This window comes from Thamnophis elegans, chromosome Z (genome assembly GCF_009769535.1).
Source record: "Thamnophis elegans isolate rThaEle1 chromosome Z, rThaEle1.pri, whole genome shotgun sequence".
Lineage (NCBI taxonomy): Eukaryota > Metazoa > Chordata > Lepidosauria > Squamata > Colubridae > Thamnophis > Thamnophis elegans.
Window position 1 is genome coordinate 27,600,913 of NC_045558.1, and position 288,358 is coordinate 27,889,270.

A 288,358-nucleotide genomic window follows, 5' to 3' on the forward strand; every position below is an offset into this window, starting at 1 on the left:
ATATAACATCATATATTTTAATATATGAACAAAAATATCACCATTCTTAAAAATGTAATCATTTAATCACCTGTATTACATTAATTTCTTCATGCATCCTAAGATAGAATAACAAACTCATTGTACAGTATAGTAGATAAAATGACTGAAAGATTCTAAAGCAAAGATGGGTACTATTATGGTGCCAAGTTTAGAGTTGGAATAGCTCTATGCTTGCCAACATAATTAGACTAGCAAATATGTGGTTGCATAATAGGAACTGGGTGAGTGAATGGTGAGTTTATGGTTGATCCCAGAACATATGGTTTTAAATAAAATGACCCAGATACAATTTCTTGGCATCTCCAGATAAAGCTAAAAATCAAAAAAGTTATTTGTAACTGTTCAGCTAAAGCTGAAAATCAAGAAAGTTACTCTTGAGTTAAGTTAGCTAAGATATGATTAAATATGTGGAATCATATTAAACAGAATTACAACATTTGGGATGCAAAGTTCTGGATAGACAGAGTAGGCAGCAATGAACTAGGATTTATTGTATCCTTTTTCTGCCATTGTCTGGTCGTTGGAGTTTTGCAGTATAGTATAGATATGGTAGCCTTAACATTGTGCACTAAAATAGTATTATCTCAATGTACATTATGTATCCTATTATAGATACTCAATCATCCAAGTCACGATAGTCCCAACGGTGCTTTTCCAAAAGGCAATTAGACTATCTTAAGTATTTGTTTGTTTATTTGTGCCCCCCGCCCCCTGAAAACATTTAGTTTCTCGCCCAAGAAGCTTCTTTGGTCAGAACTGAAGAAGCTTTTTGAATGGGAAGCATAACAATTTCAAGGAAAAAATCTAGGAAGTCCAGTTGCCTTTTGGAAAAGCACCTTTGGGATAGATGTACATAAATCTCTTGGCTCTTTATCGATTGCTGTCTCTCCAATAGTTCATATCCTTGCATCTCCATTTCCTCCTTGTGCTTTCTTCAGGCTACATAAGAAAAATGTGCTTGACTACTGAGATAGAATGAATGAGCAAGAGACAGCTGTTTACTCATCCTTTGTGGTATGTTCACATAATATATTACCTCATTATCAACTTGGTTTACTCAATTTTCTGGCTCCATCTGACACATTGATTCATAAACTAAGCACTCTTTTAACAAATAAGGGCTAGTTTGTATGTTCTGTGAACATAGTTGGCAGACCATAGACAAGATTCTATTTTGGACCAATCCTGCCAATTATGAAATTCAGGTAGAAAAAGGAATATTAAGTGCCTTCCATTGCAAATTGAATTATCAATAATTCTACCAGTATGAAAATATATGCCATAACCTCACAGCAGTCCTTCATGATCAACTGGCACTTGGAAGATTGTGGATTTTGCTTACAACATTTACAACTTTCACCATTATGTTCATTTGACAATCTTCTTAAGAAAACTACATTCCTTTTGTCCTGCAATGCTTCAGATGCTATAGTTATCATATGGCAACCTTTTAACCCTTGAGTTGGTTGCTGGCACACCAACTGCATTGTTACTGCCTTTCCAAGTACAAATTTGATAAGCCAATATTCACACGACTCACTAATTCCTATCAGTACTTTCTTTTATTTCAGTAATAGAGAATTCTTGACTTACAATCATTAATTTAATGACCATTCAGTTACAACAACACTAAAAGTGATATAACTGGTCCTCACCCTTACAACCATTGTAGCATTCCCATGATCAAAATTTAAGTACTTGGCAATTAGCATGTATTTATGGTAACTGCAGTATCCTGAGATTATGATTGATACTTGTAACTTTCCCAGGTGGCTCCCAACAAGAAAAGTCAATGTGAAAAGGAGGCTTTACTTAATGACTATGTGATCCACCTAACAACCTCAATGATTCACTTAACTATGGCAAAAAGGTCATAAAATTGACACAACTCACTTAATTACTTACTTACAATGGAAATTATGGTCCCAATTGTCATCTTACGTTGAGGACTACCTATATTATCAGTTTCTATGGGTCCTTTTTGTGACTTTCAGTATCTAGTTAGTGGTTATTCATTATCGCATAACTGAATTTGTAGGTCTTTTCCAAAATTATAGAATTTTTTTTTAAATCAACGAGAAAAATCATCAGATTTTATATTCATATTGTGTATTCCAGAGGTGGGATTCAATTTTTTTACTACTGGTTCTGTGGGCATGGCATAGCTTGTTGGGTTACTGCAAAATCCCCATTCCCTCCGTATCAGCTGGGACTTGGGAAGCAGAGAATAGATGGGACCAAGACCCTGATCAGAGGTGGTATTTACCTGTCCTCCAAACTATTCAAAATTTCCGCTTCCAGTTTTCCAGAACTGGTCAGAACCTGCTGAATACCACCTCTGGTGCATTATGGAAGTCTTCTATTCTGGGGGACTCCCTAAAATTTAATGCTCTAAGTTCTGCTGAGAGACCAGCCTTAATGGTGCAAACGTGGAAAATAACTGAAAACACACCCTTTGGATACACTACAGATTATTCATACAACATATGAGGTGTTCGGATCATTTCATCAGCTTTGTGCAATAACATGAATTCAGACATCGTGGCTTCTTCTTCTTCAGGTCAACGAGTTAACCTGCGATCAAAATCTGCTCCAAAACTGTTCTTTTTAAGTGAAAGCAACCCCGCCCCCCATCACTGGGTCTATCCTCGCATCGGGTGGGCTCCATCCTCCCAACAGCGCCTAAAAGAGGAGGCGGCGGTAAGAACCGCTGCGGTCTTCCCCAAGTCTACACACGCCCCCTCGACAAGGAATCGGATGGGAGGCTCCACGAGTAGACTTCCACACAGGCCTCTTGGGCGGTTTGCCCCTGCCTATTTAGGCCCCGGCGGCAAGCCAAGAAGGAAAAACTGCTGGTCGCGGCTCCTCGCCTAACTTTATTTTAGAAAGAAAACCGCTAAGCGGTCACCTCAGGGTTGCCCTCGAAGCGCTGCTTTATTCCCCCTCTATTGCTTGGGTGTGTGTGTGTAGGGGGGGAGGTGGAGGCAGTGTGTGTGTATGTGTAACAGAGAAAAGAAAAGGGTCTCGGTTGTCCCTTTCTGCTTCCCTCAGGCGCCTCCCTGTCTCCTCCCCCTCAACCGTAGTAGCAGTTCTTCCAAGCTGGAGCCGCGCTTCTAGGGCGAGGCGAGGCGAGGCGCGCGGGGCCGCTGGATTACAACCCAGAGCTTTTCCTCCCCCCACTCTCCCTTTTTGTAACCACCGCCCTCTCCTTTCCTTCGCCGTCTCCTCCGTCGGTCAGCCTAAAGGAGGCGAAGCATATGAAACATTTCAAAATGGCCCGACCCTGAGGGATTAGCAAAGCTTTCCTCGAGGACCAGGAGGATCGGCAACAACCTGGGGGGTGGGGGTGGGGAATCCTTTGCAATTGCTTCACAGAAGCGCTTCTTCTTGGAATAGATCCCTTCCTTTCTCCAATGGTCCAAAGTGACCTATCCAAATCGCCTCCTGTCACAGAAGTAGCGGCGGCGGCGCAAGAGATGCAGATGGACTTCCTGGAGAATCCCCCGGCGCTCGTTACGGCACTGCAGGTACGACTTGGGAGCGTGGGGAAGCCACGGCGAGGGGCACCCACGCGGAGCCGCTACCACGTGCGTGGAGGTGGCCGAATTGTCGCGAAACACGGAGCCGCCACAAAGTAACCACCCCCTCGTGTTGGGCGAACCCACCACCTTAGGCCACTTGACCAAGTCGTGGTTCTGTTTGCTAAGGCGAGACGAATTGTTCGGGTACAGGTTACACAAAGCCACAAGGTAGATTCCTGGATTGTGGGTTGGGCAGGTGGTGCGAATCCAGACGTGGCTGCTTGCCAACCAAGTATAATTTGTTGGGTGAACCTGACCAAATGTTATTCAGCCAGTGATGAACTGGTAAAGAAGTCATCATCTGACAGTCATATGTGGCTAATCTTGCCATTTCTAAAGACTGTTTCAATGTTCTGCAACAAAAACAAGACTCTCCTTGCATATTTTTAAAGCGAATCTGTTATCTGCATTAGTGCATTTCACTGCTCACTTCATAGGTGCTTTCAGCCTTCTGTGTCTGGAAATGTTTAATATCTTCCTATCATTTTTCAGCCTCCAACTAATTTAGAGGTAATTATCTGGCTAGAGCTGCCGTTATTGACCAATTAACCACACCCAGTGAGGCATAGGTAAAAGTTTATAGCTTCTGAACATAACAGCCTTTCTCAGAATTATTGTTATTAAGTTGGGTGGGACAAGATAGTACTGAAAAGTAACTTGGGGCTAGGTTACACAATTAAAAAAAAATCTAACTCTGTTTCTAAACAGGCTAAGTGTAGAAATAGAAATAGAAATAATAGCAAAGTTATTTTGACATCAGTTCCAAGGTGTTTTCAAGGATGATCTCAAGGATATTTAAACAACTCTGACCACTATGCCAATGTCAGAAATAGCTGTGATTTTAGTATTTATTACATTATAGAGCCACAGTCTTGTAGAGTTGTTTAACAAATAAGTCTGTTAGACCTTTGGATTGAAATCTAACAGGAATACCATATTGGGAGTAAGTCCCAATGTGTATAGTAGTTCACAGCATTGAAGTGTGATGTTAATTAACTGCAAGAATTACAATATGCAATAGTTTGTAGTTTGTAGTTTGTAGTTTATTGGGATTTATATGCCGCCCTTTTCCCTGAGGGGACTCAGGGCGGCTTACAACCACAGGGGGGGGGAGGGGGGGTGCAAGGTCAAAAACAAAACAATATGTGAACAAAGAAAAAATAGTAAAACACAACTTTCATTCAACAATCAAACACTCGGGCGGGTGAATTGGAAGCCTATCCCCAGGCCTGCTGGGAGAGCCAGATCTTGAGGGCTGCGCGGAAGGTCTGGATAGTGGTGAGGGTACGGATCTCCATGGGGAGCTCGTTCCACAGGGTCGGAGCAGCAACAGAAAAGGCTCTCCTCCGTGTGGTCGCCAGTCGGCATTGACTGGCAGATGGGATTCGGAGGAGGCCCAGTCTGTGCGATCTAATTGGTCGATTTAGGGAAGTAATCGGCAGAAGGCGGTCTCTCAAGTAACACATTCTTTAACCTTGTTGCAAGATCCTTGGCTTTTTAATTCTGGCATTCTTTGCTAACTAGACTTCGTAATAATAAACTCCTGAATACAAATCCCAGATTGCTTAGAAGCATATATTCAAGTGGCAGTATAGAAACAATAACTTTCCCAGATTCTGAGAGTATTCTGAGAGGATACTACTTTTTTATTTTATTTCACACATTCTTGATTTGAAAATTATGTGATGACTGCCATGTTGGAATGTTCTGTCAAAGACAAAATTTCTATTTTTTACCTTTGCAAAGTTGTACAGTAATCACTGTAGAGAAATAAAATACATGCATATATTAATGGATTAGGCCAGAATGATTTGCATTTTCTTAAATAATGTTTGCCTTTAGATACATAAGAGAACTTAGACTTTCTCAGACCCTGTCATATTAACTTGAAAGCAAGTTTTTGTTTTAGTGAAATGCATACAGTTCAAAAGATCCAAATCTACCAAACTGATGGAAATGGGCAACTACACCAAGAAAACACATGCTTTTCCATATGAGTACATGCTGGAAAGAGCTGTAGCACATATATTACTTTTTCAATTTTTGAAAAAGTTATATATATATATATATATATATATATATATATATATATATATATATATATATATATATATATATATATATATATATATATATATATATATATATATATATATATATATTTGGACACTAGCTGATTAGATTTGTAATGTGTTCCACATACATACTAGAAATTAACAATTCCTTAAACTATCCTGTTACACAGAAAGAGACAAGTGGATGTTTTTTTTTCATTTTCAAAATACTTATGCACACAAAAGATTATAATGTAAGGACAAAGCTTCTCTAATTCTTTTTAATTGTGTAAAATTTTAATGGGAAGTATGAAGATGCACAGCTGGATAATCAGATCCATCCTTAAAAAGTATTCATATAGAAATGTGTTACTATGAATGTCTTATTTAGTAACTCCATTGTTTGTCATGCTCTAGCAATTTGCTACCTGCTGCTTTCTATGCAGTATGATGACACCCAGTGCTTTAATTGCTCTTTTATTCAGTGATTGGGCAACTCTTCATTTGACAGGAAAGTGTATCATTTTTGAACTTGAAGTAAGATAAATATATACAAGAGAAATCTATGTGCTTTCAGATTCCTTTTTTATTTCCCTACTTTTTATTTCTCTTGGAAAGGGAGCTACATGTATGCAGATTTATAAGTATTTCTTATCAACTGCATGGTCAAATTTGCAAAGACATAGTTCATACTAATAAGTTCCATTTAATTTTTATCTGCATATTTTAAATATTACAATGTTCCATGATAGTACATTAGTTTATCTTGTACATGAAGTGTTTTTAATCTATTCTGTGATTAACTTTTAACACACTACATATTTTAGTGGAAATTAATAACCTACTATATACTTACCATTGCAATAATAAAGTATCCCAAACCTCAACAAAACTCTTCTCAGATTTAAACTATGTAATGTATGAACCATAAGTAAGGTTGTTCTAATAATGCAGCTAAGAGGTCTTCTGAAAGAACATTTTGTTTCACTAATAAATGATAAAAATGCTGAGCATTTCCATCAAACTACTCTCTGGCTTTACTTATTTTTCTAGCAGAGTAAGCTCGTTTATAAATAGCTACATCCTTTTGTGTGTAATAAATGGGATTACAGTTACAATGTATCTTTTGCTCAATATATATTTACTGTGTTTTTATTTAATATGTTAACTTCTATAATTTTGTTTGTGTGTGTGTATGTGTATATATATATGTATATGTATGTATGTATGTATATGTATGTGTGTGTGTGTGTGTGTGTATATATAATTTTTCTCTAAAGTGTTCTGATCTTAATAGGAAAGATGAAGATTAATATAAAATATTAAATTACAATTTCTTCCTTGTATCATTTGATCAATTTTTTCATAGGTGAACTTTTTCCTGCTAGACTTAAAGTTAAATAAAACTTATGCAGTTGATGAATACAATTGCTTTTTAATTCTTTTCAGTGCTTTTGATTATATAATTAGGATCAGATTACAAGTCATTGTCAACAGAATTCTTTGTAAATAATTTTCTAAAGTTTTGATAATTCTTATTACACAAATTATTGTTTGTTCTCCATGAAACTGACATAGTTACCCCATCTGTCATGAGGTGCCCAAGTGAATGGATGCCCACCAGCAATCAGAAAAGCTATAAGGGGAACTTGACAATAAATCAGTTCATTATACAATCTGTCTCATTTATCACTTACATTTTTGTTGAAGAACATTGTGCTTTTACTGAAACTGAAAAGCATTTTCATTCCATTACTTCAAAGTAATTCTGTGATGTTTAAGTAGCTGATAGGAAACTGATTTTTTCCCCTCAGGAATGAAAAAATAGTTTTCCACAATGACGTAAATGGTTATGGACCTTGCTAATTTTCATGACAGAAATTGTCATAGAAAATGACAATTGATTACTGATTGTAGATTGTATATCTCTAAGGTGTAGTTGCTGCTCAAGAAATGTAGACAATAGTGAGGGATGCTGACAGTTGTTGTTCAGCAATATCTGAACAATATCTACTTCTACCTATCTAATTTATGATTAATTTATCTATTTGTTTTGAAATTTCTGAACAGCTTTTCTGCATTTTTAAAAGTAGTCCTAGATCAACCTTTTGAAAGCAGAAAGGAGAAAATAATATTTGAATTTAATTGCAGTCTGTGACAATTGCGGATCACTTGGATAGTACATAATGCCAGCAACTGATCAATGATCCATATTAAACACTGAATCTCATTAATCTTATAAAGTAACAGTGATCAGAGATAGCATTAATACCACTTATGGTAGTAGCAACAACTGTACAGTTTCAAGGCTGTAAAGTATAGAGCAACTTTAGAAATATGGGACAGGAAGGCAGCAGCAGCAACAGGTTTAAATTACTATGCGTATAAAAATTACAATTTCATACTAACATGGCATTCAGATGTTTACTATAGCTTCAAGCTAATTTGCAATAATAATGCTTATCTAGTCATAGTATGTTGAGTGCCTGAGGAAATTCTTCAGAGCTTGAACTTAGTAGTTTTGCAAAATTGAATGTTGGAGAATTACAGCCAAATTTTGGCCAATACAGTTTGACATAAGTGAAGCTATGCTGGGGTGATTGCATTCATATAGCCTGTTTTATTTTTTAATCTCATCAAGAAACTGGACTGCCACTTTTTAAACTTTCTTTTAAATAGATCTGGAACTTTCAGGCGTCTTTCCCTGCAAGTATTAGCCATAATTAACTTAGTCAGCTTTCAAGTTGTCTTAAAAGAGAACATCCTTACCATATGCCAAGAGAAAAAATACCCTTAAATTTATGACCACATCTCTGAATTGTTTTGGCAACTGCATGAAAATGGTTTGCTATTGTTCCTTTCTGCAATGTTTTTCAATTACACAGTACAGCCTAAAATTTCCAAGTAGTCCCAAGTAGCAGGTACTAATTGTGCTTTAGTTTTGGTATTGGCTTTGATTAGCTATGTTCTGTAGCTGCTCCTTTAATCAGTTCTTTACAATAGGGTGTAGAAGACAAATATATAATTGTTGAGCTAAAAATATATGGTACAGATAGTCCTGAACTTATAACAGTTGTTCAAATTTACAATGGCACTGAAAAATTGACATGACCGTTTTTCACACTAATGTTATAGCATTCCTGTGGTCATGTGATCAAAATTCAGATGCTTGGCAACTAGTTTATATTGACATGGGTTGCAATGTCCTGCGGTCAGAAGGTAGGCGACCTTCTGACAAGCAACGTCAATGGGAAATCCACATTCACTTAGCAACCTTGTTACTAACTTAATAACTGCAGTGATTTACTTAACAACTATGGTAAGAAAGGTCATAAAATGGGGCAAAGTTAATTTAAGAACTGTCTTGCTTAATATAAATTTTGATACAAATTGTGATCATAAGTTGAGAACTACCTGTATATATAAATTATGAATTTTGTTTCTATGTTCTGTTCAGAATGCTGCATGTGAGCTAAATCTTTATATATATGGGAATGGAAAGTTAAAGTGGTTTGACATTCTGTAATTTTTAATAATATTTATAGGCTGTCATTGATTTTAAAAGTGTTTGCATAAAGACAGGGAAACTATTGAATACTTGTGGCTGTTTTTAGGTCTTGACCTGCTTTGCATATCTCCAAGTGCCTTTTGCCACATAAATAAAAAAATTCCCTTTGAAAATAGTTTTTAGGTGGGTAAAAGAGTTCTGAATCTCTTTGACTATTCATTTAGTGACTGCTTTGAATTTCTGTACCATTTTGAAATCCTGACCTAAAAACAACAAAAAAGTACCTGTGTCCAGTTTCACTGAGGAGTTATGCTGGATGCACATATTTTCTTTGCATCCACTTTGAGTTTTGAGAAGATATTTACATTCTTTTTTGAATGAAAATATCCAGTCTTCTGGATGTATCATAAAATGTGATAAGGAAAGAAAGATCTTGTTTTCATAGAAGGCTTTCAGACTTAACAAATATTCTGTGTCACTTGTTGTTTATGCCATTCTATAAATTAGCTCTGAATTTCCTTTATTGTAATGCAGATTGTTATATTTTTATGTCAGAAAATATGTAGCTGTATATTGCAGACTATTAACATTCATACTGTTTTGTTAGTGCTATTTGCCATCTCTTCCTCACCTCTCCTTTTACATAATTAGTGTCAGCCGTAATGTTTCTTTTTTAACTCACATATTTTACAAGCTGATTGTGATATATCACCAAATTAGCAATGTCTTTAAAAAAATGCTTTCATTCATTATGCACCCTGTCACACATAGATTCTGCATTTTTGCATAATTACAGTCCTCATGGTTTTAGAATTTGAGGTTTGGACTTATTTATTTTTTTAAATAGACGTAGTCCTCTAATTTGTCCCTTATATGTATATCTTGTTGATACCAAGTTTAGTCTTCTAAATATTAAGTTAAGTAACCTTTTGAACGTTTACATATTGTCATGCCTTTTTAATTCCTATTTCTTGAGAAATTATGTATACCTTTTGGGTCCTGTTTTCTCCTCTTTCTGGAATCCTTTAAATGAAATTACCAGTGAGCAACTAACATTTTAAAAAAAATTCCATTCATTTCATATAACTTGCATTATTTATACAGTCCTGCATACTGTTGCATTATATAATTGTTATAATTATTTTGTACAGAACCTTGAAACATATTGAATAAAAATAAATTGCTTTAATGCTTTAAGTACAATTGGATTCCCCCCTCTCCCCCCAAAAAGCCTAGTGTTTTTATCATTATCTGCTAAAATTCAAGAAAAATGTTTTTCTATGAATACATGAAATGAAGCTTGGTTTGTTTTAACTTAAGATATGTGAGCCATGTATTGCAGCTTGTTCAACAATGATTTAAATATGCATAGATTTGCACTATTTTTGAACTACATATACATCATTTGCTTAGGCATTCAATAATTTTTTTTCCAAGATACATATTTTCAGAACTAAGTCTGAAAGTACATTTGCTTCATGCATTTTATAAAACCATAATATGGTTTCTTTAATTTTTGCCTTATCTTATATGAATTATGATTTGGAAAACATAATTTAGTACTTAGTGTGTTTTAGAAACATAGCCAATTATGGTTCATTCAATAAACTGGTTAAATCATGCCTTATGTCAATTCAGTCATAGAGTAGCTGGAAGAATATATTTGGTAACTGGAAGGGCATATAATATACACACTTCATTTTCCAGTGCATATGCCTGGTTTGCTTAGAATAAAGTTTTAATATTAATACTAGTCTCCTTAGCACTTCTGAGGTCTATTTCAAAGAATACTTCTTAGTAATTTAGGAAACTTGTAATAATAAAATATCACAATGTAGTTTTCCTAGATTCTTTTGCCTTTTAAAGATTCTTTAATGCTATTGGAATTGGAAGGAATGAGATATGGAAAGGCAAGGCTGGAGAATCTGGGAAACTGCAGAAATGAGAGGAATTATTTCCTGATTTTGCTAATGGAAATCAATACGAGTATGAAAGAACACTGGAATAGGATTCCATTCATAGAGCTGGGTTTAAAGAACCCTCAGCAAGAAGAAATTGATCTGCACAAGCAAGTGATACAAAGGAATTCACATAGCATTATAAAATGGTACTTTCAGTGCTCTTTTGAATTACTTGTTCAAGGTTGTATTATTGTTGTCTATTAGGAGCATAACCTGCTGCTGACACATCATTGTTTCCTCTGACAGACGGTAGCTCTTCATGAGACACTTACACATGCCCTTTCCTCTCACCATGTCTCAAAAACAGTTTGAAATGAACCTGACAATTGGCTAACTTTCCACTACCTTTATTTCACCTGACTTCAGAATATTGAGAACATCCTGGGAGCATGAGTAGAGTTCTGCCTCTAGCCAACAAATAGGAGCCTGCTAAGTAAAGTATTTTAAAAGATCCAACAGTATGTTCTCAAATATTGCTAGTTCTGGAGCAACAAATATTTCATACAAAAAGAAAACAAAGTATGTTTCTAGTGATATCTTTCAAGTATGTTTTAGCTGCAAAATAACACCCTCTCTGTTCTATTTCCATTTTAGCTTGTCATCTCTTCATGTTTTCATTATGAAAAAAAGAATTTAAAAAAATCAAATGTTGATGAAGCCATCTAGCTAATAAGCTATCATTCCCTTTGTATTAAAAATCCAATAGAGACTTATAGAATTAGCATTAGCATCATCAGTTTTGCACCCAGGCACATTTCCCAATTACTATAACCATGGGATGAGCTCCCTTGAAGAACAGTATAACTTCTGACAAAATACATTCTGAGCTGGAGGAATTGGAGCTCATTATAAGGTGTTTTCACCTTGAAGCAGCCTGTCACGTTGCATATTAGTTTTCTTCTTTGCTAATCAAGACAGCATTCCTTTAGAACCTGCAAAGCTGTCTGAAGCGCACTGAAAATGAGAGGAGAGACATTAGATTCTTTCATAAAGACACAAAATGTTCATTAGACCTGGAAAGTTTCATTGTATAATAATAAAGATTCTTAGGTATGTGATTTAGCTCTCAGTACATGCCAAATTCAGTCAGCGTTGGGGCCTCACATAAATGTGAAACTCTTTACAGCTTCATAGAGAGTAGAATCCTTGTATGAACATGCCAAGGACTGTGGATTGGATCTAAACTCTTTTGTATGCAAATCATGAGCCTTATTGTTGAGCTACAACCTTCCCCAAATAGAACAGTATAATGGAAACATGCATATTATTTTAAATTACAGATTAATTATGGGTTTAGGTGGAGTTTTGTTTTGCAATTGTGGATTTAATTGCAAAATTAAAATTAAAGAAAACTTGATATGAGCCACATATAATAGTGTGTGATAATTTATAACAAAAAAAAACCAATAGAACAATGTCTATATTATTGCTTAGAAAGCAAGGTAAATATGGCAGAGGAAATCACAAAAATAATTAAATTTCTCCCAAATGTTTACGTATTTCCTAAATGCAGAAGGATGAAATTCCCAATGTCTGAATTATATAGAGCAAGGCTTCTAAAGTTGGGGTCACAATCATTGTGAGGGGCATGAACAATTTGTGAAGGATTATTGTTTATTTTAAAGCTGATCCGCCAACAAATAGGATCCTGCAAAGAAAAATAATTTACAATAATGAATACTTTTTTTCAACCATTGCTTGTTCAACTATGTCATATAAAATGAAATATGTTTATCTTCAAAAGGAAGTCTCAAGAAAAGATTTTGTTTATCAATTCTAATCCCAAATAAATTATTGTTATTCATAGAATGGCAGTCACAGAAATTTATTGATTATTCCTGAGGACTATATTATTGCAAAATTTGAGAATCCCTAAAGAAAGGCTCCATGATGAAATTCACAAGCCAAAAACTTTGCCAAGGTTATGCATTTCATCTGATAACCCATTACTTATAGGAAAAAGGTTTGATCCTTAATTGGATTTTACCATCATATTACAGCACCTTAAAATGTTGCTTTCAATCTAGTAGATAAGAGTGAAATATGGAAACATTACTTTAGTCATCATTCTAATTGGTTTTCAGATTAATGTAATTATAGTGAGGTCTGAAAAAGAAGTGATGAAGAGAAAATAATGTTAAAGTAAATTGTAAAGAGAAAATGTGGTGCCACCACCAGCAGGAAGGTGAAAGTGTGTGCGCTTGAAGAACACGCTGAACACACTGAAAAAGAAATAGTGGTAAGATTTCAGAAAATTCCCTAGAAAAAGATTACTCAGTTCTATAGAAACACTAGATATCTGTTATGTACTTCAAGTCCTGATGCATCATGTTTTATGAAATAACCAGATTTTAAGAATTATATAAATATATATATTGAGATTGTCTTGGCAACTTTATATATATATATATGTGTGTGTGTGTGTGTGTGTGTGTGTGTGTGTGTGACTGTGTCTGTATATTGTGTGTGTGTGTGTATGGTTGTAAAATAATTTAGGATCACTGTTACAATACATCTTAGCAAACCTATACCTGAAAAAATATGAAATATGAGAGAATGCAATAATAGCATTTACAACATTGTATCCATTTTATGTTTGTATATAGAAAAACAAGTAAATACAAAAAAGGACTACCCTGTTAAATCGAAACGAAATTAAAAATACAGGTTTTTTTCCCAGTATAGTTAATTGGTTTATATAATAATGAATAAACAAACAAACAAACCATGGCTTTAGATAATAATAAAATAGATAATCTCTCATGCAGAAGTAAAAGGCATTTGCTGTATTTGTCTAACAATAAAGAAGGAATTTCTTGAAATTCTATTTTTGAATTCTGCATAACCCTGTACTTCTTGTTAAAACATGATACGGCATATACAAATTTGATAGTTTTTCAATGTAGCTGTGCTTTTTGTTAATAATTATTAGTTAGAAAATCTTATATACAAGATTGCATTATAGAATGCAAAAATTATGCCTTTTGCTTCTTTATTTTTAATATTGAATGTGTGCAAAATTAAAATATTTTTATTAAATTTAATTTGAATGCATAAACAAAATAAGTAATCATGATTAAAGTGCACATAATATATTCAATCTTAAATGCCAAATAAAATGATACCAATTAATTTTTTTCTTTTAACAGGCTTATGGCAAAGGCGCAAGAAGGAAAAACAGATTTAAAGGCTCAGATGGCAGTACATCTTCTGACACTACCTCAAACAGTTTTGTTCGACAGGTATGTTACTTTTCTCTATTTGTGTAATTTTTGATTCTATTGCTTCACAAGATATCAAAAGTAATATTGTAGTAATTGCACAATTTCTGCTGACAAAAAGAATAATAAAAATTAAAATAGAAAAGTTACTTCAAACTCTCTTCAATACAGATATAAATATATAATAAAATATTATTGTTTTAGTTTAACAAAATAAAGATATAAAACTAAATATAGAAACATATACAAATAATAACAGCAACACTGTATATCATAATCTGAATAAAATATATAAACTACATGCATCATTTTAACACTTCGAAAAAAAAGATAACACATATTACTAGATATTTCCATACCAAAACAAAACAGCCTATATTTTCAGATTAAACAAATACATAACAATCTAAGATAAAAAGTATCTCTATTAAACTGGAGAATCAGAACATATTTAATCATCAGATTCCAAAATCAAAACATCATTTTTTTCTTTATGAAGCCAAAGTCTAAAAGTTGTTTCTATGTAGAAAGTCAAATTATCATCTTTAATCAAAGCAGTCTATATTTCCATCTTAGCCAACTACATTTATTTCACAATCCTTCCTTCTATTGTTATAGTTTGTATAGCCACCTCGCTCTTTGCCTGTCTTGCAGCAATTATTGTATATACGAATAAGATCCCTTATTTTAATAAAAGTTATCCATCAAATTGTGGTTTTAGTTTTCCTCATTCCCTCTTTTGTTGTAATTTTATAGTTTAACCTATATTTTTTGAAATGTAATAATATTCTTTAAAAAATTCTGCCGGCAAGTGATATGTTTTGAAAAATCTCAGAACTAACATGTTGATAATTATGTATTTGCTAATCATTGAATGATATTGTATGAAATTAATTGTTGGCTAAGATGGCAATACTGACGGCTTTTATTAAAAGTGATAATTTGACTTTTTACCTGGAAACCACTTCTAGATTTTTGTTTGATAAGAAAATATATGAAGATTTTGGAATCTGGTGATTAAATATGTTCTGATTATACAGCTTAATAAAGATACATTGAAAGATATTGCATGATTTTTACAGTATATAGGTTTTAGGTTTAGGTTTTTACAGCATGTAGGTTAAGAGATAAAAGTTTGATCAAGTAGAAGATTAGATTCTGAATAAAGTAGTTCAGTTACAGTTGAATTTTAAAAAAATCATTATTTAATTTTTAGAAATTAAGCAACTGTAAAAATGGTTTGTGTTTTATATCATAAGACAGAAAAGAAAGAATGAGGTTATAAAGTTTCTAAATGTACTTACCTTCCCCTGACGGAAGAAAATATCAATGTTTTTTCCCTTGTCCACATTTGTTGGTTTGTTTAATACATTTCCATCCTGCCATTCTGTGATGCTTGTGTAAACTATAAATAGAACAATTTAAAATTTCCACAACTACATGCAAAACAAACAGATTTTAACCAATAATGATAATAAAACCATACAACAAAAGAATAGAAACATAAAATAATAGATGACATATAACAACTCACATGAAAGCTTTCCAAACAATGTTGCTTTTTCAAAGTAGATATTCTAAAATGCTGTTAGCATTGTATAATACTGTATTTTTTAATCGGAATCTAGATTTCCATGATGTTGCTCCTGAAATAGTCAATTCCATTATGAAAAGCTATTTCTGTTTCTCTGTACTGTCCGCCAAAATATAATTACTTATAATTTAAGTCTATTATTTCTTATTTTATCTGTCTTGAACAAGTCTGCCCATCTTCTGTAAAAAGCCCTCAGATACTTGAATATACTGTCAAGCTGTCTTTTGTTCTTCATGCAAAATGTCTCTCATGGTCTTGTTGAAGCGCACTATTTTTGTAGCTGCATCATCTTGTTTGCTGATCATCCAGAAGGGAAATAGGTTCCTTTTTGGAAGTACTGCTACTTGATTCCCTTGCCTTTAGAATTTTCCTATCAAATACAGAACTTGCATTTATCTCTTGTTGAAATTAATGTTGCTGTTTACTGCTTATTGCTGTAGAGTTTCTTAAATCTAGTTCTCTGAAGTTTGCTCTTTTAATAATCATGTCATCTGCAAATGTGATAATCTTATTTATTAATCACTCATTGAAATCATTTATCAATACATTGGGCTGTACTCAGCCTAAAATGGAACTTAATGGTATATCTCTTGACAACCCTTTCTAATTTCATCACAACACTTAACATTCATTCTTTGGAAACTATTGTTTCAACAGTTATATATTCATTAATGGAAACATAGACCAGTTCACATATGGGATAGAAACGTAGAGGATATTTTTCAAAATCTTTATTGAAAGTCAAAGCGTACAATACTATCTGGCTTGAGAGTCAATAGTACAGGTAGTCCTCGATTTATGACCACAACCGAGCCCAAAATTTATGTTGCTAAGTGAGAAATTTGTTAAGTGTATTTTGGCCCATTTTACAAGTTTTCATGCCACGATTATTAAGTGAATCATTGCAGTTGTTAAGGAAACTTCACCATTTGGCTTCACCATTGACTTTGCTTATAAAGAGATCACAAAGGGTGAACACATGACCCCAGGATACTGCAACCATCATAAATATGAATCAGTTGCCAAGCATCTGAATTTAAATCACATGACCATGGGGAGGTTGCAGTGGTCGTAAGTGTGAAAATTGGTCATAAGTCACTTTTTTCAGTGTCATTGCAACTTTAAATGATCACTTTGAACACTGTAACTTTGAACAGGACTATAGTTTAAGTGTAACTGTACATCTGTTGGCATATGAAAAAAATATTGAAAGTTGCATAGCATATAAGTTTAATTAATAGATGATGATGATTGGAAAATAGCTAATGTTCCATTGTTTAAAAATGGAATACTGGAAACTGTAGACTAGTTACACATAGGTATCTGAGAAAATCCTTAAAAAAGATAAGCAGTGCATTGCAAGTATATAGAAAAGGACAAGATGATACTTAAAGTCAATGTTTTTTTAGTAGCAAATGTTGTATTCGTTACTAAAAACATCTTGTAATTATTATTTTTATTTGTATATTAATTTTAAAAAGCAACCCCAGTTCAGATAGCATAGGAAAACACTATATTAAATAGTTCATATTTGGAGGTTGAAAATGCTGGAGTAAAGGAAAATAAAATATAAATAACATTATGTAAACTAGTTTGTTTTTATTTTGATGGGTGATTGATTTCTATAATGTTGCTATCCTATTTACAATTAGTGAACCAAAAGTAGTAGTTACTCTAATTATCTAAGCAAGTGTACTACAATTCTGTGCTCCTAAAACTGATCTAGTTTCCGAAGATTACAGAACTGTTTTGTAAGTAATATCTATCAGCATTGGTTTTGTTACCAAAGAGGAAAAAGAGGAAAAAGTAACACTGTTTAGTGCAGAATATTATTATTTATATCAGTTGGTTAAGGTAATAATAATATTCTATATTCAATATATTCAATATTTGTCTTTTTGGATTTTTGGTTAGTGACATAAAATTAAATATTGTGGCCTTCCCAGTTTTCATTATCCTATTCCTTTGGCTGTGCAACTAAAGTGTTGGAATTGAGTCTAAGTGTGAGGGTGGCAGCAGGGGTGGGTTTCAGCTGGTATGTACTGATATGGGCATTCCGGTTGGTGAAATTTAGCTTGCTTTCCCATACCTGATCTTCCCGTGGCCCCGTACCAGTACGCTCCCTCCCCTGGTCTGTCCGCCCGGTCGCTGCTCGCTCGCCCCGCCTGTCCACACCATACTTGCCCTGCTCACCCACTTCCTTTGCCCACCCAGCTGAGGCTCCGAGGCTGCAGGCGGCTGGGGAGGGGTGGCAATGCTGCCTGTCTGCCTGCCTCCTGCAGAAGCAACCTGGTGGGCCCTGGGATGGTCAGCAGCCCACGCGCGCTGCCATGTGATCACTCTGGGGGTGTAGCACCTGCCCAGGCATGGGCTCTCTGGAGTGGGAGGGAAGGTTCTTTCCAACAGTGGTTTCTTCCCTTCCCTCCTGCAGCATCAATCTGTAAAGGGAGGGCACTGACAGTTTGGTGGCAACGGTGAAATGGAGGCTTATTGCCAGCCTCCCATCTGGCAAAACAAACATTTTCCAGCGGCGGCTAAAGCACAATCCCAGACAGTCAGTTCTGGCTCTCCCTTCCCCAAGCATGCCCCGTTGCTACTGGAGCCGCTTTTGCTGAATCCGGCGCTGTGGCGATGACAAGAAGCGGCTCCACTTGGTTAGTGACATAAAATTATATATTGTGGCCTTCCCAGTTTTCATTATCCTATTCCTTTGGCTGTGCAACTAAAGTGTTGGAATTGAGTCTAAATGTGAGGGTGGCAGCAGGGGTGGGTTTCAGCTGGTATGTACTGATATGGGCATTCCGGTTGGTGAAATTTAGCTTGCTTTCCCATACCTGATCTTCCCGTGGCCCCGTACCAGTACGCTCCCTCCCCTGGTCTGTCCGCCCGGTCGCTGCTCGCTCGCCCCGCCTGTCCACACCATACTTGCCCTGCTCACCCACTTCCTTTGCCCACCCAGCTGAGGCTCCGAGGCTGCAGGCGGCTGGGGAGGGGTGGCAATGCTGCCTGTCTGCCTGCCTCCTGCAGAAGCAACCTGGTGGGCCCTGGGATGGTCAGCAGCCCACGCGCGCTGCCATGTGATCACTCTGGGGGTGTAGCACCTGCCCAGGCATGGGCTCTCTGGAGTGGGAGGGAAGGTTCTTTCCAACAGTGGTTTCTTCCCTTCCCTCCTGCAGCATCAATCTGTAAAGGGAGGGCACTGACAGTTTGGTGGCAACGGTGAAATGGAGGCTTATTGCCAGCCTCCCATCTGGCAAAACAAACATTTTCCAGCGGCGGCTAAAGCACAATCCCAGACAGTCAGTTCTGGCTCTCCCTTCCCCAAGCATGCCCCGTTGCTACTGGAGCCGCTTTTGCTGAATCTGGCGCTGTGGCGATGACAAGAAGCGGCTCCAGTAGCAATGGGACATGCTTAGGAAAGGGTGAGCTGGGATTGTGCTTCAGCCGCCACTATGAAAATGTCTGTTTTGCCAGCTGGCAGGCTGGCAAAGAAGCCTCCATTTCCCCATTGCCACTGAACTCTCTAGGACAGAAGGTTGCTCCCAGCTAGGAAGGGTCTCCAGGAGAAAGGAGCAATGGAATGTGAAGGAGTAGCTGCCAGCAGAGCTGGGGACTGGAGGTGGAAGGAAGGTGGGGGTCGAGGCCTCCCTAGGTGCCTGCAATGTGACATGGCAGCTGCTGGGGTGGAAGTTCATCAGAGGCACATGCCTGCCCCGTGGCTGATTCGGTTCCTGCTTGAAGGGCCCACCATTTGAACGAACGGGTGCTGAGTCTTCCTGCCACTGAGCACACCGCCACTGGGAGCATCCACAAAGAAATCCCCGTTGTGGTTGATTCAGCTGGGAGAACGGCCCCCGAAGGCAGGATGTGCTCTGCCGCTGCCACTACTGCTGCTGCTGTCAGGCACATCCATGCAGAACTCCCCAGTGTGGCACAGTTCTGGGATGGCAGAGAGCCAAGGCAAGCTTTCCCCCAACCACAGCTGATTCCGGGCGCATTCACACAGAACTCTCTGGTGTGGCACAGTTCCTGGATGGCGGAGAGCTAAAGCAAGCTCTACCACCACCGTCACCATCTATGTGCCCAGACAGGTGTGTGTGTGTGTGTGTGTGTGTGTGTGCGTGTGCGTGAGAGAGAGAGAGAGAGAGAGAGAGAGAGAGAGAGAGAGAGAGAGAGAGAGAGGAGGAAGGAAGGAAGGATAGACTCTTTGGAGAAATATAATTGATCTCAGGATCCTTTCTGGATATAAGATGATGGACTATAACAACTAATTGGTATTTCCCATCTTGGAAAATGGATTCAGAAGATGGAACTTCTTTCCTCCCTCCTCTCTCTCTCTCTCTCTCTCTCTCTCTCTCCCTCCCTCCCTCCCTCCCTCCCTATCTATCTATCTATCTATCTATCTATCTATCTATCTATCTATCTATCCATCCATCCATCCATCCATCCATCCATCCATCCATCCATCCATCCATCTATCTATCTATCTATCTATCTATCATTATCTATCTATACCTACCTACCTACCTACCTACCTACCTACCTACCTACCTACCTACCTACCTACCTACCTATCTCTGTTCCTCTCAAGCTGTTCTTTTTATCCAGACAAATGGGGCATCTGCAATAATGCCTTTATTTTGCGTGGATACAAAAGACAACAATATTGGCCCTCACTTCATCCTTTTCCGTCACCCGTTCAAAATAACCACTATTTCACCAGCTTTGGATGAAAAGTAAAAGTAAAGCTGACTGTCCCCTCAGATTAATAATGCAGCCCACTTCGGCCAGCTGATCTCTCTCTTCTCCTATGGAAATAAATATGTTTATAAAGCTGATAAAAGGTGGAATATTATGTAAATTCAAGGAATATTTTTTTCACAGCAGTGAAGGGTCTGTTGCTCAATTGGTGGCTCAGCTTTGTAAGGTGCCATCTATTTTATGGTACATAACATCTAGTTAGGTCCACCTAATGTGTCCCTTTGGACAGAAAGAAAGAGTAAGAGTAAGAGGGGGAGAAAGAGAAAGGAAGAGAAAGAGAAATAAAGAAAAAGAAGGAAAGAGAAAGAAAGAGGAAGGGAGAGAGACAAAAAAGGAAGGAGGGAAGGAAGGAGAGAAAGAAAGGGAAAGAAAGAGGAAGGAAGGAAGGAAAGAAAGAAAGAGAACTCATGACCACAATTGAGCCCAAAATTTTGGTTGCTAAGCAAGAGCGTTGTTTAGTGAGTTTCACCACAATTTACAAGTTGGCCACGCCCAGTCAGTCACATGATCACCAAGCCATTCCCACCTGGTCACATGCCTGCAAGCTACTCCCACAAAACAGGCCACACCTACAGAATAATTTCTAAAAAGTTTTGAAACCCACCACTGGGTGGCAGATAAGAGAAAGATTCTAATATTGCATGATATTAGAATTGGATACATATTCCTTTTGACTTAATTTTAATAGACACATTTATAAAACAGCAGAGAAGCTCTTTTATAATAATAAGCCATTTTCATTCCCATGCTAATAACAGTAAGTTATACTCAAGTTTTTTTCTAAGGTACTTGACATTTATCATCTAAAAATGAAAAGGGTAATCTAATGAGCCTTTTATAACTAGAAGAACAAAATAGTTCTAAGAGTCACTCCAAAGAGTTAGAGGCATAGGAGGTATAAGAGGGGAAGTACAAGAAGGGGACTTCTATTATATGAGTCCATGCTTTTAATATTGGGAATAATCTATGAGCGCCTTAATTTATAAACATATTTACAAATACATAATGCATGTTTCCTAAGAATTAAGCCCCACTGAATTTAGTACAGCTTACTCTGTAGAGAAGGGGTGCCAAACTCAAGGCCCATGGGCTGGATCCAGCCCGCGGGGTGCTTAGATCTGGCCCACGGGGCTGTCCTTGAAACAGCAAAGGTCCTGCCCACAGAGTGCTAGCAAAACAAACTACTAGTGGCATTTGATCACACAAGTGATGTGGATCTGGCCATACCTACCCCAGTCCACCGAGGTCAAACAACTCTGATGCGGCTCTCAATGAAATCGAGTTTGACACAGCTGCTGTAGAGTATGTGAATATAAAAAGGCAGCTTAATGAATTAATGATTGATTATAATTTTAATATTTCTTTCGTTTTGTGATATGTATGCATTGAACTGCCAATAAAGAAATGTGATAAGGAATATTGCATTTGGAGTAAATCCTTAAAACCATCACTGTGATTTACTAAAACATGCTGCTAGGAATATGTCTGAAAACATTGTGCGTGTGGTGACAAATACATATGCTCAACTGAAATATTTATGAGCTTCTATGCTAAGTTATGCGCAATATATTCCTATTGTTTTAATAATTGAATACTCTACACTCTTCTACAAACATTACTCAAAGCAATGGCATATAGAAAATAGAAAAAATGCTCAATTATAGTTAAAATACAGACAAAATAAATTAATTGTTTTTAAAAATGCCTAGTAGACCAAACACAAACTTTCCTTCACTATCTCTAGAAAGAATGCATGAGAATCTTAGATATAGTGCAATAAATTTGCAGGCCCTCTGTTATCAGGTGTGTGTGTGTGTGTGTCTGTCTGTCTGTGTGTTTCTCCTGATCTTTTGAAAAAAAAAAACTACATTCTAGATTTCTATGATTGGGGCTGATCTTGAGGTAGGATGAGGTTCTATATGTCAGAAAAGGCTTGTTTCCTAGGACCTTTCAGTTGGAATTTCTTAGCAGATGGATCTGCAACACACCTTTCTTGCCAGAGTAGGGCAGGTAAATGTAATTGGGGAAAAAGAGTCCTTTAGCTATTCAAATATTAATACATAATGAATTTAGGTAGCCCTTGACTTACAACCATGTAAATGGATTTGCATGTAAATACACTCAAGTTAAGGAAGGCTATTCTTAGGTATTATACTCATATCTTTTGCAATATAATGAATGTGAAATAATGCCATATTAGATGTAGAAATGTTACTCAATTAACCTTTTATATTGGAGCCTAAGTATTCTTAGCAGGTCCAGTAGATCTGGATGACAATAGATTGGGAAAAGTTATTCTACATAATCTATTTTCTTTATTTTCCTATCAGAGGTCTAGAATTTGGTAATTCTATATAAACATTGATGATACATCTCATTGTTTTTTGTTTTGTTTTGTTTTGGGTTTATTTATAGGCCGCCCTTTTCCCTGAGGGGACTCAGGGCGGCTAACAACTCATAGGAAGGGGGATACAGACAATAACATATAACATTACATATAATTAAAAAGTAAACAACATTCATCCAACATTCGGGTGGGGGCAGATCAATCTCTACCCCCAGGCCTGGCAGGATAGCCAGTTCTTGAGGGCTGCGCGGAAGGTCTGAAGGGTGGTGAGGGTACGGATCCCCACGGGGAGCTCGTTCCAGAGGGTCGGAGCTACCACTGAAAAGGCTCTCCTCCGCGTAGTGGCCAGCCGGCACTGGCTGGCAGATGGCACTCGGAGGAGGCCTAATCTATGAGATCTAATCGGTCTCGAGGAGGTAATCGGCAGGAGGCGGTCTCCCAAGTACCCAGATCCACTACCATGGAGGGCTTTATAGGTGGTAAGAAGCACCTTGAAGCGCACACGGAGATCAACAGGTAGCCAGTGCAGCTCGCGGAGGATAGGTGTTATGTGGGTGAACCGAGGTGCACCCACAATCACCCGCGCGGCCGCATTCTGGACTAGCTGAAGTCGCCGGATGCTCTTCAAGGGCAGCCCCATGTAGAGCACGTTGCAGTATTCCAGCCTAGAGGTCACGAGGGCGCGAGTGACTGTTGTGAGAGCCTCCCGATTCAGGTAGGGTCGCAACTGGCGCACCAGGCGAACCTGGGCGAATGCCCCCCTGGTCACAGCCGACAGGTGGTGATCAAAGGTCAGCTGTGGATCCAGGAGGACTCCCAAGTTGCGAACCCTGTCTGAGGGTTGTAAAATTTGACCCCCCAGCCTGAGTTTTGGAATGCTAGCCAAATTGTTGGGAGGGAAACACAACAGCCACTCGGTCTTTTCTGGGTTGAGTACAAGCTTGTTAGCCCGCATCCAGTCTCTAACGGCCTCAAGACCCTGGTTCATCACGTCCACCGCTTCATTGAGTTGGCATGGGGCGGACAGATACAGCTGTGTATCGTCCGCATATTGATGGTATCTTATCCCGTGCCTCCGAATGATCTCGCCCAGCGGTTTCATGTAGATGTTAAATAGTACGGGGGACAGGACCGACCCCTGCGGCACCCCATATGTTAGGGGCCTCATGGTCGATCTCTGTCCCCCGACCAACACCGACTGCGACCTGTCCGAGAGGTAGGAGGAGAACCACTGCAAAACAGTGCCTCCCACCCCCACCTCCCGCAGTCGTCGCAGAAGGATACCATGGTCGATGGTATCGAAAGCCGCTGAGAGGTCAAGAAGAACCAAGATGGAGGGATGACCTCCATCCCTGGCTCTCCAGAGATCATCGGTCAATGCGACCAAAGCGGTTTCTGTGCTGTAACCAGGTCTGAAGCCGGACTGGAATGGGTCTAGGTAGCTGGTTTCCTCCAAGGACCGCTGAAGCTGGTAGGCCACCACCTTCTCAACAACCTTCCCAATAAAGGGGAGGTTGGAGACTGGACGATAGTTGTTAAGTACAGCTGGATCCAGAGATGGTTTCTTCAGGAGGGGTCTCACCACCGCCGTTTTAAGTGCGGCGGGGAAGTGCCCCTCCCGAAGCGAGGCGGTAATAACCGCTTGGATCCAGCTCCGTGTCACCTCCCTGCTGTTAGCTACCAGCCAGGAGGGACACGGGTCCAGTACACAGGTGGAGGCACTCACAGCCCTCATGGCCTTGTCCACGTCCCCGGGGGTAACGTCCTGAAACTCAACCCAGCGCTGGTCTACCAAGTCGTCCACTCGTGCCTCGGCTGGGTCTGCAAGGGTGGAGTCCAGATCCGACCGAAACCGAGCAACTTTGTCCGCCAAGAACTGGGCATAGTCTTCAGCCCTACCCTGCAAGGGGTCCCCCGTATCCCTCTTGTTTAAGAGGGAACGGGTTATCCTAAACAGGGCGGCTGGACGGGACTCGGCGGACGCAACCAAGGAGGCAATGTATGCTCTTTTTGTTGCCCTAAGTGCCCTGATGTATTCCTTGGTGCAGATTGTTAAAAGTGCTCGGTTCGATTTGGATCTATCGGACCTCCACAGGTGCTCTAGGCGTCTCCTTCGGCGTTTCCTCTCCCGGAGCTCCTCGGTGAACCAAGGAGGCCTCCGGGATCCACCACCTCGGAGTGGCCGTAGTGGCGCAATCCGGTCAAGGGACTCCGATGCTGCCGAGTGCCAGGCAGCAACCAGAGTTTCTACTGGATTGTGGGCGAGAGTGTCAGGAATAACCCCAAGCTCCGTCTGGAACCTCAAGGGGTCCATCAGTCGCTTGGGGCGGAACCACTTGGTCGGTTCCTCCTCCCTACAGTGGGGGGGGGGGGTTGGTCTCCGGAAGTCAAGCCTCAGTAGGCAGTGGTCTGACCATGACAGGGGTATGATCTCATTACCCCTCAGACCAAGATCACAACTCCACTGCTCCGAGAGAAATACGAGGTCGAGCGTGTGACCCGCTGAGTGGGTAGGGCCCCGAATTATCTGGGTCAAGCCCATGGCTGTCATGGAAGCCATGAACTCCTGCGCCCCATCAGAGTGTTCACCGAGCGTAGGCAAGTTGAAGTCCCCCAGGACCATAAGCCTGGGGAACTCAGCTGCCAGCTCGGCTACCGACTCGAGGAGCGAGGGGAGGGCTGCTGCAACGCAGTTGGGAGGCAGGTACATTAGCAGCAGGCCCACTTGACCCTTGAGGTCCAACTTCAGCAGCAGGGACTCACACCCGACAAGCTCCGGAGCAGGGATCCTACGAGGAACAAAAGACTCCCGAATAACAATAGCCACACCCCCACCCCTTCCCTGAGCTCTCGGCTGATGAAGCACCTGAAATCCTTCTGGGCACATTTCTACGAGGGGGACTCCTCCCTCCGGGCCCAGCCAGGTTTCAGTAATACACGCCAGGTCTGCCCCCTCGTCTAAAATTAAGTCCCGGACGAGGGGAGCTTTATGGACAACAGACCTGGCGTTTAGCGACAACAGCTGGAGACCAGGGTCCTTGTTACTCGCGCCATCTGGTCTCGGAGTGGGACTTATAGGGCCGGAAGGAGGGATCTCTATTACATAGCGATCCCTCCTTCCCCGGTAATGGCCAGCCCTAAAGTCCCTGCCATATCTGCCCCTCCCCGTTACGACCGTAATGCTCTGACCCACTCCCGTGTCTGTGGTCCCCCCACCCACACCTATAGCTCCCGCATTCCCGGACAGGCCCTCCGAATCAGACACACTCATTCGTTCACTCAATCAATCCCCACGTGATAGTTAAAACACAAAATACAGCAAATATAGGGCAATAAAAGTGGGCACATTCACACAGTCATACACATCAACCAGACATATCCCAAACACAGAAAGAAGGAAGACAAGAGAAGAAAAAAGATAGAAGAAAAAAATTGCGCTAAAATTAGAATTAAAGTGCGAAGCCTGCCAAGGCTTGATAGGTCTTAATGTTCACGATGGCTGAAGTCCAGCTATAACCCGGGCGGGGTATTCGGGGGGGTAAGTTGGATCCTCCTCTTAACGGCCAAAAAGTCCAAGATAATTGGGAGCAACAGGTGACTTTTCTATAAATTGTATTCCAGATAGAGCCCCCCAGACAATGATGGAAAGTAATAGTCAGAAACAGCTGTACCAGCAGGCCGAAAGGTCCAAAGTCCACAGTTAGAGGCGGCCAGATGATAGGGTGCCTCAATAGGGGAGTACCAGGTGACCAACAAAAGGGCACCGGGGGAGAGTCAGATGATAAAGGTGACCAAATAAAGGGAGTAATCTCCATAGTCGTTAGGATGGTATGAAAGAGGGGTAGATACCTGGGGGGGGCGTAATGGCGGCACCAAAGCCTGCTAAACAATCCCCTCTGTTGGTATCCAAGGCTGCTACCCTCTCTCTGACACGACAGTTCCCACTTTAACTCCCAGTTCAATTCAGACCTTAACTGGTAAGCTTGTAAAAAGTCCAGGGGCTCCTTCAGGCTCCTCTCCGTCATAGATAGCAAAACTGAAAGCTTGGAAAAGGCCAGGGAAAGGCTGAGATGTATCCTAATCGTCGCCAGCTGGTAAGGCGATGGGGGGGGGCCTCTAGGAGGAACGCTGCAGCAGCGGCGGGCAAAACAAACGCCGCCAGCCACCCAAGCTCCTCAGTGCCGTCCGCTTTCAGCCACCCCCTCTCTAGCACCACTGTCCACCAAAAATCCAATTTCGGAGCCTCTCATTATGTATCTCATGATACATAATGTCTTGGGCAAAGATTGAAGGGAACCAAAAACAAGATTAGGCAATTCCTCTGGTGATTTGGGTCAGTAACTCTCAGCCCAGTGCACCTGACAGAATTGATGTTGGGGCGGATAAAATCAAGGGAGTTCCTTCAAGCCTATTTAGGTATTTCCTGAAACTTTTTTCAAACATGAAACTATTATTTTATTAAAATTGATAGTTGACAATAGATGTACCTATGTATGTGACATTTTCTTCTCTAATTAGTGTCATATATTCTCAGCTAATAAGATTTAACAAGCTTTTCAAAGGTATTAAGTTTCAGTCTTATGCATGACTTTTAATGCTCCATTCTGGTGTTACTATTTATACGTGCCTTTTTCTTGGGATGCAAATTGATGAACTTAGGATGTGATCTAGCCTCATTTTATCCCCAGCACAATCCAGATATATAAGTTATACTTTTATAAAATACATAGAGAGAAAAAGATTGCTAAAATCACCTGTAAAGTTGTGTAAGGTCTTGAATCTGGATCTATTCAGTTCAAATCCACTATGCTACACTGGACCTCATTTGTGTGAGACTTCTAGCTCTTTTTCAAGCATAACCCTAGAAATATTTAATTTAAATAAAGTTTAAAACATACATATATTTCTTAACTAACATAAAACATAGGTATTGTTAGAATTTTTGGTTTGTTTTTGAAAACCCAACAAACAAATTATGATCTATTTTTAAAGAAATAATAAACAAAAGCCAAAAATACATGCACGCTTTGATTTTCCCGTAAATTTTTGACCATTGAATATGCAATCGGGATTTTAAAAAACCCTCCGTGCTCATTTCCACTAACTAGACGGCAAAGAAATTAACAAAGTATTATTAAGGTCAGGCTGTCCCCTTGGCAGTAGATAATGAACAGAAAGTGCTAACATTTTCCAGACATTACTAGAAAATGAAAAAAATTGAACTTGTCTCGTCTTGCTATACTGAAAAAAGAAAGTCTGAAGAAAGAGCTTATTTTAATTGTACTTTCAAATATTCGTCTAGATAAAGGTATAAAAGAGAGATATTCTAGCTGTTATAAGAACAGTGTTGGGGTGACTTTCACTTGGTGAAAGACTTACCTATATTTTAGCTTTTGGAATAAGATGGAACCTTTTGTCAAAGGTGGAACATTTTCTATCATGGTGAGTAGGATGTATAGGCAAATGGGGAAACCATGTATATATAGGCAAAAAGAGAATAAATGAGAATATATAGACAAATATGGGTAAAATGGAGATGTGTAGACAAATGGGGATAAAAGCAGCAATCTTTGCACATCTTCTGCCTTGTAAGTGACAGTATTGTGTCATGCATCTGAAGAGGATATCATATAGTATATATATGTATGCATATATAACAGATGATCAAATGACAAAAATGAAAGAATTCCCCTTTATAAGTATGTGATACGAATTGTGCATATAATTTGGTTTTGTGTTTTTTTAATTAGTATATAGACCAATTCTAGTACCTTAAATTTTAGTTGAACCACTTTTTAACTGTTCCTTTTACCAGCTTCTTACTTCAAATCAATTTTGGTTCACTCAGTTCAACTTTTAAAAAGTTATCCTGCTAAGAATCAGAGAAAGCTTCAAGCTACTTTGTAAAATTTCTTTCCATTATATTTCTGGATTACAAAGAATAAAATCTGTCTCTTAGATAGGCTATTGAAAGGAAGAGAGCTAGAGAAATAGATTAACAATAAAAGTACTGTGGATGCAATTCCTGTACAGAAGTAAACTTACGGGCTGAATTGGTGTCTTGATCCTAAGAACAGTATTTATTCTACACCCAATCATGGTTCACTGCTCCATCTTTTTGATTGGTGGACTACAGATCTTTAAAAAATGGATCCTACAGATAAGAGGTTAGTGAGATTTACTTTTGAATCAGTGTAAATAAGTAGCATTATCAGATTTCTCTCCTTTTCTACTATATATTACTATCAAAGTATTAAAAGTATTGTTTTTGTAATTTTGGTTCTGATCAGTACAATGAAGTCTATGGCTTCTCAAATCATTGCTAACAGGGCAATTTCAACTGAGAGCAAGGCAAAGCACAGAAATATATTATGTGAGAAATAAATAGTCTGTACAATATAATCCAGTATTATTCCTAAAATATCAAAGGGTATAAATGTTATTGACAATATCTTTAACAATTAAAATAGAAGATTAATAATTGAGTTTTGTTAAACCTGCATTTTCATTTGTGTAAGAAAAAATGATACAGGAATATTTGTATACAAAAGCTACATACAAAGGTTTTAATTTGCCATTTACAAATATTGTTAGTTTTAGAAGTAGAATATGGATTTATGGTAAAGTAAATGTTTTTTAAAAATAAAAAAATGTTGATTTAGAGATAATATTGAGAAATTATCTCTTAGAATTTTATTCATTTTGGATTAATTTGAAACATAGCATGACAACAAACTTGTAATAATATACACTATGTGCATAATTATTAGGCAAGTGAGTGTTTGACCATATCACCATTTTTATACGTATTTTCCACCTCCAAGCTATATAAACTAAATGCTTAGTGGATATAAGCATATCAGGCAATGTATGAGGGGGTATGTGGCCTAAGGAGATCAACACCTTATATCAAAGTTTGCATAATTATTAAGTAGCTTCTTTTCCTCAGGCAAAATAGGCCAAAAAAGGCTCTGACTCTGAAAAGTTAAAAATTGTAAAAAGTTTTTCAGAGGGATTCAACACTTTTGAAATTGCTATAATATTAGGGTGCGATCCCAAAACTATCAAATGTTTTGTTGCAAATAGTCAACAGGCTCTGAGACACATATTAAGAAAAAAGATGCACATTACCTGTCAAAAGGTTTTAGAAGAATCAAATGTGAAGCTACTAGGAATCCGTTATCCTCCAGTGCTGTCATATTCCAGAATTGCAACCTACCTGAAGTGCTGAAAAGTACAAGGTGTTCATTGCTCATAGACATGGCCAAGGCAAGGAAGGCTAAAACCTAACCACCACTGAACAAGCTATGTAAGTTGAAATATCTGAAGACAAATTTGTCAAAGGTTTTATGGACTGGTGAGATGAGAGTGACTCTTGATAGACCAGATGGCTGTCCCTTTGGCTGGATCAGTAATGAGCCCAGAGCCAACAAGGTAGAGGTGGAGTGCTAGTATGGGCTTGTATTATTAAAAATGAACTAGTTGGATCTTTTCAGGTTGAAGTTGGACTCAAAATCAACTCCTAAACCTACTGCAGGTTTTTAGAACATACTTTCTTCAAGCAAGTAGGGCTCGCTACATCACAGAGATCCCTCCTTCCGGCCCTAGGAGTTCCACTCCGAGGCCAGATGGCGCGAGTGATCAGGACCCCGGTCTCAGGCTGTTGTCGCTAAATGCCAGGTCTGTAGTTCACAAGGCTCCCCTCGTCCGGGACTTAATTATAGACGAGAGGGCAGACCTGGCATGTATTACTGAAACCTGGCTGGGCCCGGAGGGAGGAGTCCCCCTCGTAGAGATGTGCCCAGAAGGATTTCAGGTGCTTCATCAGCCGAGAGCCCAGGGAAGGGGTGGGGGTGTGGCTATTGTTATCCGGGAGTCTCTAGTACCTTGTAGGATCCCTGCTCCGGAGCTTGTCGGGTGTGAGTCCCTACTGGTGAAGTTGGACCTCAAGGGTCAAGTGGGTTTGCTGTTAACGTACCTGCCTCCCAACAGCATTGCAGCAGCCCTCCCCTCGCTCCTCGAGTCGGTAGCCGAGCTAGCAATTGAGTTCCCCAGGCTTATGGTCCTGGGGGATTTCAATCTGCCTTCGCTCGGTGAACACTCTGATGGGGCGCAGGAGTTCATGGCTTCCATGACAGCCATGGGCTTGACCCAGGTAATCCGGGGCCCAACTCACTCAGCGGGTCACACGCTCGACCTCGTATTCCTCTCGGAGCAGTAGAGTTATGATCTTGGTCTGAGGGGTAATGAGATCATACCCCTGTCGTGGTCAGAGCACTGCCTACTGAGGCTTGACTTTCGGAGGCCAAACCCCCACTGTAGGGAGGAGGAACCGACCAGGTGGTTCCGCCCCAGGCGACTTATGGACCCCTTGAGGTTCCAGACGGAGCTTGGGGTTATTCCAGATGCTCTCGCCCACAGTCCGGTGGAGACTCTGGTTGCTGCCTGGAATTTGGCAGCGTCGGAGTCTCTTGACCGGATTGCGCCACTACGGCCACTCCGAGGCGGTGGATCCCGGAGGCCTCCTTGGTTTACCGAGGAGCTCCGGGAGAGGAAGCGCCGGAGGAGACGCCTAGAGCACCTGTGGAGGTCCAATAAATCCGAATCGAACCGAGCACTCTTAACAACTTGCACCAAGGAGTACATCAGGGCACTGAGGACAGCAAAAAGATCGTATATTGCCACCTTGGTTGCGTCCACTGAGTCCCGCCCAGCCGCCCTGTTTAGGATAACCCGCTCCCTCCTAAATAGGAGGGATACGGGGGACCCCTTGCAGGGTAGGGCTGAGGATTATGTCCAGTTCTTAGCGGACAAAGTTGCTCGGTTTCGGTCGGATTTGGACTCCACCTTTGCAGATCCAGCCGAGGCACAAGAGGATAAATTGGCAGACCACCCCTGGGTTGAGTTCCAGGATGCTGCCCTTGGGGATGTGGACAAGGCCATGAGAGCTGTGAGTGCCTCCACCTGCGTACTGGACCCGTGTCCCTCCTGGCTGGTTGCCAACAGCAGTGAGGTGACACGAGGCTGGATCCAGGCGGTCGTTACCGCCTCCCTTCGGGAGGGGCACTTCCCCGCCACACTTAAAGTGGCGCTGGTGAGACCCCTCCTGAAGAAACCATCTCTGGATCCAGCCATTCTCAACAATTACCGTCCTGTCTCCAACCTCCCCTTTGTTGGGAAGGTTGTTGAGAAGGTGGTGGCCTTCCAGCTTCAATGGTCCTTGGAGGAAGCTAGTTACCTTGACCCTTTCCAGTCCGGCTTCAGACCTGGTTACAGCACAGAAACCGCTTTGGTCGCATTGACCGATGATCTCTGGAGAGCCAGGGATGGAGGCCATGCGTCCATCCTGGTTCTCCTTGACCTCTCGGCGGCTTTCGATACCATCGACCATGGTATCCTTCTGCGACGACTGCGGGAGGTGGGGGTGGGAGGCACTGTTTTGCAGTGGTTCTCCTCCTACCTCTCGGACAGGTCGCAGTCGGTGTTAGTTGGGGGGCAGAGATCGACCCCTAGGCCCCTAACATATGGGGTGCCGCAGGGTTCGGTCTTATCCCCCCTACTATTTAACATCTACATGAAACCGCTGGGCGAGATCATTCGGAGGCATGGGATAAGATGCCACCAATACGCGGCCGATACCCAGCTGTATCTGTCGCCCCGTGCCAACTCAATGAAGCGGTGGACGTGATGAACCGGGGTCTCGAGGCCGTTCGGGACTGGATGAGGGCTAACAAACTGGTACTCAACCCGGATAAGACCGAGTGGCTGTTGTGTTTCCCTCCCAATAATTTGGCTAGTATTCCATCACTCAGGCTGGGGGGCCAAATTTTACACCCCTCAGACAGGGTTCGCAACTTGGGAGTCCTCTTGGACCCACAGCTGACCTTTGACCACCATTTGTCAGCTGTGACCAGGGGGGCATTTGCCCAGGTTCGCCTGGTGCGCCAGTTGCGACCCTACCTGAACCGGGAGGCTCTCACAACAGTCACTCGAGCCCTTGTGACCTCTAGGCTGGAATACTGCAACGTGCTCTACATGGGGCTGCCCTTGAAGAGCATCCGGCGACTTCAGCTAGTCCAGAATGCAGCCGCGCGAGTGATTGTGGGTGCCCCACGGTTCACCCACATAACACCTATCCTCCACGAGCTGCGCTGGCTACCTGTTGATCTCCGGGTGCGCTTCAAGGTGCTACTTACCACCCATAAAGCCCTCCATGGTAGTGGATCTGAGTACTTGAGAGACCGCCTCCTGCCAATTACCTCCTCACGACCTATTAGATCACACAGATTAGGCCTCCTCCGAGTTCCATCTGCCAGTCAGTGTCGACTGGCAACTACGCGGAGGAGAGCCTTTTCAGTAGTAGCTCCGACCCTTTGGAACGATCTCCCCGTGGAGATTCGTACCCTCACCACCACCCAGACCTTTCGCACAGCCCTCAAGATCTGGCTATCCCGTCAGGCCTGGGGATAAAGATCGTAATCCGTCCCCACCCGAATGATGAATGAATGTTGTGTTCTATTTTAATTTATGTATTGTTTATGTCTTATTGTTTTGTATTCCCCTCCCTATAAATTGTAAGCCGCCCTGAGTCCCCTCAGGGAAAAGGGCGGCCTATAAATAATAAACTAAAACTAATAAACTAAAAAGCAGCGATACAGGAAAAAGTCTGCATCTTTCAAAAAGACAATAATTTTTATGCAGTGATCCATTGCAGTACTCCACCGTGTGGCTAGTTAGTAAACGCCTTAAAGATGAAAAAATAATGGTATGGCCTCATTCCTCACCTGACCTAAACCCTATTGAGAACTTGTGGGCCATTCTTAAATGGGAGATTTACTTGAAGGAAAACAGTAAACTTCACTGAACAGTGTCTGGGAGGCTTTGGTTGCTGCTGCACAAAAAGTTGATCGTCAAAGATCAAGAAACTGTCAGACTCCATGAATGGAAGGCTTATGACTGTTATTGAAATGAAGGGTAGCTATATTAGACACAATTTCTTTTTTTGAAATGACAGAAATGTTTATTTGTACATTTTGAGTTGTTTGTTTATTATTCTCACTTTAACAGATGCAAATAGATGAGTCAGGTGGGCAAATGTTTGTTTTTTAATAAATTGCATAATAATTCTGCACACTAATAGTTGCTAATAATTCTGCACATATAAAGCCAAAACCTTACTTTTACTTTCTTAAATATTCAGGTTTTAGGTTTATTAATATTTTGGATTGATGAGAGTACTGTAGTTGTTCAATAATAAAATGAATCCTCTAAATTACCATCTAATAATTGTGCAGACAGTATACAGCAGGGATGGCTAACCTTTTTCTAAAGGCATGCCAAAATTGTGCCTGTGCCCAGACCCACAATGGAATGGTCCTCACCCACCTGCGCATGCGCACACAACCATCCCCCACACATGCACGTGTGCCCCCACGTGGGGGGAATTTTCACTCTCGCCAGGCTTTGGAAGCTTTCCTGAAGCCTGGGGAGGGAGAAAAATGGCCCAATGGGAAGTTTGGGAACAAACTTCTGGTTGATCTGTTGAGCCTGTTTTTTGCCCTCCCTAGGCTCTGGAGATTTTCCTGAAGCCGTGGGAGGACGAAAATGGCCTTCCCCTGCCCTCTGGAAGGGCAAAAATCAGCTGGTTGCCATGCACATGCACGCCGCAGCTGATGGCTGCTGTGCCGGCAAACATGGCTCCGTGTGCCACTTGTGGCACACGTGCTATAGGTTCGCCATCAGGGGTATATAGCATAGGATCTGAGATATATTAATTTCTAGAAATAAGCTTGAAGATTACACCATATTTAATCATTATCTTAAAATATGTAATAAGTATCTATATAGCATGATAATAGGGCTGAAGTTTCAATTACTCAGATAAATTCACACTTCAGTTTTTATAACAATTTCATACAATATTTCTTATAATTAATGTATTTAATAAAGGTTAATTTATAAATAAACATAACAAGAATGAAGAACATTACAGAATGAAATGCTCTGCTTCTATTGGGAAGAACATATGTTGTTATCTCTATGTTTGTTACTTTTTCTAGCAAAATCAATAACATTTTTTTTAAGTTCATGCTAAATAGGAACACTGTTTTGCCTTATAAATGAATGGAGTTCTATCTATGTAAAATAAAAGTTAAAACAGTTATAAAGTTTGGATAAAAAAGCTAACTGTAATTAACAGTTTCAATCAATATTTTTAAGTTGCTTCTGCCATTGTAGAAATATCATTATTTGTTCATGGCTGCCTAACACATAACTTTATGTGGCATTCAAATTAAAGTTCATCCAAGACACAATTACAGACACAAACATACATACAATCACACAAAGAAATACTGAAAATTGATCACACCCCAATATATTAGCACAGTTCATTCAGCTATTTTTTGTGCCAATCTTATGCAAAACTCTTTGGGGTAATGGAGCCTGGAAATTATGGAATATATTTTAATCTTATATAATTGTAGTTCAACTGAATATTTTTGAGCTACCATATGTATTTAATTTATGTAGGATATTTCCATTGAATATTGCAATATAAGAAAGAAATGGGTATGAACATTCAATATAGCATTCTGCTTTTCAATGATGCATTTTAGGTCAATGCTTGCATGTCTGTTTAATAAGAGCACATTTAAGGAGAGCTTGTAAAGCACACTACCATTCAACATTTTATTTATATATAATCATATAATTATGACACAATTATATAATTGTTTAATATTTTTGTACTGATTTCATGATATCCAGGACAAAAACAATATACTTTTGGGTTTTAATTATATATAATGAATTATGTGAGCAAATTTGTAAATTTCAGTGGAAAATGAAAGAAAGGCTAGGAGGAAGAGTTAAGGTAAGATAAGGATAATAATATTATTAATGGCAGGAAAATCAGGGAAACATGGCTGTATTGAGGTATTGTTTGTGTGTGTGTGTGTGTGTGTGTGTGTGTGTGTGTGAGAGAGAGAGAGAGAGAGAGAGAGAGAGAGAGAGAGAGAACATAACACACATGTGTAATATATGATCTGTCATGTTTCATGCTGTTGGAGGAAGTATTTCTCATAATACCCCTGCTTAATTTCAGTTTTTTCATCCCTCTTTAATGGATTATGTAATAATGAAAACATTTTAAAAATTACTATTGTTGATGATTTCGAAATGCTTATTTAAAGTATTTTGCCATAAACTGAATCAAAATCATTAAAGTCTTGTAAGTTTTCTCATATACGAATAGTTTTCCATGGTGTTGAATTACTCATTATAGTTTCTCTGTTTTGATCCATCTGATTACAGATGGTCTCTGTGATAGTTACTATAGAAACTAAGCCATTTTACTTCAGATTTTTCCTGTTGCTATGCTGTATGGAAGGCTGCTGTTTGCGGTGGGTTTTTTATGGCAAGCTGTGTAATAGAGAATATTGATTTCAAGATAACTGACAAGTTAGTTGGTAAAATAAAATCTGAACTGGATTAAAGGTGAAATTGCTGCTCCAGCAAATGAGTAGAAAGTAAGTTTAGAAAAAATATGCATAGAATTCTCTTTTCATTGGATTAAGCCAATTTTATATTTATGTTTAATTGTAAAGCAGATTGTGAATGGTATTTCTTCATTTTTAATTGTTACAAACTGAGACATTTTAATAGTTTAAAAAGTACTTTCCAAACTTTTTCTTTCATTACCCAATACCACTAATCAAAAAGGCCTTTATACTGCTTAACAGAAGTCCTGTTGTGATTAGGTAATGGTTAGTATGTTGTTACCCCCCCCCTTTACCCAATTTGGAGTAGTGTACCCAAGTTTGGGAAACAAAGTTTAAAAAACAGATTGAGAGTGAAAGAAATGCTGACCTAAAATTTAGCCCACTTATGAGATGTATACGGTAAAATTGTAGAAGCCTTTCATCAATTATTGTTTCAACAACAATAAAATTTGCCAACACGAAAAACGTGAAAAAGCTGCAAATTGTTTTTTTTAACTTTCCTCATTTTTATGAAGGGATGTGCATGGATTTGACATCAGATTATAGTGCATAAATGCAAATTCAAATTGTGTAACTTGTTTGGAATTATCAGTAAATACGATTTCTTCCATTATAGCTTCAGATATTGTAGCAGTTTCTGCATTGCTACAAGGTTTGTAAACAATTTAGAAATATAGTCAATTGAGAAATTCTTTAATTGGTGTATTTCAAAGAAGGAATAATATTTCAAGAATAGAATACCTGACAATAATTATTGTTACCTAGAGTAATGACCATAAACAATCATGGGAGCAATTGTGGTTTCTGGAATTTTTGTTTTAGAAGCCAAAATTAATTTCAAAATGTTCATAAATAAATGAAATAACTTTTTAAGGGTTTTATGTATTTTTTTTCAATTAAGGTTTTAACTGATGAGAAAGATTTCAATAATAGAAAAGCTGGGGGGGGGAATGGAACAGATTGAGATGCATTGAATGTATGTCAGTAGTTAGAAACAACATTTAGAAATGTAACAGTTAGGTGGCCAATCCTGCCATCTAGTGACCAAAACTAAATACAATATATTTTATTTCTCCACTCAAAGCGACTATGAAGATTTTGTAATTATTTCTATTTTGTGTCTGAATTGATAACATAGTCTATATAGAATGTGGTGGGGAAATATCACCAGCTTTTAAATAAAAATGCACAGTTGGTGTTTTAACATGATCAACCAAATACATTCTGGAAGAAAATATAAAGTCAAACCAAGAAGAATAAAGTAAATCAATAATACATTGCCTAGAGGCGGGGGTTGACATCGCTATGACACAACATGCAATCTTGTGGCTCCAGAATTGCTGTCGATATCTCTGTTGCTGGACAATCGTTTTCGGATCTAAACCATTCTAAAGGAACTGTGATAGAGAAGGGCATGTCCTGCTGATCTCAGGGGCATCGCAAAGCCTCTGATTGATCCAGGGAAAGCTCTTTTTGCCGGCTACAAGAAAAGCAGCCAAAATGGCTGCAGAAGTTTGGGACAGGCTGCTGAAACAGAAGCAGAATAGAAAAGACAGTGTGTTGAAATGGTGAGAAAAATCTTTATTATTAGAGAAGATAAAACCAAAAGACTTAGAGTTAAAATAAAATTGAAGACAGAAGGAAGCAAGCGGTGAATTAACCCTGATTTAAAACTATTGTGTTATTTTTTTCACTTTAATTTTGTTCGTTTTCTATGGATGGACTTTTTACAAATGCCTTTTACTTTTAAACTGGACTGGTATTTTTTTCCCCTTTTTCCTCTATACTTTTCCCATTTTTTGTATTCGCGGATTAAAAGCCTCTTTCCTTGCAAGGCTCGGCCAGATCATAATCTTTAAACTTTTTTTTTTCTCTTCCAGAGTTTGGAGTTTTGAAAAGAGAGGCAAAAACAGTGGGAAAAGGGGTAACACTGCCATCTAGAGGCTAGAGGCTTGGCAACATCTGATATACAAAGCTATTGGCTTTGTTTAAACCTAGCAAAAGCCTTGGATGTTTTAGTGGCAGTGTCTATAATTTGGAAAAATGGCGCAATATGAAGAAGAAAAGGAACTAACATTACAAAAAATTGTTAGAAATTCAAAAAGTCTTAATAATCACAGTGAATTGAAAAGAGACTTGAAACTATAGATCGAAATACAGAAAGTACAAAGGGAAGAGTTAAGAATACTTATAAAACAACAATGAAATTTGAGAACAGAGTTCAAAAAAATCACAGAGACATATGAAAGTGATAAGTAAATTGTTGACAGACAGCAAATCGAGTGCGGAGGGAAATGATAAGTGTGAAATAGGGAAGGAAGAGATTGATGAACTGGAACTCTATCTCAGATGTCAAAACATAGATAAAGAAAGGGGAGAAAATTTGGCAGAAACAATGAGAGTAATTTCGGCGAAAGCACCAGTGATAACAAAAGTCAAGCTGATGAAAGGAACAGATGGTGGGTTTCGAATACTTATAAGATATGCAATGAACAAGTTGTCAAGAGAAGTCCACATAAGGCTTATCAAGAAAACACTTAGAATACAGATTCTACAAATGGCAAGAGATATTGGACTGCACTATTTCTGGAAGGATACAGGATGATGAAATGAAACGTCACAATAAAATTTAGTTAAATGTAGTTAAACTTTGAGTATTATATATAAAACAAAGTAATAATAGTTTTAGTCAAATAAATGATTAATAATGATAATAAAGCATTTATATATACTAGATTGATAATATGAAATTTTATACAAATTGTAAGTGTGGATGATGGAGATGATGTTGAAAAGCCTTTTTATAAAAGATAAATAATTCTATATAGAATAGAGTACAAAGATGTAATATCATTGGATGATTTCAGGGTGATGTAATGAAATGCCATAATATAAATTAACTTCAAGTTTAATATGCCTCATATAAAAAGGATGTAATAATAGCTATGCTTAATGGATGTTTAACCAGTGGCGTGCAGTCAGGGGAGGCAGGCCCTCACCACTGTCATCGTGAAAAGAAAAAATAAATAAAAGGAAAAAGGCTGAGGTAGTTGCTGCCAGAGTCATAGTGGGTGACTCTGCTTAGTGCTTAACTGTTTTAAAAAGCCTCTAAAAAGTGCCCTCTACAGGAGGAGGCGGGAGAACCACGTGCCTCATTTAGTCTATCTTTATGATCACTCGAGCAGAGTTAAGCAAGGGTTAAAAGCCAAAAAATTCCTTATGTAGATGAGGCACGTGGTTCTCTTGCCTCCTCCTGTAGAGGGCGTTTTTTTAGAGGCTTTTTTAAACAGTTAAGCAGAGTCATTCATTGGGGACTCTGGCAGCAGCTAACCCAGTCTGACCTCAGCAGCTCTTGCCTTTTTCCTTTTACATTTTTACATTTTCATCATGGCAGACAAGAGCAGAGTTGAAATCCTCTGTGAAACAGCTGGATCGGAGGGAGGGGAGGAATTCAAAATTAATGTAATTTGTAAGTAATTGTATTATTGTAAGTAATTTGTGTGTGTATGTGTGTTTTGCCTGCCTCTGCTGGCGCGCGGGCTGGCACTTTTTTTTGGTCGGACATAGCGGCAGGGCTTTTGGACATAGCAGCAGGGCTTTTGGACATAGCAACAGGGTTTTTGGACATAGCAACAGGGTTTTTGGACATAGCAGCAGGGCAGGGCTTTTGGACATAGCGGTAGGGCTTTTGGACATAGCTGCAAGGCTTTTGGACATAGCAGCAGGGCTTTGGACATAGCAGCAGGGCTTTTGGATGCCCCGGTGCTATGTCTGCCATAGACGCGGGACGCCTCTACGTCGGACATAGCGGCAGGGCTTTTGGATGCCCCGGTGCTGTGTCCGCCATAGAGGCGGGACGCCTCTATGTCGGACACAGCGGCAGGGTTTTTGTGAAAATACGTTTATTTCCATTTCATTCTGTACCATCACATGTATACTGTGCATAACTGGGGCATATAACATTGAATAATAAACACAGCCCTCGCTTTTATAAACAATACTCCCCAAAATACAAACCCAATATACCACCTTGACCCACCATACACCCTCTTTCACCCCCCTCCAACTTTCATTCTTCCTTCCGACATTCCCCTCTACCTACTTCCCCTCCCCCTCTAGCACTCCTCTCTCCCAATACCTTCCCTCCCTTCCTTCTCCTCCTGCCTCCAATCCTCTCTCCCACCCTCTCTACCCCTCTTTCTTCTTTCGCTCTACTCCTCTCTTCGGTATATTTGTATTGTCTATCAATATGTTCAGCTTGTCCTATTCTTACCCTAACATTAAGAAGCCACAGTATACAAGTGCAATCATGTACTTTAAGATCTAACACATATTATATTTCCCCCCTCCCCCCTCCCCCTAAAACCCCACCTCCCTTCCCTCCCCCCGACTTCCCAGAGCCCGTACACGGTATAACTTTTTAACAAACACAGTCTAAAGTATCTTAAAACAACTCAGCTTCTTACTGTTACCCAAACTTTAAACAGTTTAACTTATTGCTAATCTTAAGCATAGGCTATCTGGAGTTTCTTAGTCCCATATTTGCTTTGTGTATAATCAATCCATTTTTTCCAGTCTCGTTTATATCTCTCGTTTGAATGTTCTTTAAGATATGCTGAAATTTTTGCCATCTCGGCTAAGTTTATAACTTTCAAAGTCCATTCTTGAGTTGTAGGCACGTCTTCCTTCTTCCAATATTGCGCCACCAACAGTCTTGCTGCCGTTATTAAATACAGAACCAAGTTAATCTCCACCGCTGTAAAATCAGTACATATACCTAATAAGAACAACTGAGGGGTGAATTTTATCCTTTTGAAGATATTTTGCATGATCCACCATATTTTTATCCAAAATGCCTTAACCTTACGACATGTCCACCATATATAAAAATATGTAGCATCAAGAGAACCACATCTCCAACATTTAGGTTGTACATTCGGATACATAGAAGCAAGCTTTTTGGGATCTAAATGCCATCTATAAAACATCTTATAAAAATTTTCTCTCAAATTTTGTGCTTGTGTAAATTTCACATTTCTTACCCATATTCTTTCCCTTGTGTCCAGCATTATTGGTTCCTCAATATTCTGAGCCCATTTTATCATACAGTCTTTAATCAGTTCCGTTTCGGAATCCATCTGTATTAGTACGTTATATATCCTCTTTATATGCATTAAGCTTTGATCTCTTATTTGTTTAAACAGATTGTCCTCAACTTTAACAAAGCCAGTTTTTTTATCTGTTTTCCACCTAGCCTGTAATTGGCCATACTGAAACCATGTTTGAACTACCTTCTCCTCTTTAAGTACCTCTAAAGATTTTAATTGTAACACTCCCCTTTCCGAAGTAAGAAGTTGTCTGTAAGTGGTTCTATCATGTTTTTGTTCTATATTCATATTTTGAATTGCATGTCTAGGAATTGCCCACATGGGCAACTTATTGTTTAGTTTGTGTTGATATTTTTTCCAGACCCGCAATAAAGCATTTCTTAAAATATGATTTTTAAAATTCTTATCCAATTTTTTGTTAAATAACAAGCAAGCATGCCAACCATATAACAAATCATGTCCCTCGATATTCAGTATTCTATCATTGGTTAAATGGATCCAATCACTAATTGCAGATAATGCCACTGCATCATAATATAATTTTAAGTTAGGTAATTTCAATCCTCCTCTTTCACGTACATCCTGCATTATTTTCATCTTTACCCTTGGCTTCTTTCCTGCCCATACAAATTTGTTGATACCCTTCTGCCATTCTAGAAGGTTCGCATCTCTTTTAAGTATTGGTAACATTTGAAAAAGAAATAAAAATTTTGGTAAGATGTTCATTTTCACTGCCGCTATCCTACCCAACAAAGATAAGTGCAGTTTCTCCCACTTTTTCATCTCCGTCTGTATACTATGCCAAAGTGGTTCATAATTATGCTTATATAATTTCCCATTTGAAGTTAAAATATTAACTCCAAGATATTTGTCTTTTTAAACTACCTCACATCCTAGCATCACTCTTAATTCTTCCTTTTGTTTAGTATTCATATTTATGGCTAATATTTTAGTTTTTCCTAAATTTATTTTAAAGCCAGAGACTTGGCCATATTGATTAATCGTATTCATTAAAACCGTACTGGATTCCTGCGGTTGTTCCAATATTATGACCAAATCATCCGCAAAGGCGCGGACCCTATATTCTTGCTGTCTAATCTTGATCCCTTTTAAACCATCCAAGCCCCGTATTTTATTCAACAATACTTCCAAAGTTATAATGAACAATAGTGGGGACAAAGGACAGCCCTGTCTTGTACCTTTTTCAATTTGAAAAGAGTCTGTTAAGCTTCCATTGACTATGATTTGGGCTGTTTGCTGTTGGTATATTGCATCAATTGACTGTAAAAAACTATCTCCTATCTGCATTTTTTGCAATATCTTCAACAGGAATTGCCAATTAACTCGATCAAAGGCCTTCTCAGCATCCAAAAATATGAATGCGGCAGGGATTTGATTATTCTTTCCCAAATATTCTAAAGCATTAATGATTAATCTAACATTGCTCTTCATCTGTCTCCCCTGTATAAAACCTGTTTGGTCGGTATGTATCAATTGTTGAATGACCACCATTAACCTATTTGCTAATATTTTAGTAAAAATTTTATGATCTACATTAAGTAATGAAATAGGTCTATAATTTTTTGGCTGAGTAATATCTTGATCTTCTTTGGGTATCAACGATATAAACGCTGTCTTCCATGATGGGGGCACTTTACCTTCCGATTGAATTTTATTAAATGATTCTCTAAGAGGTTCTACCATTTCTAACTGTAAGTTTTTATAATAAACCGCTGTTAGGCCATCTGTACCTGGTGCTTTCCCTAACTTTAGTTGTTTAATTACCTGCAGGATTTCCCCAGAGGTTATTGGTTGGTTCAACTTTTGCCTGTATTCTTCTCTAACTAAGGGGATTTTCTCTTTATCTAAGTATTTATCTATGTCTAAACCCCTAATTTTGTCCCCTTTGTACAGTTCTGTATAAAATTCCCGAAATGCCTTTTGGATCTCCTCCTGTTGAAACACCTCCTTCCCTCTATAACACAATTTAGATACATTTTGAGTTTTTCTTTTTTTCCTAATCTGATAAGCCAACCACCTACCGGGTTTGTTTGCGTTGCAGAAAGTATTGTGTTTTGCATATAATAAACTGGTGGCTACCTGGTCAGAGATCAGCATATCAAATTGGGATTTTAATATAGAGATTGCTTCCTTAGCCTTTATATCGCTTGGATTCAGCATTAATTCCAACTCTTTCCCTTTAATTTCCTCTTCCAATTCTTTTCGTTTTTGCCCTTGTTTGTGTCTATGTATTTTGTTTATATTCATCAGTACTCCTCTCATATACGCTTTGCTTGCATCCCATACATATTCCATAGATGTACCCTTATTCATGTTGAGAGCAAAGTATTCAGATAACAATTTTTTACAATCATTAATGTACTTTTCATATCTAAATAAATTTTCATTCAACCTCCAAGACCTTCTTGCCTGCACTACCCTTCCCAGTTCCATCCAAACTGGGTTATGATCCGAAAGAACTCTCGCCGCAATCTTTGTCTTCTTCACCCTAGAAAGTAAATCATTAGTAATTAGTATAAAATCAATCCTTGATAAAGATTGATGTCTGTCAGAAAAAAAGGTGAAGTCATATTCCTCTGCATTCCTTTCGCGCCAAACATCTCGCAATTCGAAATCATCCATCATGTCAAAAAAAGATTTGGGTAACTTAGCTCGGATTTTAGTGTTCGGGCGAGATGTCTTCTTATCTCTTTTAGTATCAATCACCCCATTCCAGTCACCCAGTAGTATACAAGACTTAAAGTCCCACTGTACTAATTTAGCATGGAGATTTCTATAAAATCCATCTTGCTGTTGATTAGGAGCATAAATTCCCAAAAGTAATGTCTTTTTCCCTTCTAAGATTAGGTCTAGTGCGATATATCTTCCAAAGGGATCTGCTTCAATTAGCTCGGCTTTAATGTCTTTTCTTAAGTATACAACTATGCCATTTTTCTTTTCCGTAGCAGAGGTCACAAAATGTTGACCAAGTTTGGAATTAAACAAGTATTTTTGATCAGTTGATTTGATATGAGTTTCTTGCAAACAAATTATATCATTCTTAAACTGTTTGAGATAATGAAATATTTTCTTTCTCTTCTGTGGAGAGTTCAGTCCGTTCACATTCCATGTCAAAATCTTAGTTGTCATTTTTGGTTGCCTGAAGTTTTTTTTAGAGTGGCAGGGTTTTTGGATGCCCTGGCGCTGTGTCCCTCTTGAAAGCGGGCAAAAGCCGCCCTGCTGTCCCGGCGCTATGTCCGACATAGAGGTTCAGACATTCTCTCCTCTCCTCTGGCATCCCACAGACTAAAGCGCTTTCTTTTGCCCGCCTGAGCTCTGCTATGGGCAAAAGAAAGCACTTTAATCAGTGGGATGCCGGGGGAGAGGAGAGAATGTTCGGGCATTCTCTCCTCTCCCCTGACATCCCACTGACTAAAGCTCTTTCTTTCGCCCGCTTTTCAAAGCTCAGGTGGGCAAAAGAAAATGCTTTAGTCAGTAGGGTATCGGGGGAGAGGACTGCCTCACCAGCCATAAACCTCATCGCATGTCATTGCGTTTAACAATTATAACAATTTGTATATATGTATATTAGATTGATGATACTAATAATGGTAAAAACATGGAATTGAAAATTATTAGAGAATGTTAATGCTAAAATAATAGAATGATTTGTTATAAGGTATAAAAATTCTTTATTATTGGATATATTGAAGATGATATAATGAATCATTATAATATAAATGAATACATATTTAGAATACCTTGTTTAAAATGGAGAAATAATAGTGATAATAAAACAAATGAAGTATAATAATAATGTATACAAAAATATTTGATTGACAATATGTAATTTTTGATAAAGCTTAAGTGATACTATGGAAAGGACACAGAAAGACCTTGTAACCAGTTGACACAATGTATGCAGTTAAAGAGGTTTTTATGTTGTATGTTTTGTGTATTTGTTTTTGTTTTTGTTTGAAAATAACAATTTTATCAAATTATTATTATTATTATTATTATTAATAATAATAATAATATATTGGCTAATATTTTTCTGTGCTAAATACCACAGGTATTATAAATTGAACAGTTCCAAAGTAGTATTTAAATCTCACAAACATTTTTCTGTTACCATTGTTTGTTTGGTTATTTTTCAAAATAGGATACTAAACAAAATGTCTCTCTCTCTCTCTCTCCCTGTCCCTCCCTCCCTTCTCTGTGTTTAACTTAGGGAAATCTACCCTAGAATCCAAGGTGTAAACACATGTAGAGTTGCAAACACATGTAGAGTTGCAAACATTTAGGCACTTCTGTATGAATTGTATGTTTCCAGGGATCCCTATATGAACAAATGCTGATACAACCCCTACATAGTAAAAACTTAGATATGTCATTTTTCTGCAAATTTAAATGTACACTTAATGTTTACAGTATGTGTAATTGTTTCCATGTTAAAAATAAGAAAATAATGAATATTAAAAAGTACAAAAGTTTGGATACCCTTTCAGCCTCACCTTATTTTGCAGAAAAATAGCCTTCCAAATGTTTACTGGCACCTGATATCAACTTTTCTATTCTTGCCTTTTAGAATTGCTTTCGATATTTCAAACAAAAAAAAACAGTCTTAAAACATACACTCAAATCCACCATGAAGTACTTATTTGAAAGAAGAATAAATGTTTAAGAATGATCTCCACAATTTGCATGCATTATTGTATTATTGAACATTTGTAGGAATATCTCAAATCTGCAGTACATTCAAGAAACACCATCAATATTTCTCTCAGAAAAGTTCTGTAAGAAAGAATGGAAAACATTTCAAAAGAAGAACAGAAGGCAACATGCAAACCGAGTACTATATTTTTCAGATTATAAGACACACCTTTTTCCCACGTAAAAGAAGGTGAAAATTTGGGTGTGTCTTATACACCAAATGTAGCCCACTGCCCCCCACCCTTTGGTCTCTGTCTCCCAGTAATTTGCCTCCTTGAAGCAAAAGGGAAAATGGGGCTTACTGATGCAGCAATAGGCTATGGCAATCCCTGCAGCCTGAAACAGCTGATCATTGGGAGGCCCTTACTGAAATTGAAAGTGAAACTTGCTGTTTGCTGCAAGGAAGCAAATTGCTGGGAGGCAGAGGCATAATCCCCCCCCCCCCCCGTTCTAATCAGGCTAAACTGAAACAGGCTGTTTGCTGTTTGCTGCTTGCTGCAAGGAGGGAAGTCAATAAATGTAACTGCCTATAAAATGTTCCAGTTGTTAGACTTATTTTTTAAAGACTGCTTTATTAATGTTTTAGACAACTTAACAAAATGAAGAAGCTTTTTAAAATAAATGCTTGATGTGAAGAAACCCAGTGCTATTGTATCTTCGTTTAAATAGCAAACAATAACATATACTTTCAGAAAGCCACATCAATTTTAATAGCATCTGTACAAGTATAGTCTGAAATGTAACATCATAAACAGTTTATATTGTCTGTGCTGTTTGCTGCAAGCAGGCAAATTGCTGGGACGGAGAGGCAGATCCCCCCCCCCCACTTGCTTTCCTCCACAAAAGCTAGGTGCGTCTTATACTTCGGAGCATCTTATACTCAAAAAAATCAGGTATATGGCTAGATTCTTGGTCTGTATAGAAATAATAGCCCTTTGTCATGTGAATTATTTAAGGTCAATTACAAAAGGAGTTTCCCATCACAGTACTACAGCTAATTTAATTTAGAATTTCATTTCAGAGGATGCAAACCTTCCAAATAAGTGACTTCCAATGCTAATAGAAGTGATTCTCATTATTTATTACATAATAAGGGTCAGTTTTATATAGTGGTCAAAGCATCAGATGAAAATTGAGTGACCATGAGATCTAGCCTCATCTTAGGTAAGAAGCTAGCTGGATGATGTTTGGTCAATCTTTCAACAAAAGAAAGTTGCAGTTGCAAACCAATAATCTTGCCAAGAAAATTACAGACTTACAGGCAGTCACTTAATACTGACTTGAAAGTGCACATTTGTTACACAATATATAGATATAGTACACTTTAATTGTATTTTCTTCTCTTGGTGTTCTGTTCACATTAATTTAAATGAGAGCGCTGCTTTGGGTGAGAAGACAACGGAACAGTGTGTTCACTTAATATATTTCATTTCATTTTTTAAATCACTTTTTAAATCACCATTACAGTACTCATATGGCTGTGCTTTTTTAAGCAAGTTAATTACAATGATGACATAATCCTCAGCAAATAATAATATTTGACATTGACTTATTTCAAAATTAAGCACTTCAGTTCTGATTACTGTTTGGACCAGGGACCATCTGAGAAACCCTGAGCAATTGTCTAGAATGGAAATGGAAAAAAAGTCCCACAAGGAGATAATGATAGATTATCCATTATGCTATCTTGATATTTGCATGGATTCAGTCACAAGAAATCTGAATTAGTTTGACAGCCTTATAGTGATGTAGTATTGTGCAACGTCCTGAAGTCTCAAGAAAGAATTGCCAATCAATGGGCAAAAGTAATCCGTTGACTCTGGCGTGGGTGCAGGCTCGCGCAAGTAGGGCAAGCTTCTTATTGGTTAATAGTTTGATAGCTTGCATATAAAAGGCTGTCAGTTAAGTTCGTTACTTTGTTTGTGGTCAGCTATGTTAATAAAAGGTTATCGTTACATTATCTCCTGGAGTTGCTTCAGGAGGATACTTTCCACGTTGTAAGTTCATTTTAAAAATAAAATAGAATAAAACAAACTTTCTTTAAAGTATGGCTATATTACAGACCAGTTCTGTTTATATCTGTTAGACATTAGTCAAATGTCTAATTGTATGTATATAGCTCTTCTTTATATACATATATCCAATTTATATCTCATATATTAGTACAGTAATTAATATAAATTTTACATTAAAATATGTTACCATTATCAAAACTGATTTGCCAGATGGAATCATTGATAATTGTAGGTTGACATACGTAACTGCCATTACATCATTCAAGTTAATAACTTTTTACCTGAGGACTGTTGATTGAAGTTTCTGAGAAAGAATGTACCATGGAAACGGGACTCTTAAGAATAGTTGCCTTTCATTGGTTAGCCACTACTGCTACTGGTAGGTAGAAGTGAGGAATAATTGAGCTAGAAGGAGCTATGGGGGTCTTCAGCTCAAACCCTGAGCAAGGTAGAAGTTCTTACATCACCTCGGACAAATGATTATCCAATAATGTTTGTTAGAACTTGTTTGTTTGTTGAATAAACGTAAAGGCTGTCCATATCATATAATAACTGGGAACTAAGTTTGGTCTAATGATCAAGGCTTCAAGCTATAAACCAGGAGACTGAGTTCTAGTCCTTTAAGCTTGAAAGCTAGTTGGGTGACTTTGAACCAGTCTCCAAGCCCAATTCAATTCATAAGAGTTGTTGTTTTTGGGAAAAGTGGAAGAGGAACGAGTGTTATTTATATAAAACAATAAGAGAGGGTGGGATTTTAAAGATTTTAAAACCTTTAAAAACAAAATAAAACAGTAAAATACATCAAGTTAAACCAACAAAAACATAACATAAAAATAACAAAACATGTTATTTATAATAATTTATTGTCCCCAAGTTTATATTATTTGGGCTTATGCTAGACTGAAAATTTTGCCCTAGATGAGTAAATCCATTAAAGCAGCTCAACATTTTTCTTATAGACATTCTAGATGTATTTTCCAGAGCTAGTTACAGTTTCTGCCTTTCTGTCTTTAAAATTAATTGACAAACAACGTGTTCAGCAATAATGATTTAAATGAAGTAATATTGTAACAGAACCTATCTCCCGAGAGACTGTAGAAGCAAAGTGATAGCAGCTCTACTATTTAAAATGGGTAGATTAGATTAAATTAAAAATAAATGAAACAATTAAGAAAAGATGAGATGCTGATATTATTATTTGTCTCTAAAAACTCTTTGCCTTTCAATTTCTCTCTTATTTTTCCTCTCTCCTTTCTCTGCTTCTTCTCAGTTTACCGCTTCTCAGTCTTCCAGGGGAGGAATTTCTGGCAAAAGTTTTGGCTCTGGCTAATCTTTCAGAAGGTCCTTAATAAACAGCAGAAGAAAGCAGTAGCAAAAATTGATTAATGCGTTTTAATATATTTTAAACAGCAAGAAAATATTACTTGAGCTGTTTCTTCAAATATTACTTGAGCTGCTTTGAAGAAAAATCAGATAGTATAATTTCATCTGAATTCTGAAGCTCAAACAAATATTAAAATTTATCTGAATTCTGAAGCTCAAACAAATATTAAAATTTATCTGAATTCTGAAGCTCAAACAAATATTAAAAGGACATAAATAAACAATATTTATGTGAAATTAATTTAATGTGCTGAGTGATACATCTAACTTTACTTTTTAATATTTTGTTCTTCTCATAGGTAACATACAGTACATAAGATCATTACAAGAATTGATCATTTGGTACAGTGTCTGGGCACTGATCTTGAGATGAAAATGAGACTGCCCAAGTTAGATGTGGACACTGTTAGAAGAACTGTGGATTGTTGCTTTATTTTTGTGTTGTATAAACTTGTAGAAGTACTTGAAATAAATGTATGTAAATATTTAATATAACCCACTGCTCAGCCATTTACATTTGGTGAGAATATTACAAGGTTCGAGAAAATATTTTCCCACTTCATTTGCATGTTGGATATTAATTAATTTTATTCTGTATAGTTTATTGCTGACAGACTATTAAGAACTAAAATCTTGCTTAAAGGAATTTTATTCTCTATTTCTCTAGCTTAAAACTACCATATCTGGAATTCAGCATTCTAGATAGTCAGTAGATAGCAACAAAGAGATGCAGCAGAATCAGTTTGTTGTAATCCTAGTGGTCATCTGTAGTTTTTCATCTGAGATCTATTAAGCCTATAATTGGCTAAGTAATCTATTATAAATCAGATATATATCTAATTTAAGGTAGCTATCACCTTAAATCATCACACATATCACATGATTGAAAATATAATAATAATAAGATATTTTAAAGAGTATATATTCCTCTTTTGTCTTTTATTTGTTCTAATAGGTATTTCACTGACTTTCGTTTTGGTTTTCTTTGCATAATAGTTTACATTAGCCTTTTTCAGCCCTTAAGATATTTTTCAGGCCTCGGGAAACCCCTTAATTCTCCTAGGCACTGCTTGGAGTGTCCAAGCACGGGTTAACTTCAGCTTGCTGCCCAAGGAACTGAGTTTAAATTTTGATTGTAACTCCGCCTCTTGGTTGCCTCAAAGGCTCAATTTCAAAAAACTCAGTCGCCCTATAGGACGTCTTTTGCTGAGCTCCAGTTCTTGGGCATCAACCTGGACTCAGACCCTTTTTGTGAGAGACTGTAGCTCCCTTTATTTTTATTTTTATTTTCGTTTATTCCTTGGGTTATTCCCTAGCTTTCTTAGCTTAGATAGTGTAGTTTAGGAGAATTAAGGGGTTTCCCGAGGCCTTTCCCCCTTATATTCCTTTGCATTGGGGGAGTAATTGCTAGCAGCGCGGACAGGCTGCCTGGAGTCCTCCCAGCCTATCTTCCTTCGTGAGTCGTGCTGTGGATCGGGGAGCATGAGGCCATTGCCCGCGCTGCGAGGGTGAGTTTTAACAGCTGATCTTCCCCTTGCAAGGAGCGCTAGGCTCCAAAGGCCCCGAACTTGCTCCTGGCACGCGCGCGCAGCCGGCCACCATTTTGGACGGTTTATTTTGGTGCGAATCTCCTCAGAAGCCTCTAATTAACCACACAGCCTTGTCCATCCAGCAGATCGCCGCGGAGGGCAGCTTTAAGTGTGGGACCTTGTTCTGGGTGGCCAGGCAGGGACCATCCCTCCTCGCTGCGGCCGCAGGGAACCTTGGCACCCCATGCTGACCTACCTGCCAGTGCAGATCTGCAGGCTCTCGGCTAGATTCTCTAGCCCGCCCTAACCAATCTCTCTTCTCCAGAGCAGTAGGCCCGAAGCCATCAGAGGCCCTGAGCCCGGCCTACATCACCTCCTCAGGCCTGTATTCTAACCAGCCTCAATGGAACAGCAGGCAGGCCATCAGGGTGGCACTGGGGAGAGACAGGAGGAGACCATGATGGGGGCCTACTCCCAAAAAGCGCAGTAGGCCTACCCCTGCAGCCAAGAGTGTTAGGGTGGGTGCCCCCTCTAAAGGCAGACAGCCCAAACCGGGGGTGCCTTCCAAGGCTGAGCAGAAAATGCCTGTGAGACGCCAGAAGGCCCTGGAAAAGCAGTTCCAGAAGGCCCAGGCCGCACAGCGCAAGGATCCTGTGGAGCCCTCCCCAGCTGAAATCGAGGGTGGGTCTCCCAGAGGTGAATCCCAGTGGGGGGAATCCCCCTTAGGCCCAGGCAGTGAGGACTTTGGGTTTTCCCCCAACCCTCATAGGGCATCCTTGGGATCACCTACCCATTCCATGGCTCTAGATTCCCTGGCAGATTTGGATTTGGGGGCTGAGGAGGAATCCTTAGCTCCCTCAGAATTGGAGCCCCCTCCCCCTCAGGGTCAGGATGCTAGTTTGTCCAGGGCCATGGAGGAGGTCGTGGCTCGGGCCATATCGAAAGGCATTTCTGATGGCATGATTCAGTTAGCGGCCAAGTTGCCCTCTGTGGCACTCCAACCAGCTGCCAGCCAGGCCAAGGCCCCTAAGGCTTCAGAGGCTAGGGCACCATCCCCCACCCCAACGGGGCTTAGTGAGGTGTCAGACCTGGAGGAAGCTGAAATAGAGGTTCCGGTTCTTTCTGATGATGAGAACCCTGCCCCTGAGCAGGGCTATTTAATCCCGCCATGTTTAGGGCCCTTCTTACCAAGGCCCGGGCAGTGGGGCCCCAAATGGGTCTTCCGGCCTCCGAGGCCAAACCTACATCTGACCCAGTCACGGGCGTCACCATAGGTTCCCAGGATCCCGGTGCAGGCCTTTTTAAGGAGGTGCCTCCACCCTTGGACCTTGTTCCAGCCCCCCAATTATTTATAGACATTATCCAACGGCAATGGGCTCAGCCAGGGACAATGGCCAATCCGAGTGGGACGGACAGGAAACTGTTCACTATGGAGGCCCCTCTGGAGGAGCTCTTAAAGCTTCCCCAAGTGGACGATCCCATCATGTCCCTTACCTCCCCCTCTTCCCTTCCTGTGGAATTGCTGGAAGGGCTTAAGGCGGAGGACAAGAGGGTGGAGTCCACAGCTCTAAAGACTCACCAGGCTACCGCCTGGGCCATGCACACTTCCGCCAACTCCTCTTATTTTGGCAGGGCAGCCCTCTTCTGGCTTCGCAAACTGCAGGCCGGCAGGTCACTTGGATTTCCTGAAGGGCAGGAAACTCCAGAACTAGGCAGAACACCACCAAAATTATTGCTGCCGTGGAGTATTCAGCCGACGCGTCCCTTGTGGCCACAAAATTTTCCTCCATAGCCTTGGCCTCGAATGTCACCTCAAAGCACCTGCTGTGGCTCCGCCACTGGCAGGCCGACATGAAGGAGAAATGGAAGGTGGCTTCCGCTCCCTTCAAGGGGGGTAAGCTTTTTGGGGAGGCCTTGGATCCGTTCCTAACTGAGACCAAGGACAAGCGCAAGGTGCTCCCCCCGATCACTAAGAAACAAGGGCCAGCCCTTCCGCAAGATTTCCTTTTGGAATAACGAGCCCTCCACTTCCTCAGGTGGCCCCAGTTGCGCCTACAGCGCCCCCCAGGATCGCTCCCAGGACAGGTCCTCATTTAGGGACAGAGGAAAGCAACAGGGGTTCCGCGAGCCTTTCCGAGGGGGCTGTTCCAACAAGCCCTTCAGGAAATCCAAGTGACCGTCACAGGGCTCCTCCCATAGGCGGCCGCCTCCAGCTCTATGCCGCCCAGTGGGAGGAAACCACGATGGACAGTTGGGTCAGGAACATGGTTCACCACGGGCTGACCCTGGAGTTCCTGTCCTTTCCCCCGAGAACCTTCCTCTGTTGCCCTGTCACCAGGTCCGCCCACAAGCTCCAACTGATGAGGGCGGAGATAGACCACCTCCTGGAGATAGCGGCCATAGAGGAGGTCCCCAGGGGTCAAGAAGGCAGAGGATTCTATTCCATCCTCTTCCTGGTCCCCAAGTCATTGGGGGGGGGGTTGAGGGCGATTCTGGACCTCAAGCAGCTGAACAAACATCTGGCGTACAAGCGCTTCAAAATGCAGTCCCTCCAGACCATCCTGGGCTGCGTCAGACCGGACGATCTGCTGACTTCGATCGACCTGAAAGAAGTGTACCTGCATGTTGCGATCCACCGGGCGCATCGCAAGTTCTTGAGGTTCCAGTTCACCGATCGCCATTACCAGTACAAGGCCCTTCTCTTCGGTCTTTCGTCGGCCCCGCGGACTTTCACCAAGCTGCTGGCCGCAGTGGCTGCACGGCTCTGGGGTCTTCCCGTGAGATTGGAATGCTACCTGGACAACATCCTCATCCACTTGTCGTCCAGAGGGCAAGCCCACGCAGACCTGACCACCACCATCAAGGTCCTGCAGTTTCACGGGTTCTCCATCAACCTGACCAAGAGCCACCTGACCCCAACCTGCAGAATCCAGCACCTCGGGACCATCATTGACTCCGAGGCCTGTCAAGTCTTCCTCACCCAGGAGCGAGTTGAGAGCATCTGGACTCTGGTGAGGAGCATCCGCTCGATCGGGTCTGCATCGGTCCTCTCTCTCTGGCAACTGATGGGGAAGCTGGTGTCTTGCATCTCGGTGGTCCCGTGGGTGCAGTTACACACGAGAACTGCAATGGTTCCTGTTCCCTCTCCAGAGGAAGAAGGCCAGCTACTCCAGGCGGGTGATATGGGTCCCCCCGAAGGTCCTCTGCTCCCTCCGTTGGTGGCTATCGGATGCCATCCTCAAGGGCAGTCACTTCAGGGTACCGGAGTGGCTGATCATCACCACAGACACCAGCCTCTTCGGCTGGGGTGCTCATCTAGGGACCTCGGTGGTCCAGGGCAGGCGGTCGCCGGCAGAGCTCACCCACAACATCAACTGGCTAGAGCTCAGGGCCGCGAAACTCACCCTGCGCCACTTCCGCGACCAGTCAGGGGCCGTGATATACTGATCCTGACGGATAACATTGCCGCCAAGGCCTACATCAACCACCAAGGTGGCACGTGGTCCCTGGCCCTGATGTCGGAAGCGGAGGCTCTGGGTCGCTGGGTGGAGAGACATCTGGTGTCAATTCGAGTAGACCACATCTCCGGCGTGGACAACATGACGGCGGACTGGCTCAGCAGGACCACCATCCAGAACTTGGAATGGCAGCTGCACCTGAGACTGTTCTACCAGCTGTCCCAGAGGTTCGGTCACCCATGGTCTACCTGTTCGCCTCACCAGCCAACGGCCACCTTCCCAGATACTTCACCCAGTTCCACTGTCCCGGGGCGGAGGGCACGGATGCTGTAAGATCCCGCTGGCCTCCGGGTCGACTGTACGCCTTCCCCACTCTTCCTCTAATTCCACACATCATCCGGAAGACTCTGGAGGAGGGGGTGGAGGTGCTTATGGTAGCACCTCACTGGCCGAGGAGGAGTTGGTTCGCCGACCTGGTCAGTCTGTCGGTGTCCCGGCCATGGCGCATACCTCAGGAGCAAATTTCCCTCAGCCAGGGGGCCGTCCAACATCCGGAGCCCCAGTGGCTGCAGCTGGCCATCTGGCACTTGAAGGGGACCTCCTGAGGCTTCATCGCTATTCTGACAGAGTCATCCAGATGATTCAGGCCTCTAGACGACCTTCCACCGTCATAATCTACGAGGCAACTTGGTCGGCCTTCTCCCATTGGTGCCTCAACCATCAGCTTGAGGCATCCTCCGCGACCATTCCGCAAGTCCTTGAATTCCTACAGGACGGTCTGGACAAGGGGCTGGCGCCAAACACTCTCCGCAGACAGGTGGCGGCTCTGAGCACCATTCTGTCTTCTGACACCCAGTTACCGATTTCCCGGCATCCTCAGGTAAAAGGGTTCCTGAAGGGGGCATCCAACTTGTGTCCGCCTCCCATCCATAGGTACCTACCTGGGACTTGACTGTCGTTCTGCAGTTGCTTGCCACGCCACCATTCGAACCTTTACAGACGGTGGGCCTACGCCACCTGACTCTAAAGACTGCCTTTCTGGTCGCCATCACCTCTGCCTGCAGGATATCGGAGTTGGCCGCCTTATCCATTAGAGGCGACCTTTGTATTTTCCACCCCGATAGGGTCGTCTTAAGATTGGATCCAGCCTTCGTCCCGAAGATTAATACCATCTTCCACAGGGCGCAGGAGGTGATACTCCCGGACTTTTGTCCTCAACCCAGGCACCAGAGAGAAGTGACATGACACAAGCTAGACGTGCGGAGGGCGGTGCGCATCTACATCAAACGGACTGCTTCCTTCCGTAAGTCGGAAGCCTTATTTATGTCTTTCCAGCCGGCTTTCATGGGGAAGAAAGTCACGTCCTCTCCATCGGACGCTGGCTCAGAGCGTCCGATGGCATCAAGATGTCTTATGAGACTCAGGCCAGACCGGTTCCTTCGTGTATCACAGCACACTCTACGAGGAGCGCAGCGACCTCGGCCGCCTGGGCTACTCAAGCACCGATTGAAGAAATCTGCCGTGCTGCGACATGGTCTGGCCCGTCTCCGTTCATCCGTAACTACAGACTTGACACTTTTGCCTCCGCTGAGGCGTCCTTTGGGAGGAGAGTTCTACAGAGGGTCGTGGCAAGCACCGCGGCCCTGGACATTTCTTCCCTCCTGACTTCGACATAGCTTTGGCATGTCCTGTGCTTGGACACTCCAAGCAGCGCCTAGGAGAAAGACCATTGGCTTACCTGAATGGTTGTTCTTTCGATGCTGTGGAGTGTCCAAACCCACCCTTAAGGTGGAGCCGCGAGGTGTGTTGTTAGCACCTTCATGTCTTGGACTTGGACTCTGACTAGTTCGGTCACGGACTATTGATCTCCTTCATTTTTTGAAACTGAGCCTCTGAGGCAACTAAGAGGCGGAGCTACAATCAAAATTTAAACTCAGTTCCTTGGGCAGCAAGCTGAAGTTAACCCGTTCTTGGACACTCCGCAGCACCGAGAGAACCACCATTCAGGTAAGCCAATGGTCTTATTCAGTTTTAAGTATAAGCCAGAAGTTATAAATTAATATTTGCTTTTTGTGTAGGCTGTATATACACATTACCAGCGTTCTTAAGCTAAAAATAAAGAATGAAACTTGTGTCTTTAATATGAAACCTGTGCTTGTTTTTTGTCGTACAAACTCAATTATGGGTTGAATTTGAGATAAGCACACATGGTTTTCATCTTTAAATGAAATGTTTGAATTTGCTTTTGATTCTTGTTAAATAAGAAAATATTTGCTCACATATGTAAAAGTTGAAAGCAGCAACAATGTGTTTGGTGTCATCCTATGAATTGCAGGATACATTTTATTGATGGAAAACCAAAACTTTTCCACCGGCAATCAATGCACAGCAGTGAGTCTCATTTTAAGTGTATAAACTTTCTCTTTCTTCAAAATGAAGCTCTTATCCAGTTGTGCATTTGTATTGAAAGGGAGGGAAAGTATTATTCAATTTTGTTCTGGAGTACTTCCATGAGTTTTTCAATTAGATTTGAGATTTTCTGGTATCCGTCCTTATGCTCAAGCCCAAGCAGCAGTAAAAATATATCAGCATTGCCTTTTGTATCGTGATTTTTCTATACATAAATATTTTCAAAAGGGCCAATTTGTTCGAGAGGTTAAACAAATAGAATAGAAACTGGAAGACCCTGATTTCTAATTCTGCTTGAATCACGAAAACCTATTGTGTGACTTTGGGCCAGTCCTTTTCTCTCAGCTCAACTTGCCACACAGCATTGTTGTGGGTAAATGGGAGAAAGAAGGTGTGTTGTATATGTCACCACCTTGGTTAATTATAAAAATAGTAAAAGTAGGATAGAAAGAAATAAAAATAAATAAATATTCAATTTACTTTGAAACTGAAGAATCTTATCATTTGAAGTAAAAAATGTTTTCTCCAATTGCAGATACTTCTTTGATTGGTTCATGTAATGAAACATGTCCACTAAAAAATCTAGTTTCTTCAACTATTCTCCATCTTCAAAGCACTCCGCAAAAAAAATAGAATACTATTTTTCAAATAAGTACTCTTCAGCTCAAATACTTGGTTAAGAACTATTCCTCACATAGTTTTAAAAACATAATTGAATGAAATGGTCTTTGTTTAATAAACTTGACCTTTTTGTAGCATTATTAAAAACTTTTCTATCTCCAAGAGGTTTGGATACGAAAACCTTTCTGTAAAGAAATCAATGTGTTGCAATCATGTCAGGATTTTTTTTTCTTACAACCATTGCCAACCATTGATGCACCACCATCAATACAAATGCCAACAAAATTCCTCCAAGACTGATGTTTTGCTTCTAGATATGAAGACAAAACATTAAATGCATGTTTCATACAGTTCTTAACATCAGAAAGTTTTCTACAATTTCACCATCTTTACAAGTCTTACAAACTCCTTAAGATGACATTTTTTGGTAAAAATCTGTTGACCCATCAACTTGAATAGAAAAGCTTCAGTTTATCATTCAAAAGTTATTCAGCATCATGTGACGTAATCAATATGCTCACTTATTGTACTATTTGGAACTTTTTCAATTACCCATACTGCATCTGGTCCTAATATTTTTGCCATTATTATTTTATACGCTGGCATGATTACTTTTTCACCCAAAGTGTAACTTATCTTTTGCTGTGTAATAAGTTTTGCTACTAAATAATTTGCTTCTTGGCCATTTTAAAGATTCTAATTTTATTAACAAAAACTTTACTCTGTTTTATGATTTTAATAGCTGTTTAAAATAAACAGAACTTTTCATATGATTTGTAATTAAGTTTCTTTTAAGTTAGCCATTGCAGTATTTCTAAGTTGTTTGCTACAGATGAGGCACAATACAATAGGACAATTTGGATCAATCCATATAAAGCCCATTGAGCCTCATTGTAAAGATCAATTTTATGTTTAGCCGATAGAAATAACTGAGAAGATTTATATTCTTTATTATCATTATCATAATTAAACTTATTAGTATTGGGAAAATTACTAGATAAAATCTATAGGGAAAAGACATGAGAGGGAAAGAGTGACATCACAGACAAAAATGAACTTCTCCTTTCCTGAAATTTATTTCTCCCTTCCCACAATATAGAATTCACTTGTTAGCAATGGTGTCCCCTGTCTTGCAAATGGAAGGCTGAATAAACTTGAGCTGGTTAGACTTGAACTGTTGGCTGTTGGCAGTCAGCCGAATTAGCCTGCAATATTGCATTCTAACCACTGCACCTCCACGGCTCATCACTTGAGAGCGTGTTGCAATAATTTTTTAAGTAAATAATGATCTCTCTGGGAAACCAAGTGATTTCCAATGAAATCCTAGGATTCCATGGAACCCTGGTTGAGAAATCCTGGTTTATGTAGTTCTCCATTGTTGGTAGTGATAGCATTCAGGAATGGGTTAACTCTGTATTCAATCGGACTGAATCTGCATTTTTTCTCAGTCTCCTTGGAACTGGACGTGAATTCGTTTCTCTCCTCTTAGATTTTGTTCCAAAAAGCAAGAATAACAAGGAATTTACTTCTGAGGCTTACTCCCTTTTTAAAACTCAGGTTGAGCAACTTGTCAATATTACTTGGGCTCCAGGATGTGGTGAACCGCTTGGCAGTGGCTATAGTGCTGCACCGCCAAGGCAAGGGCTGAATCTCATTGTCTGCCATCTGCCTTGTCAGCTCGGCTCCATGCAGCTCTGAGGAGGTGAGGGATGCAGCTCAGGAAGGCATAGCCTAGGATGGTTCCTAGGCCCTAGTCCTCTTCTTATGGCACCATTTTGAGCCCCTTGTTGATCCGGCTGCCATTTTGTTTTGGCTTCATTTGGCGCAAAAGTTCCAGGCACCATTTTGGAGCGCTCCTTTGCTGCGGAAGCTGAGTTTTTTCACTTAACAGGCCCAGGAGAGCCTTTGTGAACTGGAAAGGGGCCCAGGCAAGCCTATACAAATCAGATCGGGCCCAGGTGAGCCCTGTTATTTAGCAGAGCAGGTCCAGGTGAGCCCAAACCTCAGTGCTGCCATCCAGTGGGTTTTTTTTCTCCTTCATATCACCTTACCCGCTGAAGTGGATTGGAGTACATGACTGATAAGGAAACAGTGACTGGAACTGAGGCCCCTCATCTTTCACCACAGCTGGAGACAGTGGTTGGCCCATCTGGAGTGAAGGAGGTGAAAAGAGTCATCAAGAACCCCCAGGGAAGGTTTCTAAGGCTTCACAAAAGGCAGAAAGCAGGAACCAGAGGGCCCTAGATAGGGAGTTTGCAAAGGCCTAGAAGGAGGCAGCCAAAAGGGCAGCTGAGCAACGTTCCTATGGCCAAGCCAGTCCTCCTCCCTTCTCAGAAGGGCCTTTTGCCCAGGCATCTCTCCAGCCAGAGGAACTGTCACCAGACAATAAAGAATACCTCCCTCTATCCATCTCTGAGGGAATGGAGTCAGATTCCCTCTTTCTAGAGTTGTCCTCCAACCCATAGCCCTGAGATACTGGCCTCAAAATTTTCCTCCTTCAGCCCCTCTGCCCTCGCAGAGGGCGGTACCTCAGCCATCTGATATGGTGGCAATGATTACAGAGGCCATAGGTCAGGGCATTGCAGTGGAGCTGCAGCAATGGGATTCCCCGTGTTCTTCAGAGTGAAACAACACTCACAGAAAGGACAGGGCTTCTCACAGGCCTGCAGCCCATTCTATTGTCATAGTAGATAGGTCTCCGAGCCGGTCCTCTCTGATGAGAAGGAAGGGGAAATCCGCAGGGATTCAGAGTTCTCTGAGGATGAAGGTCTCTCCAGATCAACCACCTTTGTGGGTCTTTTTAAGCTGGCCTTCTACAGGTCCCTGCTCTTTAAAGCAAAGAAGACTGCCAATATGGGGTCTAGTTCGACCCCTCAATCTGACCCTTCTGGATCAGGAGAGATCGCAGAACCCCTGTTTTCTGAACCAGCAATAGAAAAGGTAGTCCCTTCTCCCAAATTATTTCTGGATGTTGTGCAGAGAAAGTGGAATGCCCTGGGGTCTGGGCTTTTTCCCATCATGGCAAGTGTTTCTATAATGTTGGCCCCGACTTGGCCAAGCTGCTGGAAGTTCCTTCCATGGATGCTCTGGTAGTGTCTCTGTCATCCCCTATGGTCATCACCAGGGTCCCAGAGGAATCTCTTTGTCTGGAAGACAGGAAATCAGAACAGACCTTGGTCAAGAACCATCAGGTGGCTGTTTGGGCAGTGAGAGCCTCATCTTTTTTTTACCAGAACCTCCCTACATTGGTTGAAACAATTGCAGACTACGATCCCAGCTAGCAACTCCAGGTCTCATCAGGACTTTAATAAACTCAAGTGGCCATGTAATTCTCTGCTGATTCCTCCTTGAATGCAGCCAAGTTCACTTCAAAGGCCATGGGTGCCTTAGTGGTGACTAGGTGCCTCCTATGGCTTTGGCAGTGGCAGGCAGACACTAAGAGCAGGTGACGCCTGGCAGCGACTCCCTTTGCTGGAGACCGCTTGTTCGAGGGCCCTCTGGACCCCCTCCTTATTGAGCCCAAAGATAAGTGTAAGATTCTCCCTTATACAGGAGGTTGGAGACCCACACTTCCTCATATTATTGGAGGTCGCCCTTTCAAGGGTTGGACGGGAATTCAACCTCCCTTGTCCCCAGCCCCAGTTTAACCCCAGACAGGGTCAACAGCAGAATAAGGCAGCAAAGGGTGGAGACAGATACCCACCCAGGAGATCCTACAGAGGGGGAACTGGTCGTCCCTTCCGGTGGCAAAAGTGACTACCGAACCTTCCCATTGGAGGTCGATTGGCCTACTTCCCATTGGGAAGAGACAACTAGACGCCTGGGTAAGGGATATGGTAAAATTCGGCCTCTCCCTTTAGTTTCTCTCTTGGCTCCCGAGGTCTTTCAGAATCTGTCCTATTTCCTGTGATCGGGAAATTTAGGGTGAAGCAGGTTATTCAGCATCTCCTGGAAAACTGGGAGATTCAACCGATTACAGAAGGACAGTGGGGAAAAGAATTTTACTTCCTCCAGTTCATCGTTCCAAAGGCCCGAGGGGTTGGAGAGCTATTCTCGATTTAAAATGCTTGAACCATATTGTTTACCGGTGGTTCAAGATGTACTCTCTGTTAACCATTCTAGAGAGCATCCAGATGAATGATTTCCTCACCTCAGTGAATCTCATGGAAGCTTACCAATTCATGTGGATCATAGGCAATTCCTGCAGTTTTGTTACCAGGGGAAGCATTTCCAATACTGGGCCCTTCCCTTTGCCCTCTCTTCAACCTGAGGGTGTTCATGAAAATATTAGCAGCCATAGCAGTTCCAGTCAGGATCCAATGCTACCTGGATGACATCCTTCTGATGTCCAGGTCAGCGGATCAAGAGAGGGAGGATATAGACATTACTCTAAGGGTCCTAAGAGACCACGGTTTTTCCATAAATCTAGAAAAGAGTCACCTTTGCCCCACACACCACCTCCTTCACCTGGAGATGATTATAGATACAGCGGAAGGCAGGGTTTACCTTTCCCAGGAACAGCAGGACCACCTCAGGGCCTTGACCAACAGTGTGAGATCTCAGCACAACAGTCAGCCGATCATATTGTTCCAGCTTCTGGGGAAGATAGTGTTCTGCTTCGCAATTGTTTCTTGGGCCCACCTTCACAGCAGAACCCTGCACTGTGTTTTTTTTTTACCACATCAGAAGGCCAAAAGGAACTGCTCTTTCATCATGGTGCAGGTACCTCAGGAGATGATCAGATACCTGGAGTGGGGGTGTCTATGGCCATATCCAGGGGCTCTTTGTTGAGGAAGCCACCCCACATCATGTTGACCACCGATGCCAGCATATTTGGATGGGGCACCCACCTGCAATCAAGCATGGCCTAAAGGCTGTTGTCCCAGACAAATCTCCAACACAGCATAAACTGGCTGGAGTTACAAGCCATTCAGATGGCTCTGGCCTCTTTCCATCAGGAAGTGACCAATCAATATGTTCTGGTCTTTAGGGACAACATGACGGCCAAGGCACACGTCAACCACCAGGGGGAGACTCGTTCCAGGTCCCTCATGCAGGTGCAGTTCAAGGTTTTCATTATGATCTTTAAAGCCCTTAATGGCAAAGGGCCAGGAGGCCTAATGAACCATCATCTCACAAAGAGGGTCTACTGCAAATACCATCGGTCAAAGATCTCTGACTATCGGGATCCAAAATAAGACCTTCTCTGCTGTAGCACCCTTTGGAATATCCTATTCCCCAGGTGAGATCTGCCTCCACGCTCCTATCCTTTCATGAGAACCTGAAGATCTAGCTCTACCAGTTGGCTTAGGAATCCAATGGCTTAGGAATCTAGTGGAGGAATACCACACTGGAAGTGGCTTCTAGATTGATAGCAAACCCCACCTCCCACCTCACTTCCTGCTTCTCCTCCTGCTCAACTTTTATTTTCACATTGCTGTATTCTCATTGTATTCTTTTTCATTGTTTATTTTATTGTGATATTTACACTTCTTTTCATTTCTAAATTTTTATTTTTAAGTGTCTAGAGTAATCTCACAGCGAATTAGGCAGCAAATAAATTTATCAAATAAAATAAATAATGCTAGCAAATATATTAAATAAATTATGTTATATTTTTTGTGAATCTGATAAATTTTTTTACATGTAGTGTCACAGAGTTTGCTTCTGTTCGTATCAAGATTATTAAGTATGTCAATACAACTTTTCTGAATAAATCCATATACAATTCTGTAAGTAGAAAGATCCCTAGAAAACTTTTTGCAATATTTCTAGAATTGCAATATTTTTTAGATAAATTTAGTTAGAAACTTAGTTCTCATCTCTGCTTATTTAAGTTTTCAAGCACCAGATTCTTTTCCACATTGTAACATATTTAATAAAAGTAGTTATTGATTGAGGATTATGGTTGGAAACAGAATTTTAGTTGTTAAGCAATGCAATAATAAAATGTGATGTCACATGATTGTCTCACTTAGCAATAACAATCCTGGGCAATCTTGATTGATGTCCTGACTCTCTAGATACATGAATTGCTAAGTGAGAAAGGAGGGAATCCCAGGTAAGGAGTGCAGGAATGCCATTGAGAAATGGGGAAGGCCCCAAGGGAGGGGAGCTCTCACATTGTGAAGCCCCCCGTTCTGGGAAGATCTAGCAGCCTTGGGGCAAATGGACTTTTTGGGCATGCTAGCTCCAGCCCAGCTATGTGGAAGCCGTAGTTACTTTTGCTACCCTGTTCTCTGAAGCCCCTAGCACATTGCACTCTGCAATCCAAGGCTGATCTTTGCCATTTTCTTGCTCTCACAGCTGACAAGGCATGCCTGGTCTGTCCCTTCATAGGCATCTATTGTCTACATGAACTAATCTTCCACAAGAAAACCACTGTAAGCAACCTGGGAAAGAAAGCCTTGTGTGGCCAGCAGTTACTTTACAAAGGACCAGGCAGGATACACTTGGTTAATAGCAGGAGAAAGAAGACAGTGAAGGTTAGTTATGGCATCAGGGACCATGGAATGCAGAGGACAAAAAGATGGGTATGTGGGCAAGTTGAAGTTCCCTTGCAGTTGTAAGTGCGGGCAGGATGCCAAGTACATGGAGATTCTGCAGTGACTATAATCCCTTCTTTTAATGCCACTATAAATTTAAGTAGTCATTGAAAGAATGTTCGTAAGTCAGGGACTATCTGTAGTTACCATCCCAATTAGGAAAACAAATTACTTTTTTAAAGTTTCTAACTCAGTGATCGTTGTGAATATGTTTTTTAATTGAGAGAGATTTAATTGAAATACGTATTTTATTTAAGAAAAAAAATGAAGAGATTTAAAAAGTTCATGTATTAATATATATTTAATATATTTAAAAATATTTTTCTGTCATCACTAAAAAGTAAAGCTGGAGACCATGTTTTTACAAGTTGACTGGCTGCTGTACAAGGGAAAAGAAGGAATTTTTTCAAGATTGTCTGGATTGTGATTGATACTTTTGGTTCTCTTTTAACTTTAAATTTAGTTTTCATTTTCCATTTCAACAAATTGACAGAAGGCAAAACATCTCTGAAAGATGGAATGTAGGAGCTTTCTTCACTTTTGTTTCCCACTTTCTTATCAGATTAATGTCTACCTTTTTCTGAGCTTCAACCAGATATAGTTGCTACTGATGCCATCAAATGATTTAAAGCTGTGATGGTAAATATACTTCAAAACTAAAGTGGAATAATAGAATGTAGAAATGAAATTCAGATGTAGAATTCTACATTTAAAATTTAGATATATGTCTAAAGAAACATAATTTATCTGTAATATATTGGAAATTTGCAATCAAATTTGAAGATGTTAATAAAAGTCATCTCTTTTACGCTACAGGTAGTCCTCAATTTATGATGATAATTGGGACTGGAACTTCCATTGCTACGCAATCCAATCATAAATTGGGGCCACACTGTTTAGTGATAGGGAGTGAGAGAGAGAAGGGGAAAGAGAGGGCCAAAATTATCCAGCTGTTTTTTATGCCTAATTTCCTGATTTCCAGCCTAATGCCATAACTACTACATCAAATTTGTTCTCATTGCAAATAGGTTACAAAGATGACCATGTGATTATGGGGTGCTGAAATCGATTGCAAGTGCAAACAAATTACAAAGTGCCCAGATTGCAATCACATTACTGTGGGCAATGCTGGGATGGACAGATCTTCAAGAACAAGTCATAATCACATCATCACTCAACACTGTCGAAATTCTGAATATTTGCTGAATGAATCGGCATAGGTTGGGGGCTGTCTGTAATCTGAGTTTATCTAGAGGACAGTGTCTCATTCTAGGTCCCGCCTCTTCACAAGGTTGTATACAATTGCAATACTTTCAGAAGAGTGCAGAAAAAAAAATAATTCCTGATTTGTTAAACCAGCCCTTTGAGGAGAAATTTGACATTTATTTGTTAATTCTGGAAGGAAGATGCTGAGGCGGATGTGGCATCCTTATAAGAATAAGAAATTGAAATAAATAGAAAAATAAATTTAAAATAAATTAAATAGACTGTAATAACAGGAAGATAACTTTTGCTTGAAAATTAGAAGAAATGTCTTGATACTGTGACTTGTGGAAACAAATCTCCTTGGTACAGTTCTTTTTGTTGGGTTCAGGATTGTTTCTTTTTTGTTTCTTGCAAGAAATACTAGTTTGGCAAAATGGCTCACAAACCCCCTTTGATTTGGGTTCCATAATTGTTCAAAATATATCTTGTCATACGTGATAGTTTTAGTATGATTTAGAATTTTTCCAGCATTGTCAACAAGAGGAAAACATTATGCAGCTGCAGCTACTAAGCCAGTCAGGTATTGCAGCCAGTAAAAAAAATCTCTGCCTGCAATTCATGTGAAACACGTACTGTAAGACAAAGCTTTTGACAATTTGTGCAGTGGTTCTGTAGCCCAAAGTACCCAGAGAGAATTCAAGTCTAGACTCAATCATTTTTCAGGTTTGGGGGGAGGGGAATAAATAAGGAACAGAAGTGTTCAATATTGTACAGAGGTAACACTGAATCAAAGATGTTCTTTCTCGTTTCTATATTGAAATGAAGCTTGAAATAACAGCAGCAGCAGCAGCAGCAGCAGCAGCAGCAGCAGCAGCAGCAGCAACAACAACAGCAACGGCAGCGTTAAGAAATCATGCACAAAAAAGCGAATTTTGAAAGCTACAGGCATAAGATTCTCTGTGTGATTCTTTTCTAAGTTCAGTGCAGGTAATATAAAACCTTAAACTAGGAAAAGATTCATCTCTGTGATACATTTTAGTGATATAGGGATGCTAACGACAGAGACATTTTGTAATTATATATTCAGCTGAAATAGAAGGAATTGATTTACTTAAAGGAACACACATTCACATACACTGTTTCATCAGCCGCAAGGGCACATTTAACAAAATTGCTTGGCTGAATGTTTTTTGTACCTGTTCTCCTTTTCTGGGGCTGGAGAGTAAAGAGGAATGGCCAGTGTCTCAGAGGAAATGACAAGACAGACTGAAGCTCGGTGAGACCCTATACTGAGTGTTATCTGCTGTCCTCTTCATGCAGTGCTGTGGGTTGGCACACCGGCGGCGAGTACGGGTTTCGTATGTAAGTTTCTGATTGTTTTAGAATGGTGCTGATTGTGGAGCTGAACATAGCATATTTGGTGATGCAGTTTGCTTCATGCAGGTGCTTTGAGATATGTTTGCTGGGTGAAACAGCCACTTGAGCAATTTTTTTTTTGACACAGACCTTAAGAACCATTTGAACAGGTAATTCTTAAAAAAAATAGGAGTGGGTCATAAAAACAATTTGATAACTGACCTTTCTAACAAAAATGGCAGAATTAATTAAATGTATGTGAATGACAATTAGGATAATCTCTATAAATCCAGTTGACATTTTTAAGGAATAAATGGAATTGAGAAAACTAGGACAAGCATTCTACTATGTGAGAAAACTGCATTTTCCTTTATTTTCCAAAGAAATCAGCATAGTGGCAACATATGGCATAAGTGTTTAATCAGGTTCTAGTATTTTCTAGAATAGAGATATCAATCCTCTATTGCAAAATGGCTGTTGAAAAAATATATTTTCCTGTGGAATTTAGCAATAATATGTATAAATTACATGAAATTAAAATACTGGATAGTTATTAGAATGTACATGAAATATGATTAGCTCATATCCCATCTTTAAGTAAATTTTGTTATAACTTATTTTTTCATCACTGAAAAAATACAATGGAAAAATAAAAGTTATGGAATATGACTACATAGGTTTTCATTATTTTTTAAACTAATAATTAGTTCTTAATTAGATAAAATAATGATGCAGTGTTTTTGATAACACATTTTATTTCATTTATTATTATGGAGCAACCAAAATCAAAATAATTTAAAATTGTTTGTTTCCAACCTTTTTAAATAGGATTTTGTTCTGGCAATTGGTTATTTTTATTTTATATTTAATGGGTGATGCAACAGTTGACATAATGAGTTCCTCTAATTATGAGAAAATAGACAGGGAAATAAAAGGAATTAACTGATTTATACTCTGTATTCTATATAATATGAAATATATCTAAATAATGAAACAATTTCAATATAATAGCCATACTATTGATTAAAGATTGTGGTCAATATTTTTATAAACTGAATACTTAATCACATACAATTGCAACTTCAACTTTTCTTCAATACTATTGATGTAGATGCAAGGCCCACATAACTTTGTAGACAATATAAAACAGCACTGTCATATTTCAGAAGAACTACACTTCTGTTATTGTTAACAAGTGAGTTTTCTGAACTATTTTTAAGGGATAAATGCTACATTATTAATGCCAGGTTAACTTAGGTGAAATAACTAAAATTGATATGTTAATGTATCACAAATGAAATTTAGGATTTCATGTACAGTGGTAGGCCAATCAGAGTTCCAAAATGGAAATAATGTTGCATTGTAGTCTTATGTCAAGACTATATGAAAGTCTGAAAAAAACCAAAATTATTACTACTCTTATTAGTATTGCTAGCCACCAAGATTGCAAGCTTGTAATTATGATTCTCCTTTATTAGGCATTTGTACAATTTCTTTAGATTGGTGTGACAGGTTCATATTAAAAATAGTTTAAAATAAGGTATTTTGGAAATATTTGATCAATTGCTTAAATCTCATTATATTTTCCCAAATTACAATTACTTAGTAAGAAATACACTTCTTCAAGACTACAAAATTAACCTGTTTAAATTTATCTTCTAACTTGGACCAATATATATATTACAAGCACGATAATGATTAAAATTTCTCTATAGTATTCACTTATTTCCATGATTGGAATTCTTATGGGTTATGTTCTGTATATAGTTATATTCTCTATGGTAGTAAACACCAGATAAATTGTATGGATATGATTTTTAAGGAGACTCAGGGTAATCTATTCAAACATCACCACCGTGCAAGGGAGGGGGGAGGAAGGGAAACAGATTTGTCTAGTATCTATGGCAAACTTGTAGCTCACACACTTGTAACTGTGATCAAACTTGTATTCCAGTATAGGTATACCTAAGTGCTAATTTTACTACTTTGTCTTTTTAACCAATTATTCTAATGTCCATGTAAGTTGGCAAACTGAGAACATTTGGGAAATTTTAAAAATGAACTTTATAGTAGTATCGTTTACCATATATTGCAGTGAATGCTATACTGTGTTGCCCAAACAGCAAAATTAATTGATTCATTCTGAAAATAGGAATGAGAACTGTACATCATTTATATTAAGTGATCTGAATTTTCCAAGAGTCTATATTTGACTCTTAATGTACAAAACATTAGCAGGCTTAGAAAAAAACCTCAATGGAACCTCTTCCTTCTCACTCTCTTTTCCTCCCTACACTCTTCCTGCACTGAACAAAAAGTGGAAAAGAATGCTGATTGATTTGAAGTAAAATTGGTTTCCAGTATCATAAACTGGAGTCATGACTATGGAATGATGCAAATAGCTATACATGCAGGTCAGTTGCCGAGTGCCCAAATGCAATCACATGACCATGGTGGGGAGGGTGGATATCAAAATTTCAAATCTGAATCATAATTATCTTTTGGGAGATGCATTGTAACTTCAAATGGTCGCTAATGACTGGACTATCATATTGAAAGGGAGAAATTCCAGCTTTGAGGTAATTTTATCTGGTAGCCTTTCCATTTCTAAATTCCAGAGATTGATGAAGAATATAGAATGCTTGTAAGTTCACTGTGAAAATCCACAAGCCCAGAATATTTTTTTTGGCTTCATTGAGATGGACTAACTTTATTAGATCACCAGGGGCAAATCAAAGAATGTGAACAAGCAAGTGATTTAACTATGACAAAGTTATAGTATATACCATATGATGCCTTTATATTCAAATAATCTTGCATTTGCTCTGAATTGAAGACCAAATTCAACATGTGACTACATACACATATAGGTCCTGAAGGCTACTAGTCATCATGAACATCCTGTGTATTATGGAGGCCCAAAGCAACGTATCATAAGGGAGTTGTGGTTGAAAACAATCAAATAATACTAAAAACTAAATAGAATAGAATATACCAGATAATATCAGCTTTTTCAAAGGTCTCTTTAAAGGGAAATAATTCACTAATCATTGACATATAATCTTGCAACAACATGGTTGTTCCCGGTATTCTTCCAAAATGCCATGTTTGTAAAATGAAGTATCTCATTTTCCTATGAACATACATTAGAACTCAATCAGTTAAGGATCCCAGATGATTTTAAAAGGTGAACAATGTGTGCATGGGAATACAAGAAAAGTGAAGCATTTAAATATTCAGATCCTGTGTCTTTTAGATATATGCAAGAATATATAGTGTAAAGAGATACTGTATATGCAAATATGTATACATAAATTAAATTCTGAATTGGATATAGATTATTTTATTTTTGAATGGATATCTAGAAAACATTGTTCAACTAATTGCTGATGTGAAGTTAATAAAAATCAGTGAATATTGCCTTTGCTAAACACAGCACTTTGGATTCCAAGCCTAAATTGACATCCAGTCCAAAATGGATTCAGACAAAAAGTTTAATTTCAGGAAAATTGTAACTGGAATACAAGGGAATGCCCTAACACAATATCTCAGAAATTTGATAATAATTATATAAAGATACCTAGCCATTCGAAATCACGTAAAAATGCAAGTAGAAAAATAGAACTACCTTTGGTGGGAAGATAACAGCGTTCTGTGCACCTTTGGTGTTTAGTCATGCCAGCCACATGACCATGGAGACTTCTTTGGACAGTGCTGGCTCTTTGGTTTTGGAAGGAGATGAGTGCTGCCCCCTAGAGTCGGGAAAAATAGCACATATGTGCCAGGGGAACCTTTACTTTTATTTATGTAAATCAAACAGGTGGAAAAAGACTCAGAAAAAACATCATGGTCTTTGCTTTAACATAGTTGAATAAGACTGTTTTAAGAAGGAAGAATCACATCTAGATAGATAATTCTGACATATAATAAAAGATTAAGTTCAGTTCTGTTTTTCTTTTACCATCTGACTCCGGATATGCCATGGACAGCCAAATACACTGTTTTTTGAATGCAGTAGTGGACAGAATAAGGAACAGTGAGTTGAAGCTGATTCCTTATAGGATAGAAATAGAGGCAATGATACCTGAACCTAAGGAAAGTAGGAGAATGGTCTTTTTGGATGAGACTGCATGCTTCTACAGTAATGATTCTCAACATTTGCAGCCTTTACATTCTTGAAAAAAATTGAAGAACCCAGAGAGATTTACTTTATGTAGAGTATGTCTATTAATACTTACTGTATTAGAAATTAGAATGGAAAATCTTAAATTAATTAATTATTTGCTTCATGGACTTTCTGACTGTATCTCAGTGACTCCTAGCAGTTCCTAGACCATATTGAGAAGAATTGTTCTACAGCATTGATGGTGAACCTTGGGACATGGCAATCCATGGTGTTACAAATTAAGAGTAGTAACTGTGAAAGGGATCTTGGAGTCCTAGTGGTCAACCATTGAAATATGAGCCAGCAGTGTGCAGCTGCCAAAAAAGGCAACACAGTTCTAGGCTACATGAACAGAGGATAGAATCAAGATCAAGTGAAGTGTTAATACCACTTTATAATGCCTTTGTAAGGCCACACTTGGAATACTGCATTCATTTTTGGTCGTCACGATGTAGAAAAGATGTGGAGACTCTAGAAAGAGTTCAGAGAAGAGCAACAAAAATGATTAGGGACTGGAGAGTAAAAACATAGGAAGAACGGTTGCAGGAACTGGGTATGTATAGTTTAATGAAAAGAAAGACTAGAGGAGCTATGATAGCAGTATTCCAATATCTCAGGAATTGCCACAAAGAAGAGGGAGTCAAACCATTCTCCAAAACACCTGAGGTCAGAACAAGAAGCAATGGATGGAAACTAATCAAGGAAAGAAGCAGCTTAGAACTGAGGAGAAATTTCCTGACAGTTAGAACAATTCATCAGTGTAACAGCTTGCCTCCAGAAGTTGTGAATGCCCCACCACTGGAAGTCTTTAAGAAGATGTTGGATAGCCATTTGTCTGAAACGGTATAGGGTTTCCTGCCTAGGCAGGTTGTTGGACTAGAAGACCTCCAAGGTACCTTCCAACTCTGCTATTGTATTGTATTGTATACATGCCTATATCTGCTGGTATATCAACCTCGCCCCGCCTACATCTAGGCCACCCTGAACATCAGCCAGTTGTTGTAGCTCCAAAGGTGACCTTCATGTAGAGGACCATCCCTCAACTTTAGCCCTAGAGCCACTGCTGCCACTCAGAAAAGGTTGCCTGATTTGGTGAGGCTTGGGGAAATGGTGTCCCCACAGTCCACACTCCTCAGGATCTGTTGAGGATCCCTTACTTTCCTGGGTCTTCCCTGGGTCACATGAAACTTCATTCTTAAAGCAGCTTTGGAGAACGCTCTTTGGTGGCCTCAAAAAATTATATGAAAGCACACCTCATTGTGCAGTGTTCATGATGTCCAGAGGATCATATCTTTCTCTGGAAGTTTCTGGAAGCTGTGTAAGAGAACACCTCATTTTTGCATGATCTGTTCAGCTTTTGAAAATTGCATTAGAATAGAGCATGCTATCAATAGTTGCTGGGGTTGGTGAATGCTAGTATGTCAACAAAACATTGTGGCATGTTACTTATGACATGTATCATAGGTTCACCATCACTCTTGTATAAGAACATGTTTGCAGTCTGGAAGTGCTTATTAATATGGCATTGCCACTATAGGATTGTAGTGTAAGTATGTAGAACAATACATACTTAGTGTCACAACTAGCTTGATTGGGCCACTCTTGGGATTAGTTTAGAAGCTACTTTTTTGAAATATAGGCAGTCTTTGGTTTACAACAGCAATTGGGATGCTGTTGTAATTTGTGAAGTCACGTGAATATACTTAGCAACAGTTCTAGCAGTCTTGGATGTCATCCTTCAGTGAGGACTGCATAGATCATTAAGCAAAACTTCATGTGGTTTCCAACTTCCTGCCATTGACTTTGCTTTGTGGGAAGCTGGCAAGAGATGTTGGATATAGTCATATTACTTTGGCTGGCTACAGTGTCATAATTATGAGCCTGGCCTTGACAGTCTAGTTCATGACCATATAATTATGGGAATGATGCAATGACCTTAACTCTAGGATTAGTTGTAGCTGCTACTAGTTCAGCATCACTGTAAATTTGATCATATATGTCTTTTTGACTAATTAACTGATTATGAATCATCTAAATGAAATGATCAGCCAGTTCAGATTATTTAAATGACAGCCTATAAAATGCACAAGTTGTCCCAGCCAACAGATCCTTGCAACAAGGCAACCAGACGTGCCCCCCCCCCTTCCCTGCTGCTTTTGCCCAAAGTGCCTGGCACAATTTCAAAACAGCGTTCAACTCGAGCAAAAGAGCAGGCAGAGTTCCCAAAAGTTGGCAGAGCTTGTCTGGAAAGGACAGGCAAGGAGAAAGAACAGCAGAAGAAAGGATGGCCAATAAAGGTACCTAAACTGGAGAAACCAAAGGAAAATGCTGATAAAACTACTGTCTGCTCAGCAAGGAGAAAAGAAAGAAAAAGAAAAGCTGGCTTTTAATGGCTCTTATTGACAATCAGCTTCATAGAGTATATCATCCTATGTATGATTTCTTTAAAAAAAAATCAACACTGTAACTGAATAAAATATGGCGTTGCATTAATAAGGGAATGTTGCCTGCTAAAGGACAAAATGTTTCACCGTAAAAACAAAACCCTTAACAAATTTGCTTAGTGTCTTCATTTTTGTGTCATGAATTTTTTTTTTATCAAAGTTTGGAAAGCTTCGGTTCCTCTTCTTGTGTAGTACTTGTGATTATTTTACATTGTTACTCTAATTTGAGTTATGATATAAATTGGTCGCACTACTTTTACTGTCTTGCCTGTTTCATTTGGCTCCCTAGCAGTTTTCTAAATACCTCTGAACTTTTAACAATTTAGTAGAGTATGTGGTCTGCTACTAAGCACTGCATTCTCTCCAGCAGTTTTTGTCTGTATTGTATTGGTACTTTATATTGTTTTTCACGGATTTATAACTTCAACACAGAAGTTGGCCTGTGTTAAAGACAAAAAAGGCAAATATTTCATTACCAGGTCTGAGTAATATCATTAGTGCTTTGATTGTGGTATCTAATCTAATGAAATACCTAGAGGGATTCAGCAAAGCTCAATTCACCGAATCCAACAATTCACCCTAGACTAAATCTATTATTGACTAGTAAAGGTTAAATCTATTAGTTCGTTAAATAACCTGAAATTATATATTTTAAAATTGCAGTTTTGGAGTATTTTATTGTATTGCTTTGTTGTTCTTATAATGCTTCTCAGATATCAATGAGCAATCTGGTAATTATAAAACAAAGAGTTTCATTTAAGTTGAAATCCACATTAAATACAATATTAAAAATATTGTATTAACATATATTGTAATATGCTTAAAATTTTCTGGTTTTTTTTAATTTTCAAAACCTGTGCATAAATATGATCTAAAATGGGATCTCTCCTCTGCACAAGTCCTAAATTATATGTGTATGTTTTCAATCATTTATTAACATTGCATTGAATTCAGTAATAATTTCACATTTGTAGTATACTGTATCTGTCCTGCTTTATTTTTCAGCTACTGTAGTTCTAGAATGAAACATTCTAAAGTGCTAACTACAAAACTGCAGAGTTCAAGAATATACATTAATGCATTTAGTAATGTTGCATAGGAAATAGTAGACAATTTTGTCAGCCTCTTCTTGTTTTAAGGATTTAATATTTGAAATACATATTCAAAGCTTTTTGACTGCAAGTGATTAAATATCAACACTTAAATTCTGAAATATTATTTTGCTTATAGTTCACCAGAAGCTTTGCTTTAATTTCTAATTAAGAAATAATGGACCTAGTATATTTAGTTTTCTCTTTTAAAGAAACTATGTCTGGTTTGCCACTGCCTGAAAATGGATTCTTCCAAATGTTAGGTGAAAATAGTCTGGCCTGTTTGCTTAGTGAGAATGCAGAGGTCTTGTTGTATAATCCGATTTCAATCAGCTCACACTAATCACTACTGATAGTTGCAAAATTTAGCCTGGATCTGCTTTTGTAATCTAGATGGGCAGAAGTGAAAGGAGAGAACGGATGCAAAAAGAAGGGAACAGAGAGTCTGATTTTTCAGTTTTTGCTTTGTCTTCTGGGGCTTCTCTTGAAAACAAGTCCTATTGGTTGTTAGGTTACCAGCCTTTTCATTGTGGAGATACATCAACAACAGGTGCAATGTGAGGCAGCAGCAGTCCTTGTAAAGGAAAATGTTCAGGAGGTAGCAACAGGTATATACAGTGTATCTGCTTGTATTACATTATTTATGGAAACAGAGATCTTAATTCTTTTTATATGTCAGTAGTGTCCTGGAATTCTGAAATATTTAAGTTAAGCAATAAATCCAACTGCAAGCCAATTTCATTAAGCTTTGAAGAGATTTGACTTTAGCAGTTATTTTTTTTTAAAATCTTGGGTAAATTAAATTTCAGAGATTTTATTAATTCAGTACAGTATTTTTGAACATAAGAAATAATAACTTCAACTGAAGTTTATGATTCTGATTTTTAAAATTTGCTTTATCAACTTTTGGGATATTTAAAAACAGCAAAAATCCAGTTTGTGTGTTTAGTTTTCAGTTTTCTTGATGGGATAAATATTAAGAAGAAAAACATTTTTCTAAATTGTTTTTTGTTTGATGTTACCTGTTCCTGCATCACCTTGGCTAAAAGACTTTATACATTTGGATAAGAGAAACATTTGAAACCTGACTTTCCATGCTGGTGGAGTTGTTGCTGATCATCTCAGCTCTGCATGTTGCCATGCTAAAAACACCAAAGGGTAAAAATGTATCTTGGGTAAGTAAAAAGCATACCAAAAATATTATTGTAAATGTGTATTGCTAAACAAACACTGGTGAATAAAGAATCCTTATATAAATATAGCTTTTTATTTTCATATGCTTAGGTTTATTTAGAAGCTCAGTTCTATAATACAGAGAGAGAGGGAGAGAGGGAGGGAGAGAGAGAGCATTGGCATTGGCATTGGCATTTTAATAGATTCTATATGGGTGCATATATGCCTATTTATGTAGGTAAACTTACTTTCTTGGCCTAATAGCTTTGTTACTTTTAAAGTTTGTTAATAATCCTTTACTTGCTATGGCTTCGGGTTGGTTGTCTTTTAAGGTACCCCAGTTACTATTGAAAAAGTAGCAAATATATTTTGCCCTTAAATAAATGTTATATACATATACAGAAATAATGCCATAGAGATATTTGCCTATACTTGCTATTGTCCTGTCTGGCCAGCAGTATATGTAATTTTGTATGGTGTGATTCTGAACAAAGATACCTAAAGTGTAAAATGCATGCTATAGACTTTGAACCATACATCTGAGTGGGATATTAAACCTTTTCATGTAATCAACCATGTAATGCAATCCTGTTTCAGGAGTAACAAGCACTTCAGTATTGAAACTTTGTATCAGTTAAATAATAAACTAGCTTTTAGTCTGTTCCCTAAGAAGTATGGAAAAAAATGATGTGTAGATAAGTGAACTCTTATTAATAGCTGCCTATTCTTTCCCCATTAACCAGATGAAACATAGGATCTGTTGCTTATCTTAATCACCATAGTTGCCTTCTTTTTACATTAGGTTTATTAGACTGTGCTCAGTATTGCTAATATTAGGTTGTATAAGTACAGCAAGGACATTCTGTGAAAGTTCTAATGCTTCTAACAACAGGTACATTTTTAAGAAGGCTGTACTATATTCAGGTTTCTTTTTGTAATCTAACAGTGCCAACGTTATACAAATAGTGTGTGTGTGTGTGGTGTGTATTGTATTGGTAATTTCAATAGTATACACATAACCTCTATTTATTTCATATTTCTTATAATATTTAAAAAATAGCAGGAAATTAAATTTTAGGATGTCTAGCAATAATTTGATCTTTACTCCTGAGTTGCATACTAAATTGTAATATTCGGTGTAGAAGAAGCCCACTTTGAACTTTGGCTATGCTTACTCATTCCTCTAAAAATATTACAAATTACAAGGGCCAATCATATAATTAAATAATTTGAGATTGTGTAAAGAAGTAAATATATGAGATTAAATATGAATTTGAAATGGATAAAGTAGATATAGACTTGAGTTTTGTACTCCATTTTCCCAGAAAGAAAAGTTAATCTGTTTATATAACTGCAGGAATTGTACTCTTGATTACATGCATATTTTTCTCCTTTAATTTTAGTTATGGAAGACTAGCAAAGTTTGATGATCTGAAACATTATAAATAATTTATAAGCATTTCTTTTTTGACATATATTATGCTCCTATCATTCTTTATTTTGCTGGGCATGATTGTTCTCCTAAGAGATTGTGGAAGTTAAAAGTGCAGGGACATATTTTTTTTCAGCTCAAGAATCACATCCATTTTGAATGATATGTCTGAGAGCTGCATTCTTAAAAGTAGTCCGGGCCAAAATACAGAAGTGCCGAGATTAAGGTAAAATGATTTAGTACAAAAATAATTTCTCATTCAGACAAATTGAAATAATTTTGTAATTTTGGCTTCTAATAAACTGACCATTGAAGCTTCTTGGGGACACATTTAACCCTGCACTCAGATGGTTCAGTCATTTCTAACACAACTAGAATGTATAAGATGTTGAAGGAAAAATTAAGTCTGCAATCAAAAAATTTCCACGGATTCAGAAATATAAATTTCCACCAGTTTTGCAGTTAAGAATTAAGGATGTGTTTTGAAATGGTTAAGGACACAGAATGTATATATAGTTCTTAGACATCCCTAGAAAATGATGTGCTAGAAGTTAGGGCATTTTTTTTTCACCTGGCCAAAAATAGCTGATTCTGCTAGCAAAAGCTGGTTCTTTGGCAGCATCCCCAGATTTGAAAAGGATTAACAACAAATGACCCACAACAGCCCACGGATGACCATATATTTGCCTGGGAAGAAAAATCTAGAAGATTGCAATTCTCAGTGAGAGCGATAGGAGGGTGGGGTCTCCCATCTTTTTCAGTTGTTACCTTGTACTTTTAGATGCAACTCTGTTTTTAATTTCAAAATTGTTAATAGTTAATAGCCGGCTGAATGCTGATTTGCTATGTGTGCTTTTGTTTGATTACAAATGTAAATTTTCATCTTTTTGGGGGTTTTAAAATATTTTTATTTCTTTTGCCACAAGTAAGTCGGTGGCATTAGGGCCTTTTTTTCCTTCTTTGCAATGAAAGTGATTCAATTGATTTATACTAGATTTTTACTCTAAGGATTTTGTATTTTAACTAGTCTTACTAAAAGAACTCAGTTGCTTCATTTTATTTGTGTGTGAGACTTTTTCCCTTCTTTCTCATTTACTCTTAGCTGTTAGAATCATTTTCTCAGCTTCTTCTATGGTTATTTTTATTATGAAGATCTATTCATAAGCTTCTATTTAGACTTAGAATCAGCGGTGGGTTGCAAATATTTTCACTATTGGTTCTGGCGCATCACAGAAGTATCCTGATGGATGGGCGGGTCCTCCCGCCACCGCTACTACCAGTTCGTCTGAACTAGGCCGAACCGGCAGCAACCCACATCTGCTTAGAATTAAATAGATGAGCTGAGGGCACATTCCAGCTTTGTCAGGTTTTCTCTTTTCAGACTTGTCCCTTGATTTTGAGAGAGTCACTGGCTTTTTAATAAGCTGGGGTGAGAATAGGTCTCATAGTCATCTGTGCATTCCATGGAAGGAAAGTGAAGTAGTCTAAAAGAGAGATACAGGATGCTATAGACTGATGAACAGACCAGTAGTGGGTTTCAATTTTTTTATTACCGGTTCTATGGGCGTGGCATGGTGGGTGTGGCATGGCTTGATGGCATGGCAGGGGAAGGATACTGTAAAATCTCCATTCCCACCCACTCCAGGGGAAGGTTACTGCGAAATCCCATTTCCTCCTGATCAGCTGGGGCTCGGGAGGCAGAGAATAGATGGGGGCAGGGGCAGTCAGAGGTGGTATTTACTAGTTCTCCAAACCATTCAAATTCCTGCTAATAGAACTGGTGAGAACCTACTGAATACCATCTCTGGACCTGACTCTTGAAACTGAAAGACACACCTCAGCTCAGGAGTTGGGGGAAGATCAGAAAGAAACGCAGAGCAATTAAACTCTGTGTAAGTTGTGGTGGAATATTGCTTTGTCGAGCTTTCAAGATTCTATTACATTACCCAAATAGCAATAAAAATCTTTTCAGAAATCCCAGTGATTCTTGTTTGCTGAGTATGCCATCCTTTGACAGTTGAACTACTTTTAGTGTTAGGACGTATTTTCTAATATTGTACTAAAATCTGTCTAACTGTACTTTAAAACCATAATTTTATGGCATACATTTTGGAATGAAGAAGTAAAGGCCCTGACATCTGTTAGATATTTTAAGAGTGTAACATATCTCTTTTGTTTTTCTCTAGTCATCTAGCATTTCAGTTTATGGGATTTTCTTTAAAGCATTGCCTTTATATGAGTCCAGTCACTAATTTCTTCAGTTCTCTAATATGCAATTCATTTGTTTCTGCAGATTCAAACTTGCCCACAGTAGAATGTTATTCCCTGATGATATTTCTATCAGTTGCAACCTTCAGTCTTGCCTTTTTTATCGTGATGTTAATAATTTATTGAGGGAACACATATTTTTTTGCAGAAACTAAACTAAAACAGGAGGTTATTAACGGTGTTTTTTTTTTTGCTTCGCACTACCATTGTTCTACACTTAAATCTTTCAAATCTTTCTTTTTGAAGTTGAATTTGTTCACCTATATAGACCTGCCACTTGTGTATAATGCTAGGGTACATATGCACAAAAAGGGGTAGCTATTTGACATTTGTAAAACAATTTATGGCATGAGCTACTCATACTACAGTTCATGCAAAGAATTAAAGCAAATATTTTAAATTAGTTTTTAATTAAATACAATTTAATTTATTTTTCATTAAATATCCATGAACTGGACAGTCATTTGTAATTTATTACAAAAAAGTCTTGTTTTAGATCTTCCAAAATTTAATGCAAATTCATTCAAGTTCATTCAGTGTTTTAATAAATAAGCTTTGGAGATTCTGCAACTCTTGATATTGTATCCTGTAGGCTTTTGCTCAGAGTCACACTGCAAATTTTATTTCAAGATGTCTTTTTACATTCAAAAAGATAGGGTTACATCTTTAATTCTGAAAAGAAAAAAATATTTCTTTTTAAGGTAAAGTATTTTTCAGGAAATTTACATAATCACTGGAAAACTTCCTTATCACTGTAGTAACTTTTTCTAATTGACAGAATTGTAGTCTTAAACTTGAAATGAGGAAGTTGCAATTAATTAGAATGTTGTGAAATCTAAATCTAGAGTAAAAGGTAAAAAAATCCCTTTCTAGTCGTGTCCAATTCTAGAGCCTGGTGCTCATTTCCATTTCTTGCTTGAGGGAGCCAGCATTGTTCAAAACATTTTCTGTAGACATACGCCCAACATGGCTATATGCCAAAGATACGGAATACTGTTACGTTCCTAATGAAGTGGTATCTATTAATCTATCCGCATTTGCATGCTTTCAAACTGCTAAGTGGACAGGAGCTGAGGCAGGAATGAGAATTCACCCCATTGTGTGGCGCTCAATTCTCAAACCTGAGCTGCCAGCTTTCCAGCTGACAAGCTCAGTGTCTTTAACCATCTAGAGTAAATCTAGAATAATAACTCATTAATCAGATTTGTAAATAGTACATGTTGTATGATGATTAACATATCAATGTAGTTCTCTGGGCAAGGAACAAAATTGTTTATTTCTTCTTTGAAAATTGACTTCTGAAATGTTTTTTCATAAATCATTTCAGCTTTCTCACACTCTTGTGAAGTAAAATAGGAATAAATCTTAGAATGGATTTCAAGTTGTCTGAAAACTATTCTTAGAAGCTTAAATTGTCCATGCAGAAGAAGTTTCTTAAATGTGGCAAAAGAATAACATATTTACAGTTTCATACATCCCATTCCTTTTGGTTGCTTTCGTGGAACTTCATTTTCAAACAATGCCAACAGATTATTTGGATAGAAGATATAAAGTGTTGCCATCAACATATTGCTTATGCATTTATAATAATGGAAGATCTGATCTATTATTTATTACATTGCAAATTAGATCGGAGGTAGATTCATTCTACCTTTGTTAATCCAATTGAATCAGTTTAGTCCAGAACATACATTTTCTGTTGATTGATGTAGATGGCTATATAACAAAGAAAGTTGTATTATTTGAAGTGTCTGCAAAGAAGATACAAAAACAGATGTTGACAGATAACTGTTAATCTTAAAAGTAATATATAGAACTATATAGATTTATATCAATTTTGCTAAAACCTAAGGTTGCAAAGAAAATGTATTCCTGCTCTATAGTTTATATAGCTAATGTGTATTTTTCTAACCTATTTTTAAAAAGAGTTATTGCTAGTTAGACTGAATGGGGACTTTAGAAGTGTCAGGGAAAATGACAGTTAAATGAAATATTACAGTTTTAGAACTGTGTCTATTATAAATAATTCCATTGATCACTCATACAGAATTACATATCTATTGGTAATTGCCTTTTTAAGCCATAAGTGTCATTATCCAGGTAAATAATATAGGTACTACAGTAAAAGGTTACAGAGGAGATATTTCATCCATGATTAGGTACGTCTGTCTGAAGTTTCTTTGGACTTTATTTCAATTGTTATACAGAAACTGAAGTAGAAGTAATCTGAGAGGTTTGCTGCTTGGAGCTTTTCTAGGCAATACCTTTGGCTATCTTGAACTGTTTGCCTCACAGCTAATCATTACAGAATTATTGCATCAAAATGTTTTTCTCCTTGGCAACTGGGAAGTGGTTCCTTATTGCTTTGGTATGGATTGTATGTCTGTAGAATGGAGCTTTTTTATATGGTAGGGTTGATCTAAAAATCACTATGCAGACTATGAAAGGGAGTAAAATACTTTACATAAAAATAACCTTTCTGAAAGATTTTGATTCTCAATACATTCCCATTACTTAGATAATAGTTGAGGTAGAAATCAGGAAAAGAATGTGTCAGCATTCATATAAAATCATTTGTTGCAATAATTTATTTATTTATTTGTCAACAAGTACAAGGAAACAAGTACAAGGAAACACATGAAAAATGGCACAAATGAATATAAATAAGGAAAGCATACCCATAAACACATAAAAGAATACATATACATGGGACAGTAGAACAGGAACGGTAGGTACGCTGGTGCGCTTATGTACATTCTCTTAGTTCCTTTTTGTTATCTGATTATTTAATTCTTCCATTGTTGTGACCTCATTGCACACTTCACTGATTTATTTGCTTCTCTGTAAGATTCATGTCAAGCTAATCTGCCTTGCTAAAAGAATTGACAAACTTCTTGCATAATATTAGCAATTAGTCCCAAACATACTTCTAAATAGATAAGAGATACCCGGTCTATAACATATGAGAAATAATATTACTATGAATAGGGAAATGCAATGAAACAATAGAAAACTAACATTTTCTATATAATAATTTTATATGTAATAATAAATGTGTAAACATATTACATAAATAATTTTACAATGATTATTTATAATAATTACATACTTATCCTCTACTTATAATCACTCACTGAATGATAATTATGCAACAGACACACCCTCCCAAAAGTTACATCAACCCATTTTCGAATATACAATGCCCCCCTCCCAACACATGTATGTCACATGATCACTTTTTGGCTGCTTGGCAACTGTCTCACCTTTATTGCCATGTGCCATATCCTGCAATTTGTTACATTTTTTCAGGTTAACCTCTAGCAAAAAAGGGCTCATTAGGGAAAAGTGATTCATTTATCGACCACTGTGTTCACTTAACAATCACCAGGCTCGCTTAATGATTGCCTTAAATAATGCCTCTACTTATAACCAATAATTCCAGGTTCAATTAGCATGGTAAATTAAAGACTATCTATAAGTTGAATGGGAACTTGGACAAGCTTGCAATTCCAAGAATTATTGCAAAATAAATTATATATTCTTTTTGTATTTCTTCTTTTAGTAACCTATGGTAGATATAGGGAAACTGTTTGTTCTAGGGTGTCATGTTCGGATAATAAAGGATAATGAGAGTTATAATTCGGCAATATCTGGACAACATATTCTCCAGTCCTACTTAAATATTTTAATCTCAAATGTTACTGTTTATTCAGGTAAGTATGAATTCTTTGCTGACTGGATGCTTACTCTTAGTTCCAGCAAAATGCTAATTACCCTGTTTCCCCAAAAATAAGATCTCCCTGGATAATAAGCCCAATCAGGCTTTTGAGCTCATGCACTAAAATAAGCTCCCCCCAAAATAAGCCCTCCCCGAAAATATTGCAACATAGCAGCAGCCTATTTGCTTCCACCTTAGCAGCATACTAGCATATAAAACCACAAAGGTATATTTAAATAACAACTTATTTCCTATAACCTCGTTCAAAGTACCTTGGAGTAACATTGGGCCAAAGTCTCCTACAAGAAAGTCCTACAGAATACAGCTGCAAAAATCAATATTCAGAACAACATACTGAAATTAAGTGTCATTAAATGAAAATTTTTAGTTGCCACTTTCAGGTTATCAGCACTAGGACTGGTCTGCTCCTCAGCAGAATACTGTGGCCTTTTGCAGCTTATCACTTGCTATACTAGTAAGCTAGACACCAGACTAAATAACACTATGAGGATTATAAGCAGATGTTTTAAAATCACTCTGACCCTGTTCTGAGCCCTAAAGCATCACTAGCTTTATGAAGGCACTAGGGAGAGAATATAGAAAAAATATGAACAACTCATTCTTACTAATGCTCATTTATCAGTTGGAAGACTCAAATCTAAAAAGCCCCCACTGACACTTGCACAACATCTGCTCACAACTTTGACATAATTCCCAATGGAAAGCCAAATTGGTTGTTGAACGTCCAGACATAGGAAAACATGTAAGTGACCTCACACTAAAAGTGGACATCATGAATAGGATTTGCACCTCACATGGCATCTTCTGGGAGTTACTATATAAATAGGATATAGTATCTTCCCATCTGTGTAACTGCAGGGCTTCACGTCAAACTGTACATCACATCATCATTGTAAGCTGATGACTATAAACTTGAGTATACCTATCCAGGATCTGATTTTTTCATATAAATGAAGTATTGCTTCAATGATTAGATGACCTAGACATTGATATCTGAATATATATATTTAAATAAATGTGGAATTTATATTTTATTCTATTGTTTTTATGTTTATGTTATTGTTTAGTTTTTTTAATCTAAGCAATAGGTTAATTTATATTGCAAGTCCATATGTGATATGTCATACGTTAAATACATAAATACCATATTTTTCAGAGTATAAGATACATCTTTTCCCCCTAAAAGAGGGTGAAAATTTGGGTGTGTCTTATGCACCAAATGTAGCCCCCGTTCACCCACCATCCTCCACCCTTTGGCTTCTGTCTCCCAGCAATTTACCTCCTTGCAGCAAACGGGAAAATGGGGCTTGCGGATGCGGCAAGGACTATGGCAATCCCTGCAGCCTGAAATAGCTGATCATTGGAGGCCCCTACTGAAATTGAAAGTGAAATCTGCTGTTTGCTCCAAGGAGGCATATTGCTGGGAGACAGAAGCAGATTTTTCAGGCTAACTGAAACAGGCTGTTTGCTTTTTGCTGCAAGGAGGTAAGTCAATAATATAATGCTTATAGAATGTTCCAATTATTAAACTTATTTTTTAAAGACTACTTTATTATTGCTCTAGACAACTTAACAAAATGAAGAAGCTTTTAAAATAAATGCTTGATCTGAAGAAGGGTATCTTCTTTTAAATAGCAGACAATAATGTATACTTCTAGAAAGCCACATCAATTTTTACAGCATCTGTACAAGTATAGTCTGAAATGTAACACGACAAACGGGTACATATTCTGTACTGTTTGCTATTTGCTGCAAGGATCTAAATTGCGGGAGGCAGAAGAAGATTCCTCCCCCCCCCCCTGTTTTCCTCCCCAAAGCTAGATGCACCTTATACTTCGGAGTGTATTATACTCCAAAAATACGGCAGGTAAGTATGAAGATGCCTTTCACAGCTTGCCTTTCTGTTAATACCTTTATAGTAGAGGCTTTGAAACTGTCTCTTCTAGTTTTCAAAATAGTAGGACAAGATAGCATAAAATTGATAAAATCTTTATCAATAGTTGTTGCAGTGACTACAAAACATTTTAAAGCACCTGCAAGAGGGGATTTGCAACATATTATGATCTACATTCTGTGCCTTACAAACTTTCATATGGCTTCATGATATAAGTACAAAGAGGTAAAATTTTCCACACAGGAACCATTTCATTTTGGCATCATAATAGTTAGACATGTATGCTCGAAAGCAATGCTTCTCAATATGTGTGAAGTCTTTCTGTTCAATTTAAAATAGTTAATTCTTTTGTAAGCGACACACACTTACTTCAATAACTGTTACTGGCTACGTCTGCATGTATATGTTCCCAACCATTTCACTTAATAGACAGCTACAAACAGCGTTAGAAAGCCATTCAACCTTGCACCAGTTTTAACAATTTGAAGAAAGATGTTTTATTTGCCCTACTTTAAGCTGTGAAAATCCCTTTCAAAGATTTGCATAGTCCTAATAATAACAGCAATGCAATGCAACATTGCATTTGACTACCAGCCTTAAAATGTACATCTAGAGTGTGGCAGGTAAATGAAAAGCTATTCTTCATAAATTGAAAAGTGTAGCTTTCATTCACAGACAATGGGGAGGGGGAGAAATGCGTGGGAAGAAAGAGGATTATCAAGTGCAAAAGTGCACTGAATAATTTGGTTGTTGATGAACAGTCAGGAATGGCCCCTGTTGACTAGTTTTCTGGGAATCCATCGCATTAACTGCATCAGGCAAAGGAAAGATTTGCAGGGAACCTGTTTTTCTGATTACTTATAAAACCTGTAGACTTTTGAGTTTACAGGTGGTTCTTGGGTTATACTATTAGTTGAATGAATGTTCAAAGTTATTATAGTATTGAAATAATGGGTCCCTTTGTTGGGAAGGTTGTTGAGAAGGTGGTGGCCTTCCAGCTTCAGCGGTCCTTGGAGGAAGCAAGCTATCTCGACCCCTTCCAGTCAGGCTTCAGACCCGGTTACAGCACAGAAACCGCTTTGGTCGCATTGACCGATGATCTTTGGAGAGCCAGAGATGGAGGCCATGCCTCCATCCTGGTTCTCCTCGATCTCTTGGCGGCTTTCGATACCATCGACCATGGTATCCTTCTGCGACGACTGTGGGAGTGGGAGGCACTGTGTTACGGTGGTTCTCCTCCTACCTCTCGGACAGGTCGCAGTCGGTGTTAGCGGGGGGGCAGAGATCGACCCCTAGGCCCCTAACATATGGGGTGCCGAAGGGTTCGGTCTTATCCCCCCTACTATTTAACATCTACATGAAACTGCTGGGTGAGATCATTCGGAGGCACGGGATAAGATACCATCAATATGCGGACGATACTCAGTTGTATCTGTCCGCCCCGTGCCAACTCAATGAAGCGGTGGACGTGATGAACCAGGGTCTTGAGGCCGTTATGGACTGGATGAGGGCTAACAAGCTTGTACTCAACCCGGAGAAGACCGAGTGGCTGTTGTGTTTTCCTCCCAATAATTCGATCAGTGTTCCATCGCTCAGGCTGGGGGGGGTCAAATTTTATACCCCTCAGAGAGGGTTCGCAACTTGGGAGTCCTCCTGGATCCACATGACTTTTGACCATCATCTGACGGCTGTGACCAGGGGGGCATTTGCCCAGGTTCGCCTGGTGCGCCAGTTGCGACCCTACCTGAACCGGGAGGCTCTCAAAACAGTCACTCGGGCCCTTGTGACCTCTAGGCTGGAATACTGCAATGTGCTCTACATGGGGCTGCCCTTGAAGAGCATCCGGCGACTTCAGCTAGTCCAGAACGCAGCCGCGCAAGTGATTGTAGGTGCACCTCGGTTCACCCACATAACACCTATCCTCCACGAGCTGCGCTGGCTACCTGTTGATCTCCGGGTGCGCTTCAAGGTGCTACTTGTCACTCATAAAGCCCTTCATGGTAGTGGGTCTGCGTACTTGAGAGACCGCCTCCTGCAAATTACCTCCCTGCGACCAATTAGATCACATAGATTAGGCCTCCTCCGAGTTCCATCTGCCAGTCAGTGCCGACTGGCAACTACACGGAGGAGAGCCTTTTCAGTAGTAGCTCCGACCCTTTGGAACGATCTCCCGTGGAGATTCGTACCCTCACCACCGTCCAGACCTTCCGCACAGCCCTTAAGACCTGGCTAGCCCGTCAGGCCTGGAACAAAGATAATTGCCCCCACCCGAATGATGAATGAATGTTGCTTACTATTTACTTCTATGTATTGTTTGTGTCTATTGTCTGTATACCCCCTCCCTTCATTTATGTAAGCCGCCCTGAGTCCCCTTAGGGAAAAGAGCGGCTTATAAGTATTAATAAATACTCAAATACTCAAATACTCAAATACTTACAACAGATCTTCAAAGTTGCAGCCATCGCAGTATGCTGATGGTCACAGTCCAAATGTCTTGTCAAGCCATTGTCATATGATTTGTGATTTTCTATGTTTACTTCCAGCTTCCCACAAGCAAAATAAGTGGAAAAGTCAGAAGTCGTGGGCATATGAAGTCCTTCCTTAACAACTAGCATGATCATTGCTAAACGATGGAAATTGGGACCATGAGAATTGTTTTTGCTAAGTAATGTGGCTAATTGACATTGCAATTTACGATCACATTACTTAGCAATATAAATTATATTTCTAATTGTCATCAACCCAAGAGGCTATACGCCTCTGAAAAATGGATAAATATCTACAGAGAAACTATTGTTAGCAATATATGTGTATTTTAAGGAACACCAACAAACAATATTAACATTAATTTGAAATAGATATTCAGCTTCAGAAATTTTAATTATTCATTTCTTTTTCAAAAATGTTCAGGCCTTTAATGAAGGAGATAAGAAATCATTAATTCATCTTTGTCCAAACTGTCTTTCTCTCCATTTTTTAAATTTATTTATTACTAGTTATTTTTCTTTATTATATTGTTTTGAACTACTTAGACTTGGAGTCTGGGCACCAGAGACATTTAATAAATAAAAATGCACTGTAAACCTTTCTGGTGAACTTGGTTTTGGAAACCACTGTACCAATTTTAAAAAATAAATAAAATCTAAATATCAACTAATATTGAATATAATATTTTGATTTAATAACTTTTTAAATCATAATCTAATTATGTAACAATAATATAGCTTGTTATAGGGATAGCAATGCTGCTATTGCTACATAAGACTAACACATTCAGTACTTCCCTCAATTAAATCCTATTGAACTCAATAATTGAACTGTAATGTGTAAGAACATTTTATAGCAAATTATATACAGTGTGCACAGTAGGAGAAATTACTGTGCTTATGCTGTAATATGAAAATATTCTGATGAATTGTGGACATTGTTTTGAGGTAATTTCAAAGTTATATTCTATTTTTCATATTAAAAGTGATGCACAATTTATATTTATTGCATTAATAAATATAAACATATTTAATCTTATCATTTTTAGTAATGTTTTAAGTCCGTACATGTGCTTTCAAATCTGTGATGTGTCAGATAATAAAATGTTTTTGAACATTCTTGTTAGGACAGAGGTTTTGGGAATGATTATCTACATGAAAGTTTAGTTGTCGTGAGGAGGGGATCTGTTCTTAAGAGACAATGAAATCACATACTTTATCTTGATTATATAGTTGCACGTTATTAATAGCAGAAAGTTAAGTGAATGCACAGTTACAGTCATATTTTTTGAAATGGAGTTTATAGCCAACCCAGAAGAATCCAATAAAATAGGATTCTATCAAAATGTCACCTAACCCATAAGGAAGACATCCAGAAGAGACAAAATCCAGAATAAACTTCTTTTAAGTTTTTCAAAAGTTGCCTTATGGGAATTCTGTTGCACAATGTTGAAAAAAGAAGCTAAAATAGGAAAGGAAGAAAGGGCAATAGTTTAAACAAATGGTTCAGAACAAACTTATGTTGACAGTGGAAAAAACTTAATATTTTACTTAAGGCTCTCAAACAGTAATTTAATTAAATAAAAGATCATACTTCTAAATCAGTTCGTATCTATATATTGCTTAAACCAAATGCTCTTGTTTGCTTTGGGATTAATCCATTGTGTAAACTCAACTAATGGAAATAATATGTACAAAAATCCTACATATTTGACAGTTTGGAAACAGAATATTATAACTTTGTTGATTGGAAATTATTGCTTCATTATGCCATTGCTTGAAGACATATATGTAAATACTTCAAAGACATACATGCCTGATGTCAAATGACAATGAATCGCTATAATGGCTTTTTTCCCAATAGTATTTACATTTTAAGTTTAGTTCCAATAAGAGGAAGAACCTGAGTCAGCCAATTAAAAATCATTTGCACTGGACTGTACAGCTCAAATAATGAAAACATGATGAGGTTATATAATGAGATCTCTAGAGTCATATCATTGTGTAGTTGTCTTAAGTAAAAACTTCCTTCAATATTTAAAAAAACTAAAATTAAAAATCACAAGAAAAGAGCTGTAGGTATCCTAATTGTGTGTTTTATGTTTGCAAAATAAAAGTAGTTCAAAGTAGATTGGAGCAATGCAGACGTATCCAGTAACGTTATTGAAGTAAGTGTGTGTCGCTTACAAAAGAATTAACTATTTTAAATTGTACAGAAAGGCTTCACACATATTGAGTAGCATTGCTTTCGAACATACATGTTATAGCTAACTATTATGATGCCAAAATGAAATGGTTCCTGTGTGGAAAATTTTACCTCTTTGTACTTATATCATGAAGTCATATGCAAGTTTGTAAGGCATAGAATGTAGATCAGTGGTTCCCAATGTGGGCAGTGGGATGACTTAGGGGGGTGCTAAGAGGCAAGGGGGTGGTAGAGGAGTGCTGGAGGTGGCCCCCTCTCAGGGCGCAATTCTGTCTGGGGCTCTTTCGGCTGCCAGTCAGCTGAGCACTTCCAGCAGGGGTGAAATTCAGCTGGTTCTGAGGTTCTCCTGAACGGTACGACAAATTATGGGCAGTTCGGAGAACCGGTAAAATGTACCACTGACTGGCTCCGCCCTCACCTCCCACCCCTCCCACTCACTCTTTTTTGTACCTCGCCTGCCTAGAGGGCTTACTCAACCACAGCCCAGCAGATCTCTACCAGAGAGTCTTCCTTTGCTTCTATTTTAGCTACCTCCCCCACGCCCCAGCCAAGGTATCTATCTTTTCCCAAGCTATTTCCCGTCTGGGCTCTCCCTTGCAGAGCTGAACCTAACATTCAGTTTAAATCCAGGGCGGGGGAGGAGGGCAATGGATCAGCCAGGAAAAGGGAAAAAAGTTTTTCTTTTTTTTCTAAACTATTTTTCTCCATCTGAGCTCTCCCTTGCAGAGCTGAGCCTAGCATTCCAGAGCAGGGAGGGGGGGCAACAGAACAGCCAGGAGGAGTGGAAAAGGTTTTTTTTTTGCCAAGCTGTTTCCTTTTTCACAATGAGAAGATGAAAGAGGAGGGAGGGAGAGAGGCAGAGGGAGGAAGAGAAAGAGAAGGAGAGAGAAAGGGGGAAGTCAGAGAGAGGAAGAAAAGGAGGGAGGAAGTGAGAGGAAAGAGGAAAGAAGTGAGAGGGAAGGAGAGAGAAAGAAAGTGAGAGGGGAAAGATGGAAAGAGAGGAGAGTAAGAAAGGAGAGTGGGAAGGAGATAGGGAGAGAAAGGGAGAGAAGAGGGAGGAGAGAAAGAGAGAAAGAGAAGGAGGAAGGAGAAAGAAAGAGGGAGAGAAAGGGAAGAGAGGGAGAGTAAGAGGAGAGGGGAAGGAGAGGGGAGGAGGGGAGAAAGGAGGGGAGAAAGAGAGAGAGGAAAGGGAGAAGAGGGAGAGAGAGGGGAAGAGAGAGGGAAGAGAGTTAAGAGAGACAACTGAACTTACTTAAGAAAAGGTGTTAATTATGTCAATGGAAGAGATAGGAAACTGCTTAGTGATATATATGTCAATGTGTTGACTTGTACTAAAAATGTTTAGCTTAAAGAAGTTATAAGGAATCATAAATATGTAAGTTAAAAGTGTGAAAATATAATGACCCTTTGCATGAGTTGTATGGGAAAAATAAAAAAAATGTAGCCTTCCAAACTGAATGAACATTTGAAGAAGGTACATCCTGACAAGGCAGACAAGAACCTGCTAAGTGACTTAAAACCAGACATTGGGAAACTGGTATCACTTCATCAAGCCCATCGATCACATTAGGAATTTACTGAACAGTGAAGTACTTACTAAATTTTACTGAGTTTACTAAGTTACTAGTTACCAAGGTTCTTGATAAATGACTATCAGACTTTGAAAACCTGGTATCACTGGATCATGTTCAACAATTTTGTTGAATTAACATTAACTAAAAGGTTTTTAAATTGGATTTTGAATAAATGTGCAATTAATTGTTACAGTTTGAATTTTATTGTTACTATCTTCCTTCTGTCATGCAAACTGCCCAGTCACATGACCCCCCAGCCACGTCACCAAGCCACACCCACATAACCGGTAGTAAAAAAAAATGAATTTCACCACTGGACGGGAGCACTGAGGATCATTTGTAGCACAAGGGGCGGTGGACTGAAAAAGTTTGGGAACCACTGATGTAGTTCATAATATGTTGCAAATCTCCTCTTGCAGGTGCTTTAAAATGTTTTGTAGTCACTGCAACAACTATTGATAAATATTTTATCAATTTATGCTATCTTGTCCTACTATTTGAAAACTAGAAGAGACAGTTTCGAAGCCTCTACTACAAAGGTATTAACAGAAAGGCAAGCTGTGAAAGGCATCTTCGTACTTACCTACCATATTTTGGAGTATAATACACTCCGAAGTATAAGACGCATCTAGCTTTGGGGAGGAAACAAGGGGGGGGGAATCTTCTTCTGCCTCCCAGCAATTACCTCCTTACAGCAAACAGCAAACAGTACAGAAGATGTACCCTGTTTGTGGTGTTACATTTCAGACTATACTTCTATGATGCTGTAAAAATTAATAAACGTGAGATTGGATCCAGATATTTGCATATTTAGAGGATAAATCCATTGAAATTAATGGGAGATTATTATTACAAGATCCAGGAAACTACTTAAGAAATATGGGTATATGATGAACACTATGATGAGAAAATAAAAAGAATATTATAGTACATATCTCAATAGTTTCGTAATTGACATATGCAAAGAAACTTATGAATAATGTTTAAATAAATAGTACAATGAAAATCATGTTATTAGATATAAATGACTTTGCTCTTAGAATTGCCATAAGTGATTAAAATGCATGAAGTAATGAAAAGAGGAAATTAAACACCAGGGAGAAGATTTTCAGTAGCAGCTGTCACATCCTGTGTTCTCTCACGGAAACCATGCTTGTAAAAATTATGCCAACATGTCATACTTGGTAGCTGTTGATGCAGTGAGGAATGAATTTATGCACAGAATACTTTCAGCAGGTTTATTTCATTCTTGTGGATGTGCATTTTAGTTATGGGAGGCATTGTGAGTAACAAAGCTATGCTTAAAATACAGTTAGTGTTGAATACAAAGGAGAAGGTGTCCAGAGAAGGATTGACAGGATAGGGACTTACTGTGTCATTCTGTCACTGATAAGATGGAAAATATCTTTCTGGAGTTGAACTTCCTAGTGACCAGCAAAAATGCCATTTAAAGTGCAATAGATAAGTACAACAAGATCTATAACAGGAAAGCTTAAAGATGTTTACTTCCCTCAAATAAAGTAACACTACATTTAACACATTGTGTTGATTTCAATGAAAACAGAAGTACCAATATTTAAATAAATACCAAACCAAACTTGATGTTTTTTCATCTTTTGAAAAGAGCAAAAGATAAATATTTGCATAACATCAAATGCTATCCGCATCTGTAATGTATATTATTGGTCACTTTTTCTGAAATGGATGTGGAGTTTTAATTATTGTATGCAATGCAGTAATAAATAAAAATAAAAATAAAGTTAAAGTAAGGTAAGAAATGTAAAAAGGTTTGTATATATATAGAGAAAACGAAAGAGCACTTAGTGATGTTAATTAACAGATATGATGTCATTTTCTGTTTCTTTTCAAAGGTTTTTCCATACATAGTTATTTAAAGCCTAAATAGGTATGAATGCATCATCCATACATAAATAGTAGGTTTCAACAGTGTGTGTGTGTGTGTTTATTCCAAGCCATTTTTTCATGGAATGACTGCTTCAGGAAATATCAGAAACTCTTAAATGAAAAACCAAATGATTACCATTCAGGATTTAGGCTGGCTGATTCTTAAGGATACATTTTCAAATCCTTCCTGGAGAGGTAAGGAATTGGCTATAATAATTGCAAACAGTGTATGTGACTTATTACTTAACTATAGCTTATATTTCCAAAAAAGGGAAGAACAGTCCTCCATGAGTTATAGAATTTAAATTAGGAAAAGTATTCCAATTATCCAGTTGGGTTTTAGCTAACATGCAAAGCATTCGTAGCTTATTTATTTTAATCATAAATGAAATTATTAAGCATCTAGTTGTGAATTTTATAATTTTATGTTTTATTTTTATTGTTTATGGGTTTTGAAATGAATTTTAAAAGACTTTACTTTTTAAATAGTGATTCTACAACAAAGCTTGCTTATTGTAAAAAGAAATGGGAGGGAGAAATTGAAATTTATTTTTGAAATTTAACACAGTCTAATAGACAAAATATTGCAAGTGGTCCATCACCTGCTCTAGGCATTGGGGAGAGTTTTGTTTGTTAAAATTCGGTAGATGCTGTATAATTTCAGGTGGAATGTGGTTCCCACATATACATATCATGAGTTTATTCTTACTTATCACATTTTTCTATGACAATTTTGGAAGTTCTATTAGAACATCAAGGTTTCTGAGCTTGCTTGTTTTCTTGCATTTGTTTTGTTATCCAAACTAGATAACATCATCAATGCTAGTCCTTTTTTAGGATCCTATAATCTGCAGTGGATAGTGGACGATTGTTGTTTGTTTGTTTGTTTATTAGGATTTATAGGCCGCCCTTTTCCCTAAGGGGACTCAGGGCGGCTTACAATCATTAGGGAGGGGGTGCAATTCAAAAATAAACAATATGTGAACAAAGTAAAATAGTAAAAACAACTTGCATTCAACACTCAACACTCGGGTGGGGCGAATTAGAAGCTTATCCCCAGGCCTGTTGGGATAGCCAGGTCTTGAGGGCTGTGCGGAAGGCCTGGACGGTGGTGAGGATGCGTATCTCGACGGGGAGGTCGTTCCACAGGGTCGGAGCTGCAACAGAAAAGGCTCTCCTCCGTGTAGTCGCCAGTCGACATTGGCTGGCGGATGGGATTCGGAGGAGGCCCAGTCTGTGCGATCTTATCGGTCGGAGGGAGGTAATCGGCAGAAGGCGGTCTCTCAAGTACTCAGATCCACTACCATGGAGGGCTTTAAAGGTGGTCAACAACACCTGAAGCGCACCCGGAGATCAACAGGTAGCCAGTGCAGCTCGCGGAGGATGGGTGTTATGTGGGCGAACCGCGGTGCGCCCACTATCACTCGCACGGCCGCATTCTGAACTAACTGCAGTCGCCGGATGCACTTCAAGGGTAGCCCCATGTAGAGCACATTGCAGTATTCCAGCCTAGAGATCACAAGGGCTCGAGTGACTGTTGCGAGAGCCTCCGGTTCAGGTAGGGTCGTAACTGGCGGACCAGGCGAACCTGGGCAAATGCCCCCCTGGACATGTTGACTACCTATTCAGACACTGGTGATTTTTTTTTTTTATTGTTCTAGAGTTGACTTTAGGGAGTTTGCAGTTTGGTTTTTCTTTTCTCAGCATGTCTGTGGGATATCGATGATTGTGGTGGCCAGTCTCCAAATCTCTGTTGTGATGGTCTGTTCCAACAGTTCTTTGAGGTTGCTATGGCGTGCAGCTATTTATTTAATCTGCATCTGTGATCATGAGTTGTATCAATTTTGTCTACTTTCTTGGGCTATTTTCCATCTAGCTGTACAGCTGATTGGAGGTTTGTACCTGACACTGGAGGGAGGGCATGCTGTCATAGGCATTCATGCAGGAAGAAAAGTTGTTCATGATGGAACTGTTTTTCCCATTTGTGTGCTGCCTGAAGCATTGACACCCCTATATGGTACTAATACAGGAGAATATTTATAAATCAGGGTTGACATGAAGGGTCCTCCAATGTTTCTGAGCTTGCTTGTTTTCTTTCAGAAATTCATTACCCAAATTAGATAATATCACTGTCTTCAGACAACGCTAGGTCCCTTGGCTAAGAAATGGAGATACCCCGTAGACTCGAACATGACTAGGTAACATGACTGTTACCTAGCTTGAGTCATGTCAACCCTGAGCTACAATTACTCCTTTATTCGTAAAGGTTTCCCCTGTATAGTCATGTTCTACTCTTGGGCATGGTGCTCATCTCCATTTTTAACCAAGGTACCCAGCGTTGTCAAAAGACACTTCCATGGTCATGTAGCCAGCATATGCCAAAGTGTGCAGAACACTTTACTTTCCCACCAAAGTGGTACCTGTTTATCTACTCACATTTGCATGCTTTTGAACTACTAGATGGTCAGGAGGTGGGGCAAATAATGGGAGCTCACCCATAACGCTGCACTTGGGTCTCAAATTGGGACTGTCAGCTTTCCAGCTGAAAAGATCAGCATCTTTACCAGGTCTGGATAAAATGTTTGGACGTTCTTGAAGGGCAGTTCTATGTAGACCATATTACTATAGTCATGTTGATAACTGACGAGAGTGTGAATCATTGTTGCCAGTGACTACATTTAAAAGAATGTACATAAATAATACTGTGCATAACTAGTCCAAGGAGTCCTTGGATTATACACCATTTCTTTCCAAGGGAGTATCCATTTGATATAATAGCACCCCATTTGAATCTAAATTTGAAATTATCTGAGAATTGATTAGCTTCTAGATTAACAGCGACCCTGCCTTGTTTAGGTTAAAGTATTAGATACTTTTCTAGATATAGATTAAAACTTCTATTTCTGTTCAGTATGATATTATATATAGCAATGATGGAGAACCTTATCAGCACCCAGTGCCAAACTGTAATACCTGCCTGCGCCGGAGCACCGAAAACCTGAAGACCAGGTGGCTGGCATGCACTGGCTAGCTGGTCTTCAGGTTTCTAATGCTCTGGCACACGGGAAGACCAGTTGGCCAGAGTGCATGTGCATGCCGGAAACCAGAAGAGCAGCTGACGACTGCACACTTGTCCACAGAGAGGGTTCTGTGTACCATGTCCGGCATGCATGCCATAGGTTCGCCATCACGGATCTATAGCATTTCAGATTTCATTCAAACTCCCCCCCTCCTATTAGGGTAGATATTTGATTATCCTTAGTGAACAGTAGAGTCATTCCTTCAACTTTGACATATTGAAAGCAATTCTGGTATAACTTTTATAATAAACATATTTTATGTCAGTTTTTATTTGAATTGATGTTATGTTATAAATAAGTATTCTCCAAATCTCTGATATCTATCCAATCTTTTTTCCCCATGGGATAAAATGTAATGGATCTGTCAGTCTTTGAACATTCTGTTTGCCCATATGGGTGTTTGTTTATTTCAGTTTGCAATGTCAGTATGCAAAGAAAAGTTATATTGCCTCAGTTATTTGAAATAATGCTTCGTTGAGCAACTAGCATGCTTGCTCTTTTGCATTATCTCAATCTATAATGCCAGCCAATCAGTACAGTAGCATTAAATTAGCAAAAGACTGACTGTCCTATCAGTGTGCTTAACTGTATGGTTCTATTTATAGTACTAGGTTAAGATAAGGTAGCTTTGTGGCTGCTTTTCTTTGTTTAAAGTTTTTATTGATGCAGCTTGCCAAATCCACACTTCCTTAACTTTCAGCAAGAACTTTTCTTTTTATAGAGTGGAACAATATTTTAAAACTTTTGTGAGTGTGGGAAATAAGAATTGGAGCTCTCTTATCCCAGGTTTTGAAAATTACCAGTATGGTAAATCACTGAGTGAAGAGTAAAGAAATACAACAGAAAGCAATCCATTAAGTGATGTGAAGCTGTATAAAGCAAAAATAATGTACCTTTATGATGAAGATTATGAAAGGGTAAGCTGTGAATGTATGTGCAAAGATGGCATTGATAAAGTTGTAAAATTTGGGGAAATGTTTCAGTTAACAGCAATTTTACTTTTTAAGAGGATAAGAAACAGTTTAATGTGAAAAAATATGTTATATTAAATTTTGACGTGAAAATGCCCATTTGGTCTTCAATAAGGTCTATTATATATACAAATATGTTTTGAGTTTTAGCAGTTGGAGATATAGGAGGGAATAAACTACAAAATGTCATAAATTTTTTCTATGTATATTTAAAAAGAGAATGTAAGTCAATGTTTTAATACGGTACCAGAACTCATATTTATAAAGCTAACTTTTAAAAAAAGCTTTCATGTATGGTATTCCACAAGATTCTGTGTTTGCTTCTGTATTGAAAAAGCTGATCTGAAGATTTGGACTATCCCAGATGCTGAATTCTAACTATTCCCCAAAAAGTTAAAGCATTCTATGCTGGTGCTTGAAATCTTAAAGACAGCCTAAATTCTAGATTGTGGAAAAATTAAACTATTGGTGCTATTTGGTTTCCACTCAGAACATTGTTACAGAATATGTAAATTTCTTCTACAGTTTTAAAATCTAAATATTATACTCCCTTCTTTTAGATCCTTACAGAATCTTATTATCAAGGATATATTATAAATTCCTCCATCTTTTCTAGTTGCTAGGAAATTGTTGCCTTTGCACAATTTGTCCTAGACAAACAGAATTCTCTGTAATGATACTTGGTTTTTCTTGTAACTTTTCTCCTGACCATTTTTTGTGTGTAAGCTTGTTAGTTTTTTGACTGGGGTTGAGTTAACTGTGATGAGTGTTTTTCAGAAATGTGTCCTCCACTGAGAAAAAAATATTTTCATAGTGTTATCCCACACAAGCAATTATTTGAATCACTATATGTCAAAGTACAGCAGGAAATGTGACAGAGAAATTAGGAGGTTTCTTTAAGTTTAAATGTAATTACAACTACAGTAAAGATTAATTCTAAATTTCAGTAAAGTAATTTATAAATGCAATGGTAGAAATTTAAATTATAGTACTCCGCAAACTAAATAGTAATTTATCTTTGTGCCATACAAACCTACTATTTGCAAACAATGAACAGTAATTTTATCATTAACATGTAGAAAGGAAGTCACCTTCTCCTTGTGTTTCATTTGGTATAACTTTAGATCTCTTTGCTTTGTGGGAAATACCCATAAAATATTCAAGTTATTTATAACACATATAAATAAGAAACATACTTATATATTTTATGTTTAGAAGATTATCTTAGAATACATCATTTCTATAACTTTGGTAGCTATGGTTTTAAAAGGTATTTCAAATTTATACAATTAATGCTATTATTTGAAGATCAAAGAGTGGTAAAAAGGTGTTTTTTTAAAAAAAATATTTAAATATTTAAATTATGCATCAAATTTTATTGAATTTAGAAGCAACGTTTTTAAGCATAATATTTCTCCTTATGACCTTGTATGAATTAAATGAGGGTCTGGGAAATGGTACAATTGTATATGCCTCCATATGGAACATCTATATCATGATTTCATTTCTGGAAAACAGAGTTGAATCAATTTTTCTTTCTTGTCCTAATGATTTTCATTAGACTGCTGGTAGTATTGTTCTTCCTAATTCCAAGGAAAGCACACCAGGAATGCTTATGTGAGCACATACCCACAAGATTATAACTTTTTATTTTATATTTTTTAATCTTTCTTTCAACTGTGTGTTGGCAATAGTCCCAGGTTTGAGAATAATTTAATTTAAATTTGTAAAGCTTTTTTAACTCCCTAGCGACTCTAGGCAGCATACTATATTAAGAATATTAGGTACAAATTAACAGCAACATAAAACAAAATTAACATAATGAAACCATTCTTAAAAAGTATAAACCAGTACACTCTCAGTATGCTACATTCTTACATAAGACCCACCAAGCCTGAGCAATACCCAGGTTTTAAGACCTTGTTACATACAGCAGAATAGATGGTGTATGCATCCCTGGGGGTATAATGTTCCAGAGGGCAGGCAGGATGATAGAGACAGTTTTGTTAAGTGATATATTTTACTTAGTGGAACATAAAGCTTGCCAGTCTTGCTGATATGTTATAAAGGATGAAAAAACATTACAGGTTCAGTGATCTTCTGGAAAGTCAGGGTATATCCCATAACCCTTCACATATGATGTACACACATGTACATTTACCATTGTACATAAATGGCAAGGAGGTGGAGAGGATTGGTAGTTTTAAATTTCTGGGCATTTATATCTCGGAGGACCTCTCAAGGAGTATGAATGCTAATATGCTTGCAAAGAAGGCACAGAAGACGCTGAACTTCCTGGGAATGCTCAGGAAGATAAATCTATCTCAGCATCTATTCTGTCCTACTATCGCAGCACCATTGAAAATGTCCTGACATATGGCATTCTTGCATGGTATGGGAGCAGCTCTGCAGCGGACAAAAAGTTCTACAGAAAATCATTAAAACTGCCCAGAATATTATCAGTGTCCAGCTACCAGTCCTGGATGACATCTTTGCATCTCACTGTTTGAGGAAGTTGCACAACATTCTCAGAGATTCTTCCCATCCTGCTTACAATCTTTTTGGACTGTTGCCTACTGGCAGAAGATACAGAACAATTTAAAACTCAGATCATATGTCTTCTGAATAGTTTTTATCCTAGAGCTATAATTGCACTCACAATGAACTAAAGGGCTACCATCAGTGAGCTGTTGGACAGCATTACTTGGTTTGTTGTGTGGATGTTTGGGTGATTTAGGGATGGGGAATTTTTGGTGGGTGGGAGTGTATTTGGGGATTGTCAAGTGTGTTGGGCTTTGTCTCTGGGTGTTATGTGCATTTCATTGTATGGGTATACTGTGTATATATGTACAATGACAATAAAGTAATCTAAATCTAAATGATAATGATACTGAGCACCTTAAATTCTGAATGAAAGCAACATGTCCCAGGATAATGTTGCAGGATCCAATCTGGGATAGTCAGCAGGACCAGAGGTTACCCACATAGAATAGTCCAAGCATACAGTCTGGTAGAAAGAGTTTCCTGAAGATGAAGTCCAGTACAAGCCCAAAAGCATGGAAGGCAAAAATCTCTGGCCTGGTGACCGACCCAGATTGGATCTTGCAACCTTAAATTCCATTTGCTGCTAACCAATGCAGCTCACAGAGCAGAGGATAACATACCATACTATGCCTATAAACAGTCCATCGTGTTGCTTTTTTGACTAGCTGCAGAGAGGCCTTCAAGGCACCTTTATGTAGAAAGCATTGCAGTAGATTACACCTGAGATGATTAAAATCAAGATAAATTTCCAGAGGGTATCACTATCCAGAAAGACAAATTGTTTACTTGCAGAATGCTTCTATAAATTGTTCAACTGTGCAGGCTTTATACTTTCAAATACTGAATGATGTAGATGATTTTTTTTTAGGGTTCTTAAGCCTCTGGAACTATTTGCAATATATAAATTATTGCGGCATATGTACTAAAAATATGAAAACATGCATCTTTTTCTATATTGATTAGTTTGTTCTTTATCTATTTTGGTGAAAAGTTTTGGTTTAATTAATTTAAATCATCTTGGTTGTGGATATAAATATAAAATACTGTTTAACAGGTATATAAATATTTTGCATTGGAGCATGACTATAGCTTAATGGATGCTACTTAATCACTAGCAATTCATGGAATTTCTAGCATATGCAGTATAAAATGTAGGATAGGATATACATATTACTATTGGAGCAGAGATGATTTTTTGTTCAGAAAGGAGTAGTTTTCATGGAAATGTTATTAGAAATTATGACAAAAATTAGACTCAGCGGAAGAACTGTTTTAATCAACTATTCCAAGGAATAAATCTGAGATAGTCAGGATAATGACTAATATAATTATTGAGATTTGAAACCTGCAATTATAGTCTTCTATTGAGAAATGAATAAAAGCCTGAGAGATTTCACTTATCATGTGAATTGTGAATTGTTTATATTCTTTTCTTATAATTACTTTTTAAGTAGTACTGTGTTATTCTTAATTCCAAGGTTTAAAAAAAGGATAATTTATTTTAAACAATTAATTTGCATGTTTTATTGTAAACCTTCACTCTAGAGTCAGTTTGGTTGTATGATTTTAAGGAGGCGTGATTGCACATTAATTTTAATGTGTAATCATAGGCAAGTTGATAATATTCTGATGATAGGCAAGTTATGTCAATAGTTAAAGTTTAATAGTTATCATTGTATTTCTCAGTGATAAGAGGGATTTGATGAAGAAATAAAGAACAATTTGTAAACTAATTTTTAATTATATAATCACCATAATAATGTTCTTTTGCATTTTTTCCCTGATGACTTAGCAAAATAAATTGTTTTATTAGCTTAAGATAGAAAACATTCCTAGATTCGTTTTTTGACCACCACAAGCATTAATTTGCAACTAACAGCTCACAAAAGAATTTAATTTCCACTAAATACAGGAAAAAGGCTTACAAAGGATTTAGCAATAAAACCACATTATTGTTGAAGTACTTATTAGATACAGTGAGTAATTTATCGTGGGATAAAATTTATGACTATGTGAAACAAATGAGTCAAGCTAGGTAGATAAAAATGTGAACAGAATAGAGGACAGGTTGTAATTAGTTAAGATTGGGTGTTGGTCTTACCTGAAACACCCATTCTCTGGGTAGAATGTCTGCAACTTTAATGTCCTGCCTCCTCTGTTAATTCCACCCAGCTTTTGATGAAGGTGTTGCTGCAGACTGATATATAATGAACCAAAGATCTCTCTTTGTGAATGTAGGAATTGACCTCCACTAGAGTGGGGCTGGATGCTCCACCTTCCCAGAAAACGGGTGTCTCAGGTAAGGCCAATGCCCATTCTCCAATGTTGGTGGAGCTAGCATCAGGAATGGGACATACCAATTGCCTTATGGGTGGGTCATTGTCTGGGCTGAAATCAGCTGACTCTCTTGAATACATCTGCCGATGCATCTGTAGTACCCGCTTCCCAAATGCATCTGCCGATGTATAACTGTCAATCTTGTAATGGCGGATAAAAAAAGATGGAGAGGTCCAAAGGGCCGCCTGGCATATCTCCTCCAATGGAGCCTGGGTTGCCTATGCCTCTGAGATGGCTGTACTTCTGGTGGAGTGGGCTGTGATATGTCTCAGAAGAGTCTTAGAATGCAGGGTGTAGGCTTTGGCAATACAGGCCCTAATCCAATGACCCCAGGATGAGAAAGATGCCCTTCACCCCATGTAGATTGGTTGAAATGAAATGAAGAGTGCTTCTGTGCAACAGAAGGAAGACATTCTGTGTATATATATGCGGAGAGCCCACTGTATGTCCAAGGTATGCAACTGGCGTTCCAGACGGTGAATCGGAGCTGGACAAAAATTCAGAAAAATGAGTTCCTGGGCACAGTGGAATGTAGTGTCGCTCTTAGGGATGAATTACGGGTCAAGTCTCAACACTACTCTGTTGTGCTGATTGCAACCAGAAACGCCACCTTCTATGTCAGGTATCATAGGGAAGAGTCTCATATGGGCTCAAAAGGTGTCCCCGTAAAAGCTTGGAGCACCTTGGGCAGGTCCCAAATTGGGTAACAGTAAATGAGCCGGTGGTCGGAGATTAATGGGCCCTCACAGAAATTGCCAGATCAAAGGTTGATGTGCCAGAGATGAGAAAGGGTCAAACGTGAGCACTGAAGAGAGGCTGCTACCCTGCTTCTGGAGGGGATTAGGAGACAAGCCACTGTCCAGCCCTTTCTGTAGGAACTCAAGGATCTGGTGTGTGAGAGCCTGAGATGAACAATGTTTTGGGTAAGCACCAGCGGTAGAAGACGCTCTACGTGGCATCGTAAATGCGGTTGTTCGAAGCACACCGAGACACCTGAATTGTTCCAATAACATTGTAGGAGAGACACTCAGCGATCAAGACCCTCTGCTCAATCTCCAGGCAGTCAACTTGAGTCAATGTGAATCTGAGTGAACCAGGGACATTCTGGCCATGGGGATCCTCCATGGTGGTGCCACAGAGAGAGCCTTGATGTCTGCAAACCATACTTGATGTGGTCAATAGGGGGGCAGAAGGAGAAGCTCTGCCCCTTCTAGCATTTTCTGGATCGTACATTGTAGCAGTGGTAGAGAAGTGAAGGTATAGAGAAGACCACGGACAATGTAGTGATTCTGCTCCTTCCGCGTCCGTGACTGTGTACCTAATGGAGAAGCGTGGAACCTGTCTGTTCTCCTAGGCGCTGCTTGGAGTGTCCAAGCACGGGTTAACTTCAGCTTGCTGCCCAAGGAACTGAGTTTTAAAATTGTAGCTCCGCGTCTTGGTTGCCTCAGAGGCTCAGTTTCAAAAAACTCAGTCGCCCTATAGGTCGCCCTATAGAGCCGAGGTGGCGCAGTGGTTAAATGCAGCACTGCAGGCTACTGCTAGATCAGCAGTTCAGTGGTTCAAATCTCACTGGCTCAGGGTTGACTCAGCCTTCCATCCTTCGAGGTGGGTAAAATGAGGACCCGGATTGCTGGGGGCAATATGCTGACTCTCTGTAAACCGCTTAGAGAGGGCTGAAAGCCCTATGAAGCGGTATATAAGTCCACTGCTATTGCTATTGCTATTGCCCAGTCACCCATACATTCCACACCAGGACCGTTTTCCAAGATAGTCCTCGTTTAGGGACAGGGGTAGGCAGCAGGGGAACCGCAGGCAATTCCGGGGGGGGGGGGTTACGCTAACAAATCCTTTCGGAAGTCTAAGTGACCATCACGGGACTCCCCCCCATAGGTGGCCATCTCCAACTCTATGCTGCCCAGTGGGAGGAGACCATGACGGACAGTTGGGTCAGGAACACGGTCCGCCACGGATTAACTCTGGAGTTCCTGTCCTTTCCCCGAGAACCTTTCTCCGCTGCCCCATTCCCAAATCCGCCCACAAGCTCCATCTTATGAGGGCGGAAATAGACCATCTCGTGGAGATAGTGGCCATAGTGGAGGTCCCCAGGGGTCAGGAAGGCAGGCGGTTCTACTCCATCTGTTCCTGGTCCCCAAGTCATCAGGGGGGTGAGGGCGATTCTGGACCTCAAGAAGCTGAACAAACTTCTGGTGTACAATCGCTTCAAGATACAGTCCCTTCAGACCATCCTGGCCTGCATCAGACAAGGCGATCTGCTGACTTCGATCGACCTGAAAGAAGCATACCTGCATGTTCCGATACACCTGGCACATTGCAAGTTCTTGAAGTTCCAGTTTGCCGATCACCACTTCCAATACAGGGCCCTCTCCTTCGGCCTCTCGTCAGCCCTGAGGACTTTCACAAAGCTGCTGGCCGCTGTCGCTGAGTGTCTCTGTGCCCTTCCCGTGAGATTGGAATGCTACCTGGATGACATCCTTATCCACTCGTCCAGGGGGCAAGCCCAGAGCGACTTGAACATCACCATCAAGGTCCTGCAGCTCCACGGGTTCTCAGTCAATCTTGCCAAAAGTCACCTGAACCCGACCTGCAGAATCCAGCACCTCAGAATGGTCATCGATTCCAAGTCCTGCAAGGTCTTCCTCACGCAAGAGAGAGTGGACAGCATCAGGGCGCTGGTGAGGAGCATCCGCTCGACCGGCTCAGCGTCGATCATCTCTCTCTCTCGCAACTGATGGGGAAGCCGGTATTGTGCATTTTGGTGGTCCCGTGGGCACGGTTGCATACGCGAGAGTTCCAGTGGTTCCTGCTTCCTCTCCAGAGACGCAAGGCCAGCAACTTCAGACAGGTGATTCGGGTCCCCCCGAAGGTCCTCTGTTCCCTCCAGTGGTGGCAGTCAGAGACTCTCCTCAAGGGCAGTTGCTTCAAGGAGCTGGAGCGCCAAGTAATAACCACTGACTCCAGCCTCTTCGGCTGAGGTGCCCACCTACTAACCTCGGTGGTCCAGGGCAGATGGTTGCAAGCGGAGTTTGCCCACAATATCAATTGCCTGGAGCTTTGTGCAGCCAGGCTAGCCTTACGCCATTTCCTCGATCAGGTCAGGGGCCGCAATGTTCTGATTCTGACAGACAACATAGCCACCAAAGCTTACATCAACCATCAGGGTAGCACGTGGTCCCTGGCCCTTATGTCGGAAGCCGAGTCCCTGGGTCGCTGGGCGGAGAGACATCTGGCCTCGATTTGATTGATTTGATTTATTCAGTTTGTATGCCGCCCTATTCCCGAGAGACTCAGGGTGGCTAACAATCAGAAAAGGAAGGGGGTACAGAATAAAATAAAAAGACAAACAAATTTAAAAACAACAACAGTCATGACTTTGGATGGGGCTGAAAAATTCAACAGCCCCAGGCCTGCCGGAACAGCCAGGTCTTAATTGCTTTGCAGAATCCGGAAGGGTGGTGAGGGTCCAGATCTCAATGGGGAGATCGTTCCAGAGGGCCGGAGTAGCCACAGAGAAGGCCCTCCCCCGGGGAGTTGCCAGTCGACACTGGCCAGCAGATGGGATTCGGAGGAGGCCTAGTTGTGGGATCTGATAGGTCTTTGGGAGGTAATTGGCAGGAGGCGGTCTCTCAAGTACCCAGGTCTGATACCATGTAGGGCTTTAAAAGTAACGACTAGCACCTTGAAGCGTGTCCGGAGACCAATGGGCAGCTAGTGCAGCTCGCGGAGGATAGGTGTGACATGGGTGTAATGAGGTGCACCCACAATCGCTTGCGCGGCTGCATTCTAGACAAGCTGAAGTCTCTGAATACTCTTCAAGGGCAGCCCCATGTAGAGCGTGTTACAGTAGTCCAGTCTTGAGGTCACGAGGGCGTGAGTGACTATTTGAAGGGCCTCCCGGTCCAGGTAGGGTTGCAATTGGTGCACCAGGCGATCCTGGGCAAAGGCCCCCCTGGTCACAGCTGACAAATGGTGTTCTAAAGTCAGCTGCGGGTCCAGGAGGACTCCCAAATTGCGAACCCTTTCTGAGGGGTGTATAATTTCACCCCCCCCCCCGACTGAGAGATTGAGTAAGTAGCCAATCTTTGGGAGGGAGCATCAATAGCCACTCAGTCTTGTCAGGATTGAGTGCAAGCTTGTTCGTTCCCATCCAGACCCCGACAGCCTCCAGGCACTGGCACATCACTTCAACCGCTTCACTGAGTTGGCACGGGGCGGACAGATACAACTATGTATCGTCTGCATATTGGTGGTATTTAATCCCGTGCCGACGTATGATCTCACCCAGTGGCTTCATGTAGATGTTAAATAGGAGGGGGGACAGGACTGAACCCTGCGGCACCCCATACCTGAGGGGCCTAGGGGTCGATCTCTGCCCTCCGACCAACACCGACTGCGACCTGTCTGAGAGATAGGAGGAGAACCACCAAAGAACGGTGCCTCCCACTCTCACCTCCCGCAACCGTCGCAGAAGGATACCATGGTCGATGTATCGAAGGCCGCTGAGAGGTCAAGGAGCACTAGGATAGAGGCGTGGCCCCTATCCCTGGCTCTCCAGAGATCATCGGTCAGTGCGACCAAAGCAGTTTCCGTGCTGTAGCCAGGCCTTAATCCAGACTGAAAGGAATCCAGATATGGGCGGATCACATTTCTGGTGTAAACAACGTGACAGCGGACTGGTTAAGCAGAACCACCATCCAGAACTCGGAGTGGTGACTTCATCAGAGGCTGTTCCACCAACTGTCCCAGAGTTTCAGCAAGCTGGTGGGTCAACCTGTTTGCCTCGCTGGCCAACTTCCCCGGTACTTCTCCCGGAGCAGAAGACACGGACGCTCTTCGGTGCCACTGGCCTGCAGGTCGACTATATGCCTTCCCCCCTCTTCCCTTGATTCCGCTGGTCATACGGAAGATCCTGGAGGAGGAAGCGGAGGTGTTACTAGTGGCTCCACACTGGCCAAGGAGGACTTGGTTCGCCGACCTGGTCAGCTTGTTGGTGTCCCAGCCGTGGCGCATACCTCAGGAGCAAATCTCCCTCAGCCAGGGGGCCGTTCAACACCCGGAGCCCCAGTGGCTGCAGTTGGCCATCTGGCACTTGAGAGGGACCTCCTGAGGCTTCACCGCTTCTCTGATAGAGTCATCCAAACTATTTAGGCATCTAGGTGACCATCCACCGTCAGAATTTACGAAGCAACCTGGTCGTGTTTTTTACGGTGGTGTTGGAATCACCAAATAATGGCTTCATCCGCAACCATCCCACAAGTTCTGGACTTTTTACAGGATGGCTTGGACAAGGGCCTCGCGCCCAATACTCTCCGTCGGCAGGTGGCTGCCTTGGGCACCATCCTGTCCACAGACTCTCAGTTACCACTTCTAGACACCCCCAGGTTCGGGGCTTCCTAAAAGGGGCTTCCAACATCTATCTGCCCACGATCCACAGGTACCCGACCTGGGACTTGACTGTTGTGTTACTGGCCATTTCCACATCCCCCTTTGAGGCTTTGCGGACGGTGGGCCTGCGCCACCTGACGCTAAAGACCCTGCCTTTCTAGTTGCCATCACTTCGGCGCGCAGGGAATCGGAGTTGGCTGCCCTGTTGGTTAGGGGCAACCTTTGTATCATCCACTCCGATAGGGTCATCCTACAGCTGGATTCTACCTTCGTCCCAACACCTTCTTTCACAGAGCCCAGGAGGTGATACTTCCAGACTTTTGTCCACGTCCCAGGCACCTAAGAGAGGTAATGTGGCACAAGTTGGACGTTCGGCAGGCGGTGCGCATCTATGTGAAGCAGACTGCTCCATTTCGTAAGTCGGAAGCCTTCTTTGCGTTGTTCCAACTTGCCTCCATGGGGAAGAAGGTCACCTCCTCTACCATAGGACACTGGCTCAGAGCCAGTATCAAAATGGCTTATGAGACTCAGGCCAGGCCGATTCCTCCTCACATCACCACACATTCTACTAGGAGCGCAGCAACTTCAGCTGCTTGGGCTACTCAAGCACCAGTTGAGGAAATCTGCCATGCCGCTACATGGTCCAGCCCATCTCCTTTCATACAGAACTAGAGACTTGACATCTTTGCCTCAGCTGAAGCGTCATTTGGGAGGAGAGTTTTGCAGAGAGTCGTGGCGAGCACCGCGGCCCTGGACAATTCTTCCCTCCCGAATTCGACATAGCTTTGGCATGTTCTGTGCTTGGACACTCCAAGCAGCGCCTAGGAGAAAGACCGTTGGCTTACCTGAATGGTCATTCTCTAGGTGCTGCAGAGTGTCCAACCCCACCTTTGAAGTGGGCCGTGAGGTGTATTTCACCTTATGTCTCGGACTTGGACTTGGACTGGCTCGAGTTATAGACTATTAGATCTTCTTCGTTTTTCGAAACTGAGCCTCTGAGGCAACCAAGAGGCGGAGCTACAACAATTTTAAAACTCAGTTCCTTGGGCAGCAAGCTGAAGTTAACCCGTGCTTGGACACTCCGCAGCGCCTAGAGAACGACCATTCAGGTAAGCCAACGGCCTTTATTTTTGGTGGCAAAGTGATCGACAGCTGGGATCCTGAACTGACTGATCAGTTCCTGGAAGAGATCCGGATGCAAAGACCACTCTGCCTGATCTGAGTGCGACATAGCCAGTCGACTTGGACATTGGCTGTCCTCGAAATGTGCTCGTTCCGCAGATAGAGGAGGTGAGTTTCTGCCCATAGACCGAGCCATTCAGCCTTCTGCATGAGAGATTTGGAGAGGGCGCCTTAGGAGAGAGGACCAGGATGTGGTTGTTGTCGATGTCTGCTTAGAGTTGTTCCAATGCCAGACGCACTGCTCAAAGCTCCAGCTAATTGTGCTGGAGATCATCCTGAGTCCCTTGGACAATGTGTGGCTGAGTGTGGGCGCTTCACTCTAAAAGGCTGTCATTCATGGTCAGAGTCAATCTGGTTGACTCCTGGAACAATGGCCCCTTTGCGATGTCCGAGGACAACCACTATGCTAGAGACCTGGTCACCTCTGGTGTCACTTGAATCGAGACCAAGGAGCAGCTGCTGCCCGCCTTCTGGTTCGGGAGGAGAAGCCACCGAAGAGGTCTCCTGTGTGGAAGGGCCCACAGAATGATGGCAAAGCAGGACACCATCTTGCCTAGAGAGCATGAGTAGCTGGACTCGATTCTGAGACTTCACACAACTGACCCGGACTTGAAGACTTTCCTGGCATTCCTGTGAAAGGTAAAGCCTACCTCACATGATATCTATGATCGCCCCCAGCTATAAGTATCAAGTGGCCTGAGAGAGGTGACTTTTGGCTAAGTTTATTGAGAACCCTTGCTCCCTCAGAGTACAGAGGGTCGCATCTACATCTCTCTTCGCCAGGCTGGGGGACCTGGACAACAGCAGGATGTCATCCAGGTAAAACAGGATCCTGATTGGTCGTGCCCATAGATGGGCCGCCACCACTGCTGGAAGCTTGGTGAACACCCTGGAAGCTGATGATAGGCCGAAGGGGAGGGCCCTGTTTTGAAAATCCCCCCCCCCAGTAGCAATCTCAGGAATTGTCTGTGGTTCAGGAAGATCAGGACATGGAGGTAGGTCTCTGTGAGGTACACAGAGGTGAGGTAGTTGTCCGTCCGGAAGGCCTCCAGAGTGGTCAGGACTGAATGTATCTTGAACCACCAGTAGACAATATGGCGGTTCAATGCCTTCAGATCTAGAATTGCTCTCCAATCCTCTGAAGCCTTTGAGACAATGAAAAGGAAGGAGTAGAATCCCTGTCCCTTCTGATCCTCTGGAACTGGCTGCATTGCCTGAATCTCCAGCAGATGCTGAATGGCCTGTTCCACCAGCTGCCATTTCCCCCTATTCTGAGAAATGGGGCACCCGAGGAAATACCTCGGGGACTAGGAGAGAAATTCTAGGAAGAGGCTGGATCTTACTGTCTCCCTGACCTATGCGTCTGTTGTGACCTTCTCCCACGGATCGGCAAAGTAGGCCAATTGATCGCCAGTGGGAAGGTTCCTCAGACCGTCACTTCTGACATCTGAAGGGGCGAGCTCCACCTAAACCTCTGAAGGACCTTTTGGTGTAAATCAGTGGTTCCAAAACTTTTTCAGTTCACCGCCTACTTGGTGCTACAAACTGATCCTCAGTGCCCCCCCCCCCCCCGTGGTGGAATTTAATTTCTTTTTACTACTGGTTCTGTGGGCGTGGCTTGGTGGGCGTGGCTAGGGGTGTCATGTGACTGGGTGGTTTGCACGACAGAAGGAAGATAGTAACAGTAAAATTCAAAACTAACAATTAATTGCACATTTATTCAAAATCCAATTTAAAAACCTTTTTAGTTAATGTTAATTCAACAAAATTGTTGAACATGATCTAGTGATACCAGGTTTTCAAAGTCTGATAATCATTTATCAATAACCTTAGTAACTAGTAACTTAATAAGTAAAATTTAGTAAGTACTTCACTGTTCAGTAAATTCTTAATGTGATGGATGGTCTTGATGTGATGGATGGGCTTGATGAAGGGATACTAGTTTCCCAATGTCTGGTTTTAAGTCACTTAGCAGAGTGTAATGTTTCCCAACCTTGGCAATTTGAAGATGTCTGGATCTCAACTCCCAGAATTCACCAGCCATGGAATACTGGCTGGGGAAATCTGGGAGTTGAAGTCCAGACATCTTCAAGTTGCCAAGGTTGAGAGACACTGCTCTAAAAGCATCAGAACTGTTTTCCTCTCCTCTCCTATTACGGTATCAGAGGAACCTTTTTGGTGGCATTAACTCCTGGCTCTAGTTTCCAGTTGTTTTGAGTAATGATTTGTCTTAAAAGACACTTAAAAAGAGCGGCCCATTTCCTACCAGTTTGCCACTGGAGTTCATGCTTGCTTCAATGTCGCCCACGTTGAAATTCCCTTTGGCCATTGTCCCACTGCCCCCTTCCCATCCAAGGAACACCACCCACCACCTCCTTTTTTGTGTTGCCGGAGGATTTTAGTTGCCACATGCACATATGGGGATCCCCAGGTCCTGGGATCGCCCTTCGCGTGCCCACAGAAAAGATGGCTCCCTGCCTGCGGAACGCGGTACTGCTGCCCTTGGTGCCCAGAAGCACTCTGCAGGCTTCAGCAGGAGTGGGGCATGGCAATAATTTCCCCATTTTGCGAAAACAGGTGAAAAACGGGCCATTTTTTGCCAGAACAGAGGCGTTTTTGCCTTCGCCCAGCCCCCAGAAGCACTCTGCAAGCTTCAACAGGAGTGAGGGAAGGCAAAAAAATGCCCCCATTTTTGCAAAAAACAGGCATATTTTTGCAAAAATGGAGGGATTTTTGCCTTCACCCAGCCCCCAAAAGCAGGCTTCAGCAGGGGTGGGAGAAGGCAAAACTGCCCCCATTTTTGCAGAGAATGCCTCATTTTTCACTCATTTTTTGCAAAAACAGTTTTTTTTTTTGCTTTTCCCCAGCCTTGCTGTAGCCTGCAGAGTGCTCCTAGGGGCTGGAGAGGACAAAAACTTTTTTCTTACTTACCTCTTCAAAATCTTGGGATATTTTATACACCGGTGCATCTTATAGGCTGAAAAATATGGTAATACAATATGTAAACAAAATATTATTTTAATATATCTCTATTTTAGTATATATTAACATTCTAAAAACTGAAATACTAAAGCCTGCTAAGACACTTTATGAAACTATGTAGGTAGTCCTTGGGCTGCAATTGAGGCCAGAATTGTTATCAAGCAATATGGTTATAAAGTGCTACATCAGGTGACTGCATGCCTTAGATATGACAATCACCATTATAGTTATAACTTGAAGACACATAGGTTTTAAAGTGGAAAAGGCAGGAGTCCCAGTAAGAAGCCAATATGCTATGGCATAGTAGTGGTACTGCAGGATGCCCTAGGAGGAATAGTGTGGGCCCATGATGGCACATGTAGCCATTCTCAGGGAACACAAGGTATTGCCCTGTCAGCTCCAGTGCGCTGGCCAGCTGATTTTTGGCTTTGATTTTGGGCCATTCCTGAACTTCTGTCCGTTGGGCCATTTTTCTCCTTCTGGAGGTTTGCAGAGGGCAAAAAAACATCCCAACGCGCTTTCTGGAAGTCTGGAGGCTTCAGTGAGGCCTGCATGCATGCGCAGGGGTGGTGGTGGTTGTGTATGCATGTGTGGGTTGAGGGCATTGCATTATGTGTGGGCATGCACATGCCTCCCCACTGTCCCCCACTTTTGGCACGCCTTGACAAAAACATGTGGGTTCCTAGCTTTTTTCTTCATGCATCATAAACAATAATGCTGTTGTCACTATTTCTCTGCTTTTCCCTAGTAGTAAATATTGGAAGTGGCTACCATTTATTTTTTTAGTGGATGATATTTAGTCTAATCTGTCTGTCATAACTGTTCTTTTCTGACATGCCCCCTCCCATCAGTGCAGTTCATTGTATCACTGGATTGCTCAAATCTTTTCATAATTAGATGATCCATGAAGGTACTGTTCAGTAAAGCAGCTTGTATTGCAATGGAACCCATTGGAGAACCATTTGTAATAATAAAAAAGAACAAACACTGTTAATTAAAGAGAAACTCTGTGCACGATCTATTTTTGAAACATTAGATGGTTTCCGGAGAATGTAAAATAAATTATAGACAAGATTTAGACAATTCATCATCTAAGTATTTGTGCCATTTAAGAAGAACTAGAGTTTTGAATTTTTGCCACTGCTATTAATAATTGGGGAGTAGGGTGGACTGTGTAGACTGCTGCTGTGAAATTAGTCAACATAGACCAACATGTACACAGACCTTACCACCTTAAAGATGTCTGTTCATTTCATATTTACTTTGGTTTTAGAATCTTTGTCTTATTAACTAATCTACTATTATTCAAGCTACATAGATACCTGGAATGGAACACAATTGTTATAAATGTATATGAAATCAGATTGGCTTGGTTTCAGATTTCAAAATACCAATGTCACAACTGGTGTATAAAGCATTCTTTATCTCTTTCCCAGTTCTAAAATATATGACAGTTTCAGAACAGTAGACTCCTTGCTCTGAAGTGCATTAATGTTTCTTTTAATTGCAATACTAATGGATGATAGATATGAAAGCAGTAATAGGAGACCTATAAACAAACAAAACTTTTAAAAAGTTATGATATTTATGTAGTTACTTACCAAGCACATATAGTGTAAATTATATTAAAGTAACCAAAATATATTTACAATCCCCAAGGCATGTCACAACTTTTGAGCGCCAAAAGTTGAAAAATTTGACACACCCTACCATTCATTTATATTCATCATGCAATATACATGTGAAACCAGTTATTATCATTCAGTATTATTCTTTAATACATGTAGTGAGGGATGTGTTGTCAGTTTTTTAGATAAAAATAAAATATTGATGAAACACAGTTACTAATATTTAGGTTAAAAATTAATCAAATGAAAACATTCAGAGTAATTAGAGGTCGTCTTTACTTTTACAATATAGTTCTTTCAAATTTAGTAAAGAACACAAACAATTCTCAAATATATAGCAAAGAATAAAACAGTGTATTGGATATTTCTGCTTCCTAAAAACAATATTTTTTTCAAGCAGTTTACTTTTGAGATATAAAATGGTAATTTGACATAGACCAGCAACACAGTGTGATGTGACTATCTACAAATGGCTGTATGTATGGAGCATGCCCAGTTCTGGGAAAAGATTCCAAACACTGCTCCCCCCACCCCAATACACTCAAGCTCTGAAGAGACGAAATGAACTTTGCACTTTCAAAAGTTACATTTTGCACAGAGTTCATAGATTTTTTTTAAACATTGAAATTACATAGTAAAGGTGGTGGGTGGGTGGGTGGGGAAGAGAAGTGAAGTAAATTCAGAAATGCATATACCAAAGGACAAAGCATATAGTCTATATATGCTGATTACATTAATGTAATGTAATGTAATGTATCTCTCACAATATACTTGTTCTTGATTTTTCTCCCAAAATTAATTAATAAAACGTCTTTGTATTTTGGTGGCATGACAAATTAAGAATCTACTTACATTATAACTGAGACATAGAAAGTTTGTTAAACTGAAAATAAAGATCTTGCAGCAGAAAATGGATGTGCAAAGAACTGTGATTCTGTGGTGTTCAATGTTCACATGTATGAGAAACACTGCTGGGCTCTGCAGCTGCAGACACTAACTAAACTGGCTGGCTAATGAAGGCCACGTGGATGAGGCTTCTGAAAAGAGCCAAAGGCGGACGGCTGAAGAATTCAGATATCTGTGTAAGCTATATGTTTCAATTTGCTGGCATATTTTGTATTGCAGGTGGGCTGAGGAAGGCACTGCTTTCATCCATTCCGTTTGATTTAGCAGGTTTTCATTCCTCTGACTGTAGCAGAAAGGGGTGGGGATAGAATCAAAGATATATGTTGTTTATGTAGTTATTTGGCATTATTACCTGCAATTGGTTATTACTTGACTTCAGATATACTGTCCGCTACAATTTGATTTGAAATTCTTTCTATTTTTGCTGACTGGTTGAGGCAGCAGATCTGAGTCATTATTTTCTGAAGGAAAAGGGTATCATTTGAAGAGGTATTTTTCAGTTAAGATATTATCTGTAGATCATAGCTGAAGTTACAATCCTTTTCAAGGATAATTCCTACCAACTTTGTATTTTTGATTTAGTTAGAGTCAAATTGCCTTGCTTCTAGTTTGCTGATATAAATCTATTCTTGAAACAGCTGCACATCCTTTAGCCTGCAGTGCACCATTCATACCATTGCACAGAACCTATCTTTACAAAGCAAAAATCATTTGTTGAGTAAAAGGAAGGAGAAAACACTCCACAACGAACATTGGTTTTCAGAACGGCTTCAGAATTAAAACTATTTCTATACATTTAATTTTTTATTGAGGCTAACAGCAGTTACTGCAGTTAAAAAAAACAAAGCAGGATTTTCAGTTGGTTCTGAAAAAGAAACTTCACAGAAACATTCTGATTTTTTGTAACAAGATCATAGTTGTATTTTTCAATCTCTGTTTTTCTTTTTCTTAGGGTTCAGCGGACTCCTATACCAGCCGTCCGTCTGATTCAGATGTATCTCTTGAGGAGGACAGAGAAGCGGTGCGGAGAGAGGCTGAACGACAGGCCCAGACACAGCTGGAAAAAGCAAAAGTAAGAGGTGGGGGTGGGGGTGATTCATGGGAATGATTATTCTAAGAAAACAATTACTTGATTAATTTTTGGTGGCATCATTCTTATCTGTATAAAAAGGTACAACACATAGTTGATGTTACTGCATACAAAATAGGTCTGCAAAGCAAAAAATATTTTCCAGTTACAAGTCTATTTAAACTGTATAGGACAAGCAGTTCTAGTTACTAGTTTCCATGCACCGTGGGAACCTTCATGTATATGTATACTAGAGCATTGATAATGCAGTGCAAATATCCAAAGGTTGCCATACAAATGAATAGTACACATAACAAATTGCACAGTAGTTGTGAAAGATTGGTCTTTCATCACATCACAATATATATTTGAGAGAAGAGGATTGATTATTGCTTCTCACATGATGCAAATCACTGTCTCAAAAAGAATTATTCTCTGTTTTATTTCCTATGGAGAGATTACAAAATAAGTAGTTTGCAAAATGTTACCAAAATTCTCTTACAATACTTTACAAACTATTTGAATATTACATGTTAGGAAAAAAAAAACTATTAAAAGGTTATTCATTATAGCAACATATTCTAGAGCACTCCGCAAAGCCAGAGCTGCCAATGCTGTAACAATGGTGCCCATATAGGTCTGCCCGACATGTGGCAGAACATTTCGTGCCCGTGTAGGCCTTACCAGCGAGTTGTAGACACACCGTGGACAGCCCACAACCTTTTAGATGTCAAAGTCCTCAAACACAATGAACACACATTATCATATTCTAACATAGATATGATTTCCTTCTGAATGGTTCAATACAATAGGGCTAGTGAACTACCGATTCCTTCTGTTAAACAGTGTCATTGATTAGGACTCGAAGGGTGCCTTTGCTGTTGTGGCACCTGCACTCTAGAATTAGATTCCCCTGATAACTTGTGGTTCCTGCCTTGATGGTGCTCTGGAAAGCCTTAAAAATCTGGCTATTGTATACCACCCAGAGATAATTTTAAGTTGGATAGCGCCAAAATAGAAAGAATTAAATTAATATTTATAAATTTGTAGTATTTCATCCTGGAAATTCTGAATTGTATCTATATAACACCATCATGTGCACACTTTTTTTTAATAAAAAGAGAAATTAATACATTATTTATTCTGTTATTATTACCTAATTTCTTAATTCTGTTTCCTTCCTTCTACTTCCCCTCTACATTACTAATCTCATTCTTGCTGTTTCTGAAAAATAGCTATGCTGTTCTGAATATTCTTTGAATTTTTTCTTATTCCTCTTTATCTTTAAAAACAACTAAGTTTTTATTTTAAAACTGATTTCCTAATCATAAATGAACTTGATTAATTACAGGCAACCATTGAACACCTGATTTTTTTTAAAGAGCATAGACAACATAGGCATTTAAAATTTATTTTTATTGCTTTTTTCTTTTGAAAAAGAAGACAAAAATAGTTATAATGCCATACATAGAAAAACAAAGCGTGAAAAGGGATTAAAGAGAGAAAAATCACTGTAGCAATTAACAATAATTCTATAGTTATATAAATTTATGTAAATATTAAATGCATATTTATTAATATTTGATACATTTGTATAACTATAATTGTTTTTTAAATTATATTTTGTATAAATTCATTCCATATTTCATTATAAAATCTGCAGACTAGTCAACCCTATAGAGGTAGCAAGTGTAATTAGGTCTACAACTCATTGAGTGATTGGGGCCATTCATTTATATGTTCAATGTTGCAATATCAGGTTTTTTAAGCCATAATAAGGCCTTAGAGAATCCATTTATGTTATTTATGCTTCAGCACTGCTGGAGGAAAATTAAAAACAAAGCAAACCAGACATAGGTTAGAGTTGCAATTAAGGCCTACCTTGTGATAGTAGGAGTGGCAAAACGTCACTATTTCTCCAGTATGATTGTATCCACAGAGTTTTAATTTACGGCCCTCTTCAAGTTCACCAGTCCCTCCTTGGGAAGGAGGGCTCAAACAATCATTTACAGGGCTGTGCAGAGGAACTTGTTAAATACTTGATGAACAAAATTGCTTGGATCCATTCTCATTGTTGTAGTCCATTAAAATGCTTGTGGAATTGATTTTCCAGATTATCTGGGAACAGATTGACCCAGTTGGACCTGAGGAAGTGGACAGGATCTTTGGAGCTGTTAAGGAACCTAATTGCTTTTTAGACCCCTCTTCCTCCTGGTTCGTGAAAGCCTCCAGGATGGTGACTTGTAGGTGATTCCAAACAGTGATTAATGCATCTTTACAGGAGGGGATGTTTGCAGCAATATTCAAGGTACCCCTAGTTACACTCATCCTCAAGAAATCATCATTGGACCCAAACTCCATGGACAACGTTTGTCCAGTGTCCCATCTCCCCTTCTGAGGATAGGTGGTAGAAAAAACCTTGGAACTCTAGAGAATCCTGGATGAAAAAAGATTATTTGGACCCTTTTCAGTCAGATTTCAGACAGAATTATGGGACAAAAACAGTATTGGTCATGTTGTGGATAATCTCTGAGAACAGTAGGATGAAGATACTGCATCCATTCTTGCTCTCTTTCCTCTTCAGCAGTTTTTCATTGACCATGGTGTCCTTTTGGGATGTCTACAGGAAATGGGATGGGCAGCACAATATGGTGCTAGTTCAGCTTCTTTTTTTAACGACCAGGTCAAATCATTATTAATAGGGATTAAGAAGTCCACTCTTTTGTGGGGTGTCAAAAGACTTGGATTTTTTTTTACTCCTTTTTAACATCTACATGAAACCACTGTGAGATCATCTGAAACCATGAGATGAGATATCAGATAACGCAGCTCTATATCTCCACCCCTGGTGATCCAAACAGTATTGTGACTGCCTTTTCTAAGTGTAAGCTGTAAGCATCTGGATGATGGTAAATGGGCATCAGCTGAAGCCAGACAAGACTGAGTGGCTCTGGCTAGGAGAAGATCTCTGGATTCAGCGGTTTATGAATATTTACTCTGCATGGGGTTGCAGTACCCCAGACAAATCCAATGTTTGGGAGTCCTCCTAGGCCAATGACTCTTGCTTAAAGAGAAAGTTGTAGTTGTGGCTAGGAGGGTTTTTGTGCAACTTCGCATTGTATCCCAGTTACCTAGATCCTGAGGCTCTGTGCATGATCACTCATGCCCTAGTCATTTCTTAGCTGGATTACTGCAATGCTTTCTACATGGGCTACCCTTGAAGAGTATTCGGAAGCTGCACCTGGTGCGGAATGCAGTGGCTCAGTCTTGGGAGCTCCTAGGGCTGCAAATATAATGCATGAGCTGCATTAGTTGGCATTTGTTTAGCAGATCCAATTCAATGTTGGTCAATACTTTTAAAACACTACATGGCATGGGTCCAGAATATTTGAGCAACCATCTGTTCCCAAGGGGACAGGTCAGCCCAACTTGTTCCAGAGAAACAGGCCTACTACAGATCCTATTTGTTAAGGTATTGAAAGAGGCAGGATCAAGGAGAAGAGCCTTTTCTGCTGTGGTACCATCCTGTGGAACATTTTTTCATTGGAGGTAAGAAATGCCTCCTCTCCTTTGGTCTTCAGAAGGTTATTAAAAGCTGACATTGCCAGTTGACCTAAAGCCCTGAGTGGGTTCTTACTGGAGGTGACTAACAAAAAAAAGATCTCATTCCTGTCCCATCCATCTCTTGGCTCTTTTAGCACAGTTTTTAATAATATTTTAATGTTGGTTCTTTTTAATTTTTTTAATTATTTTTCAGTTGTAAGCCACCCACAGTAACCTTATAGGGGAGATGGATGGCATATAAAATTAATACTTGCATAACTATGTATATGCATGCATACATATGGTACAGACCATGTTTTTCGGAGTTTAAGATGCACCTTTTTCCCCTAAAAAAAAAAAGGCTGAAAATCTGAATGCGTCTTATACAAAGAATACAGTATTTTTTTTGCCTCCTGAAACCCCGCCCCTTCACCAAAATGGCCATGCATAGCTTCTAGGAGATTTTTAGAGAGCTCCTGGGCTGGGAAGGGCAGAAATGAGCAAAAAATGGGCCGTTTTTTTTGTTCAATTTTGCACCCCCAGCCTGTTGTCATGAAAACGGGCTGGTTTTTGCTCATTTTTGCCCCTCCCCATTCCCCCTCTAGAGAACACTATACAAACCTCCTAAGGGCTATTCATGTCCTTTTTAAAAAAAATAAAATATGGGCCTGTTTTTGTGAAAAACAGCCTGTTTTGGGGAGGTTTTTTTAATTTGCCTTTTCAAAACCTTGGTGTGTCTTATACTCCAGTGCGTCTTATACTCCAGTATTTTATGTACTACAGTATATAAGATGTTGTTAGGTTGTCAAATTCCATATACTTGATATATATAGTTTAAGAGAATAATTACCCTCTGAACATTTTAGCTTTTGTCACACATTCATTATGTAGCCCACCACTGTCTCCCAAAACTTTTGTTAAGTATAGCATATTGTTAAAACATGTGTTTTAAATAAGTATTATTTTTATAATATTTTTAACAAAATTCTATCTTAGACAATCCTTTTTCTACCAATGTAATGGAGTACAATAAATTCTGAATATTTTTTGTTGTATAAGTCATAATTTGAAGTCTATTAGTGCTCCTTAATTGCAGAACATGTGCACAGACTTCACCATAATTTCAGTTGGGAAACTGTGAGCATCCTAGACCAAATTAAAGTAAAAACAACAACAAAACACATTAGACGATTCTGGGAAGCCTGGATTCAGACAAGTCAGGAACATAGAGATAAATAACATCTACATATCATTCAAAATAGACATTCAAAAAGCTAAAAGATGACAGGACCTTCTTCCCAGCAATTATCGAGATAAGTTAAGATTAATGCCAAAATTAATACCATTAGGATTGCAATAATGAAGAGGTAGGTAATATCCTAAACAAAGAAATACTAATGCAGACATAAAAAGGTTACAGAAAATAACAGCTTAATCAACGAACCATCAAAACAACTCCCATCCATATTGACAGGGGAACTCACATAGAGACCTTCTAATACTGATAATGTCACCTAGTTGGGTAATGAGATATCTGCAAGAAAACCATCAAACTCAGAGAGCATCATGACCCCACAATTCAATCCTGAGCTACAAATATTCTCTATTGGTATTGACTAGGCAATATAGGAACTTCCAATTCTTTATCCAGCTCATTTCTTAGCATCTATATATCAAATTGATTTATTGATAACAAATACCAATAAAACTAATAAGCTTTACAGTTTTAAAGAATTTAACAAATTATTCTAATATCTCAGAAACTGAAAATGCTATTGGTCCAAACAATGTGGCTAACAAATGTTGTAACTATAAATCTATACTGATAGAAAACATTTATTCTTAAGATAGCACATATTAAAAAATCATTTGTATTATCTGTTAATTAGTTCACAGTCAATATACCTGCTTCCATACAATTTTCCATATCACCATTTTTTATCATTTTTAAAGTTAAATTTCAGATTTTTTAAAATTAGCCATTACACCCCAACTTTCTAATTGACACAATTGTTCTCAGAAATAGAAAAGTTATATTGTTTAGACTGTAATACTTTCCACCCAGATAAAGATTCACAAATCAGAAAAGTTTTAGTCAACAATAATTTCAAATTACAAGTTTTAATTTAAAATATTTCATATTTGACTATAGGTAAGGACAATAACAATGTTTCAGATTTGGAGGCAGTACACGCAATGTTGGCTATAAATATTTCTTTAAAGAAGAGTTATGTTGGTAATATACTGAAGGAACTAGTGATTAGGTCTGGTGGTCTACCTACTTCAATTTGTTTCCCCCTCTTTTTTGTTGGGGAAGGGGAAGGAAACATATTGTAGTACTTCTTTTGATCTGAATTCTCTTTTTTCCATTTGAAATGCTTGGATTGCTTGATGTACATTTACACTTCCTATAAAGAGAAGGAAAGAAAAGCAAATGGTACAATTATTGACTCAGATTCAGATCTCAATGGCTTTTAGTACTGTTCATAATGATGTCTTCCTAAAATGTTTCATTGATGTGGGATTAGATGGTACCCTGCTGCAATACTTCAGCCTTTTGTGAGTAAGTAATGGTAAAACATCGTCATTTGTATATGGGGTTCATTTCCTGTTCAGCTGTTCAGATAGCTTTCACAGGGGGAGAGCCATTGCTAGTTTATGGATGAAAGTGAACTCTTCTCAACTAATAGCCAGGAAGCTATAGAATTCGTAAATCAGTAATGGCTAGAATGAGTCCAAAGATCAATGGTCATTATATAAGCTTCTTTGGAAATGGTAAATACCCCATATTCTGAATCTGGTTTATATCATCAAATTATGAGATTTGCAATTTGGAATTGTTTTTGAATTCTGCTGAATATCTAGCTGACTGCAACTAAATTGTCTTGCCCTAGTTTCAGAAGTATGTTTCTTTTATCTCTGACTTACTAAATATACATTTGGTCATACTTTAAACATAGCCTCAGCTACATTAAGCTTGGCATATTACAATGTTTGTATGTGAGACCATTGTTAAAAAAATCACTGAAAACTTTGGAAAGTTAAAATGAATACTAGAATACATAGGCTAGAATATTTAGGTACTTGAAGTTATTTTAGTTATGAATTTTGTTCTTTCTTTTTATTCAGTTTTGCTTGTTTCTGCAAACATATTATTGTGTGCATTCTTATCCAGAAGCCTTAAACCAGCACTTCCCAAATGCCCCTGTTATGATTGGCTATTGTGTTCTTGTGTTGTTTATTCCAAGAAAAACTACTTTTATCCAATTTGGAAAGCACTGCTCTAAACAATTTAGTGTTAATGGAGTTCCACTTTTCCCCAGTAAAGAGATAAGTATTTAACACATGTGAAGAACCTCTGGTACAATGAAGACTTAAGACTTGTTTGTGTATTGCCCAGGTCCTGAGGCAACATAGCAGTCCCAAATGATAATCTTTCTACTGCTTTACAATTGGATTGGGCTCTTTTGATCTTTGTTTTTTTGCCAAACATGTCTTCTGATACTTTGGCCAAATAACTCTATCTTTGCCTTGTCTGTCCAGAGTACATTGTTCCAGAAGTCTGGGTCTTTGCCGTAGTGTTTATGAACAAACCTAATGGGTTTTTTTTTTTTTGGGGGGGGGGGGGGGGAGAAGTAACAAACTTTTACTCCTGGCATAGATCTAATTTGTGCAGCTTCCTCTTAATGGTAGACTTGTGTACTTTGTCATAGATAATGATGAGAGCTACCTTAAGTCATGTTATGAGATTATGGGCTTTGTAAAAACTTGATTTTGCATCTAAGCAAGTTTGCAATTGTTTGAAGTCACTTGTAGATGATCTTCTGGATAATGGAATGATTGTTGTCAAATTGTTGGGCAATTTTTAAAAAATATTTCCAAGATTCATAGGCATCTATAACTTTCTGAAGGCCTCACAGAGTTCTTTTCATCTAGAGATCGTAACTCCACACTTTTCAACAACAGAGAGCAAGTAAAACTAAATGTCTTAGTTTTCAATTTAAAAGGTTCAGATTTTCTCTCACAATGTTCTAATCATTTGCATCTGATCTGGTATCCTTGATTCTAATTTTAGAATTTTGAGGTAAAGGTAGCCCTCAACTTACCACTGAAATGGAACTCCAGAGCTTTTTATAATACTGCTATAAAACCATTTTAGGGAAGCAGAGCAGATGGCTTTGGTGTGATGAGAAGCAGATTCAAGGTCTGCATAGAGATAGGATGAGGGAATGGCAAAGATTTTTGCAGGATCTTGGAGGTTGCCAAGGGACACTGCAGAAACTGTAATTTTGGGACTGGGTCATAAATAACATTTTAGCAGTCTGCTGTAACTTTGAATGGCCACAAAGTGACAGGTCCAAATCAAGGACTACCTGTAATGATAAATATAATGAAATATTTACTTTTTCCATACATAAAATTTACATTTTTAAAAATTTAAATTACACAAAGAATTCCAAATATAAATGGTATATGATATTTGTTATAATATATCCCTTTTATTAGTATTGTTGAAATGAAAGATGTCTCTATGATGAAAAGTAAAACATTTCAATGAAGGTACTTTTTCACACAGCTGTATATAGTCTTTGGTGACACACAATGGCATAGAATAGAAAAAACTGGACATTTAAATCCTTACATAGCAAAATATGACTGACCTACTTTTGATGGGTTTTATTTATTATTTTAACAAAATGTGTAATCTCTTCCTCAATGGATTCTAGGCACTGAACAACATAAGGAAAAAAACCTATAGAATATAAATAGCTAAAATTAATACAATTTATTTCTAATACTATCCTATGGTTGGCCCCCTGCATCAGCTTGGGTCAAATTGTCTTCTATAACTCTTCTATTTCTGTGTACTGTTTGTCTTCTAAATGCCCACAAATATAGGCCTTTTCTATGATAGGTTCTGTTTGTGGGCATTTAGAAAGCAAACAGTCTTAGTTCATCATGCCTATGAGCCAGAATGATAGAGGGGCCAGAAATCAAAATATGAATTATTTAAAGTAAATTATTCTAATGCAGTTTTTAGAAGTAAATATTTTTCTGTATTAAAATGCTCATAATTGTGAATCATCATGAGAGCTATTTTTGCGCCCAAAATATATGAACAATTTTTAAAAGAAAAAATACTTCTTAAATGGACTGGTCTGGCTTTTATTAATTCTTTTCAATGTGTCTAAATCAATTTGAGTCCTTGTAATTTTCCTGTGCACTGCTTGAGAGTCCAAGCAATGCATTAAATCAGTCTGGTTGCCCTGGAACTGAGGAATCTTTTCCTTGACCACGCCTCCTGATGCTCGTTAACGCCAGATTTTTTTCCTCAGTCTGCCTGTTCAAGGGCTATTTCAATGAGCTCTAGCTTAATTTACTCCAGGCTTGGACTCTTAGTATTTTTCCTTCCTAGTTTGGTTTTTTCCTTGCCACTTTTCCTTTAACTACAAGTCTTTCCTTCAGATTTCACAGTCTTTTTTCTTTGCTTCTGGACTCTAAACTGCAAGCTGAGGTAGGAATGGACGTGGGGGGTGCTCTGCTGACCGTGTTGCTTGTGGGTGGCAGCAGGGGTCCTTTTAAGTCTTTTTTTCCTTCCTTTGAAAGGCGGCAGCACTCTTGCCAGCTGCCAGGAGGGGCAATCAGCTTGTTTTTTCTTTTTTCTTTGCCTTTTGTTGCTTAAGGTGAACCATGGAGAGTCTGGAGACTGCATGGCCACCTCATTTTCTTCATTTCTCCTTCTCCACCCTCCCACGAATGCAGTGGCCATTTTGAAGGGCTTTTTGCACCCTTTTTTTCATTGTGCCTTATTGCTGCCTGGTCCATTGGATGCAGATCTCTGCCGAATGGTTAGCTGGTCCCCTTTGGGTCTCCGGAAAGGCCGCTGCCACTCATCTTCTGCTATCTGGGCAGCACTGGTGGATTGGCCACCACGTGGTCATCCACTGGCACAGAGGAGGTTGGTTCCATTTTTGCCCTCCTCTGGTTGATTTGTGGGTTGCGCAGCCACTTTTGACTCATGGCCTTCCCTAATCTTCTCTACCGTCTCTCGCTGATGACCGGGAGGCCTGCAGACGTCGATTTTGGTGCATTGCCTCACTTAGTGATGACTTGAAATTTTGTCTCAGTTAGTGATGGTTTGTTCCAACTGCAAAAATCAGGCTTCCACATCACTGCCATTGCTCTGACCCACTCAATGATGGCTAATACCACCTATTTCACTTAGTGATGGTTTTCCATCTTGTCCCATTTAGTAACGAGGTCTGCAAATCAACACGGAGGGTAGGAATATTGCATCCTGTGGATCTGGAACAGCCAGGACCATCGTCTCAGGATAGATCAGGTTCCTCCAGTATCTCTGGCAAGGGCAAGCAGTCTAGAAAGGGTGAGGTGGCAGGGCAGACCAGTCATTCCTATTGTGCATCATCATCTGTGGCGGACAGGGACGCTGAGCGCAGGCAACGGGCTCTCAAGAAACAATTGAGAAGGCCCAGCGTCAGGCAACTCGGGCCAATCCACAGGCCCCTGCTCAAATGGAAGCATTACCTCCTCCCTCTTCCATTGGGGACCCTCTGCGGGTCATTGAGGAGGAGGTGGAATCCCAGGTTTTGTGTCCTGACATCTCCATGGCAGATCCGGGCTCCCCAGTGCCCTCCTTTGTTTCTGATTTGGCCCTGGGGCGGCCCAGCTTGGGAGGGGTCTGGCCTCATCCCTCACAGGAGGGGCAACCTCCCAAGCTGGGCCCAATGATAGGTCCAGGGATGACCAGGACCCGAGCTTTCAGCTCACATGCAAGCAGTCATTGCCCAAGCCATCTCCCAGGGTATAGCAGGGGGGCTTCAGAAGAAAGATCAGGCCCCACCTGATCCTGCTCCATCCCAGGCCTGGAAGGGAGTGTCCAGCGCTGCCTGCAGGGTACAACATCCTTCCTTGGAATCCTCAGTAGTCAGTGAGGCTTCTGCATGGAGGACCCAGAACAGGAGGAAGAACTCTTGGAGAACGAGAACCTTCCCCCATATGTTCTTGCCTTTTCTGGGCTCTTTAAGCCCACTCTCTTCAAATCTATTCTACATAGGGCCAAGACCACCACCCAAGTGGGTGCTAAGGCTCAGACTAACCAAGGCGCAGCTGAGTTTCCTGCAGCCATCCCCAACGACAGCATGTTTAAATCTCAGGTCCCACCTTGGGACTTGGTTCCTGTTCCTAGCCTCTTCATGGATGTGATTCAGCGGCAATGAGTCCAACCAGGTTCCCTTGCCGCTCCCAGTGGGTGGGAACAAGACATTAGAGCTTGCCTTGGAGGATGTTCTAACATCTACCTTCGGTAGATCCTCCAATAGCATCCCTCACCTCTAATTCTCTCCTGCCTGCAGACCTAATGGAAGGTCTAAAGGCGGAGGACAAGAAAGTGGAGAATGTGTGCCACAAGATCTACCAAGCGATGGCTTGGGCCATTAAGGCGTCTTCCTCCGCTTCATTTTTCAATAGGGCTTCCATCATTTGGCTATGTGAGTTGCAGGCTAAGGTTCTGGCAGGAGACACTTGCCTCCGCCAGGATGTGACAAAGATCATAGCAGCAGCCCAATACTCTGCCGACGCCTTACTTAATGCGGCAAAGTTGCCTCAAGGCATTGGCCTCTAATGTCACCTCTAGGCACCTCGTGTGATTTTGCCACTGGCAGGCCGACCAAAAGGCCAAGTGGAAGCTCGCTTCTGCTCCCTTGATGGGATCCAAGCTGTTTGGTGAGGTCTTGGACCCCTCTCTGATTGAATCTAAAGATAAACAAAAGGTCTTTCCCACCCTGACCAAGAAACAGGATCGTAAATCTGTCCCCTATTTCAAGAGGCAGTCCTTTCACTCCAACGATTCCTCTCTCCCCTTCTCCTCTGCCACCATGTCATTCAACTAGCCCACTGTCTGTTTCCAGGACAGCAGTCCTTTCAGAACAGGGGTAGGCAGCAGTTCAGCCTCTGCAAGGCCAACTGCAGGGGGAGCTGTCATAGACCCTTCCACAAGTCCAAGTGATCACCAACGGTCACCTCGCTTCGGGGAACAGCTTCAGCTGTTCACCTCCCAGTGGGAGCAGACCATGGAGGACGCTGAGTTCTACAGACCATCAGGGAGGGACTGTCACTGGAGTTCCTTTTCCTTCCCCCCAGGCACTTCATATGATGCCCCACCCCCTCTTGGCCTCTCCAGAGGGAGCTCATGGACCAGGAGATCCACCACCTCCTGGAGATCAACGCCATAGACCATCCGACCAGGAGGGGAAGGGATTCTACTCTTATCATCTTCCTGGTTCCCAGAGCTCAGAGGGATGGAGGGCAATCTTGAACCTCAAAAAATCTTAACCATCACATCGCATATAGGAGGTTCAAGATGCAATCCCTGCAAACCATCCTCACAGGGATTTGCCAGGGGGACCTCCTAACATCAATCGACCTGAAGGAGTCTTATTTACACATCCCGATTCGGCCACAACATGGGGGTTCCTGCGGTTTGTCTATGCAGGCCGACACTATCAATACAGGGCCCTGCCCTTCGGCCTGTCGTCGGCACCCAGAACCTTCACAAAAAAATCTGTCAGTCATGGCACACCTCAGGCACAGGTCCGTAAGGCTTCAATGTTACCACAAGTTCTTATTGAACCTAGAAAAAAGCCATCTCACAACAACTACCAAGCTCCTTCACCTGGGGACGGTGATAAATACCTCCAACTGCAGGGTGTTCCTCTCCCAGGACAGGATCAACAGTTTAGTTTTCTTGGCCCGCAAAGTTCAGGGGTTCAGACAGGTTCCTGTGCTGTTCCTCCTGCAACTGCATTATCGGGAAAATAATTTTGTGCATCTCTTTTGTTACCTGGGCACGGCTGCATTCCCAGGAGTTGCAGTGGCTCCTTCTGCCCCATCAGAAAGCCAACAGGAGCAACTCCTCCATGAGGGTCCGTCTTTCTCCAGCCGTGAAGAGGTCTCTCAGGTGCTGGCAATCAACAAGTGGTCTACAGCCGAAGCAGCTTGCAACATCAACTTCCTGGAGTTGCGGGCAGCGAGACCTGCCCTATGTCATTACCAACAGGACCTTCTATATCATCACGTACTCCTGAGGATGGACAATGTGGCCATCAAGGTTCACATAAATCACCAGGCTGACACAAGGTCCAGGAACCTCATGGCGGAAGCAGAGGCCCTGGGCAGGTGGGCAAAGCGTCACATCGAATCCATCCGCTCCGATCACATCTCTGGGCTGGACATCACCCAAGCGGACTGGTTGAGCAGGACCACCATAGATGGTGCAGAGTGGCAATTGCACCTGGTCCTGTTCTGCCAGTTGTCCCATAGATTCGACACTCCCACAATTGACCTCTTTCCACCCACAAGAATACACAGCTCTAATGATTCTTCTCCTGCTTCCACTTGCCGGGGGCGGAGGGAATGGATGCTCTCCACTGCAAGTGGCCCCAGGAACTGCTCTATGGTTTTCCGCCACTCCCTCTGTTATCACAAATGATCCACAAATTCATTGTGGAGAGGGCGGAGGTACTGTTGGTCGCATCTCACTGGTCTCAAAGGTCATGGTACGCTGATCTTGTCAGCTTGTCGGTGTCCAGCCCATGGCAAATTCCTCCAGGTCAGGTCTCCGTCAGCCAAGGGGCCATAGTCCATCTGGACCCCCAGTGGCTCCATTTGCCCATCTGGCACTTGAAGGGGACCTCCTGAGGATAGACGGCCTGTCAGAAGACGTCATATGTACCATCCAGGTGTCTAGGTGGCCTTCAGCGATAAGAATTTACTACTTCTCTTGGTCCATCTTCGCCAAGTGGTGCGATGCCCTTCGCCTTGATCCAGTTCCAGCACAGTCCCACATATTGGACTTTCTATAGGGGGCTCACTCCCAACATTCCCGGCGCTGGGTAGCGGCATGATCTACCATTTGGTCTGAGGCTCTGGCCCAGCCCCTCAGCAAGATACCTATGGTTCGGTGTTTCCTCAAGGGCACCTCCAACCTACGCCCTCTGTTGGTTCACCGGTATCCGACCTAGCAGTTATCTGTGATCCTTCAGGCCCTCACCTCGCCTCCCTTTGAGCCACTGCACACAGCCTTACTCCGTCATCTTACCTTACCCTAAAAACAGTTTTTCTTGTTCGTAATAACATCTGTGAAACGCATTTTAGAACTGGTGGCTCTATCGATCCGAGAGGTCCTTTTATCATCCATCCATAGAAAATTGTTCTGCGCCTAGATCCTGCCTTCATCCTGAAGGTCAACACCTGGTTCCATGGGGCGTAAGAAGTAATTTTGCCATATTTTTGCCCGTGCCCCAGACACCTGAGGGAATGCATGCGGAAGTACATCAAATGAACAGCGGACTTCAGCAGATCAGAGGCCCTCTTCGTGTTGTACCAACCAGGGTCCATGGGTAATGTTACATCTTCTACTGTCGGCAGGTGGCTGAGAGTGTGCATTGCAACTGCGTATGAACATCAGTCTAGAGTAGTGCCATGACACATCACCACCCACTCCACAAGAAGTACCACCACCACCACCACCACCACAGCCTGGGCTACCCAAGCCACCATAGACATCTGCAGAGTGGCTACGTGGTCTTTACCATCGTCCTTTGTGAGAAATTATAAATTGGGCATGTATGCTTCGGCTGAGGCATCGTTTGGCAGGGGGGTTGTTTCCACAACCGAATCCCAGGACAGACATTCTTCCTGCCCTAGTGACATGTACCTTGGGTATGTCCCATTGCTTGGACTCTCCAAGCAGTGCACAGGAAAATGACCATTGGCTTACCTGAAAGGTCCTTTTCTATGCACTGCACAGAAGGTGAGTCCAACGCACCTTGGGTCTTCGTGTCTAGGGATTTGCTGCCATCAAGTCATCTCGGACTTTCTTCTACTTCTTCATACTACATCAACCTTCACTGGTTCCAGAATTCGTCAAAAATCTGGAGTTAACGAGCACTAGGGATGACCAGTAAGCATGGTCAAGGAAAAGATTCCTTCAGTCCCAGGGCAACCAGACTGATTTAACCCATTGCTTGAACTCTCCCGCAATGCACAGAAAAGGACCCTTCAGGTAAGCCAATGGTCAGTCTCTATTTTTTTTTAAAAAAACAATTATGCTACTGACTATTATAGCATATTTTTAAAACAATTTTTATTTATTTTTGAACAAAGACAAACAAATATAAAAATAAAAAAGCCATCTTCCATTACAAATTGTAGAAAAGTGTGTCAGTTGGTTACAATATTTCCATGCATCTCTTCCATAGTCATCATCTGTTTTTCATATCAAATCGCATATTTTAAAATCACATATATTCATGTATATCATGATTATTATATCTCAACCTTAATTTGACTATAATTGTTTTTACATCTATTTATATTTAATATTCAAAATCTAGAATAGGATTATGATAACATTCTATTAAATCATCATAAAATCATCCAACCACAATACATCTTTATAACATATTCTAGATAAAGCTTTTAAACCTCCTCTCATATTCTCCATGTGTTGTTTATATAAAATTTCATATTATCAAACTAATATATCTATGTGTATTGTTATCATTATTAATCATTATTTAATTATAGCTATTGGCACTTCATTTTATACATACTACTAGTAAACTAAATTTAGCTTAGTTTTTATTATACATTTTCATTGCCTCAACCTGTATCTTTCCAGTAATAATGCAGTCTTATATCTCTTGCCATTTGTAGCATTAATATTCTAGTTACTTTCTTAATAAATCTTGTGTGAACTTCTCGTCGCAACATGTTGTTCCTTTCATATTTCCTAAAAGCTGGAAACCCAGCATCTGCTCTTTCCATTAGCTTATCTTTGGCTATCACTGGTGCTTTTGTCAAGTTTTCTCTCCTTATCTCCATCAATTTTTCTCTCTTTTCTTCTTCTGTGCTTTGAAGTCTGGGGTAGACTTCCAATCTATTTATCTCCCCTTTCCATATTCTGCTCTTGCCATTACCAACCACGCTCACTTTGTTGTCAGTATCCAAAAACAATCCAATCAATCCAATCAAGAATTATAAAAAAGAAGGAAAATTTTAATCCATAGATGTAAGCAAAAGTGAAAAAAGAAGAAAAAATTAATCCATTCAGTTTAAAAAATAGGAAGCCTTTGCAAAAATTCCATCCATGAAAAAAAATTAGAAACAGGATAACACACTAAGTTTAATGTAGATTAATTTCGCTGCTTACAGTCTTCTATCTTAAATTTTAATTTAACTTAATTTTTTTTTGGGGGGGGGGTAGTCTCTTTTTCTAATAATAAAATTTCCTCACCAATTTGACACACTTTCTCTTTTCGCTTTCTTCCCGTTCTGGAGCTGTCCCAACTTCAGCAGCTTCATTAGTTGTGTTTCTGTCGCTGGAAAAAGGGCTATTCCTGGATCTTTCAGGGACTTTGCGGTGTCCCTGAGATCAACAGGAAGTGCCCTTCTCAATCACAGTCTCTGCAGGATGGTTTAGTCTGAATGAACCGTACAGCGGCAGAAATATCGACTGCAATCTCAAAGCACCAAGATCGCATATCGTGTTGTCACGACATCAGCCCCTTTCTGCCTATTATAGCATATTTTATTAAGATAAAAAAGAATTGTCCATAAAAGGATTCAAATTGAATTTTCAGGATTTACAGGTAAACCAAGTGGGTAAGTAGCACTCATTGCTACATTAATGCATCTTTTACTGATGAGAAAATCTATGTGACTTTCGCTAACGAATTTGGCTTAGTGATACTGAGTTGGATGCACGGCTAACTCTTATATAATATTTATGACCTCTGGCAAAGCTACTGAGCAGCTGCCAGCAAAACAAGACTACTTAAAACTGTTATTTGCATGCATCAAAACAATGTTCTCCCTTCAACTGATTGAGGAACAAATTCCACATCTGACATTGTACTGACTGTGAGACAACTTGTAAACAAGAGAAGTAGGAGAGCACTGACATTATCAAGCTGCTGTTTCAGGACTATAAAATTTTAATGGTGTAAACTTACTTGTCTGTTAATAAAGAATAGTGACTGCTGGAAAATATTTTAAGTAGATGTTGAAAATGTATGGAACTTTTTCAATTGTAAACGTTCTTCAACTTCAACTTGAATCCTGTTGCGTTTTTTTTTTCCTGTAACATATGAATTGTTTTTTAAGTTGTTTTTTAAACTTCCCATTCTAATTGTTTTTGATCTCTTTAAAGATACATAGTCTCTCAGAATCAGAAATGTCAACTGATGTTTTTAACATTGTGCATGAAAACATAGAATATAATCAATACAATAACAATTTTGCTCATAAATATGGATAAATATTAACGTAAATGAACTGTAAAAAGCAACAGTAAGACAGCAGGGTTGTTTATTTAAAATAATTGAAGGAAAATAAAACACAATCAGTGACCTACATTGAGAGTCACTGCTATCGGATTATAAATGCTGGTGGATTTGGAAGGTTATATGCTAATAGAAATCTTGTTATATATAAGGTGTCAAACTTCTTTAAAATTTAACTACAATATTATATAGTGTTTTGAAATCTGAATTTGATAAGAAAATATATAGCAACTAATTTTGCCTTACTATATTTTGATGTTTCATATCTTCTCTCCTTTGTATCCTTTTTAAAGTTAATACATCTCAGAAAATTGTCAACATAAATAGAAAAACAGGATGGAGGGGCAGATTTATACATCCATTAGCTATTTTTCCATTCAGGAGATAGACATATTTCTGACAAACAAGAAAAATACTTAGTTAATTTGAGGACATTTCCGCTTTTTGATAAAGGCAGAATAAAGATACATGTCACTTTGTGTTTTCTGATTTGGGTATTAGTATAATTCATAGAAGTCTTGTTGATTGGGCCAACAATTACAGTATCTGGCAAATTAAGACAATTATGATTATAGTATATTGAAAGGGTATGATTAAGATTCTAATACTTTCAATATTAAGCAAAAATCAAGAGTAGGGGAGCTTAACCACAAATTGACAAGAGGTTAATTCAAAACTAACGTTAGAAAGTATTATTTCACGGGAAGTCTAGTAGAAGCTCAAAGCCAATTCCCATTGCAGCTAGTGGGTAAGTCATCAGTAACTGAATTTATATAAGCTTGGTACAAAAATTTAAAAAATAAAATAAAAGTATATAATAAATAAAAATAATAAATAAATTAAGAAGAAAACAAAAAAGCAAACTCAAAGGGAAGAGTCAGTGGATCACTGTGTCTTTTTCTGCCATGAGTTTTTTATGTTTCTGTATTATACTGGGAATATAATTTTACTTTTTCTATGCACAGCTTACCACATTTACTTAAAATAGAAAAGACAAAATGGGTGCCACTTATTTAAAAGTGTTCCTCAACAATTTATATATTAGGGAAAAATTTCTTCCCTCTTTTTTACCAAATATTATTCAGATATTTCAGCTATTGAGAAATTTCAGCTCTGGACATTAAATATAAAAGTTATGTGACATCATTGAAGAAAACTGAAAAGCAAAACAAAACGTGGTGGTGGTGGTGGTGGTGATTGTTAGGTAAGCTTCCCGTTAGGAGAATGAGTGCATTCAGAGAAGCGGTGTGAGAGTGGTATTGGAGAACACACAAACCAGCATACAGAGACACTGCAGTTTAAATAGGCTTTTACTTTCGTGGAAATAGAGGTATCAGAGTCCATCAAACAGTCCAAGTCATACATGATTAAGACAGTCAGTCATCAACATCTTTCAGTTTAGGGATAATCCAAATAACATAGTCCATAATCGTACAAACAGTCCGGTACACAAACTGCTATTTTATTTTTATTTTATTTTATTAATATTTGTAGGCCGCCCTTTTCCCTGAGGGGACTCAGGGCGGCTCACATAAAATCAAGGGAGGGGGAAGACAAACATTAACAGAAAAATATATAATAAAATATTCAACAACAAACATTCTTCATTCGGGAGGGGCGGCTAACCTTGTCCCCAGGCCTGACGGGCTAGCCAGTTCTTAAGGGCTATGCGGAAGGCCTGGACGGTGGAGAGGGTACGAATCTCCACGGGGAGTTCGTTCCAAAGGGTCGGGGCTACTACTGAGAAGGCCCTCCTCCTTGTAGTTGCCAGCCGACACTGGCTGGCCGATGGAATACGGAGGAGGCCTAATCTATGGGATCTTATTGGTCGCAGGGAGGTAATTGGCAGAAGGCGGTCTCTCAAGTATCCAGATCCACTGCCATGAAGGGCTTTATGGGTGACTAATAGCACCTTGAAGCGCATCCGGAGATCGACAGGTAGCCAGCGCAGCTCGCGGAGGATAGGTGTTATGTGGGTGAACCGAGGTGCACCCACAATCACTCGCGCGGCCGCGTTCTGTACTAGCTGAAGTCGCCGGATGCTCTTCAAGGGCAGCCCCATGTAGAGCACATTGCAGTATTCCAGCCTAGAGGTCACAAGGGCCCGGGTGACTGTTGTGAGAGCCTCCCGATTCAGGTAGGGCCGCAACTGGCGCACCAGGCGAACCTGGGCGAATGCCCCCCTGGTCACAGCCGTCAAGTGGTGGTCAAACGACAGCTGTGGGTCCAGGAGGACTCCCAAGTTGCGAACCCTCTCTGAGGGGTATAGAGTTTGACCCCCCAGCCTGATTGATGGAATATTGATCGAATCTTTGGGAGGGAAGCACAACAGCCACTCGGTCTTTTCTGGGTTGAGTACAAGCTTGTTAACCCTCATCCAGTCCATAACGGCTTCGAGGCCTCGGTTCATCACGTCAGCCGCTTCATTGAGTTGGCACGGGGCGGACAGATACAGTTAAGTATCGTCCGCATATTGATGGTATCTGATCCCGTGCCTGCGGATGATCTCTCCCAGCGGTTTCATGTAGATGTTGAATAGTAGGGGGGATAAGACCGAGCCCTGAGGCACCCCATATGTTAGGGGCCTAGGGGACGATCTCTGCCCCCCCACTAACACCAACTGCGACCTGTCCGAGAGGTAGGAAGAGAACCACCGCAACACGGTGCCTCCCACTCCCACCTCCCGCAGTCGTCGCAGAAGGATACCATGGTCGATGGTATCGAAAGCCGCTGAGAGGTCAAGGAGAACCAGGATGGAGGAATGTCCTCCATCTCTGGCTCTCCAGAGATCATCGGTCAATGCGACCAAAGCGGTTTCAGTGCTGTAACCGGGTCTGAAGCCTGACTGGAAGGGGTCAAGATAGTTTGCTTCCTCCAAGGACCGTTGGAGCTGGAAGGCCACCACCTTCTCAACAACCTTCCCAAGGAAGGGAAGGTTGGAGACTGGGCGATAGTTATTAAGAACAGCTGGATCCAGAGATGGTTTCTTTAGGAGGGGTCTCACCACCGCCGCTTTCAGTGAGGCGGGGAAGTTCCCCTCCCGGAGAGAGGCGGTAACAACCGCCTGGATCCAGCCTCGTGTCACCTCACTGCTGTTAGTAACCAGCCATGAGGGACACGGATCCAGTACACAGGTGGAGGCACTTACAGCCCTCATGGCCTTGTCCACATCCCCGGGGGTAACATCCTGAAACTCAACCCAGAGATGTTCTACCTGATCCTCCTGTGCCTCGGCTGGAACTGCGGGGGAGGAGTCCAAGTCCGACCGAAACCGAGCAATTTTGTCCGCTAAGAATTGGGCATAATCCTCAGCTCTGCCCTGCAAGGGTTCCCCCGCTTCCCTTTTATTCAGTAGGGAGCGGGTTATCCTAAACAGGGCGGCTGGGCGGGACTCAGCGGACGCAACCAAGGTGGCTATGTGGGATCTTTTAGCTGCCCTAAGTGCCCTGGTGTATTCCTTGGTGCAGGTGGTTACCATTGCTCGGCTCGATTCGGACTTATCGGACCTCCATCGGTGCTCTAGGCGTCTCCTCCGGCGCTTCATCTCCCGGAGTTCCTCGGTGAACCAAGGAGGTCTCCGGGATCCGCTGCCTCGGAGGGGCCGCAGTGGCGCAATCCGGTCGAGAGCCTCCGATGCTGCTGAGTGCCAAGCAGCAACCAGAGTCTCTACCGGACTGTGGGCGAAAGTGTCAGGAATAACCCCAAGCTCCGTCTGGAACCTTAACGGTTCCATAAGTCGCCTGGGGCGGAACCACCTGGTCGGTTCCTCCTCCCTACAGTGGGGGTTTGGTCTCCGGAAGTCGAGCCTCAGTAGGCAGTGGTCTGACCACGACAGGGGTATGATGTCATTACCCCTCAGACCAAGATCACAAATCCACTGCTCCGAGAGAAATACGAGGTCGAGCATGTGCCCCGCCGAATGGGTTGGGCCCTGAATTACTTGGGTCAAGCCCATGGCTGTCATGGAAGCCATGAACTCCTGCGCCCCATCAGAGTTTTCACCGAGCGATGGCAAATTAAAGTCCCCCAGGACCATCAACCTAGGGAACTCAACTGCCAGCTCGGTTACTGACTCGAGGAGCGAGGGGAGGGCTGCTGCAACGCTGTTGGGAGGCAGGTACGTTAACAGCAAGCCCACTTGACCCTTAAGGTCCAACTTTATCAGCAGAGACTCACACCCGACGAGCTCCGGGGCAGGGACCCTACGAGGAACTAACGACTCCCGGATAACAATGGCCACACCCCCACCCCTTCCCTGGGCTCTCGGCTGATGTAGCACCTGAAATCCTTCTGGGCACAGCTCTACAAGGGGGACTCCTCCCTCTGGGCCCAGCCAGGTTTCAGTAATACATGCCAGGTCTGCCCTCTCGTCTAAAATTAAGTCCCGGACGAGAGGAGCTTTATGTACTACAGACCTGGCATTTAGCGACAACAGCCTGAGACCAGGGTCCTGACTACTTGCGCCATCTGGTCTCGGAGTGGGACTTAAAGGGCCGGAAGGAGGGATCTCTGTAATATAGCGAACCCTCCTTCCCCGGTAATGGCCTGCCCTAAAGTCCCCGCCGTATCTGCCCCTCCCTGTTACGACCGTAATACCCCGACCCTCTCCCGTGTCTCTGGTCCCCCCAACCACCCCCCAACCAACTGCTAGCAGTTGCAAAACTTACAATACCTCACGCTGATCACTATACAGCACTTCTAACAGCCAGCTTCCAAACACTCAGATCAGATCAGCATCTAATAGTGATTCTGGATTCATCTTATGGCCGATTGAGGAAATGGCAACCAATCACATTTACAGCATGATTTAAAGAAACAGACAGGTACAGCATTGTACCTGTATGATTTATATATTGGTAACCGAACCGTTAGATTATATTCCTAACATTCTCCCCTTTGAGTAGGACAATATACAAATCTTACAATCTTAATCTGTATTCCTCGCAACAATGTTTATCCTTTATATTGCCTTGGGCCTTAGTAAAATGATCTGCAGTGTTATGTTCAGACATGCAGTACTCCAATGAAACTAATTTACCATTCACACTTTGCCTTACATTTAGATATCTTAGATCAGTGTGTTTTGACCTAGCTTTTACAGCAAGATTGGATGCCATCTGAATTGCTGATTGATTGTCTTCATAAACAACAATAGGCTCTTGTATGTCAATCCCGATATCAAGTAGGAGTTGTTTATAACAAACCAAATCCGTACATAATGACAAACATGAGAATTCAGCCTCCATAGTTGATAGACCTAAATGTTTTTGTTTAATAGACTGCCATCCAATTAGTGCTTTTCCCAGGAATACAACAAACCCTGATGTTGATTTCCGTGTAGACACATCTGTAGCAAAACTTGCATCGGTATATGCAGTTAAGCTCAAATTCTCATTAGGTTCTAAATACAATGCATAATGCATCATTTGCTTAAGATATCTTAATATCCTCTTAACAGCTTGCCAGTGCCTTACAGTAGATTCAGCATTAAACCTGGTTAATTGATTTACACTATATGCTATGTCGGGCCTTGACCAATTACTCAGATACGATAAGCTACCAATTAATGATTGATAAACACTTTTATCAAATATAGGGCTTTGTTCGTCATTATGGCTAAACTCTTGGCCCATTGGAGTTTTTGCCGGTTTACACAATTCCATCCTAAACATTCTGAGTAGCTGGTTAATCTTCTCAGTTTGTGAGATTTTGTATCCTCCCCTAGTTTTATCTGTTTGTAAACCAAGATATTGCCTAATCTCACCGATATGTTTTATACTGAACTGCATCCTTAACAGTGTTATAATCCTCATAGCTTCTTGTTCAGTTTTAGTGGTTAATGCTATGTCATCAATGAACAATAGCAGCAATGAAATCACACCATCACTTTCTTTCTTAAACAAACATGGATCAGCCATGCCAGCTTTAAAACCTATCTTAGTTAACTCTTTAACTATACATTGATTCCATTCATATCCTGATTGCTTCAAGCCATAAAGACTCTTTTTCAACCTCCAGCAATCAGTTTTACTATCAGTTTTGAATCCTGTAGGCTTCTGTAAATATATAGCGTTGCAATGGTGAATGAAGATATGCTGTCTCTATAGCTAAATGATTAACTATATAGTTATTCTTAGCTGCCCACACTAATACTGCACGTAACATTATAGCCTTTAAACTAGGTGCAAAGACCTCATCATAGTCATTGGCTGACTGAGCAAACCCTTGTGCAACTAACCTGTCTTTATGGGTTACAGTCCAATCTACACTATTTTTAATTTTGAAAATCCATTTACAACCAATGGCATGTTTACCTGGTGGTAACTTTACATTGTCATATACTTCTAACTTTTGCAATGATTTTAATTCCTTTTCTATTGCATCTTTCCAAGCTTTCTATTCCTCAGTTGGACATAGAGTCAATTCTTGGTAATTAGCAGGAACCTTATTTGCCTGATGTGCTATAGATGCCTTATACCTGTCAGGTGGTCTCGTTACACGAGTTGAATATCTAGGTATTTCGGGACTCACCAGTGGACTCTCCTGTATAATCTGCTCTTGTTCTCCTGGATTGTCCTGTAACTATACTTCTTCCTTAATTTCTTTAATTACTGGTTTTCCTACCTCATCATTAGGGACTACTTGGGTGTCGATAATTATATTATCATTTGTTTCTAATTTATTCCACCCCACTTGTTCCATAAACCTACCACTAGTGCTACAGTAAACCTTAGCTGTGCCTTTCTCCCAAAACCTAAATGATCTATAGTTAGCCTCATATCCTACAAAAAATAACTGTCGAGCTCTATGTTGCCCTTTCAGTCTTACTTGTGATGGTATATGCACCCATGCTGGGGCTCCGAATGTATGTAGGTAACTCAAATCTGATTTTCTGCCATGCCACCTAGTGAATGTCAATTCACTGGTTGTTGTATTCACCACATTATTTAAAACATGGTTACTACACATCATAGCTTCACCCCATAGTGTTTCCGGCAAAACTGAATCAGCTATTATAGTTTGAGCCATGGCCGGTAATGTTTGCCCCCTTCATTCTACAAACGAGTTATGTTGTGGCCTATAAGGAGCAGAATGTTTGTGCTCGATTCCAGCTGTTTTTAACATGATGATGATGGTGACGGTTACAATCACAACAAGAACACAACAACACTTACGGATATGCAACTCTTTTAAACTTCACTTATTGCTACCACATTCTTTAGAAGGGGTAGGACAGGTTTTCATTAATTGGAAACTGGGATGCAATAAAATAAAGGTATGCCTATGATGTATTTATTTCTAATACTGTTTTTCGGCCTATATTTAAGCATGATAGGACTTCTTGGAAATTAATAGTGTTCTCTTAGGAAGCATATTCACCTCTCCAAAAAATATACCAGCCCCCTTCCCTTTCCCAAAAAGTATGTTTGGGAGGTAGAGAGCATGCTAAGGACCAGTGGATTGGCAATTAGCATTTTTTTCCAGTATGTTTTCTAGTAAACTGGTTATGGGAGACGGGGGTGGGCAGAGGATTAGGCATATCTACTGTTCTAGCCATTTTGAGAATAAACTGGTTATTTCCTTGAAATCATGCCAAGGGTGATTTCAGAAAATTCCAAAGGTTGTATATACTTCAGCATCAGAAGATTGTCTATCTCAGATTTAATGCACCTATAACTAATTTTTCACTGCATTGTAAATGACTGAATAAGGTAGAAATAATGTAAGACAAAAACTATGATTAAAATAATATATTTGTTGCTTTTTAGTTTTTGGTCTATAAATGGCATCCCATATATTCTTTTCCTAGCTCTATGGATTTCATCAAAGGTTCAAACTATGTTCTTTCTCTATATAATATATTTTTGTACATAATGAAAATAATTTTTAATTCATAAAGATGTTGTACATAAAATACAGTAATAGTTGGAAAATAGTGACCATTAAGATACTTTACTTGAAAATTTATGTACACACACACACACCACATACATACATACCATATTTTTTAGAGTATAAGACATACCTTTCCCCCCCAAAAAAGAGGGTGAAAATTTGGGTGCATCTTATACACTGAATGTAGCTCCACTCACCCCCATCAGAGGCCAAAAACACGAGACAAGGAGGCAGTGATGGTCTGTGGCAATCCCTGCAGTCTGGAACAGCTGATTGGGAATATTCCAGAAGTCCGATCCATACACCAATCCACCACACGAATCAGCTATGCTGAATCAGGCTACAGTAAGTGCTGAAGCTGACCTGGCTGGTCAGAGTTTGCAGTAGCAATCACATTCAGAAAGCACAGTAATTGATTCAGCAGGATTCAAAATAATAATATATAATACATTGCCAAAATCAGGTTTTCCAAGGTAGCAGTAAATACAAGCAAAACACAAGCAGTTTCACTTTCAGTTCTTGGCTAAACCAGACTCCTTCCTGTGTCCTTGTTGCTCACATAGCAAATTTCTAAGTTCAAATAGCCATCATTGGCTGACTTAGTTGCTATGCTTATTCATTGGATGACCTTGTTACCATGTGTCAGCTGAATACCATGGATGCTGGTAAGCAGAGGCAGCATTTTTTTCCCTTTTTTTTTCCTCCCCAAAAATTAAGGTGTGTTTTATATTCCGGAGTGTCTTATACTCTGAAAAATACGATACATACCTATGTACTATCAATGTTCCAAATATTATCCAAAATTAATCAGAGTTCAAGGCAGAGCTTTCCTTAAAATTCCAATTTATTAAGAGAGACATGTTGGCATATCTGTGGAAAAGCCAAATCTGAAAGCTTCCTGGGTTTTCCATCCTGCTGAAAGTTCATGATCTTGCCCCCACACCCATAAGTCCATCACATGGTCCAATCTTCCACTGACATGCTGGCAGTTCCAACCATCCAGTTCCACTCAGGTTCAGAGGTGTAGCGACAAAGGATGACCTTGGGCTACTAGAAAGTTTTTTTTTTTTTTGACAACAACACATTCTACTTACTATTCCCCCCTCCCAATTCCCTACTAATGAAACAGCATAGTAAAATAAGAGGGTGTGTGGCATGCCAAAGATCCAGCAAGGAATATGGCTGCAGGCCTGACGAATGCATGGATGCATGCATGCATGCATGCATGCATACATACATACATACATACATACATACATACATACATACTCTGTTATATTAGGGGGATATAGAAACTTTTCTTGTCACTTGAAAATTAGTTTGTAAGCCTACTCCTTGCAGTTTTTAATAATTAGTCATAACTGAGATGACAGTATATTATTTCCTATTATAATGCATATAATAGTACACTAAAGTAAGAGGTCAGTTTGACATTGACTTCAGTAATTCTAGTTAATCATTGCAAATTCAGTAAATTGAATACAAAAGAAGCAGTTCTGCCCATATAATTATCTGGAGACATTTTTCTATTCATATATTTTATTTCTAAGATGTATATAGTGTACTTTCAGTACTATTTGTCATTTCAAGTATTTCCTGTCAACTAAACAAAATAGTACTTCAAAAATATATTAAAAGTAATAACACAGGAGATGGCAAAAATATGTTGGTATAAGGAGAAGTTTGCAGATTTAAAAAGGACTTTAAAAGTTTGGAAGTTTTTAAATGCTGAGAAGATAGAAACTTCCTTTTATACCTAGTACCAAAGTGACAATAAAAAAGTAAAAGCTGTAGAAATTATATATAGAATGCATCATCAGAAATACCTTGTCAAGAGTTTGGTTGAAAATATTTGTGCATAGATAGAATGGTGCATACATTTCCCAATGATATACCGTTAGGTTTTTAAAGTGTCCCTATCAATATTGAATTCAGTTCAGAAACAGGCTATGATCCACCTCCTAGTCTATTTTAGCAATCTATCACCAGCATTTTGCATAAATCACTGAAATTAATCATTTTCCTTCCTTGGACTGTCATGCCTCTGTTTGTAAAGTAAAAAAAATATACATGCATCTTTTACATATGTACATGCAGATTCCTTATTCCTCCCTTTGCATTGGCTGTATCTAGGCAGTTCAAACTGTATTTACTTTTTATCTAGAGTGATGTTATGATTACTATATTTAAAATAAACAAAAATAGTAAGTCGTGGTTCATAGCTGGATCACTGTATTTGTTTTCCCCAGATAAAATAGGAAATAGTTATTAATTATTGCTTCTAGAAAGGTAAGAACAGAGAAGTTGCTAATGCAGACAAGAGGCTTTTACAAATCTCTGTTTAATAAGATGAGATTGGATGACGAAAGTAGGTCAATATGTGTCTAGTTTTGGAAAGTATCATTTACTTTGGACACTTAATCTAAAATGTCTTGCCCATTGGAATTACTATAATCTGAGAATAATGCAAACCATGCCTGTCATAACTGTATTACTACTTAGTGAGCATTTCATCCATATCCATTCAGCTGCTCATTGGAAGACATTTATCTAGAGAGTTCTTTTTATTTTATTTTACTGTTTTTCTTTATTTGTGACTGTTGTAAAATATTTCAAATTGGCCTTGATAGTTTGAATATTTAAAATACATTTCACATGAAGATTAAAGCATCGTAATTTTTTTTTGGGAGGGGGGGAACTAAATACAGATCATATTTGTTGCCGTCATGCCAGCTACTAGTTGGGTTGAATTGTCTTGTAATTGCAAGTTATATTTTTTGTACGGACCTTTTTCTACAAAACAATTTTAAAAATAAACAGACCAAACATGTCACCATTTGATTCGTTAAAAGCATATCTCTCTTCCTTCCATACAACAATCCTTTCTCGTTTTCCCTTCTTTTAGCAACTTCTAATGAAAATGGTTTTTTTATATATATAATTCAATTTGCTTTTTCTCCTTCCCAAAATTGTGAGAAAATTTTCTCTGAATTCAGGCATTGATTGTGTTCTTGTCAGGCATAAACAACAAGCCCCACACAAACAGAATTCAAGTTAATTACTTTATGATGTTCTGCCTGTAATATAGGAATATTAGAGTTGCCTGTAATATAGAAATATTCGCGCTGAAGGTAATGACTGACCTATATTTTATTATCCAGCTCATTTCTAGTCCTTCTATGTTAAGGGATAGAACTCAGTTTCCCTATTTCTAGCCTAGAGACTTTACCACTGGATGAAACTGGATCTCTATATGCCATAATATGATTTTTTTTTTAAATGTATTTTTCCAGTTTAAAGTCTTACATAGTTTTTGAAGATGATTGAAAAAGTGACTGGACCTAGATTACTTGGACTGGAAGAGAGGAAAATTAATGAAAATATGTTGATGTGAAATGTGAAACAAACTGTAGAGAAAGAAAAGCATGATCTGAATGACTACATTAAGAAAAACCAGGAATCCTTGATGAAGGAAATTAATCAAGGAAAACTGTTAAAAACAATAAAGGTTAAATTAAAGAAAGCGAAGATAGTACTAATAGTGATTGGTGTCTTGGGTGCAATTCCAAAATATCTGGAGCACCACTTGAAACCCTTTGGCATTGATAAGATCATCATCAATCAATTGCAAAAGCCAGCTTTAACTTGGAAAAGTTTACATACTGCAACAACACTTTTAGTACCATCAAACAACAACATCTCCCTATCCAAGGTCCGTGGGATAAACTCAATAGGTGATTGAAATGTCAAATCTAGTCTAAAAATCTGGCTGACTGTATAACCAACCATAATAATAATTACATGACTGTTATTGTAGGACCTATAATGAGAGTATTACTTATACAGGTAGTTCTCGACATATAACTCTTTGTTTAATGATGGTTCAAAGTTATGATGGCCTCAGAAAAAGTGACCAACCTCCTTTGGAGTTATAAGAGCCAAGGTGGCGCAGTGGTTAAATGCAGCACTGCAGGCTACTGCTAGATCAGCAGGTCAGCGGTTCAAATCTCACCGGCTCAGGGTTGACTCAGCCTTCCATCCTTCCGAGGTGGGTAAAATGAGGACCCAGATTGTTGGGGGCAATATGCTGACTCTCTGTAAACCGCTTAGAGAGGCCTGAAAGGCCTATGAAGCGGTATATAAGTCTACTGCTATTGCTATTGCTTTGCAGCCATGTGACTGAAGTTCTGGTTCTTATGACAGTTGCAGTATCTTGCAGTCATTTGTTTGTGATTTGCAATCTTCCCATACAGCATCTGATAAGCAAAGTCAATTGGAGATACAATGATTTTGTGAGTTACCTTTAACACTGCTTTAAAAATTATTGCAAAGTTGACTCTGGTCCTCTGATGACTCATTGAACAACCACATTGCTTAGCAATCAAAATTCCAGTTTTAACTGTGGTCATAAGTTAAGGACTATCTGTAATGCCTTCAAAAATATTATCTGTGTCATTTCTTTTGAATTGCCAATGTAAATAAAACTATAACTCTGAACAAGCATTCCAGTTAGTGTCAAATTCTGCCTTAAATTATATTCTGTTGACTCCTTCATAAAAAAGAAACAAAAGAATGCAAAAAAGTATTTATATTTCAAGAATGTCTGAAATAACATAATTTGTTCAGTTAATGTATTTCATAGAGTTGACTATGAACTGAGTCTTAGGTTAAGCAGAAGAGGTATTATACTTAGAATCTGAAGTCCCTCTTTTGCAGTGCATTCCTGATATTTATTTGTTTATTCAAGGTATTCAGCAATATTTATTGCCTTACATATTCAGATTCCTAGCATGGTTATCTGAGAAACTCATATATCTTAAAGCAAATATTTCCAAGAATGACTTTTGTCTTCCAAGCCTTGTTCTTAAATGTACCCAATTGCCTCCTCTTTCCCCTCCCCGTTCAAATCAACCAAGTTTTGATCTATTGGTTTCATTAGGGATTGGACTAGCCTATTTCCTGAACCTGACATCATGAACTGAGAGAGAATGATTGACAAACTCAACCAGCTGGCTTTAATGCTGAATTAGAATTCATAGTTTTCTGGTGTCTAGTCTGGTTCCTTACCCCTGGGCCAGGCTGCCTTTCAAAGACTCCTGGTGTTTGGATGTTATTATTTTCTGAATCTATTCAGATAAAATTGAGAGATATAAATTGCTGCTTGCTTGCTGACTAATACTACCCAGGAGGCTCTGAGTCTAGTTTGCTCAAGATAACTGGGAAATCCTGCCTACACTGCTTTACAGTTTTGAGGGATATTTCCCCATTTTGCTCCACAATTTTAAAATATCAAGATATAATGTAGCTTTTAAAAGCATTTTAAAGTCGCCAAACTTACCATAATTCATTAATAGTTGTATGTAAACAGAATCACTGGGAATAAATTAATTTAGATGATAGTGATATGATACGCAAATTGAAGAGGAATCCCAAAGCTAATTTACTTTCAATAAACGTACAGTTCCACAAATAATGTCAACACATTTGAAAGTTGGCTTGCATAATATTTTTTCTTGGTTATTCAATCCTTGCTTCTTTTGCAATAAAAATATGAACAAGTTATTTAAAATGCATTTGAAGTGTTTCATTTTATACAATTGCTCTTTTCAGTTTAATATATACAGCAAATGAATATGAACCAAGTTTTGTCTGTGTTTGCTTGCATATAATATATATGAATAAAATATAGGATGGGCATATTGGGATGTTGTGTTGAAATAATATTATGTGATATAGCGATACTTATTGCTTCAGTGCTTTAAAAGCAATGGCAGTAGCAATAGCTCTTATATACCGGTGCTTTACAGCCGTCTCTAAGCAGTTCCATATTCAAGAGGCAGTTGTGTAGCTGGGTATCAACCAGGTCTGATCTGCTGCTAGCACTTTTTATATGAATTTAAGTTCCTACATTCAAAAACTAATTGAATTTATTTTTAGTTCAGGAATTTTATGGGCGGAGTTTAAAAAACCTAGCCTGTCTTGGTTTATCTGAATACTATGAATAAACACAAATGATGTAGATTATACATAGTTATGCGGATACAGTACTCAGAATAGTTGATAAATATATTATAACTGCAGCTAGTTTCATAATGGATTGTAACCCTTGGAACTAAACTAAAATCAATAATCTACTTGACTTTTTAGTAGTAGTAGAAACTAAATTACAATGTTTTCATTGAGCAAAGACCTTTTGCTGTATAATTGAGAACAATATTAAACATATATCATCTTCTCTTCTGTTGTTGATATTTTCCTCTTTCCATCTCAGATTGATGTAATAATTCTTTATTTTGTTTTTCACAGTTTGATAAACCAACAGAATGTATCGTTTACTGCCTTTTTCAAGGAATTTTGCTTAGAAAAAAATTATCTTGTTGTAAGTTTTATGTACTTACTCCCACTGGATTGAATTGGTTACAATTATTTTGATCTTTCGTTCTAAGCCTCAAAGTAGGTTCAGTTACTTCAAGTCATTTATCAAAAATGTCCTTTTGTTCGTGTATGACTTTGTTTCTATTAGATGCCAGAGATAAACAGTCCTCTCATAAATACTTTATTAGAATACCATACAGTATATAAAAAGATGTCTGGAGTTAAAGTGGTTTGGAAAAAACACTTTAATTGACTCTTGAATTTAACATCTTCTTATAACAATAGGTAATTCAGCTTATATCTTTTGATCTAAAGGTTCCTTTTTTCAATCTTAAAATTTTGGATTATGGTATGTATAAATGAGAATTATAACATACACATCTATAAATTGAATTAATAATGAGGACATATAATTTCTACAGGAGCTCAAAATATCCTTGCATGTCAAAGCTCCTTAAATTGACATATAAAGAAATGTTCAGTGTCCTTTCTTTGTTAGTAGTAAGGTCGCTACTTTTGCTGTACTCTCTCTTAAAATCAGATAATTTTATAAATTCCAAACTCTAACATTGATTTTAATTCAACTTAATTTATTTTTATATTGCACTTCTTTTTATACATGTTGCATTGTTATTTCTATTTTTATTTTTTCAGTCATGCTTATGACTCCAGTCACAGTAATAAATTACTTGGCAAAATGTATTTATTTATTTTACATATGTATATCTTTAAATGTTCTAGTGGTTTGAAAACATACAATTAACACATCTATAAAGTTTAAATGAAAAATAGGACAAAATTAAAATATTAGCATTAAAAAGCCCGAACAATTATTTCTGAGCCTCTCCTAAGGCATAATAAAGTTGGGATTTGTTTAAACTGCAATGCAATTTTTTTCCCATTATCAAAAAATGAGAATTATCAAATGTCCACTGTGGATTACATGGATAACTGAAGAGTAATAGATGGACTTTATGGGTTTGAGCAGTCTCATAAGCAACTTAAGTGTAAGGTGGACAGGCCTTTCTTAACTTGGGAGGAAACCAGTATGTCCTGAATTGTTTCATCAAAGAATCATCGCCAATCAGTATTACAGCATGGTATGGGGCTAGCTGCTTTTCTTGACTGATTTAGGACCACCATAAGAGTATATTACAGCATCAAAACCTGAGTTATGAGGCCAGAATGTATCATTTGAAACAGATACCCATAAATGTTAGACTATACAGCATCCATACTGGTTCATAGAAAGTTCTTAGGCTTGTTTCTTAGAGGATGTCTATTTAAAGATTGAAGAATCCAATCTAGGTTATTTACATTTTATAAAAATAAAAAATGCAAAAAAGATAGAGATCTTTTAGGGAACATTCCATTCAATATTTAAATAAATTAAACTATAATACAAGTTTTCCCCTCTTAAACCAGTAATTCTGAAAACATTTTCAGTCATACGTGTAAAATATTGCAGATTGCTCCACTGGTGGGCAAACTTTCACCTTTAATCTGCTTTATAGATTTTTTTTGTTGTTTTGCCAATTATCACTGTGTGCAAGAAGTTTTGAACTTTTATGTCTCTTAAATGTATGTTCTTAGGATAATAGGCTCCAAGAATAGACTAGTCTTTTTCTTTTCCCATACATGATTACCATGGAGAAATTGGAAACAACTTGCTATAAAGTACCTATATTTAGGCTGCCATACACTTTGACCGCTGTTTCTTTTCAAAGATTTCCATTTTCCCCAGGTTTTTTTTTAATACAAGTTGTTTCATTTGAAACATAGAACGTTGGTAACAAATAATACATAGATATCACCAAAGCTGCCTGAATATTTCAAGATGTATACTGCAACTTTTTACAGTGCTGAATATAGATATCAAAATTATTTCCTTGTCTTAAGTAGACTGTCTAAAATTGAATAAAAGTTAATGGAACACACTAACGACAGAAATAGAGAAGATTCACTTTGCAGAATGGTTGTGAAAATTTGTGAAAACTTGAGATACAATTATTCTATTTAGATTTTTATAGTTTGGAACGTTAACCTTAAAAGTGTTTCTCTTCCCTTGCATACAGGCAAGGCACCTCCAATAACGCAAATAAATATTTTTGCCTTTTTGATTCCCTGTTATGGAATACTTTACATTTTTTATAGTCATAAATAAGACAAAGATAAAATATTAATACATTTTTCTCTCATTTTTTCTATAGGCAAAACCTGTTGCATTTGCAGTACGAACAAATGTCAGCTATAGTGCAGCCCATGATGATGATGTCCCTGTTCCAGGCATGGCGATCTCATTTGAAGCTAAAGATTTCCTACATGTTAAAGAAGTAAAATAGTTTACATTATTAATTATTGGAATACTCTTCTGACACTACTCTTAATTAAGCTTGTTGTTTTATTTATCTTAGATATAAAAAAGAAAATTATTATGTGTGACAGAAATAATAGAGCAATTTGCACAGTTGTTTGGCAGGAGATCCATTGCTCATGCATAACATCTAGTAGGTGCAATTCTCATCAAATCCTTTCAGTTATTTTGATTGACATAGTGGTATCCAGAAAATCAATAAGGTTGCCAGAGACCAAACAAGGTAAGAAAGTGGATTATATGCTTTCCTAGAGGACCATTTAAAGCCAAGCAGTCCTTAGAGTGAGGTGAGTATAAGGAAACATGAAGATGAAAGATTTTATTTAGAGTATTAAGGTTGTTGCCAACCAGTGGTAGGATTCAGCCAATTCACACCTATTCAGGAGAACCAGTTATTAACTTTCTAAGCAGTTTGGAGAACTGTTGGAAGTTGGAAGAAATCTTATTTTCTCCCCCCCCCCCCCCCACTTTACAGGACTAATGCTGTAAGGAAGGCAGGAAGGAAACATTCTGGTGTCGTTTATAGCCTAATATTTATTGCCCTGCTCACAGAAACTTCCTCTCCAGTTAATCCTTATTACATTGTAACAGCTAAGGCGAAGCGCCAATAATGTGAATGATGTTGAGTTGGCCACACCCACGCAGTCACATGACTGTCGAGGCCCGCCTACCCAGCTGGTCATTAGGGCAGAGAACCGGTTGTTAAATTATTTGAATCGTACCACTGTTGCCAATTGTTTTACTGTGTTGGGCATGCAGTGCTACTTGAGATTTAAGGACATGGGTGGTAGTTTAAGGGGAGAAAGTAAGGTTGTTATAGCCCACATTTATGCTTTTCTCTGTAATTTTTGAACTTTAAATAGTGTGTTATCACTTTTTACTTCTGAAAAATCTATCTTAAACCAAAGGAAAAGTTCTACCTTTAAGTCTCAATTCTCAGTCCAGTGAAACAGAGTAAGATATAATATAGCAATAGCAATAGCAGTTAGACTTATATACCGCTTCATAGGGCTTTCAGCCCTCTCTAAGCGGTTTACAGAGTCAGCATATTGCCCCCAACAACAATCTGGGTCCTCATTTTACCCACCTCAGAAGGATGGAAGGCTGAGTCAACCCTGAGCCGGTGAGATTTGAACAGCCGAACTGCAGAACTGCAGTCAGCTGAAGTAGCCTGCAGTGCTGCATTTAACCACTGCACCACCTCGGCTCCCTTCCATCACTGTGTCACCATAATGACACAGTGATGGAAGCCATTCTGATCATTGCTGTTGCGTCAACAACTTGATGAGGCATATTTAATTCCTGTTCGATAAACATGCAGCTTCTGTTTCAAAATGTTGTTTTATTTATTTATCCCTATATTCCCTATATTCCTGAAAATGAGATAAAAACAAGGATGTCCAACAAAAAGCTTTTTTTCTGTACATACATTAAACAATTGGCAATCCAGAGGGAAAAAGTCCCAAAGAGAATAATTTACCTTTTAGACTGTCCACTAATCTGTTCTACCTATTCATGAGGGTGAAATATTATTCATAAAAGGACCGTGACTCTAGTGACACATAAATTAGCTGACGAGTATTAGAATGAGAAATGTCACCCTTCTTACTTTATCTTAAAAAGATTCTTGGTACAATGAAAAAAATATGTAGTATGTTTTCCCACAAAAATAGAAGGGCAAATAGAATAATTTACATTTGAGAACATGCTACCCTATCAATTTGTTCGCTGTAGGTAGAGATATCTTCTGAAAGAAGATTAGACTTTAACATGAACACTAACAATTTCAAAGGAAATATTCACAGAAAAAAGAAATACAGTGGTATAATCATTATGTATAAAGGTATGAATTCTGCTAATTGAAAGGGCCAGAGTGTCTAGTTCAAGGGCAGTGGTCAAAACCTGACACTGTTTCACACAAAGATGCGGACTTAAGTGAATGAAGGAAAGATTTGGGGACTAGAATCTATTAGAGTTGTGAATTTAATTATGAGATTTTTCTTAAAAGAATGTCTTGGAGGGCCGAAACACAAAGTTTGCAAAAACTGTTACATGAGTAGTCAAATACTTGAATATGAGGTGGGTTTCCATTGTGATTTTTTTTCTGTGAGTTAGAATATAGTCTAGAGAAGCAGCCAAAGCAGGACCTTCCTTGAATATTCTATTCCAAGAGCAATTCCTAAGCATGAAGCAACTAAGTAGCACAAATCCATGTAGGCAATAGGGCTTTACAATGCTTCAAATTCAATTCAAAATATAGAAACATGCTCAGAAATAATCATTTTGGCCATATACTAGTTTATCAATACTCATTCTAGCACAAATGTTTAAAATGTTGATTAATTATAATAGCTACTGTATACTGGGATTTAATTTATTTAAGTAGAGGGTTTTTTCAATAAAGTAAGCTTCCATCTTCCTTAACCTTTTTCAACTCTAATACATGATTAAGCTAAGTAGTCAGAGGAGGATATATTTAATGCCAATATGATAATATGCCAATGTCATAATGCCCTTACATAAATCATTGGTGTAACCCCATCTGGAATATTACATGTAGTTTTGGTATATAAAAACTGGTATATTTCAAAAAGTATATAGGGGAATTAGAGACTGGTCAAAGAAAGACAATTAAGATGCTTAAAGGTCTGGAGCAGCTTTTCTATGAGGAAAGGCTGTAATATTTGGAGATTGTCAATGTGAAAATGATAGTGGAAATGATAGAGATATATAACATCATAGCATAGATAAAGTGGACAAGGAGAAGCTATTTTCTCTATCTTAAATTACTGGAACCAGAGGTTACCTGATAAGATTGTATTGAAGAATCATGGCGATAAAAGGATTTTTTTTTACCCAATACCTTGGAATTGTCTGTCAGTTTTGTTAACTTCAAAAGCTTTGTTTCAGAAGTGAAAACTGTAAATATCAATGTGAAATCCTGAACAATATATATATTCTTTTTTTCTGATGTGAAGTTTAGGAATGTACAATAATAACAAAAGTTGTATTTGAAGATAAAGCCTTAAACCCTTTAAGTGTTGGGGTATTTTTCCTACTTGTTTCTTTGATCTCTTTTTTTTTAAATAAAATTTTTATTTTCAGACAAATGCAAACACACAACACATATAACATAAAACCCTCTTCAATTACACACAGTGTATTGATTGGTTACAAAGTCTTTCTGTGTCCTTTCAGTGGTCCTCACTTGATTGTCACATATTGACAATCAAGATATCTTTGTATACATTGTTATTATGCTTCCTCTTATTCTAATTCATTCAATCATTTTAGCATTAATAACATTCTCTAATAGTTTCCAATTCCATGTTTTTTCACATTATTAGTATCATCAATCTAATATACATGTATACAAATTGTAATACTTATTAAACATCCATTAAGTCAAGCTATTATTACATCCTTTCAACATAAGGCATATTAAATTTAAAGTAAATTTATATTATAACATTTTATTACATTATACTGAAATCATCCAATGATATTATGTCTTTCTAATCTATTCTATATAAAATTGTTTATCTTTAATAAAAAGGCTTTTCAACATCATCTCCATAATCCTCACTTACAGTTTGTATAAGATTTCATATTATCAATCTAGTATATATAAATGCTATGTTATCATTATTAATCATTTATTTGACTATAGCTATTACGTTGTACATTACACTCAAAATGCAACTATGTTTAACTAAATTTATTGTGACATTCTATTATTTTAGCATTGATAATATTATCTAATAATTTTCAATTCCATGTATTTTCCCCATTATTAGTATCATTAATCTGATATACTTGTATACAAATTGATATAATTATTAAACATCCATTAAGCCTAGCTATTATTACATTCTTTCAACTTAAAGTATATTAAATTCAAAGTAAATTTATATTATGACATTTTATTACATCACCCCTGAAATCATCCAATGATATTATATCTTTATATTCTATTCTATATAAAATTATTTAACTTTTATAAAAAAGGCTTTTCAACATCATCTCCATATCCTCATTTACAGTATTGCATAAAATTTCATATTATCAATCCAGTATATATAAATGCTTTATTATCATTATTAATCATTTATTTGACGAGAGCTATTATTACATTGTACCAAGCACTCAAAATTTAATTACATTTAACTAAAGTTTATTGTGACATTTCATTTCATCATCCTGTATCTTTCCAGAGATAGTGTAGTCCAATATTTCTTGCCATCTGTATTCTAAATGTTTTCTTGATAAGTCTTATGTGGACTTTTCTTAAGAACTTGTTGTTCATTGTAAGAATTTGAAACCCTTTATCTGCTCTGTTTATCAGCTTCACTTTTGTTATCATTAGTGCTTTTGCCAAGATTACTCTCATTATTTCTGCCAAATTTTCTTTCCTTTCTTCATCTATTTTCTGACATCCGAAATGAAGATCCGGTTCATCAATTTCTCCTTTCTGTATTTCACACCTGCCATTTCCTCCACTCTCAGTTTGCTGTCAGTCCCAACAATTTTCTTAACACTTTCATATGCCTCTGTTATTTTTTCAGCTCTGTCCTCAAACTTCATCTCTGTCCCCATACTTTTTGTATTTTGATCTATAACTTCAAATTTCTTTTCAATTCTCTATAATTATTAAAACTTTTTGAATTTCTAAGAAATTAGTGCCTTTTCTTCATGTTGTGCCATTTACCAGGTTATAAACACTGCCAAAACATCTGGTACTTTTTAGGTCAAACAAATTCAGTGGAGTTTTTTAAATCAAAGCTTTCTCTTTCCTTCAAAGGAACACCTATATCAAAACGTTTTCCACTGTGCCTTTCAGTAAACAAAACTTATAGCTTTATCAGATATTGCCAAGCCTCTAGCCACTAGATGGCAGTGTTACCTTTTCCCCATCTGTTTCTGCCTCTGTCTGAGAGAGAGAGAGGGAGGGAGGGAGGGAGAGAGATCTGTAAAAATTACGTTTTGTCCCAGCCTTAAGAGAGAAGAAGTTTTAATCCACGAATACAAAAAATGGAGAATGTATAGAGAAAAAGGAAGAAAGGAGACCAGTCCAGTTTAAAAGTAAGAGGCATTTGTAAAGAGTCCATCCATAGAAAACAAATAAAGTTAAAGTAGAAAAAATAACACGATCGTCTTAAACCAGAGTTGATTCGCCACTTTTTTTCTTCTGTCTTCAATTTTATTTTAAATTCCAATTCTTTTGGGTTTTCCCTTCTCTAATAATAATAAAAAATTCTCATCAGTTCAACACCATTCCTGCACAGCTTCTGCACAGGCTTGTCGCAACCTTTGGCAGCCATTTTGGTTGCTTCTCTTGTAGCTGGCAAAAAGAGCTTTCTCCTGAATAAATCAGGGACTTTACGATGCCCCTGAGATCAGCAGGACATGCTCTTCTCTATCAGTGTTCCTTCAGAACAGTTTAGGTCCAAAAGGACCGTCCAGAAACAGATATCGACAGCAATCCTGGAGACCCAAGATTGCATGTCATGTCGTTGTGACGTCAAGCCCCACCCCTCCCTGATCTCGTTTTTCATTGCATTAAAATTACAAATTGGCCAAATTCTGAAAAAAGCAACAGAGAAGGCATTATTAAGATTTAAAAAGTGCAAGTAGCTAACAGGTTTTTTTTCCTATTTCTTAATCACTAAGCTCTGTTATTGCACTAAATTTGCATTTCAAATTTAAGTTCTGCATAGCTACTTTTAAATTTATTAAGACAATATGCACCCTCTCTCTCTCTTTCACACACACACAAATGTGTGTGTGTGTGTGTATGACGTATATATGTATAAAATATACAAATAGGTCATACAACTACAGGGGGGGAGGCGGTGAATGAGGAAAGAATGAAAACTAGTCCTTTCCTAAAGCTGAAGCTATTTGTGTATTATGGAGAATAATGTTATGCTCCTTGCATATAAAAATGCAATTTTTGATTATAAAAATATAGTTCATCTCTTTTATCATTGCCACCTAATAAATTGATAGCAATACATGAGCAAGGAAATAGTTTGAAAAAGACTTTGTTTTTTTGGTGCTCTACTATTTCAGAGTATTGTTAAAATATAACACTTTTTGCTAAATTATAATCTACTGAACGTTGGTGCTTTCTGAAATAGGGGTCTTAGGCAGCATTACAAATCAGAAAACATTTAAGTAGCAGTTTTTTTCTGATGAAAATTTTAAAAACTATTTGGAAAATAATGGAAGGAGCCAAATAGCAGTAATCGCTTGCATTTGAAATAATTTTATAAAGATCTAGACTGCTGTTCTTCAACCTAAGTAATTTTAAGCTGTGTGGATTTCAATTCCTAGAATTTTACAGCAACTGGGCTTTCCATGTACAAATCTATTAGTGGCATTCACCGTTTTGTATTTCATGGAGAAATTTACTTCAAAAGTTTGAAAATATGTTGGTTGTACAATTGCTGATATACAGTTTAATTTATATATGTAAATAAGGCTATATTCTGTGAACATTTAATTATGAAGTAAATAGTGAATTTTCCGCATATATTGATTTTGCTTGATAAAATACATGAAAATACATGGATACTGAAAAATATAAACAAAATAATTCTGACATTCTTTCTTTCAGAAATTTAACAATGACTGGTGGATAGGACGATTGGTAAAAGAAGGCTGTGAAATAGGATTTATACCAAGTCCGGTGAAATTAGAAAACATGAGAATGCAGCATGAACAAAAAGCTAAGCAAGGAAAATTTTACTCTAGGTAATTTAAAGTGACTGAATTTATCTGCGATCAGCTATCAAATAATATAACAAAAAACATTATTTCTTTAATTGAAAGGAGAAAAGTAAAAAATCTAAGAAAGTTTATTTCTATTTACCTATTGCCCACCTTAGAAAAAATATTCACTATAGGAATGTGCATATCTTCTCTTGATCATACATATCTTGCCCCCAAAAAGTTCATTTTGATCTTTTTAATCCTTTAATCCTAGGAAAGGTTTTGTGTGCTTTTATGCAGCTATAGTTTGCTGATGTTCACATGCCATTTTTTACTTGGGTTAAAAATTGAAAACATTATGACATCATTGAATTATTGATTTCACAGGCCCATGAAACGGCTATAAGAACATGCAAGACTACTTCTCTTTTCTCTTGAAAACTACCTCTGTCCCAGAAATATGACTGAGTTAACAAAATTTGGCATGAGTCTGAAGTTGGTTTACTGTTTTATAACACAGAATCAGAAAGCTTGATTGACCAGAATTCCTTCCTTAAGTTTTATTGTAAAACAATGAAGCTGTTGACAGGAAAAAGATAATTTCTCCTGTGTGCTGCTTGGGGAATCCAAGCATGGGTTAACTTTGTCCATTAGCCTTGAGACTGAGTTATGTAAATTGGTGACCACGCCTCCTCAGACCGGATGGGCTCCGTTTTTTAACTCAGTCCAGCCGAAGAGACGTATACCAATTCTTCTCCAAACTAATGAGACAAATTTATACTGTAATTGGGACTTTTTGCTTGGATTTCTGGCGTTATGTGATGTTTGTGCGTGGCAAAGGGAGAGGCGGCAGTTCGCTGCCTGCCCAGTCCTTCGGCAGCTCGCTGATTCAATCAGGTATTTGGGAGCCTTTCTATCGCTGCTGGCTCAGTTTGCCTGAGGGCTGTTGAAGCCGTTACTAGCAGCAGGTGGCTGTTGCACTATTTGTGACTTGGGGGGCTCGTAATCGCAGCGCGCTGCTTGCAGCTAGCGCTGTCGTTATCGCTGGGAGCCCGCGACCTCAGGAGCCGGCACAGCGCCCACCTTTCGCGGCGTGGCTTTCCATGCCGCCGAGCAGATCCACACGCCGTTCACAGTGCGGTCCTCGAGCCTCCGCTGTCTGTTTGGCCCTGTTTAAAGCGTGCAGTGGCCATCGCTGGAGCGATTGCTAACACGGAACCGAGGGCGGCATTTTCTCGTTGCTGCCTGTTGGTTCCTTTTTAAAAATTTGGCGCCGGTTTTGTTGTGGTCGCCATTTTGGGGCTGCTTTTCGCGCAGGCGCTGTGAGAGTCGGGCGTTGCCTTTGTTTGCACTCAGGCTTGCTGATTCACCGGCCCTCCCACTTCCCTCACTTTGGCTTTATTTGCTTTGGAGAGAAGTTTCCTTCTCCGCTGCTCTTGCTGACCACGCGGTTTGCCTCTTCCTGCAAACGAATGCTGTGCTTTTGTACTCTTTGAGTCTTTTAGCTTCTAATCATTGCAATGGCTGATCACTCTTCTCTGGGAGGTACAGTTGAGTCCTCTACTGACAACCAGGGTACAGCCCAAGCGGGGGTTAGTTCAAGGCCTGGCAGGGCCACTTCTAGAACCACCAGCCAGCGGTCCAGGGAAGCCTCCGGGGCTCCAGATAAAGGCCACAAAAAGAAAGACAAAACCAAATCAGCTTCCAAGGACTCTGGGGAGGGTAGGATTTCTCCATCTCCCTTAGTGCCTCAACACATATCGCCAGCCCCACAGCCAGCAGGGCACCAGGCTTGGTCCCCTGATCGCGCGCTACTGGTTATTTCTGAATCTGGGGCGGGGGGGTAGGGATCCAGCTCCCTCCCATTTTGCCCGAGGCCCAGGCTGTTCCGGCCTATCTTATGCCTCGTGCTGGGCCTTCTGCTACATTCACTCCCACTGCGGCAGGCCTAAGGCCTATGGAAGGTTATGACCAGGGCCTATCCCCGGATCTTTACCAGATGATATCTGCAGCCATGTCCAGAGGGGTAGATGCTGAACTTCTTCGAAGGCACCAGGCCCTGGTGGTAGTTGGTATTCATGGTGGGCCTTCTCTCCCAGCTCCCCAGGTGGACCTTCCTGATCTGCAAGCTGGGCCCTCTTCTTCTCCTCCTCCCTCTACTTATAGTGAGGATTCAGCCCTGGTGGTGGAAGGGGAGCTAATAGATAGGGAGTTCTCGGATGATGAGGGCATGATCTTTGATCAGCCTAATTCCTCTAGCCTGTTTAAACCTACGTTGTTCAAATCCTTATTGTTTAAAGCTAAGGCCACTACCCATATGGGAGAGGTAGCTCCCAAGGACAGTTTGGCTGTAGGCCTAGACACTACTGAACACCTCTTTGCTGAACCTGTTTCATTGCAGGAGGTAATTCCTTCTCCCAAACTATTCATGGATCTCATTCAGAAGCAATGGGATCAACCAACCGCTGTTAATCCGCCCAGCAATGGGGACAGTTGTATACTTCCACCAGTGATTTGGAGAACATTTTGCAGTTCCCTACTGTGGACCTGCCAGTAGCACCCCTGGCTTCCCCTGCCCTGATTCCTTCTGAGATTTCCGAGGGGCTGAAAGCAGAGGATCGTAAGGCTGAGACAGTTATTCGTAAGACTTACCAGGCTGTGGCCTGGGCCTTACGTGCTGCTACTGTGGCATCATTCTTTAACAGAACATCTGTGCTCTGGCTTAAGCAGTTGCAGGAGAGACTGGCCCCTGATGAGGTGCGCCTTCACCAGGATGTCACTAAGATCATGGCTGCCTTAGAGTTTTCAGCGGATGCCACACTTAATGCTGCCAAATTTGCTTCACGTGCGGTGGTGTCCAATGTGGCCTCTCGGCGCCTCCTGTGGCTCCGTCACTGGCAGGCTGACATTAAGTCTAAATGGCGCCTGGCATCCACACCCTTCAAGGGTGGGGCCTTGTTTGGGTCTGTTCTTGACCCCATCCTTATAGAGACCAGGGACAAATGCAAGGTTCTTCCCTCCTCCGGGGGGCGCAATACCAGAAGGCAGCAGCCATATAATAGACGCCAGTCCTTTTGGGGTGGCTACTCCGGTTATTCAACGGCCCCTTTCATTCCCCATTACAACAGGAGTTTTCACCAATCTCAGGACCACGGCCAGGATTGTGATGGGGCCAGGGATAGGGGGCGCCAGCAGCACCAGTCGCAATCCCACAACAGGAGGTCCTTTCGTGGATCGGGGAACCGGTCCTTTCGGAGGTACCGGTGACTCACTAGGGGAGGAGCCAGTGGGTGGACGCCTACTGGCCTTCGCTCAGCAGTGGACGGAAACCACGTCCGACACTTGGACCCTCCAGGTGGTAAGGCTGGGCCTCACCTTGGAATTTCTCTCCATTCCCCCAAGAAGGTTCATCAGGTGCCCTGTACCCAGGTCCTCAGTAAAACGGCGTCTCATGGAAGCCGAAATATAGCATCTCATCTCCATCAATGCGATAGAACAGGTTCCCAAAGGGCAGGAAGGCCTGGGGTTTTACTCCATTCTATTTCTGGTACCCAAAAACTCAGGAGGATGACGAGCCATTCTAGATCTAAAAAGACTCAATTGGTACATCAAGTATCAGAGGTTCAAGATGCAGCCGTTAAAGAGCATCTTGGCATCCATCTGCCAAGGCAACATGATGACATCAGTCGACATCAAGGAGGCGTACCTCCATGTGCCCATTCATCCGGCTCATCGGCGGTTTTCTGCGTTTCCAATTTGCGGGCTGTCATTTCCAGTACCGGGCCTTGCCTTTCGGTCTTTCTTCAACGCCCCGCACCTTTACCAAGCTCCTGGCGGTAGTGGCAGCCTCCCTCTGCTCGGTGCTGGTGAGAGTGAACTGTTACTTAGACGACATCTTGGTTCTGTCCCCATCCCGAGGCCAGGCTCTATGGGACCTCCAAGTAACGATGGACTCCCTGCGGAGGCACGGGTTCGTGCTGAATCTTCCCAAGAGCCATCTGTAGCAGACTACATCGCTGCTTCACTTAGGGACCGTCATCAACTCCACCACCTGCAAGGTTTTCCTGTCCCTAGAGAGGCGACAGAGCATCCAACGTCTGGCAGCTCAAGTTTCAGCCTTGTGACTTGTGCCCCTGGCCCTACTTTCTCAGCTGTTAGGGAAGATGATTTCTTGCATCGACATCGTTCCCTGGGCCAGGTTTCACACACGACCACTCCAATGGTTCCTGCTCCCTTATCAAAGGTCTCACACCAGTCATTCTCAACTCAAGGTCCGTCTTCCTCCCAAGCCCCTCAGATCACTTCGATGGTGGGCGTCTTCCAAGGTTCTCAAAGGGTGCCCATTCAAGGAACCGGAGCGCATCCAGGTGACGACAGACGCCAGCCTGTTTGGATGGGGCAGCCATGCCCTGGATCGAGTGGCACAGGATCGTTGGTCGGACCGGGAGCTGTCCAACAGCATCAACTGGCTAGAGCTACGGGCCATCCGACTGACCCTGCGAGAATTTCAGGACATTGTAACTCACAAACACGTACTGATGTTGACCGACAATGTGGCCTCCAAGGCACATGTCAACCGCCAAGGGGGCACGCATTCCAGAGCCCTCATGATGGAGGCAGAGAAATTGCATCATTGGGCAGAGTCCAGACTGTTGTCCCTTCGAGCGGAGCACATTTCGGGCAAATCCAATGTCCAGGCGGATTGGCTGAGCAGAGCCACAGTGAATCATGCGGAGTGGCAGTTACATCCCGACCTCTTTCAGCAGATTTCTCTCTGGTTCGGCTGTCCGGTGGTGGACTTGTTCGCGCAGCCTCACAATGCACAACTGCCCCGTTTCTTCTCCAGGTATGTGACTTCTGGAGCGGAGGGAGTGGATGCCTTGCGTAGCCCGTGGCCGGCCGGCCTTCTTTACGCCTTTCTGCCTCTTCCAGTGATCCTGGCGGTCATCCAGAAGATACTGTCAGAACGAGCGGAAGTCCTCTTGGTGGCTCCAATGTGGTCCCGGCGAACCTGGTATGCTGATCTGGTACACCTGTCGATCTCCCATCTGTGGAGGATCCCGGACAATCAAATCCAGCTCCTTCAGGGGGCCCTCATTCACCCGAACCCACAGTTGCTACAATTACCGTATATACCTGAGTATAAGCCGAGTTTTTCAGCCCACTTTTTGGGCTGAAAAAAGCCGCCTCGGGTTATACTCGAGTCTACAACTGGATCCGGCAGTGCTATTGCCTGTTGGAGGAGGAGGAGGCGAACCAGCCTGCCACCGCCGGCCACCACCACCCCGCCGCTCTTCCCGCCCCCTTCCAAGCCCCACAGTCCAGCGGACGCAGCAGAAGCAGCCCCGGGGCTCCGCTGCCGCTCCCTGCATTTTGTGGACGGGGTCTCGCAGGAAGGAATCCCCTCTCCAAGGGATCCCTGTCCAGAAAATGCGGGGAGCGGCAGCGGAGCCCTGGGGCTGCTTCTGCTCCGTCCGCTCCTCTCTGCTCTCCTGTCGCCAGCTGGTGGGGCTGACCCTGATCCATAAACACTGCCAAATTCAGCCTCGGATCTTTGTCGGGACCTCTTTCTGGTCCGCCTCTGAAGTCCATATTCTCCATAGTCTCTCAAACTGCTCCCCCCCACCTCCAGTTTCTTCCTAGTTTGATCCCACGCGCCGCTGACCTAGGAACCGCATACCTGCCAGCAGTTTTTTCAGGCTGCTCCCAGATGGGAAGGGAGGGGGATTGTATTAGCCAAAGGGGGGAAAGCGAGCGAGCGAGCGAGCGAAGCAGTGGGAGGGGGAAAGGGTCCCTGTGAAGCCCTGCGGCCAAGGAGCGCTGCCTGCTTTTAAAGAAAACCTGGAAGGGGAAGAGGGCGGGTTTTTTCCCCATCCCTTTTTTTTCGTTCCCGTGGCTCAGCCTCTCCTTTCCTTGGGGCCGCTGACCTAGGAACCGCATACCTGCCAGCAGTTTTTTCAGGCTGCTCCCAGATGGGAAGGGAGGGGGATTGTATTAGCCAAAGGGGGGAAAGCGAGCGAGCGAGCGAAGCAGTGGGAGGGGGAAAGGGTCCCTGTGAAGCCCTGCGGCCAAGGAGCGCTGCCTGCTTTTAAAGAAAACCTGGAAGGGGAAGAGGGCGGGTTTTTTCCCCCTCCCTTTTTCTTTTTGTTCCCGTGGCTCAGCCTCTCCTTTCCTTGGGGCCGCTGACCTAGGAACCGCATACCTGCCAGCAGTTTTTTCAGGCTGCTCCCAGATGGGAAGGGAGGGGGATTGTATTAGCCAAAGGGGGGAAAGCGAGCGAGCGAGCGAGCGAAGCAGTGGGAGGGGGAAAGGGTCCCTGTGAAGCCCTGCGGCCAAGGAGCGCTGCCTGCTTTTAAAGAAAACCTGGAAGGGGAAGAGGGCGGGTTTTTTCCCCCTCCCTTTTTCTTTTCGTTCCCGTGGCTCAGCCTCTCCTTTCCTTGGGGCCGCTGACCTAGGAACCGCATACCTGCCAGCAGTTTTTTCAGGCTGCTCCCAGATGGGAAGGGAGGGGGAATGTATTAGCCAAAGGGGGGAAAGCGAGCGAGCGAGCGAAGCAGTGGGAGGGGGAAAGGGTCCCTGTGAAGCCCTGCGGCCAAGGAGCGCTGCCTGCTTTTAAAGAAAACCTGGAAGGGGAAGAGGGCGGGTTTTTTCCCCTCAGTTGTGAGGGCAATGCTGCTCGCGACTTTCCCCTAAATGTTGGAGAAAACTTTTCACCGCTGTCCTCCTCGGCTCATTTGGGAAGGACGATTGTAACAGGTTGAGATTTACTTTCAAAACAAAACAAAACCAACCCCTCCCCCGGTCCCAATGTTTCAAACAACCCCCTTTCCTGCTGGGAAGAGCCCAGCCAACCCCCCGTCCCTTCCCATTCGAAAGGGAAGCTCGTATCACCTTCTAGAGAAAGTGGCAAATGCCCTCCGTGACTTCCTTGGTTTTTCTCCGGGCTCTGCTCTTCGGCATTGCCCTTGGGGAAAACTGCCGTGGTTTGTTTCCTTGAATATATTAACAGGCGCGTGGAAAGCAACTAAGCCAAGGAGCGTACGTAGTCCAGCCAAGAGAGTCTAGTTTCCTGGGGTCCCTTGCTCGCTCGCTTTCCCCCCTTTGGCTAATTTGGGCTTCTCTTTCAAAGAAAGAAAAAAAGAAAGAAAGAAAGAGAGCCTGAACTCTGGAAGAGGAGGAGCCAGGGTGTAGAAGGGGTTTACAATCCCATCTGGGAGCAGCCTGAAAAACTGCTGCCGCGCCACGCCTGCGCCCCAAACAGAGCTGGGTCCAATCAGCCTTTTTTCCCCTTTTTATGCCCTGTCTCAGACGTGCAGGCGCGCATGCTGTGAACTTGCCCACTTAGACGTCGAGGTTGCCGCGTGCACTCTTGTATTTTCCCCTTCCTCTTACGTGTCCCCCTTGGTGCAGCGGGCTAACGCTGGTGAAAGGAGTGGGGTGGACACAACTGGTAAATTATAAACCACAGATTTTAATCCTATTTAATTTTTAATGGTATCAAATTTAGCTATAAAGAAGAGAGAAAGAAAGAGGGAGTGTGTGCACAGGAGTGTGGATTTTCTAAAAATCCCATTGAATCCAGAGGAGGGAAGAGAGAAAGAAAGAAGGAGTGTATGAGGGTGGGAGATTTCCTAAACCCCATTGAATCCAGAGGAGGGAAGAAAGAAAGAAAGAAGAAGTGTGTGCACAGGAGTGTGGATTTTCTAAAAATCCCATTGAATCCAGAGGAGGGAAGAGAGAAAGAAAGAAGGAGTGTATGAGGGTGGGAGATTTCCTAAACCCCATTGAATCCAGAGGAGGGAAGAAAGAAAGAAAGAAGAAGTGTGTGCACAGGAGTGTGGATTTTCTAAAAATCCCATTGAATCCAGAGGAGGGAAGAGAGAAAGAAAGAAGGAGTGTATGAGGGTGGGAGATTTCCTAAACCCCATTGAATCCAGAGGAGGGAAGAAAGAAAGAAAGAAGAAGTGTGTGCACAGGAGTGTGGATTTTCTAAAAATCCCATTGAATCCAGAGGAGGGAAGAGAGAAAGAAAGAAGGAGTGTATGAGGGTGGGAGATTTCCTAAACCCCATTGAATCCAGAGGAGGAGTGTGTGTGTATTTGTGTGTGTGTGTGTGTGTGTGTGTGTGTGTGAGAGAGAGAGAGAGAGAGACTATCACTGTGTTGTAGCTTATGATTCTTGATGAATGTATTTTATTTTATTTTATTTATGTACACCTAAGACAAATTCCTTGGGGGTTCCAATCAGGCTGCTCTATGCAAACAGTCATGTCATCACTTTCTATAATATCAGCCTGCATTAGGCCTCAAAAGATACGGTACCCGAACAAGTCTTTTTTTTTTTTTTTTTTATCCTGTTAGAAATGGATCCCAGTACTTCTACCGGTAATCCTCAACCAAAACAAAAACGCAGGTCATTTGAAGCTGGTTTCAAACTTAAGGTTGTGTCAAGAGCAGAAGAAAGCAATAACAGTATTGCAAGTAGGGAATTTTGTGTTGATGAAAAACAAGTGAGGGAATGGCGGAAAAAGAAAGCTGACTTGGAAAAGATTCCAAAGTCAAAAAAAGCTCAACGTGGTTTAACAACTTCATATGGGGCTCTAGAGACTGAATTGTATGAATGGGTTATGGAGTGTCGTCAAAATGGTTACTGTGTAACACGCATGGGAATTCGCTTACGTGCCCTTCAAATGGCACAAGATGACAAATTTAAAGCACCAGGCATTGAAAAATTTGTTGCGTCAGCAGGATGGTGTACCCGCTTCATGAATAGGTTTTCCCTATGTTTGCGGCAAAGAACAAAGATTTCACAGAAGTTGCCAAAAGACCTTGATGAAAAAGTGATGTCATTCCATTCATTCATCATAAAACAAAGAAGGATCCATAACTATGACCTGGGAGATATTGGAAATATGGATGAAACACCTATGACCTTTGATCTTCCAAGCAACAGAACTGTGGCAAGTTTGGGAGACAAAACTATTTTTCTCAGAACCACAGGAAATGAAAAAAACCATTTCACAGTTGTTCTGTCATGTTTGGCTAATGGAACTAAGCTGCGGCCTGTCATTATTTTTAAAAGAAAGACCTTGCCTAAAAAGGTCAAATTCCCACCACGAATTACAGTGCGCGCACATATTAAAGGCTGGATGGATGAAGACGGAACAAAAAAATGGCTGGAAGAAATTTGGAAAGAACGACCAGGAGCAGCCTTAAAGAAAAAACCATCATTGCTAGTTTGGGATATGTTCAGAGCCCACACATCTGATGACATAAAAAAAATGGCAAAATCTTCTCAAGTTACTTTGGCCGTTATTCCAGGTGGGCTTACATCTGTATTGCAACCGCTAGATGTGTGTTTAAATAAACCTTTTAAAGACCGTGTGAGAAAGATGTGGCATGAATGGATGTCATCTGGTCAAGCCCGACTGACAAAAGGTGGAAATCTGATGAAGCCCGACATAGAATTGATAGCAAAGTGGGTTCGTGATGCATGGGAAGAGATTCCGGAGGACATGGTGCGACACGCCTTCAAGAAATGTGGCATTAGTAATGCTATGGATGGCAGTGAAGACAGCGCTTTGTATGAGAACGACAGCTCTGATGGTGATGACTGCGAACTCAGTGATGATGACAATGTCTATGCTGATAACCTCACACTAGCTAATGCTGAAGCTCTGTTTGGACATACAGATGATGAGGAGGAATCCAGTTTTGAAGGATTTTAACTTTTATGTTTTAGCTTGGTTGCTGAATGAGCTAAGGTTTTTGTACATTTAAAGTTATTGTTGATACCATATTGTTTTTATTGACCCTCTTTTCCACTTACAGAGCTAGTTATTTATTTATAAATAAATAATATTTATTTATTCAAAAACATTATTGGTATCTATTTTTATTTTTGAAATTTACCGGTAGCTGCTGCATTTCCCACCCTAGGCTTATACTCGAGTCAATAACTTTTCCAGCTTTTTGGGGTAAAATTAGGTGCCTCGGCTTATATTCGGGTCGGCTTATACTCGAGTATATACGGTAGCCGTGTGGCACGTGAACGGACTATTCTGACCAACCTTCATTATTCCAGCGAAGTCATCACCACGATTCAAGCGGCCCGCCGGTCTTCTACCACTTGAATTTACGAAGCTACTTGGCAGGCTTTCTGCAGGTGGTGCCACAGGACTGGGGCAGACCCCCTTCAGGATTCGGTGCCCCGGGTGTTGGACTTTCTGCAATCTGGTCTTAACAAAGGTTTGGCACCCAATACGCTTCGCAGGCAGGTCACGGCCCTTGCCACAGTGATTGGGGGAGGTCAGGGACGTTCCTTGTTGCAGCATTCCCAAGTCAAGGCTTTCCTGAAAGGGGCGGCCAACATCCGGCCTCCGACCGTGCACCGCTACCCTACTTGGGATCTGTCGTTAGTGCTCAGGGCACTTATGGACTCTCCTTTCGAACCTATTACTTCTATCAGTCTTCGACTGTTGACCCTTAAGACGGTGTTCTTGGTGGCTATTACATCAGCCAGGCGGGTTTCCGAATTGGCGGCTCTTTCCGTTCGGGCGGATCTTTGTATATTCCACCCCAACAGAGTCATTCTCCGCTTGGACCCAGCCTTTCTACCGAAGATCAACATGCTGTTCCACAGGGCTCAGGAGCTCGTCCTTCCGGACTTTTGCCCCAACCCTTCTCATCCACAGGAGCGCCAATGGCATCACCTGGATGTTCACAAGGTTCTTCGACGCTACGTGAAACATACAGCGTCCTTCAGACGGTCTGAAGCGCTTTTTGTTTCCTTCCAACCATCTTCCATGGGACAGAAAGTTTCTTCTCACATGATAGGGCGATGGTTGAAGGCGTGCATCGCTCTTGCTTATGACAGTCAATCCCGACAGGTTCCCAGGCGCATCACCCCTCACTCTACCAGGAGCGCGGCTACCACGGCGGCCTGGGCCATGCAAGCTTCAGTGGAAGAAATCTGTAGGGCAGCTACCTGGTCTACACCATCTCCATTTATCAGACATTACAAGGTTGATGTGTATGCCTCGGCTGAGGCTTCCTTTGGGCGGCGTGTATTGCAACAGGTGCTCCCCCCTGCGGGATTCCCCAAGCAGCACACAGGAGAACGACCGTTGACTTACCTGAACGGTCCTTCTATGTGTGCTGCGAGGGGAATCCAAACCCACCCGCAACTTCGGCTGGCCAGGGTGGTCATGACTTGAACTTGTATGTCCTCATTGACGTGTCACCGGACTATGACGGACGTTATTTACTTGTGCCTTATGTTCTTTCTGATATTGTTTGTATATTCTTTGGGGCCACGGCCTTTATTGCTACTGTTATTGTTATTGTTATTGCTATTGTTCTTGTTATACATCATTAAACGGCTGACTTCGTACAAAACTGAGCCCATCCGGTCTGAGGAGGCGTGGTCACCAATTTACATAACTCAGTCTCAAGGCTAATGTACAAAGTTAACCCATGCTTGGATTCCCCTCGCAGTACACATAGAAGGACCGTTCAGGTAAGTCAATGGTCGATTTCATTCAATATGAAACTACAGGTGTCAATTAGAACTTGCTTCTCATTATCAGAAGTTCAGCCCTAATGTTAACAGAGGAAGTCAGCCATATTATTTCAACTAGCTAATCATTTCTTTAAGAGTGAAAAATCATATGAAAAGCATCATTTCCTTATTTTCCCTTTATCATTTTTGAGTGCTCACTCTTTCTTTAGCTTTAGCAATTTCAGGATAGACAGTGCACTAATTTTATTGTTATTAAAATACAAAATTACTTAAGTCAGGGACTAAAGGATATTCTGATATGTAATTAAATAATCCCACTGCCTGCCATTTATTACATTGAACTAATTAATTTTGATAGTATTCAGAGTTTTTATTCTCCATTTTTCTATCAGTGGTGTTTATTGACATTTTAATGTCTTAAATAATATGCTTCTAGCTAAAAGAAATCATGACTTTAACCAAATACTTTTGTTATTATTGTAGAATTCAAATGATCTTGAATTTACACTAGGTAAATTAGAAGGAAGCAGACAGTAGAATGTTTCTAAACGTGTAAAATAAAATTAAGACTTGTTCTCTCATTTTCTGAGCATAGATATCTATATGTATCATAGAGCCCTTGGTGTTTTCTGAGTGTGGTTGTTTTTTTGTAGAAATTTCATTACCGAACTAGGTAACATCATCAGTGCTAACAAGGATTCAACAGTTACAAATATTCTGTGCTATCTGGATCTATATGTATCTTTGGCAAAACTTTTTTTAAAGAATCCTTAATTTAAAAAAAAAAATTAAAAACTAGATGTGTGTGATCAAGAGATGATATGTGCAATCCTATAGTGAAAATTCTGCCTAAGCTGGGGGATATGTAAAAAGAACCCTTAATTCTTTTCCCGAAGTTCTCTAAAATGTACTGTATATCTTTTAATATAGAAATCATATTTGTACAAAGTCCTTGTGGTGTTTTTTTATGTTGATTTAATTCTACTGGAACCGTTAAATTTTTAACCAATAAAAAGGGTCCAATTTATTCAACAGAAAGTTTCTGACTTGTAAATAATAGGTATGGAGATAGGAAGACCGAGGATTCTTCCAGTGGCCCATTTTATTGTAGTCAATAAGTCTTTGTTGAAGCCTTTCTAGCAAAGTAAAATTATTGTCTCTCCTAGCCTGTTAATTCATTGTCTTCAAAGTTCCTAAGTTCTTAGTTCAGATATAGAAGCCCTATCTGACTTCACAAATCACCAGTAGAAAATACTAGTAATACAATCACTCATTGTATAAAGTTATTGCATAAGTGACACCTGTGGAAAATGATTGTATTGAAGAAGAGCTATTTAAAAAATTGGAGAAAATCAGACATTCGGTTTAACATTTAAAGATTATTTTTTTGTAAGATTCATAGCAATAAAAGTCTAGATTGTGATTTTGAATCTTGGAGCCATTTTAAATATACATTAGAGCACTTCATTATATAATTATTTGTACAGATAGATAAGCATTTTCCTTGTGGTTTACCATACTGGAATACTATAATACATATCATAATTCTATAACCATTCAGGGAGAAAACTATCACATTACAGCATCTCTTGGTGCTGATTCAAGCAAATTATGAGATAATTAAAAGACTATTTATTTGTTTACTCTAGTAAATCAGGAGGAAATTCATCATCTAGTTTGGGTGATGTAGTACCCAGTTCCAGAAAGTCTACACCTCCATCATCTGGTAAGGGGTCATATGTACGTTACTATGGTCCACTTAATATGCCTATATTGATATACTTTATACTTTTCAATCAGGAGGCAAATGTTTTTAATGGTAGCAACCAATAACTTTTCCAAAAAATTATTAACAAATTTAATATCTCAAAAAGGTTAAATAATATATTTTGTGCATATGCTAAAATAGTGATAGAAGATACATTTAATAATGAATTGATAGAGTTAATTCATATGTTTGTGTTAAAGTAATTTGGTACGTAAATAACATGAGACCCAATTTGCTATAATGGTTAAAGCATAACCCCGGGAAGGAAACAATGACTAACCACTTTTGGAAAACCCTGTGAAGAAAACGTCAGGTACTTGTTTAGGCAGTGTCCAAGAATTGTTCACAATTGAACAGAAAGAAAAATATGATAAAGCCATAGGGTTGATTAACTGAATTTTTAACTTAATGAACAACTAGAACACATCCAGTATCAATTGATGGCGTGATTGATAAATTACTAAAGGTGTAACTTTCTGTGGCTAACTAACCTTACTAGCATCAATAATGAGAAATGGTACTGTTCTTATGCAGAATATAATGTTCTTATATAGTAAATCTGAAGATTTGATGGTGAATCATGTAATTTTTTTTTTAAGGGGATTACATGCTATCTGGAATACAAGTCTGTATTCTAATCATAATTGAATTTCTTGTCATGTACTGTCTGTGGGTTTCCCACAGGTGATAATATATTATCTTTAAGGTTACTTACAACTCTTACATTATATCATTCTATTATCTTAATGGCAAATGTGAAAAATAAGATTCAGCAAGATTTTCTAAAAGTTCCTGTGAAGAGATTTAAATTAGAGAATGCAAAAAAGGAATTGGTGAATTCATCATTTCTATAACTTTTATTGTAATATCCTTGTAGAGCTAATGCCTTGATCTTTTTGTTTTCTTTGTCTCTAACATGGAAATGTTAACATTTATTGCCCCTGATACTGTTGTTTTGAATGTTTTCAAATTTTGTTACAACATTTTTGGTTTGCGGAAACAGTGTAGCCACATTTAATTTAAAAACAGAAATAAGCTGTTTAAAATCTACAAAATAAAAGAATTTCCTATCATGAAATTACTAATTTTCATGCTACAGTAATAAATGACTGCAGTAATAGATACTTTTAACATAAGTTAAAGGGGCATGAAGGATCAGCAGTTAAAGACGGTGAGTTATCAGCTGGAAAGCTGAGAGCCCAGATTTAAGATCTGAATGCCATTCAGTAAGATTTGCCCAATACTTGCCCCAACTCCTGAACACATAGCAGTTTAAAAGAATGCAAATGCAAATAGATACCAGTTTGGTACTACTTTGGTGGGAAGGAAACAGTATTCCATGCACCTCAGCATATAGTCTTGCTGGCCACATGACCACAGAAATGTCTTTAGACAATACTGGTTTCCTTGACTAAGAAACTCAGATCCCCTATAGTCAGACATGAATAGGCATGGGAAATATTTATCATTGCCTTTAACATAACATAATTAACAGGATTTCATTTTACTGCAAAATGTATTAAATATTTATTTTTAATGTATAATTTTATTATTATTTTATTATTCTTATTTTAAATGATATTTTGTGATTTTGATTCTTCTTGTCTGTATCCTTGAAAGGTTATTATAATTTTAAGAATTATTTGCTTTTAGTATGTTATTATATTATAAATATTTTGGATAAAGAACATGCTGGTCTCCAGTCAACATGAATTCTACAGAACTTACAACAAGTAATAAAGTAGCCATTGTAGTAAAACACAAATTAATAAATTCCATAGAAAAGCTTCATAAATATATATGCATCACAATAAAACCAGCCAAACTGAAATAAAATATTAAACACTTAAATTTTGATAAAACAGTTTTTTTATTTGTCGTTTTAACATTAGTTACAAAAGGCTGATTTGATTTCCTTAAAAACAAAATTCCAAGCCACTGGTATGTGGTGGGAATTCTCCTTCAACTATCACTTTATTAGTTTTAGGAGCATGTATTAGTAGTCCTCGACTTACAGTTCATTTAGTGACTGTTCAAAGATACAATGGCATTGATAAAAGTGACATATGACAATTTTTCACAGTTATGATCTTGAGTGCATTCGCGTTATCATGTGATCAAAATTCAGCTGTTTTGCAACTGGTTCATACTTATGACTGTTGCTGTGTCCAAGAATATGATATCACATTTTTCAATCTTTTGACAAGCAAAGTCAATGGGGAAGACAGATTTACTTAATAACCGGGTTAGTAACTTATCAATTACAGTGATTCATTTAACAACTATGGCAAGAAAAGTTGTAAAATGAGGTAAAACTCATTTAACAAATGTCTCACTTAACAATAAAAAAATTGGGCTCAATTGTGGTCGTAAGTCAAGGTCAACCTATAGGGCTTTAAGTAATGGTGGTAAAGCCTGGATAATTCATGAAGTAAAAGGCTATTTTTCAAACTCACTTGTCCTAAGCTTTATGCAACTTGAGCCCCTTCCTATCTTTCTACATAATACATAATATAGTCAAGACAATTACATGCAATACTTTAAAAACAAACTCCTGAAACATCATCCAATGTTAATACAATCTTATATTAAATATTCGCTATGTTAAAATATGTTAAATAACTGTTTTTTTAAAACAAAACAAAAATAAAACCTGCTTTAACTTCATGAGGCAAGTGTGCCTTTCTGGAGATGGGAAGGTGGAAATTTAACCTTACTTCCATTCTTTCAATCAAATGTCTCATGGTCAAGTAAAAACAAAGACATTTCAACACTCCAGCAAATTTAAAAATTCTCAAATAACTAAGTTTTATGTTTGCACATCAAACTTAATTGTAAAACAATTGTCACAAATAGCTGAAATTCCATATTCAGTTGGAAGCCACTCTTTTCAAAAGTGGCTTGTGTAATGCAACTTTTGGTCATGATTTATGAATTATTCTGTATTTTTTTGTGTCATTCAAATATAGAACATACACATTATTTCTATTTGAATTCATGAATAACACTAGCTTAATTTCTGACTGATTAATTCTGCAATGTTGCATAAAATGGCACAGTTTTAAAAACAATATAATTTGTACTGCTTAATTTCAGACCAAATTGTCCTTATATTTATACTTCTTAAAAAAAACTTCATTTATTACCTGTATGCTTTGCAAGGATTAAAATAAATTGATAGTCTGTTCTGATTTGTTTAGTACATGCATAATGCAAATATATTTGTGAAATATGTTTATTTAAACTTGAGCAAAGCTTTAGTTTGTTGAAATAGAAAACTAGGTAACTTTCTAACTTCCACATAATTTCATCAGATTTTCATTGATTAAAAAAAATAAATTACAGCTGTTTAAAACTGCTGTGATTTGTGCAGAACCAATTTATTATATATAACTCCTTCTCTATACAATATATTAATATTTACACAAGAGAGATTTTTTAAATTTATAATAATGTTATCTGCAATACTGATCTACATTCATTTCTTCAGAGAACGAAATAATTAGACTTAACTTGTTTTTTGTTTTTCTCATGGCCCAAAACTTAATCCTTCTATGATTTTGATTCCAGCAGAAGTATGATTTTCAGTATGTAGTGTTTGTCCCCATGACAATCACATATTAGATCAGTGTTTCTCAGGCTTGGTAACTTGTCTGGACTTCGATTGCCAGAATTTTCCAATCAATTATGTGGTTGGGGAATTCTGGGACTTGAAATCCAGACATCTTAATGTTTTCAAAGTTGAGAAAACTTTATTAGATATATTGTTCTTTAAGATTGATTAATCTCTGTTCTAAGGCTTTTGGAATTTTCATAAATTCATCCAGTAACACTGGTTGTAAAATCCTGCTTGTGAATTCAGTGTTTGATACAAATATTTCCTCATTCTTAGACATATGTGATCAGTTTACAATAAAGAATATTTATAGATGTAAGTTGTTAGTAAAATTGGAAAAATTATGACCAAATATTAGATATAATTTATAATTTTGAAATATATATATATATATATATATATATAGATAGATAGATAGATAGATAGATAGATAGATAGATAGATAGACACACACACACACACACACACACACACACACACACACACACATACATACATACATACATACATACATATACCCCGGTATGCCCAAATATGGGAGGAAGGTCACTACTTCCATTCTCTGTCCTTCAGCTCGTCACAAGAGACCCAATATTTTTACTGTTGCCTTTTTGTTACATTTTGTTGTATTTGTGCTGATAATACAACATATATATATGTATGCTGTAGTATTTGTGCTGATAAATAAATAAAGGGTAAATAAAAATGTATTTTTATTTACATTTTGTTACATAAAATGTAACAAGAAGGCAACAGTAAAAATATTGGGTTTCTGCCTGGATGGTCTCTTGTGACAAGCCGAAGGACAGAGAATGGAAGTAGTGATCTTCCTCCCATATTTGGGCATACCGGGGGTTGTAAAAGTCATATATATATATATATATATATATATATATATATATATATATATATATATATATATATACATACACATACATACATACATACACATACATACATACATACATACACACACACACACACACACACACATACACACACACACACACACACACACATACATACATACATATATCATGTATAATCTCTGTCATTAAGACGACACTCAAAGCTATGTTTTAATTTTTACAGTTGGCATATGTGGGTAGCACATTTTTCATGGTATTTTGGTTAAAACTGAAGATTGGCTTATGCAAGGAATGGTTTATCTAGAAGTATGTACAGGTTATTTTAAAAAGTATTACCATATATACTTTCACATAAGCCAATTTGTGAGTAAGCTAAATCCAACTTTTGGGGTGTATTTTGACACATAAAATTCTTCATTTATCTGCCCGTGTATATGGTACAATGGTACAGTACTCTGAATGTACATACTTAATTCTGATGTAGTATGTTTTTTAGAATTCCCTTTTTCTCCTTCTGTTTGATGGATCTTACATGCAACACTACTGTTTTAATATGTACCTCTCCTTCCTGTCTCATAATTTTATATTGTTTATCTGTATATAGCTATAGATATAGATGCCACTGGTTTAGAGGCAGAAGAAATTGATATTCCAGCAAACCATCGCTCCCCCAAACCCAGTGCAAACACTGTCACATCACCCCATTCCAAAGAGAAAAGAATGCCCTTCTTTAAGAAGGTAACACCTACTTCCAAGATGCCATCTGTACACCTGCTCACTGCACTGTGTTACATTTGAGTCCTGTTGACTGTCTGTGTCTCTTGACAGGACAATAACGTGCATGCCTTTGTTGTTCTTTGTTTCTTTTTCATGCTGCTATAGCTAAGCAGAAACAGAAATCGGTAAGTTTGCGCTGACAGAAGCTACATTTAATCTGCCATTGGCATCATTAGCATCATCATATACAGTTTATATTACACAATCATTTTAATACAAATAAATAAACTCATCAAACAGCTGGCTGATCCCATAAAACAGCAGACTAGGCCCTGTGAGTGACTGAGTCCTAATTGCTTATGGTACTTTTCCTTTTTGATGGAATAATAAGCAGCTGAGGGAATATTTTAAAACATTCATGGAAGTAAATCTTCAAGAACAGATGATGCACCACACTAGTGCATGCTTACTCTTTGTCATTTTTCCAGAACTTTTTTTTACTTGTGATTTAGCTTTATAACTAATTTTTGTTAAATCTAAACAGATACTCATCTTGTTCTTTAAAAAGAACCTGCAATTTTTAATTTAGTCAGTATTTAAACTTCTAATCCACTAGGTGCAAAATCTGCAAATGAGCAAGACCAGTGGAAAACTGCAGACTTGTTTTGGCGGTCTACTGTGAGTTTTTCCTATTGTCATATATAAATTATTTCCCATTGTTCTTGCCTTTTCCTCAGCAGTCATATTGTAGTATCTTGCCTATTAGATAAAATTGGCGGCACCTTTCTTAATTAAAAGTACTCCATAGATAAGGTATCAGATACGTAAATCATCATGATCCTTTCCTCCATCCTGGGGTTCTTAATATACGCCAAAAGGCCCTATAGAGTTTATTATAACTGCTCTAAAGCAGTTGAAATGTAATTGGGTTCTTTAATAAATAATCTTTAATTTTTATTTAGCAAATAAATTATTACATTCCTTACACTCTGCATTGCCCTCTCTTAAAAGAAGTACATTTTAGATGTGAGTGCCAGCTCTCATAATTCTTTAACCAATGTGGCCTCAAATTGCAGAATTGGGGGCTGAAATCTAACACATTGAGAGGGTATTAAATTGGAGAAGGCTGATAGGCATATTTTCTCAGAAATTCAGTCCAGACTGAACAAATTCCCTATATTTAATTTTTTTTTAAATACAATACTTAACAAATACCCATTGCTGCTTAATTTCTTCAGCAATATCATCTCCACTTTGGCACTAGTTTGTAAAATAGAATTGATCAAATTAGTAGACCCCAGTGGTACATCTTGTTTAGAGGCAAAGTATGAGCTTAATAGATAAAACACATTCTTTATTGCAGTTGCAGCTATATTTTTTCTTTTATACAATTCTGTTCCTTCTATTGGTTTTACACAGTAATCCTGTTCACAACTAGCTGAAACTTAGTCATGCTATAAAATTCTAAAATCTGCTGACTTATTTCTGAGTAGAGGTCAGTAAGATTGTACCTTATCAGGAACGGAGTCTATTGGTGGTAACACTACTTACTAATTATTCTTAATTTCTTCTCTCTTTTTTTGTAAGAGGGCTGTCAAAAATCTCAACAAAATTGCCAGGTGCAATGGTAATTGCTATGATATGTTGACGTTTGTTCGCCATAATTTGGACAGACATTCTAATTAATTCACTGATGAATCAAAGCATACCCATCAGATGGAAAAATCACCCTCATTAGTTTGTGGAATGAATTTGAAAGAGTAATACAGAAAGGAATGTCTCTTGTAGTCCATTTTAGCCCTTTAACATATTGCCATTGACAGCATAGTTAATTAAAGCTGGGAAAAACTGAAGACTGGCATACAATTGAGTTTAACAAGTACCAGTATTCCATCAAATAAGGTAATTTCTGTACCTACTTACCCTAATTTTCAAGGGTTATGATTAGCGTGAGGCTTTTATAGATAGTTACCATAAGACATGGACATATTACAGCAGGGCCCTGATCTGCTAAATATAAAGAGGGTCATGACATAGTTCTTAAAGGTTGATACATAATGCATGCAAAAGATTATACCTAGCAAGAATAATTCTGATAGTGCATTTCTATAACACAATGAATTAATAGGCTTTGCTTCTAACCATTAAGAGAGATCTGGCACTCTAAAAAGTTAAGTTCACATGCTTTTGATGCCTTGGGCACTATATTTCATTCTACTTAACATTATCAGTTATGTAGTGAATTAAATGAAAATAAATTCTAACATTGATATATGTTTCATGTGGTAGGTTGCTTTAGACTGCTGCTTGCGTGGCATTTTGTGCTGTTGCTGTATTATGTTTGTCCTTGATTTCTTATGATTCTATTCTTTTTGTGGTTTTGCTGTGGATATATCAAATCATTTTAAATCATTCTGTAATGTTGACTTATATATTTATATTGTGTTGGTTCTTGAAAAATAAATCTGGCATCCTATATTTAAGCTTTTCCCAGGTTGGTAGTTTTGCATTTGACATATATTGCACTCTGCAAAAAAGCATCAAAATTTCAAAATTAGCCTTCTGGGTGGTTATTGTTTTTGTTTCTTTATTTCCCTTCAAATACATGACTTTTCTTTACCAATTTCATTTAATTTAGTATTTACACATTAATTATCAATTACTTATATAACTTGTGTGTGTGTTTGTGTGTTTGTGTGTTTGTGTAATGGATTATCTTGAAACTTTTCTGATGTTAGCCAGGACCATCTAGGAAGAGAAAAAAGTACTGCACAGGATTCTTTATACATTTAGAGTTCAGTTATAGCTATACATCTTAATTCCTATTATCATTGAACTAAATCCTTTAGTTTGAAACATGTAGGCAATGGCATTTCAAAATAGGATCATTAGGATTTAATAAATTTCAAATTTATATTGATGGATGAAAGAAAACTATTTTTTTTCTGTTTGCTTCTTGATCATACTTTCCAGTATTACTAAGATGTTGAGATTGATTGACTGTATTTCCTAAATTTGAATAATGGATGGAAACATTTCTTCAGATTCAGTGAAATCTTTTCATTTATTTTTTGATGTTTCTTTTACAGTCATTGTCTTGGCCCTCCTAAATAATTATTCTAATTCAAAATGCAGTTTAAATTCACTTTGCAAATTAGGTTGGATAGAAGCATTAACATTCTTGGAAATATCAATAATATTTATATAATAGTTTCACAATGTTTTCGGAAAAAAGTCTCAGGCAAAGTGATTTTTGACCTTGATGACATCAGTCAATTCTATTAAATAAATATATGTGAAGAATAAACTTTTTTTTCAAACTAGATATTGGAATTATTTTTTGATCTTTATCAGACAGAGCACATCCCTCCATATGATGTAGTGCCTTCTATGCGACCCGTCGTTTTAGTGGGGCCTTCTTTAAAGGGATATGAGGTAGGATATCATTAATATTTTTAATGTTATTTAAAAATTGGTTTTTGAAATTGTGAGTAAAAATGGAAGAATGTCAGTTTTTTCCCATTAGGAATTAGAAAAACTGAAAATGGGTAAATATAAAGTCTTACATTTTTTTAATCTAGATTTGTTGTGACATGTGAATGTATTTTTTTATTCTAGGTGACGGATATGATGCAAAAAGCATTATTTGATTTTTTAAAACATAGATTTGAAGGGCGGTAAGTATTAAGACTATCTAAATCATACTGAAATTAATATGTCTTTTTTGCCCAATTTTATCTGCATTTCCCTGATTTCAAGACTGGTTGTGATATTCAGTTAGTTATTTGCAGTGTTTATTAGGTCCAGAGATAGAAAAAGAAGTAAATTGCCATATAGGAGTAACTATGTGTCAAAAATATACACATTAATAATTCTACCTTTGGCATGCATAGCGAGAAAAGATATTCAATTAAGAAAGATTAAATCTGCTAAGAAATATGGCAATAAAACATTGATATAATTTTGAAATGAGTGAAAGAATTCCACTTAATAAAAAATATTGAGGAACATGACAAAATCCCTAAGTCTGCATTATGTAAGGTTGTAAAGTTTATATGGTAGGAAGAAAATATATAGAAATCACCCTTCCACCATCAACTTCATAAGAGTTGGGGATTTTGCATTGAATGATATAATATTTAGTTGCCATATGTTTAAATCACAGAATTTGGTACTGTTTCAGTACAGGTAATGCTTGAATTAACAATAGCTCATTTAGCCACTATTTGAAGTTACAATGGTACTGAAAAAATTGACTTACGGCCATTGCAGAATCCCCATGGCTACATGGTCACAATTCAGATGCTTAGCAACTGACTCATAATTATGATGGTTGTAGTGTCCCTGTGATCAATTTTTGTAATATTTTGACAGGAAGCCAATGGGAAAGCCAAACTTACTTAAAAACTGTGTTACTGACTTAATAACTGCAGTGATTCACTTAACAACTGCGACAAAAATAGTATAAAATGGGGCAAAACTCACTTAACAAATATCTCCTTAACAACAAAAATGTTGGCCTCAATTGTAAGTCAAGAATTATCTGTATTATAAGATATTTCTACCAATGTGCATATTTTAAAGAAGAAATTTGATAAATATGCGGAAGATTAAGCATCTCATAATTAGTCACGATGATTTTAATGGCCATATACTTTCAGTGAAACCTGCTGAACAGTGTCCTAATCTCCTTGGTTGAAGTAATCAATGATACGGCAAAGAGATATTTAATCAAATCTCTGATGAGGTACCGTATCTATATTGGTGGCAGAACTTCACCAGCAGTATAAAAATATTCTTCATACTATAAATAGTTCAAGATCCTCTCTCCTATAGAAATAAGGTCCTGGTAGGTCTAAATTACAAAGGGCTTTTGAGAGCTATAAATTTTTCCATCTTTGTCTCTCACTGCTGCTCACAATTGGTAACATTGTATGATCATAAAGGGGTCTAATGCAAAATCCAGCAGGATAAACTTTACAGTAAATACTGTTTCTGTGTATTCCATAGTGTCTTTCTTTTTGAACATTTCTAAAGTAATTTCTAAAGATAAGAGCTGGTAAGGTAAATACTAAATTAAAAATAGTGAAATATTTATTCAGTTTTTAGTGGATCAAACTGGAAGTATAGAGAGCTAAAAAAAAGTCATAAATATTGGACCGAAACTAAAACTAAGATTGTAAAAAAAATAAGGTTGCTGTTTAGAAAAGAAATACCAAATTATATGCTGAATGGATTTTTAAAAATTGTCTCTAGAGACAAAAGCAATTGTCTTTTAGCAACAGCTCAAACAATTTATTTAAAGATGTTTGTAACGTTGAATTCAATTGCCGCAATCTGATTCATTTGCTTTCATAAATTTTATCTCTTGAATTTTAAATAATCATGACAGCATTGTTTGTCTTTTGTTGTGTTTAGTATTTCAATCACACGGGTCACAGCAGACATCTCGCTTGCCAAGCGTTCAGTATTAAACAATCCCAGCAAGCATGCGATAATAGAGCGATCGAATACAAGGTCAAGCTTAGGTAAGCATATGAAATGATAACTATATCACTACCGGTGACTTTTTAAAAACAAAAATTCATTGTAATGCCAGCATATTAATTCTTCCCCATTTTTGAAGTTATAGGATTAAAAAATTACATGCAAACACTAAATTTACTTTTCTCTCTTTTGAAGTTACTTTTAGTATCAATATAATACTAACCTCTTGGCTTGTTGAGATGAAATTATGTCCATGCTTCAAAGTAACATTATGTTTTTCAAATTTTTGAAGTAAAAATCTGTCAAATATATTCTGAAACTATGTAAATTACTCATATAAAAGGAAATGAGAAAATGATGAAGTTACAAAATAACTTTAATCTAGCGTATAAATTGTTATGCATATATAATCCTATTGATATAAAAGCAACATATATATTTTCTAGAATTGCATTAATCTGAGAAAAGTGTCTGTTTTCACATTTATATTTATTTAGTATATGTTAAATTTATTTGCTGCCTATACTGTATAAATAATTAACCAACAGTATTGGAATACATGTTTAACATAGCAAAGATTTCATATCACTGCTGACATTCTTGAGATTACAGGTAAGTCAAAATTAGTATATATTTTAATAATATGATGTTTATAATGTTAATAATATGGTTTAATTGAGTGCAAATTGTAAAGATCATGTTTACTGCAACCCAAAATTTAGTTAATGTGAGGCAGGAACATGCACAATTGAGGCTAGTGCATGTATAGTTGGGTTTGGAGTTTTAAATGCTTCTAATTTTCATGTCTGCAAAATTGAGAAAAAGAAGATTCTGTCAGAAAATTCTAGAAGTTTTAAAAAAGAAAAAATACTTTATAACTATAGAGTAGGAAGTAAACATATAATGTACTTTGTATCCTTTTTTCTTTTTTCCTTTCTTACACTTTTAACTCTCTCATTCTTTTTTTCTTTTTCTTATAGTGGCTGTTATTGTATTATAGGCTTTATTCGTTTTTTTTTATTTTTTAAAGTAATATAAAGAAGAGACGGTAAAATAATGTAGAAAAGAAGAAACTCATTATAATATTACATTAGAGCAATAACTTAATGTAATTGAACATGGACTTTGTAACACTAAAATAGGACTAGATATTAGAATTCCTGAATCTGCAGTAGTTTTTTTGTTTCTATAACTATTACTATAACTACTTTTCTTTCTATAATTACTCTTTGTTCATTAACTATAAATTTAAACTATAAATTTTATGTTTTACTATAACATTTCAGTAATATAAATATAAAAATACAGCATATTTAAATATTCATTGCTTATTTCTATCAAGCTGGAACCAGTTGCCATATTTTCCATAAAATATCACTTTGAATAGTAAAAATTCAAATGCAACCAATTTGTAGGATTCATTAGCATTAATCAAGGCCTACCTGTAATCAAAGAATAGCTTTGGTGTGGGGGGGTGTTGTATATTTTTGATTGTGCATTGTAGATATTGATTAAATAATATAATGATATGAAACAAGCTTAACCTATTTTTTAAAGCTATATTGTTCATCCAGAAAATCAAGTAATATTTCAATCAATCAATTTTTATTATGATTATAAACCAGCATTAACAAATAATATTTTTTATTTTCCCCTGGCCAATAATTATGTTTCAATTTTGGATATCCATAATAAACTCCATGACGGTTCCACCGACCGAAAATTGTTAAATAAAGTTGTTGACGTACTTATCTTTACATGTAGAGTAAGTGGAAAACTTAAAAATAAATGCTGGTATGATTTCTCACTATTTTGAGAATGTAAAGAAAAGAAAAGAAAACCAAAAAGGGGTTTTGGTCATGCCAGACAAATTTTATTGCATTCTTTGACAAAGTGGCAAAATTAATGGATCAGAGAAGTACTATGGGCATAATTTACTTGGATTTCATTAAGGCATTTGATCAAGTAGACCAAACCAACTACCCAGTAAGAAAGAAAAATGGGTGATAGACAGCATCACCATTAATGGATTCATAATTTGCTGACCAATCTCACTCAACTTGTAGTCCTCTATGCAGTGGAGGGAAGAATGCACTGGGATACCAATACTCTGTCTTAGATCCAGTATTCTTCAATATCTTCATCAATGATTTAGACAAGGGAATAGAAGGGGAACTCATCAAATTTGCAGATGACACCAAGCTGGCAAGAATAGGCAAGACTCCAGGAGATAGGCTTAAGATACAGATGGATTTTTCCAAATTTGAACATTAGGTACTATTTAACAAAATGAAATTCAGTGATGACAAAAATAAGATTTTAGTTTTAGGAAAGAAAAACCAAATGCACAGATATAGTATAGATTGTACCTGGCTTAATGCAAGTTACTGTGAGAGGGATAGTGGAACCCTAGTGTACATTAAATATGAGCCAGCAGTGTACTGCAATTGCCAAAAAAGTCAACACGGTCCTAGGTTCCATTAACAGAGAGATAAAATAAAGATCATGTGAAGTGTTAATACTAATTTATGATGCCTTGATAAGACCACACTTGAAATATTGCATCCACTTTTTATTGCCACAATATAAAAAAGATGTTGAGACTGATAGAAGAGCAACAAAGATAATGAGGGGACTGAAGGAGTTTCAGGAATTTAGGTATGTCTATTTTAATAAAAAGAAGGACTGGAATGACATGATAGCAATGTTCCAATATTTGAGAGGCTGCCACAAAGAAGGGGGAGGACAATCAATTTTCCAAAGTAACTGAAAACAGGACAAGAAGCAGTGGACAGAAAGTAATCAAGGAGAGAAGCAACCTAGAACTAAGGAGAAATTTCCTGACAGTTAAAACAATTAATCAGTGGAAAAAGTTGCCTCCAGAAGTTGTAAATGCTTCAACACTGGGAGTTTTTAAGAAGAGATTAGACAACTATTTGCCTGAAATGTTATTGGGGCTTCTTACTTGAATAGGATGCTGGACTAGAAAACATCCAAGGTCCCTTCCAACTCTGTTATTCTGTTATTAACTACGTAATGGCACTAACTTCACACCCTCCAATGCCCATTTGCATAACCCTAAACTTTGCCACTCCGTTCACCATGAGAGCTTTACTGTTGATGAGGTATGTCTAGCCTGGCCCTTTATAAGGCAGTTGTGGCCTTGCCTGACCTTCTTCCCAAGGCTACTCAAGCTATTATCATGAAGCTTCAGGAGACTTCACAGATCTTCTAAAATTTTGCAAGAGACCATGTCCACTGTTCTCACAATGCTTTGGAAAGCTTTTGAGGGCTTCTAAGTTATTGTAAAAATGATTTGGAGAACAACAAGCACATCTTTCAAATGATCTTAAAGTCTTCTGAAGAATTGTGAGAATGCACAATGGTGTTGGGAAGAGTGTGAGTATATCTCATGAGCAGTGGAAGACAGCAAAATGAGTAAGAGCAGGACCGCAAGGCAAGCAGAATGTGGGCGGCAAGCAGAATTCAAATGGTAAAGCCAGCAGGCTGAGCACAATCTAGAATGGAAGGCCAACAGAGCAAGCAAAGCACATGATAGTAGGGCAAATGGAGTACATAGTAATAGAGATGGTTTTGTACTGTGGCATTGGGGTGGCTTGCCATGGTGTGGAGCTTGAGGTACATTCCATAGCAAGGCAGCAATGCTGGGGCTGAAGAGGCAATTCAGGGGCATGGTCTCTAATTCAGAATCAGCACTGCTACCAAGGAGTGCTTCTGTATAGACTGGGGGTGGAGTAGGGTAGATAGACCAGGAGGCAGGTGAAGGAATCCTATGATTCTAAGTGTAGGCAGACTGCCAAGCCAACTGGATTATTCTCTTTCTCCCTAGGTACTTCTGAAAATGTTACCTATAAAAAACGACATGAATCAAATTTGACTTGAATGTAAAATGATATAAATGACTTCTATTTATTGTCAGATCAGTTATTGTGTTTTTACCTGTGGTATTAATTTTGTTTTTTTTCTTATTGCCAATATTTTTAGGCTAGAGAATAATTATTTTTTCTGTGTATCCCATTAATTACAATATGCCTATTGTAATTAATATAACATATCTCTTTGGATTTCAGACATAATATTTGTGTATAATATCTCAGTATATGTATGATGCATAACAAGTTCCATAAAAATTATTTCATTGTGGAGTTAAAAATTGCCTATTTTCCACATAGATAACATTGGGTTTCATTTAAAAGCTGACTGGACCTAAACACTAATAGTTATCAAAATTGTTGCATGATGTATAATCATCCTGTACCAAAGAATACAATTTATTTGTGAATAAGAATTATTCCAAGGTCAGCTGATAGTCTCAGAAAGTTGAGAATTATGTTCTGAAAATCTTTAGGGGGAAAAAGCTCCTCAATTTTATTTTATATGCCATTTTCATGAGATAACATAATACACCTTTATTAATATGGAATGCATGTTGCTTTCTTAATTTTTGCCATTATGCATTTTTTAATATATTGAATGGAAATATATTAGAGACTACCAAGGATTGGTCTTTAAAAGATTGTGTAAACATACATTATTTTGTAAAAAAACATGCTTCACTCAAAACAGAGTTTAAATTTCAGCAGCTATAATGCAATCCTGTATGTCTATAGTATCTGTAACGCTTCTGAATCAAATATGTGGCTTTTACTTTATTTCTTTGTCAGTTTCAAATCCAACCCTGTTTCTTATTTGCTCCCATGAACACCACATTTCTAGTTGCTCTTGTAAGTGTATCTCATTCTGTATGTTTTGGACAAGATCCTGATTCTCTTGAGTTTTTCCATTCATTAATGCCCTCCCTTTCCAGATGTTTTGGGTATGTATCTAAAATTGCTAGTTATTTTTTTCTTTTGTGCGTGTTTAGTACGCATTGTACTCACAAAATCACTATCTGCTACTGATAGAAGGTTTTGTAATGACAAAAATAAGTCATCATAGTTTATACTGATTTTTTTTTTCTGGAAGATGTTTCCAATTTTAAATGCTAGCAATCAATTTGCAATAGGTATAAAATATTTGATAATTAGAGTTTTAAATAACAGAATTCTTAAATTCTGTATTGCACTGTCCAAAACTGTAGATGTGCATGTCGCTGTTTGTGGTCACTATTTTCCATTGTGGAATTGGGCTACATGTACCTATATTGTTGCATGCACAAAAAGGGTACATTGCCTTGAAAATGTTGCCTTTGAAGCTGTGTTTGTCTTGTTGCTGTCTATATTGTGTAGATTGTTTTTATACTGTGGTCTCTAAATAGTTTTTAGAACATTTATATGAATACATAATTAAGTAATGATCAAAATTGATCCAGCAATTTTTTTTCTTTGTCAAAGATTCATGCAAATTAAATTTAGTACACTGAATCACTCTTGAAAATTTATTGTTTAAAATTCAGTCTATAATTTATATTATTATATCCATTTTTTCCTCCACCTTAGTAGCTGTATCTATTTACAGACAATTTGGCCTATTGCAATATAAAAGATCTTATTTTCAACTTGATTAGGAGGGGATGGGAGGGAAGCTAAGAATGACTCATAAACATATCCCTGGCTATTCATTAGATATTAAAATGCAACAAGGTGATAATATAAAAAGATTTAGTGCATTAATTGTGTAAAATATTATAATGGATTTATTCATCAGGTTCTGACAAAATGTTAGTGCTGCTGCTCAGAATCTAAACTACCTGTGCTGTAACTATGATACTTTCGACTTCAGCCATTGAAGATAAACAGTGTCAGAATGACTAGGATACCTATTAATTATCAGGAAAATAAATTTTGTGGGAATGTATCTATAAAAAGACTAGCGAAGAAGGAAATGTCCAGAGGCTTCCACTCTCCAGAATCACAGGGATAGAATCTTTCACCCAGTGGTATTCCTTTATATTTGTCATTATTTTTTATGATAAATGAAACGTAAATAAATAACCAAGCTGAGAGAATACCAAAGACTTCATAGTTCAATCCTGAATAATATTCTCTTCTCAGAATTTCTGATTTCTTGATGAGCCTGTATCATTTTCTTTATGAGATGCTACTAAATAGCTTCCTTATTTGAAAAAAAAAAAGACATCATGATAGATAGATTAATTGTCAGGCCATTCTTTAAGAACTTTAAAATAATTTGTTATTATTAAAACTTATCCAAAAAATATTCAATTCTTCCTGTTTTGAAATCTTTCTAGTCTCTTGACATTCATTATTATTTTTTCTTGTTAAGATAATTAATGTTGGGTTACCTAAGCATTTCAATATTTGGATCATATGAATAACACTATTTTCTTTCTCTAAAATGTCAAGCTTTCTGAATTTTTAGGATTTGTTTAATGACAAATTTTCAAATGAAATAGAAGTAGAGTGAATACACATTCATTGGAAGATACACTGTATGATGTTATATTTATTTTAAAAACACTTTTTCAAACAATTTTATTCAAAAAAATAAAATCCAAAATTAAAAAATTGAACAGATGTTTTTGTTTAGTTTTTCTTTGTCTCTCTTCAATTTTTTTTCCTTTTGGATTTGGATTTTAATTTTTGAATAAAATAAAATTGTTGATTTTTTTAAAAAAATAATAAAAAGTACACCACCATTTTATTACTATGCTTGAAAAATGCAACAGTGCTTCAAGGAAGAGAAACTCAGTTGTGATTTAAGACTAATTGCAAAAGGATGACAGGCGTATCTAATGCCATAATAATGATGTTTGATGAAAATGTTGTATCATTTTCACTCTTTTGTCACCATAGATCATAATATTACTGAAAAACATCTGTAATTTTCTGGAAATAAGATTTTTTGAGAAATATTTAATTTTTTCGTATTTTTTCAGTGATTATGTTTTTCTGGTACTGTATGATATTCATTGTTAAACCAGTATCTGCCATGCAGATTTGTTTTTGCTGCATTGCCTTTTGTTTTAAGACAGGTACGTTCTTAGCAAAATAGTCTGACAATTCTGTTGTTCATGCTTTGTTTGGAGTTTAATAACAATTTTTAATCTTTTAAAATTATCTTTTAACATTTAACCGTTGAACATTATCATTCACATTTGATTGATTTTATTTTGAAAAATTATAACCTATAATGTCTATGGAGATTCCCAGTCATCCAGGTTAGACCTGACCTTCTTGGATGAGAAGCAAAATGTCTTCAAAGAAAAAACAGAAAGTTTTTCCTCTTGAAAAAGCATCTTTGGAAATAACCTATTACCATGAAAGCCAACTGGGTGATCTTGGACCAGTCACTTACTCTCAAATAAACTCACCTCCCAGACTTGTTGTTTTGGAGAAAATAGGAGGATTAGATGTGTTCGCTGCCTTGAGTTATTTGTAAAAATAATAAGGACAATAAAATAAATAAATAAGCTCCATGAGATAGGTAAATCTATTGTTTATCTATTTGTATTCCTTTTTCTTGCACCCCCCCCCCCCATTTTTTGGTATACTATACATTATTTAGTATTTAATAATCATAACTTATCTGAACAATAATGTTTACAGATGAAGATCAGAAGTAGTCAAATTAGACCAAGCATTCCAGGGCTATGAATGAGTCGGATTTTCCCAACTAAGGGAAGTACACCAACCTTGAAGGAAAATCCAGCACTGGATTTCCTCTATTTTTTCCAATTTTTTAGCAGACTTTTAGATGCCAAGAAGACCAAAATGAAGGCTTATAGTTTGGGCAAAGTAGTGTTAGAAGAGGACAATGGATCCTCAATTTTTCTAGCTTCTACAATGTCTTCAGAAGCTTAAATCATGTAAACCAGCTTGTGTGCTGAATCATATTGTTTTGCAATCTGAAAAACACAGAATCAGTAGGAGACATATTCTGATATTTATTTGTTACATAAAGCAACAAGAATAGCAGAAAACATTACTGTAACCTAGAGTTTGTTTCAGTGTTCTACTTTATCAACAAAGGACTGGACTCATTTGAGTGGCGCAGCAATGCAGCTTTTCCATTACACTGAGACTTGTGCCTTACTCTTTTCATTTTGCTATAATTATCATTACAGAGGGGCAAATTGCTGAGTGGGTATCTATATCAACTGAAGTAATAAATAATAGTTCAGTTTTTCCCCATTTTACAAGTGTGATTTTATCTCCCTTAAAATATAAAGAATGCACGCATATATGAACACATATACACACTCACACGTATACACAAATGTTTAGATTTATATTCACACATTTATACAAATAATATTTTACTGAAAAATTCAAATTAGAAAAATCAAGGTTAGCCTATGAACATCTGAAAAACTCTTATGAGGTATATGAGCAAAATCGGATCTGTAATTGAAACAATACTTTGAGAATAAACTAATATAAATACAATACAATACAATACAATACAATAGCAGAGTTGGAAGGGACCTTGGAGGTCTTCTAGTCCAACTCCCTGCCTAGGCAGGAAACCCTATACCATTCCAGACAAATGGCTATCCAATATCTTTTTAAAGACTTCCAGTGTTGAGGCATTCACAACTTCTGGAGGCAAGCTGTTCCACTGATTAATTGTTCTAACTGTCAGGAAATTTTTCCTCAGTTCTACGTTGCTACTCCTTGATTAATTTCCATCCATTGCTTCTTGTTCTACCCTCAGGTGCCTTGGAGAATAGTTTGACTCCCTCTTCTTTGTGGCAACTCCTGAGACATTGGGACACTGCTGTCATGTCTTCCCTAGTCCTTCTTTTCATTAAACTAGACATATCCAGTTCCTGCAACTGTTCTTCATATGTTTTTGCCTCCAGTCCCTTAATCCTCTTTGTTGCTCTTCTCTGTACTCTTTCTAGAGTCTCCACATCTTTTCTATATTGTGGCGATCAAATATTCAAATATATATAATCAGCCTCCTTTTAAAATTATTTTTTATGCCTTTGAATCACTATTGGCTGTCTGGTTAGTCGCTGTAGTTTTTCTTAGCAATATTTTTTTGGGAGTAGTTTGCTATTGTCTCCTTAGGCTGAAAGTGACTGCCTCAAGGTCACCCAACTGGCTTTGTGCCTAAGGCAGGAGTAGAACATATACTCTCTTGGATTTTAGCCTGCCCTCAATCATTAAACCAAACTGACTCTTAATCAGCTTTTATAAAATCACTTGGTTTAAAATTGATGGATGGAAGTTTTAATATTCATTAAATATTTAATATTCATTAAAACTCTTATATAAACTGTACATTAATATGATGTCAACTGCTCTGAAAGAAATATAGTTGATTGTAACAATATTTCCCACTGCTGCTTATGTAAAAGGAAAGGAGACAGTTGAATGGGCCTTTCTATTATACTTCTATTATATGTGGATTTTTTTCTGATAGCTGATTTTTTTTTTGTAAACTACTAATGACATATGAAAAGCAGTAAGAATGTTTGTTTTTTAAATTCATATTTTACCTTCCTATTGCATAGTCAAGACAGCCAACACAATTAACTATTGCAAAAATGATGACAGCAATCTATTGAAAAATTATAGGAAACCTACATATAGGAAATGACTATTGATAAAAATACAGAGAGCTGCATTTTCTTGTTTCATTGAGAACTGAAATTGGATATTAAATAGTGAGAACAACAATAGTGATAAAAATGGGGTGAGGACCATTTTGCTTTCCCTTGGTTTTAAAATCAGTTTCTGCAGAAGTATCCAATGTGGTGGAAAATGGCTTTGTTAGTGCCCCAAATTCAGTCTGATGAAAAAATAGACTACATCAGTGACTTAGGAATTATGTTGAATCAGCCATTCCAAAGGAAAAACCTGTTAGTGGTAATTGTTCATACTTGTTCATACAAAATCAAGGATATCATGACTGATTATCAGCAATTCAGGAGTATATATACACATTGAAGACATATTGATGGAAGCATAATCATTTTAAACTATTTTGTTGTGTATGCAACAAAACCAAAGAAAAATGTTCAATGTTCCTGTATGTATATATTTGCATTGTATTATTTGCTAAATAATTGTTTTACAATTGTTTAACTAGTATGTCTGTACTTTTTGCAGCTGAAGTTCAGAGTGAAATTGAACGAATATTTGAATTAGCAAGAACATTACAGTTGGTAGTACTTGATGCTGATACTATTAATCATCCTGCTCAACTTAGCAAAACTTCCCTGGCACCCATTATAGTATATGTAAAGATTACTTCTCCAAAGGTAAATAATTTCGTCTCATTGTTTCCCTTTTTTTTCTTTTATGTGATTATATCATGAAAGCACGTAGATTTTAACTGTTGCTATTAATACATTGACATTTTGAACCAATGAATGTTGAAAACAATCTTAATTGAATGGGAGCTTTTAATGAATTGTTAACATAATTTTACATTTCTTATTTCATTGAAAGATAGACTATCCTATATTACATAATTAATTGATGAAAGAGTTTCTAGTAAGTAATAACTTCATAGTTCAGAAGTAAAATTTGAGAAGGATAAATGTCTTCTCCTGAATACATATAACACTATACTCCATGTAGTCATTATTACTTTAAGACACTGGAATTAATTAATTAGAACATTCTAAAATTAAAGCTGTATAGTATATCCTATACTATTTCATTTTCTCATTAACTTCTATTTTAACTATAGTATCTTTTCCACAGGTTTTACAAAGACTGATAAAATCCCGAGGCAAATCTCAGGCTAAGCACCTTAACGTTCAAATGGTAGCAGCTGATAAACTGGCTCAGTGCCCTCCAGTGAGTCATTCTTAATATATATGTGTAGGAAAAAAAAACATTTTTCCAAGCTTTCCTGTTTTATAATTGTGGCAAATATTTGCTATTAGAACAAAAATCTTTTGGTTCAGTAATGGGTGCAATAGTAGGCAGTAAATGAAGTAGCCTGTGTGAAAAGCAGTGATCAAATCAGCTATGGTCAAATCAGCTATTTACAGGTATGATAAAGAATAGCCAACATCTCTCCTTTGTTTTCCTCTTAAATGGGCAATCTTAATTTGGACTTCTTTCTATCTTGCTCAGGATGTTATGTCATTGTGTAGAGCTAATATTCTTAGTTTTTCTTTTTTATTTAGGAGCTTCAGGTAAAACATTATCTCCTAAACTGGCTCAGGAATTCTGGGTGTTATAGTTCACAAGTCATAAAGGGACCATAGTTCCCCACCTCTGTCCTAAACCTTGTAGGCACTTTCTTTCATCACCTCTCAAACATCAGAATGGACTGTCCCTGTCACCCTGGAGATTTCAGATGAGATTCTTTGTCCATTTGAGGCTGGCCAGACTTAAATGACCAATATACTGTTTTCTGGTTCCAAAACAAAGTATATCAACTGGCTAAAGGAGAAGGCTTGCACAGAAAACACATATTTTCATATACAGTACAATTACTTTTGAATATCATTGTATAATCTTAATTTCTGAATGTATTTCAGTGTGAGAAATCGTTCTGTTTTTGTTTTGTTCTGTTTTGGTAGTTGAAATCAGAATAATACAAATATGAGATTTTTAAAAAATATTTCTTAAAATGGTTAAAAAGGGAGACAAGAAAAAGGATATATTAAACCAAATATGATTTCTATTATTTTCATCTGAGGTAAAACTGTTATTGTTCCTGCAGTTAGCAATAGATATAAAACCGGACCATATATTTGAGAAAACTTTAATTTTAACTTGATTAATGGCAGTTATAAAGTATAGGTCAATTTCTCTGCTATGGCAGTACATCAGATATTCTGGCACCAGAATCCCAATGCCATAATTTTTTCCAGTGTTTAGCTATGGACATTCTAGTGGCATACCGTGTCGATTAAAATAATTACTAAATTATTTGGCCCAAATATTTGCCTTAATCGCTGAAAGTATATTTAGGGAAGCAAGTTCTGGATACATAGTTTTAGATTTACTAATCTCAAAAAACATCTCAGAGAAGATAGAAAACAAGGGGGCATGATCATGACAAGTGCAAATATGTTTCCCCCCCCCCATAACCATTCCAAAAAAGGGGTTATTTTTGTTCATATAAGCCATTTTATATGGAGTCTAGTACCATGTATAGAATAATTTAAGCAAATCTTCTTTAATTTGGATTGAAGATTAATTATTTAATTTAAATTGGTTTTCATTTCATATTTATTCTGTCGTGAATCTTAATTTATTGTTGGAAATCCTTTTCTAAACAATTTTCAAACTAATTAGATGTCAGTTTGTTCAATTCTAATATAATATAATTTATAAATAAGTTCCCCAAATATATGGGAGCACATTGGATCAGTATTTAAAGACACTAAGTTTGTCAGCTGGAAAGCTCCCGTTCTATGCACCAACTCTATTAGCACCAACTGCTAATCTACTTAGCAGTTTGAAATGATGCTAATGTGAATAGATTAATGGGTACCACTTGGTGGGAAGGTAACAGCGTTCCATGTAGCTTTGGCATATAGCCACGTTGGCCACCAAAAAACAGAGAAGAGCACCACCCCTTAGAGTTAGACATGACTGGACAGGAAATTTTTACCTTTTACCTTTTGATAGATCTGAAAGATTCAATATTATTGCTTTAAATTTAGCAAAGGACTTAAGCACACAGTCTTTTTCTAAATTTCTAAATAAAAATTCTAAAGGGTAAATGTGATTTACTTTTGTCCTCAAAACAAGCCACATATTAACATTAAATTAATTATTCTAAAATCATGTATTTTCTGCTTTTGTACTTGTTTAATATTGTTTGTGAGATTTTGCTTTTCCACATTTTTTTCCTCTGATAAGGAAATGTTTGATGTGATTTTGGATGAGAACCAGCTTGAAGATGCTTGTGAACACCTGGCTGACTATTTGGAAGCATACTGGAAGGCCACACATCCTACTATCAGCCACCCTTCCAATCAGCTTCTCACTCGCACATTGGCATCTGCCACTCTTCCTATCAATCCAGGCCCAAATGTTAATTTGCAGGTATGGTCATTTAAAAATGCAATACAATGGGTTGGTTATTGGGAAAACAGAATAACAGAGTTGGAAGGGACCTTGGAGGTCTTCTAATCCAATCCCCTGCTTAGGCAGGAAACCCTACACCAGGCAAATGGTTATCCAAAATCTTCTTTAAAAACTTCCAGTGTTGAAGCATTCACAACTTCTGGAGGCAAGTTGTACCTACAACTAACAATCAGGAAATTTCTCCTTAGTTCTAGGTTGCTTTTCTGGATTAGTTTCCACTCATTGCTTCTTGTCCTCCCCTCAGGTGCTTTGGAGAATAGCTTGACTCTCTCTTCTTTATGACAGCCCCTGAGATATTGGAACATTGCCATCATGTCACTCCTAGTCCTTCTTTTAATTAAACTAGACATACCCAATTCCAACAACCATTTTTCATATGTTTAGCCTCCAATTCCCTAATCATCTTTGTTGCTCTTCTCTGCACTCTTTCTAGAGTCTCCACATCCTTTTTACATCATTATTTATGTTATAAATATAATTGTAGCTTTCAAAAATCAGTTTAGTCTAATGATTAAGGTACCCAGCTTAGAAACCAGGCAGCTGTGAATTCTAGTCCCATTTCAGGCATGAAAGTCAGCTAGGTGACTTTGAACCACTTTCTTGGTCACTCAGTCCAACTCTTCTCACAGGCTGTTTGCTGTGGGAAAAATAGGAGGAGAAAGAAGTTTTCCTGACTCGAGTTATTTATAAAAACAAGACAGATTTTTTTAAAAAAATATGTAAACAATTTCAACCCTATATCTTACACCTGTGTAATGGGATGTGGATCAAAATCCTGCAAATTTGCCAACTCTTGCAATATCATCACCTGTTCTATTATGTTGCATAACCAGTTGCCTTCTGCAAAAGACAGTGAGAATAGCAGAAGGGCAAATGAATTATCTGAAACATTCCCAATAAAGATGGTAAATAAATAAATATGAAATAAAATTATTTTATTTTATTATAGATGTCCCCTACATTTTCAGATGAAATGCCATTTAAAACATTCCATTAATATTTCTCTCTAAAATATTTTTGAAAACTAACAATAATAGAAAATATTGTGGTCTTTTTAAGAAAAAATCAAGTTGACTCTCATGGAATAAATTGGGGAAATTGCCATTATAAAATTCAGCTCTGAAACCAAGATTCTTCGTTAACAATCCACTTGCATATCTACCAAATTAGATGTAATATTCTCTGGAGACCAAGTATCAGTTTCAAAGTTAAGAAGAAATTATTTTCTTAGAAATTATAAATCTATAATATGCCTGAACAGTTCTGTCCTTACTTTAACTTAATTTAACTCTAGGTTTGATCATGCAGACTGGATAACCAGAATATTAGCATATTTTTCACAATAACTGAAGGTTTTTTTATTTGCTTTTAAGTGATTTTATTGCTGAAATTAGTAAAAGACTGATAAAGCTACATCTCTAAACTAAGGTAATTAATTGCCATTTTTTAAGAATTTTTTTATGGTGATGAACATGAGATTTGATTGTGCTTTGTCCTATTTTATTTCCATTTTCAATTGCTGGTATATATAGAGCTTGAATTCTTAATAATTCTTATTTTAAGAACAAAATACTGTCTTTAACAAGTATTGTTCTGCTGTTTGCAGTGATTTTTTCCCCCACTGATGCCTGCTCCAGTTTTTTTCTGAGGCTTATTTCATGCCTGGTTCATTCTTGTATTGCCAGATTATTTCTTTTTCTTTTGTGTGAAGTGCCTAGGCTCAGAGAAGTGATCAAACAGAAATTAGCATGACTGCCAGATGTTAGGATAAATTAGTAAATAAATAAGGACTGGTCGCTTTCTTTTTGGAATGAAATTTCACTTATACTATAAAGAAATGCTGATGATAAAGTTTGAATTATTAAATTAGTCTGAGTGGATAGCAATAAATAATTGCCTTAAACCTACTATTCTAAAGCATATTTGCTCAGTACAAATTTGCTCAGGAATTGTGAAGACTGACATCAATGATTTGAAAAGGCATTTTTCTAATGCATATTTACCATTTTGTTATATTGATCAGGGATCTCAGGTTGATCAGAGGAATGAGCAATCAACCACTGAAAGAACTGGTTCACAGGGAGAAGAAGAAACAAAAGTTGAAACTACCAGAAAATCTCAGCATCGCTCTTCCTCTTCAGGACATCATCATAACCATCGTAGTGGAACTAGCCGTGGTTTATCTCGACAAGAAACTATTGACTCAGAAACACAAGACAACAAAGATTCAGCATGTGTAGAACCAAAAGAGGACCAATCACATGAACCCTATGATTCTCAAAGAGATCATAATCACAAGGATGAAACCCATGGGGTCAGTGATCACAGACATCGAGAATCAAGGCATCGATCAAAGGAATGGGACAGAGAGCAGGATCACAATGAAGGCAACAAACAACGTAGCCGCCATAAATCAAGGGACCAGTATTGTGACAGGGATGGAGAAGTGGTACCTAAGAAACGTAGTGACACTGTGGAATGGAAGAGAGATGTGTATATCCATCAGTAACACCTGCCTCTGACAGTTTTGTGTTTCTTTTGAAATTGGGTATGAGAAAGGTCCTTAAAATAATCTTGATTTTTTTTTCCACTGCAGAATGTAGTACACCTTGTATGCTGATTTTAAAGTGCTGGTGCTTTCAAATTGAGGATATATAATAGGATATTCATTTTGATTAAGGTTGTAACTCATTGGCATAGTGCAACTACAGAATTTCTGAAGTTATGCTATGCTTTTTTTCCCCCAAACTGATTCTTGTAGCTGCCATTTGAACAGATATCTGTTGCCATCAAGGTTGTGTTACTGTTTTTAGACAAAATACAGTTGATGTTTAATACTTTTCCCCATTTTTCAGCTAGCCAAAATCAGCATATTCAAATTGAAGCTCTCAATAGCTCTTTTTTAAAAACAAATCTATAGGCTCTTGACATATTGATTTCTGTTGCTTGTTCCTCTGGTGGACTACATTTTGAAACAGAATTCAGTCTTGCCTTATACACAGGGGATCATAAAGTCAAAATATCTTTTCTATATACTGGTACTGTGTACTGTATAGACAGTTTATAAATGTTATTTCTGCAGGCACCTCCTTACATAAGATTGATCACACTATTTTAGAATCCTAATGCCAAATCAGCAGATTTGCTTTTGAATTATGGGCAACTGAAAAATGGGTAGCACTGTTTACTCTAGACACACATTCTTATACTTAGTGTAAATAGGACTGACCACTTTAGATAACATGCTGGATTTTTCTTGCAAACGTATCATCTTTGCATTTAGAATCTATGGCAAAAATAACGTGACACTATAAATGGTCCTGCTGTGCACACTACTTAAACAATTGCTCTGACAGCACAGTTTTTTTAATCAACTTGACGGGCAACGGTTGACATGTATAAGCATGTGTGTGCCTGAATGAGAGTGTGTGTGTTTGTATTGTGTATGAGAAAGGGAGAGAGGGACGGGGAGAGATTATTAAAATTACCTGAGGATCATCCCATATCTTATGAATCTGCCATAATTATCATATGTTTAAGTTTAGGTATAATATCTTGTCAAGGAGGAGATATGGATGGTTATTCTTTTTATAGAAGCATATCATCTGCTTCAAGCTTGATCACAGCACCTGAATGTGGAAACTAGGGTTAAATCATAATGCATCAATCAGCTCCAAGTATAGATTATTCTAAAATCTGTGTGGTTTTATTTTTTCATTGCTGTTTTTTAACTCAGAAGCTCAAGATTGCAGGCAAGTGACATGGGAAAGTTTACAACTAACAGGTAATTGGGAAAACATCAATCTGCTGGCTTTTTATTTTATTTTATGAGGATCCAGGAAAGTTAAAAACATAAGCAAATGTGACTGAGTGTTTCACTGGAAATGTAAACTTTTTGTGTTCTAGGGTGTTTGTTTAGTAAGACAAGTTTACACAACTTGTGGGGAGTTATTTTGTTGGAAAATAAATTTTGTAGCTTCTCTGCTTTTTTCTATATTTGACCATCTTTCTATTCTAATCAATTTGTTTATTTAACTTTTACTTATGGGCTTTACTGCTACACGGTTGCTGAACCATTATAATTTCTACATTTTTGTCAGAAACAAATAATACTACAATAATACTGTCATTGCATTTTTCAAGTGATACTGTAAATAATTGTAGTATTTACAATATATATTTACAATAAAGATCCTGGATAGAACTAAATCTAGCCAATCCATGCATGAGGAATGTGTGTGTGTGTGAGTGTGTGTGTGTGAGTGTGTGTGTGTGTGTGTGTATTTACATTCATCACACATAGACAGGCTATATTTAGTTCTGCCCAGCATCTTTATTAAATAAGTATTATAGAAAAGAATAAGAATAAAGGAATAATATTAAGCAAATTGACTTAACATACATAGCATAAAAGATATTTATTTATATTGGGAGGGGAAGATCATTGTAGCTAAAAACATGTATTCAACTCTCCTGAAAATTCTCCTTAACATGTATAAAAGTTGAAAGTCTTTCATAAATATGCAACATATTGAAATATTTGGGGTAAATTCTCCAAATGTAGGCATAGTTACAAAATGTACTGCAGGTAGTATTTCAGTGTTGTATTCGTAAATTAACTGTGTACATAGTGTCTTAAAATGTAAAAATCTCTGTTGCAGAAGAAATTAGTATTTGACTTCATACTTTTCATTCTAATATCCAAGCTACAAGACCAAATTTTGTATTAGAATCTTGTGGCTACAAAGAAATACATATACATGAAAAAGAAGATAACTAAAGTATGAAAAGAGAAACAAGTGCAAACTGGTAATTCCAAAGAGTAATTATCAGGAAATATATAGTTACAGAATTAAAAGAACATGAAAAGTAATGCCTCTTTTCAGTTGAAGTCAGCTCCTTGGGACATAATGGATATACCCATGTAGTTTTATTGGCAAAAATATAAAAAAGGTTTACCATTGCTACCCTATGCATGTTTTTTCTAGAATCATAGAAACACTGGAATATTTTTAATGGATGATTATCCAGGTTGTTTGAAAAGTCCAGTGAAGGGGTAGAAAGCACTTCATGCAATAACCTAATTCACTGGTACCTATTTTCAAGAAGCTTTTCCTAATACCTAATCTATATATTTGAAATTTCATTCCATCAGTTTTAATTTTACTTTCTGGTGCAAGTCAGAATAAGTTTTAACTCTTTACAATGTAATAGCGTTTAGAATTTTTGAAGACCACTATCATGTACCTTGTAAATTTTCTCTTTTTCAAATTAAACTTACTTAGATCTTTTAATTGTTCCTCATAGAACTTAGTTTTCATTGTCTTGGTGGTCCTTCTCTGGACTTGCTTCAGTTTATTTAAAATTTATATAGCCACCCATCTCACCAACAAGTGACTCCGGGGGATGAACAACAGAAAATAATTAATCTGTATGTTTTTTAAGTTGGCAGGTACAGAACTGAATGCAATATCCCGAGTGAGACTTAACCAAGGCAGAGTAGAGCAAAATAATTATTTACCATAGTCTGGATTGCCAGTATTTGTATGATCTAGACTTCTACTGCTAGTTCAGTTTGTTTGTGGGGGCGGGGGAGAATCATTTCCCAATTAAGTTTCCAAAGCCCCCAAATATCCAGGTTCTTATTTTTCAACATAGAAATGTGTATTGATATTAAAACTAAAATGTAGATCTTCCCTTATGCATACTCTGGGATGTTTCAGAATGAATAAAAGCAAGAGTTTTACAAGCTTAGGAATAATTTCCCCTTCAGCTCTATAGATATGAGAGATCATACTGATACCAATTTGTTTTCCTCAGCAAGTTAAAATATAAAAGATACATAAAATCTTAGGTTAAAATAAATTATGATAGAAGAAAAACATTTAAAATAAACAATTGTGCTTTGTAGGACAGTAGACAGAGGTACTGTATGTTTGTAAGATCATGTGGGTGGGAGCCCATCAATTGCACTGAGAAATGACTTCCACAAAGATGGAGCAAAAATGAATAAAAAAATTCATTCCAAGCCAGACACTACTGGAGGTGGATCTCTGAAGATTGAGTGGGATGAATCTTGCATTCCTCAAATATAAGAGTGAGGACTTTCAAAATAAGCAGCATAATGTACACAGAAACAAACTGACAGCCAGTGTAAAGATTTCAAAATGGGTGTTATGAGAACTCTAGAGATTAACCTAGCTGTAGCATTTTATATTTGTTCAGGTTTCTCAGAGTTAACTACAATTAATGACCATATTTTTGCCAATTACATTTAAAAATGTGGAAGAAAGTAATTTTTTGAATGAAGTGCTTCAGATCTCCTTTCAATGCAGCTTCTTTCTGTTATCAAAGTAGTAGCTGACCTTTTTTTTAAAGATTTCTGCCTATGACTGAAAAAAGAGTATTATAGATTAATGGAACTCTAAAAGAACATTTGAGTTGTACAACACTTTATCTCCAAATATTCCTGGATGTAATACTTATTGTTGTAATACCCATTTTTGCAAATCATAAATATAGTTCCAAAGACAACAAAAATACTTTATATAACACATATAAAGTATTAATTTGTATAACATAACCACATACCTCTTGTCAATAGATTCTCGAGTTGAGCTTTGCTAGATGCTCACTTTCTAACTTGAGCTTTAGATGCTTAAATGCTACAACTCCTAGTTCATTTTTCTTCAGCAGCTTAAAAGATGTTTTGTGTCTTCAGCAAGCATGAATTCCATTAGATATTTTACCTTTGTTAAAGTTTTATTCTACTTTACTAAGCAGGTTTTTTTTTAACCAAATCACATTGGAGTGCTTAAAGGCCTGTGATCTCTAAGACAATTTTTTTCAGAACTGGAGTCATTCATCTGAATTCCATTGCATACAAACAGAACATATCAGATATATCAACTAACATAAATCAGATTATACTTTAGGTTTTTTTTATATTGCTCTATTCACTATTTATAGGTAAGAGATTACACTATGTGGAAAAATTGCAGCAAACATTATGAGTTGAAGTTGAATATCTGTAAGCCCACATTACTTTATCCCTGAACAAGTGATTCCAAGCATTCTGTCCCCTTATTTCTATTTTACTTCCATAAGGAAACAGATTAATGTTTCTAATTGTTCTATTTTTCTATCGCTTTTCAACTAGTATCCAACGCCTATTTTTGTTGCAGATATTTGAGATATTTTTATAACTTTACTCCAAATTCTGCAATTTTTTAAATCACATAAGCATATATTACAAAACTCTATTCCCTTGCCCAACATTAGATAGCAAGATTTTAGTAGGACATTATAATTAAAACCTTTTATAAATAAAAGATGCAAGTCTGCTATTCTTATTCCTGTTTGTCAAAAAAAGGATCATAAAACTTGAAAAAGTGTAACCAAAATGATACAGTATGAAACTAGTCAACTTCCTTATATTTGAGGGGGGGCTGCTAAAATAGATAAGGAGACCATAAATAAGAACAATAAAATTAAACTTGATGTGGGTAATGTTGACACATAAACATATTAAAATACAAGCACTAAAACACTGGGTCTTAGTGGAGAGTTTTTCATACAATGCATACACAATTGTACAATTGCTTTATCTCCAACATGGCAAAAATCACCAATGGTTTTAAAGGGAAACTAAAATTTAAGAAGGACATGAGTATTTAGAGGATTTCCCTTGTTGCTTCATCTCAGTATTTCTTCTTTGGTTCTGCGCCCGAATCAAATACAACATATCTGATGTTTGAACAGTTAGCATTCCTGATATCATAAGTGAACATGCACTGTTGTGCTGGTAGACCCAAGCAAAACACATAATTTTGTGGAGAAGCATTTATAAAGCTCTCAAATTAATCATAATAATTAGCAGTCAGATGCTCACTTAATACCAGTTCTGATTAAATGAAATTCTTTAATATTATAAAATTGTTTTTCAAAAGCAATCTGTTAGATTTTATAAAGCAGGGGTGTCAAACTCGCGTCATTACGGTGGCATCACATGATGTATCAGGACTTCCCCCCCTTTGCTAAACCAGGTATGGGCGTGGCTAGAGTGTGACAAATCTAGCCCATGGGTCAGGGTCATAAAGTTTATTAAAATCCATTCAAACTTTATTTTGAACTCAGTAGTTTGAAAGTAAGATTGCTACTGTGTGTGATAGTAAACAAAACCATATGGGCAAACTGAGCAAACAAGTTTCCATAATTAGTGATCTGTTGTTAAATGTAAAACCAAATGAAACTTGAAACTTTCCAAATTGAAATGGCCCATTTCCTTAGACTTGTTTCTCCAACCTGAGGATTTCTCCCAGGAGAAACAGCTGGCTGATTTTACTGCTGCTATAGCAACTATGTCGTCAGACTGTTGGCTTAGCAACATAGCTGGAGCACAAAGCAGTTTGGAACACTCCAAAGGCTAAAAAGAAAGCATAGATTTATTTACATTGATGTATAAAGCAATTTTCACTGCACTTTTATAAATTTTGCAATAAAAAATCCTATACAGTCTTTGTTTGCCAGGCGTATCAAATCCTCAAAGTTGACATTTTGCAAAGAATAACAGTCAATTCCCTGCAAAATAATTTCAGATGGATCAAATCTCTGTAGCAGTTTCAGCTGCTCAGGTGACAGTCCAGCTCCCATCATGCCTTCTCCGCCAACATGGGGCTCCTTTTAGGGAGCAAAATAAAAGGAACAATTGGTTATTTGCTTGGTCATTATTTAACTTAAAACAGAAGATGATATTTATAAAGGTCAGCATACTAGCTCTACCTTTGCAAGAACATTATTGGAATATTTTAAAGGCAGAAAACTGTCTTGCTATTAATCTCCGTAAAGAAAATAATTGAAAACCAACCAAACTGTTTAATGCCAACCAAACTGTTTTCAATAGGTACAGTTTATTTCTATATATATCATGTTATTAGTATGCTAATAAAATAGCATTGCAATAAAATACTATGTAATAAAATAAAGCATAAAAATCTATATTTAATAGCAAAAATTAAATATAGATGAAAAGGGACATGATTATATTAAGTTGCCATCTAAAATAATTTGAGTTCCTTTGTTGTAGGTGGAAGCCATTTCCTATGTTAAGTAACAAAAATGTACTAAAACTTAGTCCGCAGTTGCATAGACCCTTATATGGGAATATGTCTCATAGAATTCAGTTGCCCTCCTGCTACTCTCAATTCTTTTGCAGGAGGAAAATTGGTATGCAAAATAAGAACTGTCAGATCTATTCTGATGAATGTTACAGCAGCTGGCCAGTTTGCAGGTTCTGGGTCCACACCCCAGTAAGCAGGTAGAAGATACAGGATTAGGCTTTTTTTAAACTTCTGCATTTACTGTTTTATTTGTCACCAACATACCCAATGCTCCTACTTCCTATTCATCTCACAACTACGCTTAGATATTGGTTGGGATAACTGAGAGGGGTTCCCCCAAAGTCACTCAGTCAGTTTTCATGCCTGGAGGTGGTGGTGGTGATAGAACTAATCTCATTTAATCTAGCAAGTCAATTTTAATACTTAAAATATATATGCTTAAGAAAAATCTGATTTTAATTTGGGTACTAAAAATGCAAAGGCAATTCTTTAAGGCTCAGTAAATTAAGTACAAAATCCATTTCTTGGCCTTACTAGATTCAATACCTCAACAACAGTAATTTAAAGCAGGAATATATAATATTGATTGGGCATGCTTTGTATAAAACTCTTCCTGATACTAAAAGCCTATTGCAGTATTGTGTGCTTTTTTCCCTCTAAGATACCATATATAGCTAGCCCCAGCAAAAAACAGTTCAGCTTTCTAAAGTAGATTGAACTGTTTACTTTCCCTCCCAAAGTATTTCATTTTAGCATTTGTATAATTTACAGAATGTGAAGTTCAAAAAGAAATAAAACATTCAGTCTAAGTTAGCTTCTTAACCACGCAGAGTTTGTTTTAAAACCCACCCAATCTCTAAAGTTTAAAAAATGCTACACCATTTTTTATGAAATCACATAATAATTGAGGAATTATTATGTGATTAGCTGTTCAGGACAGGAAGTTGGCTAAAAAAGTTCATTCTAGTTGTGTGCAGAGATAAACCATGATTTTTAGCAAGATATACAATTAATGCCTTCTCAAATGCTCCTTTCTATTTTTTCCCCCCTTAAACTCTCTAATTCTTGGAGACTGCCTGAACAAGTCCTTTCAGGTTTTTTGGCAAGCTTTTTCTGAGTGGTTTGCCATTGTCTCCCTTCTAGGATTGAGATAGAGTGACTAGCCTAAGGTCACCCTGCAGGCTTTGTGTCCAAGGTGGGGGTAGAACTCCTGGTTTCTCATCTGATGCTTTAACCACTACACCAAACTGACTCTCTACAGATGTAAGCAAAATATGGAAGTGAGTTTAAAAATTACAAAATATATTTTTCCTAGGCAGCGGGATAAATTTGTTAACTCCAAAAAGAAAACAAAAGAAATGATAGATTCTTGATAACATAATAGATATTTCTTGACATCAGCTCAATCTTTTTAGCTACTAAAATGTAATTGCAATCAGGTGAATTCTTCCACAAGATGTTTTCAACTGACAAAGTAATATAAAAGTGGAAAGCAAAGTTACGTAGATGAAATTTTACAAAGAAGTTTGTTCTTACCTGTGACTTAAGTTGGAGGCAAGGAAAAGTTTCTAGTGCCCAAGCCACTTGCTCTTCGTTCTCAGAAAGGGTAATTGTGCACGTACTATATACTAGGATGCCCCCTGGCTTTAGCAGTTGCACTGCCTAGGATGACAATCAGATTTTCACTTCGTAGAATTTTTGCCAGTATTTCACAAATAACACTATTTTTAAAACATATAAATTACAGATAATCCTCAATTTGCAACCATTTACTTAGGAACTGTTTGAAGTTAGAATGGTGCTGAAAAAAGTGATTTATGAATGATTCTCACACAATCCACATAATCAAAATTGGGGATAGATACACTGTGACAATGTGATCACTATTTATGTCCTTCCCATCTTGTTTCTGACAAGCAAATTCAATGAGGGAAGCTTAACAAATGCATGATTTGCTTAAGAACTGCTGTGTGTCTCTTAACAAGAATGACAGAAAAAGCCACACAATTGGATGCAACTCATTTAACTTAGCAATGGAAATTTTGGGGTCAATTATGGTTGTAAGTCAAGGATTACCTGCAGTTTAAAAGCTTCACTACAGGTCAATGGCACAATGCACATTAATTCTAATATTGGTGTTCAAAGATTCATGGCTACTAATCATAATGGAACCACCATAGAAATGTGGCTGAAAGTGAAGAATTCTTACTATTTGGTGTATATCTCCACAACCCTGCCTCTTATTTGCATCCAACCTTTTCTAGCAATACCGTGTGATTGAATGGTAAATATTATTTACCAGGAGGTATTCTCCGAGGATGATCCAATAATTCCCAGATTCCTTTAGGAGAAAAAGAAGAACTGAAGACACCTTCTCTAAAGATTTGTATGAAAGACTTTACTTTCATTTTGGCTCAATGTCTTCCAATAGACAACAGAAGACATCTGAACAAATAAACAGTTGAAGTTGCAATTGCACTATTACAGCAAATATCTTGATTTTTCCCTCATACCCTTTTTTCAGAAATTGTTATATAACCAAGGTAAAGAAAAGAAAAAAATTCTTTTAACAAATTTGTTTCCTGAAACTAAATTATTTCTGATGTAAGGATATGAGAAAAAGTTTATCAGACATAATCTTATATCAACTCTGTTTGACAGTCGCTTGTATTAATTTTAATAAAATTTATTTCTTTTAAAATAACCCAGCAATCAATTGACAACTACCATCCATCTTCTTCATATTTTATTTTATAGTTTTTACTATTAAACATACCACTCTAAAAAGCTTGCGTTGCAAAGGCTGATAGGAAGTTATTTCTTTTAAAGACCATGAATAAGCCAAATTTGGCCTCTGTCCCATTCCACTGCATGGAGCATCAAGAAGTATCCTGTCGAAAGACTCAGGTAAGAATGGAGGTCCTTCTGCAAAAAGAAAAGAAAAATTTCAAAGACTATAGTTTGCATGTTTTACATAACCAATTGTTATTAATGAAAATTTCTGAGAACTTAATTAAAATTCCATAAATCATATCAATTCAATGTAGTTAATATAGTAGAATCTAGTTGAACCCTACTGGCATTGGTTCAAAGTCTTTTTAATTAACTGTTATAAATAGCCATTGTATTTAGATGGAATTTTTATCACTATTATTTATTAAACAAATTTATATATTATAGCTGCATAGATGATTCCAGATAGCTTACAAAATTTTAATTATAGTTGCTTTTGCCTTCCACTCTATTTCTATGTAACAAGAAAATGTGTCCTGTTTAATTGGTATAAAAGTTGATCCAGTCTCCTTAAATCTGTATCATGATGTGAAGTCAAGATTTAATGTGTATTGAAATCCTGTGTAATAGACCAACACTTCACTTGTATTGATGAAAAATGAATCTAAGTACTAACATTTTAAGTTACATCTTGTAGAAAGACAAAATGTGTTTATGAAGCAACTGATGTGGAAAGATTAAGTTCATTAAAAAGACATTCTAAGGATCTGTTGGACAAGTAATTTTCCTACTTTAGCCACCAAACTGCACTACACAATGATTAAAAATGCAATATAACTTTAACAAAAGTAGATCCTTCTTTCTCACTTTTTTTCCATCTTATGTAGTTTAGTTTAGTTTAGTTTTCCTTTATTTGTATGCCGCCCTTTTCCCTGGGGGGACTCAGGGCAGCTCACAATTCAGAAGGGGGGGGGGCAAGACAAACAGTATTCCAAACATGTAGTCCATGTTGCTCCTATGAAGCTAGTAAGCTTCAGAAATTTTCATACCAAGTCCTCATAAATGATCATTTGGTAAGTTACCGTGCTGGTATTATTAAGCAAATGGTAGATCAGAATGGTCTTCGAAGTTACAGCTGGCAACTCTTCTGCAGTCATATAATCAAAATTTGATTGCTTGCCAGCCTATCAGCATTTATTACTTCAGCATACACTTAATTACCCTACGTACCTATACCTGCCTTCCCATGTCTGCCCTTTTGGCTATCTAGCACTCCACCTATGCCTACCTCTGCAGCCTTTACCCTTCATGCTGACCTTCTTCTGCTGAGGTGTGCCCAGTCTAGGTCTCATAAGGCTACATGAAGGCCATCAGCAGAGAAGTGTGATGTCCTTGCCTGATAGCGCACAGTCCTCAGTCTAATAACTGTGTGTGACACTACCAGACTACTAGGAGCCCTAGTAGTGTAGTGATTAAAATATAGAATTGCTGCTAACTCTGCCCACAGCCTAGAGTTCAATTCTGATGGGGCTCAAGGTTTATTCACTCTTCCATTTTTTTAAGATTGGTAAAATGAGAACTAGATTGTTGGGGGGGGGGATATGCAAATAATGTTTTACATTGTAAACCGCCATAGAGTGCTGTAAAGCCCTATAGGGCAGTATATAATCCTAAGTGCAATTGCTACCAGAACTATTGTTTCTAAGTAGTGAAGTCATGTGATGCTTTGCTCAATGACCACATCACTTAGAAACAGAGATTCTAGTCCCACTTAGATTTGTTAATCAAGGACTACGTGTATAATTTTAAACATTGCATCTTACTGTGCCATCCAAATCAAATTCAAATTAACCTTTATATCATAACCTGTAATTTATTCCATGAACAATAGTTAAAAGTCACATTACCTTGTCCATTCTCTATTTTGCTATCAGTAAGCGCCTTGGTACCATCATAACAAAAAGCTTTAATACAATTCAAATTTAGTAATGCAGCATTTTGTTCAATCTTTTTCACTCGGTCCGCTATCTTGTCCAGCGCTATCACTTCCCCCTAAAAATTAAAAATCAAAAGTTTTGAATGACATAAATAGCTGTTAAAACTGCTAACGTAAAGGTCAATATACATAATTTCAGATAACTAAAGAGCAATGCATAAAGCACCAGATTTACACAATGTATAATCTGCTTTAGCTCCAATTCAGTACACATGTGAAAAAATAGCTCCAAATAACAATTGATGCCTGCATCTGAAAAATGTGACTTTCTCCATCTATTTGAGTCATCACATCATTCCTCATTTCTTAAGCGACAATGCTTGACTTAATGTGTTACAGTTTACTCATCACAAATTTCACCAAGACAACGTAATATATTTCATTCAAATACTTTAACATAGGTCAAGCTATAATTTTTCCATGTTAATAGTCTCTGTTAATAGTCTCTGTGGAGAGATCTGTTAAGTGGTTGCACTAATAACTACACACTTAGGAATGCAAATGGATTAAAAAAAAAAAGCAACACCACACAGACACTTAAGTAGAACACTATTTCTATGTTTCAGGATTGTATTATGAGTGCTGTCAATTTCTCCATGCTGGAAAATTAAACAGTTCATTAAACATAACAGCATTACATGTATATTACTGTACATCCAGGTTATAATTAGAACTATGAGTTAACTGGACACATAGTGCCAAACAGCACACTTTGCATCAGTAGAGTTATCACATGGCCATACCAATGTTCCTGATTATACACATTGATGCTACATTTTGAAACTTCCAAGTGATCTTCAAGGATAGCGCCATGTAAAATGCATTGCAGTAATCAAGTTGTGAAAGGACAAAGACTTGAGTGACTATCTGAAGATCCACGTGATCCAAGAAAGGATACAACTGAGTACTGATGGAGATGTTCAAAGGCCCTCTTCGCCAAGACTGACATCAAGTAAGAGCTCTGAGTATCCCTAGATTGCACGTCACCCTTGAATAAGAAAGTCTAATTCCATCCAAGGGTAAAAATGAAAAATTTCTAAATCTAGCTGACCTAATATTCACAACCATTCGGTCCTGATAGCTTTGATCGATTTCATTGATGTCCCTCCCTATCCAGGCCAAACAGCCTTCAAGCATTGAGACAGAATCTTGGCAGCTCAAACAGCCTTCAAGCATTGAGACAGAATCTTGGCAGCTCAATAGGCCAGCCTGGAGTCAACAGATATAACTGGTATTATTAGCAGATTGATGATACTGAACTCCAACTGGCCAGTAAACTAATGGTTTCTTGTATATGTTGAACAGGAGGGGAAAAAGTGTTAAGAAGCCCTATGCTATCCCACAAAGGAGGGATTGGGGTATAATCTATTCCTCTTCAGCCAACATCAGAATGGCTCAGGAGGTAGGAAGAGAACCATGTAAAACAATGCTCCAAATTGCTAATATTCGAAATCCAGGATACCAAGATTGAATGCATAAAAACTTGCCATGAAATCAAGGAGCACAAGAAAGAATACACTACCTCTATCCAAGTCTGCCACAGATTATATGCAAGTCCAACTGAGACTGATTCCATTCTAAATACCGAAAACTGAATGATATGGGACTAGATAATCTACTTTTTTCCAGGGGCATCTGCAACTAGCATGGGAAGATTGGAGACAGGTCAAGTTAACCAAATGGCTGGATCCAGGAATAGTCTAAAGGAGAGAGTGCACTACCACTTACTTCAAGGCCAATGGCATCACCCCCTTTCTCTACCACCACAGCACAAATAATTTCCCTGCTAACAACCTAGGAAGGACCTCAGCCCAATAAGCAGATAAATAAACTAGGTAGCTTTCTTCAAGAGTCACCAATTCAACCCAACTCGGATTATATCCCAAGACTTATCCATCAGTCTATAAACTCATAGTTTATTGGATTGCCCACTTAAAAGTTCTTAGTTTGCTGGCATTTTTAGTTGCAATAATTTTTGCTAAATTTTTATTATGTCAAAATCTGCCTACTCTTTCTCCAAGGTAAGAGTCCAGAATGTATTTTACACTGGATGGCTATTTATGGCTTATAGACAGCATGTGCTTAAGTAGGATATGGCAAAATTCAAAAAATGGAGGGGAAGGGAAACAAATCAGGGAGAGAAATTGAACTTAAACTCATTTAATTTTAATTAAATATATACCCCTCACATATTTCTGGGCATATGTTAGAAAAACGCCTATTTTCACATTAGTATTTATTTCTTGTATTAGTAGATTTGTGGTAACTCAGCAAGATCAATGTCCCTTTAGTGAGTCTACATATCTTGTTTAATTAGAAAGCATATACAAATTTCAAGTATGAAAGCTATGCTATTTTGAATTATCTGTGAATTTCAGCCAATGTGTGAAATAAGCTAATAAAATACAAGCAAGCTTCTTTGAAGAAAGAAGGAAGGAAGAAGAGAGAAATAGAGAAAGAGAAAGGAAGGAAGAAAAAGGAAGAAAAGAAAGAAAAGGGAAGGAAAGGAAAGGAGGGAGTTACTCACCTCATCATGCATTAGTGTTGCAAGGTGGGTAGTTTTGCCCCCGGGAGCAGCACACATGTCCAAGACTCTCTGTCCTGACTGAGGATTTAAAACATAACTCACAATTGATGAGGGCAAATTCTAGCAAAGGAAGTGGTAAAAAAATATTTTAATAACCCAGAGATCACAAAAATACTGGAATATTTTTTCCTGAATCTATGCCTGACCTTTCTTCTAAGATTCTAAACTGTCTTTTGATAGAAGAAGCTATTCCTTTAAAGTCAATATTTTCTCTTCCTCGGAGTTTTTGACAGGTAGATGATACTTGTTCTGACTCCTGTGGTTAGCTCCTATCCTTATTTTATAACTTTTAACATATGATGTTGCCCTTTGTTGGGCAGCTGTAACTATGTTTCTCTATCACATAAACTGCTGTGAGTTGATAAGTGATATAAAAGTTTAATAAATCAATATATGCTGAAAGTTCCAAATCCAAGCATTCTCCTTATGGCAGGTAGATATTCTTGTCCTTAACTGGTAGATAAAATCTGAGTAGGTATAACTGAGAATTTATGCATATGAGAAAGGTACCTGAACAAAATGGTTGGTGTGGGGAATATGGTTACCCTCAGTCTCATAAGACTGTTCCTCATGGTATTCTCTAGCCTCTCCCATTCTGTATGCTCTGTTTCTCCCTCTCTCGCCATATTTCCAAACCAAGTCTTCGGATACACTCATCCCCTTTTTCATTTTCTAAGCCTGCTTATAGACACTAGATCAGACCCAGCGACAATCTTAGAAATAGTAAAAGAATTATGCTTGATCTTTTGCAGGATTTATTTTGGTTTATTTTGAATTAAAAGCACTTAAAATAATTAACATTATGTGAAACAAAATCCTGGTGGATGCCAAGTATCGAAAGATTCAATCATTTCACCAACAATACTTCAGTAGATTATACTGATACTGAAAATGAAGTTCTTGGTAAACTTGCAATGGATTATATCGCAAGGTTAAAAAAAAATTTAAATTAACACCTGGCGATTTGTGAATACTTTAGGTGGGAACACAATAAATTGAGAAATGTCTCATTGTTACTTTAAATGTACAAATGACACAACAATATATTAAATTCTACTTTTCTCCATAAAGTTTGAACTTTACAGCAAGGATTGGAGAAGTGGTTTTCCCAATTCTGATGTTTTCTGCAAGAAAACCTTGAAAAAAACATCATGATGAACTGATATACTTTCCTGAACTTTTGAACTGGAATAAAAAAGGAAATCCTAAACACCAAAGCATTTTACAAGAAGCACTACAGAAAATGGAAATACAGCTCATTCCCAAACAAATATATCAAATATAAAAATGCTACAATCTGATCATAAATATATTTGGATTTCAAGTTAAGGTTTTTATTAGTTTACATGGCCTATGGTTTCTGACTTACCATGAGGTATGAATTCAGCCATATCACTATATGTCTAAGCAATAGCTATGCAGTATATGCGAATCCGGCCAGTCTATTTGATCCCAGGAATGTAGATGTCATTCTCAACTTACAACCACAATTGAGCGCCAAATTTATGTTGCTAAGTGAGAAATTTGTTAAGTGAATTTTGCCCCATTTTACAACTTTTCTTACCACATTTGTTAAATGAATCACTGCAGTTTTTAAATTAGTAACATAGTTGTTAAGTGAATCTGGTTTCTCCATTGACTTTGCTTGTCAGAAGGTTGCAAAAGGTGATCATATGACCACAGGACACTGCAATCAACATAGATGTGAATCAGCTGTCAAGCATCCAAATTAAAATCATGTGACCATGAGGATGCTGCAATGGTCATAAGTGTGAAATATGGTCATAAGTCATTTTTTTTCAGTGCCGTTTGAATGGTCATTAAATGAACTGCTGTAAGTCAAGGACTCCCTGTACTGAAACCTTAATGTTCAGAAAATAGTATTTATTTTGAATATAACATACCTGTAAAAATATATAACTGGATAACATATTGTCAAATGAGGGACTACGGTAAATTGGTTCAGTCATTTTTATTCCCAGCCCTCTGAAAGACATAACACAGGAACATGAATAAATTGTCTGCTCCCCATTTCTAGTTTGACATTATTTAAATGTATGTTACTTATTGGGGAATATCAGATAATACATGCTATTAATTTAACACATTCTGTTTTTACTTTCAGGAACATTGATTAGAGGATAAGCCCTTGGAATCCACATATTTCCAACTTAGTATAAAATGTCTTCTCTCAAATGGGTTTGTTAGGTGTGACTTAATTCAAAACAGACTGCTGTCATTGTTAATAATATCAAAATAATGTTCTTCCATAGGAATGTGGCTTGTAGTTTAGTTGGTTGATTTATATAATTTTATTAAATGCCCTCACCAACATATTATTCAAGAACTCTAGGGAAATTTCTAAAAATGTTGTTTCTGTACCATTAAAAGCATGAAATTATGTTAAATAATCCAATCTGTAAAACTGATTACAGTCACTCCCTGAGCATAATAAAACCAACAGGATCCATGTAGCATTAAGAATCAGGAAAAAGATTGCAAAAGTTACTTTGAACTCTAAGAGAAAAGTGGGATGCAAATGCTAATGATAATGAAGAAGAAGATGAAATTATCATAACAGAGTCTATATCAATTCCAGATCAATATCTATTTGTTGTCCTCTAAAGAAATTCCTAATTCTTATTTTCTGTAGACTGTTTATACCTCTTATTACATTCCTGTTGTGGAATGCAACAAGAATGGAATTCCTTTCCAAGTCGACAATATAACATGAAAATAATTGTGTTAGATAGGTTAAATCAATACTACAATTTCTAACCACCCAGAATTGTAACACTTTCCAAAACTAAGGATATTATGTGAAGGAAATTAATAAAGGAGAATATTTGTTCCTCAGGGTTGACATGAAGGGTCCTTGGTATTCTCTGAGCTTTCTTGCTTTCTTGCAGACGTTTTATTACCCAAACTAGTAACATCATCAGGGTTAGTTGCTAGCAGTCACTACTGGTATCACCAATGATGTTACCTAGTTTGGGTAATGAAACATCTTGAAGAAAACAAATGAGAGAAAATTAACTACTCATTGCAAAGAAAGTCTTCATAGTTATTTTAGGACAATATAGACTAAACATTTCAATATTCTTAAGATTTTTTAAAAAGACAACACACAAAAAAGAGGGGGAGTACAAATCAAAATGTACTGTTAATTGATAAATAACTGCAATGAACATGAATAAATGCTTCATACTGGGCAGAATAGTTAGAACCCTATAAATAGGGGCATACTAAATTGTTGCAATCTGAGTATATCAACAGTGAAGCATATATTATTCCTGATACATTTATTAATTTGGCTGAAAAACATAGCATGGTTCAAGTAAAGAATGTCCCAGAGCTTTTTAAATCAATAAAATTATTCCAAAGCTACATCTTGATAAAAAAAATTCTGAATAAATTCAATAACTACTGTATATATAATTTTTGATAATCTTCATAAATATTTATTAATATTTAACCATTTAACCAAAGGTATGGAATAATAATAATAGGGTACCACTGGAAGGAATCTAGTAGCATCTTTTTCAACTTGTTTTAATAAAAAGTGCAAGCTTTTGGGAACTATCTTTCAATGTTTTGCTACCCTAAACTTATATGATTCTACTACTACAGTGGCTATCATCTGACTCTTTTTATTCAGGCCTTAACCATACTCAATTTTTTTTTGTTTGCTAGTAAAGAAAATCTCCATCTGTACTCCATCATTAATTTTAATTATTAATGTTAATAATATAAAAAATAAAACAATTTTAATAATTGCTTAATCTAGCCATGTCATTACTGAACCTATATTACTATCAAGGCTGCAACAAATTCTTATATAAAAAGTACTCTCTGTGGTTAACCATGGTCTACTGTATTACTGAAGCATAGAATCTAGATCATAAGTATCTGAAAACATTATCACTTTAACTGATCCTTGAAGATTAGTTCCTATGAGATTTCTTGGTTTAGGATGATATGTGAGAATAATTTATTTGACTAAGTAATGAGTTTTTCAACTTATATCCAAAGCCATACATTTGCACTGATGTTTAAAACAAAAGGCTATTTAATTCAGCATCCTAACCCTCTATTACCAACCCAAACATTTTGGAAAGCTCATCGAAGAGAAGAAAAACCCAACAGTATCCTCTTGCAATGGTGCCTTTCATATTTGAACACCAAAAGTGGAAACCAAGAGGACTGATGACAACTCCATAAAACATAAAAAGTTACAAAGGTATTTATCAAAGAATAAATGTATACTACTGAAACTGCCGTCTTGGGTTTTAACTTCTAAATTACCTTTTTTCAGAACAGGCAGATTCATATTCATTTTTTTTGTTGTTGAAAAGCCTCAACATTGGAGAAATAAACCCAACAGAAATTTGGGCTAAAGTATACATACTTTCAATGTGTTAAAAAACAAAATTAGTTGGATAGTGAGATGATTTACAAATAACCGTAGCTTTCTACTAAAATAAGCAATTTGGGACAGATTTTCAACCATGATTATATACTTCTGACTTACTTCAATGGGCCATTAGAAGTAAATATTTCATTGCGGCTCAATTCTGAAATCCCATTTCCAATGAAAACTTTATTCCCGGAAAACTCTTTGGCTCCTCTTTTGCATTTCCCTTCAATATCAGAGTACACAGAAACCATACTGCCAGCTTTCATGACTAGGGAAAAGAGAGGGAGAGACATCTATAGATTTTTGTTTGCCTTGGCTCAAGAACAAAGATCCAGACATTCACTGGGGATTTTGGAAGTCCACATACTCAAACCCCATGCGTCCAAAAGAATGTGCTTGAATCAAGATAAGTTCTGGAAAAACATCACTGATGTCTATTCCAGATGCAGACCTGGCATTTTTTTTACATAACTTTTTAAAGAAATACATCCTTATGTTTAATCCTCAAGAATTGTTAATGTTCTAACATGAAAGGGGAAAAGAGGGACGGTAGAATATTTTGGCTGAACCATTCATCTAAATCAGGGTATGAAAATGTGATCACAATAAAGCTCAGATACTAAATTTGTGAGCCTAGCTGTCCAGGTTGCATCACACTATTGCCTACAAATAAGTAAGCTGTAAATAGGCATATGGATATTGAAGAAGCAGGATAGAAAGTATATTGACACTGTTGAACTGTAGTATTGGAAAAGACACTCGAGAATACCGTGGATAATCTAGAAAGCTGGATCCTAAAATAAAACAATCCAGAGTTCTAAATCAAGGTATCAATGACCACATTCAAATTACTTTACTTCAACCCTATCATGAAAACTTAAATTTCAGAAGTGGTCCATGCTGGGAAACTTGAAGAAAAGAGAAGAGGTGACCAGCCATGGGTAGGTAGCAACAGCAGTAAGACTTATATAAAACTTCATAGTGCTTTACAGCCCTCTCTAAGCAGTTCACAGTGTCAGCACATTGCCCTCAACAATCTGGGTCCTCATTTTACTGACCTCGGAAGGATAGAAGGCTGAGTTAACCTTGAGTCAGTCAGGATCAAACTCCTGGCAGTTAGCAGTGAATTAGCTTGCAATGCTGCATTCTAACCACTGCGCCACCACGGCTACTAGATTGTTGAAATACTTGAAGGAATAGATTGGAGTCACATTTTCCTAGAGAAAATGTATCTATGTGAACCGACTTGATGGTTCATAATTAAATAGGCATGAGAAAATATATATGGAAAGAGTGATGAAATGGGTATTGGTGGGGAGATGGTTGAAAATTTAGTGTTAACATTAATAAATTAATACTTGGCCACAATGGGATACAAATACAAAAAAACACAAGATGAAAGCTATATTAAAAAGGGAAAACATATTTTAACGCTTAAACAGTTTTCTATTTCCTCTATACATATATATTTATTATAAATATAGACCAAATCTTCTATGATTTGAGACTGCTCCTGTGGGCTAGAGGTGTTGAAAAGTAAACTGCTCCAAACTCAATTGCAGAAATATGACTTCAGCAACAGAGTGGTCAATGCCTGGAATGCTCTACCTGACTCTGTTGTTACATCCTCAAATACCTACAGCTTCAACCTTAAACTGTCTATCGTGGACTTCACCCCATTCCTAAGAGGTCTATAGGGGCGTGCATAAGTGCACCAGCGTGCTACTGTGCCTGTCCTATTGTTCCTTTATTTATACCCATTTCCTGTGTTCATGTCCTTGTTTATACTTATACTTGTTATCTCGTACATGTTTGACGAACTAAGTAAGTAAAATAAAAATAAATAAACTACAGCTCGTTCCTGCCATCTTACAAGTTCTTTCCCAGTTAAAACAGCTGGCAAATTCTAACCTTGTTTTATGTGCAGTAGTTACCAGAACAGTATCAGTCACTCTCCTTGAATGTAGCTTCATTTTGTTATGCTGCCTGTAAAATTAGGCCGACTTTAATGAGCCCACCCACCATTGTAATAATTTATTCTATTTTGTTTTTACTTTATATTTAACTTATTTTGTTTTCAATTCTACACAATGACCATAATAAAATATTCATTAAATATACACAATCACTCTTACATTTTGAAGCGGATATAATCCCAGGAGCATAAACATGTGCTCCACGAAGCACTGCACTTCCACACTGGGCATCAACAATTACTTCATTTGGCAATCTTTGCAGATCCTTTCTGTAATGGAAAAATGATATTAAATAAAATTAGTTTATTAATATTACTATTTAAAAAAGCCAACTTGACCACTTCCCACTCCCACCCACAGCAAGCATTCTTTTTTTCCTATTTACTGACAGTGCATTTGTTTTCTAGATTTTTAATTTTATATGAAGCCTTTCGATTTTAAAGTTGCAACTTTAATAATTGTATGTAAAAGCCACATTAAAGAATGTAAATATGAGTTTCATAAAACTAAGGAGTTATCTAAAAAGAAGTAACATTTAGAAAGGCCACATTATTGATAGATCACACATATGATCTGTTTCTAGATGTCTGAAATATAATCACATAGAGCTCCTGTTTTGATTTCGTGAAGATTCTTCAAAATAGTAGACCCCAATTTCTGGGCTGTGGATCAGTACCAGCCCATGGCCTGTTGAGAAACTGGGCCATGTAAACGGCAGGTGAGCATGTGAAGCTTCATTGTGCATACATGGGATTCAGGTTGAGCTTGCAAACCATCTCCTGCTCCCAATTGCTGCCACCACTGCCAGTCTGGGAAAAGTTGGGGATTGCTGTTTCAGAATACATGGTAGAACAAACACAGCATCTATCTGAGACTTATTACAGCAGCTGCAGGATGTCTATCAGAGTCAAGCAATCCTAAAAAAAGATTGAGGTGCTTTAATGCTTTAATGACTTTCAGGCAGGTGCTGCATTAGCGTTCTTTTGTGTTCTGAAGCACTTCTTCATAATCCAATCCAAAGCTCTGCAAATTGCTAGTAATTGCAATTTTCCCCCATCAAGCATCACAGAAAAATAAATATTAAATATTAAAACACTGACATTCTAGAGAAAGAGATTTCAGATGCTTTCCTTTCCTCCTCCAGTAGAGAGATAATTATAAAAAAAAAATCAAAGTTATTGATAAATAAGCTGTTTTAAATAGGATAAAAATATTTCAAATTATCTTTTGTTTACCTTTTGTCCGAGCATGCAAAAGCTGTATAAAGTCATGCTGTGAATCTGACCTGCTTGAAACTGCATGTCAGATTTTATCAAAGAAATGTTAGGGATCATCCATGGAAGGCAAACACATAAGCTCAAGATTTCCTGCAATTTATCTCCTTCATATCAAGTTATGGTTTAAAATGAATATGTTAATATTCATTAATAATGAATATTATTAATTTCATGTTGATAAGCAGCGATAATGGGCAAATATTTTTCATGTATCAGCTGTATATTCAAAATCAGGATTGGTCTAGGAATGGTTGAAGTTCCCTAGAATGAAATTAAACAGAAACAAACACATATAAACAAACACACACACACACAAACCTGGGTCCAAGAACAGGAATAAGTAACATGTCAGAAAGTTCTGGATGCTGTAGAACTGGAACACTAAGATTTTCATATTGCTGTAAGTTAAAGGCAAGAACATTATAGTTATAATATTATCTCTAATATTTCATTAGACAGAATATTTATGGTCGGATAAGTAGGGGCTGTAACTATATATAATGTCTGCAAGAGAGTCAGTATTATGCAGATTTTGATCCCCCAGAGGATATCACTACCATACAACTTGCAATGACATGCTTCCTTTCAGAATTCAAAAATACATTTATTAATCTGCTTCATATCCTACCAAAATAAGTAGGTTTCCAAATGGAATTATACTTTGAAATTTGCCCAATGTTAATAGCACTTACATTTTCTGCACTTGTGAAAACTCCTATTTGGACAAAGTCCCTCTCTTTATAGAGAAATTCACAAAGTGCAAAAAGGATATCTGAAAGATGGGTAATGTAATACATTCTAGTTCATTTACAGTTGACAGTACAGTACATACAGTGACAGTTGAAGGAATGCTTTACATTAGTAAACACAGAAGTAGCATGCTGCTAAGTATCTTGGTTTAGATTAGACTAAATGATTCGCATATGTCTAACAGCAAAATGAACAATCGTGTCCCTTTTGGGGATTCTTAATAATGGAAGGGAAGGCAAGCAATAATATAGTTGCATTTCTTTTTTAAAAAAACCCAATGCTGCTTATTTTTACCATTCACTGTATGGTAGCCTACTAAGGAAAGCTTTAGCATAAGCTGATTCTAAACGTATCATTGCTTTTCACTGACTCCCTCTAAATGCTGAAATGTCCATTATTTATTTATTTATTTATCTCTAGAGAAACAAGCAGGATTTGCCAAGGCAGATATCCTGGCATTACATAACCATCTGCTTTGCAGATCAAATAATACAGAGCAAATGTTCTCTGAAAGAAAGATAAGTATAACTCTTTTTTTAAAAGAAAAAAAAGTTCTGAGGTGACAATTTAGATCCCATTCCTTGAATCAGAAGGAAACATTGTGCTACTAGTAGAATTAGGGCTTAAAATAAGGTATTCTGGAGCTGCAGAAAACAATTATAAATTCAGTGCCTCTTTGGTCTGCTAAGCCTCTGATTTAGGTTTACCAAGCATAATAGGCTGAGGAAAGCCAATTTTACTTTACTCGCCATAACAAGAGTTTTCTTTAAAAAAAAAAAAAAAATCAATGGTACAATCTAACTCCATTTCTTGCCTGCCTCAGCATGCACAGCAGGAGTTTAGAGCTGCAAGTAGTCCAAAACATCATTTACCTTTTCTCTTGATGTTGCTTTCTTTCACTCTAATTTATATGCAATTTATTTAACGTCTTACAGGCTATGCCAGCAACACAATATCTGTCTGATTTTTTGAAATGCAAACATCACAATATTTAACATAGCTTCTAAATAAAGCATTAGCAATTGCAATTAGTTTTTATTATTCTTATTAAAATTGTATACTATAATTTGCCTTTTTTGTATGTGGCACCCTTGATTGCTCAACTTACGATCGTTGTTTAACTATGATTCAAAATTAATGGGAAAATATTACTTATAATTGTTCCACTGCCCCATGATATAATATAATCACAATATGATCACAATTTGGGCTCTTGGCAACTGGCTTCCCTTTAAGATCAGCTGTAGTCATGTGATTGCAGTTTGCAACTTTTGACAATTTATAGCAAAAAGCACCCATTGGGAAAACTGGATTCACTTAATGACTGTGTGATTTGCTTAACAACAACCATAAAAATGTCATAAATTGGCTCTGACCACAACGACTTATGGCAAAAATTCCAGCCTCAATTGTGGTCATAAGCCAAGGAATACCTATATCCTCAACTAACTAATAAGTAGATATACAACAAAGTAAAGGAAATGAAGGACGGACCTTTTGGATCTCTTTGGAAAGCAGATGTCTTACATATTCCACAGATCCCAAATGTGGTTTATCCGAACACTGGTAAAAGCTGGTGGGTGCGCTAGGTTATTTAACAAGGACTCATATTTCTCTTCTGCTTTCAGTTGACCAATGCATGTTGTAATCTTAAGATAAAAGTAAAGAAAGAAAAAAATTTAATCAATCAATAACAACATTTTATGGTACAATCATAATACTTTAGATTTATAACTTATTTTAAACTTATATATATTGTACTTCACTTATAAATTTAAATAGTAAGTTAATTTATTTATAAGTTTAAAAAATGGGAACAAGTTAAAATAATTTCTTGAAATAAAGAAGAGATTTATAAAGTACAATTTTCTTCTACAAGTTCATTTGATGTTTCACAATTATGATACAATGGTTTTTATTGTTAATTGTTACTAGGTATATTCATTTTAACTAACAATTCTATTGTTACTTAATACTAACTACTACAGAGCTGGCTTTGCTGGGAGTGTGTGGGCAAAATAATTGGAAATATTTTTCTTTGAAGTTATACTTTATTTATAATAAATTCAGCTGCACACATGTAAAGATATCATTAAATCTCCACATGCTTGCTAAGTTAAATCATAAAGTTCAGGTAGGCCTTGACTGATGACCACAATTTAGTCTATAATTTATGTTGCTAAGTGAAACATTGAAGTGAGTTTTGTCCCATTTTATGACTTTTCTTGCTATTGTTGTTAAGTGAATCATTGCAATTATTACATTAGTAATATGGTTAAATGAAACTGGTTTCACCATTGACTTTGATTGTTGCAAAAGCTGATCACATAACCCCAAGGAACTGCAATAGTCAAAAATATGAGTCAGTTACCAACCACCCAAATTTTGATCATGTGACCATGGGGATGCTTCACTGGTAATAAGTGTAGAAAACGGTCATACATCACTTCTTTCAGTGCCGTTGTAACCTTGAATAGTCATTAAAAGTCCTTGACTGTTGTAAGTCAAGGACTACCTGTAATATTATTGTTTAATAAACATCTTTAGCATCAATATAGTTTATCTAAAAATATACCGTAAGTAACTTGAAGAAAAAAGTACCTCATTATATTTCTGATAAATAAAATTTTACCCCTCAGGTGCAATATCTGACATTAAATATTAACTTCTTTCAGACATTTTCTTTCTTAGACTAGCCTTGGGTATTCCTCCCTGCCACATTTAACATGTGCACAATATGGTATATTCTATATACTTATTCTGAACAGTTAGATTTCACTTTGTAGCAAGATCAAATTGGATAAACTAATAATTAAAATAAAACCTTATTATTTAACATGGGTAGTGTGACATACTAATTCTAGAAGCAACATCACTATACTCAGAGTTCATATTTACTGATTTATAATACCATCATTGGACAATATCAATCCTGACTCCATTATGACATGTTGCCAATGCAAGGGCCTGGTAGACTAACACATCAGTAGCTGTTTATAGCCCTGAAGAAGAATGCAGTAATTATAAAAATATAACACTGTATTTTTTCCTAATGATATTGAGAGCTGCACAGAATCATAATAGAAAACAACAGTGTCAGTACAATACAGCCAGAATTATAAATTAACTTCCACAGGACAGTATTCAACCTAATTTTTGCAACCTAATTGCAACCTAATTTTTCTTGATGCATTGCATTTTAATTAACCAGAGTAGACTTACCTCATCATTTTAAATGTAGCCCTCAGATATTCCTCAACCTCTGGTTTCAGTAAGATTTGCAGAAAATAGACATAGCTCTAATATATTTCCTTTTACTCATGGAAACATCTGTAATAGCAATGTATTATTTCATCAAATATGTGCTTTTAATAAGCTTAAAACAAAATCAGATGTTAATAAATTTTTCACACAGACAATAAATATGGTTATATCAGGAGGTCTATTGAAGAAATGTAATTGTCTTCCATCAATAGATGTCTTTTATCCACAAGTCTTGTTTTACATATAATGTGAAGCAGTATAAGGTTGTATGGTTATATTTTAGCATGCTGTATTATTTTTTTTCAGTTTTTAACCATGATTTATGGTTTAGTATGTTGTGTAGATTTATCCAGTGGCATTTTTCATGATAAAAAATCAATATGAATTAAATTTAATATTCAGCAAAAGAATGATGAAATAGTTTTAAAATTTAACAAGCTTCTTTTTCACATTACATCTTGATGATTACACAGGATATAGGATGGTATCACATAATTTATGGAGTAACGTAATATTCTCTATTATTACACTAATTCCATTTATATTTTGATTTTCTACTCAGACACTCAAATAATATTACAATTTATTTGATATGTCTAGAAGCATGTTGCACTCAATGGAACATCTTGATTTTTATTTAACAATTTATTTTCTATCCTGCCTTCTAGTCAAACAAGTCCACAAGACAGAATTTACTTCTAACTGATCAAATTAAGACTAACCAATAAAATCAGTTCTTCTGGAGGGAAAGTTTGAAAAGGAATTAGTGATGAGCCAAAAACCCAACTCTATTTTTCCCAAATCATTTGTTACTAAAACTGCAGATTTACTTGCTTTTTATCTCTGAAGCTGGCAACTGAAATCACATAGCATGAAATTAGATGTGGAACGGCCAGTTGCTAATCTGAGTTTTACAGCTAACTATTGCTAAAAATATGTGTATCAATCCCCTGGGAGCTTGAGCACGACTCTTCTTACAGTGTTTAAAAATAATGCTTAATATCCATGCAGTGCTTTCAGGTGTTCAAAAAGCTTTACATGCAGAATTTGTTTATGAACTCTGCAAAAAAAAAAAAAGAAATATTTCCAATTACCATATATTTGAATGTTTTCATTTATTTGTATCCCTTTATTTTATTTCAAATAACTCAAGGCAGTAAGAGCCGAGGTGGCGCAGTGGTTAAATGCAGCACTGCAGGCTACTGCTAGATCAGCAGTTCAGCGGTTCAAATCTCACCGGCTCAGGGTTGACTCAGCCTTCCATCCTTCCGAGGTGGGTAAAATGAGGACCCGGATTGTTGGGGCAATATGCTGACTCTCTGTAAACCGCTTAGAGAGGGCTGAAAGCCCTATGAAGCGGTATATAAGTCTACTGCTATTGCTATTGCTATTGCTATTGAACATATCCATCACACCTTCTTCCTCATATTTTCCACACAACCCTATAAAGTCCCAAAGTGTTTTTTCAAAAGGCAACTGAACTTCCTTAGGTTTTTTTTCCCTCTGAAAACATTTTGCTTATCCAAGAAGTTAGACAGCAACATCACCCAATTGACTTTCACAACTAAGGCAGAGCAGATCTCATGGTCTCCATGTTTTAAGCCTGGTTCCTTAACCACTAGACCAAACTGTGTCTCCTTTTAGCCCCTAAACTGCAAATTGGAGCAATCAAATAAACATATCTCTGCTCTCTTCCCACTGTCAACCCTCCAGATGTGTGGATTTCGGTTCCATAATTCTCCAGCCAGCATAATCATTATTCAGTATACAGTACTATGAGCTCAAGCTCTAGAAGTGGAATATGAAAAGTTGCAGATTTTGGGTTACGACAGAAGTTATCTCTCTTCAGTGCTATATAACTGACTGTGAATCTAATAATAATCAACAAAAAGAACTTCTATCTCTTGAAATGAAATTGAATGACATGACTGCGTTTCAAGCCTTGGTTTGCCCCGTATTTTCAACGATATGGCATGTAGTGTGCCATTGTTCTTTGGCTGGAATAATAATTATCACAGTAGCTTCCACCATCTTGATATGGATAAGTCCAATATACCATATCCCACAGGCAAGATTGGGAAAGCAATGCAGATTTAAAACCATTGTTAGTTCAATTCAAAGTTAATTCAAAGTTACAGCACTGAAAACCCTTTAAACCCTTTGTAGCATCCCCATGATCATGTGATCAAGATTCAGCAACTGGCTGAAATTTTTGATGGTTATAATGTTCTGGGGTCATATGATCACTTTTTGCAATCTTTTGATAAAATGGGAAAGCCATATTTACTTAACAACCTTGTTACTAATTTAACTGCAAATTCACTTAACTGTGGCAAGATAGATCGTAAAATGGAGCAAAACTCACCTAACTGTTTTGCTTAGCATCAGAAATTTTGGGCTGAATTGTCATCAAAATTGAGGACTACCTGTAGTACATTATTTACCAGGTCCCTAACTTTTGTCTTCCAAGGACCTTTTCTGAGTGGCTTTTTGCAGAGATTAGAGAGGAAGCTACTATAAAGGCCTTCTTCTCTATGATGCTCCTTGAAATGTGAGAGATGAAGCGATTGTTCAGCCCTGGAGAAAGAGTGGAAGAAACTCAGAATAGCCCCTGTTGTCCTTAAAAAGAAACAACTGTGGACAAGGTGATATTTCTTATAAACAATAAGGGAGTATTTCTGGCATGCCTGCAGCCTTTGTTTTGATCTGGCTCCAAAAAGTTTGAACATTGTCCAAGCAATGTTCTTCTTATTTCCAGCTGGATTATCTATATTGTTAGTTATCTGTGTTTTAATTAAGACTTTTATTGCTTACTGCTCTTGCTAAGTTTCTATTATTTGCATGTACATATTACATTTAAAACTCAGTGGCTATAAGAGTGTTAGGACTAGTTTAACAAACTTTCAGAATATTTCTTAATTCTGCTTCTATGATCTATTAGGATCAGTCTTGGTGTTCCATATAGATAAGAATATTAATATTGTTAAACATAAGCTATTATATACTCCTCAGTTTTTATTCAGAGTAATCTGCCTACAGGTGAGGGCTGACTTCTTTTGATCAACTGGCATCTCTTACATGCACACTTTAGAGAAATCCAATACCTTGGTAAAAATAATCTTGTTAAGTTTTTAAAGAACCAGAGACTTAAATAAGTAGCAGAGCATCAATAACATGGAAACAAAGACTATGAAAATATTAGCTTGCTTTAAAAGTTTATTAGATGATTGTAAATGCAGAATACAATGATTCTGTATTTCTATCGCTCTGCTTCAAACAAAACATTCCATTTCTTCATTTCACACCAAGAGCAGCTCTAGGATGCAAGACATAAGGGCCCATGATGTACTCAAATAAATGTTTAAATCCAGATTACCCCCCCTCCCCGCTCTCCTTTCACTTAGAACCACCCTGCTATGCAGCCTTGCTGACCCTGGCGTCCTCCAGCTTTGCTGACTAAAATCCCATACCCTTCGTAAGATGCTATTTTGGGAGATCATCCTCTTGTGACTAATCCCATTAACAGAGGCTGCCGAGACCCATTTTAAGGCCCATCATGAATATTCCATCCCTATATAATCCATCTGGCCAGGGACGGGTGGAGTATTTGTATCCATCACAGCCTATTGGAGAAGCCACGTGGACTCCTCTTCCGTCTTTCCCGGGGACAAAGACTTTGCGAACTGACGTAATACTACAACCGGAAACGTCTCCTGGTTGCGGTGGGGGGGGGGGAGAGTAAGCTAGAGCGGAAACAAAGGGCGGCCATCTTCGAATAGGTCTCAGTGATCGGACCCATCAAGTTCCAACCCAAGGAATGTAACAACTGGGCGCCCTCTGCTGACGAGCGCTCGACCCTCTTTCCTCCTAATGCACCGGAACTACAACTCCCAGAATTCCCAGCCGGGAATTTGGGAAAAGTAGTCCGAGAGCCCGAGTCAGAGCACGAAGCCGATGTTTTCTCTTCCTCACCTCCTCGTTCTTCGATCCTACCTTCTGCTTTCCTTCTTCCGGCCTCATCCGGGGCACTAAAGAAACTCCTACCCTGCTTCGGCCCAGCCCAACCAGGGTCGCCGTTGCCGCCTCTTCCTGAGGTGGAGGGAGGGGCGTCGCTGCAACTTGGCATGCGCCTACTGGGCATCAAGCCGCGCTGAGACTGATGAGGCGTTTTGCGAACCTGGAGCCCCCGAAATGCATTAGAGTTATGAATTGCAATATTCACAATGGCCAGAATGGTGGGGAATTCTGGGAAATTAGGTCCCTGGAGTGCTTTCAACTGGTGGAATACCAGGACCTGTTGTTTCTTCTCTAATTGAATTGACAGCAGGCAAAAGCACAGTGTTAGTAGGATGAGCAATCATCAAGCTACAGAGCAGGATTCATTTGTGTGCATTTAAAAATATTGCTTTTGAAGAAGATAGCAATAGAGCCAAGCCTTCCATTTTTATGCACAACCCTCTCATTTGTATGTCTTTTAAGAATTTTGCAAAAAGAACCCAAACCTTCAGCTTGCTGATTATATTGGAAATTTGGTAGCTCTGTTGTAGATAGAAGGAAAGAATAAACTAGCAAGCCAACTAGACTTCATTACAATGGCAATGGATATACCATTGGAAGAATTGGATCAGATCATCATGGAGAATATCTGCCTACATACTTGCCAAGAGTCAGTTACTTCATCACATCTAATCAATAAATCTATTGTAGAAGGATGTTTGCCCACAATCTGATGGCATTCTGAATCTTGAGCTGCAAAAATCCAGAAGACAGCAAAAGACAGGCAAAAGAACTTCTGGCAAAAGTTCTTTTCTTCCATCTGGTGGTCCTTTGGATTTTTGTACCCCAGAGATATAAGCCTCAGGTCTCTACAAGTTATCTTCCAGGCAGGTTTTAGGCATCTGGTTCAGCCTTGAAGAATCAAGTTTGACATCAAGTGACCATCACAATGAAATGACATCTCCAGAACATTGAATGTGTATAGTAGCGATGATGTGAAGGTTTGTCTCTCCTGTGCCCAATTATTTAGCTTTGCAATTAGAGCCTTGCATGTAATGGTTAGCATAAATCAACTTCCTGAAATAGATGAAGTGCTACTCCAGCTCATAGATTCCTAAAGCAGAGGCCAATATTTCACTTCTCCATTATACTTCTAATAAGAGTAGATTGTGTAAATGATGAGAATGAATGGCTGTGACTCAGTGGTGGGTGTTATTTGTCATAATAGAGGTTTCTTTTGAAAAAAATGACTATATTTAAATGATACGTTTGTGGAAGTGAACACCCTAAGCCTTCAGATACTAAGCAGCCCTGATGGTTATAATGCAGTCAAGTGCATTGTGTAAGTGCTTTATGTGCGGGTATGTAAGTCAAGTGCTACTGCTATTACTTCCAACTAGTACAGCAGCATCCTATCTTCACAAGAGGTACTGACTCCATCATTACCGTTTTGGGTAATTATTTTCCCCACTAGTGTATACAGCCTGCAGAGTCACGCACACACACCTCAAAAGGCTCTCCAATTCACACTTTATGTTGTTCAATTAAAACTGGAAAACACACATATCTTGTGTAAAAATGAAGTTGTGGTTCTCCAAGTATTGCTAATCTTCAAATTTATAAGTCCTTGACCACTTCTAACTCTCATTTGTTGGCCAGGGTAGATGAAAAAAGTTTTAACATCTGAAAGGAAACCAATCACCATAATCGGAGTAAAGATGATCAAAATACTGAATAAACTTTCCAGGTTTTCAAAAACTTATATGTATGTGTGGCAGACATTGGGGTATATGGTTTGTCCTTGGTTTGTTTGTTTTATCCCACAGTGATTGATTAAATCTTGATGTTGCTTTAATTAGTTAAGTGCAAAATAGTCAGGCTGCAGAACAACGTAACTATAATAACCCATTTGTGCATTAATGTATCTGTAGAAATGTATCTAAGGAAAATTCAGTTTGTACTCCATATCTTTAGATTTTCAAAACACAAATGGTTTATTGGTTAGCACCAAAAAAGGTAACAATGACTAATCCACCTTTAGGGCTCATAAAGTAACCCTAAATCATGCTTGTATAATGAAATAATGTATAACTTGTATAATGAAAGATATGTATCTTTTGATTTCACAACAGTTTTTGTTTCTGTAGAAAAACCAGCTTCAGGTTGTCAGAGCTAACAAACTAAAACGTCAGTTGGAAACAAATTGCAGAAATAGTTCTAAGATTCTATCGTAGTTTTTGTTTATTCATTGATCAGTATTCAGTCATTAAAATTAAATAATACATTTCTTTCCCTTACTTTTGCTTAGTGAAAATTGCTTAGACAGAAAATTATCTTCCAATGTGGGGTTTTAGAAGTTCCAAAGTTTGAGAATACCAATCTAATCTAAATTTGATATGGCTGCCATTTAAAGGATTAACCTTTACTTTATTCATTCTATCCATTTTTTAAAAAATCTTGGGCCTAAGAATACACTTTAATATCTGGCTGTAAAGCACTGTGGAGCGCTTTTGTTATTAAGTATTTTCCCTAAACATGAAAATATAGAGCATTAATTTGATGGTTTACATTTTTAATTGCTCTTATAAATATATTACTTTCATAAAAGTAGGATTTTAGATGATAATTGAATAATGGACCAGCACTCCATCACATCTAGTCTATATATAATCAGATATACTAAATCTGAACTATTCAAAGTGAATAGAATTTATGAGCATTAAAACATTTTTAAATTTTAGAAATTGAATCTAAAGATGAGAGCGGACATACATTTATAGACCATGGCTTTGCAAATGTTGACTAAATTTCCAGCAGTCACAGAGCACAGGGAAGGAGCCAGCAAAGTGTAATTTGGTAAGCCAGGCATATAGTTATTCAATAATAATAAGCAATTGCCCAGCCCACTGCCTACCTAATGTGTTTGATTGGTTTTCATCCTGCCCAAGAATTCCGATGAGTTTGGCAACTTTTAAAAACTGGCTGGGAGTTGAAGTCCTCATCTTAAAAGTTGATAAGTTTGAAAACACTGGTTAATCTAATATAATTGGAAGAGAGTAAATTGAAAGCTAGTTGTATTTTCTGGGAGATGAACTATCTATATGTCTGTTATAGCTGGTCATATACATATATTTTGCTTTTATAAAAAAATGTTTTTTTAAAAAAGAAAAAACTGTAAGGGCAAATTTTGTTTTTGTTAACTGGATTTTGGAAATCAAATACCCCCCCTCCCGCAAATGTTCTTTTGAAATGAGGTGTCCCTACACCCCTTCAGGAATGTTAAACGGATGGAGAGGGGGAGAAGACGTAGCCCCTTAACCACGCGAGGACAGGGATGAGGTTATGGTTTGGCATTGCCTCATCCTGCCTAACTGATCGGAATCGGTACTATAAGTTCTAACATTTCCGCGGTGTGTGTTGAACCCGCGGGACAAAACGATGAACCATTCTCACTTGCAACTTTCAATTGCCCCGCGTATGGCGGCACTTACAATGGAAGCTCTAGGACCAAGAGGAGATTTCCCATTCGCTCTTCGGGCAACGTTATACGTCATCGCAAGTACCGGGGCTTTACCATCTTGCGCGAATCCCGACGTAGTGACGTCAGCTCCGAGGCAGGAAGGCGGGGCGGGGCTCCGCTTGCTGCCTGTGTGGCTGGAGGGAGGAGGCAGAGGCGGGGCCGAAGTGGTTTCGGTCCCACCTGCTTTTTCGGCCGCGTTGGATAGTGAATACGGGACGGAGGAGGAAGGCACTTCGCCAACTCTATCGGAGATCGCGGCTCCCGTTCCGGAATGGGGCTCTTGTTCGCCAAGCTGTGGAGTCTATTCTGTACGCAGGGTGAGTTGACTAGATCTAGCAGGGAAGCCCAGCAGCAACGCTGTTCCCGCGAGGCGGTGGCAAAGGGAAGACCCACGGGCAGCAATGATTCGAGTGGGCACACTTGGACTCTAGTGGCGGACACGGTAGCAAAGGAGGGAATGGGTTCCGCGGGGAAGGCGATCTCGGTGGAAAGCAGCGGAAAGGGGTTAGAGGATCGAGGGGCTCTCCTGGGATGGGTTTGCAGCCAGAGGCGAAGCTTAGAAGGCTAAGTAAGATCGCCTCTGTTGTGGACTGGGATGGGAGACCACATGTAGAGCATCCTGGATGAGGACGTGGGAGAAAAACGAATGACAAATCCCTCCTGTATTGTTGCTGAGATAGCGCTAGGAACAGGGTTATGTTGTTGAGCTTGACTGGGGGGGGGGTCTTTCCCCTTTCCCCCTTTCTATTGCCTGCGTTTTATTCTGAAAAATGTTATAACTTATTGTACTTCCACCCACCTGTTCCTCCAACAACCCTGTAAGTGACTAGGCTGGAAAAGATCGTTTCAAATCCACTAACAGCTAACTAGTATATAGTATTCCTCATTTAGGCATTAAACTAGAACACCCATTTCTCACCTGAGCAATATTAAGTGATGTAGACTTCAGTTCCCAGAATTCCCCAGCTATATGTAGGCTGGCTGAGTTCTAGGAGTGAAAGTTCACCAACTGATACTGAAGTGAATTCCACACAAGAAGTTAAAGCTGTTAAGATTGGGAAACACAGATCTAAAGTAGTAATCAAGTATTTGGGACATAGTTCATTGATGGTGAGGGTAGATGATACATGCATTCAGGTCCCGAATCAAAGGGGGATAGAGAGCTGTGCTGAAAAGTTTCTTCTATTGTGTCTCTTGGCCTTTGGCTCTTTTGTAAGAAATTTTACTGTATTAAAATGTAAAAATATGAGAACTTTTGCCATCACTCTTCCAATATCATGTATCTGAAATTAGTCTGGCCAATGTTTAAGTATATGTACCAGTTTTTTTAAATCTCTAATAAAGCAAAGATTTGTTTCTGAAATTTTAAAATTCTATAAAGCAAAGGACTAAATATTGCCTAAGTCAAATTATACATTGATGGTATACAGTTACAGTTAATCATTTTTAAATGTTGGTAATGCCGCATTATATCAAACTTGAGAATAAGTTTTTGATTTCTTTAATTGAAACACACGTACACACTGTAACCATCTGTAGCCAATCTGTATTAATTACCATACTTCCCATATATTTAATAACTATAACTATATTCAAATTTAAAATTAGCATTATAACAATTTTATTTCTTCTCTTATCTCCTTTGGGGTTATGTTCCTCAGTATGTAAAAGAAAGGACTAATTTGACCTTTGATTCAAAAAAGTTTTATATTTCTGGGGGAAATTGCCTGAACTGTGTGAAAAAGCTTCAGCCTATGTTGTTTGCCAGAGATCTGAGAGAGTGGGATAGAAACTATTTTCTCACGCCCAGTTTTGTCATCAGAGGACAGTATCTTCAGAAGATTCAGTAGTAATTCTGATATGAGAAGCCGCTCAAAGATATTAATCAAAAACAACATTGGTTGTTGTGACTTGTGTAATAGCTTCAAGTAGAAAATTGACCTACTCCTTAGTTAACATGGAGAAATGGTATGATATGTTTGTTCTCAGCCTACACAGGGGTGGATTCCTGCCAGTTCTAACTTCTATAGAAGAGGTTCCACAATCTACAGTGCCATTTAGAACCGGTTCCAGGTTCCTCCCCCCGCCTGTCCGCACATCATCAAGATGAAGAGCGAGAGGAGGAATTCTGGGAACAGAAGTCCACAAGACTTAAAGCTGTCAAGTTTGAACATCCCTGTGGGTTTTTTTTTCTAAAGGGTTAGGGGTGCAAGGATCTTGTAACTTGACAGCTTTAAGACTTGCATGTTTCAAATGCCAGAGTTTCTGAGCCAACATTTTGGTTGCTAAGCAAAAACGTTAAGTGAGTTTCACCACATTTTACAAGTTGGCCATGCCCACCCGGTCACATGACCAGCAAGCCACTCCCACCCAGTCACATGGTCAGCTAGCCACTCCCACAAAGCAGGCCACACCCACTGAAGAGGTTCTAAAAAATTGAAACCCATCACTGTGCCTACATGAAATGTGAATTCTTCTATTGTGATTTAGCATGGTATGGTTAACTATATTTAGCCTTAGGGAACAATCCATAGTTAAAAACTTTGTTTTATGAGTGAATCCATAATTTCAGCTGTTATAAAGAATTGAAATGAAAAAGTGAGATACTAACATTGATTTTTATGATGCTAGCTCATGGAATATGTATTTTGCATTAAGCTGATACAACTTCATATGTACTGTAATTGGAAGATTTCCCAATTTTATAATAACTCGTAACCTTAATCTAGTGATATTTCATGATCTAGTGATATTTCATGAGATGGAATTTCAAGCTCCTGAGCCCTAGCTCTGAGTTAACATTTCTTAATAGTAAATGCATTGGTTTAAAAGTAATTTGTACAGGTATACCTCAGCTTGTGATCACAACTGAATCAGAGTTTACATTGCTAAGCAAGGCAGTTGTTAAATGAGTCACACCCAATTTTATAACCCTTTTCACTAAAGTTATTAAGTGGATCAGTATTGTTCTAAAGTGAATCATGCAGTTAAGCAAAAATTTTGATCACATGATGACGGGGTTCTTGTGACAGTCATGTGCAAAGAGCAGTCGTAAGTCACTTTTTTCAGAGCTGTTGTAATTTTGAACAGTTGCTAAACAAATGGTTGTAAATACAGGACTTTCCAATATATCTGTTTATATTTATAAACAAATATTAAGAGACTTTTGGTTTTCTAACAAGTACTCTGTGCTTTTCTATGTGTGCCCTCCAGAGTTCTTTAAAAATAATAATAATGATACTTAGGGAAGTCTATGGCAAGTATGGAAAAATGACGTAGGAGCAGAACTTTTATCCTGGAAAACACTTGTCTGACATAATTTAAAGTCAGATTTCCAGTCATTCAAACTATTCTATAATGAAAGCATCACAATATTGAGGTGTATAAATGAAATAAGATAGCTGGGGACATTCTAAATTAAAACATAGCTTGCTTGTAAGTGTAATGAGTTTTTTAATTGTTTTTTAATTGTTCATTTTTATGCATTGTAGAACACAAAGTGATAATTGTGGGACTTGATAATGCTGGGAAGACTACAATTCTGTACCAATTGTAAGTATTTCAGTATATTTTAGCTTTCAAACAATGTTGCAATATTTCTGTAAGATTAATAAATTTCTGAAAAATGAAACCTCTCCCGAACTGAAAAATATTTTAAATTCCTAAGTATCAAATATCTCGGTCTGAGAGCTTGAATGTGTTTTTCAGCATGGGCAGACATTTTAAACAAGAACTCGTTTAGTTCTTCCAGTATTTTAGATATTTCCTTAATCTTTTTGTATCAGAACTTGATTGATAATCCAGTTTATTGGTGAAATAATAATGTCCTATTACTGTTTTAGTTTGTACTGCTTGTTTTAAATATGCTATATTACTGGTCTATATGATTTTATTGGGAATATTTCTTTCCTATATTGCAACTGTCTTTATGACTTATTATAATTAGTTGTTCTAAAGGACACTGGCAAGTAATTGATATGCTGGTTGTCAGCACAAAGATCAAGTATTGAAGTCTATCCAGAAAGAGAACATTCTGGAAGTGTTGTTGAATCATTTATGCTGAGAATAAGTGAGTGAGAATATCAAACAGAATTTCTTATTGCAGCCCTTCTTAAGAAGATACTTTACACTGCTAAATTTCTCATATATGATTAAGTCCATAGCACAGTGGTAAGGCTTCTAATGTAACTGAGCACCCTCACCATGTAATGGAGAAAGTAGAACTGGATCTTGTAACTCTATTATCTGAACCTAAAGTCCTCCAGACATTGACAGGACAATGTGATTTTGATAGCACTGTGTGAGCTCATAACCCCTTCTGATTCTGATTGACCTTTGGTTGCAGACAACAGATCTGGTAATCATACGTGGTACTCAGCATGTGGCCTAAATCTGTGATATTGTGCCACAGGTGGCACGTGGAGCCATATGCCAGTATGCGAGCCATCAGCTCCAGCGCAGCCAGCTGATTTTCAGCCTTCCAGAGGGCTTGGGGGCAGCCATTTTCACCCTCCTCGGGCTTCAGGAAAGCCTCTGGAGCCTGTGGAGGGCAAAAACTCCCCTGTGCATGGGGGGGAGGTCATGCGCACATGCGTGGGGGATCGTACGTGCAAGCACAGGTGGGTAGGGCGCATTGCGTTGTGAGTGTGGGCACACGAACTATTTTGGCATGCATTTACAAAAAGGTTCATCATCACTGTCCTAGATATTCTGATTGATAACAAACTAGGACTCTGAAACACTTCATATTTGAATTAAATTTTGCTATGGAGAGTATATGTAACAGTTGTCTGCAACTCTAAAGTAGCCAGGATCACATGGCAGCTGCTAAAAGTAAAAAGTTGTAGAGATGCCACATTTGCATTCATAAACCTCTTTTCAATGTATTTCCAAATTATAGCACGTCCCTTTTATAAACTTCTTTGAACATTGCTATACCAGAATTTGTGAGCAATATTTATTTAGTGTATAGCAAACATGTTAAAAAGCACACTGCAAAGTACGATGAGTAAAAGCTAGCACAATATAAGGACATAATGAAAATCTCTTAAAAAAAGCTTTTTTTAAAAAAAAAGAAAGAAAGCAAATTTGTGCTTAAATGCTGCCCTTTGAGTCAGAATTATTGTATCAACAGCCTTCTGGTAGCTGCATTTCAGTTGTTGTTTTTTTTAAATAGACCCTCTTTTCTCTCTCTTTTAGCTTAATGAATGAGGTAGTTCACACATCTCCTACCATAGGCAGTAATGTTGAAGAAATTGTAGTAAAAAACACACATTTCCTTATGTGGGATATTGGTGGACAAGAGTCATTAAGATCATCCTGGAATACATATTATTCAAATACAGAGGTAGGTAATTATTTTATTATGATTTTTGACCCTTTATGATATCAGGGCTCTTAGTGCATTGTTTCATAGCCAGTAACTGATGGGTATGTTGGACTTCAGGTTCATGACCATGGTCTAGGGCAGCATTCCCCAATCTTTCAGGTTGGCGGTCCGGCATTGGGGGGAGAGAGGATAGTTTTGTGCAAGGAGCAGACAGTGGATTCCTGCATGGCTTCATTTGCAAGTGGGGTTGTGAGCAGTGGTGCCCACTGCCTCTCTGTGCATACCAGACCACCACTCTCACAGCCCAGTTGCAAATAGACCATGGCCTGGTAGTGAGCTTCAGCCCACAAGTTGGGAATCCCTGGTCTAGGAAACAAATTTCCTAACATTGGTGACATCTTCAGAGGCAAGGTAATCACAGGCAAATAAGCAAGGACTACCTGGGTTCCTGTCTTTATAACCAAGTGTCTTCTGAATGGCCTTTAGCCAAGCAGGTTTGCAATTGGTACAAGTTAATGATGGCTGGTCTCAGGTTGGTTCTTTGTGTGTGTCCAATGTTGATTGTTCATGTTGGTGGTATTGGAAATTTGTATGAAAAACCTTACAAGGAGAAATACTACATTTTTGTTAATAAGAAGTAGGAGGGCATTATTATAAATGCATCAGTTGGTATCAAGGTTTCATTCTGCCCAATGGTTTAGCAAGTGAGATGAGATTTAAAGCAGGATATTCCTGTAAAGACAGTAATAGAAAAAGCCTTTGCTTTGAGTCTCTGTGTTTTAAGGCTTTCAAGCTATAGGAAGGGATCTTTTCTCCTTGCCCATGAGTGGTTCCATATGGTTTTGATCTCTGAAAAGCCTGAAAGGAAAACAAAAAAGTTTCAGTGCTAATGCTCCTGTGTTTTGCACCATAAGATTTTTGCCATTTGCTCTAAGAGAAGAGCAGGGGCTTAAGAAAGAGTGGAAAAAGAAGCTATGTTGCTCTTGTTTGTGCAACAGTCTTATGCAATTTCACATACATAAATAGTATGTAAAAGATACTGCCTGTTTTACAACATATTTCTTCAGTTCTTTCTTCAATTCTTTTTCCACAGTTTATAATCCTTGTAGTTGACAGTATTGATCGTGAGAGGTTGTCCCTCACAAAAGAAGAACTCTACCGAATGTTGGCCCATGAGGTATTTCATTTAGCCTTGACTGTATTCCTTATGCATTCCCAGGATTTATACCAGGAAGTAAATAAAAATCCCCAAAGGGGGATTGTTGCTGAGAAAATTCTATGAATGAATTTGAAGCCAGCATTAAATTAGTTCGGGTAAAGGGAATCTTTGATTTTTATTCTGGAATGCCAACTTCAGTTTGGATCTTAAGGGTGTAAAAGTGGATGGCAGAACCTGCCAACTAGTGCAAAACAGAGTTCTGATTTTATATCCCAGTTATTACAGAAAGTTTGGCAATCTCTGAAACAGCCTTCTTGGACCAACAAACTATTTCATTGGCAAAAATTATGAGGTACAGCACTGGAGAAGTAATTTTATTTAGAATGGGAGGGGGAAAGGGGACAAACTTTGATAATGGCTAAAATTTCATGTTTTAAGGTGTTGACTTTTTGTTGTTGCTTGTTAAACTTACATGTCATTGTGTGCTACTTCTTAAAAAGATTGTCCCTTTTTGGCACAGGGAAATGCATCACTACCTTATGTTAAAGCAATTGCCACAATTAAAGTTATAACAGCATATATTTATATGGGATTTATATGTGTAGCATCATTATCTGAGTCATCTAAATATTGCAATTTACAGGATTTACAAAAAGCTGCCGTTCTCATTTTTGCAAATAAGCAAGATATGAAGGGTTGTATGTCAGCAGCTGAAATTTCCAAGTATCTAACCCTTAGTTCCATAAAGGATCACCCATGGCACATTCAGTCCTGTTGTGCATTAACAGGAGAAGGGTAAGTATTGTAATAAATATTTTACTTCAGAGAAACTTACAACTTCTATATTTTTCATTCAAGCTAAATAAAAATTTCTAAACTACATGATTAATATTAGCTTCTCAATTAAGGAACTAAATTGTTAATAGAAAAGGGGGTCAATGCCATTAGTTTCTTAAAGCTTAAGCTAATATTTAAGAAAACATGAACATATTTGAATAATTTTCAAGAAGAGCTTTGAAATCACTCTAATTAACTTTTTCCCACTTAATCAGATATTTCAGATCAAATACTTTTGGCTATGGAGCAAAATGGAAATTTATAATATACTACAGGATAATTTTAAATTTGGGGCCACTGGATAGGAAGCAGGTATATTAAAATGAGCTACAATAGATTTAGTTATTGTTTACTATCTTTAAACAGTTCCTTAAATTCAAGATTTTTCTGTTCAAGAGTATTTGTTAATTGAAGAGACCTGGATTAGTGAATTTTGATGTACCCAGATAGTCCTCTGCTTTTTTCTTTAAAACCATTTCTTATTGTGCCTGGGCTTGGCCTGGAGCAGACTGGGGTGTCAAAATACTAAATGGTACAAAAGTTAATGCCTGTCTGCTACCTAATTGCCTGCCTGCCTGCCTGCCTGCCTGCCTGACTTCCTTCCTTCCTTCCTTCCTTCCTCCTTCCTTCTCCTTCCTTCCTTCCTTCCTTCCTTCCTTCCTTCCTCCCTCCCTCCCTCCCTCCCTCCCTCCCTCCCTTCCTTCCTTCCTTTCATTTTTGGATGCATAATCACAAAACAATGCATTTTGTTTAGGTTCTTAACATTTTGCCTTTAAATAATGATCTCTTAATGGAAACTAATCGTGCTACAATAATTAACAGATGTTTGTTAAGACCTGGGTGTATTCTTTTCTCCCAGATTGTGCCAAGGGCTGGAATGGATGACTTCCCGAATTGGAATAAGATAATTCCTCTGGTTTGGAAATGTGAATTATCCCATGGACTACCCTTTTGTGGTACACTTGTCTGCTTAGTGTAGCAACAGGTTTGATTTAAAAAGGAAAAAAAAAACCTTTTGAAATCTCCACAAGCAACACTTGAATCAAGTGCAGCTAATCAAAACTCAGAGTTTTTTAAACTTTTTTAAAGTGCACTAGTCTTGGATGGTTAAAAATGTACTCCTACAACATAAGCTAAAGAATTCTGCCTTGTATAACCAAATTTACAGTTGAAAAGATTCCTTCTTGCAGTTTATATCCTGTAGCATTGGTCAGTTTGCTTCTCTTTTTGTTTCATGCTACAACATTTAAGCTTTAAGACTTCCAGGATTATGGATTTTAAAGTCAGTGGATTTCCAGGGGATGGGAATTCCATTGTCAGTATGCGTAATTGGAATTCTCCAACATTGAAATAATTATTTATTTGCTATCAACGCTGTTGCCTTTTACCATTATATTTCTGCCTGAGAAAGTATACACTTTTTTCCTAAAGTGTATGCTATAAATATTTATATATTGAGGATTTTGATAAAATGATTATAGGGAAAAAACTTCATGTTATGCAGGAGGGCTAATTGTACTGCACTGTGTTTTAGCAATGCATATTTAATAGAAAAAAACTATAAGTAGAGATGTATCAAATGATAGTACATGTCATTCCAAATTCTTTGGGATTCTGTACTATTGGCCAATGGGACTCTTTAATTGGATTCAAATTATTGATTAACAGAATTAAATTCTTTGAATGGTGAATAATGTTTAAATAAGTTTGAAAAAAATGACTGCTAAATTATTCATTGAAGAAAATTAGAAGGTATGCTTGAAATTAATTCTGTTCTGTGCAAATCGGCCTATGACTTTTTCTTATAGAAAACTGGATTATTAATGTGATTTCCTTCCAGAATTAGAACTCATACTACATATCAGTGTCATATTTTGTATGGAGTATGTGAATGGCTTGCGTTTTCATGGACAGCAATTGTAAATGTCCCACTAACAGTATTATGTAGTATTTTTAAAACTCAAGAGTTGTCTTTTTCTTATGAAGAGAGATTTCTTGACATGCCGTAATGCTGGTTGTCATGTGCAATCTAAACTGGTTGTGGAGGACCCTCCTTGATCTCCTTGCCATGTTCACAGAGTAATTTATGGTTTTAAAAGTGGACTTATGATACATCCAGAAACAGGTGGATTGAGAAAGGCCAGTGTACCTAAGTATCCAGTATAAGCCCCAATAATATGGACAGGAAGTGATGCAAATTATGTAATTTCTGCCATTTGCATCATGATACCTGCGATTATGTTTCCCATCATTTGCAGACACTCATTTTGATATATCTAAAAACTACAAAGGTAAACTTTTCTGTTCAGTATATTCTGTACATGAAAGCCTGAATAGAAAACTCATTTTGATTTAATGCACAAGGAATATGTGTTATAGTTTAAAGAGGACTGTAGCTTCATGAGGAAACAATGGTTTAGAAGGCACAGTATTTCTTGAAGCTCGTTTTGTATCAGAAGAAAATAATAAGCAACTGTTCAAGACATAGAAGTTAACTCTTTCTATGATTTCGTAGATATGATTTCATAGATACATCCAGATAATTTTCTTGGCAACCGTACTGAAATGGCATGCCATTATCTTCCTTGTAATCTGAACCGACTTAGTTTTCTGAGATCAAACAAGTGAACAATTAATTCTTCTATTTCTTAGGGGAGGGGAACTTTTCTATTCCATTAAATTTTATAAGAGCATTTTTTTAAAAAAAGGTATTGAAGTTGGTCATTTAGCTTTAAAAGTCACCATTGGAAAAGGCTACTTATTCATTTTCAAGTATTAACTGAAATTATATTTACCTGACACCATGATATTTAGGAAACAAACAAGCAAGAAAACTAGGGTTATTTATTATTATTTATTATAATTTATTATAGATTTGTCCCAGTAACATGTATGCAGTAAACTCAGTATACACATATGTGCGCATGCACATACACTAACATGCACATGCGTATTAATTTAATGACCAAGTTACCTTTCATTCAATAAGAATTGTTGTATCCATAATTTTGCTTATTCCTAGCATTTGTCCCGTTACACATTTATCTGGATATGATATCTTCAAATCTAATTTCAGAGGAATTTTTAATTGAAATATACTTACATCTCTCCACCCTTAATTATGTCTATTCCTTTGTGTTGTCAACTATAAATTGATTTGATGTACCATTTTATAGTCCAAGTTCCATAATTTGAAGATTCAGATGGAGCTTAAATAGGAACAATAATCTATACAGTACCAGTTGTTGGATGATTTCTTCCTTTGGGCCAATATTGTTTTGGCTCTTTGGGAAGATGTGTTTCTTATCATCTATTCATTGATTGTTTACAAACTAGAGATGTCTTAGAGTTATATCTGGGATGTTTTGGGAGCCTCTTGTCCACAAACTCACTGTGATTCTCTCATGTCCAAGAGACTAGAGAGTTTTAACTATTTCTGATTCAAGGTTCTGGTAATTCTTTGCCCTACCCTACTTGTGTCCTGTGCAAAGATACATGATCCTTTGAAAGAAAAGGTTTAAGTGAGATAGTATATCATGACAGATCATTCTTTCTTTGTCTCCATTTATGATCCCCACAGTAACTGCAAAGATTAACTTTTTTTTCATAGAGGGAAACTGTATGTTTTTAAACCTTGGTGTGGAATTGGAATCGCTGACCATTTTGGCATTATCATTTCATGTGGTCATAAGGTTTTATCACTTTTATATTAAATGGTGAGCATGACATTGCACTGTAATTATGTTGAGGTGAACTAAACTGCGTGGTTATGTAAAACCCTTTGTGCTGCTGTAAAAACTGCTAGCAACGCAATATTGATTGTGGTGGGGCAAGAACGAAAGATGGGCTGATTGGCCAATAGGACACCACTCCTTACTGTGTTTGCACCCACCTTTTGCATGTAATACGGTGGGTTTTCTAAATTGTGACCATGGATTTTATTTCTTGAATTTGGATATATAACATTTTGTATTTCTGTAATGAGCAATTGATTGAGTTTAAAAACTCACTGAACTTGTATTGAAATAAAAAAATAAAAAAATAAATTTATGTATTGTGGACTACTTTGTTGGACCTGCTTATGAAAACTGTCCTTTAGCAAACAAACATTTAGATAATTTATGTCAGCACTGAGGATTCATAAAATCAGCTAATACCATTCTCTTCACCCCCTATAGTCATGTGGCAAAAATAATTCTGCATATCATCAACATAGTTTGGTAATTTGATAAAGGGCCTATGCTTAGATCTTTTGAAATGTTACCCTCCGTTATATATTTCCAGTAGCAGTTGGGGTTTTGTGGTTAGCTCTTAATTCCTGTGTTAGCAAGAAAGACTTCCTATTCTGTAAATACCAAGTTACAGAAATCTTTATTGTCCTAGCAGATTAGAAGCAAAAAAAAGTATTGTGGCCACTTTTTTTTTACAATGAAGAACCGTATTTTTCGGAGTATAAGACGCACCTTTTTTCCTCAAAAAAGAGATTGAAAATCTAGGTGCATCTATACGCTGAATACAGTATTTTTGCCTCCAAAGCCCCGCTCCTTCACCAAAATGGCTGTGCATACCCTTATGGAGGCTTTCAGAGAGCTCTTGGGAGCTGGGGAGGGCAAGAAATGAGCAAAAAACAGGCTGTCTTTCCCCCCGCCAGCCCCCAGCAGCATTCTATAAGCCTCCATAAGGCTATGCATGGCAATTTTTTTGACAAAAAATGGGCTCATTTTTGCTTGTTTTGCTCCCCTCCCCCCAGGAGCACTCTGTAAGCCCCTCCCAAGGCTATTCATGCCTTTTTGGGAGGTTTGCGAGTGCAAAAAAAAATTTTTCCTTTTGGAAAGCTCTTAAACTGATTGAGGAGAATTACATTGATCAAATGCTGTGCCAGCAGAAACACCCTACCCATCTACTGTATTTCTATCTCTATTTCTCTCCCTCTACCACCTACCAACCTACCTAAACACATCCTACCTACCTACCTACTGTTTTTCCTCTACCTCTCTCTATTTCTTTATCTCTCTATCCTTCTACTTACCTACCTACATATCTAACTACTGTCTCGCTCTACATACCTACTATATTTCTCTTCTATTTCTCCTCTATCCCTCAGCCTATCTACTCTCCCTATCTATTGTATTCTCTCTCTCTCTCTTGTTTCTCTCTCTCTATCCCTTTATCTACCTACCACTAACTACTTTCTCCCTACCTATCTACTGTATTTCTCCCTCCCTCTCTTTCCTCTCTATCCCTCTACCTACCAACTACCTATTCGTCTCTCTCCCTACCTATCAATTGTATTTCTCTCTCTCTCTCTCTCTCCTCTATTTCGTTCTATCCCTCTACCTACCTACTCTATCTCTCTCTATCCATTAACCTACCTACCTACTCTTCTACCTACCTACCTACCTACCTACTATATTTCTCTCTCTCTCCCTGTCTATCCCTCTATCTACCTACCTCCTTTTTTAAAAAATTGCCTCTATCTCAAAACCTTGGTGCGTCTTATACTCTTGTGCATCTTATATTCAAAAAATACGAATATAATTTAATAAACTAGAAAGAAGAAAGTGTAACAAATCTGAATCAGTACTTAGCCTTTCGAGTTTATCCTGATTATATGCTTCAGGTAAGTTCATCATTTAAAGACTGAATTGGGGGAAGGACAAAAAATTCTGTTGAGAACATGATCTGAACATGCTTCAATTTTTTTTTATCATTAATGTCATAGAAAAATAAAATACTTAACAGCTGATATTAAAAATTGCATTAAAGTCAAATCAACATTAAGTGATCTTTAAGTTTTTAATGTATTACCTGATAGAGATTAATGAATTTTCTAGCCTTATTATCTAGACTTATTATGGAAGGGATCAGTTTATTCATGCTGGAAGTAGTCATGTGCCCGTTTTTCCTAATGAAAGGAAATACACAATGTTTCAATTTTTCTCATGGATAGGTGAAACTTTGTTTCTATAATAATCATAATCTGAATGCCATATCTCCCTATAACCTGCCTAATATTCCTATATATCTAAGCCATGTAAATAGTATATTTATATTTATGTATAATCAACAAACACTGCATCAAGTCTATATACGGACTGTTCATTTTTGTCTGTGAGAGTGCATCTATCTAACCTGCCATTTTGGAGAAAATAAGTGGCAAAGGCAACAGCTATTTTATATATTTGATGGAAACAACCTACTTGTAGACAATCTTCTTAGTGGAGATAAATAAAAATCCCAATTTCACAAATCTTTTAAATTAGAAGTTTTTGTAAATATAAACCATGGTAGTTGCCTTAAATACAATGTGCTCAGAAGAGAATCTGAAGACTAAATGTAATGCTGTTGTGCAGCTCCAGGAGTTTTTAGTTGCTTAACATTCTGCTAGGAATATTAATAGCCATTAAGCAAACAATTTCAGATTCCTTCACTATTGACCATGGTTGGTAAAATGGTATCTCACTTTAGTAATGCCCAAAGGATCACGTATTTCTCTTCCGGCCTATAACAAATGATGTAGCTAGTCGGTATAGTCATGTAGGGAATATAGTCATTATACTCTTGCTTTAAGAGTACAATCCAAATGAGAAAGCTTTAAGTCTAAATTACTAGCTATGTATCTATGATGCTGCCAAATATGAATTCACCATTCCAACAGAAATGTGCATAATGCTCTATGGGGCAGCGTATGCTGGAGAACTCCAGGATGTATAAAGTTTTAACAGATGTATAAAGTTTTCAATCATAGACATCTCAGCAAATATTTTAAGAGCTGTTTATCAAAGTGACTGCTGTTATTTTATGTTACTGCACAACTGCAGTAACACGTGACTTCATGAATAATGTGGCTCCCTTGTTTACAGAGTAAAGTACTAGTATTCTATTTCTCTGCTATGAAGCCTTCTGTGATACAAGTAACCTAAAAGAAGCTTTTCTGAAAAAAGCACCTTCCGAAGCTTCCCATCAATTACTCCAAGCTTTTAAGGAAATGCAAGTACCTCAGCAAAAATACATCATTGTAAATAGTAAAGGAAGGCAGTCAATGTGAAGCATTTTTGTTACTAGAGCATAAAAAACATTTTGTGTTCTAGAGACAATCAAATCTAGAGCACAAAAGATTATTTAAACAAATCCATCTTGGCATATACAACTCTTGTAATCCTACTCTATATTCATGATGAGATAAAATCACTTCTATATAATTCAGAGTACCACAAGGATCAGAGATCCAGAAAACAGTACCGTGATTATGCTTGCCAAAAGTTTGAAGTAACTCATTGTAATATAGGAGCTCTTGATATTATGATAAATGTCTATGATCAATAAGCCTATTTAATACTCTACACATAAAAACAACTATATTAATTAGCATTTTTAATGGATGAGAACTCTGAAAATGTGACTGTGTGAGCAATCTCGGCTACCCAAAGAAAGAAAGTCCAGGCAACACCTTTGCTTCAAGAGTTTGTTTGAGTTTGTTAAAAACAGATCATGCCAGACCAATCTTATTTCATTCTTTGACAAAGTGACTAAATTATAAACAAGTGAAATGCTGTGGATGACATAGTATATTTAAACTTCAGTAAGGCATTCGACAAACTAGACCACATCCTACTTCTTTGTAAGCTACAAAAATGTGTGATAAACAACAATACCAACAGATGGATTTGTAACTGCCTGACAAACTGTATTCAAAAGGTCATCCTTAATGGTACTACATCTACATGGAGGGAAATAAGTGGGGTGCCACAGTGTTCTGTCTTAGTCCAATACTCCTCAATATCTTCATAAATGTCTTAGATGAGGGAATAGAAGTGGAACTCATAAATTTGCAGATGACACTAAACACCCCAGAAGACAAGCTTAGGATCCAAAAAGATCTGGATAGATTTGAACAATAGGCCCTATCCAACATGAAATTTAATGCCGTCAGAAGTTGTAAGTGCTTCATCACAGGAGGTTTTAAGAAGAGACTGGACAATCACTTGTCTGAAATGGTATAGAGTCTCCTGCTTGAGAAGGGGGTTGGACTAAAAGACCTCCAATGTCCCTTGCAGCTTCATTCTGATTGATTGATTGAGCTACATTGGATGTCAAGTTACTTCTAGGATTCGGTTATGACCTTTAAAAACATGGAGCCAGGTTGCCTTTGAAACTCATCACCTATCCACTCAAGAAAGGTATGTTACAGACCCTGTCAGTTAAAGAATTATGACTGGCAAAATCCGGGAAGAGAACTCTCTCTCTATTGCCCTCTGCCTTTGGAATATTCTGCTCCTAGAGGCGAGACGGGTCCCAGTCTCCTGGCCATTCAAAATATCTAAAGACTTGGCTCTGTCATTTTGCTTGAGGCTTGCAGAGAAAATGTTTAAATTCTATGTTCAATTTTATGTTTTTAACATTCATATACTGCCCAGAGTCCCTCTATGAAGGACCTGAAGAGATGAGTAGTTTCTAAATGTGATGCTAGATAGATGATGATGATGATGATGATGATGATGATGATGATGATGATGATAGATGAGAGAAAGGGTGGTATAAATGGGAGAGGGGGAGTTAGAGAGATAAATATCCTCAGGAACACATCCTCTAACAAAGACTCCTGTTGAATTAAAATATCCAATAATGCATAGATTTTCAGTTTTGTAGCTTTGCACTTTTATGTGAAGAATCACTTACTGTTCCATAACTGTTTTATTCATGCCATTCATTCAATGTATCACATAGCATTTCCTTTTCCATTTGAAGACAATCAACATATGGTTCCCAAAGAATGCCAGCTGAACAATTGTCCTTTTTGGTTGAGGGCCAAGTAGGTTTAATGCAGGACCTCTTTTCTAGTGAAGTCGGAAATAATGGGACAAAGAGTTAAAAAAAAACATCGAAGCAGTTGTTAATAAAGATTAAAACCTATTTGATTACTGAAGGCTAATATGGAAACAAGATATGTAAAGATGTTTAGATTTACAGGTTTGATCATTATAAAGGGTAGATTACAGAAAGAAGAAAATTATGTTGTAACCTTAGAGAAAGAGAGGATAAAATATAACGTAATTACTGTTTCTTTCTTTGCACTTTTTTCACTTGCTACTTTCCTTTTTCTTTCAAAAGTTAGTTTTTTATTTTTTAAAACATTAATTATACATAGATACACACACACTATATATACAATGTATGTGGTGTGTGAGAGAGAGAGAGAGATAGGGAGGGAGGGAGAGAGAAACAAATGATTGTAAGGGGAATATAATTTAGAATACATCACATACTTCAAGTGGGTTTAATCTCTGAAATTTCATGTTAAGAGGACAAGGAATTGGATAATGCAAAGGTCCCTAGTGAGAAACCTTTGTGATTTTCAGATAAAAAGGTGATATGATAATTTGGTTCTTGTATCAAACATCCCAAACACACTACTTTTCATTTTATCTGTTTAACACAGAAGTTGTGAACGAGTCAGATATATTACTCTTATAGCAAATAAGAAAGTCCTTACATGATTCCCAATCTATAAATTTCATTATAATTGCTCCTTGTTTTACAACCCATAAAATAACATCCCCATCAGGCCCTTTTCCAATTGTATCTGCAACAAATTTATTTGGCAGGATACTTCAACTGAGACCGCTAGGTGTCACTGGAGGACTTTGTGATATAATGTCTGATCTCCAATTCTAACTAAGAAAAAGAACTGGGAAATGTGAATAAGGAAGATTCCCTGAATTCTCTTATCCAAATGCTCTCTTTGTGGCAAAGGTTTTTTGTCTTAAATATAAATCCAAAATAGATTATATAATGCAACTAATAAGAGATACGTTGCAAAATGTATATTGCAATTCACTGCCATCTTTCTCAATTCCAAATATTTATTTGTTTATTAAATGTATATGGTAACCCATCTCGCTATCCAAAGCAAATCCCTATGGCTGTCGGTGGGTGGGTGGGTGGGTGATGTGTTTGCGCATGCACTTGCATTTGATTCCAAATTCTAAAAGGAGTCTCAATAATTAAAGACCTTTAATTTATCCTCTTCCTTAGAAAATGCAACATATTTGTTACAAAATGGAGAAAATAATGCGTGCCATGTTCAGCAAGCTGGCTGTGAGTTTAAATAGCCAGGTACATAGTGAATTAAAGACTATTGTTAGGATGGCTTTTTTTTCTTTTTTAGAAAAGGGAGAGAAAATAGATTATTTTCTGTGATAAGAAACTTGAATTCTCCAAAAATTGTTAGATATTGTTTCTTTTTCAGCATGATCAAGGACTATAGATAGTGGAATTACACATCCCTCTTCTTTTGTCATTCTGTTAAATATAAATGAAGAATTACTATTTCTTCTGGCTAGCATGTATGTGGCCTCTTACTAGATTTAAATGCATATGTTTGCCTTGTTCATTAATATCATTGAAGTCTGGAATTTTGAGTGTGCTGCCTGGAGACAATCAGGAGATATCCTAAGATGAAAGTAGACATTGCCCAGTTGCAAATGGGAAACAGACTGAACAAGAGTTTGAGAATCAGTGTGTGGAAGCATCTGGATAACTATTGAGACAGAACTTGACAAGAAGCCTCCAGACCTTGTTAGTTTTCTTTTCCTACCCTTGGAGACTGGTCATTAAGAATAAAAGGAAGATTGTTAGAGTTTCAAAGAGATCTCTAATACACTGTGCTGTAAACAGGATGTCAGCCACCGAAGGGCTCAAAGATCATTAGCCTTTATATTCTACTTTTATCCAAGGAATTCAAGCAGTCATGCTTAGTAGAACTTTCTCTTATTAACGGACAGGTGAAGAGATTGTGACCAAAAAAACAAATAGTTTCATAGCTGGATTAGGACTAGAATTTTGCCTTTCTCCTTCTTAGATAGACAATGTAACTCTTAAACACTGTCGTTCTTATGAATAAAATGCCAGTAAGATCAAATACTTCAAATAAGCAATTTTGGGGTAAAAAAAATCAAAGCAATTCTAGGGATCAGCTATCCTATTTTGATAATAGTTTGGTCTCTCTCTCTCTCTCTCGATCGTCTCCTCTCTCTCTCTCTCTCTCTCTCTCTCTCTCTCTCTCTCTCTCTCACACACACACACACACACACACACGACACCACACACAGAATATCACAGAAGTGAGTATACCCCCTCACATTTTGTACATATTTAATTATATCTTTTCATATAACAACACTGAAGAAATGACACTTGGCTACAATGTAAAGTAGTGAGTATACAGCTTTATAAGAGTGTCAATATGATGTCTCCTCAAAATAACGCAACACACAGACTTTAATGTCTAAACTGCTGGCAACAAAAGGGAGTACACCCCTAAGTGATAATGTCCAAATGGGGCCCAAAGTGTCTATATTTGTGTGGCCACCACTTCTGTGATAGACTCTGTGTGTGTGTGTGTGTGTGTGTGTGTGTGTGTGTGTGTGTGTGATTATCTTCTTAATTTGCAATTAATGGATTTCTTTTACAAGTATAAACACTGCATTAGTTTTACATGCAACCATCCATCAGTATTAATGTGATTAAGTAAATAATACAGCATTTGTCAGAAGTGTTTACAAAGACACAACAGAATACAGAGTGTTTCCTGAAAATAGGTTAATGGTGAGAAAATCTAATATTTCATGTGGAAGTTCAGAATTTACCATGAAACTGGAATAAAGAGTGGGGACTGCCTAACCCAGGAAGAAGCAACTTCATCTGAACAATGGATAAACAAAAACAAATGGAGGGGATGCCAGAGGCGAAGAAGGGGTAAGCGAGTGGGAATTTTGAATAGAGTAAGGAAAAGTAAGATAAAACACCTTCCATCACTCTTTCTGACTAATCTATGCTAATAAGATGGATGAAATACTACTTAGATGCAACTTTGATTTTTACAACTCAGCAGCTCTCTGCTTCCCTGAAACCTGGCTAATTAATGATAACAGCCTGCATATCCCAGGGTTTCAGATACAAAAGCAGACAGAATTGCGGAAACATCAAGTAAAAAAGAAGGGAAGAGACCTAACTTTATATATTAACAGCCGCTGATGCGGAAATATAACTATACTAAAGAAATTTTGGGATGTGGACCAGTGGTGGGATTCAGTCAGTTAGCACCACTTTGGGTATAATCGGTTGTTAACTTTCTGAGCAGTTTGATGAACTGGTTGTTGTAAGAAATCATTAGGGCAGAGAACCGATTGTTAAATTATTTGAATCCCACCACTGATGTAGATTTAGAGACATTAATTATCAATTGCAAACCATTTCATTCTCCACAAGAGTTCTTCTCATTTCTTCTAATGCTGTGTGTTTCTCCACAAACTTGTGTAAATAATGCATTATGAAATCTAGTTGACCAGATTATGTGGGCTGAAGTTGAATACCCAGATTCACTCCCCATTGTTTCAGGAGATTTAATAAAGCTAACTTAAGGAAAGAGCTACGAAAATATTTTCATCATGTCAATTGTCTCACAAGAGACAAAAATATTTTAGAAATTGCTACATAGCATTAAAAGATGCTTATCGGTCTTTACCATGAGCAAGCAAAACTAAAGCTACATGCTTGCACTGATTGGAATGTTTTCAAAGATATCTAAAGGTTTCAAAGATACCAAGAAACTTAGAACTGCGGAGAAATTTTCTGACAATTAATCAGTGAAGCAGTTTGCCTCCAGAAGTTGTGATTGCCCCAACACTGGAAGTCTTTAAGAAGATGTTGGATAGCCATTTGTCTGAAACGGTATAGGGTTTCCTGCCTTGGCAGGGGGTTGACTCAAAGACCTCCAAGGTCCCTTCCAACTCTGCTATGGTATTGTTTGTGTATAAACTTGTACCTATGCAGACATAACATCATATGTCTGTTTTTGTGAAGACCTATGTATGCCGACCAGAAACCTATAAATATTCAGTAACAATAAACCTTGGTTCACAGCTAAACTTAAGCAGCTACATCATACCAAAGAGGAAGCTTATAGAAAACATGATAGAATGCTGTACAATCAGACCAGAAACATATTAACGAGAGAGATCAGAGCAGCAAAAAAGAAGCTACTCTGAAAAGCTAAGGAATCAGTTCTCAACAATTGAACCAACAAATATGTAGAAAACTCTTTAAAATATCACCATTACAGCAAACCTCGTTCCCATGCTGAAGGAAATCAACAACTGTCAGATGACCTGAATGTGTTTTACTGTAGGTTTGAGAGAAAACTACTGCCACCTACTTCCACAATCACCATCTCAGACAAACTAACAACAGCCAAGCCTCCTACAACTGACCCCATCCCATTGGGCCTACCACCTCTGGTGATTACAGAGAATGAGGTACAAGGTCTATTTCATAGACAAAAGCCCAGAAAAGCACAGGCCCATACAAAATAACCCCTTGCTTAAAAGCTTGTGCTGATCAACTGCCCCCCATATTCATATTCTTTAATAATCACTAGAGATATGCTATGTTCCCTCTTGCTTCAAATGCTCTACTATCATCTTAAAGAAACCATCAAGGAACTAAATGACTTCATTAGTCTTCAAATGACTAAATGACCTTTGAAAGGCTAGTGTGGGTCCATCTGAAAACCATCATGAATCCACTGTTAGACCCCTTGCAGTGTGTCTACCAAGCAAATAAATTGACAGTTGATGCTGTTAATATGACTCTGCACTACATCCTACAACATTTTCAATCTCAAAAGACCTATGCAAGGGTTCTTTTTGTTTTCAGCTCAGCATTCAATATCATTATTCCAGATAGTCTTCTAACTAAAATAAAGCAAATCAGGTAGCTGTACCAGACCACACTTATAAATGGATCATAAGCATCCTAACAGACAGGAAGCAGCAGGTGAAACTAGGCAAAATCACATCACATACCTGTACAATTAGCACAACCCCCTTCCCCCAGGCAGTGTTCTCCCTCCACCTGTGTTATAGTATTGAAGTTTGCAGATGATACAACAGTTATTGCTGTTATTCAAGACGACGAATCTGCATACAGACAGGAGGTTGAACAACTAGCCTTGTGGTACAACCAGAACAATGAACTAAAGAACACCCAAAACCATAGAAATAGTAGTAAATTTTAGGGAGGCGGGACTGACATTGCAACGGTATGACCTGCGATCTTGAAGCTCTCAAGCTCCATCTCTGCTGCTGGATGGTCCTTTTGGACCTAAACCATCTCATAGAGAAGGTGATAAAAAGGGCACATCCTGCTGACAAAGTCCCTGGTAGATCCAGGAGCAGCCCTGTTTTTCTGGTGACAGAGAAGCAGCCATTAAAGCTGGTGAAAGTTGGGACAGCTCCAGAATGGAAGGAAAACTGGAGAGAAAGCGTGTAGAATGGGTGAGATAATTTGTATTATTAGATGAGAGAACACCCTAAAAGATCAAAAGTAAAGTTAAAATTGAAGACAGAAGAGCTTAAGCAGCAAGATTAAGCCTGAGTCAAATTTAGTGTGTTATTTTTCTTTAATCCTTTTATTGCTGGAATTTTTACAAATGCTTCTTATTTTTTAAAGTGGACTGGGTTTTTTCTTTTTTTTTCTTTTTTTAATACTTATTGTTTAAGACTTTCTTTCTCTTTCTTTTTTCAATGCTCTATTGCATTTTCTTTTTTTTTTATTTTTTTCCTTAAGTTTGTAATATAAAGAGGGAAGTAAATGTAGAGGAAAAGAAGTAATGCTGCTACTTGGAGGCCTGGAAATGGGTTTCTTTCTTTCTTTGGGCATTGATAATCTTGTACAAAGTAAGAGCTAGTGTTACATTTCAAGGACTCTGAGTTTGTTTATTAAAAGTGATAGCAGGATGAGCACAGATTGTTTATACAGGTGCTCCTCTGGGGTACTATTAATAGTTGGGGCTGTAGTGAAAAAGAAAGCTTGGATTTGTAAAAAAGAAAATTGCAGTGACTTGGAAGAGAACTGTTACTTTATTTGGAACTTAATTAAAAAGCCTTGGATTCTATATAGTGGCATGTTTACTATCTGGAGGAAAAGATCAATACAGATGATGTTGCAGCAGGAAAAGAAAGTAAGTGACATTGCAGATGATTATGCAAGAAATTCAAAAAATACAAGTAAGAACAGAGAACATTGAAAAGAGCAGAGAATATTGAACAAAGAACAGGAAAAACAGATGAAAAAAATGAGAATATCCACCAAACGATGATGAAATATGAGGACAGATTTCAAAAAAATTGAAGAAAAAGATGAACAAAGAGATAAGAAAAATTGGAGTATTGACAGCAGATTTAGCATGGTTGAAAAAGACAAGATAGAATATTGGCATGGGAGATGAACAGATCAGAATTTTACATCAGATTCCAGAATATAGAAGAAGAAAAGGGAGAAAATTTGGCAGGTATGATAGAAATTCTGACAGAAGCATTGGTGATAACCAAAGGGAGGATGATGGAAGGAACAGACGAGGGGTTTCAAGTCTTTACAAGATATGGCAGTGAAAAACAAGTTGCCAAGAGAGGTCCATATAGATCTACCAAGAAAGCAATTAGAACACAAATACTACAAATGGCAAGAGATAAAAGATTGTACTACTATTGGATGGATACAGGATGATGTAATGAAATGCTATATAAAAAAATAATTTAAATTTATTTAAATTTAGAATATTTTACATAAAATGAAGTAATAATAGTTATAGTCAAATAAATGACTAACAGTGATAATATTGTATACATACATACTAGATTGATAATATGAGATTTTATATAAATTGTAAGTGAGGAAAGCACAAACATTTTGTAACCAATCAACATACTGTATGTAACTGTAACATGGTTTATGTTTTATGTTTGTCTGTGTTTGTTTAAAAAGAAAAAAAGAAATAGTGGGAAATTTTAGAAGAAGCCCTCCTACACTAACACCTCTACAATACTAGACAACACAATATCAACAGTAGAACCCTTCACGTTTCTAGGTTCTATCATATTTCAAGACTTAAAATGGACTCCTAACATTAAAAAGGTCATCAAAAAAAGCACAAACAAAGAATGTTCTTTCTATGCCAACTCAGAAACTCAAACTGCAAGGGGCTGCTGATCAGTTCTACAGATGAATTATTGAGTCTGTCATCTGCACCTCCATAACTGTCTGTTTGGCTCTGCAACCAAACAAGACATACACAGACTTCAACAGATCTTTAGAACTACAGAAAACAACAATTGCTACCACCTGCCTTCCATTAAGGACCTGTATACTGTATGAGCTGTGAAAATATCTACAGACCCCTCTCATCCTGGACATAAATTGTTTTAACTTCTACCCTCAAAACATAGGGTATCGCGTACCAGAACAACTAGACACAAAGACAGTTTTTCCCCGAATGCCATCACTGTGCAAAACAATTAATTCCCACAACACTGTCAAACTATTTATTAAGACTATATTAGTGTATATCAGTCTATATTACTATTATTCTTCTCATCCTTCCTATTACCTATCTCCTCTCACTTATGAATAGAACCATATTGCGTGTATTTTTACAATTATATTGTTCTATTTATTTCCTAGTATGATTTGATTGCGTATTAGTACTGTATTTTTCAGAGTATAAGACACACCGGAATATAAGATGCACCAAGGTTTTGAAGAGACAAATTTTTAAAAAAGTAGGTAGGTAGCTATAGGGATAGAGAGAGAGAAATACAGTAGGGAGAGAGAGTAGGTAGGTAGGTAGTACGTAAGGTAAGATAGAGCGGGGAAAGAGAAATACAGAGGATTCCTCCCTGAATCGGGAGGCCCTCACAAACAGTCCTCGGGCCCTTGTGACCTCTAGGCTGGAATACTGCGAATGTGCTCTACATGGGGCTGCCCTTGAAGAGCATCCGGCGACTTCAGCTAGTCCGAACGCGGCCGCGCGAGTGATTGGGGGTGCACCTCGGTTCGCCCACATAACACCTATCCTCCGCGAGCTGCGCTGCTACCTGTTGATCTCCGGTTGCGCTTCAAGGTGCTACTTGTCATGCATAAAGCCCTCCATGGTAGTGGATCTGCGTACTTGAGAGACCGCCTCCTGCCAATTACCTCCCTGCGACCAATTAGATCGCATAGATTAGGCTCCTCCGAGTACCATCCTGCCAGTCAGTGTCCGACTGCAACCACACGGAGGAGAGCCTTTCAGTAGCAGCTGCTCCGACCCTTTGGAATGATCTCCCCGTGGAGATTCGTACCCTCACCACCGTCCAGACCTTCCGCACAGCCCTTAAGACCCTGGCTAGCCCATCAGGCCTGGGATAAAGATAATCTGCCCCCACCCGAATGATGAATGAATTTGTTTACTAGTTTTACTTTTATGTACTGTCTTGTGTCTATTGTCTGTACCCTCCTTCCCCATTTTATGTAAGGCCGCCCTGAGTCCCCTCAGGGAAAAAGGGCGGCCTATAAATACTAATTTTAAAAAAAAGGTAGTTAGAGAGAGAGAGGTAGGTAGGTAGAAGGAGAGAGAGAGAGAATACAGTAGTAGAAGGTAGGTATGGAGAGAGAGTAGGTAAGTAGCTAGATGTTTCCAGGTGTATTTATCCATGAGCTGGAGAAGAGAAATCGCTGACAATTTTGCACACCTAAGACTTCGTTTCGTGCTGGCACCGCACTTGATCAATCTAATTCTCATCAATCACTCTAATTAAAGAACTTTCCAAAAGGAAAAAAAAAATTGCACTGTGGCAAACCTCCCCAAACCACCACCCCTTTTCCCGTAGAAAACGGGCCTGTTTAAAAAAAAAAGTATGATAGCCTTTGGGGACTTGCAGAGTGCTCCAGGAAGTGAGGCAAAAACAGTAAAAATGGTTTGGCGTCCACGCCGGTGCAAGCTGCCGACAGATTTTCTGCTTGGTTCGCCCGCCTTTTGCACTGATCGTGGCCGTAGTAGGCAAGATCTTTTCGAGGTCGAGGACCAGTGGAGAGGGAAAGCATCAGAGCAGTGGAAGGAGAAAGGCAATCCCCCCAACGAAGCGAGAAGCACCCTCAGATCGAGTGCAAAGGAGGTCGGCTTATTAATGGCTGACCAGAAGACGTGACTACCAGCCCTTAATAAGGAAGTGAAAGAACTGCAGGAAACATATCGGATTGTGGAAGATGGTAAACAAAAGACTTTGATTTAAGAGACTAAATTTGATAAGCTAAATAACCTGAGCATGGATACATAAGTGGGTGCATTGGGTTGAAGCGGCGAATAAAGATTGACCGAGAAAGATTTAAGATTTAAGAAAGCTGATCAGCAGATCGGACAGAGAAAGACTGAGTTTTTGAATACTTAAGTTTGGAGGACTAACGGTGGGCGAGGCGGTTGAAGAGAAAGAAAGACGGTTGGATTTGCCCTCCCCCTGAAAAAAAAAGGGAAGAAGTTTGTTCGAGCCACGAGGGTTTGAAATATCTTTAAAGCTCCGTGAGGCGGATGCTGAGACATACTGACAGAGACAATAGAGGGGCGACATCTTAAAAGCGAAAACTGAGCGGTGAGAAAAAAAATAAATTAAAACACGAACCTCTCTCCTTGTGCTTTCAATCGCAGCTACTGCCCCAAAAGCCCTTTTGAATTGGACTTTTTTCTTTCTTTCTTCCCTTCATCTTTCTCCCTGCCTCTTTCTTTGTTTTACTGACGACAAGAAGTGATTGATGGGTGAGCTCTGAAACGACGATCTTGAGCTCTGACCTCTCCTGTCTTTTGACTCTCCACATTGAAACATACTCTCCCTTTCTTGTGGACTCTCCTTAGATTACCTCCAGATCCTTTGACAACCTGTATGAGTTGTACTCTGTATTTCTATTTTCTGAAAGTAGTATATCTACATTAAAACATTAAGTGCATTAACTTTTAGATATTGGTGAAGGGATAGACTGTGGAAATTATTTAGTGCAATAGGATAAGAGTGACTATAAACAAGTGATTATAAGCTTACCAATTTATAGAACTGTTCTACTGTATAGTGCTGCACTAAATTAACTATCTCTTTCTTCTTGGGTGTTCTTCATAGTGGATCAATCTGGATTAATAACTGATTATTCTCTGGTAGATCAAACTTCACTGATTATTTGATTAATTGCTGAACAATATATTGAGATTTGGGTAACTGATATATTATTAACATTATTGATTAGCTATTTAACGTATTGATTAATTAATTAATTAAGTATAAATTAGTTTAAAAGATTATAGATTAACGTAATAGAATTGTTTAAACACTTTAACAGCAATTAAAAGGTACTGGACTACAGACCGAAGGGGGATAGATGAATTAAATCAATACCAATGACAACAAGAACAGCAACCTTAACTAAAGGAAGCAAAAAACAAACTTTCCTATCCACCCCGGTGAGGCAAAGATCACCGGAAAGCAGGCTGACGGAAGATAAGACAGCCTCAATCACAAGGCCAAGAGGTAATGATGAACTCTCTACAGGAAGCAATTTTGAAGATGAATGATAACATCAACCAAAGGCCTGGAGGGAGTAAAAAACAAAATGAGTGAAGTCAAAAATAATATGGAGAGGATTGAAGAGCGGAGTAAGGGCTAGTCAAGCAGGTTTGTCAAGAAATGAACAGGAAATAAAGAAGTCAAGAAGAGAACGGAAATACAGAAACAGAATAGATAAGACAGAGGACAGACTGGAATCTATAAACAAAATCTGGGAAGAGGCTATTATCCACCTAGAATTGGAGAGATCAGCGTTTTATCTGAGACTACAAACATGTAGAAGAAGCGAGAGATGAAAATCTACGGGAACTGATTGCAGAAATCTTGGGATTAGTACTTGACAGACCAAAAAATGAGATCATCAATGAATTGGACGAAGTTTATAGAATTAACACAAGCTTCGCGAGATGCCATCGACTCCCAAGGGAGATACAGGTGAGGGTTCTAAGAAGACAATTGAGAGAGGATATCTTAAACACAATAAGAGGGGAATCGTTAACATATAAAAGCAAAGAAATTCTTATTCTGAAGCAGATTCCCTGGAGAGTTAGAGAGAAAAGAGAAAATATAACTTCCTCTCTTCACAACTAAATAGACATAGAATCCCGTTTCGATGGCTCCTTCCGGAAGGAGTGCTAGTAACATGGAGGGAAAAGAAACACCGGATAGATACTTTGGAGAAGGCTCAAGAATTTCAGGAACTCTTAACTGCAGATGAAGAGAGATTAGTAAAGAAGAAACTTCAAGTAGAAGTCAAGAAAACAGTATAACTGAATCCCAACTGGAGGAGCGAGACACGAGAGAGGTCAGAGAACGAGAGAGATATGGCAGAGAAGAATCAAGATCAAGGATGCCAATTGAGACAAGATCGAAAGGTGCCCTTAAGCAGACAACAAGTAAAGAATCTGAGGAATGGGAAACAAATATACTATCAGCAAATATAAATGGTCTTAACATAACAATAAAGAGAAAACGTGTACTGTGGACTTATTAAAACAAAAGTTAAATGTAATCTGTCTTCAGGAAACCCACATAAAAGAGAAATACAATAATTTGTTGAAATGCCCCAAAATTAGGAAAAGTATTCTGTTCGTCAACACAACAAGAAAAAGAGGAATTATGATGTATATAAAAGAATGGCTAAACCCAAAATTAAAATATGTAGATAAAGAGGGGGTAGAATGTTAATGGCGGAGGTAACAAATGGTGGGAAAAAAGTCTTACTAGTAGGAATTTATGCCCCAAATCAAAAACAGAAAGATTTTATGTAATTTATATAAGAGGATAAATGAAATAAATTGGCAAAATATATCTATTTTAGGGGACTTTAATGCAGTAGTAGACAGTAAAATTGATTATAAGGGTACACATAAGAAAAGCACCAGAAGGAAATTACTGACCGCCTATATAAATATGGTGAAGGATTAGATCTCTATGATGTCCTGGGCGAACAATGAACGATAAGATAAACAGTACACGTTTTACTCTCAACCACATAATTCTTGGTCCACGTATTGATATGGTTTGGTCAAAACCAGTACGACTTATGGACACAGTAAATATTGGAATATTAACAAACAAGTGGGCCGACCATCATCCAGTTATATGGCAGTGGAAAGGAAAGACAAAAATAAAATCTAGGTGGGGACGTAAATTAGAACATATTACAAGAGAAACAACTTGTACAATGGATAGAAAAGAATTGGGTTACTTTTTCCAAGAAAATTGTAAAGAGCAGACATCAACACAAAACATTTGGGATACGATGAAGGCAGTCATGAGGGGAACATCAATAGTTTATATAGCAAGAAGAAACAAAATGCATAGGGAAAAATTGAACACATTGAATAAAGAACTGAGAGAGATAGAACTGTTGATTCAGAAAGAGCCAGACAATATGAAATACAGTGAAAAAGGAGATTTAATTAACATCAAATAAATCTGATTTCTCAAGAAGAAATAGCCCGAACATTAAGAGAATGAAGCAGAATTACTTCGAACATGCAAATAAAACTGGGAGATAGTTGGCTTACAAATAAGAAAAGACAATGCAAAAAAAACTATTAAACAACTGAGGGACGAGGAGGGGAATTTGAAACAAGAAATAGGGGAAAGAAAAAGATTGTACAGAATTACTACAAAAAACTATATGAACGGGATGAAATTAGTGAACAAGACATTAGAAAATAATTAATAGAACGAAACTTCCAGCCTTGTCGGAGGAGATGAGAGAGAGATGCTTGATAAGGAAATCACACAAGAGGAATTGAAAAAGGCCATTCAAAACAAAAAAACAATAAAACACCTGGTCTGGATGGGCTTCCGTCGGAATCTATAAAAAAGTCCAAAACACTTTAGAAGACAAACTATTAGAATTATTTAATGAGGTACTACAAAAAGGTAAGGTCCCAAAATCCTGGGGGGAAGCTTTCATCACCCTAATACTAAAAGAAGAGGTGGATAACAGTAAAATTCAAAACTACAAACCTATATCCTTGCTAAATGCGGATTACAAAATTTTATATCAATTTTGGCGGAAAGATTAAAAATAATATTAAATCAAAACATTCATTCAGATCAAAACGGTTTCACCCTAAAAGATACATTCCGAATAACACAAGAATAATAATTAACACTCTGGAATTCTATGAAACAAGATCTGAAAAACAATTAGCGTTAATTTTTGTCAATGCACAGAAAGCATTCAATAATTTAGACTGGAAATTTTTAATTACACAATTGAAAAATGATGAAATTCGGCGACAAATTTATTAAGATTATAGAAACCATATACTCACAGCAATTGGCAATATCATAATTAATGGAGAATTGACAGAGAGGATGCAGATCGGAAAGGGTGTCAGACAAGGTTGTCCGCTTTCCCCATTATTATTTATTATGTCGTTAGAGGTACTCCTGAACCAGATAAGACTAAATCAGGAAATTAGGGGTTTGACCATAAAAAAGACAATATAAAACACAGGCCTTTGCGGACGCCATGGTCTTTATTGTTGAAGACCCTCTAACCTCAGGACCGAAATTAATGAAAGACATTGAGGACTTTGGGCGTGTGGCCAGACTAAAAATAATAAGGAAAAAACAAAAATGATTATAAAAAACTTCCCCAAAAAACAGATAGAAGAACTAGAAAAAGTAATGGAAATTAAGGTAACCAAAAAAGTCAAATACTTAAGGATTTGGCTATCCGCGAACTGTTCTTCCATAAAAGAAGATACTATAATGAATTATTACGAAACATTCAAAAAGATTTAAAAAATTGTCAAAGCTACAAATATCGTTGATGGAAGAATCTCAGTAATTAAGATGAATGTCTTGCCAAAATACTTTATTTATTTCAAACGGCACCGATTAAATTAGGAGAAAAACTTACAATGACTTGGAGAAAACGGTACGAAACTTTGTGTGGAACAGCAAAAAGCCCAGAATTAAATATAAATATCTCCAAGATAAAAGAGCACAAGGTGGAATGGGTCTATCAGAATGGAAGACATACCACCAAGTAGCAACAACAATGTAGATAAAGGAGTGGGTAACATTAACCAATAAAAGAATTCTAACTATAGAAGGTTACAATTGCAATTATTTATGGAGTGAGGGAAACAAAGTCCACAACTACTTTAAAAGACATCATCTAAGAGGGGCACTGATAAATGATTGGCTTGAAATTAGAAGGAAATTCTATATCCAATTACCCAAATGGATATCCCCGACGGAAGCCCTGATATACCCAAATCTGATAAACTTCGACAAAATATCATTTATAAACAATTGTTAGATAACCAAAATAGATTAAACTCAAGGGAAAACTTGGCTGAAATGGGAATAAATATTGACTGGTGGCCATACTTTCAAATACAAAATAAGTATAAATCAGATCTAGCACAATTTGGCTTCCAGGACAGGGACCAGGAATTGGATAAAATTCTAATAGGACCAGACGAGAAATTAATCTCGAAAATATATAATTGTTTGCTAACTCGAAAAATGGAAACAGAAAGAGTGAAAGAAGTCATGGTAACTTGGGCCCAGAATATTGGCCACACAATTATGCTAGATGATTGGGAAAGGGTATGGGAGTGGAACTTGAAATTGACGATGTCTACGGCCTACAAAGAAAACGTATATAAAATGTTTTACCACTAGCAGCTCTCTCCGACAAGACTGGCAAAAATTTCCACAAAATCATCGGCCAAATGCTGGAAATGTAAAATAACACTGGGCACATACTACCACATGTGGTGGACGTGTCCGGTGGCTAAGACATATTGGAAGCGAATACTAAGGTGGTTAGACGAAATTATGTCAACTAAATTAAACCTCAATCCGGAAATGTTTCTATTAGGGATAATAGATCCAAAAATAATTAAAACCAATCAATATCTACTCGTCCATATCCTGACGGCGGCAAGAATCTCATATGCACAGTGCTGGAAGAAAGAAAATGCCCCCACTAGTACCATGGTTATGAATAAAATTTTAGAAATAGTGGAAATGAATAGACTAACAATGCTGATTAATGAAAAAGAAGATACAGACTTCTATAAAGTCTGGGAGAAACTATACAAATGGTTTGATAAGAAAGACAATGAGAATTAAGATATATAAATGAGATATTTTCTTAAAATAACTTAAGGAACAATTTAAAATGAAATTATGATATACAAAAACTAAGTAACAAATGAGATAAGATATATATTAGAAGTGAGAATTCACCTACAAGTAATATCAATAGACTACATTGTTGAAAAACTTTGACGATCTGATAGGAAAAATCCGTTATGAATACCTGCATAGAATTAGTAATCTAGCTTCATACTGTTTCCTTCTTAGTCTTTTTTCCTTCCTTTTTTTCTTTTCTTTTTTTTCCTCCCTCCTTTCTTTTCCTTTTCCTTTACTTACTTACCTTAGGTAGATATGTAGATAGGCAAGGTGAGATGAACTATGTATATATATATGTATGAATTTTTGCCATTTGCGTTGTAACATGTAATGAGTTCTATTTCTCTTTTTGTATTTTGTAAACCTTGCCTTTTTTACAACTTTTAATAAAAATTTATTTTAATTAAAAAAAAACAAGCAAAAATGGCCCATTTTTCACAAAAACGGGCCCATTTTTTGTCAAAAAATGCATAGCCTTATAGAGGCTTTTAGAGAGCTCCTGGGCTGGGGGAGGGCAAAAATGAGCAAAAAACAGCCTGTTTTTTGCTCATTTCTGCCCTCCTCAGTGGCCAGGAGCTCTCTAAAAGCCTCCTCCAAGCTATGCAAGGCCATTTTATGAAGGAGGTGGGGGTTCAGGAGGCAAAAAATGCTGTATTCAATGTATAGATGCACCAGATTTTCAGCTTCTTTTTTGAGGGAAAAAAGTGGGTCATATACTCTGAAAAATACAGTAACCTATGAGTGTTGTCTCATGATTTTTGATGAATGTATTTTTTTAAATGTACACTGAAAGCATATGTAACAAAGACCAATTTCTTGTGTGTTCAATCACACTTCCCCAATAAAGAATTCTATTCTAAAATTCTTTGTTGTTGTTGTTGTTGTTGTTGTTGTTGTTGTTGTTGTTGTTCTTCTTCTTCTTCTTCTCTTCTTCTTCTTCTTCTTCTTCTTCTTCTTCTTCTTCTTCTTCTTCTTCTTCCTCCTCCTCCTCCTCCTCTTCCTCCTCCTCCTCCTCCTCCTCCTCTTCCTCCTCCTCCTCCCTCTTCTAAGATATATTTTAGGCAGAAGGGTTAAGGACCAAATCATCTTTTTGGAACATAATAGTTGGAAGGGAAAAAATAAAAACAAAAGAAGATGGATTTCACAAGGATTTGTTAGGTTCATTTCAGATTTAAGGTCTGTTTGCTTAGCTATGATAAGACTCTTGTTCTGAGCTTGGGAGTAGATTTGTTTATTAGAAGTGTTGGCTCCCCACCCTTCTTCCCTTGGCTTTATGTTAATTGCCACAAGTATCCTGACTGTGCCCTGGGGCATTATAATCCATTCAAGGTAGAGAAGGACTCTCCTTCTGATTAAGTCTTTTATTAATTTACATGTTTTTTAGTAGAATAGCTGCAAATCCTCAAGGTGGAATGCAAAAAAGAAAAGGGAGGGAGGGAGGGAGAAAAAGGAAAGGAAGAATCTGAACTTTCAGGCAGTGCTGAAGTGGAAAATTCAGCATCAACTGATTCGTAATTCACATAATGACCTTTTAATCCAGTGCAATTGTTTGACATTTCCTTTCAAAGCCGTCTCAGTACTCTGGTTGTGGAGGGATAAAAGATAATATGTGGGAGAAAGAAAATATGTGTTATCCTTTTGGACAAATGGGGAAAGCAGATCAATCATGGGGGAGATGTAAGCTGTCCACAGAACTATACTAAATTGAATATATTGATCTCTGTTCCACAGTGTAGTTTCCTGATCTGTTGAGACTGACCCCACCCAGATTTACAACCTGTTTTATTAAAGTAGTCACACTTCTCATATGTTGAGCGATTTTACATTCTTTATGTTGTTTTAATTGGGCTAATTGTTTTATAGATGCTTGAAAGTATTAATCAGATGTGTTTAGTAGCCTGAAGCAAAAACACAAATCAGTTGCATCAATATAGTAATATCTGAAAGTACATGACAACATCTGAGAGCACATGAGTCAACTTTGGCAGGTCTTAAAAGCTGAGCAGGATAAGAGGGGTTAATATGTAGATGTGAACTTCTAAGACTGTAGGCTAGACTCAGAGGTCAATCTTAAAGGCAAAGGCAAGTCTTTCACATTGTTCCAAATGTCTGGATAATTTCCAGAACTCAAGCTGGACTTGAGGGTCATGATGTCTGCACCTGGTCCAATGAAAAACTACAAAAGAGATGGTTTGCATCAGGGGTGGGTTCCTCCTGGTTCGCACTGGTTCGCACGAACCGGTTCGTCGGTGAACCCGGAAGTAATTAACTTCTGGGAACGCCGGTACCGGTCCTGGCCCTTTGGGTGGGGGGGGGCGGCGGCAGCCTCCCTCGCGAAAGCTGCGGCCTCGCATACGGCGTGCGGCCACCTTCAGGTGGGTGGGGTGCGGCAGCGGCCTCCCTCGCAAAAGCTGCAGCCTCCTTTGTGAAAGCCATGGCCTTGCGTACGCCGCATGGCCACCATCTGGGGGGCGGCGGTGGCCTAGCTTTCGCTAGGGAAGCCCCCCGCCTCCCCTCTAGCCTCGCCTGGCTGGCTAAGCCTGCCTGGCAACCTAAGTGACCCTAGCCTTGTCCCTCCAGTCAAATTTCTTACCTGTTCCTGCTGCCTGCCATCGCGACGAGGATCCATCCATCGCATCGGAGTGCTGCTGATTCTGCCTGCTGCTGGTAAGTGACCCAGTTTTATTTAATTATTATTTTAATGAATTTTAAAATAATATTTTATTTAATGCATAGATTTTTTTTTAGTTTTACATATAAGTATTGAGTGTAGAATACTTTAAAATGGTTTACTTTAATTTATTTTGGATAGAATCTTTTTTAAAATTATCTTAGACTATTTAAAAAAAGATTCTATCCAAATAAATTAAAATAAACCATTTTAAAATATTCTATACTCAATACTTTGAAATGTATTGTGCATAGAATTTTTTATAATCATTTTATTGTAATTTATTGTGTATGGAATATTATTAATGGTTTCATTTTAAGTTATTGTGTGTGGAATAGTTTTAAACTGTTACAGTATAAATTATTGCTTGTGCTTTGAAATAATGGTTACATAAGGTGACCAGATTTTCAGATTGGTAAAGAGGGACACCATTGACCGGGGGGGGGGGCTTGTGTCAAAGGTGACACAAGACCATTACATGACCCCAGGACACTGAAACCATCATAAATACGAATCTGTTGCCAAACATCAAAATTTTGATCACGTGACCATGAGGATGCTGCAATGGTTGCTAAGTGTGAAAATGGTCGCTAAGTGTGAAAAATGGTCATCAGTCACTTTTTTCAATGCCATTGTATGTATCCTAGAAAATCAGATTTAGTGTGTTTCACCCTCATTGTTTAGGTAATTCTGAGGTGGTTGATCATTCTGTGAGCACCTGTCCTTTATAATTGCCCGCAATGCCTTGATGGTTTTTATTCCAGTGGCTTTGTCTTTCCTGTCCTTAGGCTTAAGGAAAAAAAACTGATTTCATTTGCAGTCTTTTTGGGGGGGGGGGATTCTTATTTTTTGGTATTTTCCATCATAGTTTGTGTGTTTGTGTGTGTGTGTGTATGTAATGTCCCACAGTTATCTACGCATTAATAATTATTTAGTAATATTTCCTTATACATTCTAGGGACCTTTCCTTACATAATTGGTGTTTTCTTTCATACTTTTGGCTTTCTAATTCCTGTTTCCATTAGTTGGCAATAGCTAAAACCAATCCCACATGAAAAAGTATTCAAAGCCTTCTTGATTTTAATTGTCAATTTATTTATTCCTGCACATTGTAATATTTATTCGTTTACATATCTCTGTTTTTCCACTATTGTGCAAACACAATTCCAGCAGCTGCTAACATGTGTAAAATTAAATATATATTATACTCCCTTTCAAATAGCCAACAAAATATTTCTGGTTTTAATTCCATATCTTCCTTTACGATTGCTTCTAACCACTAAGCCAATCAACCTCAACTTAAATGTAATACGGTGGTGTGCAGAAGACTGGCAAGCCAGCGATGCTTCCCCTGTAAGTACCTGTCTTTATTGGGTGTGGTGTGCTCTGTGTTGTGTTCCTCCTTGTGGTAGTGAAGTGCCAGCAATTAAGGTGTTGCTTTCTGTGTCTCTCCTTTGTGCAGGTTTTTGGAGCAAGATGGTGAAGCGGTGGTGCAGAAGACGCAAAAAAGGAGAGTAATTTTCCTTTTCTATTTTCTGGGCTGGTTTCATCCCAATGCAGTGCATGCAATTAAAGTCTTGCTTTCTGTGTCTCTTCTTTGTGCAGCCCATTCATTGGAGTCCGTGATACTGAAGACTGGCAAGAACAGGCATCTTCCATCTGTAAGTAGCTTTTTTATTGTTTTTGTACTTATTTTAATCTTACTGTAGTTCATCCATTGGGGGAAAGAATTCAGTGACATTGTCTTGGCCACTCCCATCCGGTCACATGGGCGGCAAGCCACTCCCATCCGGTCACATGGGCAGCAAGCCACTCCCACAAAGGAGGCCACGCCCACAGAGTACCAGGTTTGCATCCAGTGGTAGGATTCAAATAATTTAACAAATTAACTGGTCAGAAAATCTGTGGTGGCCCTGGTTTTAGGCTGCTGCTTTTAAATATCAGATCAGTCTGTGATAAGGCTAGTCTTATTGCCAATTTGATCCTTGAAGAGGATGCTGATCTGGCTTGTATTACCAAGAACTGGCGGGGCCCAGAGGGAGGTGTTTCCCTCATAGAAATGTGCCCAATGGGTTATCGAGCATGGCACCAGTCTAGACCTCAGGGATGGGAAGGTGTATGCTGTTATTATCAGAGAATCTCTAGTAGCCTCCAGGGCAGGGTGGGATATGACCAGTAGGCCCAGTACAGGTATACCGGTGCCTGCTGGGAGCATAAGGTACCATTCTGGTATAATGCTCTGGAGGACCCACCTGCCTGTCTGCTCTCCTTACCTCTATTTCAGCCAATCGGGGCATTTGTGCATGTGCACAGAGCGTACAGGTCCTGCGCAATACTCTGCTGAGCACCTGGAGTGTCGTGGGCGATAGGTTTCTCAAGAGCTGCTACAAAGGCCTACCTCATGGCGATTCGTACGGTGAAGTGAAAATACTTCTCCACACTAATTGCATCTGCAGATAATTGTCCAGCAACCCTCTTTAAGGTGAGCCTCCTGCAGGAGGAGCCAACGTCACGATGATATGGACATGTAATGGGTGGAAAATAATCAAGGAGAGAAGCAACCAAGCACTAAAGAGAAATTTCCTAACAGTTACAACAATGAATCAGTGGAACAACTTGCCTCCAGAAATTGTGAATACTCCTACACTGAAAGTTTTTAAGAAGAGATTTGATAACCATTTCTCTGTAATGGCATAGGTTTCCTGCCTAAGCAGGGGGTTGGACTAGAAGACCTCCAAGGCCCCTTCCAACATCAGATTAAGATCTTATCTTTACATTTATCATCCTACACAAGATGCCTACAAATTTTGAGAATGTCCCCATTCAGAAATCCATCATATTCCATTGATTCAAGCAATGATTCCTTACTTATGAGTAGCAGACTAGACAGGAAATATAAGGAATTTGGAAAACCAAAGTGGAAAATTAATGAAGATGACAGAAATGGTTCAAGTAGAATTAAACATTGGTATAATTCTTTCATTCCTTTAAAATGAAGAGGAGAAATCATGGAGATTTGAAAGAATCACTTTCTCTTTTGGTTTTGAAAAAGAGGTTTTTGAACCTTGGAGAATATTTCAATTGTCAGTAGAGAAAAATCAATGCATAACATTGTACATGATGTAAGGACACTAGACAAGAAGGCATAATATAATGTAAATAATGTCCATGATTCTTTGTTTTCCATTTCAAAGCCAAGAGAGAGCAATTCTCTTTTCAAGGTTTTTTATCTACTCTTGAGCATCTCTTAAGAGTAAATTGCTTCAGTGCTCTTGTGCACTCTCCTTGCCCCCAAGTATGATAAAAAGTTTTACTTATAGACATTTCATAGTCCTTTGGGAAGTTGTTTCTAAATGCTCTTTCTTCCCTTCACCTTTCCAGAATAGTTTCTCTTAATGGAATATTTCTGAAAAATTCTTTCATAAAGTCTCCCCATTTGAAAAATTACAAGCTGCAATACACAAAGAAAATGTGTCAATGTGAAGTGAAAGAAATCTGGTTGAACAATAGATCTTTCTAGCCAGATGTGGGTTCAGTTTGACCAGGTTCGGCCCAGTTCGGTCGAACTGGTAGTGGTATGCCAGCCTGGGTTACGGAACCGGCAGCGATCCAGGCTGGCCATGCCCTTTAACTGGTTCCGCCATTGCTTTTGCCATCTCTTTTTTTAGTTCTGTGCATGTGCAGAACAATTTCCATTGAACTGTGCATGTACATGCAAAGTGTACACACAAGTGAACTGGCAATAACACTGGCTGAAACCCACCTCTAATTCTAGCTCTATTTATAGTTCTGACTAGGAGAATGAAATCCATATGGAAACCCATCTTCCCTGATGATAAATATTTATGCCTGGAAGCTCTAAGCAAGCCTTGAATCTTAAAGTGTATAAAGATTTGCTCCTTCTTGAGGCTTATGTGACCTATTGTTGTGGCCCAGCAGCGGCTGGCTGCGCTGTTTGTGGACTCTGACAGTGATGACCATTATGGGACTGCTCTGGAGGATGAAGAAGACTCTGGAGGGTGTTTGGAGTCAGAGCAGAGAGACCTGTTGGCCACCAGGTGGCATTTGAGTCAGGGAGCAGTGAGGAGTAACAGAAGGAGGTTGTCCTTGATATCCATGTCCATAGAGCTGAGAAGAGACAGAAGCAGCTGTGGAGAAGACGTCATAGAAAGAAATAGGGACAGCCTGGATACTGTTGTGGACCCTCCCAAAGAGCTTATAGGTGGAGCGACAGGAGGGGAATCTTTGCAGGAAACAACAGTCCACTTTACTAGCCGTTGAGAAAGCATTCCTTAAGTCTAATCTTGGTTTCTTGAAGATAGCGTTCTAGGCTCCTAGCCAAGGGGTGGCTTTATCTCCGTTATTAGTCATAGCAGTCAGCCAAGCCTGTGTCTGCATATTCATTAGAATCACGGGACAGAACAGTTTGTTTTCTGCCTTAAAATAAAAGCTGTAAATATCATCACCATGAAGCAGCTACGTGCTGAAAATGTGCAACTTTTGCAACAGGTGGCTATGTTGGCTGCCCAGGTGGCACAGCTCCAAGCTCATCCTGCTCCACCCCAACCTTGGAGGAAATGCCCGGTTGCAGTGCCTAATAAATTCATGGCAACCAAGCCATGATTCCAGCTTTCTTGGGACAATGCCAGCTATTTATCAGCTTGAGAGCAGAGGATTTCCCCACTTAGCAAGATAAAGTAGGGTTTATGATTAGCTTACTCTCTGGCTCCGCAGCTCATTGGGCGACGCCACTGCTGGTGCAGGCTATTCCTTTGCTGGATGACTTCAGGGGATTCTGTGACCACCTCCGGTTAATGTATGAGGACCCCATTAAGACGGAGATGGCTACCCAACATCTGAAGACTCTGAAGCAGGTCCGAGGTTCCTTGCAGGACTACATCAGTGAATTTATGCTACTAAGCCAGGATTCGGCTTGCCCTCATTGACACATTTGAGGATGGGTTGTCGGATAGGCCACCGAATTTCAACGTGTTTGTCCACCTGTGTCTCCGAATTGATGCTCGGTTGCAGAGGCAGGGAATTCACCACATGTTCCAGGAGAACAGGGTGGTTCCAGCCATGCCTGAGACTCCATCTCCATGGGAGGAGCCCATAGAATTTAGGTGCAGCCAAACCCTGCTCGCCGATAATGGAGAAAGACAGATGGCGCTTAGGGGTGTGTGTTTTTATTGTGGGGAACCTGGGCACATGGCAGCCTTTTGCCCCAAGAAGAGACAAGGGGCATCAGTTACTGGACCTATACCCCAGCCCCAGAACCTTTTGTCGGGAAAGGCCCCCAACCCCCGTCTAAGGGAGAACTTGAGTCAGGCGTAAATCAATTCAGAGCCATGCTCAAAGACAGTGACTTGCGGCCTTCCCCGACATTAGATCCTGGCATCATGAATAGTCCTGTCCAGTAGTCTGCAGGGGATTCTGGTGCATGCTCTGGTCGACTTTGGGGCTACCATGAACTTCATAGATGAGGTGTTTATGACCAAGTATGTGGTCCCTCTGTGTCTGGTAGACCCTCCTATGCTTGTGGAGACCATTGATGGCTGGGTGCTTCTGTCTGGGCCTATCAAGGCCACCATGCAACCCTTGCGCCTGGTCATCGGGGCTCATGAGGAAACCATCCAGTTCTACATTACCTCTGGCCTGCATTTCCCCGGGATCTTGGACTCAGCTTGGCTTCGGGCACATGACCCACAGATCTACTGGTCCCAGAACCTTGTCACCTTTCCAGCCTTGCAATGTGTGGACCACACCCGTCAAATCTGTGCAGGCCAGCTGCTGAGTCCACCCGGGGTGTCCTTGCCTTACGATATAGCAGATTTTGTAGATGTGTCCAGTGAAAAAGAAGCAGACCAATTGCCACCACACCGGCCATATGATTGTCCCATCAATGATTCTGTACACGCCGCTCCCTGTGGGTTGTTTGTATTTGATGTCAGATCCGGAGTTGGCCGCATTGCTGGATTTTTTGGACAAAAACCTAGCTCGGGGTTGTATCAGACCCTCGTCTTCACCATTGTGTGCCCCGGTCTTGTTTGTCTGTGACTATCATAGGCTCAATTCTACCACGGTGCGCAATCAATATTCTCTACCCCTTATTCCTGAACTGTTGGAGCGGCTCAGAGAGGCTAAGGTGTTCACCAAATTGGATCTCCGTGGAGCTTACAATCTTGTCCGGATCCGACCTGGGGATTAATGGAAAACAACATTTGGCACCAGGTATGGGCATTTTGAGCATACGGTCATGCCTTTTGGGCTGACCAATGCCCCTGCTGTCTTCCAACATTTTCTGAATGACATCTTCTGGGACCTTTTGGACCAGTTTGTCGTCATTTATCTCAATGACATCTTGATTTACTCATCCTTCCAGGAGAGCCATTGGCAGCACCTACGCCTGGTCCTACAATGGCTCCATGAGAATCGCTTGTATGTGAAACTGAAGAAGTGCCAGTTTTGGCAGTCCATGATCAAGTTCCTGGGACATCGTATCGCTCCCAAAGGCATTGCGATGGAGCAGGGCAAGGAATTTCATTGATTTTTAAGTAAATTTTAGTTTCTGCTCTGCATTTGTCTAATTTTGTTTTGTAGCCTGATGAAACTAAGTGGGAATCTGTAAGAAAAGTACCATTTCCTATTCAGTTACACCCAGGGATCTAAAATCCTTTGGCTGAATTGATTTAGAAATTTTGTAGATCCCCAGTTAATGAAAATTGGAGAGTTATAGTATAGAAAATGTGAAAAGCATCAAACTAGGAAAAGCGGGTTCAACATAGATTCATTATTGATTTAAAGGTAGTCCTCTACTTATAACCATAATTTAGATTGGAATTACAATTGTATTTTGCGCTAGTTGTTAAGTGGGCCACCATATAACTATGCCTGATTTTACAACTTTTGTTGAGTGGTCATTAAGCAAATCCATTGTCCAAAATGGTGTGTCAGGCCTGCAGCCATCTTTTCTTTTGGACCTCAGGTCTGCCACACTTTCTATTATTCTACTATGCAATTTCTATTGTGGGAAAATGGGGGGATTATATGGAGTTGGGTAATATGTAGCCAAACAAAATTCTTTCTGGAAAGCCAATGTCATCCTTCGCCTCTGCACCTGGCTGGAACTGGATGGATGGAACTCCCAGCATGGCAGTGGAAGACTGGACCATATGATGGACATGAGTATGTGGCAGGATCTTGAACATTCAACTGGGTGGGAAAACAGAGAAGTTTTCAGATTTGGGTTTTCCCAGATGTGCCAACATGGCTCTCTTAATAAATTTGAACTTTGAGGACTTCTTTGCCTGAGACTCTGATTTATTTTTGGATGCTATTTGGAATCCTGAAATTAACCTGAATTACCCTTAAAATACTTCACTAGCTACCCTGAAATTCGGGGTGCTGTTGGGTGTCCTGAGCCCCAGCATCAACCCAAACCCAGGCAGCATAAACACTCAGGGAAGATGGAGGAAGTCCACGGAGAAAGCAGTAGATGATGGAACGTCTATATATGTCAAGACCATCTACTCGCCTTCCCAAGCCATGGTGGAAGCTGCAGAGGCAGCTGCAAAGGCTGCGGAGAAGGAACGCAAGCTGGGAGCCAGTTGCAAAGAGCTGGCTCTGGGCAAATCTCGCAACCAGACCTGACTCTGCAAGGTGAAGCTGCAGGATTCACCTCCCCTAAGGAGTTGCTGTTGGAACCACAGATGTGTGTGGGATTGGCCTCGACCCATGAGTGGAGGAGACAAAAGCAGACACTAACTGGGTACTTAAAAGATTGGGGATTCCCAACACTGTCACACATTCAGTCGCTGCTGGCCTTCCAGATCAATTTGGACAGTTTAACATGACTGGAACCACCCTTTGCCTTAGCTCTGAGCCACCCAGTTGGACCCTGGCCCAGCTAATGTTCATGACTAGTATAAAGTTGACATTGGAGGGAGAATTCCATGCATACCTTCGGCCAGAGTAGGATCTCATATTTCTACAGCCGGTGTGTGGGGTGCAAAGTTCACAGCCTGCTGCAGCACCTCATAGGTGGATATGATTTATGACACAGACTGAGGGGAGGGGAGACACAGGGGTAAAGTGCAAAGACCATTAGCCGGAAATCAGTTTTGGCTCCGAAGAACATGCCAAAATGTTGATCCTAATAAATGACTGGATTTCTTTTGAACTGTGTCTTGGGTCATCTTTTGGAAACTTCACAGAAAGACGAAACTGACTTTTAGAATCTATCAAGATTTCATGGGTTTCATGGCTCTCCAATCACTTTCCAATATTTGGGATACTTGGAGGGAAAATCAGGCAACTATGGCTGAAAAGAGAGACTGATTGTAGCTGGAGGTATGTGGCTAGCTCCAGACATCCAAGCTGCGATGACTTTCCCAGTGGCAGAAGCAAGAAAGGATGAGTACTGGTGGAAATTATCCCCCAAGGCAGCTGAAGTTGAGGTCTCTTACCCCAGTTCCCAGATACAGGGAAGGGTCTCAAGCAAGCTGGCAAGGGTGGAGTGGAGGTGAGACTGAGCACAACCCAGGCTCCCAAAGCCCCAGATGGGGTTCCACCACAAAACCGCGCTGGACTAAACCGCGCTGGACTAAACCGTGTCGCTGACGTCATCAACAGGGCGACAACAGCGCGGAGACAGAAGCACGCTGTAAACCCTAAACCTAAAATTAACCCCTAAACCTAAACCTAACCCCCCTAAACCTAATCCTAATCCTAAACCTAACCCTAAACCTAACCCTTAACCTAACCCTAAACCTAACCCTAACCCTAACCCTAATCCTTAACCTAACCCTAAACCTAACCCTAAACCTAACCCTTACCTTAAATTGAATGGCTTGCTTTCAAAGCGCTATTTAAAGCGCCCTTCTTTCTCCGCACTAGCTGTTGTCACCCTGTTGATGACATCAGCGATGCGGTTTAATCGGGCGCGGCTTAGTCGAGCGCGGTTTTGACGGGTCACGCCAAATGGAATCCCTGTGGCATGCAATAGAGCAACAAAGGGAGAATTTTGACCGGACCACCCTTCATCATGCTGTCGAAAAGAGAGGGGAGAGACATCTAATCCTGTTGAGGGGAGGAGACACAGACTGGAGTGCAGCTCCTCTCCTCTACCCAATAGAAGGAAAAGGAGCCCGAAACTGCAACCAGTGTCTCTCCCACGGAGCAGGCAGGCTGCCCAGGGCAGGCAACACCCTCCCTCTCTCTGAACTAGAGGTGAGGAAGATGGCCAGCCTATCAGGCACAAGCATACAGAGACTGCCAGGAGGTTGGAAGAGTAGGGCTGAGTAATTTGGTATTATAGAAATGGCTAGTTATACATTAATGTGTAAAAGCAAAAAAATTGAGGTTGGAATGTGTTTATCTTGTACTGTGCTAGGAAGAGTTGGAAGTCAGTGCATCCTTTTCTCTTTTTTTCTCTTACCCTTTGTATCTCACACCACCTTTTCTCCATTCCCTTTCTCTCCCTTCCTATTTTCTTTTTTCTTTTGTATTTTATATAATATAAAAATGATAAAAGTCAAGCGTAGTCTTTAGGAACATGAAGTGGCTGCCTTGTTTAACATTGTGGCTTCATTGCAAAACTTGCATCCATAGACTTTTGGGAACATAATTTGTTCCCTTTCCAGGCAATCCCCCCCCCCCCCGCACTTAATGTCAACTCTTCTCTTCCCAGACCCATGTATCTGTTTGAAGTTATTTTATCATTTGTTGGGTCAAAGTATCGCTAGGGTTCAGGTGTTTCTTCTTTGCCTGCTGCTGTGTGATTACTTGTGCTGTCAGCTACTTCGTAGGAATAATACATAGAAATAGAATACCTCCTCTTGGGTGCTTTTGTCTTGGGACATACGGGACAATGCGTCGGCTAGGAAATCCCCACCCCGGGAGATACTTCAATGTGAATTCAACCCCATTGAGGTATTGGGCCCACCACACCTGCTTTGGGGAGAGTATGATGGCCCCACTCTCTGCACAGCTTGCTCATCTGTAAGCTGCCTGACTACATCGTAAATGTTCTGTAGCTGTTCCAGACAGGTTTGCTGGCCTGCTGGCTCAATTCCTGGCATTTTTTGGGCAGTGCCAGCTGTACATGATCCTTCAGCCCGAAGATTTCCCCACTGACCAGGAGAAGGTGGGTTTTTTTATTAGCCTTTTGAGGGGATCAGCAGCTTGCTGGGCAACTCCCCTGATAACCCAGCCAACCCATTACTGGATAACTATGTCAGGGTTTGCCATCAACTATGGCCCATGTTTGAGGATCATGTCAAGACCCAGACAGTGAATCACTATCTAATAGAGTTGCAGCAGGGGCAACTACTGCTTGCAGATTATATTAAGGTATTTTGGGTAGTCACCCAGGACCTTCAATTGATCAAGGCTGCTCAAATGGATTAGGAATTGCTGGATGAGTTGGCACACACACTTCCTCCCCATGCTTTAGGACGTCATGCACTTATGCCTATGCATTGATACACGTCTCTAGCAGTGATGGGCATGACAATGCACAGAGGCCTCCCCCGCACCCGCCAAGACAGTGCCATGCTGGCACTGCCACTGAAAGAACCTATGCAGTTGGGGACTGCCTGACCACAGCTGACAAGGCCGAGAAACATTGACAGTGCCATAAAGGCTTTTGTTTGTACTATGGTAGGTAGAGTTCATGTAGAGAACTTGGCATTTCATGTGGCTGTGGCACACCACTTCCCATCGGTGCTTGGATTGGAGTAGTTGCAGGTCCATGATCTGCAGGTCATTTGATAATCTGGTGCAGTTCACCAGCCCAAAGTGCGATGCTCACTATCTGCATATTTGCACAGAGGGTGTGGCAGAGGAGCCAAACTTGGACTTAACAGCAGAGTTGGCAGATTATGTTGATGTGATGTGAGAGGAGGTGGATCAGTTACCACCGCATCAATCCTATGACTGCTCGATTGATCTTGTGCCTGATGGCCACATTTACTCGCTCTCAGAACCAGAGTTGGAGACCTTGCTTGATTTCATTGATAAGGATCTCTGGAAGGCTTCATCCGGCCTTCAACCTCCCCATTAGCTGCACCAATGCTCTTCATTAAGAAGAAGTCAGAGGAGCTCAGATTGTGCTGTGATTACTGCAAGCTTAATACAATCATAGTATGAAATTGGCACCCACTCCCGCTGATTCCTGAACTCATTGAGTGGCTCTGCCAGGCCATGATATTTACCAAGTTGGACTTGCAGAGAGCCTACCACCTTGTCTGAGTTCAAGCTGGAGACAAATGGAACATGGCAATCTGGAAAAGGCATGATGGTATACTTTGAGTATACCATCATGCCTTTTGGATTGATTAATGCTCCTGGTGTATTCATGAATTTCATGCATGATGTCTTCTGAGATGTGTTGGAGCAGTTTATGGTCGTCTACTGGGTGACCAATTTCCTTATTAAATTCAGACTATAAACTATTTGCATCTATACTAGCTGAGAGACTTAAAAAATATTTAAATGGCTTTATCCACTCAAATCAGAATGGCTTCTTACCTAAGAGACAAATTAAAGATAATATGAGAATAATTTTGAATACTTTGGAATATTATGAGGCCCACCCCGAAAAACAAATGGCTTTGATGTTTCTCGATGCACAGAAGGTTTTTGACAATGTGAATTGGCAATTTATGTTTTTACAACTGGAGCAGTTGAACTTTGGTAAGAAATTTATTCAAACCATATGAATGATATTGAGTTTGAGTTTGAGTTTATTAACATTTATAGGCCGCCCTTTTCCCTGAGGGGACTCAGGGCGGCTCACATAAAATCAGGAAAGGGGAATACAAACAATGACGTAGACACACATAAAGTAAAAATAATGAGCAACATTCATTCATCATTCGGGAGGGGCGGCTATCTTTGTCCCCAGGCCTGACGGGCTAGCCAGGTCTTAAGGGCTATGCGGAAGGCCTGGACGGTGGTGAGAGTACGAATCTCCACGGGGAGCTCGTTCCAAAGGGTCGGAGCTACTACTGAAAAGGCCCTCCTCCTTGTAGTTGCCAGCCGGCACTGGCTGGCAGATGGAATTCGGAGGAGGCCCAATCTATGAGATCTAATTGGTCGCAGGGAGGTAATTGGCAGAAGGCGGTCTCTCAAGTACGCAGATCCACTACCATGAAGGGCTTTATGGGTGACTAGTAGCACCTTGAAGCGCACCCGGAGATCGACAGGTAGCCAGCGCAGCTCGCGGAGGATAGGTGTTATGTGGGTGAACCGAGGTATATATCAGAAACAAACAGCAAAGATAATGGTAAATGGAGAATTAACAGATCCTATTGAAATAAAGAGAGGTACGAGACAAGGTTGCCTATTATCACCACTACTCTTTGTCTTAACATTAGAGGTCTTAAACAGAAAGATCAGAGAAGAAGAAGAAATAAGAGGAATGAAAATTAAGAAAGAAGAATATAAGCTACAAGCGTTTGCAGATGATCTAATTTTTATTCTTGAAGATCCACTAGAAACAGCACCCAAACTGCTAGAAAGAATAGAGGAATTTGGAAAAGTAGCAGGCTTGAAAATAAACAAAGACAAAACAAAGATTATGACAAAGAATATACCAGCAACATAAAAGGAAGAGTTGTCAGAAACTTTGCAGATTCAAATTACAAGTAAGGTTAAATATTTGGGGATATACTTATCACCTAGAGGTAGCACTCTTAAGGAGGACAACTATACTAGACTAAAACAACAAATAGCGACTGATCTGATGAAATGGGAAAATTTGCATCTATCAATGATGGGAAGAATTTCTACAATTAAAATGAACATTTTACCTAGAATTTTATACCTGTTTCAGACAATCCCAATCAGATTGGGTAAGGATTTTTTTCAAGATTTAAATAAAATAGTTTTGAAGTTTATTTGGCAAGGGAAAAAAGCTAGAATAAAACTTAAATTGTTACAAGATGCTAGAATTAGAGGAGGATTTGGCCTACCTGATTGGGAGCTATACTACCAAGCAACAAACTTGATGTGGATTAAGGAGTGGATATCTTTAAAAAATTCTAGATTATTGAATGTAGAAGGTCATGATTTATTGTTGGGATGGCACGCTTTCTTATGGTATAAGGGAACTAAAGCACATGGTTATTTTAGAAGACATTATATAAGGGAGGCATTGTTATTAAACTGGGAAAATGTAAAAAGATTACCCTACTTAAAAATTCCAGTCTGGATATTAACAATTGAAGCATTTTCATATCCAATAATATATAAAAAGGAACAAACAGTTAGATATGTTGAATTATTGAATGCAGAGGGTGAACTCAAATCTATCCAAGAGTTGAAACAAGAAGGGATAGAAATGAACTGGTATTCATATGTGCAGATACAATCTAGATATAATGAAGATAGAAAATCCAAAGGTTTTTACAATAAAATGACTGAGTTAGACAAAATTTTAACAGGTACAGATGAAAAAGTAATTAAAAAACTATATGGATACTTATTGGAGGTTAAATTACAAGAAGAACAAGTCAAAGAAACTATGATAGCTTGGGGGGGAAATTTTAGGTATGGGATTGTTTTAGAAAAATGGCAGAAACTGTGGTCTCAAAATTATAAAATGACAATGTCTACTGCAGTGTTTCTCAACCTTAGCAACTTGAAGATGTCCGGACTTCAACTCCCAGAATTCCCGAATGCTGGCTGGGGAATTCTGGGAGTTGAAGTCCGGACATCTTCAAGTTGCCAAGGTTGAGAAACACTGGTCTACTGCATATAGAGAAAATTTGTATAAGATGTTTTACAGGTGGCATCTACCCCCAACAAGAATTGCAAGAATAAAACAGAAAAGTGTTGGAAATGTCATCAGATACCGGGCTCATATTACCCCATGTGGTGGACTTGCATTGAAGCTAAAAGATACTGGATTAAAATCCACATGTGGCTGGAGAAAATGACACACAAACAAATAGACTTTAAACCAGAGGTCATTTTATTGGGAATCATACCAGAAATTTATAACAAAGATTTAAAATATCTGTTTGTAAATGTGTTAACAGTAGCCAGAATCGTATTTGCAAAAAACTGGAAAAATGAAACAACACCAAAACAGGAAGAAGTTATTCGAAAAATAATGGACTGTGCTGAAATGAGTAAATTGACACTTGAAATTAGAGAACAAGAGGACAAGCAATTTTATAAGATATGGGACCTGTTTTATCAGTGGCTGGGGGAAAAAACTTGGAAATGAAAAATGTTTTACTCATGCTTTAACTGAAGGAGCTAAATGATAACATAATCATGCTGTGAAATAAATTAACAATGATATAATGAAAAACTAATATAGCTATGAATTGAATACTTTAGAATTTTTTGCTTTATAAAGGATAAGGATAATAATGAATTTCCGAAGAGAAGGCGTGGGAGGAGTAACACGTGGGTATTACCAAAGCCTTCTTGCCTATTGGAGACTGAGGTATTAATCTTTTGGAGCCACACCTCCGTACCTCCTCCTACTCTTCCAGATTACCTCAGTCTGAAGCCTGAAAACGAGTGTTTTTCCTTCTCTCCCTTCTCTTCGAAGACTTAGAGTTTTTTCCCCTCATATTTGGTTCAGCGATCTCTAGCTACAAAGGATTCCGACAAAGACCTTACCTTTCTCCTCACCTCTCCTCCGCTGTGCTCCACGCCGCTGGAAAAGCCTCGTTGCAAACCAGCGTGTGCGCGTGCGCCCCATGCGACCGGCTAGTTGCGTAAGAGAGGGCAAAGAAGCCTCTGCCTGGCAAGATCGATCCAGGCGAAGCCCAGGCCTGTGGGAGGCAGAAGAGGACCCGCGAGGCTTGGGGACTTCCAGGAGCTTCCCCCTACGATCTCCAGCAGCAGGAAGATCGGCCCGGTCGCCATTTTGAAAAGACCACGTGGTCGAGCACGTGATCAGAGCTTCCCTACGGAGGCCCAAAGTGCTCAGAAGGCTCCAGCAAGCCAGAAGAGGCTTCTTCTAGGCTCCACCCCGCCGGTGATCCGGGGGGTAATCCAGAGCTGGGCCTGCCAGCAACTGCTTCAGAGGATCAGCAAAGGGCTTAAGGAGCAGATCCAGCCCCTGAGAGCAGAATCCAACCTTGCAGCCGGCTATAGGAGGAGGAGGTGGTGTGCATCTAACCGTGAGTAACGGCAGAGGCAACCAGGAGCAAGGGCACCAGGCCCAAGGCCCCAGGGGGTGAGGATCCTGGCGAGGGAACTTCCAGAGGTTTTTTCCCAGCACCCAGGGGGAGATCCCCACTGAGGAGGGATAAGGCCAGGACCCCCAAACAGGCAGCCCCCAGGAAGGAGGCCAGAAACACCAGGGCCTCGGCCAGGGAATTCAGGGCGACCATCAGCCCTTCCCCTTCCAGGTCTTGTTCCCCTCGCAGGGCCCCAGCCTGGGTGGAGGCCCGGGCAGCCTCTCCAGCCTCTCCAGGGGGCTCCTTTAGAAGGCATAGCTCTTTATCGCCCTCCCTTTCGCCTGCTCCCCCAGCGGACTCCAGAGCGGATCCCTTTGGGCACAGAACCACCAGCCCAACCAGGCCTCGCCTGGCTCCCCTTTCTCTGGAGCCCAGGGAATATTCCCAGCCTCCAGAACTGCAGCCTGCCCTACCTGACTTAACCAACAGTTTCCAGGACATGCTAGCCAGGGCTCTGGCCCAGGTAATGGCTTCTAGCTTAGGTCAGCAACCTCAAGGTTCCAGGAGCAGGGCCCCACAGGATCCCCCTAGGATCCAGCAAGAGCGCCCCAGCACAGCAGCAGCCAGGGAAACCAGGTCCCCCTCCCCCTCCACAGCCAGCGAGGCCTCTGACCTAGAGGAAGGAGAATTGAAGGAGGTGGGATTCTCAGATGATGAGGATCCCCAGGCAGAGGATGATTCCACCGTTGCAGGGCTTTCCCCCCCTTCCTTATTCAGTTCCTTGCTTCGCAAGGCTGCAGCCACAGCCGATCTGGATCCCCTCCCGGATCCCAAACCGGCAGCGGAACCATCGGACAAGGGTAAGAGCAAGAAGAAAAAGGGACCCTTCCATAGACTCCCCGTGGTTAAGGAAGAGATCCACACGCCTGAGATGTTCATGGAAGTGCTTAAATCGCAGTAGGTAAAACCAGGGTCCTTCCCCACCCCAGGTGGAAATGAGAGAAAGTTTTATAATCTTAATCAGACTTTTGCCCAGGCTCTCCAGATACCGGAGGTGGACAACCCAGTGGCCACTCTGGCTTCATCCTCAACAGTGGTTGCAGGAGACACTGCCAATTGCCTCAAACCTGAGGACAAGAAGGCAGACATTGTCCTGCGCAAAACCTTTCAAGCTATCACCTGGGCTATCAGGGCGGCTGCCTCCGCCTGTTTCTTTAACAGGTCCACAGTCCTGAGGGACAGGACTCCGGCCTCTGATGTGCGCCTGCTACAAGACATATCCAAGATGCTGGCGGCAATGCAGTTCTCAGCAGACGCCACGCTGGATGCGGTAAAGTGTGCGGTCCAAGCTATGTCTTCCTCAGTTGCTTCTAGGCGCATGCTCTGGCTACGTCACTGGCAGGCGGAATCCCGGATGAAGTGGCACCTAACGGGCGCAGACTACACTGGGGCGAAGCTATTTGGGATGGCACTGGATCCTCTCCTCGTAGAGGATAAAAACAAGCGGAAGGTGATTCCAACAACAACTAGGCTATTGGACTTTCGCCACGTGCCATACCCCAGGAGGACCCCGTACCGACCACCCGACGGGGACAACCAGAATCAGAGGTACCAGACCCCTAGATTCCACAGGCAAGGGGATAGACAGTTCCAGAGGGACAGATTCAGGGGCCAGCAGCAGGGCAAGCGGCCCTTTCGAGGGGGAGGCGGTCGCCCCTTCCGCAGATTCAGGAAATCCGGGCCCGGATTTCCCCATCGGCAGTCATCTCTCCCTGTTTGCGGATGCCTGGGAACGTGTCACCTCGGATGAGTGGGTTCTCCAGTCTGTAAGGCTCGGGCTACACCTGGAGTTTCGTTCTCTTCCCCCCAGCAGATTCCGCACTTTCGCCCCCTCCAGGGATTCGGCCAAGCGGGCCCTTAAGGCCAAAGCCATTAAACATCTACTTGACATCAGGGCCATTGAAAGAGTCCCAGAAGGGGAGGAGGGATCCGGGTTCTACTCGAACCTCTTCTTAGTCCCTAAAAGCTCAGGGGGATGGAGCGCCATCCTGGACCTTAAGCTCCTGAATTCCAGGGTGGTATACCGCAAATTTAAAATGGCCTCCCTAAAATCCATTCTGGAGGGCATTCGACCGGGTGACTTCTTTGCCTCTATCGACCTCACAGAGGCATACTTACACATCAGGATCGCCCCGGAACACCGTAAATTCCTCAGGTTCTCACATGAGGGGCAACATTTCCAATACAGGGCCCTTCCCTTTGGGCTGGCTTCAGCCCCCAGGACTTTCACCAAGATCCTGGCGGCAGCAGCCGATCACCTACGCTCCCTCCCAGTCCGCCTGTTTTGTTATTTGGATGACATCCTCGTCTTAGCCAGGTCTCCCGGCTTGGCTGAACGAGACCTGAAAATCACCATAGACACTCTGAGGGCCCTGGGGTGCTCCATCAACTTGGGGAAGAGCCACCTGGTCCCTTCCACCAGGCTCCTTCACTTAGGGTCCATTATTGATTCGGTAGCTGGGGAGGTCTTCCTGTCCCAAGATCGCAGGGACAGCATCGTTAAGATGATTCTTGAGGTTCGCAAGTTACGCTCTATCCCTGTAGTTTTTCTTTCCAGACTCCTGGGGAAGTTCATCTCGTGCATAGGAATCATACCATGGGCCCAACTGCATGCCAGGGAGCTCCAGTGGTTCCTGCTACCTCACCAGAGAGGACGAACGATGCTACCTTCAGGATCAGAGTGACCCCCCCCCCCCAGGTACGACTATCCCTCCATTGGTGGCTCTCCCCAGCACTGAACAGAGGATGCCTCTTCAGAGAACCGACGAGGAGGATCCTCACCACAGACACAAGTCTCTTCGGCTGGGGGGCCCACCTGGAGAATCAGATCGCCCAGGGCCACTGGACACTGTCGGATCTGCAAAACAACATCAACTGGCTGGAGCTCAGAGCCATCCATCTGGCCCTTCGACACTTCAAGGTCTCGGTAGCCAGTCAACACATCCTAGTTCTGACCGACAACATAGCGGCCAAGGCGCACGTAAACCGACAGGGCGGCACCCACTCCAGGGCCCTTCGCGATGAGGCCCTGCGGTTGGGGAACTGGGCAGAGAGGCACCTTCAGTCCATAAAAGCCGGAACGGACAACCATCAAGCAGACTGGCTCAGCAGGGAGACGGTGGTCAACGAAGAGTGGCAGCTCCATCCCTCGATCTTCCATCAGATCTGTGAGTTGTTCGGTCATCCGACAGTGGACCTCTTCGCGACCCAGCAGAATGCCCAGCTGCCAGAGTTCGTTTTGAGGTTTCCGATCAGGGGAGCCATGGACACGGACGCCCTTTGTTGCAGATGGCTACCAGGTCTTCTTTATGCCTTCCCCCCCTTCCCCTCATTCCCGGAGTCCTGAGGAGGGTGGTGGCGGAGGGAGCGGAGATGATAATGGTGGCTCCCTTCTGGCCTCATCGCCCCTGGTTGGCAGACCTCGTGGATCTGTCCACAGCTCCCCACTGGAGGATCCCAGCAGGGGTGCTGGCCCTCCCCCAGGGGTCTCTGGAGCATCTGAACCCGGAGTGGCTTCATCTGACTGCCTGGTGATTGAGCGGGAACAATTAAGGGAGGCTCAATATTCCGAAAAGGTCATCAGAACTGTGGAGGCATCCAGGAGACAGTCCACCACGCGCATCTACAACGCGTCTTGGGTGGCCTTCGCGGACTGGTGCCGAGCTAAGGGTCTCCGTCCAACTGCCACCTTGGTCCCACAGGTCCTGGACTTCCTCCAGGAGGGACACGAAAAGGGTCTAGCCACTAGCATGCTCAGGAGATGTCTCCGCCCTATCCACGGTCCTAGGGGGGGTAAATGCTCCTCCCTTGTCCCAACATCTGGTCCTAAAGCGCTTCCTCAAAGGGGCGGCAAATCTGAAACCCTCAGTGGTCCATCGATTCCCCACCTGGGACCTCCCTATGGTCCTTCAGGCCCTCACCGAAGCCCAGTTTGAGCCCCTGAGAGAGGTCTCTTTTCAGCTCCTAACCCTCAAGGTTGTCTTCCTGGTCGCCATCACCTCGGCCAGGAGAGTTTCCGAAATCAACGCCCTCTCCAGTAGGGCGGATCTCTGCACCTTCTTAGATAACCAGGTCATCCTCAGACTCGACCCCGCTTTCATGCCCAAGGTTAATTCCCCCTTTCACAGGGCTCTCGAGATTATTCTCCCGGACTTCTGTCCTCACCCCTCAGGTGACAGGGAGAAATCCTGGCACAAGCTGGATGTCAGGAGAGCCTTGCGCATATATCTGAAGCGATGGCCCCCTTTAGGCGCTCGGAGGCTCTGCTCAGCCTTCCTCCCAGGGAGCCAAGGTCTCCCCGGCCACCATCAATAGATGGATTAGGGCGGCCATCTCACAGGCCTACAGGGCCCAAGGACTCCCGGTCCCTGAGGGCATCACGGCTCATTCCACTAGAAGTGCAGCCACTTCTGCAGCCTGGTCCACCCAGGCCCCCATAGAGGAGATTTGCCAGGCGGCCGCCTGGGCTTCTCCTTCTCCCTTCATTAAACACTACAGACTGGATGCCTTCGCCTCCACGGAGGCTGCCTTCGGCAGGAGGGTCCTGCAGGGGGTTCTGGACTCCCCGGGGGGCTCAGGCCCAACGAATCCCTCCCAGGACATCTAGCTTTGGTATGTCCCACGTGTTTCTCCTCCCACGCCTTCTCTTCGGAAACTGGCAGTTGGACTTACCTGAACTGCATGTTTCGTAGAGTGGTGTGGGAGGAGTCACTTCCCTCCCGTTCTGGGCGCCCTGCGCCTAGGGGGGCCTGAGCGAGTCCAGGTTCAGCGTTAGCAATTAGGAAGGATATGTGTTGGCTGTTCTTGTTTGTCCTTCCTTTTCAGTGTCTGCTATGATACATCGGTAATCTGGGAGAGTAGGAGGAGGTACGGAGGTGTGGCTCCAAAAGATCAAGACCTCAGTCTCCAATAGGCAAGAAGGCTTTGGTAATATCCACGTGTTACTCCTCCCACGCCACTCTACGAAGCATGCAGTTCAGGTAAGTCCAACTGCCATTTTATCTATACTTGATAGAGGACTGGTGATATAATGTATAACGTTAAGAACATACTACAATGATATCTTGTTGTTGATAAATAATTTCAATAAGGGAATAATTGAAAATTGGTATATATATGTAGCGACTGTTTAGAATATTTTGTTGAAAAATGAAGGAATAAGATGTACAAGGATAATAATGAACATAAGCATACCTGATAGTCGATTGGTGGAATTATGCATAATTGAAAACAGTGATATATAAATATAAATGGTTGGTAAAAAAATTTTTTTTTCTATTACATGGGATTATATAAAGGTACACTGTTATTAAATAGATAATCAAGAATGTAAGGGAATCATGATTTACTGGGAAAAAATAATACTAATTGTAACTGAACATATACTGTACAATGAAAGTGAGGTATTTAGTTATACTAGATGAAAAATCTGAGATGGTAAATATTATTCGACAATATGGATGTTAAAACACCTGTAACCAAACAACATGCTGTATGTGATGATGGATTTTTTTTTGGTTTTTTTGTGTTGTTTTTTTATTGTGTGTAGGTGTTGTCTATGTAATAAAAATAAAAAAAAATATTTAAAAAAAAGAATAAATGAAAGGTCTTCCCGGCTACAACCAGATGGTCAGATCACCGACAGGCTCCTTATCCCAGGAAAGCATCTTACCACCCGCCTGACAATGACTCCCAGAATCAGAGGTACCCTAGGTTTCATAGACAAGAAGATAGGCAATTCCCAAGGGACAGATTTAGAGGCCAGCAGCAAAGCAAGTAGCCCTTTTGATGAGGGGGCGGCCACCTCTCCTCAAGGGCATTTTTGAGGAGGTTCAAGTGATCCAATCACCACATTGGCAGTCATCTCTCCCTATTTGCGGATGCTTGGGATCATGTGACATTGGATGAGTGGGTCCTCCAGACAGTTAAGCTGGGGCTACAGCTGGAGTTCTGCTCGCAGCCCCCAAATAGATTCTGCACCTTCGCCTCCTCCAGAGATCCGGCCAAATGGGCCCTTAAGGCTAAGGCCATCAAACACCTTCTAGACATCAGGGCCTTTGAAGTTGGTACCAGAGGAGAAGAGGGGTTCTGGATTCTATTCAAACCTGTTCCTGGTTCCCAAGAGTTCAGGGGGGTGGAGAGCCATTTTGGACCTTAAACTGCTTAATTCCAGGGTGGTCTACTGCAGGTTCAAGATGGCCTCCCTGAAATCCATCTTAGAAAGCATCTGTCAGGGCAATTTCCTGGCTTCTATTGACCTCAAGGAGGCCTACCTGCACATCAGGATCGCTCCTGAACATTGTAGATTCCTCAGGTTTTCCCACGAGGGCAGCCACTTCCAGTATAGAGCCCTCCTCTTTGGGTTGGCTTCAGCTCCCAGGACCTTTACCAAGGTGCTGGGAACAGCTGCGGGTCACCTTCGTTTCTTCCCATTCCAACTCCATTGCTACCTGGATGCCATCCTTGTCCTAGCCAGGTCTCCAACCACTGCCAAGCAGGACCTGGGTCTCACCATCGACACACTAAGGTCAATGGGGTTCTCAATCAACCTCGAGAAGAGCCATCTAGTTCCATCCACCAAGCTCCAGCACCTAGGGTCCATTATAGAGTCGATATCTGGAGAGGTGTTCCTCTCCCAGGAACATAGGGAAAGCATTGTTCAGCTATTGCATGAGATACGCAAGTTAGGCTCTGTCCCTGTAGTTCTTCTTTCCAGGCTCCTTGGGAAATTCATTTCTTGCATAGGTATCATGCCTTGGGCTCATCTCCATGCCAGGGAGCTTCAGTGGTTCCTGCTTCCACACCAGAGAGCCGGGACGAGTGACGCCAGCTTCAAGGTTTGAGTGTCACCCCAGGTGCTCCTCTCATTCCATTGGTGGTTGACCGCAGCCCTAGACAAGGGGTCATTCTTCAAAGAACCAACGAGGAAAGTAGTTATGACAGAGGCAAGCCTGTTCGGCTGGGGAGCACACCTGGAAGCCCAGATAGCCAAGGGCCACTGGATTCCAACAGACCTGTGCAACAACATCAATCGTTTGGAGCTCATCCATCTGGCTCTACATCACTTCAAGACTTCAGTGACCGACCACCATGTCCTGGTCTTGATGGACAATGTGGCAACCAAGGCCCATGTGAACAGCCAAGGGGGCACACATTCCAAGGCCCTGTGTGATGAGGCCCTCTGGTTGGGGAGCTGGGCAGAGAGAAACCTTCAATCAATCAGAGCGGAACACATCTCCAGGATCAAGAACCAGCAGGTGGATTGGCTCAGCAGGGAGACGGTCAACAATGGAGAGTGGCAACTCCATCCCAATGTTTTCCTACAGAACTGCGAGAGGTTCGGATGCCCGACTGTGGATCTCTTCGCAACCCCAGTGAATGCTCAGCTGCCAAGCTTCATATCGAGGTTCCTGTCCAGGCGCCATGGACACAGATGCCCTTCTTTGAAGATGGCCGCCTGGTCTCCTCTATACCTTCCCTCCCCTGCCTCTCATTTCCGGGGTTCTGAGAAAGTTAGTGTCAGAGAGAGCAGAGATGGTTCTAGTGGCTCCATTCTGGCCACGTCGTCCCTGGCTAGCAGATCTGGTGGATCTGTTCTCAGCTCCCCACTGGAAGATTTCCCTAGGGGAGATGTCCCTGCACCAGGAGTCACTGGAGCATCTGGACTCAGAGTGGCTCCATCTGACCATCTGGCGATTGAGCGGGAACAACTAAGAGGGGCTCATTTCTCCGCAAAGATCATTAAGACCATTGAGGCATCTAGGATGCAGTCCACCACTCGTATCTACAACCCCTCCTGGGTCGCCTTTGCAGACTGGTGCCAAGCTAGGAACTTTGACTCAGCTTTGGCTTCCATGTCCCAGGTTCTGGACTTTCTACAGGAAGGTCTGGAAAAAGATCTGGCCCCCAGCACCCTTAGGAGACAAGTCTCTGTCCTCTCCACAGTCCTGGGGGTGGGGGTGGACTCCCCGCCTTTGTCACAGCATCCGGTCCTAAGGCGCTTCCTTAAGGGAGCAGCGAATCTGAAACCCCCTGTGGTCCATCGATTCTCCACCTGGGATCTGCCCACGGTCCTCCAGTCACTGATGGAGGCACCTTTCGAATCCTTGAGGGAGGTTTCCCTCCAATTCCTCACCCTTAAGGTCGTTTTCCTGGTTGCCATCACATCAGTCGGAGAGTATCCGAGCTTAACGCTCTGTCCAGCAGAGAGGACTTCTTCACCTTCCCGGAGAACCTGGTCGTCCTCAAACTGGACCCTGCGTTCATGCCCAAGATCAACTCCCCCTTTCACAGGGCATTAGAGATACTTCTGCCGGACTTCTGTCCGCAGCCCTCCAGAGATAGAGAAAGATCATGGCACCGGCTGGACATTAGAAGAATCCTGCGCATCTACCTGAAGCACACGGCACCCTTTAGGCATTCAGAGGCCCTCTTTGTCTCCTTGGAGCCAAGGTTTCCCCGGCAACCATTAGCAGGTGGATCAGAGTGGCCATTTCCAAGGCCTACGAGGCACGAGGACTCCAGGTCCCAGAGGGTATCACTGCACACTCCACCAGGAGTGCGGCCACCTCAGCGGCCTGGGCCACCCAGGCTCCCATAGAGGAGATCTGCAGGGCTGCCACCTGGTCTTCTCCAGCGCCTTTCATCAGGCATTACTGGCTGGGTGCATACGCCTCCGTGGAGGCAGATTTTGGGAGGAGGGTTCTTCAGGGAGTCCTGGACTCTCGGGGTGTTCAGGCCCATGATTTCCTCCCAAGGACATCTAGCTTTGGTATGTCCCATGTGTGACTTCTCCCATGCCTCACTTTGGAGACTGCCAGTTGGTCCCTGAACTGCATGTCTTGAAGAAGGCATGGGAGTAGTTATTCCCCCCTCCTTTTTAGGGCACCCTGCGCCAAGGACCTGAGTTAGTCCAGTGGTCAGGCAAGGCCAGGCAGTAAGGATGTGTGTGTGTTTTTCTCTGTCCGTTCCTTCCAGGTGCTCTGCTACGAACCATCAGTTAATCTGGGAGGTCAGAGAAAGAATGGCGGTGTGGCCTCAAGATTTACCTCAGTCTCCAGGGCAAAAGGGCTGTGTTAATATCCATGTGTGACTACTCCCACGCCATCTGCGAGACATGCATTTCAGGTAAGACCAACCGACAATTCCTATGCCTGATCCAGCAATGGCTCCAGGAGAATCGCGTGTATGCTAAACTGAAGAATTGCCAGTTTTTCCAGTTTTTTCGACCATCGATTTCGTGGGACACTGCATTTCTCCTGAGGCCATTGCTAGGGAGCCGAGCAAGGTTGAGTCCCTGCACATTTGGCAACATCCTTGGTGAGTTAAGGATGTCCAGCAACTTCTCGGGTTTGCTAACTACTATTGGATATTTATCCCTGGCTTTGCTTCCCTGACTGCAGCCCTCACTCGGCTCCTTCAGAAAAAGATCTTGTTTAAAATGGAGTACCTCTGAGCAGCAGGCATTCCAAGCCTTGAAGCAAGCATTCATGCAGGAGCTCATCTTGAAACACTGCTTGTTTGTCGTGGAAGCAGATGTGCCCAATGTTGCCATCAGAGCAGTGCTCATGTGCCTGGTGGTACCATCTTCCCTTGCGCATACTACTTTCAGAAACTGAAACCTGCAGAGCGCAACTACAAATCTGGGAGGAGGAGCTACTGGTCATCATTAGGCATTTGACGCATGGAGACATCATTTGGGGAGTGGGGGTCTGGCATCAACTCAAAATCTGGACAGACCACAAAAACCTTGAGTTTCTGCATACCACCCGGAAATTGAACAAGCATTGCTTTTTCCAGCCTCATGTGCTGTTATTGACATCTGGATACTTTGCTGTGTTTGTCTTGTTTGCTATGCTGGCCTGGCCTGGCTACATGTGTTGTCACAGTGATACAACTATACTCTAGGTGGTGCTGCAGTACCAGTGAACTCTTTCTGTGATGAGGACTCCTTGGAACAAACTTCCCTGAATTGTGGCTGCTCTCAGAACTGAGCTGTTCCCCTGGACTAATAGCAGCCAGGAAGTATTGTAGGTGCATGTTCAGAGCTTTGTTTCTGGACTTGTAATGAACGGTGGGACTTTTGGGGAAAAGTTGGTTTGTTGAATAACTCCCCATGACTCTCTTTATTGCTAAGCCAAACATAATCAAAGCAAATTATGGATTAATGCTATTTATGAGTAAGGTACAAAACCATTAAAAAGCGAAAGAATATTTTGGACATGTGATGTGACATCTGGAGAAATACACCATACTTCACTTAATCCTCCAGAGAAAGATTGAAGGCAAACAATCCCCAGGCAACAGAAGAACATCATGGCTTCAAAATCTAAAAAACTAGTTTGAACAAAACTCAGCAGCACTTTTTCTTGCGGCTATTGATAAAAATAGGATCGCCAATGTCCGATGATGGATGAAGCATAAGAAAAAGAAGAAGAAAATGAGTAAGGTCAACATGCTGATTGTTGTGCAGTGTAAATTTGAGAAAGATCAGATTCTTGAACTTTTTGCTGAAAAAGTAGACATAGGTCTCCAATCACCAGATGTTGCTTTTCATTCAAACTTGAAAGCTATGTGCAGACTCCCCATGCAGACCACTTAAAAATATTGTGAATTTGCAGAAAGCACATGCTTTCTGAAAATTCAAGTTAGATGAAATAGAAATAATGGTAATCTGGTGATGGATTACTTGTACAGTTTGATAGAATTAGCCTGGTCTTGAATATTCTGATGAATGGAAATAAGTGGGAATGTATAATTTGTCCTTCAATGTTAGAAAATTTGAGGCTGATTCTCT

General features: G+C 38.9%; 3 protein-coding genes across 4 annotated transcripts; 2 read left to right on the forward strand and 1 right to left on the reverse strand.

Annotated features, from left to right (window-relative positions):
• Positions 1–3,396: 3,396 nt before the first annotated feature.
• On the forward strand, positions 3,397–199,354 carry CACNB2 (calcium voltage-gated channel auxiliary subunit beta 2). The gene is made up of 14 exons (XM_032237269.1): positions 3,397–3,569; positions 14,296–14,388; positions 115,277–115,396; positions 148,782–148,904; positions 155,565–155,701; positions 168,829–168,905; positions 174,037–174,170; positions 177,504–177,584; positions 177,768–177,826; positions 179,568–179,677; positions 189,677–189,828; positions 190,277–190,372; positions 192,398–192,583; positions 194,649–199,354. Exons 1-14 carry the CDS (start codon positions 3,456–3,458, stop codon positions 195,132–195,134), a joined length of 1,968 nt encoding a protein of 655 aa, XP_032093160.1. The 5' UTR covers positions 3,397–3,455; the 3' UTR covers positions 195,135–199,354.
• Positions 199,355–200,115: 761 nt separating this feature from the next.
• NSUN6 (NOP2/Sun RNA methyltransferase 6) lies at positions 200,116–224,911 on the reverse strand. The gene is given in 12 exon segments (XM_032237268.1): positions 200,116–201,304; positions 203,281–203,406; positions 204,521–204,669; positions 206,385–206,529; positions 209,001–209,120; positions 210,965–211,046; positions 213,592–213,745; positions 215,613–215,722; positions 217,049–217,128; positions 218,975–219,024; positions 219,027–219,129; positions 224,717–224,911. Coding segments are annotated over 12 exon segments (1,374 nt in total). The 5' UTR covers positions 224,765–224,911; the 3' UTR covers positions 200,116–201,097.
• Positions 224,912–228,420: 3,509 nt separating this feature from the next.
• On the forward strand, positions 228,421–239,613 carry ARL5B (ADP ribosylation factor like GTPase 5B). Of its 2 annotated transcripts, XM_032237842.1 has the most exons (6): positions 228,421–228,577; positions 231,752–231,812; positions 233,460–233,607; positions 234,683–234,766; positions 235,392–235,543; positions 236,445–239,613. In XM_032237842.1, the coding sequence occupies exons 1-6, from the start codon at positions 228,532–228,534 to the stop codon at positions 236,491–236,493; spliced, it is 540 nt and encodes a 179-aa protein (XP_032093733.1). In that variant the 5' UTR covers positions 228,421–228,531; the 3' UTR covers positions 236,494–239,613. The 2 variants fall into 2 exon arrangements, with proteins under 2 accessions (XP_032093733.1, XP_032093734.1); XM_032237843.1 differs by lacking the exon at positions 234,683–234,766.
• The last annotated feature ends 48,745 nt before the right edge of the window (positions 239,614–288,358 follow it).

Coding starts and splice junctions, on each gene's coding strand:
- CACNB2 (XM_032237269.1), top strand. CDS start 3,456: ATGGTCCAAAGTGACCTATCCAAATCGCCTCCTGTCACAGAAGTAGCG. Junction 179,678..189,676: donor GAATACAAGGTCAAGCTTAG/GTAAGCATATGA, acceptor TACTTTTTGCAG/CTGAAGTTCAGAGTGAAATT. Junction 189,829..190,276: donor TAAAGATTACTTCTCCAAAG/GTAAATAATTTC, acceptor TCTTTTCCACAG/GTTTTACAAAGACTGATAAA.
- ARL5B (XM_032237842.1), top strand. CDS start 228,532: ATGGGGCTCTTGTTCGCCAAGCTGTGGAGTCTATTCTGTACGCAGG. Junction 228,578..231,751: donor GAGTCTATTCTGTACGCAGG/GTGAGTTGACTA, acceptor TATGCATTGTAG/AACACAAAGTGATAATTGTG. Junction 233,608..234,682: donor CATATTATTCAAATACAGAG/GTAGGTAATTAT, acceptor CTTTTTCCACAG/TTTATAATCCTTGTAGTTGA.